At 39.2% G+C, this 254,751-nt stretch overlaps 3 protein-coding genes across 11 annotated transcripts; 1 reads left to right on the top strand and 2 right to left on the bottom strand.

Annotated features, from left to right (window-relative positions):
* Positions 1 to 75,435: 75,435 nt before the first annotated feature.
* Positions 75,436 to 78,959, bottom strand: LOC113933649 (F-box only protein 41-like). Of its 2 annotated transcripts, XM_027614007.1 has the most exons (3): positions 78,194 to 78,959; positions 76,925 to 76,990; positions 75,436 to 76,049 (listed from the first exon to the last, which is right to left on the bottom strand). In XM_027614007.1, exon 1 carries the CDS (start codon positions 78,933 to 78,935, stop codon positions 78,318 to 78,320), a length of 618 nt encoding a protein of 205 aa, XP_027469808.1. In that variant the 5' UTR covers positions 78,936 to 78,959; the 3' UTR covers positions 75,436 to 76,049; positions 76,925 to 76,990; positions 78,194 to 78,317. The 2 variants fall into 2 exon arrangements, with proteins under 2 accessions (XP_027469808.1, XP_027469806.1); XM_027614005.1 differs by having other exon boundaries at positions 76,925 to 78,959.
* RALGPS2 (Ral GEF with PH domain and SH3 binding motif 2) lies at positions 78,788 to 232,056 on the top strand. 7 transcript variants are annotated; one of them, XM_027613997.2, is made up of 22 exons: positions 78,788 to 78,964; positions 113,108 to 113,193; positions 113,910 to 114,055; positions 119,203 to 119,307; positions 120,507 to 120,557; positions 135,381 to 135,464; positions 140,394 to 140,483; positions 145,808 to 145,900; positions 153,322 to 153,390; positions 156,907 to 157,033; positions 195,536 to 195,673; positions 196,897 to 196,987; positions 201,376 to 201,443; positions 203,038 to 203,173; positions 204,137 to 204,288; positions 207,821 to 207,875; positions 210,113 to 210,190; positions 211,981 to 212,086; positions 214,772 to 214,864; positions 221,565 to 221,670; positions 223,814 to 223,905; positions 226,493 to 232,056. In XM_027613997.2, the coding sequence occupies exons 3-22, from the start codon at positions 113,999 to 114,001 to the stop codon at positions 226,520 to 226,522; spliced, it is 1,821 nt and encodes a 606-aa protein (XP_027469798.1). In that variant the 5' UTR covers positions 78,788 to 78,964; positions 113,108 to 113,193; positions 113,910 to 113,998; the 3' UTR covers positions 226,523 to 232,056. The 7 variants fall into 7 exon arrangements, with proteins under 7 accessions (XP_027469798.1, XP_027469797.1, XP_027469799.1 ...); XM_027613996.2 differs by lacking the exon at positions 113,108 to 113,193; XM_027614002.2 differs by lacking the exons at positions 78,788 to 78,964; positions 113,108 to 113,193; positions 113,910 to 114,055 and adding exons at positions 115,232 to 115,331; positions 115,449 to 115,550.
* Positions 166,505 to 189,789, bottom strand: ANGPTL1 (angiopoietin like 1). 2 transcript variants are annotated; one of them, XM_027614004.2, is made up of 6 exons: positions 189,356 to 189,789; positions 183,302 to 183,852; positions 183,007 to 183,178; positions 170,864 to 171,057; positions 169,178 to 169,448; positions 166,505 to 167,488 (listed from the first exon to the last, which is right to left on the bottom strand). In XM_027614004.2, the coding sequence occupies exons 1-6, from the start codon at positions 189,363 to 189,365 to the stop codon at positions 167,301 to 167,303; spliced, it is 1,386 nt and encodes a 461-aa protein (XP_027469805.1). In that variant the 5' UTR covers positions 189,366 to 189,789; the 3' UTR covers positions 166,505 to 167,300. The 2 variants fall into 2 exon arrangements, with proteins under 2 accessions (XP_027469805.1, XP_027469804.1); XM_027614003.2 differs by having other exon boundaries at positions 183,007 to 183,852; positions 189,356 to 189,788.
* Positions 232,057 to 254,751: the final 22,695 nt, after the last annotated feature.

Raw genomic sequence — 254,751 nt, 5'->3', positions numbered from 1 at the left:
GACTTCCTGCTGTGTTTGCCATGAAATTCTTTGGAGATACCATTCAGAGCATCCTCCAAAAATCTTCCTTCTAATGCCAGGGTGAGGAATATCTCAGGCCTTTGTGCTAGGGAAACTTCGTCTCCCCTGAGACAAATGAAATGCTTTTGCTCTCAGAGAGTAATTGAAATACCACTTTTCCCTCTTTGCCTTGGCTATAAGGATGCCGCGGCCAAGCCTCAGCCTTCAAGTTCAATCACAGATGCTCTGTTGACCCTTATGGTTGGGAAATCTGCCTTGCTTCTCTTAATCTTGCTTGTTCCTCTTTATTCCCCCTCTTTTATTGATTTTGATGTATTTATTCCCTTTTAAGGCCATCTTAAAATTCTTTTGCAAAGAAGCAAGATATAACTAAGTAAAATTAAAAGTCAGTGATTGCTTGAGGCTGGGGGTGGGGGTGGGGGGGAAGTGGTGCGTGGGAGGAGAGACAACTGCAAAAGGACATGAGGAAACTTCTTTTTTTTTAAAGATTTTATTTATTTATTTGAGAGAAAGAGAGAATGAGCAGGGAGAGGGACAGAGGCAGAGGGAGAAGCAGATTCCCCGCTGAGGAGGGAGCCTGATGTGGGGCTCAGTCTCAGGACCCTGGGATCATGACCTGAGCCAAAGGCAGATGCTCAACTGACTGAGCCACCCAGGCACCCAACATGAGGAAACTTCTTGGAGTAATGGAATTTCTATATCTCAATTGTGGTAGTGGTTACGTGGGTACATGCCTTTGTCAAAATTCATCTAACCAAACACTTGAAATGGTGCATTTTTTTAAAGTAAGTTAAAACTCAATAAAGTCTATTTATTCATCCAATCAATATTATGTTTCTCTTATCTGCAGGCTCTTTGCACGGTGCTGGGCAGAGATAGTGCACAATTGTATAGGTTGTTCACTGAACAATGGTACCTAGCCAAGGAGCCAGGAGGGGCTGAAATACAGCCCATGCCTGCTTGGCTCCCTAAGCCAGGTGTCCGGCAAGGGGCTGGGTCTTCTCAGAGGAAGAGGCAGCTTTTTTTCTACTTTGGAAAAGGCATTACATGTATATGGATTCCTGGAAGCTCTGAAGACAAAGTGAGAGAGAATATAGACAATTCCCTGCTCTTGCAGTTTCGGGAGAGAAGGTTATGATAAGCTGGTAAACATGTATATTATGATAAGCACTGCATAGAAACAAACAGGGTGAGGTAATGGAGAGTGTCAGGCTGGGGGAGATGCTTACTCTAGATAAGGCATCAGGAAAGACTTCTTAAGAGATGGTATTTCAGCTGAGACCCAAGCAGTGAGAAGCACCCAGCCTTGCAGAGTGCAGGAGCAAAGCACCCCAGACAGAGGGAATTGCAAGAGCGATTGCTCAGAGGCAGGAGAACCTGACCTGTTCAAGGATCAGAGAGGGCCAGTGTGGCGTGCAGTAAGCATACTGGGGAGTGGCACACGGGACAATAGTGCAATGAATGATCAAAAGTGAGGCATAGGGCTCCTGGGTGGCTCATTCGGCTAAGCGTCTGCCTTCGGCTCAGGTCATGATCTCAGGGTCCTGGGATCAAGTCCTGCATCAGGCTCTCTGCTCAGCAGGGAGTCTGCTTCTCCCTCTGCCTCTGTGCTCTCCCTCTCCTCCCCGCCTCAAATAAATAAAATGAAATCTGTAAACTGATGGCACAAATCAGCTCAGAATTCAGGCTCAGCTTCAGTCCAATTCAGGTTGCATGTGCTGATTGCCCGCCATGTGTCAGGTGCGGCTTCCCACCTGAGTCCAGAGCTTTCCAGGCTTGGAAGGGTCCAGCAGCAAGGAGGACTGAACTGGTGAAACTCTGCTGCTGGAGACATTTAACATCAGCAATTGTTTCCTTTAGTTAGCTGTAGGGGGTTAATCAGATAAGTATTTCACAAGACTTGACTTTGCCTTGTTTTAAAAAGTGTTTCCATTCCTAAAATTGAGATATGTTTTGGGGAATAATTCATGTTTTAAAGCCACCAATTCTGAAGCTAATTCAATGTTGAGAGCCGTAAATATGAGAGGACTCTGTTAAGGGAGTGACCGGTAGGGAAGTAACAAGAGTACAATCATGGGTGAAAAGTGCTGGGGATCAATCATGGGAATCCCAGCATCAACTCTGAAATCCAAGAAAAGCAAGATTGGGCTGGAAGGAGAATTTCAGATCTCACACCCAAGCATGCCACAGAACACTATGGCATCCACCATCTTTCCTTCATCTGTCCCTACCTGCTGCCTGTAAATGGCAGGTGCCAATGGCAACCACCTCTTCTGAAGCCATACCTTTGTGATTGCTAAATGATTTGCTGGCTAGTAAAACCAAAGTTCTTGGAATTATATTCTCCCTCTCTAATCTCCCATTCAGTTAAAGAAGCTACAGCCATGCAGTTAAGCACCAGCCCACAGAAATCCACCACGAAACCACAACTTTCCTCCATATCTCATCAAGTTCAAATAGTAACAGAAATGAAACCTATCATCCTCAACACCATCTTGAGTACCCTACTCAAGCAGATAAAAAGCTAGTTAAGAAAACAAAGCTAATATTTTAAGAGATATTTTTTCCTTGAGTGTGAGGGGATATTTTTGTTTTTGTTTTCCTTTTAAAGAAAGTGGCTTTCTTTTTTTCAGCATGTGGGTATTTTCTTAACTGACCCCTAATCCAGAGATGCAGCCTCCTGGCAGTCAAGTCCACACCAAACAGCTTTGCTTCATTCAAACTCATGGCAGTCGGTCTTTTCCATGGAAAGGATTTCCAAGCTCGGTCTGGACTGACCTCCTACTGAAGGTGAAAGAGATTCATACAATTTGCTGTCCATATTTCTTCTCCTTCTGGAACTGCCCACCCCTTCTGGAGAGTTCCCATCTCCTAGGACCTACCTCTCAGGCCATCTGTGATGGGCCCAGGGATAGCTGGGCCTCAGAAACTGACCAGGAACCTTGAAGCCTTTGGGCAGCACCCAGTGGTACATCTCTGCTTCCCTCTGCTTCTGTTTCTCTCTCTCCCTCAAAATACCAGCTGGCTCTGTTCTCAGTCCATGTGGTGGAAGATGGCAGTTAGTCTCGCTGAAGTTAAGAGTCTTGTTTGCAAGTGACAGGATTGTAGATGGGGCTGAATTGTAATAAGAGCCAGCGGCTTGAAGAGTGTGAGCAGGTCTCCATCACTTTTCCCTGTTTCTTCCTACATACCTGTGCCAGTCCTCTCTCACTGCAGACTGGCTTTCTATTCCTCAATCCACTGAGTGGATAATGGCCACAGCCAACAGAACCCAGAGTTACAACTCTTTGATTCAAGAGAGCAGTGATAGTGACTTTGAATCTTGGTCTAATTCTAAATCCCTGGGGAGGGAAACTCTTTGATTATTTCTCCAGGGCATATTATTGGCATTTTGGGCAGGGCAATTCATGCTATAGGAACTGTCCTATGTATGGCAAGACATTTAACATGGCGGCCCCTGCCCATGAAATGCCTGTAGCATCCCTACCCTACTAACAACCATAAAAATGCATTCACCCTCTACCAGATGTCCCTTGGGGGGGCAGTATCACCACAGTTTGAAAACCACTGCACTCGACATTCCAGCTCAACCTGGTTCAGTCTGTTGTCGTATTCCTAGAGAATTCTGATAGTCTCGTCATAAATGGCCAAATCCTGAGAGGAATTTCCCTTGCGATATATCTTAGAGGGCAGAGGTGTATGGAACTCAAAATGAAATTTTCATTTCTTTGTGATTTTGAGTCAGCCATATCTGTTTCTAAAAACAAAAAGTATTTAGATTTTTAAAAGTCACATCTTCTGCTGAACCGCTGATTTATTTTTCTTGCACAACGACATGATGGTGAAATCAAGGATGTGGTAAACGCTTGTTTCGTTTTAATCATATAATGTAATTAGTAGTCCAAAATGGCAAATAGTTACTTCTGACTTGGCATTTTCCTTTGGACTCATACAACCCAATACCAGTGCAAGCCAAATGTCCCTCCTTAAGGTACTCCAGGGACAACGGAGTGGGAACATGACCAGAGAGAGAGAGAGAGAGCTTGCCAAGTAAGGCAGTTTTTTCCTTCATAGTATTCTAGGTTTGGTCATGAGCAGTTCTGTCTGCTCCCCTCCGCATATCTGAGCTTGAGGATGGGATCCTCCTTTAGCTCAAGGACCATAATATGGTCCTAAGACTCATTACACAAGCAGTCTAAGAGAAATTAAAGGTGGGTGGGGAATGATGAAGGCAGTGGCCCTAAGGGAAAATTTTTAAAAATTGTTATTATGACCCTGGAAAATATGACCCAGAGCAATAGCTCTGGCACCCCTTAAGACTACTGATATTCCTTGGGGCTCTAGCTTGGGGCTTGCACTGGCAAGAAAGAGGAGGGCTATCATGAAGTTTATAGTCTGAAAAAAAATATTCAATTTGGTTTTTGAACCAACGTGATAAACTAATAAATCATCTCTGAAATAACAGTATTATAAGCAGCAGAGCCATATGGTAGAAAGGGAACTGACCCATGGCAAGAGATAGAATAAAAAAGGATCCATGAGTGAGTCCATACTGATATGAATGAATGAATGAATGAGAAATTTTCCTGACATTACGATTCTGAGTAATAAATGTAGGAGAAAGGAAAGAGTTAGAGAATCACCAGTTGGCCACCACCACGTTAATAGTTAGTGGGTGAAGTATGATAAGAAATAGACCTACAAAGTGTCAAGGTATCTCCTCACAAGATGTTTATTAATAACAAAGGGGAAAAATGCTAACTTTTTTGTGGAGAAAACTGGCAGCACCAACTTAACCATGTAATCAACGTTCATATCACCAGAAATGGAACAAAAAGACCCATGTGCCTCCGTGTGTGATGTCCAGAGCAAGACACTGTATCTCTGCTGTGCGGTTTGGGCCAAAAATGCAGAATTTGAATTTAATCATGAGAAAACATCCGACAAACCCAAATCTAGGGACAGTCTTCAAAATAACTGACTTGGGCGCCTGGGTGGCTCAGTTGGTTAAGCGACTGCCTTCGGCTCAGGTCATGATCCTGGAGTCCTGGGATCGAGTCCCACATCGGGCTCCCTGCTCAGCGGGGAGTCTGCTTCTCCCTCTGACCCTCCCCTCCCTCGTGCTCTCTCTCTCTCTCTCATTCTCTCTCTCAAATAAATAAATAAATAAAATCTTTTAAAAAAAATCAAAATAACTGACTTGACTCTTCAAAAGTATCAAATTCCCAAAAACAAAGAAAAACTGAAGGATTGTTCCAGATTAAAGGAAACTGAAGAAACATCACAAGTTGGATTCTGGACACTAAAGAACACGAGTGGGACAACTGACAAAATTTGAATAAGGTCTGTTATTAGTTTATATTAGGTTAGTTTATAGTATTGTTTGAGTGTCAATTTCCTGATATTGTAACTGCCCTGTGTTTATGAAAAGACAGTGTTCTTAATTTTAGGAAATATGGGCTGACATAGTTAGAGATGAGAGAAAAAGAGAGATTAAGACTCTAAGCCTAGCTCTGCCATTTAATTAGGGGATCTAGGACAAGTTATGTAAAGCCCTGGGCCTCAGTTTCCCCTTTGTGAGATGAAGAGGTTGCATTAGCTCAGTGGTCCTCATGTGGTAAAATAAAATAGCATCGTCTGGGAAGTTGTTAGAAATGCAAATAATGCAGATCCTCAGGCCCCAGACCCAAATCAGAAACTCTGGGGATGGATCCCATGCCTGAAGAAGCCCTCCATGGGAGCCTGATGCCTGCTGAGGTCTGAGAACCACTGCCTTGTCCATCCCCAGGTGCCTGTTGGCTTTACTGTTCTGTGCTTCTCATTTGTCTCTCCTACTGAACACAACCCGTTCTCAAAAAGGGCACCTCTGTTCTCCCAGTTCATTCATCATTTATTTGGTACTGACAAAGGGCTGTCCAGGGAGCTGGAAGGGCTGAAACTTTGGAGGAATGGTTCTCCTGGGTATTCAGACCCAACCTCTGCTTGCAATAGGTACAGATTAAGCATAAAACATTTAATAATCCTACTTAGCTCAGGAAACATTAAAGAAACCAAGTGATACATAATTAAGTTCCACGCAATGGCATAGCTGCCTTGGCCTCTTACTAAAATGCTCGAGCCAGTTGCTTCTAGGAGGTATGTATGGGGTTGTGAATCATTCCTGCGAGTTTCTATCACTAGCTGTAGAAAAGTTTACCTTAGCCTTCTCTTCAGGATAAATGTTTCCTGGATTACTCAGGTGGTAAGAGTCTGCCAGTGTCTCCCAAATACTTCTACAAACCCAGAGTTAACTTTCATCTGTCAAGAGTCAAAGCTGTGACCCCGGAGAGTATTTAGTTTGCTTCTGAATGGCTCATTAAAAGGGCACCTGGGTGGCTCAGTCCTTAAGCGTCTGCCTTTGGCTTGGGTCATGATCCCAGGGTTTTCGGATCAAGCCCCACATCGGGCTCCCAGCTCCGCGGGAGGCCTGCTTCTCCCTCTCCCACTCCCCCTGCTTGTGTTCCCTCTCTCGCTGTGTCTCTCTCTGTCAAATAATTTTTAAAAAAAAAAGAAAAAAGGGACAAACAGATCTTTCCCATCTTGGTTCACTGATTACTGCTGGGCCTCTATCTCTGGAAGTTGCCCAACAACATCCCCTAACTCTCAAAGCCACTTTTTCCATCCTGACCTTTCCTCAACTTCAACTTTCCTCAATTTCTGATTTAAAGAAAAAAAAACCTTTTATTTATGGAACAGATAACACATTCATATGGTTCAAAACTCAAAAGATGTGAAAAGATGGACAGTGACAAGCTCTGTGCCCCATCTTCCTTCTCCCCCTGCCTGTCACACCTCCATCCTCCAGGTTCCATTTCTGATTTGTGACGGTCCTGGGGCCCCCCTTTCAGGAACCATGTCACCCGAAATTCACTCTGTCCAAAATGAATCCATCAAGTTCCCTCCCACTCTGAACCCACCCTCTGAAAGCCTCTGTCTTCATCTGTAAAATAAGTTAATAATAACATTTTCCTCATAGGGTGTGTATATACATTCCTCGGAGAGCCAAGATTGGTAAACTTTAGCACTGCCAGGCACACAGTAAGCACTCAACTACAATTCACTATTGGTAACATAGTAATAATAATAATAATCTCTCCCTAAATTGAATATCTGTGGATGGTTTTGCCTTTCTTCCCAGTCTTCCCAAAGTGGTGACGCTAGAGTTCATTTTTCCGTCCTCCCTCCTTTCCCTTCATTCCAGATATTTTGGCCTCATCTAGCTTTATATTATTTCTTTCTTGGTAGGATTTGGATGGGGCAAGAAGAATTAGGAAGAAATTCCCTGGGAGGCTGCTCTTTTCTTGCAAAGTCATTGGATTGGGCTGCTGAGAAGACCCTCAGCTGGTGGGTCACAGGCCTTTGTGCTGACGCCCCTCCAGGCGTGGACCCTCCTGGGCTCTCTTCTGGGTTGTGGCTGGTGATTAGTAGTTCATTCCGGACATTGCCGTTTTCCCCTGGGCCCAATAACTGAGATCATTCTATGAAAAATACAGGGTTTCTGGCTCCCTTTAGTGCATTTAATCTTGCCACCCTAGCTTACTTTTCCCACCCTTGGACTTCCACAAACAAATGCACAATTCTCATGTTCACAGTGCAATAGATAAATTTTAAAAATATTGGAACAAATCCTTCCATCTGTCAAGTATTCTAGCGCTTACAAGATCAAGGGCAGCTATCTTGACCTTGGGGATGGGAGGGGACATTGGTGAATGATGACCCTAGCGCCCTCGGTCAGCATTGTGTTAGAAGGGAAACGGTGGTGCAGTGTTCACATTTCTGCATTCCCGTCTGTATTCATTCAATCATCTTTTCCCCCTCCCCACTCTTAGCGAATGGGTATTTCACATGAAGTACTGTGATTAAATCTAATCGTATGAGTCATTAAAATTTTTTTCACAGTTAACCCCTTATTAAGAACATCTTTCTTGGGGAGCCTGGGTGGCTCAGTCGGCTAAGTGTCTGCCTTCAGCTCAGGTCATGATCCCAGGGTCCTGGGATCGAGCCCCACATAGGGCTCCCTGCTCAGCATGGAGCCTGCTTCTCCCTCTGCCTCTCCCCCTGCTTGTGTTCCCTCTCTCACTCCATCTCATAAATAAATAAAATCCTTAAAAAAAAAGAAAAAAAGAACATCTTTCTCATCCCTCTGATAACAACTTAGACATGAGTGCATGGACACTTAACTACTCTCTGCTAAGCCATATGTGAGCCAAGTAGAGTAAGACTTCCCAACTGAAATCACAGTTGATCAGAACACTTGTAATCTTGCCAAATAAAGGGGTTAACAGAAATGCCTTCTTAAGCAAAGCTAAAACATCTGTCACTTAGTTGTAGCATTGCCTATTTGATTTCAAGGAACATTAGATTTATTATATCATGTACTTCAATTTTGCAGCAGATGCTTCCTCTGCTGGATAATATTGGGTTCGGGCATTTCCTCCTCTTGGAAGCCTTCCCTGACCCTGCCTCCCCTCCCCTGGCCTTGGTTGTCTTCCCTGGGTTCCCATAGCCCATGTTGTTCTTGGTGTGAGGGGACCTGCCGTGGGCCTTATGTTTTAGGATTCCCCCTTAGACCCTCCTTTCGATTGGCCCCTCCTTATGGGAGAAATAACCCATGCACCAAAGGGATGTGTCCATTCAGAGACTGTGCCTTCCTTTCTGGACCATACTCTGGGTACCCAAGACCCCAGAATGCCCTCCTTGAACAGCCTACAGCCCTCCCTAGGTCCATCCTGAAAGTGGACCATATAGCTGGTGAACTTACCCCAAGGAATTGGTGAACACATGCCAAAGGATGCTGAGGGGTAGCTGGGCAATGCCTATTTTTTGCTGGGGAGAAGCTTGGATATGCAATTGGGGGGGTGGTGGTCCACATGAATGTGCACCTGACCCTCATGGTACAGGATGGAGCTGGGGTTGGGAAGCCCAACAGAGTGATCCAGGGGTACATCTTATTAGGTAGGAAGAGAAGACATATTTTATTGATAGTTTGTTGCTAGGTTTATAATTTTAAATACTTCAACATATGGTCTGTGGTTTCTCTTTATACTTTTGCCCTGGTCCCTGCGAATGTTGAAGGTAGGCTGGTCCATAACATCCTGGGAATATCTCTAGGTTTACAATGCTAACGTTGTATAATCATCTCTCTTCATGGCTATGATAGTTGCCACAGACTCCTCCCAACCTCAGGGCCCTTGCACACATGGTTTCCTCTCCTGGAATGCTCTTCCCCACCTACTCCTTTAGTCTACTAAACTTTTTTTTTTTTTAAGATTTATTTATTTATTTTAGAGAGAGAGAATCCCAAGCAGACTCCACAGTGAGCACAGAGCCCGACGCAGAACTCCATCTCATGACCCTGAGATTATGACCTGAGCAGAAATCAAGAGGTGGTCACTTAAGCAACTGAGCCACCCACGTGTGCCTAGCCTACTAAACTTTTAACTTATCTACCAGACCTCAGCTGAAACACCATTTTCTCAAGAAAGTCTTTCCTGACTTCCTCCATTAGGTCGGGCCTTCCTGGTTTTTCACTCTCACATCTCCCTATACTCTGATAAATCTGAGGGGCAAATATGATAGGAGTAATAACAGTAGCAATGTCCGTGATCATGAGAAAAGCGGACAGTCACTGATGACTTACTCAATGCTAGACATGATGATAAATGCTTTATATCCATTATTTATTGTGGATAAGAAGCCTAATAAAATACTAGTATCAACCCCATCTTTCAGATGAAGAAACAGGCTTCGGAAGTGTGATCGACTCTCATGCCCCTGGTTGCCAGGTCAGTCAGGCCTCCCAGGGTTCACTTCCTCGTGTAGCCCTCCCGTGTTGATTCCTTGCTCGCCCAGGTGATTTGCTCTGGCCAATGGCCCATCAGCTAACGTGACTTAAGCAGAGGCTTGATACTTTCTTGCACATTGGAGCTCCTCTTCTTGGAATCCAGTTGCCATTTAAGAATCCTGGAACTAACCAATGAGTAAAAAGAACCACAGGGTAAGGGGGAGGGCCCGTGGCTGACCCCACAGCCACCCAAGGCAAATTATAATTATATGATAACATAATACAAGAATATCTCAGATATATTACGGTTCGGTTCCAGACTGATGCAATTAAGGCAAATATTGCAATAAAGTAAGTCGAATGAATCTTTTGGTTTCCCAGTGCATGCAAAAGTTATGTTTATACTATACTGTAGTCTAGTAAGTGTGCAATAGCATTATGTCTTTAAAGAATGTACAGATCTGAATTTAAAAATACTTTATTGCTCAAAAATGCTAACCATCATGTGAGCCTTCAGCAAGTCGTAATCACTAAACACAGATCACCATAGCAAGTATAATAATTATGAAAAAGTTCAAAATATTGCCAGGATTACCAAAATGTGACACAGAGACACAAAGTGAGCAAATGCTGCTGGGAAGATGGAGCCAATAGACTTGCTCGATACAAACCTTCAATTTGTAAAAAATGCAGTATCTGTGAAGTACAATAAAACGAGGAATGCCTGTAGTGTAGTAATAGCACAAAATACAGAGTAACAGATAACTGGTAGAGGTTACCTAAGATGCTGAAGAACCCAGAGCTAATAAATGATAGGTATGAATGAAAACTCTAAAACTATATTCAACCTGTAGAACTTCCTAGCTATGGATAAACACTGGATGGGCATGATGACTGTCTTTTCTTCCCTGGCTCCTCTCCTGCTCTACAAAACAATGCTTTCCCCCACCCCCGGCCCCCCTGCCCTCCCTGTCAACCCAGCTTCCTCTGGCCCATCTATCTTGAGCATGTCTTCGGTGGGACAGGACCACTCAGAGTGGCAAGAGTCCCTGGATATGGTGGGCAGTTTCCCGTCACAGTGCCAGCTTCGCCAGCGGAATGGGTTCTCTCTGGGCCTGGGTGCCCCACCACACCCCCTGGGCTCCTCCCCAGGGGAATCAGGTAGGCTGAACTCACCTTTCCTCTCCCTTCTGTCTTCAGGGCACTCTCTCTTCAGGTCTTTACCCCACCCTTCCCCATTTCCTCAGGCCATATTTACCCTATCCTGGACTGACAAATAAGTTTCTCTTGCTCCCCCAAAGATTTTCCATCAGGCATCTGCAGAATTGGCCCCTAGTTCAGGGAAGCCAAGGGTGTAAGAGGCAACAAAAGTGCTAGCCTTTCCATCTAAATACCAGCCAGATCTAGGTTTTTTAGACCCAAACTAGAAACTAGAGGGGAAGAACATCTTCTGAAGAGAGAAATACAGTGAGGATAGCTGAGGCCTGGAGAGCCAGTGGCCAGTTGAGATTTGAAAAATCCCTTATCAAGGGCAGGGTTTCCTGGAGCACTTGCACAGCTGATCCTCTGTCTTTCAGAAAAATAGAAAAATGTAGGTTATTTTCCTTTTTTTTAAAGCAGCATTTTCAAAGTATATTTTACATATCAGAAAATGTACCCATTTCAAGTGTACTATTCAATTATTTTTATTTCTTTTCTTTTTTAAATTTAAGATATTTATTTATTTGAGAGAGAAAGCACGCAAATGAGCAGGGGGAGGGGTACAGGGAGAGGGAGAAGCAGACTCCCCACTGAGCGCGGAGCCCAACATGGGGCTTGATCCCAGGACCCTGAGATCATAACCTGAGCCAAAGTCCAACACTTAACCAACTGAGCCACCCAGGTATCCCTTCAATTATTTTAAATAAATTTACCAAGTGGTACAACCATCACTATAAATCAGTTTAGAATGTTTTCATCTCCCCAATGGGATCCCTTATGCCCTCATCCCGTTCCCATCCCCAACACCAGACAATCACTAATTCACCCTCTGTCTCTAGAAGTTTGCCTTTTCTAGACATTTCAGATAGATGGAATCATAGAATATGTGGTCTCCTGTGTCTAACTCATTTCACTGGGCATAATGTTTTTGAAGTTCATCTGCGATGTAATTTGGCAGTAGTTTATTCCTTTTTTTATTTCTGAGTAGTATTCCATTGTATGGATATACCACATTTAATATATCCCTTCACCACTGGATGGACGTTATTGTTGCTTCCAGCTCTTGGCTACTGTGAACAATGCTGCTGTGGAAAGGTGCATGCAAGTCTGTGTGTGGACAGATGTTTTCATTTCTCTTAGGTAGATACCTAGGAATTTCCAGGTGGTTCTATGTTTAACTCTTAAATGCAAACTGCCAAGCTGTTTTCCAAAGTGGCTTTACCATTTTGCATTCCTGCCAGCAACTCTGAGTTCCTTTCCTCTCCTCAAGTCATGGTGCAAGCATCCTCTAATCTTTGATCAACTCCCAGTTTTTTTATTCCAAGAATTAATTAGGTCCTTGAGAAGGTTTCAGTGATGCTGTCCTCAGTTGAATTATGCTTTGTTCCTCTGTAGTGACTTTAAAGAGACATTTATGCCGGTTACACTCAATATACACGTGTCATTATTTATTTATTTAAAACACTTAGCTCACTGGGCTGGCTCCAATAACCATTAGTTTTTGACTGTCTCAGGGGATGGGCATGCAAAAGGACTTGCAAACTCTGGGGCAAACAATAGCATACTTGCTTGGAAGAATCACCAGGAAACTAAACCCCCTAAAAGTAGATTTTACAAGAGTGTAATCTCAGGTGGCATTTTCTAGAAGAGCATGTTGGCCCTAAATTGGTCCACGTGGAACTCACCAAGGTAAAAAGCCAATACGAAGGGCTTACACACAGGAAACCTCAGAGCCCAGAGGAAACAAGTTTAGAGAGAAGCATAACGAGTTTAGGGGTATGGGAAGGTATGTGCCAACACATGTCACTGACTTTAATTTAATACATTTTTTATCATGCAACTATCATCAAAGAAATTTTGGTCAGATATCCTGACTTCTTCAGAAAGTTTTCTAGATTGTTTCTACACAACAGCAAGAAAATACATTCAAAAAAATTGCTCAATGACAGAAAATATTCAGAGATTCAGAAATGAAGCTCAAGAAAGCTAGAGTCTAAAAATTGCCACTGAGGCCTTGGTAAAATTGAAGGTGTTTACCACTGCCACCCCTACCCCCTCCAAGGAAGGGGGTTGGTGATGTCACAACTGTTGTCCCTTGAGGTCATTTGCATAAGAACTTCAGGTGCCTGAAATAGCAGAAGTCTGCTGGACCAAGACTTGTAACAGACTTGTAACACTGAAAAACAAAGTATTTATAAAATGAAATCGTAGGCTGTTAAGGAGTAACATGAGGGAGTTTCTTTATGGTATTCTGATTGTGGTGTTGGTTCCTCAATCTACACATGTACTAAAATATCATAGAACAACACACACACACACACACACACATACACACACATATGCAGGCACACACAGAGTGCATGTAAAAACTAGTGAAATCTGAATAAAGTCTGTACCTGAGTTAAAAATACCATGCCAATGTAATTCCCTGTTTTTTTTAAAGGTTTATTATTTTTTTTAAAGATTTTATTTATTTATTTGACAGCGAGAGAGGGAACACAAGCAGGGGGAGTGGGAGTGGGAGAAGCAGGCTTCCCATGGAGCAGGGAGCCCGATGCGGGGCTCGATCCCAGGACCCCGAGATCATGACCTGAGCCGAAGGCAGACACTTAACGACTGAGCCACCCAGGCGCCCAATTCCCTGGTTTTGACTGTGGTTAAGCTGGGGAAAGGTACATGGAAACAGCAAAGATATGACTTTTGAAACTTCTTGCCTTTTTTTTTTTAAGATTTTATTTATTTGACAGAGAGAGACACAGCGAGAGAGAGAACACAAGCAGGGGGAGTGGGAGAGGGAGAAGCAGGCTTCCCGCTGAGCAGGGAGCCCCATGTGGGGCTCGATCCCAGGACCCCAAGACCATGACATGAGCCGAAGGCAGATGCTTAATGACTGAGCTAACCAGGCGCCCCACTTCTTGTACGTCTTAAACTACTTCAAAATAAAAGATTATTAGAAAGAAAGAGAGAAATTGGGGCACCTGGGTGGCACAGTCATTTAAGCGTCTGACTCTTGATTTTGGCTCAAGTCATGATCTCAGGGTCGTGAGATCGAGCCTCATGTCAGGCTCCTCACTCAGTGGGGAGTCTGCTTGAGGATTCTCTCTCTCCCTCTCCCTTGCCCCTCCACCTGCACTCTCTCTCTAAAATAAATAAATCTTTAAAAAAGAAGGAAGAGAGAGAAGGAAGGGAGGAAGAAAGGAAGGAAAGGAAAGGAACAATAGATCTTTTTCTTTGTAGTCAGCAAGGACTGGAGGTAGGGAAGAAGTGGGGGACGGTAAGGTAATTTCTAAATTTGAAGACAAAGGTTCCTCCTGAAAAGGAAATCATGAAAAATCAATACAACAAACCCACCCTGAACCAGAATCATCTCTGTCTACCTATCTGGTCATATATATATACACATATATATGTATATGTATATATATGTGTGTATATGTGTATATATATGTGTGTTGGCCAGGTATAGTGTAAGGAAATTAGCATGTCTAAATGGAGGGGGGACCTAACTGCTCATACTATACCTTTATTTGGTAAGACTGATAACAGAAGTAAATCAGCCTTCCCTGTGTCTGCAAGCAGAGAGTACAAACATCAAAAACTGTCCACAGAAGAGGTCTTGGAGTCACTCTTCTAGCATCCTTGGCAGGGGTATCTCTCCAGAGGAAATGGATGCATCAGACTATTGTAGCTTGGCGACAGGAGCCATTAAGAATGTTCTTGAATTCCCTTTGCTATGATCCCATACTCACTTTTTAATTGTGCTTTGGCTGTTCATGTAGCTTCTGTATAGTAAGATATGAGTTGATTGGCCAATGCAAGAATTTTAGTCCACTTGACATTATTTCTTCTTCATAAATTAATAATTTAGCATTCTGGTTCACATATTGATCTCTTGTGGGTTTATAAGTATGAGTGAGCAACTAAAGCAGGAGTTCTTAACCTGGAAACCAAGGATGGGCTTCAGGGGATCCATTAGGCCCTAAGATTGCATGCAGAAGCATGTGTGTTGGGGCAGTGTGCATTTATGAAGTAGAGAAGTCGACGGCCTTCACCAGATTCCCCTACAGGGTTTCAGATCTGGCATTGCAAAATAGAGTTTCCAGGCTCAAATGACTTACTTTCACAGAACACACTGGGGATATTTTCCCAGGCTATAATTCTTTATAACACCGTTTTTAGCAACTTCATAGGATTTAAATTGCTCTAATTCATCTTCTAAGAAAAATTTTAAAAGCTTATTCACTAATAACCCCCAAAAGACATAATTTTTAGGTGAAACATTGACTTATTTTTATTAATAGATGTCCAAATGTGAGAGCTAATGGCAATCACTACTATTAATAGCTAACATTGACGAGACACCAGCTCTGTACCGGGCGATATGCTATGTGTTTGAGATCTTACCATGAGCTTTACAACAGTCCAGAAAGGTGCATATTATTACTTTCATTTAACAGCAGAGGAAACTAAGGTACAGAAGTTAAAGAACGTACCAAGAGGGGTGCCTGGGTGGCTCAGTCAATTAAGTGTCTGAGTCTTGATTTCATGCTCTCAGTGTCCTGGGATCGAGTCCCGATTCAGGCTCCAAGGGGAGTCTGCTTGAGGATTCTCTCTCTCTCCCTCTGCCCCTTCTCTCTCTCTCTCAGAGCTGGCGGCATCACAATTCCGGACTTCCAGCTCTATTACAAAGCTGTCATCATCAAGACAGTATGGTACTGGCACAAAAACAGACACATCGATCAATGGAACAGAATCGAGAGCCCAGAAATGGACCCTCAACTGTATGGTCAACTAATCTTCGACAAAGCAGGAAAGAATGTCTAATGGAAAAAAGACAGTCTCTTCAACAAATGGTGTTGGGAAAATTGGACAGCCACATGCAGAAGAATGAAACTGGACCATTTCCTTACACCACACACAAAAATAGACTCCAAATGGTTGAAAGACCTAAACGTGAGACAGGAGTCCATCAAAATCCTAAAGGAGAACCCAGGCAGCAACCTCTTTGACCTCAGCCGCAGCAACTTCTTCCTAGAAACATTGCCAAAGGTAAGGGAAGCAAGGGCAAAAATGAACTATTGGGATTTCATCAAGATAAAAAGCTTTTGCACAGCAAAAGAAACAGTCCACAAAACCAAAAGACAACCAACAGAATGGGAGAAAATATTTGCAAATGACATATCAGATAAAGGGCTAGTATCCAAAATAAGTAAATCTTAAAAAAACAAGAAAGAAAGTTCCAAGAACATCTTGCTGTCGGGGAGAAGTTAAGCTGACAGCTACATCTGGCTGGCCTTTCCCACCAACCATGATACTCAATATCTTTATCCTTCAAACTTCACATGGAGGCACTTCCCCCTTGAAGCTTTATTCCCACCCAAAGTCATTTTTCCTCTTGTTCTTCAGCTGGTTCCAAACCACCCCACCTAGCACCATTAGATTATTATCTACCTCAGGGTCAGCAAACTTTTCCTGAAAAAGACCAGATAGTAAATATTTTAGGTTTTGTGGCCCATATGGTCTGGGTCACAACTACTCAGTGGGGCTGCCCACTGGAGCATGAAAGCAGCCATAGACAAGATGGGAGTGAATGAGCCTGGCTGTGTTTTAATAAAATCTGATTTATAGATGTTGAAATTTTAATTTCATATAATTTTCCCATTTTACAAAATATTGTTTGTCTTCCGATTTTTTTTCCAACCGTTTCAAAATGTGAAAACTATTCCTCGCTCATGCTCTGCACAAAACAGGTGACTGGCTGGATTTGACCTGTAGGCTGGAGTTTGCCAGTGCTGCTGGAACAGCATCTTATGTGTTCATACTCTCCACAACCAGACGGAAAACCATTGAGCTTAAAATTAGATCTTAACCTTTTCTTATTCTCCACCGAATCTCTATGCAGGGCTCGACTCATAAGTAAGTGCTCAATAAATACTTGATTAAAAGCACTGATGCCTCCTCAGAGCCATATCCAAGAAGAAATAAAAAGTCCATCTCCAAACATGCAGCATGTTTATTTTCTTCACCCTCTTTAACCTCCCTAACAGAAATCTGTATCTCTAAAATATCACAGCGATTTTTTTTTTTTTTTTTTGGTTCGGAGTACTGACAAATACCCACGTGCTTGGCCAACTTGAAGGTCAGATGGTATCCTGGCTAGGGGCCAGTGAATACAGCTGGTGAAAACTCAAGCTGTCACACACTTGTTGCTAGCCCTGGTTTTCTAGTTCCTTCATCACGAATTATTAGGTTATTTATAATAATGAATTGCTCCATGAGCAATTATTTTTAAAACCATAATCCCCAACCCGGAGTGATGTCAAGACTCGATGGGCTACATTTAGGACCTTGAAAGAGCCACACTCTAGGACTGACTGCCATGCATCTTCTGTGGGTCTTCATTTCCCCATCTGTAAAAGGAGGATAAGAGCACTCCCCTCCCCCTGTGGGCATTGGGAGCCTGGGCTGATTGGAAACCACCCTGCAGATAGAGTAGTAAGAATTGTAAGCTTCTCCACTTAGCTTGGTTCAGCTGTATTAAGCAGTGCCCGTCTATGGTATTGTAAGACAGAAAAATGTGCTGTGCTCCCTTATGTGTAGGAATAAGAACTGCTTTCTTTGCTCTAAGGCCGTTTAACAACAAGCTATGAAATCAAGCTGTCCCAGACGGGGGACAGCTTTCGCGCTTACGGGGTAACTGCAGTCCGGGGAAACTTGTTCCAGCCGGGACTCCCTCAGCTTTCTGCGGCAGACCGGTGACTGGCTGCCCCTGAGAAGGGCAAGCAATCTCATGCATGCTATGGAGTAGGAGGTGGTCATAAAGCGACTCACAAAAGATGTTCTTTCAAACCTCAAACTGCAGTCACCACGGAGAAGGGGAGGGGGTATTTGGCTTTGTAACTGGAGTCTGGGGCTCAAGTAGGAGGTTTCTTCTGTGCCCCAGGGCTGCCTCATTCCATAGATGGGTCAGGTGACACCTGTGGACACAGAGTTGGTGGCATCTGTATGGATGCCTGGATGAAGAGTGCTTCCAGGAATGCTGGCGATTACTAATTATTATTATTCGAATACTGTTGGCATTTGGCAGATAGCAGCTTTTATAAATACCCTGCTTTGATGTAAGAAGCTCCTAAGCATCAGTGGTTAACATAATTTTAGTTGGTTTTTGCAATCAGCTGTGGTCATTAGGGCGCCTCCCCTAACATAACCCTAAGGAGTAGTTCACATATTTCTAAGTGGGTGAGTCCCTGAGTCACTGATCAAGAATTTAAGTCACCGGTGGGGCAGATCTTGTTCCTATTACCAGCACGTCGGTCCCTCTCTCCCTCCACCTTCACTGATGATCTCAGGGGAGAAAAAGTATTTTCCCTTAAATGTGGATTCCTATTACTTGAGATTGAAAAGTCCGTGAAATGTTTTCACTGACTAGAGAAAGCCTTTCGTGAGCCTAGGAGCAAAAATGGAAAGGGGTAAGAAAAAAAAAAAAATGGAAAGGGGAGGAAGGAACACCATTTGGGGACGTCTCGGGTTAATTTGATTATTTTTACAATTATTGAGTTCCCATTATGGCGAGACACTGGAGATACAAAGATGCAAAGCATGAAGGAGAAACTCAGGCTGGAAACGGTGGACAGACCAACGGACAAGTGCTCTAAAGGGCTACGTAGGCAGCAATACACATCCTAAAAACAGCAGGAGCACAAAAGAGAAAAGGACTCTTCTATCTCGAGGGAAGCAAGTGGGTTGGAAAAAGTCAAAGAAGGGCATAGGAGCTTAGTCTTGAAGAACAGTTGTGATGGATCCTCTAAGCTCATAAAACCCCACATTCCAGGGAGGAGGAGCATTGGGAGCAAGAGTGCAGAGGTAAGAAACAGAGCAGCCTGCATGGTAATCAGAAAGCCAACAGAGTACGAATTCTCAGAAATGCCTAAATCCTGCCGTTACATGCCAAGCAGGACCCCCAGTCTCCTGCTCCAATCCCACCTTGGGTCTCATCGGCACTTCCTCTGGGAAGCCTCCCGGCTCCTTGAAGTTTCTATAGCACTTTGACTCTTTGTGCCATTTCTCTTACACTTCCAAGCTATTCGCCCTCCCTGCTCCCCATATCTCTCTGCACCCCTAATACTCTCTGGTGAGCAACCTGAGGACAGGGATTGGGTCTCAGTAGGCAAGGGTCGTGCCATAAGTATCACCGTTATTCCCTTTGAATTGACCTGCTCAAGTTTTCACGATGCTCTCTGTACCTAGAGACCCATAGTAGGCATTTTTTTCTGTTTCTTGTATTTTCTTATTTGGAAATTTGAAATGAATAGGAAAGTCGTAAAAAGTAAAAGTAGTACTTTATTTTTTGAGAAAAAGTCGCAAACTTCATACTCCCTTACTCCTTACTCCTTCAATATGTATTTATGTATTTCCTATAAACAAGGATGTTCTCTTATACAATACAACCATCAAGGTAACAAAACTAACACTGATCTAACATCACCATACAATTGCCCAGATCCCATTCAAATTTCCTCCGTTGTCCCAAGTTTACATTGTACAGGTCCTGTACAGATGTCATTTCTCTTTAATCTCCTTCATTTCGGGGGCGTCTGGGTGGCTCAGTGGGTTAAGCACCTACCTTCAGCTCGGGTCATGATCCCGGGGTCCTGGGATCGAGTCCTGCATCGGGCTCCCTGCTCAGTGCAGAGCCTGCTTCTTCCTCTCTCTCTGGCCCCCTGCTCGTGCTCGCTCACTCTCTCTCCCCCGCTCTCTTGCAAATAAATAAATAAAATCTTTTTTAAAAATCTCCTTCATTTTGGAAATATTCCTCTGTTTTTCCTTCTCTTTCATGGCCTTGACATTTTTTTGAAGGCTGTAGTTACTTTGTGGAATGCAGTTTGGGTTTATTTGATGTTTCTTTATGATTTATGTATTTGTAGCAAGAATACCTCAGAAACAATGCCTTGGTCTTCTCATTGATCATATCAGGAGGCAAATACCATCAATTTTTCCCATTACTGTTTTCTTGTTACATTTGGTAAACGTGGGGCCTTATAGGATTTTTCCACTGAGTCATTCCTAGGTATTTTGTAAGGAGATAACTTAAGATTTCTATTGTAAGATAGCCTTTTCCTTTCTCCTCCATTTGTTCATTTAATTTTTATCAGTGTAGACTCATGGATTCCTACTTTAATCAAAGGGTTAAAATCAGTAACTATCATTTATTGTGATACTCAAATCATCCCAGACTTGGCCAGTAGGAGCTCATTTAAGGCAACTCTTAGGTCTTTTTGCTATGGCCCCATCATTCTTAGCATTTCCCTACTTTGTAGTACAAGCTGTTCCTGTCTCATCTTTTATTTTCCCAACCCATTCCTAGAGTCAACCATTTCTCTAAGAACCCTGGTTCCTTTATTTATTTTTTTTAAGATTTTATTTATTTATTTGAGTGAGAGAGAGAGAGAGAGAGAACACACGTGGGGAGGGGCAGAAGGAGAGGGAGAAGCAGACTCCCCACTGAGCAGGGAGCCTGACATGGGGCTCAATCCTGGAACCCCAGGATCAGGACCTGAGCAAAGGCAGATGCTTAACTGACTGAGCCACCCAGGCACCCCGGAACACTGGTTCCCCTAAATGGAGAATAATATTTAGAAGCTAAGCCCTGCAAGCTAGGTGTGCTCACGGCTACTAGGATATCTTTGCTTCTGGCCCTTTCAGCAGCTCGAAGTAGGAAGTATGTGTATGTATCTACGTGTGTACATGAGTATACATTTGTATGTATATGTGTGTCTCTGTGTGTCTATGCACACACACATCCACACACATCCCTATATCTCTGGCTACGTCTACGCCTACCTGCAGCTCTGACTTCACATTGACCCCTCCAGCTCCAATCCAACACAACAGGGTTTATTCTGGGATTCATTTCCCCTTTTGAAAAGTTAACCTTCTGACTGCAGGAAATCCCAACGTATTTACATATTTGCTTAATCATCCCTGTATGTCCTTAGACCCCCAGCTGCCCTGGTCAAAAGCTTGTCCCCTCACCATGGGCCCGCATGCCCCGGGGGTGGCGGCCGGGGGGGGGGGGCTTTTAATCAACAGTGACTTGCATGATCTGAATTCACACTCTCTGGGTGAATTCTGCCCACTTCTGCCACTGCCTAGACTCTGAGAATCCGAACGAAGAATCACAAGGCTGACTTTCCCCATTGTTGCTTAGCAGAGTGAAGGTTATTTTCTTTGCCAAGGCAGTGACCGCTTTAAATGTGTTTTTTTTTTTCCTGTTTGCTCTTCTCTACGTCTCTGATTACTCATGGGACAGTAACAGGATTAACTGAATCCATTCAAAGATGTGTAGAGCTCCCAGCTTCTCCCAGGAAGAGTGCATTATAAATATTATATAGCTGTAAAAACCAGAGCTGGAGGCCAGAGGTCAGCTGATCCCTCCCCACAGCTGCCAGATAGTTGGCTCTTCTGGTGCATTCTCAAAGCCACAGCCTCACATCCCAGAGACAGATACACATCTTTAAGTCATCTTTGACTCCTCCGACTCCTCCGGCCGCCACCCGCCCCCTCCCCCATGTCAAAGGGTAACTTGGAGGCAGGGAGTTTGCTCCCGCCAGAGCTGCTGTGTCCGTTTCCCCTCGGCCAGTTCTGCCCCCCACAATGCCCTCACTGCTCTGGAGGGGAGCAGAAATCCTTTTCCGTGAGCTACGTCATCCCCACGCCTTTAGAAGTTTCCTTACAGAATTTTCAAAAACCAGATAGCTGTGCCGCACCACGTGTTGCAAATGAAGTTGAAAATCCCATTTCTAAGATGACCTTCGACACCATCACAAAACTTACATGGTGAGGGAAAAGGGATGATAATGGGGCCCCCGGGCTTTCAGTCCAGAACTGACTTTGTTTGAGCGGAGCAAGGAGAGCTGCCTGCCGGGCAACACAGCGCATTGCTGTGCATAAACTTTGTTTACGGCCAAGGCTGGAGTAAAGGAACAGATGGTAAGAAAATCGGATTTAAAGAAGGGACAGATGCGCCTGCATCAGGGAGCTGGATAAATCTCTTGGCTTCTGGTTTGCATGTGAGGATGAAGTCAAACTACCCACAGCAGTCACGGCCCTGTTCACTGTTGCCTTTGACTATTTACATCTTGTCGCTGAGGATGGTTAATGCAGCCCATTGCGAGCATCTATCTCTTCCCTCCCACAGGGAATGTGTTTTCCCAGGGATTTGTATGTTCCCTGTCCTTTTAGGGAAAGTAGTCTCTTGATCATCCCTGTGATCATATATCTAAAATTTCAAGAATATTTAAGCCGTTAACCCTGCTTGTCTATGGAGGATGGGATTATATTTCTATGATCTTAGAACTATTTACAACGAGCATGCATAACAAGGAAAAATAAACATAAACGTTTATGCGTAACGCATTCATAAGCACACCCTCCCCCCGACCCGTGATGTTTCAGTTTCTCCCTTCGGTGGTTTTCTGTGTGAGGGCCAAACAATTTTAAGATGCTAACCCCCATGATATGTAAAACAGCTATTATAAATGTTACATTAAAGCTGCCCAGGCCTGCCTCCCCCTCCTTCCTAAGGGAAAGTGTAAGTTATACTTCAGTTAAGATTTACATTTGCTCCCTCAGGGAGGTGAAGGGGAAGAACACACACATTCTATCTCAGTGATGTATGGTTGGATTTAACAGCCCTGATTGTTCCATGCTGGGATCAAGTTATAAACATTTCTATCCCCTATGCATTTTTATCCCCAAATGACCCCTATGCACTTATAGCAATTCTAGGACCTTCTGACTGCCCCACAAGTGACTTCCCTGCACCAGGACCGGAAGTCCCACCTATTCCTGCATGTTGGCAACTAGGCACTCCTAGGCATTATCAGGTTCTGGGAAAGTCACTCCTTTAAATTCATCCTGAGCAAAAGATTGACTACTTAAGTAAATATGCTATATATTAAAGAAATAGTTCCTTACAAAAGAGCCACAAATTAAAAATCAAAGTATCTTAGGGGCACCTCTGGATTTTGGCTCAGGTCATGGTCTCAGTGTCATGAGATCGAGCCCCGAGACAGGCTCCACACTGAGTGTGGAGTCTGCTTAAGATTCTCTCTCCCTCTGCCCTTCCCCTCCTCCCTCCTCCGCCCCCTGCACACAAATGTGCTCTCTTCATGCTCTGTCTCAAATAAAATAAAAGCATCTTACAGGATTGACTGCAAAGTACCACCAAAAGTGCTTTAAGTGACACCATTAGAACTGGTTTGACTCGACTCCTTGCCTCCAGGTGTGCACAGGGCTAGCCGAGGCTCTTTGGGCACCAGCGTGACCCTTTTGGATGGTACACAGGTTGCCATCTTCAGATAAACTCTCCAGGCATTCCTCACCGGCCCCTGGCCCACACCTCGGGCTGCACTCTGGAACTCCCAGTTGGCTCTGATGTCCAGTGTGACCCCCTTCACCAATTTCTGGAAAGGCAACATTGGGATCAGAGGCCTGTGGCTTGTGGTATCCCCAGTCTCCCGTAGCACTCGGCGTCCAGCCTGTATCAATGCGGCTTCCTCACCCTGGGCAGAGGACACAGAGGGAGCCCCGGAGCGGGAAGTACAAAGGCCAGGCTGGGCACAGGGCATCTTAGGTGACAATTTACCACCGCTGTTTTAAGTGAGCCACGTTCTTTGACTGAGTGGTATCTAAATCTGTGACCGCCTCTGATTCCCGAGCTCCAACACACTGCAGTAACCACGTTAAGGGAAAAACCACCACCACGAAATCCCCGGAAGAATCCACTATGGCATATCTATTCACAGCCACCAGCCAGAAAACAATTTGTTATGCCTCCCTTTTGGGGCATCTTTTCCTTTGCCTGTTGCAAATATACCCTTACCCTGGGTTCCCTGAAGTTCAAACTTGTGTTTGCTTGGGATGGACCTCGAGGGCCTTGTGCTAAGTGCAATAAGTCAGAGAAAGACAAATACAGTATGATCTCATTTGTATGCAGAATCTAAAACAAAACAAAACAAAACCAAAAAAACTGAACTCATAGATAGAACATATTGGTGGTTGCCAAAGGCAGGGGTGGGGGTGGGTGGGAGAGGGTGGGCTGAAATGGATGAAGATTGTCAAAAGGTACAAATTTCCAGTTAGAAAATAATTAAGTCATGGGGATGTAATGTGACTATAGTTAATAATACTGTAGTGTATATTTGAAAGTTGCCAAGAGAATAGATCTTAAAAGTTCTCATCACAAGAAAAAAAAATTTGTAACCTATGTGTGAGTCTGCTTGAGATTCTCTCTCCTTCTCCCTCTCCCTCTGCCCCTCCTGCTCATTCTGGCTCTCTCGCTCTCTCTCTCTCTCTCAAATAAATAAATAAATCTTAAATGTGTGTATATACATATATATATGAAAATCTGAATTATTCCATCCTGATTATATATTCAAATTCTCAGAAACCCACTCAGCTTGGGGCGCTTAGGTGGCTCAGTTGGTTGGGTGATGGACTCTTGATTTCAGCTCAGGTCATGATCTCAAGGTCGTGAGATCAAGCCCCACCTTGGGCTGATGTCATCCCCAGAGGCAGACCTCGTGGAGCAATTTCCCTGGTGGTGCTGGGCAGGGCATACCTGGCAAGTGCCTGGGGAAGTATTGTTTGTCCTTCGTGGGCTGTATGTGGCGTCCCTGGAGTGGATACAAATGTAGACACATCACCACAGTAGGGCAGAGCAGGAGAGAAAATGGCAAGCCAGAGCACAGAGAAGTAATGGAATCGAGTACCCTCCTATCGCCCTGAGTTCAGAAGGCATGAGGGCCGCCCCCCTGGGGGGCTCCTAGAACCAGTGGGGGAGAAATTTGAAAGGACTGAAAATACTGTAGGCAGGGAGAATGGGAGCACCAGAGAAATACAGCTTTTGATTATTCTTTTCTTTTCTTTTTTCGCTCCAGGCTGCTGTGGGCTGGGGAAACACGGATTTACGTGTTTGTAGCTCTCACAAAACAGAGCCTTATAGCCTATTCCTTTCCAAATGTAGATGCTCGCGGTGTGTTTATTTAAGTAAACTGCCCTTTCCTTTTCACATCAAGACCAAGGCCCAAAATAGGACCACCTCCTCCACAAAGCACTCTCCTATCACCTGCAGATTTACTGAGACCCTACTGTGTGTCAAGCACTGTCCTTGGCACTGAGCATATAGCAATTACGGCAAGGCACAAGACCCTACTGGGTTGAAACGTACAGCACAAGTGGGAAGAAGTGTCGGAGGTCATCTGGTTTACTTCTCACCCAAGACAGGCCTAACCCCCAGCCAGCCCGCCTCTGCTCCACATTTCCACCAGCAATCAGCTCTAATGCTTAGAAAGCTCTTGCCTGAGTGGTGTAAAAACTGTTTTCCTGCTACGTCTATGTACTGGCCTTCGTTTCATTCTCTGGAGCTAGACGAACTAAATTTCCTTTTATCTGATAGCCCTTCAAATACTGGTCTACACACTCTCATCGTCAGCCTTGCTCCTCATCTGCCATCCCCCCTTTTGCTCACCAAGCACAGGACAGGCCCCCTTCCCTGCCCTCTCCCCCATCCCTGCCTTACCCTCTCTCAGCCTCAGAGCCTGCCACATTTGGACTTCTTTGTCTTACAATCTATGTGTTCTTTATGCTCGGTCTTCCTTCTTTCCTCCCACCGCATAGCCTTAGCACCCAACTCTACGTCTATATTCGATTCAACCTCTGCATTTGTTTACTGTGCTAGTTGATTGCCATCCTGGGCAAACTGGAATTGGACAGATTGCGGTAAACGTCGCAGCATGGCGGGTGCAAGTTGGCCCTTTCTTTTGGGCTTTGTTCTGCCTTTGGCTGGGTCTGTGACATCTCTTCACATTTAAATTATTACCATGCAGAATTATTTAAGAAACTAGGTCAGGGAGTTCATATATGGTTATGGTTTTGATCACTAAACTAAATCTTAACAAAACATGTCTACCAGCAAGCCTTTGTACAGACAAAAAGGAAGCAGAGAATAAGTAAATGAATGAATGGATGGATGTTTTCTTGTCCATAATTCTTAGAATCAGTGGTGTCCAGTTTTAGTTTTGTCCTACTTGTGCCAAATAGATAAGCAAAGTGGATGGTCTTTCAAATCAAAATAAGTTTCAGTCCTTACAATCGCTAGTTTATTTCTATTAAATAAATATATAATCCCATGACACTAAACAGCATAATTAGCAAGTATTTATGCTGTTGAATCCATGACCCAGTTTCCTGAAGACATCTGTTTTCTAAAAGGATCTTTTTCAAACTCAGATTAAAAGATACTACTCAAGTAGGGTTGCCAGATAAAATACAGGGCAGTCAGCTAAATTTGAATTTCAGATACACAGCAAATAATTTTTTAGTACTCGTATGTCTCAGATATCACATGGGGTAGCCTTATACTAAAATATTATTCGTTATTTATTTGAAATTCAAATTTATTTTAGCATCTTATATTTTTCTTTTTTTCCCTAAATCTGTCAACTCTATACCCAAGACATAAACCTTAGCAGTTCATCCCACCCTCCAGCACTAACCTCTCTCTTCCCAATGCTCCCTCCCACTATATTTTTCTTTCTTTCTTTCTTTTTGGATAAAAGACTCAGATTTCAGTTCTCCCCAATATATAATGACCTCATTTCAATTCCGAATTGTTTTATTTTTCCCCCCTTTGACAACATACAACAGGTGAACAGCCTTGTTGACTTCTATTGTGGGATAAAAAAGTGTGTATACGATAAACTGCCAGGGAAATCGGCTTAAGCAGCGTCTCAAGTGATGACTCATAGTTGAACAGTTGCGAACAGGTGAAACCAGTCTCACTCTTCAGATGATGCCAACTCCAGGGTCAGTCTGGGTGGAGATCTGTGGCAGTAAAACATCATTCCTTGTCAACAGAAATGAGTTGACTAAATGTTATCCCCAGGCATCTCAAGGCCTTGTGTATTTAACATGTTTCTTCTTTTCACCTGAGAACTGGATTCATTTCCTTTTTTTTAAAAACCTTTAGACTCTATTTGCCTTTCACTCCCAGAAGCTCTTGGGACCGTCCCTGAAGGTTGTCAGAGAACAACTCTGTTGTTGTTGTTTTAAGATTTTATTAATTTATTTGAGAGAGAAAGAATGAGACAGAGAGAGAGCATGAGAGGGGGGAGGGGCAGAGGGAGAAGCAGGCTTCCCGCTGAGCAGGGAGCCCGATGCCGGACTCGATCCCGGTCCAGGATCAGGACCTGAGCCGAAGGCAGACGCTTAACGACTGAGCCACCCAGACCCTCCTCCCCGCCCCCCCACCAGAACACTCTGTTGATTGGCTTCTCTGAGGGCTCTGAGCCAGCCCAAATCTCATAAGACTTTGTCTTTTCAACCCTGGGGAGTGCAGAGCTGGGACATGCCACACTACCACCACCCTCAGCCACACATGGAGTCGTTCATGCTGTTCTGCTGGCCATGTGATTGATTAACCCGTTGTTAATGGGTCTGAGCAGACACAGGTGCCAAATTATAAACATGGGGGGAAAAGACACACTCTTCTTTTTTTAATTGAGGGATCATTAACAGAATTTTATCTTAGTTCCATATACAATTTGTTGATTTGACATTGCTTAACACTCACCATTCTAAGTGGTGTCACCATCTGTCGCCATACATCTTTCATCTTTCAACATTATTACAACATTATTGGATTATTGTCCCAATATTATTGACTGTATTGTACTTTTCATCATCATGACTTATTTATCTTATAACTGGAAGTTTCTTATTCCCCTTTATCTATTTTGCCCTTCCCCCTGCTCACATCCCCTCTAGCAACTACCAGTTTGTTCTCTGTATTTATTTCTTTATTTTTAAGATTTTATTTATTTGAGAGAGAGAGTGTGTGAGCAGGGGGAGGGGCAGAAGGAAAGGGAGAAGCAGACTCCCCACTGAGTAAGGAGCCCAATATGGGGCTTGATCCCAGGACCCTGGGATTATGACCTGAGCCAAAGGTGGGTGCTTAACCAACTGAGCCACCCAGGTGCCCCTGTTCTCTGTATTTAAGAGTCTGGTTTTTGTGTGTTTGTTCATTTGTTTTGTTCTCTAGGTTCCACATGTAAGTATTTCCACACATATGGTATTTGTCTTTCTCTGACTTATTTCACTTAGCCTAACTAGGTCTATCCATATTGTCCCAAATGGCAAGATCTCATTCTCTTTTATGCCCAAGTAATGTTCCATTGTATATACATACCACATCTTTCTCCATTCACCTATCCATGGACTTGGGCTGCTTCCATCGCTTGGCTATTGTAAATAATGCTGCAGTAAACATAAGGGTGCATATATCTTTTTCAAATTAGTGTTTTTGTTTTCTTTGGGTAAATGCCCAGTAGGGAAATTACTGGATTATGTGGTATTTCTATTTTTAATTTTTTCAGGAAACTCCATACCATTTTTCACGGTGGTTGCACCCATTTACATTCCCACCAATAGTGTGCCAGGGTTCTCTTTTTTTCCATATCCTTGCCAATACTAGGCATTCTGACTGGTGTGATGTGATATCTCATTGTGATTTTGATTGGCATTTCCCTCATGATTAGAGTGATGTTGAGCATCTTTTCCTGTTTCTGTTGGTCCTCATGGACATCTGTATGGACATCTGTATGTCTTCTTTAGAAAGATGTACATTCAGGTCCTTTGCCCAGTTTTTAATCAGATTGTTTTTTGGTGTTGAGTTGTATAGGTTCTTTATATATTTTGGATATTAACCCCTTATCGAATATATCATTTGCAAATATCTTCTTCCAATCAGTAGAGTGCCTTGTCATTTTGTTGATGGTTTCCTTAGCTATGCAAAAGCTTTTTATTCTGGGGTAGTCCTGATAGTTTATTTTTGCTTTTGTTTCCCTTGTCTGAGGAAACATATCCATAAATACATTGCCAAGAGCGATGTCGAAGAGATTACTACCTATGTTTTCTTTCAGGCGTTTTGATTTCAAGTCTCACATTTAGGTCTTTAATCCATTTTGAGTTTATTTTCGTGTCTGGTGTGGGAAAGTGGTCCAGTTTCACTTTTTCACATGTAGTCAAAAGACACATTTTTCTTGTTGAGTAGGCTCCATCAACATCTGTGGCGTGAGACTTTAAATTGTTAAGTAATTATTGTCAACATGTTAGACAACAAAAGCTGATTCGATGTGCAATTATGTACTTTACCTCACTGGGAATGAGAAACTATGTGGTAGGCTGTTAGCTATGTTTAACAAAATATTACTCAGAGTGGTCTAGGAGACTCTAGTAAATTAACTTAAACATAGATTCTTAGAGATGTTAAAAATAACTGATTTAGTAGAGCAAATATTAAGATATCCATGAGCTTCAAAGAACAAACTTGAGATCCCATGAAACTTTGATTTTCAAACTTTCACACATATAAAAATGTTCCAGAGACTTTCCTAAAAACAGACTGATCTTACTTCCCATTCCCGGAGATTCCGCTTCAGTAGGCTGTGTAGCGTTGTGGTTAAGAGCGTGGAATCAGGACCCAGACTAATCTGCAACTTTACTTACCTCTGGGACGCTCTCATGCCTCAGTTTCCCTATCTGTAAAATGGGAACGATATTGCCTATTGTGCGGAGTCATTGTGAGGATTAAGAGTTACTATCTGCGAAGCGCTTAGTAGACAAGCCATAGATGTTAGCAATATTTTAAAAAACCAACACTCCGGGTGGCCGCAACACCCTGGCACTCCTCAGTCCACACTTCCCTGAATGCTGCAGTGGGGCCTAAGGCTAGCTGTTGACTCAGTTTGGGCTGCACATAAATTAGTTAATCTCTCCGTGCATCAGTTTACTGCCAGTAAAAGAAGTCTGAGAATTCTTAACTAACCCACAGATTCAGTCCTTGAGAAAGGAAGTAGCTACGTTTTCCCCAATAGCCTGGCAGTGTTCACTCTGCTCTGTGAGAGAGTTGGGAACAGTAAGAAATACATGGTAAACAAGGGCTGTGCCAAGACTGAAGGCATGAACAAAACGTGTTGGACCTTTACCCTTGCTCTTGTGCAGAGACAGGAACAGTCACAAGAAGTTCGCCCTCTTGATTATCATGACAAGTCTGATGCCCATGAAGCTATTAGCGTACCGCACAGTACCACGGATGTTTGGATATATGGAAAATCTCAATGGCCACAAGTTCAGACTCTTCTTTCTGGCTTCTCCTTCATGATCTCTAAATCCTGGTGGGCCCCAGGGCTCTGGCCTCTTCTAATGGACGCTCTCTTCCCAGATGATCTGGCCTAGGCGCTTGGCTTTTTGTATCTCTAACCTGAACTCTCATTGGGTTTTAGACTTGTATATACCAGACTAACTACTCAACATCTATACTTGCATACCTAGAAGGATCCTAAACTTAATATGTCTAAAAACGAACTCTCATTCCAAATCCAGCAGCTCCCCTACCCACACAAACCTGCATTTACTTCCTCCCCCAAGCTTTCCCAGGTACTAGACTTAGCACTAAGAGGTCACCCTTGATTCTTCTTTCCCTCAAAACCCTACAGTTTCTCACCTCTGCATTCTCTCCATCCTCATCTCCTTCTACGTTCTGCCTCACATTAGCCTTCTTACTGTTCTAGAACATTCCTGCTTTTAAAACTTCACTTCCCCTTCCCTTTACCAGGAGCACTCCGCTCTTAGGTTGACTCATGGCTGATTTCTTCTCATAATTCAAGTCTCTCATCAAATATCAAATGTCTCCTCCCCAAACAGGTCTTCCCTGATCACTGTATGGGAAACAGCCTCCACTCACATGGCCATGCTCTAGCACCTTACCCTGCCTTATTTTTTCTCATAGAATTTGTCTCAGTCTGAAACTATGCTACTTACTTATTTACTTGCTGAATGTCTGTCTCCCACACTAGAACAAAAGCTCCAAGAGGGCAAAGACTTATCTAGTTCACCACAGTATCCTGAGTTCTAGGATGGTGGTAACTCATAGTGGGTTCTTCGTCAATATTTATTGCAAAAATAAGTGAATGGATGATGAATGAATATCAACAATGAATAATAACAGAGTTTTGGGAACCAGAAGCATAATGAATATTAGGATGCTGGAAAAACAGATTCTATTTGGGTTGTGAGGGGCTAGAAGAATTTGTATAGGTGAAAAAAGAAGCTAGGGGTTAGCAGGTGGGGAACTAGCACGAGCAAAGCCCAGACATGGCCACAGGACTCATGGGGCAGAGAAACTGACGTGCCAGAGGCAGAGAGCAAATGCCAGATGCACACGGAGATGGAGGTTGAATGTGTAAGAGAGGGTCAGACCGGAGCAAATGCTGAATGCGTCACATAGAGAAGTTATTTGGTGGTGACATGACTTCTTCCAAGGGGCTGGCCTGCTGTCAGTAATGAATGTGGCATCATGTAGTGCTTGAAACAGAGAATCAAGGAAAGTTCCGCCACCAGGACAATACTCAGGCAGAGCCCCGGGAAAAAATAAAGGGTTCTCCAACCAGCTTTCCCCCATTGCTTAAGTAAAAATCCCAGGAAGAAAGACCCTTTGCTCTTGGGATATGTCTCAGAAACTCTGAGGTCACGGCAGAATCTGAAAATGGGTCCAGCCCGGAGGACCTTACGTCACTCAGTGGTCAGGGAGTAATTTATTCTTGCTGTAAGATCCAGGAAGTATCGGATCTTGTGTGACAGCATGGGAATGAGAGGCTTTCTAACAACACATTGGAGACATTGTTGGGAACATGTCAGGGTTTTAATAACTGAAAAATGACCACAGCGGAATTGCCAGTGAATCCCTTCCTAATTTTGCTCTAGCTGCCTTAAGAACATTGTTGGTTGTGATTTAAAGTAAAACTCTGCAGCCTTGCACTAACAATGCACATGCTGATCTCTTGAGAATTCATATTTATTCCAGATGTTGTTTCCTTTAACAGTGGTGGAGACTTGATTTCCTGTGAGAAAAAGCTGGAAAAGACCTAGATAAGTACAGCAAAATCCAAAGGACTCAATTTTTCTATTTTTCAATGAAGATCAAGTGACTAATTAGATAGTAAGACCTGTTACAGTTCCCTAACTTCTACCTCCCCTTAAAGATGAGAAAGGCATAGGGGCTCCTGGGTGGCTCAGTTGGTTGAGCATCAGGCTCTTGATTTTGGCTCAGGTCATGAACTCAGGGTCATGGGATGAAGCCCCACGTTGGGCCCCACACTAGGTATGGAGTCTGCTTGAGATTCTCTCTCTCCCTCTCCTTCTGCCCCCCTCCCCCAACTCATGCATGCGTGCTCTCTCTCAAAAAAAAAAAAAAAGAAAGAAAAGAAAGAAAGATGAGAAAGGCGCATTATGTAGCACCAAAGCAAAAGTTTGAAGAATGCTTCAGCAAGCCCTTTATTTGCAAGCCTGTAACTAGGCCATTTATTGCACTTGAAAACAAAATCCCTCCACCGTGCCCCTACTGTGTCATAGGTCACAGCATCACCATGGGGTGGTAGGGACCCTGAGCTGCTGTCACACTCTTCCTGTTTCAGCCTCAGTGTCCCCTATGTCTCCTGATGCATCATGAGGGTGAATTACATCCAGTGGGTGTTAGATCACTGGGTACCCACCTTTTTGGTGGGCACTTCACGTTATCATAGCTCAGTGAATCCTCACATGTGAAGGTGGTAATATCATCCCATGTTGCATATTTAAAAAGTAAACCTCAAAGAACATTTTGCCTCCACAGTGTGTTAATTTCAGATAAGGAATATATTGACTCTGGGAGCTCCCATTACTGGGCTCCAAACTTTTGCATTAAGAATAGCTCTACCTAGTCACAAAGAGGTGTAACCCTTTGAAACAAAATTGATGAATAACTTAGAAAGGGCTCGATCTCACTTATGTCAAGCAAAACCAGAGTATACACAGGGGCAAAGAAAAATTTTCCCTTCCTCCTCCAGATAGGGGCCATATCTTCTTTGCCACGATGTCCACAGTGCCCAGATCAGGGAGAAAATCAAGATAGTTCTATGAGGGCAGTTCATAGGGTGACTTTGGGTTCTTTTATTATAGATTCTGGACTGGAAGTTTCCTCAAAGTCACTCTGGGCCAGGACCCCTGCTTCCAAGCAAGTTCACATCCAAAGTAAGCAACAACAGATCTGGGCTACCTCCCTAAGGCCTGAACAGCGATACAGATGGACAATAAGAACAACAAAAAGGGTCCAAAGTAAAATAAACACGATCCACATTGCCTTCCTGCCTTCTTTTTCTAGCCTTTTCTTTTCCTTTTTGTTAAAAAATGGGGATTTGTTGGTGGGAGAATTCCTGGATGTTCCCACAGCAGATGGCAATGTTCTCTTATTCTCGTGTTGTTGGAACCAGAGAAAAGGGGCGACAGAAAAGGGAGTGAGCGAATCAGATTTAGACAAAGCACGGCTGGCCAACCGGCTACCCTCTATTTCTAATGAGCTTTGCAAACTGCAGCATTTGCGGGCGCCTGCGTGGCTCAGTTGGTTAGGCGACTGCCTTCGGCTCGGGTCATGATCCTGGAGTCCCAGGATTGAGTCCTGCATTGAGCTCCCTGCTCAGCAGGGAGTCTGCTCCTCCCTCTGCCCCTGCCCCCTCTTGCGCTCTCTCTCTCCCACTCTCTCTCTCAAATGAATAAAATAAAATCTTTTAAAAAAAAGAAAGAAAACGGCAGCATTTGCAAGAATTATTTAACGTTATCAATGTACTTTCATTAAAATCAAAGAGTAGACCAGTTAAGAGATGTCATCTTCATCCATTCTTTCAACGCATGCGTGGTCAGTGCTGAGCATGTCAGGCTATGGGCTCGTTGATTGTTCCGCAGAGATGAATGAAACAGTCCTTACTGTCAGCTAGCTCGTAATCAAGACAACCAAGCCGCAATGACCATGTGGTTTGATCAGTGCTGGGACATTGGCCTGCCCAGGATGATAGGGAAGCCTTGGAAGGCAGTCACAAAGGAAAGTCAGACCAGGAAACACCAGAGCCATGTCCATAAAGAGGGGTAGGATTTAGGCACAGGCAAAGAAACAAAGAAAGTAATTTGAGGCAAGAGTCAAAGTCAGGAGTAAAAGACTCCAGCTCTCACGGTTGGGTATTAATTTGAAAGCGGTGGGGAACGATCGTTGCATTTTCAACCAGGAACAAAAATACCATAGAGGCATTTTGGGAAGAGAATTTATTTTTTTTAAAAAGATTTTATTTCTTTGAGAGAGAGAGTGAGAGAGCACAAGCAGAGGAAGCAACAGAGGCGGAGGGAGAAGCAGGCTCCCCCCTGAGCAGGGAGCCCAATGCGGGACTCGATCCCAGGACCCTGGGATCATGACCTGAGCCAAAGGCAAATGCTTAACTGACTGAGCCACCCAGGTGCCCCTTGGGAAGATAATTTAAGCAGCAATGTGGTACACAGACTTGGGGAAGAGTCAGGAAACAGGACTGGAGACAGGGAGACTAGTTAGGAAGGTATGGAAAGAAGCCAAGTATGAAAATACACAGGGCCCAACCAAGGAGCGCCAGTGAGGGTGAAGAGGCGACTGACTGGTCAACTGGGTCTGAAGAAGGAGTAGAGTAGGATACACTGTAAAGAACCCCTAGGCTTCGAGCTTGACTTACCAAGTAGATGCCAATGTCCTTAACTAACAGACAATGGTAGGTAAAGGGCACATTTGGGGGAGGAAAATGATACGGACAATTTTGGTTATGTTGAATTTGAGATGTCCAACTGGCAGTTGGAGCCCTGTTCAGAGCTCAGGAACAAGCTCAAGGCTGGAGATATGAATCAGCACATGGGTTATCACCAAAGCTGTAGGTTTGAGTTCTACTGTATCAGTGGCTTGCAGATGGTTTTTCTATAACCCACAGGAGAAATACGTTTTATGTCATTGTCCTGTGTACATGTACACACACATAAAAATTCACTAAACAATAGTTACCATTACTAAGTGTGATGGACTCTAATAATTTTCCTTTTTATTCCTTTTCTTTTTTAAATGCAGGTCAGATACATACTAACAGATTACAAACTTTAGTTTTGCATTGCTCTGGACTGTAAGCTTCTTGTGGCAGGGACCACATGTTAAACAATTTAGATTCCCCATAGCATCCATTATAGTGCCTTTCACATAATGAATTTTTGTGGGAAGGAGGAACGGCAGGAGAGAGGGAGGAAGGCTTTCTGATAATCAATATGCTCCAAGACTACAACGACATCTTGTCTCCTCCAAGTCCCTGGAACTTTTATACATAGTTTCTATTTTTTGACACATTTCCAAGAGGAATCAAGCATGAATCATAACGCCTGGGGTGAGATTGGATGGTTTGCTTTTTTCTCCCCACTGCACCCCCAGTACCAAGTCCCTAAACAACACCAAGTATTCTAGGCATAGTCTCCCCGCATCCCAGAGAGCGCATGCACATGCGTGCAGAGGGAAAGGGAGAGAGAAAAACTTAAGCAGCCTTCATGCCCAGCACTGAGCCTGCCACGGGGCTTGATCTCAGGACCCCGAGATCCCGACCTGAGCTAAAAACCAAGGGTCAGACGCTTAACCGACTGAGCCAACCAGGTGCCCCCCAGGCATAGTCCTTTCATTGGGCCTGGACTACCCAAGCAATGAGCTTCCATGTCATGGCTGCAGCTCTTTCTACACAAAGATTGCCATGCTCTGTACCGCATGACCCCAGCCACAGCTGCCTGGACCAGAGGAAGACACAGCAGTAGCCGGACATGCCCAAAGAAGAGGAAGCTGCAGGCCTGAGGAAACTGAGGCTCTGAGCAAGCTGAAGACAAGAGGAAGAGGGGTTAGGATGGAGAAATTCGTTGGTAGGCACAGGAGCAGTTGAAGAAGCAGAGAGTGCTGAGAAACCATAAGAGCAGAGCATGAGCAAAGGGCACGGGGCCAACTTGTGCTCATAGGGACAAGATACTCAATGAAGCCTTGAGGAATCCTGCCCTAACTTCCACTTCGCTTGTTACAGTTCAGGCTCTGCAAGGACTGGCTCTTCATAGATTCCTCTTTCTCTGTGAAGTTTGGTTGTCAAATGAAATTTCTCTCTTCCTTACTTTCCCATGTGTTTTTAAAACTCTTACCTTGCAGAAAAGTTGTAAAAATAATATAGAGAACTCACATCCTCTTTACCGAGATCCATCCATTTGGAACATCTTGCCACATTTCCTTTGTCTGTAGTTTGTTGGCAACAATTGAGAGTAGGATGCATATATCATACCCCTTTGCCTCTTAATATTTCAGTGTGCATTGCCTTAGGACAAGGGTATTTTCCTACATAACCGCATTATGGGTATCAAATTCAGGAAATTTTACATTGATGTAATACTTTAGTTCAATCTGAAGTCCATGCCTATGTCTATACCAATGCTTATAGCAGCGTATTCAGAACAGCCAAAAGGTAGAAACAACACAAATGTCCATCAGTAGACAAATGGATGAACAAACTGTGGTGTACGCCTAGAATGGAAAATTATTCAGCCTTAGAAAGGAATGTGATTCAGATTTATGCTATAACACGGATGAACCTTGAGGGCATGTTAAATAAAATAAGCCAGGCACAAAAGGACAAATCCTGGGTGGCTCAGTCGGTGAAGCATCTGCCTTCGGCTCAGGTCATGATCCTGGGGTCCTGGGATCGAGCCCCGCATTGGGCTCCCTGCTCAGCGGGAAGTCTGCTTCTCCCTCTCCCTCTACTGCTCCTCCCTCTGCTCGTGCTCTCTCTCTCGCTCGCCCACTCTCTCAAATAAACTTTAAAAAATAAGCTTAAAAAAAAGGACAAATACTCTGTGACTCCACGTACATGAGTTCTGTTAAGGAGTCAAAAGCACAGAGACAGGAAGTAGAACACTGGTTACCAGAGGCTGGCGGGAGCTATCGGGAGCTATTGTTTATTGGACACAGAAATTCTGTTTGAAAAGACAAAAATGTTCTGGAAATGGATGGTGATGGTTGTACAACATTGTGTGTGTACCTAATGCCACTGAACTGTACACCTACAAATAGTTAAAATGGTACATGTCGTGTTGTGTATATTTTATGATGATTTTTTTTAAAAGCCCATGGTTCAAATTCTGTGCATTGTCCCAATAATGTCTTTTATATCATTTCCCCCTCTGGGCCAGGATCCAGTCCAGGATCATGCATTTCGCATATTGCATTTAGTGATCATGTCTCCTCATGAGGGTGACCGCTTTTCATTCCTGCTCGCCTGACTTTCTGGTTTCAGCACTGACAGTCCCCGAGTCCCAGGAAACCACTCGGGCCTCTCCTCCTTAGTCTCCTTTGCTCGGCAACCGTTCCTCAGCCTTTCTTCATCGCCGTTTTTAAAGAAATCAGTCCAGTTACGTCCTAGAATGTGTCTCAGTTTGATTTTGCTTGACTTTTTCCCAGGTTACATGTTTCTAGCTGGAATATTCTGTTAGTAATGTTGCGCGCTTTGGGCATATGGCAGCGGGAGGCATGTTTGCCCTGCACTGGTTCGTTAATTCTGGTCGTGGTCAAAGTGTGGTCCAGTTTCACAATCATGTACCCACTACTTTCCCCCCCATATACACTTAAAATATCAAAGTATAGAAGTGCTCCTTGAAACCTGGAAGAGCCTGAGCAGAAGCTAAACATTTTATAGGAAAGATCAGATGGCATCTTTGCACTTGACAAAAGCAAGCATTTCGGGATCACCTTTCTATTGTCAGGCAGAGCACAATAAGCCACTTTGTTTATCACCCCCTCCCTCCTTGGCCACTTTAGGTTTTTGAAGAGAAATAATTTTTTAAATGCAAATATTTCTGGACGACTCCTTCCTTTTAAAAAATCATCACATTGCTTTTGAAGAGAGCATGTCTTTCTATTTGAATTCTGTACTTTGGCACTCGTCCTCAACGTGAAGACTCCTGTGTTGGGAAAGACACACTATTTCTGTGTAGCAGAGATCTTTACCCTTCTTTATCGACTGCCCTGCCTGCCATCAGAGTTTGTTGTAGATTTCGTTAATGATTAGTTCCAATGACCAAAACTTCTTTATTAATTACCCAATCAGGCAACCAGTGAACTCTCCAAAGTCACTAGCAATCATGGGAGGCAGAGCTTTGGGGAAAGAGGTAGATGAGCAAAGGTCTCTGAGCTATTTGAAGGACACAGAAGCCTTCGGATGCTGGGAGCACTGTGACCTTGAATCTAACCACAGCCTTTATCATGGTCTAAACATGCCACGGAGTCTCTTTATTTATTATGTTTTCTGCCTCTCTGTGCTAGAATGAAGAAATCCCCATAAGGCCGAGGATCATTTTTTGTTGTTGGTATTCATTGACGGTGCTGCCTGCCCCACAGTGTGGAATTAAGTTAAAATTTATTGAATGAATGAATGAATCTGTTTGTAAATATAATTAATGTCTTTAATGCCACTGATTTGTACACCTAAACATGGCTAAAATGGTGTCATGTTATATGTATTTTGCCACTCAAAAAAAGTAAAAAAAAAAAAAAGTCATGGATAATGCTGGATTGCTGCTGTATTTGGAATAATTTCACTAGATCCGCTCTACTAAGGAAGCAGCCCAGACCAGGTCCTCATCCCAAGAACCAATGGAGGAATCAGTCAGTTTCAAAGCCCCTTGACTCAAGTTGTTTTTTTTTTTTTAAGATTTTATTTATTTATTTGAGAGAGAGAGAATGAGAGAGAGAGAGCATGAGAAGGAGGAGGGTCAGAGGGAGAAGCAGACTCCCCGCCAAGCAGGGAGCCCGATGTGGGACTCGATCCCGGGACTCCAGGATCATGACCTGAGCCGGAAGGCAGTCGCTCAACCAACCGAGCCACCCAGGCGCCCCCTTGACTCAAGTTTTAAGTGTTTAGTTCTTCTGAGGGGCTGGGAGAGAGAAAGAATAACAGCTCCTTTCAGTTTATCGAGTTTCCCACCATGCCTCCTCCCTCCCGGCGCCTCACTCTCGTTTCCACCAGCGATTGCCTTCTACACTTCTCACAGGGAAAGACAGGAAAAAATATTAACGTGCATTTTTCTGCCAGTATTCCTGGTCACCCATCTTCAGCTGAGTACCTGGGTGCTGTGGCAAGAGGGAAGTTAAGATAGTGCCCCCCTAGGATAGCATTGCATTGTCTTCTGTTCTCCGATCCCCCTCCCCCAGCGGGGAAGAGTTCATGTTGGCCCGCGATGAAATCTAAAAAGCACAGGATGGAGAAGTACAGCTCAGGGATGTTCTGTGAGATAGAAGGAACAAGGGAAGATGGAGCCACATTAATCATCTGCACTGGGGAATTTCCTGTACTAGTGTTCACAAAATGCTTTACGCTCTGCAGATAAATGTACAGGCTCCGCAAAGCAGAACATGCAAATGGCCCCTGGTAAAATCAATTATGGATCAAAGCTATTTTTCTTTGCCCTTCAGACTATCTAGTTTGCTTTTTAAATAGCTGAACCCTTTCATACAAGTCATGACTATGACACAGATTTCAATACACAATGCCCTTTACCAACAGATCCTGACTTGGAAAAGCCGCCGCCCCAACATTGACTCTTCTCTGATGTTTGGAAGGAAAAGAGAGACTTGAAAGGGCTGTTGATTAAAACAAGGCTCCAAAAATATGCTGCTAGGAATATGTTGGGTGCTCAATTTAAAAACGATTCCATTGAATTTCACACCTAAGTCAATGAGCTAGTGGAAACTGAGGAAATAATAGCGAATGGGATTCAGAAAAGGCAGCAGTGATGTCTGCCATCATTCACAAATCTGCCTCCCGTGCAAATGTAGATTCAAATGATGATGCCACTAACAGATATCGGACACCTACTTTGTACTATTTTCAGTGTTTTTACACATTTTATCTCATTTGAGTTACAGTCATATATATGTCTATCTACATAGATTAGAAAATCACTGAACTCAGGATGCCTGGGTGGCTCAGTCAGTTAAACGTCTGCCTTCAGCTCAGGTCATGATCCCAGGGTCCTGGGATGGAGCCCCGCATCGGGCTCACTGCTCACAGGGAGCCGGCTTCTCCCTCTTCCTCCGCCTGCCGCTCCCCCTGCTTGTGCTCTCTCTCTCTCTCTTTCTCTCTGTCAAACAAATAAATAAAATCTTTAAAAAAAGAAAAAGAAAAGAAAATCACTCAACTCTTCTTGAGGTAAATGATTTGGTTCTCAGCTAAGCAGTTTTCTCTCTCCACTCATTCTTTCTTTTCTGTTGTTCTTTGATTTATAGGTACAAGAAGCCACTCTTACTTTATTGCAATACTACTGCTTCTAAGACTCAGGCACGTTTTTCGGTATTCTAACAAATAGAAAATGTGTGCTTTTGTTGAAAGGCTGTACAGTTAATTATATCAAACTCTAAGCCAATATTTTTGATAACTGTATTTTAGTATAACTATAAATTCTAGTTAGAATGTCACTACTGTATTTAGTTTAATTGTATGTTTTGTTTCTGAGTTGCAATACAAATGCTGGGTTTGAGCTAAAACTGTTTTGGAAGTGGGCAGAAAGTTGGCAAAAGGAAGTCAGGATGAGACCTACTGATGGGATCAGGCACTTAGAAGAATGGAATATCCAACTCACCCCCTCACTCCTAACAAGCTCAAGGCAACTTTTCCAACTTTCATTCTTGGTAAAAAGTGTCACTGAGCACAATGACATTATGTAAATTATTCCAGAACGTAATAACCTTGATCAATGTTAGCAGTATATCATTGATAATTTTCATTCCAGGCAAAACAATTCTGTAAAGAACACTTAGAATAAGGGTAACATTTTTAAAAGCATCATACTAGGGGTGCCTGGGTGGCTTAGTCGGTTAAGCCTCTGACTCTTGGTTTCGGCTCAGGTCATGGTCTTAGGGTCATGAGATTGAGCCCCACTTCAGGCTCCCTGCTCAGTGAGGAGTCTGCTCAAGATTCTCTCTCCCTCCCTTCCCTGACCCCACCCTCCCCACACTCTTTCTCTCTCTCTCTCTCTCAAATAAATAAATAAAATCTTTAACAGCAAAAAATAAATAAAAATAAAAAAGCATCATACTAAATAACACACATAGGTCATTGCTATATGGTTTACTCAATAATACAATCCCACTTAAGAATGTGCATATACTTCCTTATGTGTAGGGACTTCTATTTTGTTGCAGTTCCTAACCCAGGGACCACAATAAATAGCTGTTATTAGAAGTTATTGACCAGTGCTTCTGAAGGTATAGATGAATAGGTAAATTTTAGGAGAAGTTGGATGATCCTGTGTATGTGGGCTGTAAGAAATGTAAATTTATCAGAGAATGTGGGATTGGAGCATGAAAATCTGAATTTCAAGAATTCATTCTAACACATATTAATTGTATGATCTTATGGAAGTTCATTTTCAGTTTGGAAAAACAGGGATAAAAATATTGTCTTCTAGCAGTGTTATGGTGTTTTGAGAATAAGTGATAAGGAAACACATTTTCTAAAGCTAAAAGACCATAGATATATTAGTTATAATAAGTGCTTTAAGCAAGATTCCAACTTTAGTTTCCATTTAAAGTTTTTTGTTTAAAAATCAGTTTCCAAATGCTCATTTTAAAAATCAGAAAAACAGATTATGAGGAAAAAAAGGAAAATCATCCATAGTCCCATTGTCCTCCTTCACCCTTAAGTCCTTGCTCAAATATCACATTCTCAGGGAGGCCTTTCAAGACATCGCACAAAAAATTGCTGCAAATTGTTGTACCTTCACCCTCACACAGAAACACAGGGCACTCCGTATATAGCATTTTGGGACGTGTGATCTATTTAATTAATTTATTTATGTATTGTCTCTATCCCTCCAGAGGAATCTGAGTTCCACAAACACAAGCTTCCATTCGGCTCAATGTTGTATCTCTAGTCCCTGTCCATTGTCAGCATTTAATAAATATTTGTTGAATAAATCAGTGAATCCAGGCACAAGTACTAGTAACACCTAGATGTTTCTCTTCTGCTGGTTTAAAATTTTTAATATAGTGAGTTTTGTGATTTTTAACATAAAGAAAAACGGAGTAACATTTCTTAAATGTCAGGCACTGTGTTAAGGATTTTGCATACTTTTTTTTTTTCATTTGATCTATCCACAACCCTGAGAGATATTTTCCCTGGTTTATGGATGAGAAAACCAAAGTCTCAAAGTGTGAAGCAATGTGCCCAACGTCTGGCTTCTAGGAAACTGAATCTGACTTCAAATCAAAGAGTGATTCTAAAGTTTCTGTGACTTCACTGCATCATTGTGCTTTATAGTTATATTCTTGTTTCCTATTTATTCATATCTATCTTTCTTCATTTAACTTTACATCTGAAGTATTTCCTCATGTTATCATGTTTCATTTCCTATTTTTATGGCTAAAGCTAACTGTGTAAATGAGGATCACAGGAGACAGCAGTGGCATGCATTGACTGAAGGTCATAAGTATTTATCATGCAAGTGCTTAGTTATGAACTTCCCTAAAAAGTCATATTTAAGCTAACCTCTGCCCTTTTGTCCAGAAGCCCCTCCCCACCCCTGTCTACCTACTCAAATTTGTATATGTTGGACTTCTCGGACTCAACCTAGCTGCTCAAGCATGTTGTTGTTTAGCGGGGGTTATTTGTGCGAGAGCACTGCATCGGCTCACAGATCTGAAGGTGAGCCTCAGAAAGCATGTGTCAGCTGGACCCTGGCCATCGGGGCTCTCTTGCCTTCCTCTGCCTTTGCATCTCTGCCTGTTGGTATCATCTCTCAGACCAGCTTCCACTGTGGGCGAAGACATAGCTGCCTTGGGTGCAAATCCTTGCAGCTGACTAATAGAAAAAGGGATATCTTTCTCCAGCTCAGGTTTTAAAAACATTGGTAAAAAGACATTGATTGATGTGGTTGGCACCTCATGCCTACCCAGGGACAGTGTGCTCGGAGGAAGGGCCAACAGTGCCTGAGTCAGTGTGGGCCTTGTTACTTTCCTCTGAAGCGCTTCGTGATTAGTAGCCCCACGTGTTTGGAAGGAGCATTCCCCCAGCAAATATCTGTTCTGGACAGACAAAACATTGAATGAGTCACTACAGGATCAGATCAAACACTGCTTTTCCCCTTACCCACTTCAGGCCACATTCATTCATTACGGGAAAAGATTCATGGAGCACCCATCATGTGGTAGGCACTGCAGGATCTGGAGATAGCCAGCTTTGCATTCAATCAGTCACCAAATGTTTATTCAGAGGCTCCTTTGCCAGGCAGTGTGCTAAGGTGCTGGGGATGCAGCAGTGAGGAAGACAGTGAGCTCTCCGCATCTCCCAACTTATATCCCACGGGCACAACACTCAGTAAAGAGATAAATGAAACAACCCTCGGTTGTGAGAAAAAATGGACATGGTGCCATAACAGGACAATGAGGGTAAGCATGGGGAAAGGGGTGGGCTTAGGATGATGAAGGTTGGCCCCTCTGCAGAGCTGATCATTGAAAAAATTCCCAACACACTGTGTCCTCCTGCTGAATCCCTCACATGCCTTAGCGTAGACACTGAGCACATGAAGCTTTGCTAAGTTGGAAGGGAAACTAGGAAAATGAATATCTAGCTTACTGTAAAAATAGAGGAAATTTTTTGAAAATTAAGACCTGTGGGTTAAAAGAGGTCATACTCCCATACGAGTTTTGGAAAAAACACATCATTTAGCAGTCATTAAGAAAAAATGTGTTGACCATAGGAACTGCAAAGTTCACAAGGCTTCAATACACATTTCAAAACAAGCCTAAGAAATAACAATCAAATGTGTCATTGCTATACAACTCATTCAAAAACAAACCCACAACAAAAGGAAAAAAATAAGGCTGTTTTGCAGGCCACATACCTAAGCACCAAAGAACTTAAAGGTTTCTCTGAAAATCTGATAGGCATGTTTCCTTCTTTGCAAAAATCTTTTCCCCTGAATAGATTTGTTTCTATGAGTAACAAATATATAAAGAGAATAAAAATTTTTATTTCAAGATTGCTCTGTACACATGCGTGATATTTAACCATGTAGTGTCATGAACATGCTTTCTCTCTACACACACACATATAAACATGTCTATATACATAAAGGCAGGGCTGTGTGGAAAGGGGATGGACTTAGTCAGATAGAACTAGGTCCCAGGACGCCTGGGTGGCTCAGTCAGTTGAGCTTCACGATTTTGGTTCAGGTCATGACCTCAGGGTCATGAGATGGAGCCCCGCATCAGGCTCTGCGTTCAGTGCAGAGTCTTCTTGTCTCTCTCTGTCCCCCCAGTTGCTCTCTCTCTCTCTCTCAAATAAAAAAATAAATAAAATCTTAAAAAAAAAAAAACAAAAAACCTAGGTCCCAATTCTGATTCTATTATTTATTAGCTCTATGATTTTGAGTAAGTTACTTAACCTTTCATGATCCCATTTTTCATCTGTGAAATGGAGATAATACTAACAACTTCATGGGGTTGTTGTGGAATTTTCATAAATAAGATGTGCGTTGAGTGCTAAGCAGTATGTGGAATAGAGCAGACACTCAAGAAATGGGATTTATTGTTATTTTTAGGAGTCAATATATTATTAGACTGGGACAAGACAAAAATCTCATTTTGACTACTCTTTTATTCTATGAAAGAGCAAATTTAGTGTATTTTATTTGTTAGCTAATGAGTCTGATCACACTTGAAATATTAGTTGAACGATACTTACTATTTCATTAATAGATGAGGAACAGATCTATCTATGAAATAATTTAAGAAGGTTAGCAGTGTTTTTCTGTTCTTTCTTCTATAGACCAGAACAGATGAGGGATATATTTTAATTATTCATGTGTAAATGGAAGACCCAACTAATGTTCAATCAAACCAGCCCTTTTAGAGGTCAGAGGAACCTTGAGCATCCCTGTGAATGCTGTTGCCTTCCCTGTATGTCCAGCTCACTTCCACATCTGTGGTCTGGGTCAATGTGCTCTTTGACTAGACTGATCTTCACCTCCACTCATCTAAATTCCACTTTTCCTCTTTACCTCTTTACTCACTCCAGCTGCCCTCATTGCTCTGGTTTTAAGGAAAGGGGGCTTCACAGTTCTTTGGTTCCATCAACAAACAACATTTCCTTTTGAATGCTTGAATTCTTATCACTCTTTTATAAGTACCTCCCCAAAACTCCTTTAAATCACTCTACTTAAACATGGAGCACTTGTTACTTACAGTTAGCTAATCCATGTCCCACCTAAAGTGGGAATCCTGCTTAAAGAGATGAGCAATAAGTTGCAACTAAAATCTCCTGACTGAGGGGCACCTGGGTGGCTCAGTCATTAAGCGTCTGCCTTCATTCAGCTCGGATCATGATCTCAGGGTCCTGGGATCAAGCCCCGCATCGGGCTCCCTGCTCCACGGGAACCCTGCTTCTCCCTCTTCCACTCCCCCTGCTTGTGTTCCCTCTCTCGCTGTGTCTCTCTCTGTCAAATAAATAAATAAATCTTTTTAAAAAATAAAAATAAATAAATAAAACCTCCTGACTGATATATGTGAGATGGCTCTTTCCTAGGCTTGCCTTCCTTGGGACAAACTCCAGTTTCCCCATGAACCCTCCTACCAGGTTCCTAGGAAAAAACCCCACCATTCTGGACGGACACTGACCAGTGCAGGTCACAGAGGGCCTCTCAGGAACCTGGATTATTTTGTCTGAACCCAAGGCTGCATTAGGATTTCGAGCGTTCCAATTCCACTGACTGTCACCAATGACTCTCACCTGTCTTCCCAAACCATTTACCAAAATGTAACATAAACCTAAACACCCAAGACCCTGTAGGTGAAAAGAGAGAAATGTGTTTCAGAATATGCTTTCTAGGGACATCTGGGTGGCTCAGTCAGTTAAGCATCTGCCTTCGGCTCAGGTCATGATCCCAGGGTCCTGGGATGGCGTCCTGCACTGGGCTCCTTGCTCAGCAGGGAGTCTGCTTCTCCCTCTGCCTCTGCCACTCCCCCTGCTTGTCTCTCTGACAAACAAGGTCTTAAAACACACACACACACACACACACACACACACACACACACACACACACAGAATATGCTTTCTAAGAAGGAAATCCTGCCATTTGCAACAACATGAATAGACCTGAGGGCATTATGCTAAGTGAAATAAGCCAGAGAAAACCAAGTAGGGCTTGGTATCACTTATATGCGGAATACAAATAAAAAGTCAAAACAACAACAGCAAAAAGAATATACTTTCTACTCATTCCTTCCCTACAGAAAGTCTCAATCCCTTCTGCTTCTGCTTCAGGTTTCAAAACAGAATCACCACCTTGTTTCTTTTCGTTCTTTTTTTTCCTAAAATTTTATTTGTGAGCAAGAGAGAGCACCCACATGCGTGGGAGAGCATGAGGGCGGTGGGGAGCAGCAGAGGGAGAGGGACGAGTAGACTCCCTGTGGAGCAGGGAATCCAACAGTCCAACGTGGGGCTGGCTCCCAGGACCCCAGGATCATGATCTGAGCCGAAGGCAGACGTTTAACCGACTGAGACACCCAGGTGCCCCACCACCTTATTTCCTAGTGCAATTTTGTCACATATATTTAACAAACTGTAGATTTTCAAATGCAATTGCTATACATAAATATGGTGTAAAAAAAAAATTGCATTTTACCAAGCAGAGTGACCACAATGTTTTGCAACCATGTTGAATGATCACTACCTGCAATGAGGTGGCAGCATCAGGGGGTCTCCCTGGGGAGGAAGGTAGCCTACGGGTCCCCAAGAGGCCCCTGAGATGACATTTTTTTGGTAGTTCACAAAGGTCAAGATTCTGAACCTCAGTTGGGAGGGTCCACAAACTAGACCTTCAGAATGTATGCCCAAAATGCACACTCAGTGAAATACTCACATGAGATGAACTTGTAAACCAGAATGCCAATGCATTAATTTTTAAATGGAGACTACCCTTTTTGGCAAGATACAGGTGACCTGCATCTCGTTCAGATACCACACCCCGGTTCCTATGGACAGATACCTGGAAAACTGGATTAGTCATCAAGACAACTGCTGGAATTAAGAGAAGTAGATTGTCTTTCACAAAGGCTATGATGAGACCCTGATCAAGTATATCCTTGCACCCTTGGTCAAACATCATCCCATGGGTGGGGATTATACCTACCTAGGGGCCAAAGAATTGTGGCATAGGTTCACATTGCCAAATTTTTCTTTGCAGGATGACAATAGTTAATACTTACATGTGGTGCTTATCATGTGGCCAATCACTATTCCAGACATCTTATCTATTAACTAATTTAATCTTTATAACAAATCTTTGAGATTTTTGTTATTAGTAGCTCTATTTTATGGATGGTAACACTGAGCCACAAAAGGGGTGAATAACTTGCTAAAAGTCGCATCATGAATTAGGTGGTAAAGCTGGATTTTTAGGTTGCCTGGCACCAGAATCCATGCTTTATTTTATTACTTTTTTAAGATTTTATTTATTCATTTGAGAGAGAGAGAACGGAGTGAGAGAGAACATGAGTGGGGGGTGGGGGCGCAGGTAGAGCAGAGGGAGAGGGAGAAGCAGACTCCCCACTGAGCAGGGAGCCCAATGCGGGGCTTGATCCCAGGACCCTGAGATCATGACCTGAGCCAAGGGCAGATGCCTAACCAACTGAGCCACCCCGGCGCCCCCAGAGTCCATGCTTTAAATTGTTATGCTATGCTGCCTCTCGAACACTGGGTCTATGCTGCATATGAATTTCTATTGCTATATCTAGCCTGCTACATTGATTATTTCATATCCTATTTAACCCCCTCCTCTATACATCTGACTCCTTATAATAGCTGAAAATGTCTCTGAAATCTTTTTCTTCAAAAGTGTATATATGTGTACATACACATATATATGTATTTTTAAAGAAAAATAGTATATCTACATAGGTGTGTGTATAAAATCTTTACTGTTGCCTCCATATATCCCAAAAAATATGAGCAAAGCCATGCTCTGGTGGACTGCCAGCCAGGACAGGAACTCTGTTATATTGAGTTCAACAGCCTGATAATAGCTGTTAAAATAGGATTCAGCCTATACTTGATCCTTCTCCAAAAAAGGAGATACTTAGTTTCTGGGAAATGTTTAGTAGTTACAGCAAGAAATATTAGACATGAAGGAGGAATGTGCTTCGGGCTCATGTTAAAAAGTGCTGCTCCTAACCAAGCTTCGGGCAACTCACCCGGGGCCACATGGGCTGGCTCTCCCCAGTAGGTCCTGGGCAGGGTTGGACTATCTTCCACTGATCAGATCCTTGTTTCACAGAGATTGTTTTAAAACTGCTATAATTTTGAGGAAGATTCCCTTGTTATTTTATTGTCAAAAATCTAACTTTAAGAAACGATAAATTAAAAATTCACATGATTCCGAAGCTTAAATGTGCAAAAGGTTATATGGTGCAAAGTTTCTCCTACGCCTTAAACCCCCAACAGCTTGTTCCCCTCCCGGGAGGTAATTATCGGTCCTTTATTTATCCTCCCAGAGATATTCTATTATTCTTTTCTTTCCTGTCATGTCTTTTCCCTGGAGATATGCATTTGAGTCTTTTTATGTTGTTTTGCGTTGCTTTCCTCTCTTTGTTTCCTATTTCTTCTTAAAGTAGACAAGGTCAACCTCCCCTGTGGACTTGCTTTCAAATACCAACTTGCAGTTGGTTGGTACTGGTTTTATCCCCTTTCCAAGTGTGGTTTCTGGCTCTAGCTAGGAAGAAGTTGGCATGTGACAGCTGGTGGTCCCAGTCACCTTCTGATGAATGATGGATGGGACCAGGAGGAGCAACCGTTCCCTAATATCATGAATTGCAAGATTTTTGTGAGCTCAAAATTCTAAGAACTGACAGTTGCCTCCAACTGTTACCAGCTGTTAATTTGGCCGAGGCGGTGGGGATCTGACTCTCCTTCAGCAAACAATCTGGGACAGCGGCTGGCTCACTATATATCTTCCTTTACAGCCTCTGTGACCCTCATTTCTGAATTTCTTAGGTCTAAAAATAATATCCTAAGGCCATTCCAGAGTCCCCACATCCATCACTAGCTGTGTGACTTTGTAGAAATAAGCTGCCCTTGGTCCTTAGTTTCCCATCTGTACCATGGAGGGACTGGATAAAATGATCTCTTTGCTTCCAACCCCATAATTTCTGTAAGAATGGAGTCTCTTAGGGGCACCTGGGTGGCTCAGTCTGTTAAGCATCTGCCTTCAGCTCCGGTCATGATCCCAGGGTCCTGGGATCAAGCCCCGAATCAGGCTCCCTGCTCAGTGGGGAGCCTGCTTCTCCCTCTCCCTCTGCCTGCCACTCCCCCTGCTTGAGCTCTCTCTCTCTCTGTCAAATAAATAAAAATCTTAAAAAAAAAAAAAAAAGAATGGAGTCATTTGTAAAATGGTGAATGCCATCCCAGTCCTTTTCCCTTCTCCCCAAAGCACCTGGAACTTGAGGAAGTGAAGAATCCAAGCATGGTCTTAAGCCAATATGTGTCCCTGCGTTTCTAGTCCAACTGCTAAGGGGATTCTGCTCTTTGCTACCTTGGTGCTGGAGGGTTTAAGAGCTGCTTGTCTCACGGATGCCAAAAAGTTCTTTCCTGATCCCACATACTGGCATGCATTTTTAAAAAATCAATTAAAGTTATTATGAAAACAGCATTAATTTTTTTAAGTATAGAAAGGTAGTGGTAAAAGGGTAATCCCCTCTTTTTAAACCACACGTGTATGTATCTAGTCAACATATAGCCAGTTAATAATTCTCACCCGGTATGAACGCTATTTTGCATCTTAGTCATCAGAGCGGCAGCTTTGAGATGTGCGTGATGGAGACGCATCTCTCTGGGAAAGGCCAACTTGGCTGCTTGTGACAAAGCTTTGCAAGTGGCAGTACATGGGGCTATCACCCTTCTGTGTTATAAAACTCAGTTTTGTCAGGGCCCTCTGAGGTGTCAGTTTCTCAGGACCCAGCCACACAAATCAAACTCCCAAGACACTGGTATTCTAACCAGATAGAGAATATATCAATCCGTAATGGGAAATGTACTTTCTCCAGAACCAGGACACTCAGGTCTGCTGTGTAGGCAACACCCCGCCCCACACCCCGAGTCAAGGTGCCTGGGGAAAAACTTTTCATCAGAAGATTTGAGGAGCATGGAGTCAGTGAAAGATAGCGTACGCGAGCCCTGAATGAGATGGACGATTCCTACTCCGCAGGAGAGATTCCAGAAATGCCAGAGTCTCACATTTGGTTCATTTCTTCATTCAGCAAAGCTTTATCAAGCCCATCAGCAAATTTACTAGGACTATGAAAGCTGACATTTCACCGCCCCTCACTTGCAAGGGCACCTCTCAAGACCCACTCAACACATTCATATGTTTTTGTAAAATTTGCCAAAGTAGGTATTTTAAATGCAAGCAATTAAGACTTCCATCTCTTTGCAGTCCTACTTCTCAGGCACGCTTCTTGGGGAGAGTGGCTTTGGAGCAGTCACAGGCTTTTTTAGGAATAACATCGGAATAACATCTGGGAACGCTTCAGCAGCCCAGTGAGCCGGCTTGCCCAGCAGTGAGACGTGAAGGTGCCAAGCCAGGAGTCACGTTACAATTAGGAACCTGGCCTCTTGCATCGAAAGTGTGTGGAGAGTGGAAGAGAAAGGAGGTTTCAAACATGCCATCAGAAGCTGCTCCATGGAAAATTCTTCCAGTCCTCACGCATGTGAAATTGGAAGTAGAAAATTTAGTCATCACTAATACCTATTCAAAATGAAAGTTTTCCCCATCAGGAATAGACGGAATTATGCAGTACATACAGTTATAAACGTCATATTTTTTTTTTCTTGACAGAAATGGGGCAAAATAGAACCTGTTGGAATCCATGTATTTGTAAGGTAGTGTTATAAACTCTAAATACATCTGCGTGGAAAGTTGAGGTTTTTTTTTAACTTTTGTTTTTTGTTTTTTGTGGGTTTTTTTGAGAGAGAGAAAGTGTGCGCGTGCAGAGGGGGAGGGGCAGAGGGAGAGGGAAGAGAATCTCAAGTGGGATCTGCACTAAGCCCAACAGGGGGCTCAGTCTCACGACCCTGACATCCTGACCTGAGCCGAAATCAAGAGTTAGATGCTTAACCAACTGAGGCACCCAGGCGCCCTGAAAGTTGAGCATTTTACGCATCCCTATTGTTAATATGAAAAAAAAATTTTTTTAATCAAACAAGCTAGAAGACTGAATTATCCTTCTATTCTCCCTATATGAAATGATAATACAAAATTATTGTCACATAGCGATTTTCCAGATTTTCAAAGTGCAGTAAAAATAGCATTATAGAAGTATTTTTTTTAAAAAAGATTTTATTTACTTCAGAGAGAGAGAGAAAGAGAGAAAACGAGTGGGGAGAGGGGCAGAGAGAGAGGGAGAAGCAGACTCCCCACTGAGCAGGGAACCCCACATGCAACTGGATCCCAGGACCCCAGGGTCATGAGGTGAGATGAAGGCAGACGCTTAACGGACTGAGCCACCCAGGCGCCCCCTATAGAAGTATTTTGGGCAATTAATGAAGATGGCATGTTGTTTCTTTCTGGATTTTGTGAGTGGTATTTGTCATCTCTTAAAAATTCACCATGATGGGGAGTACCTGAATGGCTCAGTTGGTTGAGTTTCTGACTTCCGCTGGGGTCATAATCTCAGGGTCCTGGGATCCAGCCCTGCCTCAGGCTCTCCACTCCCTCCCTCAGCATTCTGCTTGTCCCTCTCCCTCTCCATCTGCCCCTCCCCCATTCGTGCTTGTGCACGCTCTCCCACTTTCAAATAAGTGGATAAATAAAATCTTCAAAAAATAAAAAAAAATTGAAAAATTTACCACAAGGGAACCCTAAAAAAATGAAATAAAATTTTTCATTACAAAATGTACCTGTGGTGATTTTATTTTCTCATTCAAAATAAAAATTTGCTTTTGTACCTTTTTTTTTGTATGTATGCTGTTGTCTTTTTCTTTTTAAACATTTTTTTATTTAAATTCAATTAATTAACATAATGTATTACTGGTTTCAGGGGTACAGTTCTGTGATTCATCAGTCTTATATAATGCCCAGCGCTCATTACAACACATACCCTCCCCAATGTCCATCACCCAGTTACCCAACCCCCCATCCCCCTTTCCTCCAGCAACCTGCAGTTTGTTTCCTCAGATTAAGAGTCTCTTATGGTTTGTCTCCCTCTCTGGTTTCATCTCGTTTCATTTTTTCCTCTCTTCCCCCAGTGATCTTCTGCCTTGTTTTTTAAATTCCACATATCAGTGAGATCATATGATAATTATCTTTTTCTGATTGACTTATCTCTCTTAGCTGTTGTCTTCTTTTTCTTAAAGAAAGAGTTTCAGGCCCCACAAAACTTGGATCTGCTCCTGATTGAGCAACTGCCATCTGTGTAACTACATATTAGGATCTAGGAATGCAGAGATGAGCTAACAGTCTTTGCCATCAACAAGCCTGTATTCTGGTTGAAGCAGACAAGCAGCCGTGGAAACCAGTAACATGGGACATTGTTGCAGTTTTTATAGGGAGTAGATAAGATCTTTACAGAGGAAGTGTGAATCTCAGTCCACACGCTCAGAAATGCAACAAGTATCAAGTTATTTTCTTTACAACAACTTAATTGCAACCCTGAGTCTCCACACTCCAGGTTGGCTGGAAATTTCAAGGCAGGTCCTTTTCTTACCAAAACTATCCAGATGTAGAGAGGATTTCCGGGTACCTGGAAAATGGCAAAGTGTCTCTCAGCTCTTGCCCATCCAAGTCACCGCTGCCAGTCTTATGGACCCAGCCTGCGATCACTTAAAGGCTGGTGGCATTCTGCTTTCGCACACCTGGTCCTCAAGTCCAGAAATCTCTGTGAGGCTGGGACGCTGGTGCTGAGGTTCTGCCCCTGTAGATACAACGTGCAGTCAGACCCTGCTGATACTTCCCCGGGGACTGCTGCTAAGCAGTGTGAGGGTCCCCTGGCTTCCCTTTCCTGGTCCACTTTGCCCTCTCCCTTTTTCTCCAGGACATCTCACATATTCTTTTCAAGGGACTTGAGATTGTTACCCAACCCAGGAGGAGCCTTTGCCATCACACTATCGGCTAGATTTTTTGTCTGGTAAGAATCCCCAGGACAAGGAAGCATGAAAGGGCCTGCCAATCTGCTCAGATGGGGAGAAGTGAAACATATTGAGAATACAAATGAATATGAATTAAATATGGTGTCCAGGGAGGAGTGAAAGTACTATGGAGATCAAGTGTGGGAGAGGAGAGTGTAGAAGAAGGTGTACATATCTGAGTGCCTGTGCAGGGGGTTGGATTTGACACGCTAACAAATTCTTGCTCTCCAGGTTCCTAGAGAAGCTAAGCAGATCTTTCCAAAGGCCTTCTTTTTGCAAACTCTACTCCAGTTGTTTAGTGTAGGCTTTGTTGGTGACAATGGCATTCCAATCATTCCTCCCTGAGGTCATCCTGATTCAACGTGAGGATTTTTTGAAACTTGACAAGAGTATTTACTAAATATTGAGTAGATTGAAAATAATATATAATATAATATAATATATAGCTCTATAGATATAGGTCAAGTACTTAAACTTCAAGAACACAAATTAATCTCCTTCCCTTCCCCCTCAGTGTTAAGGACTATCTTGAATTTTATAAATAGCATTCCTTTGCTTTCCTTTATAGTTTTATCACATATGTTTGTTATCCTTAAACACTTTGTATTATTTGGTTTTGCATCTGTTTGATCTTTATATAAATGAAATCATAAAGTAGGTGTTCCTCTGTGACTTGCTCTTCAGCTCGGTGACTTGTGCAAGGCTCCTGGCACACAGGTGTAAGTCCCTCTAAGGAATTTATCCAGCAGTAGAATTGCTAGCTTAGGGCCTATGTGCCTCTTCATCTTTGATTAGATAATACTAATAGTTTTCCAAAATGATTGTACCAATTTATATGCTTACCAGTGGTGTGTGAGTTTCTTCCTGTGCTCAATATACTTATCACACTTGTTACCATCAGATTTTTTGGTTTTAGCCAAACTGGTTCTACAGCGGTGTCCCATCATGATCTTAATTTGCATTGTCCTGATTACTAAAGAGAAGGAGTATCTTTTCATAAGTTTCTTCTTCTTTTTTTTAAAGATTTATTTATTTATTTTGAGAGACTGAGAATGAGAGAGAGAGAGAGAGAGAGAGCACATTGAGAGGGGGGAGGGTCAGAGGGAGAAGCAGACTCCCCGCCAAGCAGGGAGCTCGATGTGGGACTCGATCCCAGGACTCCAGGATCATGACCTGAGCCGAAGTCAGTCGCTTAACCGACTGAGCCACCCAGGCGTCCTCATAAGTTTCTTCTGTGAAGTAAACGTTAGGACATGTTTTCCTCATTTTTCTATTGAGCGGTATGTTTCTTACTTGCTTTTTAGGAGTTATTTTATATCTGGTTATAAATTATCTGCCAGTTATATTTTTGCAAATATCTTCTCCAACTTCATGGCTTGTCTTTACTGACCAGTTTGGTCGTGGTATTTTTTTTTTTAATGCAGTTGATTATATTAATATTTTTCTTTGGGCTTTATGTTTTCTAAATCTTATTCAAGAAATCCTTCCCTACCCTGAGATGGTGAAGATATTATCCTGCATTTTTTTTTTAAGTTTTATAGTTTTGCCTTGTACTTTTATGTATTCAACCCACCTGGAACTGATTTCGGGGATATGGAATAAGATAAGGGTCCAAATTAATCATTTCCCCATGGGTAAACCATTGTCCCAGCACCACTTGCTCATCCTTTCTCTTTGACCTATGCTGACAGTGTGGACCTAATTCAACTTTTCACACCTGTGTGAGTCTGTTTATACATTCTTTATTCTGTTTTATTGGTCACTTTGGCTATTAATACCTGAACTAATACCTGAACAAATACCACACACTTAATTACTACAGCTTTATAGTAAATCTCAATATCTTGTAAGGCAATTACCCCCAACTCACTCCCAACCTTGCTTTTCTTCAAGCTGTCCTTGGCCTCTTCTTTCCCATATGCATTTTTTTTAAGTTTTTATTATCTGTTTATTTTAAGTAGGCTCCATGCCCAACATGGGGCTCAAACTCACGACCCTGAGATCAAGAGTTGCATGCTCCACTAACTGAGCCAGCCAGGCATCCCTCCCATATGTATTTTTAAATCAGCTTATCAAACTGCAAAAAAGAAAAGAAGAACTATATTATAATATTGATTGAAATTGCATTGAACTTATGAAACAATCTGGGTAGAACTTACATGCTTATGAAATTGAGACTTCCAGAACCTAAAGTGGTATATTTTTCCATTTATATAGGTCATCTTTAATGACTTCAACAAACTTAAAAATAATGTTTCATATTTGTCATGCATTTCTTTTGTTACATATTTCTATAAGCTTTATTTGTTATGCTATTATAAAAGGGAACTTTAAAAATTTCACATTTAGGGGGACGCCTGGGTGGCTCAGTCAGTTAAGCATCTGCCTTGGGCTCAGGTCATGATGTCAGGGTCCCGGGATCGAGCCCGGTGTTGGGCTCCCTGCTCAGTGGGGAGGCAGCTTCCGTTTCTCCCTCTCCCTCGACCACTCTCCCTGCTTGTGCCCTCTCCCTCTCTCATTCTTTCTCTCTCAAATGAATAAATAAAATCTTTTAAAAATAAATAAAATTATTTTAAAAAGTCACATTTGTAAAAAGATTCATTTATTTATTTATTTTAGGGAGAGAGTGCATACAAGTGGGGGGAGGGGCTGAGGGAGAGCAAGAGACAATCTCAAGCAGACTCCCCGCTGAGTGTGGAGCCTGACACAGGGCTCGATCCCATGACCCTGAGATCATGACCTGAGCCAAAATCAAGAGTCAGCTGCTTAACCTACTGAGTCACCCAGGTGCCCCAAAATTTTACATTTTCTAACTATTCCTGGCATATAGGCAAGACCGTTTTTACCCATTAGCCTTGTTAAGCACTCTTATTAACTAATTAATTATTAATTTTATCTGTAGATTCCAATATTTACCAGTTACTTTCTAATCTTTATAATTTTTTAAAGTTTATTTAAGCAATCTCTACACCCAACATGGGGCTCAAACTCACAACCCCAAGATCAAGAGTCACATGCTCCACCTACTAAGCCAGCCAGGTGCCCCTCTAATCTTTATAATTTAATTTTCTTTTTCTTTTTTTTTTTATCTTACTGTTCCCATCAGGATCTCCTATATGATGTATAATACTCTATAGATAGTTGTATAGGTAGATGTATAATAGAGTATAAATAGAAGTGATAGAGGCACCCCTGGTCTTGTCCTGGTCTTGTCCTGGTCTTGTCCTGATCTTAAAAAGAATGTGTTCAGTGTTTTGCCGTTAGATATGATGATTGCTGTAGGTTTTTGGTAAAAATTATAGCAGGTGTTTATTACTATGTAACACACCATTTGAAAACATAACAGCTTAAAACAAGTATTTTATTATTTGTCATGGTTCTGTGGGTTGGCTGTGGGGTTCAGTTGGGACAGCTTGCCTTTCCATTCTAGGTACTATCAAAAGGGCTGCCTGCAATTTGGATAAGATTCAAGATGGTGCAGTCCAGCTGAGATAGCTGGAATACAAGGGTCTCTTTTTTCCTTACGGTTTTACTTCTTCCAGGACCTCTCTCTTTGGCTGATCTATTCAGCAGAAGCTCCTGACTTTCCTATATGGAAGCTCAGGGCTTCCAAGCGGATAAAAGTTAAGCCACATGCTTCTTAAAGTTTAGACTCAGAAATCATACAAGGCAACTTCCATTGCATTCTGTTGATCAAAGCAAGTCATTGGGAAAGCCCAGTTTTGAGGGGAAGGAAAATAGAGTCGACCTCCTGATAGAAGGAGCAGCAAAATACTGTATGGCCATGTTTTCCCAACCTGCCATGTAGCCCATCTTTTCCTGATTTGCAAAAAACTGTGATCATTAACAGACACTGAATTTCAGCCAAATCTTTTTGTTCATCTTTTAGAATAATCATACAACTGTTCTCCTTTATTTTTTTTAAAGGTTTTATTTATTTATTTGAGAGAGAGAGAATGAGAGATAGAGAGCACGAGAGGGAAGAGGGTCAGAGGGAGAAGCAGACTCCCCGCTGAGGAGGGAGCCTGATACGGGGCTGGATGCGGGACTCGATCCCAGGACTCCCAGGATCATGACCTGAGCCGGAGGCAGACGCTTAACTGACTGAGCCACGCAGGTGCCCCTGATTAAATATATTTTTCTTATTCCATTTGTCTTTCCCTATAATAGTTTGCAAGTTATATGCTCTATTTCCATTCTTAGGTGGCTATATGGGAAATTTTAGCCTGCATGATCAACTTATCAAAGTCCAAAATGTATCAATATCTTTACTTTCCTATCAAATAACACAAGAACCTTTCAACATGCTATTTCTAATCACTCCTTGACCTATATGCTGTTGCAAATGTGCTTTTATTTTATATTGATTTTTAACCTAACAAGATCTTTTTATTACTAGTATACACATTATTTTATATATGTTTTATTTTATAAATATATACACATATAGTACAATACACATATAATATAATAATATATAATACATACATATTACCACTTTTTTTGCTCTTTATCTCTTTTCACATCTCAGACTTCCCCTTGGGGATTATGTTACTTCTGCTTGAAATATATTCTATAGAATTTCCTTCAGTAAATTGGCAAACTGTCTTAATTCTTGAAAGATACTTTTTGGTAGCTATAAGTTTTTGGTTGGTTATTTTCTCTCAACCCATTAAAGATATTATTTTACCACTTTTTGACAACTACTTTTACTGGTGAAACTAGTTTTTATTCCTTTGAAGATAATTTTTTTTCTCTCCATCTTCTTTTAAGATCTTCTCTTTCACTTTGCTCTTCTGCAGTCAAACTGTATGTCAAAGTATGAGGTTGCTAAAAAAATTTGTTTATCTTGTTTAGGATTCTTAAAAACTGACAGCAAAATATAGCCAAGGATTGAAATTAGGAAAACAGTTGGGGGTCAGATTATGAAAGGTTTTAAAAGTCAAACTAAGGAGTTGGGATTTTATTCTGTAGAGTAGTGATCCTCCAAATTTGTAACTGTGCACGTTATATAAAAATTTTGAAAAGTATGTATTCTTTTGCACATATTTAAGTTGACATGTATGATTTTCATCATACAGTTAAAAATTTATTTCTTGCTAATAAGAAACGAATATATTAAATATTTTAAAAACTAAGGTGAGAACTGACTAAAATTGGAATACATTTTATGGTATGCCTTCACTATATCATATTTGGTAAATATTTGAGTGTGATTATATACTACTTGAAATACATTTGTGTGCTTCTTGAAACACCATGCCAATAAAAATAAATCACATATAAACCTTAGGCAACAGTTTTATTAAATGTGTCTTTAAAATGTTATACTTTAGGGGCGCCTGGGTGGCTCAGTCATTAAGCATCTGCCTTCGGCTTAGGTCATGATCCCAGGGTCCTGGGATCAAGCCCCGCATCGGGCTCCCTGCTCGGCGGGAAGCCTGCTTCTCCCTCTCCCACTCCCTCTGCTTGTGTTCCTTCTCTCACTGTGTCTCTATCTGACAAATAAATAAATAAAATCTTTAAAAAATAATAAAATAAAATGTTATACTTTAAAGTATTACAGCTTCACTTAAAACGATCAAGAATTATTTACCTATATACTGCTTCAAATGTTTAGAGTTTAGACCACTTCCCAGTATGAGATCAATCTTGTTTCTAACTTCGAGCTTTACCCTTAACAGAACTATGTGTAAGACACAAAAAGGCAGAAAGACTCACGGTGTTTGATTAATCATTAAGGAGGCTTCCCTGAAACCAGTTGTCATTCCAGGTAGTGCAAACAGTCACATGGAGGTTTAAACAAATTCTACAATGTGGCCATGGTGTTAGCTTCCACCTATGAGAATTTCTCCCTCCCCCATACCCTCTCTCTTTTTCATGTATGTAAACTAGAACTGGATGCTGCACATCTACTTTTTGGAAGGGGATTCATGCAGACGGAAAGTTTTACTCGCACACAGGTATCTGCTTCAAAGGGAGAAGGAGTGAGGACCTTTTTTTCTTGGGGCAAAAATGATTGGCTGTGGAGAGGTCCAGTCATAACTCTTTCATTTGGAGATAGTTTCAAATGACCCACCTAATGGACAAGTCCTTCTCTGTTCTTATAACATTAAATAGGACATTGGCACAAGATGGGATAGAGATTTTTTTCTAAGAACATGTGAGCATTCCATGTTCTATTATTGCAGTATTGTGAAACTTATCTTTTTGAGAAATGGGTCTACAGATCTTGGTATATTTTACTTGAAAATAATACATGAGAGTTACAATTAGTTATTTCCACTTTTTTTCCAAAGAGAGAAATATAGGAAAAGTGTCATGGGAACTTTAGATCTATAGAGAAGAATTTGACTAAGAGTAGCCTAGAATGAGGTTTAACGCATCTTTTATGGTTAAGCATTAAATATCATCAGTCATAGGTTGTATACTTGATAATATACTAACCATTCAGCAGTTGGAGGAGGTATAGAATAGTGACCAAGAACATAAGCACAAGAGCTAGACTGCCTGGGTCCAAATCCCAGGTTTACCCCTAATTAGCTCTGTGAACTGGGATAATTTTCAAAACCTCTCTATGTCTCAGTTTCCTTGTCAGAAGTAAGAAAATTAAAATGATATTTACCTCAGATGATTATTTTGAGGATTAAACGAAGACCCCGGTTTCCTCACCTGTAAATGGTCTCTTTCTCACAGAGTGGTTGTAGGGATTCAGTGAGTTATGGGTATACAGTGTTTAGCACCAGGGCCTACCTCATGGTAGGGAAATAGCAAGTAAGGAAATAAATCTGTCTTAACAACACAAAATCAAATACTCATTTTACTTCCACACACCATATTACATCTGGGAATTTGGGAACTTAACACACTGTCCTGATAGTAAATATGCCAACAGAGAGATAGGCGAGGCATTAACTTTTTTTTTTAAAGATTTTATTTATTTATTTGACAGAGAGAGACACAGTGAGAGAGGGAACACAAGCAGGGGGAATGGGAGAGGGAGAAGCAGGCTCCCCTCTGAGCAGGGAGCCCGATGCAGCACTCGATCCCAGGACCCTGGGATCATGACCTGAGCCGAAGGCAGACGCTTAATGACTGAGCCACCCAGGCGCCCCTGATTTTCTAACTTTTAAATAAAGCACATCTAGCTTTTAGTTCTTTTTTCAACTCAATTATAGAGATGTAATGGCAATGCAATCTCTCCATTTTTATCCGTATTTATTCTCTGGTTTAGCTCTAACTTGTTGAGAGGAAACATGTTATGGGAAGACACTAAATCACGTATTAAAATCTAATTGTTTTTAATCATGTCCAAAAAAACAAGGTTATGTGTTCTAGATTCTAAATGGCATTCAACTGGGTTTATATGGCATCCAGATAAAGAAAATCCAGATAAAACATGAAACATCCAGATTAAAAAATAAAGGAGATGGTCAATTATCCATATTTTTCATAAAACACCAAAATAATTAAATATTTAGAAACATCTAGAGGATTGACTGAATTTTTCACTTTTTATTTAGACATCATATTCATGAAGACATTCACTAAGTGAACATACACTACAGCTAGTTCTGAATTTTTGATTTATCCCATGTAAGCTATTTTTTGCCTTGTTAATTTCCCTTATTTTCAAACGAGACACAACACTGAACATTATAGCAGGCAGCTATAGTTTTTGATGGCCCAGAGCCACTCTTTATTTGGAGAACTGTCCCTTTGCACTTTATTAGAGCTTGGTGGGGCTCAGTCACGCACTTTCCCCTATCACGGTGACAAGTAAATAAACTAGCCCTGGCTAACCAAAGTAATCCAACTCCCCAGGTACAGTGATTGGTTCAGGACACACAACCTAAGCTGATCCAATCAAAGTCCTTCCCTAGAAAGGACTATTTCCACCACAGCTAGATGTGTGGAGCTGGAAAAATGTTCATTTGGAATGCTCTCTTCTCATCTGTAGAAGCAGATGAGGTCCACACACCAATAGAAGTTCTGATTATATTGCTCAGGCCTGTAGATTTCATTCAGGTTTGACACTGGGTCCTCACATCCCCACACATAATTTGAGTTGGGTGCGCCTGGCTGACTTAGTTAAGTGTCCCTGACTCTTGATTTTGGCTCTGAGATCGAGCCCTGCATCAGACTCCGTGCTCAGCAAAGAGTCTGCTTGAGATTCTCTCTCTCCCTCTCCCTGTTCCCCTCCCCTGCTTGCTCACTCTCTCTCTCTCTAAAATAAGTACATCTTTTTAAAGAAAGATAATTTGCATTGGGTTTATGGCACTTGCAACTGAAGGAGTACTGATAAGTGCAGACATCTTTCTAATTTATTCACAGATGCAACCAGTCACCATGAAAATGAATACATTACAATAAAGCACATTAAAAACGTGGTCCAAGTGTCACTTGAACCCAGGCAGTATAACAAAGTAGTTGAGAGCCTAGACTCTGGAGTCAAACTATCTGCCTCCCTGCAGATTACACATCACCGGCGGCTGAGAAGGGCTGCCTGTCCATGAGAAACCTGTGCCCTCCAGGGGCCATAGGAGGGGCCCCCCCTACCATGGACCAGGGCTGATAGCCATTTATCACCACAAGGACACTGCCAGCTTTCTCAGAAGCATGTTATGAGAAATGTCAACTATTTCTTGTGTCTCTCTCTATACCAACATTAGGAAGAGAAAGGTAGAACAGGAGAACCAGGAAACACAGGAGTGAGCCTTTTTCTCTGTGGATGAGAAGAACATTCCTACAGGTTGTGCTTATAATGAAAGAATACATTCTAAACCATCACTGTGAATCATTTCATTCATTTTCACCACCTACTTGGGCGTTTGCCAGCCTGGCTTGATGGCTGCCTGTCCCATAATATGTTCTCCAACACTGCTTGAATATTTCCACTTGCCTGTTACGCTGTTCGAAATGTAGAGATTCATTCGGGTTAAGAAGCATTCCATATTTAGATACCATCCCCCCTGGGAAGGGTAACATTCGAGCACGATCTTCAGTATTAGACTGCCTGGATTCAAAGCCCAACTCCAACACTGGCGATAGCATACTGACCTTGGGCAAGTTATTTAACCTCTCTGTGCCCTGGTTTTCTCATTTTTGGAATGCAAATAATAATAGCGCCTCCCTCCCAGGATTGCTGAGGACCTAAAGAGTTGATGTGTTCAGGGAACAGTGCCAGGCACACAGGAAAACACTTTGTAAGCGTCAGCTCTCCCTGTGCTTAGCTGTTCTCACCTCATTTAAATCAGATCTCCTCCTCTCTCCCTAGTCTAGCTGAGGTTGTTTCACTGAGGGAGCAGAAGGTGGGGGCTTGGTGACCAGATGAGCAACAGCTGGGGATGGGGGTGGGGAGAGGAGTTGGGAAGCGGGGAATGGAGAGAATAAAGAACACTAAGGATGGACTTTGCAGAGTGAAGTAAGCTGTATGAGATGCAACAGTGGGAGTGTCCAGGCCCCTAGAATAAACGGTATGAGAAAATGGAAGGGAAGAAAAGGAAAGGAAGTGAGAGTGTGCCAAAGTAAATAGCACACTTTTCAAAGCCTTGTCTAGTGTTGACCTGTGTCCAGAAAAAGGGGAAGACATTCCTTTTCCTCCCTCCTACTCTTGGACTAGTGTCATAATTTAACTAGAGTATGAATGAAATAGAGTGCTGTGCACAAACCTGAGATCCCAACCGTCATTTATAATGTTTCAACAGGAAATATTTTCTGAGTTCCAAGTAACAGACTTCAGTGATCTTTTGGAACGGGATCCATTTGTAAGTCGGGGGCTGCCGGTTTCATGGGTGGGGGCGGGGTGGGGGGAGTTGCCGCTGGGCAGGTCAGCTAGAGAGCCCCTGTTTCTCAATAGAAGAAACTGGAGCTTGCGGGGGTTTGAGTCGTCTGGATTAGTGACACAGCTCGGAACAAGAGCCCAAGTCTCCAGGTCTCCACATTTCTGGCAGAGGTTGGATGACCACCCGCTGTTCTTTGTAGGAGAATCCAAATATCAGGTGGAAGGAGGTGGAAGGAGGTGGAAGAGGGGAGGAAAAATGCGGAGATCTTCCCGTATCCTCCAAATCCAAGATTCTACAATGCTACACTGCCTGATTTTGGACTAGACCATAGTCAACATCACTTGTTTTCTTTTCCCTTTTGGTTGCTGCCACAGCCTGGATCATAAGAGTTCCTCACTGATAAAGATCAGTTTTTACAATCTGCCCTGAATTTCTAGGGATTTGGCACCTATGAGATACAGTTATAAACAACTTTGCACTAAAAGAATGATAGGGATATTTTTATTTATTCTTATTTGAAAGAAATATCCCGAGATCAATGGTGTCATTGTACTCTCCTCTACTTGACAGCTGTGGGATTAACCACGAGAGGTGAAATGTGAGCCACCTCGCAGTAAATTCTCTGATGGGACAGGGAGCTAAAGCAATGAAATGTGGCTCCATACAAAGAGAACTGTCTCCTTTCACTAATTAATGGAGCATAAGCATCAATGAGATTTATAGTCTGATCGGTTTTAACACAAGAAAATAACAGCACCAATAGGCTTGGCGAGAGGACAGATCCTGAAGAATAGCTCTATGTTGATTTTCTCATGCAACAATAATTATGTGAATTGCTAAGAGAATAATAACAACTATATTAATTGAGCATTTATTATGTGCCGGACACTAGTCACTTTGCCTACATCATCTCTGAACTTCATGGTAGTTCTCTTATGAAGATTTTATTATCCCTGTTTTTCTGTTAAAGAGCTGAAGCTGAGAGAGTTTCAATGACTTGCCTGAGGTCCCATAGTTGATAAGGAGCAGAGTTGAGACTCACCTTCAGGCGAGTCTGATGTTGCTATCCTATGCAAGGCAGCTAGGGACTTTGGATTTGGTATTCTGAGAGGTACACTAGTGTTAGAAATAACCATACCGTAGAAAGGTTGTGGTGTCATGGATAACTTGGTGGTAGTGTGAGATTTCCATGAATCACAAAATCCCATGATAACAGTAAAAGAGATGGGTTAGTAATATAAAGGATATGATAAATGGAGGAGAATCATCTTGCTACCTGACTATATTACAAAACATTGTTTACCAAAAATCATGCCTTTAATCAACATTTTAGATTAAACTGGTTGTTCGGGGAGCCACTGTAATGCTTTCAGCCTAGGAGGCAGCCAAGTAGGGTGGTTAAGACCATGTGCCTGGAGCAGGACTGTCTTGGATCAGATCCTGGCGTTGCCACTTCCCGGCTGTATGGTCCTGAGCTGGCTACTTGTGTTTAATACCTGCCCCATAGGCTGCCATGAGGGGTAACTGATTAGATGCATATGAAATGCTTAGAAGGCACCTGGTCCGTGGAAAGCACTTGGCCAATATCGATCAACACTGTGTGCAGAATGGTGTATGAATGGCTATTGAGATTCAAAGTACAGTCCCCACTTTTAAGAAACTTAGAAACTCTCTGGGAAGAGAAAGCAGCTGCTTATAATATGTCTTAGGAAAAGGTACAACATAAAAACATCTCCTGTAGGCAAGGTATACACCATTGTATCACTAATAAACATTAAGTCAATAAGAAAGGGAGTAAAAGAGAAAGTGAGTGATGACCTGAATTTTGAAGGAGTTCCTGGCTTACCACCACAAACATTTTAATTCAAGGGCTTTGGAAAAGTGACTTGTCCATTATCATTATTGTTAATCTTGATTCATTATATACCTAATGGTAAATTTCTCTGGGCAGAACACTGGGATAGTGCTAAGGAAGGACTACACATTTGCAGATCTTATCCTCAAGGAGCTTAAAGTCTTGTTATAAGAAGTTAGATATTAACAAAATACAAGGTGGGAAGTGCCATAGAAAAGGCATTGCTAGTTGGTAATGCAATGGTCTCCAGAAGTTCTGCTAAGTACATAAACAAAAAAACAAAAAAAAAGTTGGGTGAATCTGGTGCACCATGGAGCTTAGATGCCAAATGTAATGAACTCTTGTTCTTTTTGGAAGGGCCTCCTGGGGTGTAATAGGTTTTGGGACTAGTCCTCCCTGGGCTTTACAAGATGAGAGACTGACTCAGGACATAGAGGATAAGGAGACCCGACTCAGTGGGCAAGAGATGAACCAGAACGAGAATTTTCTAAATTCCCTAGCTAGACTGCAGAGCTGATCATCTACACGGCCTCTCATTCTGCTCTGTCCACCTCCACCCCTCACCATTCCTGGTAGAAAGATTCATTTTGGGAATAAATTATAGATCAAGAGATTGCCTGGTGTGAGTTAGAGGGATGGACATTTTCCACTCTAAGAATATTTCTTTTTTAACTACATGAGCACTTTTTTGTCCTAACAATTACTTTCTACACTCCTCTCTTTGCATTTTTTCCTCCCGTAACACATTTCTTTTTTATGAACAGAGATTTTTTGAGCGTGTTAAACTTTCAAGTTTATAGTTCTTTTTTACATTGGCTACGTTTTTAGTTTGTTCCTGATAACATTCGGGGAGGAAACTTAAGTTTCTTATCAATCTCACCAGGATGGGTTTTGTTGGAAGGCTTTCTGTAGAAAACAAATACTACTATCTTAGGAGTTGAATTATTTCTTTACCTGAAGATTTTGGCTTCTTTCTGACTTTTTGTCTCCACCTCTTGTCCTAGATCTTGGATACTATTTTTAGGTTTGACTTCTGTTTGCTGATTATATAACAAATTTTATATGGTTAATTGAATAGGATTCATATTTGATTTGAAACCTAAGTACCCATTTGGCTGTCCCTAGGGAGTTATATGAAGCCTGAGAAAATCACACTGATAGCCTGCCTAATGAGAAATAGATGTATACAAGTAACATCAAATTGAAATAAATATCAAAGGAAAAAAACGTTAGAAAGTGTTTATAAGAAGAATAGGGTGGAGCTTTGTCCTTTCTGAAGAAAGATGGAGATGGGAAGATGATTAATTTTTTGGATCCTGCCAGGTGGCTGACTCCTTGACATTGCAGAAATGTAATAGGAGAGTGAGCTTTTATAATGTGAGTTTAGAACCTAACATGGGTTTATCACATACATAACTCTGGAAAAAATAGGTGTGTTGATTAAATGCTGCCTGGGTAAATTTGTGAATTCCCTGTCCAGGCAAGATAGGCTCAGTCTGGTTTCCAGGAGCCTGACCTGGACATGGGGAGGGCAAGGCTACCAGGCAGTAGTGAGGCAGGGTATTGGAAAACATCTGAAAGACAGTGTCAAGGCACAAATTTGGAACAAGGTACACGCAGCCTAACCTAAGCACTGATCTGATGACCCTGGGCAGTAATTTGGAAACAAGGGAAAGAAAATGGAGATACTCCGACTGTGCAGGCCTTCCAACTTTAAGCTGGTACCAAACATTTAAATCAACTTCAGTGATGGGAAGAAGTGCTCAGAAATTTACATTTTAACACATAACAAATAATATTACTTATCATAGCTGGCATTTAAAAGCACTTTCAAAGCTTTTTTTCTTTTCTTTTCTTTTTTGTAATGTTATTTAATCTTCAGAATAATGATATGGAGAAGATAGGGTGAATATTATCATCTTATTTTTAAAGTGAAAGAAACTGGATATAGGAATGAGGGTTGCGTTGTTGATTGTGGTTTACCGGGACAATGATGACTAACTCCCAGCTCACCAGTATAATATTACTTACACTAAGATAAACATTGGGAAGTATTAATAAATAAAAGATCAGTTGTCAGTAAGGAGGCTTGAAAATAGTCTACGTATCATAGTTCATATTTTAGGTAGGCAATGGTTGGGAATAAGAGGTAGAGAACAACTCCCGGTAGTTTAAGAAATGGACAAGGCAGACAACCAGACTCTTAAATACAGAGAACAGGAGCGCCTGGGTGGCTTAGTCAGTTAAGCGTCTGCCTTCAGCTCAGATCATGATCCTAGGGTCCTGGGATCGAGCCCCGCATCGGGATCCCTGCTCCACCGGGAACCTGCTTCTCCTGCTCCCTCTACCTGCCGCTACCCGCTTCTTGTGCTCTCTTTCTCTGTGTCAAATAAATAAATGAAATCTTAAAAAAAAAAAGAAGTATGGGTAAAGAGGTACACACACTATAAATATGAAAATATATCATATGCCATCAGTATTGTCCTATAATTAAAAACCAAAGACAGTGGAGTGTATATAGGCATTAGAATATTATATTCAAGAGCATTGTTTATTATAGTACAGGGTCTAATTTGGGGCATTTCAACAAAAAAAATACTAATGGATTCAGGAATGATTCAGAGAATTACAAAATTTATTTTGATTGGAAATTAAGACTTTTTAAATAATGATAAATGGAGGCATGAAGTCAGTAGGTTAAAAATAATTTTTAAAAAGTAGATATAAAATGTAAAAGACACAGGGTGCCTGGGTGGCACAGACAGTTGAGCATCAGACTCTTGGTTTTGGCTCAGCTAGTGATCTCAGGGTCGTGAGATCGAGCCCTGCCACAGGCTCCGTGCTCACTGTGGAGTCTACTTGAAACTCTCTCCCTCTCCCTCTGAACTGCCCTCCTGCTCGCTCTCTCTCTCAAAATAAATATATATATATATATATATATATATATTTTAAAAAATTAAAAGACCCAAAAAGGCAAACAGTGGAAAGTTAGTCTCTCTCTTGCCAGGACCTCTAGCCACCAGTTCCCCTTACCGGGGGGAATCACCATTATCAATTCTGGTGTATTGTACTGGAAATGTGCTCTCTGTGTATAAGCACGCAGCTCCACATCTTGTTTTTTTCAGTATACTTTAGAAGTCATTCCATATGAGTACATCGGCTGTGCAGTATTCTAATGGATGGATGTAATGTAATTTTTTGGATCAGTTTCCAGTTGATGACATTTCGTATATTTCCAGCCTCTATTACTATCCTTGCATATACATCTCTTTAGAGACAAATGAGTTTATCTGTAGGATGAAATTCCTAGGAATGAAATTTCTGGATTAAAGGGAATGTATAGGGGCGCCTGCGTGGCTCAGTCGGTTAAGTGTCTGCCTTGGCTTGGATCGTGATCCCAGCGTCCTGGGATCGAGCCCCGAGTTGGGCTCCCTGCTCGGCGGGGAGTCTGTTTCTCCCTCTCCCTCTGCCTGCTCGTGCTGTCTCTCATTCACTCTCTCTCAAATAAACAAATAAAATCTTAAAAAAATACAGCTTTAAAAAAAAATAAAGGGAATATAAATTTTTAATTTTGAAAAAAATTGCCCAACTGCACTCTGTACAAATTTCACCAGCTTTCTTCCAATCAACAATTTATAATAGCTTTGGTTTGCCCACACTTTATGATATGGTTAGGTCTAGAGTCTTTTACTTGCTGGGGAATTTTCTCAATTTTGTCTTCCAACCTCTTGCTGACATCTTTATACTGGCTGTTACATTTTTAATTTGTAAGACCCTTTTCTCTGTTCTTTGATTGTAACTTTTTTATGGTATCCTAGTCTCTTTTTTTTAAAGATTTTATTTTATTTATTTGAGAGAGACAGAGATAGCGAGAGAGAGCACAAAGAAGAGGGAGAAGCAGGCTCCCCGCTAAGCAAGTAGCCCAACATGGGGTTCAATCCAGGACCCTGGGATCATGATCTGAGCTGAAGGCAGACGCTCAACCGACTGAGCCACCCGGGTGCCCCATGGTATCCTACTCTTAATTAACTTAATTAACAAATGCAATATTGTATCTTACTATAGATATTGCTTCAACTTTTTAAAAATTTCCCCTTGCTTCCACCTTTCATGTTAAGAGACTTGCCTAAAATGTGTGGTGGCCCTTGAATGATTGTTCCTATTTAAAAGTCAGATACCTGGGGCGCCTGGGTGGCTCAGATGTTAAGTGTCTACCTTCGGCTCAGGTCATGATCCCAGGGTCCTGGGATCGAGCCCCGCATCGGGCTCCCTGCTCCATGGGAAGCCTGCTTCTCTCTCTCCAACTCCCCGCTGCTTGTGTTCCCTCTCTCGCTGTGTGTCTCTCTCTGTCAAATAAATAAATAAAATCTTTTAAAAAATAAATAAAAGTCAGATACCTCTCCTCAATCTCTCTGGTTTAACTCTCTACCGAACAGAAGTCCATTCTCCCTTTGGGATGGCACAGAGGAGTGGCAGCCTGAGGGGGGATAGGGACTGCCCACTGATCCTTATGCAGACTTTTCTCCAATTCCATTTTTTAAAATTTTTATTTGTGTGAAAGAGAGCAGGCACACAAGCAGGGGGAGGGGCAGATGGATAGGGAGAAGCAGACTCCCCACTGAGCGGGGAGCCCACACAGGGCTCGATTCCAAAGACCCTGAGATCATGACCTGAGCCAAAGGCAAATGCTTAACCGACTGAGCCACCCAGGAGCCCTCCAATTCCATTATGAAAGGCATTTTTCATCCTCACTTTTCTCAGTCCCTGTTGCTGTCTCTAACTCCTCAACTTTCCAGAGTTCTGATGTGCAAATCAGCTAACTTCTTTCTGCCTTCCCCCTCAACAGTTAATTTCACCTTTCTCTGCTTCGTTAAATCTATTTATCCTTTTTTCCCCCTATCTTCCAAAAATTTGTTATCCCCTCCTCTTCCATTCTTGTCATTCTTTATTGGAATTTTAGGGCAGTTTAGGGAGGTAGCAGATATAAACATATTTATTCCATTCACCATGTTTAGAAGGTAGTCAATAAATATGTTTTTAATCTATCAGAAGCCCTGCCCCTCTTACGGTTAATATTTCAAAATTAATGATGTTGACAGGAAAGAAAAATACTGAAACATAAGTAAGTAAACATAAGCAATATTTATGTTTAGATATAGCTCAACCCAAAGCCCATTAGTTTTAAAGTGGTTTTATTTTAGTTTCAGGGTGTGTGCTGGTAATGTTTACATCAGTAAATTTAAAATAATTTTTTTTGAAAACTAACTAACATATCAGGCTGTTTTTATTTTTGAAGTCATGTTTTCTAACTGGAGTCACAGTCTGAAAGTCAATCTGTAACTAATTTTGCCACCACTATACTTTCTCCAGTGAAATACTCTTAAATAATAACTACTGTGTTATAGATACGGTGACTTTTAAAGGCAGATATAATTGCCAGTATTCAACAGTGAGTTTCAAATTTGTGTATGCAGGATTAAGTCATAATGAAGAAAGTCTGTCTTGCTAAATGAAATCTCAATTAAATACAGTTAAAAAGCACATAAGATGTATTGGTTGATCTAACAGAAGTACTTTAAAATGCTTATGTTACTAATTTCCAGGAGGAGTAAGAATATTTCTTTCTGGAATGTGAAACCACAGATAGAATTGCATCTCTCCAGGGAAATGGACTCAGTGTTTATGCAGTAAGCTTTTCCCATCTGTAATGTGACAACCAATTTTATTATTGCACTACTATGGTAGAAAATTTTCTCCCGCAATATATTTTTTAATACGCTTGGGTGGACAAAATAAGGAATTGGACCTAATGCCATTTTTTTCCATTTAACTTTTCCCATTATTCTAAAAGTGTTTAGGTTTTTGAAGGCAGTTTTACTCTGGGACTCTTGAACAAGCCTCTATAACCAAACTAAATTCCAGAGAAGACTATTCTTTTTCTTTTTTCTAAAGATTTTATTTATTTATTTGACAGAGAGAGAGAGAGGGCACAAGCAGGGGGAGCGACAGGCAGAGGGAGAGGGAGAAGCAGGCTCCCCGCTGAGCAGAGAGCCTGAGATGGGGCTCAATCCCAGGACCCCAGGATCATGACCTGAGCCAAAGGCAGATGCTTAACTCACTGAGCCACCCAGGTGCTGCTCTTTTTTTTTTTTTTTTTTTTTAAGAGAGAGAGAACTTGCAAGCAGGGGAGGGGAGGGGCAGAGGGAGAGAGAGAATATCAAGCCGACTCCACACCCAGCCAGGAGCCCAAGGTGGGGCTCAGTCTCACCACCCTGAGATCATGACCTGAGCAGAAATCAAGAGTCAATTACTTAAGGGACTGAGCCACCCAGCTGCCTCTAGAAAACCATTCTTAAATTAAGAGTAGTAATGTATGGGGGCTCAGTCCATTAAGTGGCTGACTCTTGATTTCAGCTCAGGTCACCATCTCAGGGTGGTAAGATTAAGCCCCGAGTCGGGCTCCGAGCTCAGTGCAGAGTCGGCTTGAGATTGTCTCTCTCCTCCTCCCTCTGCCCACCCTACTCAGCTAAAATAAATAAATAAAATCTTTAAAAAAATTAAATATGTATGGGGTATCACATGTCAAATTGTTCATTGTTAGCATAAGTATATTAGATTTAACAAGTATTTTCTACACTTCATTAATGTACATGCTATTGTGCTGTCAACTGACAAGAATATATAAGAAGCACAGTTTTATGGGGAAACAGTACAGCCTGGAGACTGAGTCAGACTGCCTGGATTTAATTCCCAACTTTGTCATTACCTAGCAGCATGACCCTGGGCAAGCTGTTGAACTTCTCTAAGCCCCATTTTGAAAATATAAAAATATCTACTTTTCAGGGTTGTTGTGAGACAAGATAAAATGACATAGGCTAAGCATTTAATGTGTTGTCTACTGTAAATGCTCAGTAAACATGAATCCAGGGAGAGAGAGAGAGCAAGAGAGTGAGAATGAGAGAAGAGAGGGATTGCATTGTATTCTCCAGGAGCTTCAATCAGCTGGAGAATATAAGAAATGCACATACGGGTAAAAGCATAAGTCAGGATATAATAAACTTTCAAAGTGAGAGAGTGACACTAATGATAATCTGAGTAGGGGTTTAGAGAAAGGGGATGTCAGTGTGAAATGGTTGTAAAAGAGGCATATCCTCATGGGTGGGGTAGAGGCTGGTCTGAAGTCAGGCCCTAAAGAATTTTAGAATGGACAGACGAGAGGGCAGGGAAAAGGTGTGCTGGAGTGCAATGATAGGAGTAGGTCCATAATTGGTGCTTAGGAGAAATACGGGTTTGTTTATTGAACGAATAAATCAAAGGATGGCCTGGCTAGTGTGTGGGGTGGTGATGAGTTGGATTAGTAGGGTAAACTGAGGTATGGAAGTCCCCTGGATGTCACCTTCGTAAATCACAAGGAACAGCTTGGGGATTTTTGAGTGGCATGGGGAAGATGTGTGACACAATGAAAATGGTATAGGAATAGGTGTGTAAAAAAAGAAAAAAGGTGTGGAGAGTAGCTAAATCTAAGAGTTCAGGTAGGAGTAATTTTTAAGTATATAGTTTGGTCTAATATTTGCAAAAAAAAAAACCTGCAAAAAATTATAAAGAACAGAACTAAATGGATAAACAATAAAGGACAGAAAGAAGAGTCAATGGTGATTCTAAAGCCTGGGAGAGAAAAGGAATGATAAGAGTGGTGTTGGTGGAAATGCTGATTAAGGAATTAAAATATTTCAACTTAAAAAGAAAGGAACACCTTTGTTGTTGTTGTTGCTTTTATAAAGGTATACATACTTCTAATAAAAAACAGCAATAGCAAACCATGGAACTATATAAAGTAGAAAAATGAGAGTCCCCTTTTCTACCCCCCATTCCATTCTCTTGGGGTAACCACTGTGCTGGTTTGTTTGCATAGCCTTCCAGGCTGATTTCTATGTATGTACCAACCAAGAAAAGGAAATGGAACCTAGTGTACATAGGTCTCACCAACTTATTTGGGTTTTTTCCATATTGGTTCACATAGAGCTATCTTTTCACTGTAAGGAAATACAATTGCATTTACCCACTCCCATATGGAGGGACATTTCGTATTGCAACTTTTGCTATTAGAGACAATATTTAATGAGCAATCCTTATATTTCTTTGAACATTGTCACAACATTTTTGTAGGAGAAGTATCTATGTGTAAAATTGCTGGGTCAAAGGGTATGTACATATAATTCTTTCCTTGCTTTTGGCAAATTGTCCAGTGAAGAGATAGTTCATTTATACTCCCACCATCAGTGTATGAGAGATCCTATTGCCTACCTCTTGGCTAAAACTGAATATTACACAGATCTTATTAATGGGCAGTCTTGGAAGCAAAACACATCTTGTTTTAATGTGTCTTTCTTTATCAGTAAGGACGGACTTATTTTCATGGGTTTTACTAGCCATTTTAATTTGTTCTTCTGTGGCTATTTTAGTTTTAAACATGCAGAGGTTGAACGGGTGATAGAATATCCTCATATAGATGTCATGGAGGCAATCAGACAGAAGTCTGGGTACGAATTCCCAGGAGAGCAGTGGTAGCTGAAACGGAAAGGCTAAGTCCCCTGTGTGATCATAGATAGGAGAGAATATAGGCCCATAGGAAACTCAAGAGTGAGAAAGGGGAATGAGGGAAAATGATTGAAACTCCGCAGTAGCAGGTTAACAGCTATAGACAGAAGTAGAATCAAGATTGTGCCATCCCGCTAACTGGTTAAGGGATTTCGGGTAAATCTTGAATCTCTGAGATTCAATTTCCTCATTCATAAAATAAAAAGTTAGATGACTCTTCAATTATAAAAGGCATTGTTTCTATAATTTGAACCCATGAAATGAGACAATTTCAGGGAAGGCGTCATAAAACCCGTGGGATTTGGCAGTAAGGCGGTCATTTAAAATAATTATAATGTTAGCGTCTATGGGTTGCTTTTACTGCTGCTTTTTTGAAATTAAAAAGCTTTTTATTTGGAAATAATTTTAAATTTATAGACATTTTCAGGGAACACCTAAACACCCTTGACATCACCTATTGTTAGTGCTTTGCTTGTTTTATGTTTTCTCTTCTCTCTCTCTCTCTCTATATATGTATATATTTCTCAACCGTGCATAGCTCCTAGTCCTTTATCCTAAATACCACAGCATTTAGAGACACATAGTACAGTTACCCACTTCAGTGATTTTAACATTGATACTTTTATCTAATCAATCTACCATCTGTTTTCCAATTAACCCAGTAATGTGCTTTACAGAATTATTTTCCCCTCCAGTAAAGGTTCCAGTCTAGTATTTCATATTGCATTTAGTTGTCATGGTTCTTTAGCTGGAATATGTTCATAGTCTTTGTCTTTCGGAGCATTGACATCTTTGAAGAATATAGCCACCACCCCGCATTAAAAAACAAAACAAGACCTAGAATATTCTTCATTTGGAATCTGATATTTTTTTTTTTTTAGATTTTATTTATTTATTTGAGAGAGAGAATGAGATAGAGAGAGAGCATGAGAGGGGAAAGGGTCAGAGGGAGAAGCAGACTTCCTGCTGAGCAGGGAGCCCGATGTGGGACTCAATCCCGGGACTCCAGGATCATGACCTGAGCCGAAGGCAGTCGCTTAACCAACTGAGCCACCCAGGCGCCCTGGAATCTGATATTTCTTTATCAGATTCCTCATTCAACTTCCTTGTTTCCTCACTAGGTGCTGTGTCCTCTGGGAATCATATCTCAAGGCAAACAATGTGCATCTGTCCCTCATTCATGATGTTAATTTCGATTACCTGGTCAAGATTTTGCCCAGTTTCTCTAGCGTATAATTAGTGTTTTTCCTTCCTTGCAAGCAACAGGAAGTCTATAGGAAGAACTGTGAGATGATGCAAATATTGTTTCTCATCAAAATGTCTCCTTGTATTTAGCATCCATTGACGGTTTTTGTGTTACCCAATCTTTGCCACAATGGTTGCAAAATGGTGATTGTCCAACTCCAGCACTCCCTCCACACTTACCTGTTGGCATTCAATATTCCACCATAAACAAGAGTACCCTCCTCTTCTCCACTCATTTTATCCATTTATTACTGATACGGATTTATGAATTCCTGGGGCTTTTAATTCTAACCTTATTTTGAAAGCAGGATATATAAGGAAACTACTGTGACGAATATTATCAACAAAGATCCTCAGTATGGAGAAAATGCCTAAAATTTATAGAAAGTAGAATGCAATAATGATTCACTCATCTGGTAAACCCAAATATCCAAAATATTGAGGAAAACATGAAAGTAGACAAATGGCCTTTCTATTAAGTAAATGTCCCCCACATATTGGAATAGTTTTAGTATATTCTGAGGTTCTTTCCTCTTATTTTATGCATACATTAAAAATATTCGTTGTTTGGCTTCCCAGGCTAACGTGATAAGACAATTCAAAGGGAGGTGTGTTAATATATGGATGCGGCGGTGTGGTAGGACCGTCAGGAAGGTCAATAACGAGCACCATCCAGATCAATTAGACTTAAAGGAATTCACGAACATAGTAGGCCACAATCATTTATTGTAGGGTGAAGGATACCAAGTACTTCTAAGCTCCCACACACATCTCGGTATTATCGCTTCTGATTATAAAATACCTCTGGGTCATTAGAAATAGGTCAAACTATACTATGTTTTATTAGTTTAAGGCAGAGAAACTGGTGACATTTCAGGAAAAAAATCAATACACGTGGTTTAAATTCAATTGTTTCTAGTGCTTTAAGATGAAAACCTCTGTTATCTAGAATATCTAATTTTGTTCAATCCCTCACTGCCCCTTCTTTGTCCTGTCAGATAAATGAGGCATTACCGAAATCATCTTTAAAGTTAATACTGAAAATTATTAGTTCATGCAAACATTTATTTATGTACTAGCTGGTCTCCAAGACTTATTCCGGGGAACAAGACATCATTAAGTAAATACTTCCCCGCTGACCCATTCCCCGCATAGAGTTGCCCATGTGAGAAACAGCTCAATCTTAAGTTAGGCCTTATGCCTCTTAACAGTTGGTACTCATATTTGAATGGACTGTTGATTATCTTTGTCCTTGGTATCTGTGGCATGTCTCACTTGATTGGGAAGGGTGGCAGGCTCTCCTCGTACCCTGGTGTCAGATTTCTGGAGAATGTGTGTCTACCTCTTCAAAGTCCTCCCATAGATCCTTTCCCTCAGAGTGAATTTTGGGTCTGCTATTTTGCCTAGATTTTAAATCAGAACATTGCAAACATAACTGATAAATTTTTTCAAAATGTCTGGCCAATATATATATATATATATATATATTTGAAAGAAGAGATTAAGGGTTAGAGAAATAATATAGGTCTATGTGATTGCAGAAATTCCGTTGGCTGTAATAGAATTAGGTGTTTTTGAAATAAGGTTTCTAACTATGCCAGTTTGATTTTGACAGCAGTAATGAGAGGAGTTGTTTGTTGATTTGGTTCTTGCTGTGGTGGTCTCTTATTTGAAACTGCTTGTTCTATATCTAAATGAGTTCTTTCGCTTACCCCTTGGAAATAATTTTGATGGATAGTAATAAAACTGTTACATAATGGTGATTCCTCTGAAACAATTTTAAGCATATTGAATTCTTATTGATTTCTATTTTATATAATGGCATTTCTCTTTTATACATTCGTACTTTTTGTTATACTAAGACTTAGCATATCTCTTATCTCCTGGCAAAAGCAAATGGAATACATAAGGCAACTTACAGAATTTAACTGTGATAAAAGATGCTCTGGTAAAGAAAATTTGCTGCTGGTCCTGTTTAAGTATAAAAAGCCATTGTTCCATTTGCATATCAATAAATGGGAAGGGACACTGGCTTTCTAAAATAATTCCCAAGCTCTGACCAAAAAAAAAAAAAAAGATGTTGAGAATAAACTTTTCTTCTATGTTTTTATTCGTAAATTCTTAATCTCACCAATTTCAGAAGTTTGAACTCAACATAACTCTAAAGGTTAATAAAACTATTATTTTAGAGGTTATCAACACGAGAAATAGATTTTGAGTAATTATTCCAAACTCAGAAATTCAGTACGTATAAGAATTTAGAATATCCGTGGCCTACCTTCATGAGTCACGTGCTTTTTTCTCTTCAAAATCCAAATGAAAACTTCACTGCTCTTACAGTAAACTGTGAAAATTAATGGTAGATGTAGGAACACAGCCTCATTTGTTTTTATGAAACCCTAATTCAAGTTTAAAGTAATTGCAAGACATTAATACTAGAATTCCCTGTTGTTCCTCAGTTTTATTTCTAAGTATTTATTTCTTAAAATGGGATATGTGTATGTGTGTGTATATGTAATTGTTGTATGTATTATTGTTGGCACACAGCCAAGCACCTTTTCCTTAATCTCTTATTAACACTTAAAAAAGAATAAACATTTACCTAACTTGATAACTAGAAGGTTTTCCCCCAAGTGCTAATTCTGTTTGCCTGTTGTTTCCTTGGGACTTGAAGCAATTCACATCTATGGGAAAACTTCCTGTATACATAACACACTTCCCCCCTTTTAACCAATAGTCTGTTTTCTTTTTTCTAAGTCTATTCTCATTCGAAAGTTGTTTTTTTTCCTTCTTTTGGTTTCTCTACTTCAACCAGTGATTTCTTTATGATTCCTTTCAAGACTTTCTTTGAAAGCAAAATGCAATAAAATTGAAAAACCATAAACTTTGTCTATCCCTGTTTTTGTTTGCCAACTCACCTTTGGGTGTGGAGAGGGGGGAGGGAAGGCTTTAAAAGAAATAACCCTGTTTGAGGGAAGGCGTTGAAGACATTCTAGCTTCCCTAAGAGTAAAGGGCTAGGATACCAGGCGATCAAAGAAGGAAATAATTAGCATTCTTCGATATACAAGATTAATCATTTCTGCTTAGTGGTTATTAAAGGGAGGAAAGAAACCAAATGGGAACAATTTTGGTCCTTTCATGTTTTATATCCAATGCTAGTACACAGTATTCCTTCCACAGCCTCCTGCACACTGCCTAAAGAAGAGCTGCAGATCATCAAATAATCATCATTTCCAAATGGTCTAATGACGGCATATATAAAGGTGGCTCACTTAAAACCTTCCATTTATAGTCACACTGCATCAAATGGTGCTAATTTTAAGTAGGCCACCCCACACAGTGCACCCTCCGAAACAACACTCTTCCACCATTTATACCGAATCTAATCCTTTTTCATTCACACAAAATATTTGATAATTCAGAATCTTGTTCATGCATTGACGTGAAAATACTTTTCACCTGGAACTCATCAATCTGAGACCCCGGGATGCCAAATTTCTGTCATTTGCTTATTAAGCCAAGGGCGGTCCCCTGCATAACACTTACAAAGGCCTACTTCTAACACTTCCCGAATCTTTATGAGAGTATCGACCACCATAATTTATGGTCCCATGGCAGTGGGGTGGCTCTTCACATTTGGAGCCCTCTCACTTGCCCGCCGCGACTAATTTTAACCAAAACCACCGCTGGCGCGGGCAGAATATTTCATCTGGGAGTCAAGTGTTTCCAGACTTTGTTCTCCGGCCTTAAAGATGACAGCGACAGACACCAGAGTGGATTTCACCTTGGTGGGCCCCGTGCCGGGAGGAGGTGGCCGGCTGCGGCGGGTGCCCCACCTGTCAGCCCTCCAACCCTTCCCCGCCCCTCCGTTGGGCGGGCAGCGGCCCCTCCCTCCCGCGAGCGCGGGGCCGAGGGGCTGCGGCAAGCGGCGCGCGCCACGGACACCGGTCCCCCGCGGCAGTTGGGCTTGCGGGGCAGAAGAGCGGCTGGCGCGGCGCGCGCGGCGAAGACCCCGCCGGTCGCGGCGCTGGGGGCACGCGCAAGCGCGCTCGTTTGGTGCGCGCGCCCACGCGGCTCCGCCCCGCCCTCCCTGCGCGCGCCCGCCAGGTCCGCTCTCCTCCCCCACCCCCCGGCGCGGACGGGGTGGATCCAGCTCACTCCCCTCCCCCGAGCGGTGGTGGCGGCGGCGGGCGCTGAATGAGAGACGCCGACTGCTCGGGTCGCCGGGCGCTAGCCTAGGCGGCGGCGGCGGCGACAACGAAGACTGAAGCCGGCGTCGTCTTTCCATCCTTCGAGGCGACGGCCGCAGCTGCACAGGTCGGTGCTCTGGGGCCGCGGGCCCGGTGCCGAGCCTCGGCGGGCGGTGCGGGGGAGGGAAGGTGGGTGCGCTGCGCCCCCCGGGCGGCGCGGAGCCGCCGCAACGGCGGCGGCGCGGGGAATGGCGGCGGCTCCGGCGCTGCGGTGTGGAGCTCCTGGCCGCGGGCCCCGGGGCTGCTCGCCCTCGGCACGGAGAGGGGGCTGCGGGGCTCTGGCTGCGGGAGGAGGGCGCTGGGGGCCCGGGGCCGCGTCTCCCTCGGCGGCTCGCCCTCCGAGGCTGGAGGCGGCCGTGCGGTGTCCGCTCCCGGTCTCTGTGCCGAGGCCGGGGGCGCGGCGGCCCCCTGAGGCCGCCTCGCTCTCCCTCCTGGGTGGCGGAAGCCCCTGGCCTCGGCCCGCGCTGCCCTGGCGCCCGGCTGCGCCTCAGCCTCCCTTCAGGTGAGCGGGAGTCCCGGGGACCGCGGAGCCGGGCCACACCCCCTCCCCTGGCCCTGGCCCTGGCGCTGCGCCCCCGAAGCCGGCAGCCGAGCCGGCCGCCCGCGAACCCGCGCCCGCGGTCAGGGTGACCTGTTGCGGAGCGGCCCGCAGCTCGGGTCGCCCGCTAGCCCGGGACGGGGAGAGGCTGGTCCTGAGCTGGCCTCGGGCCGGGTGCGCGGCCCGAGGTCTGGTTGCTGTACGGCTAGGAGCGGGCGTACTGTGAAAAGGAGAGATTCCGGACCGATCTGATCAAACACTTGCAAAGCCGGGATATCTGTCTGCAAATATCCGGAATTCCATTGCAGTATCGGATGAGGTAGGCTCATAAACACTGTGCTTCGAAGGTGATTTGGCAGAAGCCCGAGCCAAGTGTGAGGAGTTAATATCTGGAAAATAGCCGTAAACCAGTGCGGAGCTGAATTATCCTCCCACCTGCCCCCCTCGGAGCCCTTTTCCTGTAGCTGTGTGTTGTGCAGACGCAGGCCAGTTTCAGTGTACGTGGGCGTGTTTGGGAAGAAGCTGCGAGCTGATAGGAGGTACCTTAGTACAAATGTTAATTTGTTTGAACTGGGAGGGGTAAGGGAGGAGGAAGAAAGGGCACTGATGTTAACTGTGGGGGAGGGGCAGTTGAAACACCAAATTTCTGTTTAAGAGAGCGCTAAAGAGGAGTATCTAATACCCCGTGTTTAAGACCGTAAAAGTGGGGAACACAGGCAGCAGTTAATTGTGTTTTATCTTTTATGTTCCCTGGATTCCGCCCCCCCCCCCCCCCCCCACAACGCTGTAGTTGTTACAGAGAGCCTTGTTTTCGTACCGGTGTTTATGAATTGATTTTGTTGTATTTTTGTATTCACTGTCAGATCGACTCTTGTTTAAGTTTCTTTGAAGATGACCATCAGAATCTTGGGAAACTTTTGGATCCATGCACGTATATTATTGCACTCACAGATCATAGCTTGCTAGCCATAAAGCGTGTTCCACCCAGATAATTATGCTTGTGCAAGTTGGGTAGAATCATAAATATATTACTGTACTGTTACTGCTGAATATCTTACTGTAGACTTTAGAATTATGAAGGAACTTGGCCAAACAGTATTATTTTAATAAAAATAACTTCTCTAATTCAAGCTTTGTGAGTATGAAGTTTATCATCTAGCTTAAAAATTTTGGAAAATAACTTGTCTTATTAGCTTAAAGATTAAATATAAGGATGTTAGATGCCTTCTTGCATAATTTCAGTGTAATTAATTTAGTCTAAACGACATTTTCGCCTTTTTTAAAATTAAGTATAAAAATTTTTAAATAGTAGGATCTACCTTTTTTTTCCATTTTATTTCACCTTTAATTAAGGAATTTGACTTTTCAAAATATTCTGTGTGGAACTCTGGAAATACTGTTCACTTTGCCTAAATTATTCCATATTGCAACAGAACTTTAAAGATAGTGTTTGGTTTATCAAGATTGCAGCATGCTTTTCTGATAATATGTGTATATTTTGGTATCAGAACACACCAAAATTTCTTGAGAAAAAATATAACTAAAAAACTGGCTTTGTGAATCTTTTACTTAGTGTATTACACACCAGTAATAGAGTTGTGTTTTCAAATACCTAGTATGTTTTTTTTTTTTCAGTTTATTGTGTCATTACAGTTGAGACTGTGGTTGTTTGTACTGAGTGATGGATGTATAAGTGAAAATGTTCTGTTGCAACCTAAAACACTTAAGCTTTAGTTCATTCACTCATTCATTCATTCATTCCACACATACTTATTGAGTATATATTTGATGCCAGTTAGGTGCCTCGGTATTGGGGATACAACAGAAAAAGACAGGTCTGTGCTCTGGTGGAGTTGAAAGACTAAGTGGGCAAATAGTCTACTACTCGTCAAATAATGCTGTTTGTTCAGTGTTAGTTTAAAAGTTTAAGAAGCAGAAACTCCTATGATGAGTTTTGGTTAAGGATATTGTTTGTGTTTTTCCTTCTAAGTATAGTGGGAATTATTAGTGAACAAAAGCATTAAGACAGTTGTTTAAAAAATATGCTGGTGTTTATATACATTGTGTATCTGGTTCCCAACTATAACCAAAAATAAACATTCTACCTGAAGTCAGATGATGCACAGTTTACATGCGGTTAAACAACTTTAGTCTTTTGGTTTTTATGGTTAAATACTTGCTAAAAATATTCTCTCTCTGCACTTACTTGTTTATAAGGGAGTCTGATTTTTTTTTTTAAGTCTAGATTTTTAAAATATTGCCTTTTCTTGGGATGCCTGGGTGGCTCAGTCGGTTGAGCATCTGCCTTCAGCTCAGGTCATGATCCCAGGACCCTGGGATGAAGTCCCGCCTTGGGCTTCCTGCTCAGCAGAGAACCTGCTTCTCCCTCTGCCTGCTACTCCCCCTGCTTGTGCTCTCTCTGACAAATAAATAATAAAATCTTTTAAAAAAAATCTTTTCTTTTTCTGACTGTGTGTGTGTGTGTGAGTGGACCAGTGTCCCACTGTTCTTCCATAGAATCTGATAGCCATTATTGCTAAAATCAGAAAAATTTGAAAGTGATAGGTTTCCCTTTTTGTTTAAAACATGACTATTGGTGTAGTTCTTTGCAGATCACAAAGCTTTTTAATATGTATTACGGATCCTTAAATATATGGGTACTTCTTATTGACAGGACTGCTAATTTTATTTTGTTTTTTAATATTTATTTATCTTAAATAAATTTAAGGGGGGAGGAGCAGAGGGAGAGGGAGGAGAGAGAACCCCAGGCAGACTCCTGCCAAGTGGAGCCCTCCTGGGGTTCAGTCCCAGGACCCGGAGATCATGACCCCAGCCAAAATCAAGAGTTGGATGCTTACTGACTGAGCCACCCAGCTGCCCCCAAGACTGCCAACTTTATAGGCATTATTATCTGTATTTTAGATGCTGAAGCACAACGCCAGTGAGCAGTCAGCCCAAACCCGAGTGGTAGCTGTTACTGTACTGCAGTGCTCCATCTTGGGAGTGTAGGGCTTGGGGAAAGCATCAACATGTAGTGCTACAGTTCAGTGTACAGTAGTCTACTGGTCTTTTCCAGAAATTTCTAAACTTTTAAACTTTAAACCCTCTCTTAATTGAAATATAGTTAGTTTACTTTCTTTTTGTGAGTTAAACTTTAAAACCTATTTAAAATCTAAAAGTATCACGGTTACAGGATTTCTTCTCCTTTGGTGCCCGTGGTTCTTGGTCACGCCACTTGGAAGAATGAAGAGGTAGACCAGAGGAAGAGTGGTGGGCAGCAGAGTTTATTGAGTGATACTACAAAGCTCCGGAAGAGGGAGGGGACCCAAGAGGGTTGCCGATTTGGTTTTTAGATCTAGGGTTTTTTTGTTTTTTGAGCGTGAGAGAGATCACGAACGGGGGGGAAGGGTAGAGGGAGAAGCAGACTCCCCTCAAGCAGGGAGCCCGATGTGGGATTTGATGGGGAACTCCATCCCAGGATCCTGGGATCATGACCTGAGCCAAAGGCAGATGCTTAACCTACTGAGCCACCCAGGCGCCCCTCAATCTAGGGGCTTTTATGGGGTTGTTGGTGGACTGTTTCAATCTAATTAACTCTCCAGGCGCTTGTCATCACATCAGTGGGAGAGGGTGGGGGGCTCCTTATGAAATCCTTTTAAGGGTGGTTTCCTCTTGGGGGGGATTGTTCCTGCCTGTCTTTCTTCTGTCATTATCACTTTTTTTGCTATATAAAAAAGACACAGATAGTTTTGATGTACTTTTAATGGTATAAGTGTTTTGAGAATAAGATGTATTAAAATCAACCTTATTTTTTGAATATGAGGTTTTATTGTATAACAACCATATTTGAAATAAAATTATCCCTTCAGTTTTAATACTACATTTTTTTGGTAAAGATTTTATTTATTTATTCATGAGAGACAGAGAGACAGAGAGGCAGAGGGAGAAGCAGGCTCCGCCCGATGCGGGACTCATCCCAGGTCTCCAGGATCATAACCTGAGCCGAAGGCAGACCCTCAACCACCTGAACCACCCAGGCGCCCCAATACTACATTTTTTTTAACTTAATTTTCAGTGAAAAGATAATTCAAAGAGGTTGAAACTCTACCTCAGCCTGAATGAGGTTCCTTGGAGTGGAAAATGAATGTTTTGCACTACTCTGTAAATTGTTTCTTTAAATGCATCTTATTCCCAATGGTTTAGTGTTCAACCTTAGTGAGAGAATGAAGATCAGATGTAATAAATTTTGGTAACTTGGAATTAATCTGGAATCTTTCTTGATTAATGTGTTGAGGTTTTGATTTGGGAAAACTTTTAACTATATAGTTAAAATATAAACATCTTCATATTCTATGGAAAGAAAAGTTTGAGTATAAATTTATGCAATAACTTTACTAAGTAATGGCTAGCTATGGGTATAGGAAGATTATAAGTAGCAGTGTTTCTGTGACTTAGGTTGAGGGTGCCTAGCTATTTATGTGCCATTACTGAGAACTTGTGGTACAGGGTCTGGAATGATACGTTGCTTTGGAGTATGAGAGGCTTAAAATGAAGCTCTCACCTTGAACTTAATTGATACCTTCCTGTGATTGTACTTTCATGACTTTTTCTCAAAACACATTTTCATTTTTAGGTTGATTTCCTTTTTGCTGATTCTTGGAGCCCTTTTCTGAAAATCCTACCTAAATAGCATACCTAAATATCACACTCTACCCTTACCCTTATTTTTCTTCACAACATTAATTTAGCTGACATTATAGCATACATTAACTTGTTTATTGTTTTCTTCCCTCTGGATATAAGCTTCATGAGGGCAAGAACTTAGTTTTCTTCACTGTTGTATTCCTAGCACCTAGAAAAGTGCCTAGCACGTAGTCAATAATACCTAGGTAATATTTGTGGGGTGAGTGAATTAATTGACCTTAAATGACACAAAAACCATTTTTTTGTTTTGTTTTAAAAACAAACACATTAATTGTGTTAATTGTACAACTTTGCAGTTAAGAAAATTGTACTATAGGACTTATAATGAAAAACACCATCCCCTGCTTCATCTTGGTATAATTTTTCCTCTTATGTTCTGCTCTCAGAGCAACCATTTTTGATACTTTCAGCTGTTTTTTTCTGGTGTTTACTCCCATATTTTGAAATACTATTTGTTTTTCAATTTTAGATTCTGGTTTGCAACTGTGGAGGATGAGTCTGTGCTTTAGGATTCTTAGGCCACTTTGAACATCCTCTCCTTTTATCTCCCAGTATATCATGCTTTTGGTTAAATCACTATTCATTTTTCACATTATTATGACCTCATAATATGTTCACCATTGAACTTTGCAGTGTACTATGATTATATTTCTTGTAGTTAAAATTTTTTCTTTTTAAATTTTATTTAGTTTCCCATTTGTGTCTCTCTCTCTCTCTCTTTTTTTTTTTAGAAGCTGTCCCAGTATGTTTAAGCACATCACATAATTGTTCAGTTTTTTTCAAAATTGGGGAAAACCCTAGGTCTTTCTGTGCTTTTGCTCAAATCTGCACTGTGGCTCTCCACTTCTGCCACCCAGGTTTAGCCTGTGATTTGCCTTCAGGATTCTGAGAGTTCTCTTTGTCTTTTGCCTCTGTCAGAGCCTGTGGTCTCCGGATCCATGCCTTCCTCTTTCTCCATTTATACCTCTGTTTTGGTGAAATGCATCCCTCTGTAACTTTCCAGAGAGAGAATGTATGAGGAGGTGAAATTTTTGAGATGTTTGTATTACTGAAGATAGCTTGCTTCCATGCTAATACCTGGTTAATAATTTGGCTGGTCTGGGTATAGCGTTCTAAGGTAGAATAATGTTCCCTCAAGATTTAAGGGATTGCACTATAATTTTCTAGTGTCAGGTAGTTGTACCAGAGTCTTTTGCCATTCAGTCTTCATCCTTTATAGGTAACCTCTCCCTTTTAAGATCCTTTTTTTTGGGAGGGGGTCATGAGTATATCTGATACGTCCCTGATGTTGTATGTGTCTTGTGTGGATCTTACTTTATTTCTTGTGCATGGAACTTAATGGGCCCTTGCAACCAGCTCTGCCCATATTAGATGAGAGGAGAGATAATCTACAGGGGTCAGCAAAGTTTTCTTCAAAGGGCTACATAGTAAGTATTTTAGGCTTTGTGGGCAAAACAGTTTCTGTTACTAATACTAAGCTTTACTTCTATAGCCTGAAAGCAGCCATAGATAGCATGGGCATGGTTTGCTGACTCCTGATCTGTGTGCACAGGTGGAAGGATTAGCCTTTGCTTTAATAGGAGTAGGGAGAGTTTATCTATAGAAACAGGAGAGAAGATGGAATACAGTTGACCCGTGAACCCTTGAACAACACAGGGATTAGGGGCGCCAACTTCTGTGCCATCAAAAATTCATATATGACCTTAGACTTCTCCAAAACTTTACTTAATAGCCTACTGTTGACAGGAAGCCTCTGATAATATAAACAGCCAGTTAACACATATTTTGTATATTGCTATAAATTATATACACCTTCTTACAATAAAGTAAGCTACACAAAAGAAAATGTTACTAAGAAAATGATAAGGAAGAGAAAATACATTTACGGTACTGTATGGTATTTATTGAAAAAAAAAAAAAATCCACATATAAGTGGACCCGTGCAGTCAACCTTGTGTTGTTCACGGGTAGCTGTATGTAGACACAGACATGATGGTGGTGGTTTGGGCAAATTTTCACCTAAGGTTTTCTGTTTGCTTTAGTGTATGGGAAGCAAGGTCACTGGCTGAGAATAAGGAATAGGAGTGTGTATCAGGGGTTTGAGAAGAGGGGAAAATACATGATGTAGTCCTCTATCAAAGAGTGGAGAAGAGAACAGAACAGAATGGGGAAATACAGTGTGATTGCCGGGCAGCAGCATGAAGGGCTCACTTGAATGTCATGTTCCTGACTTTTGATAGGAATACCTCTAAGATCTCATCATTAAGTATGATATCTTACTATAGGTTTTTTTTTATTTAGACAGGGTTATTTTATTAATCTCAGAAATATTTTCGTATGTAATATGTACATATATGTATATATATTTTAATGCATACAAACTTAGCCTGTATAATGCTTATATCTAGAGAAATGCCAAAAGAAAGAACTATCATTATTTTCCCAAGTGCAAATTTTGATTTAAGAATCATTCATTTATCTGTTCATTTAAAAAAAGTCTTGGGGGCTCTTGGGTGGCTCAGTGGGTTAAGCTGCTGCCTTCACCTCAGGTCCTGGGATCAAGCCTGCTCAGCGGGGAGTCTGCTTCTCCCTCTCTGCTGCTCCCCCTGCTTGTGCTTTCTCTCACTCTCTCTCCCCTGCTTGCTGTCAAATAAATAAATAAAATCTTTAAAAAAAAAAAAAAAGTCTGGGAGCAGGGCGCTTGGGTGGCACAGTTGGTTGAGCCTCCGACTCTTGGTTTCAGCTCAGGTCATAATCTCAGGGTCATGGGATAGAGCCTTGCATGGGGCTCCGGGCTTAGCAAGGAGTCTGCTTCAGATTCTCTCTGTCTCTCAAGTAAATAAATAAATCTTAGAAAATGCTCCACAGTGGGGCATCTGGGTGGCCCAGTTGGTTAAGCCTTCCTCTGGGGTCACGATCCCAGTGTCCTGGGATTGAGCCCGCCTCGGGCTCCCTGCTCAGCGGAGAGTCTGCTTCTCCCTGTGTCTCTCCCCCTGTTTACACTCTGTCTCTCACTTTCTCTCAAATAAGTAAAATCTTAAAAAAAAAGAAAGAAAGAAAATGCTCCATGACTTTTTTTTTTTTTTAATGTGCAGGAATAGTTCTTGGTGCTGGCGATACAGCCATAAACAAAAAGATAAAAAGTTTGCCTTCATGTACGTTTATATTTTAACCAGCTAACATATAATACAATTAAAATATACATACACAAAAACAACAAGTAAGGAACACTTATAATGTGATGTTTTGTGAAAGAATTTCCCCATTCAGTTAATTAACACACCCATCACCTCACATTTACCTTTTTTTTTTTTTTTTTTGGTGAGAACATTTAAGTTCTACGTTCTTAGCAAATTTCAGTTATACAGTACAGTTACCAATTGTCATTACCGTGTTATACATTAGATCCTCAAATCTTAGTCCTTTTATAATTTAAAGTTTGTACTGTTTACCAACCTCTCCCTATTTCCTCTACCTTACTATAAATTTCTGATGGATAACTGTAAAAGATTAAGAAATGCCTTCTAGTCTTGGTTTTGCAAGAATTTTTTTCTTTTACTGTCATAAATAAGTATTGAATTTTATGAAGTGTTTTTCTGTGTTGGTAGAGATGATCGTGTATATTTTCTCCATTAATCTGCTAAAAGGATGTATTAGATGTATTACGTTATGAGATTATCTCCTGTTTGCATTATTGGGTCCAGTCCTACTTAGCTATGTTGCATTTGTCTCTCCACACCCACACTGCTGAACTTGGTTTGCCATTGTCTTAGAGTTTTTTAAAATCCACATTTATCAGTAAGTTTATCAGATTTCTATGTATGTATTTTGGCTTTGAAGTTATGCTGACTTCATAAAATGAGTTATGGAGCTTTCCTTTTCTATACCCTGAAATAGTTTTGTAACAGAGATTATGTATGTGCTTCTTGAAGGGGCTATAGATGTAATATGAAAGGTGAAAAATAAAGTTTCTAGAGAAAACATGGAAAAATACCTATGTGACCCTTTGGTAGGCAAAGATTTTTTTTACACAGGACATAGTAAGTGCTAACCAGATAAGACAGATAAATTGTTCTTCATTAAATAAGAACTTCTGTTCATCAAAGGATACTATTAAGAGAGCAAATAGGCAAGTTGACACCCTGGTAAAAGTGTCTGCATTACTTAGACCTGACAGAGGACTTGTATCTAGAGTATATGTGTCAAAACAAAACCATAAAAATACCAGGAACCCATTTTTGAAACAAATGGGTTCCTGAGCAAAACACTGGAACAGGCATTTATAAAGTGAGTTGTTCAGATGGCTAAGGTGAAAAGGTACTCACACATAATTTTTAGAGAACTACAGATTAAAATATCATGTGATACCACTGTATACCCACCTGAATGGTGTTAATGGAAAAAGTCTGAAACTAAGTCTGAAACTACTAAGTGTTGACAAGAATGTAGAGCATTTGGAACTCTCAGACTATCAGGTGGGTTTGAAAATTGGTAAAATCACTTTTGAAAATTCTTTAGTATCATCTGCGAATGTTATACACATGTATGCCCTGTGATCCAGCAATTTCACTTCTTGTTTTAGACTCAATAGAAATCAATATATATGCACATCAGAAGACTTTTTTTTTTTTTTAAAGAAAATATAGGGGTAGATTTTCATGACCTTGGAATAGGCAAAGCATTCCTAGATATGATACCAAAAGCAGGAGCAACAAAACAAAAATAAGGTAAATTGGAGTTCATCAAAATTTTAAACTTTTGCTTCAAAGGACACCATCAAGAAAGTAGAAAGACAGCCCAGAGAATGGGAGAAGATATTTACAAATCATATATCTGATAAGAGACTTGTATTCAGAATATACTCATTAATAAAAAGACAAATAACCTAATTTTAAAATAGAGGATCTGGGGGGTACCCTGGTGGCACAGTCAGTTAAGCGTCCAACTCTTGGTGTTGGCTCAGGTCCTGATCTTGGTGTCATGAGATCAAGCCCTGTGTTGGGCTTCACACTCGGCGTGGAGTCTGTTTGAGATTTGTTCTCCCTCTCCTTCTACCCCTCCCGCTTGTGTGTGTGCTCTTTCTCTCTCTCAAATCTTAAAGATAAAGGATCTGAATTGACATTTTTTGAAAGAAGAAATGCAATAAGTACATGAAAAGATGCTTGAGATTGTTAGCTATCAGGGAAATGAAATAAAAACCACAATGAGATACCACTTCACACCACTGGAATGACTAGAATCAAAAAGTTAGATAATAAGAGGGGAGCCTGTGTGGCTTAGTTAGTTAAGCGTCTGCCTTTGGCTCAGGTCATGATCCCACGGTTCTGGGATCAAGCCCCATGTCGGGCTCTCTGCTCAGCGGGGAGTCTGCTTCTCCCTCTCCCTGCTGCTCCCCCTGCTTGTATTCACTCTCTCTCTTTGACAAATAAATAAATAAAATCTTAAAAAAAAAGTTAGATAATAAATGTAGACAAGGATGTTAACAAATTGGAACCTTCATACACTGATAGGAATGTAAATTGATATAGCTACTTTGGATGACAGGATGACCGTTCTTCATATTATTTAACATAGAATTATCATATGACCAGCAATTTCTCTCCTGGGAATATACCCAAGAGAAGTGAAAACATGTCCTTGAAGAAAATGTACGTGAATGTTTAAAGCAGCATTATTCATTATAGGCAAGAAGTAGAAATAACCCAAATGTCTATAAACCAACAAATGAACAAACTGGATGTGATATGTCCTTGCAGTGGATTAGTATTCAGTGGTTAAAAGGAGTAGGTACTGATACGTGCTACAACATCAGTGAACCTTGAAGATATTATGCTAGGTGAAAGCAGCAGTCAGAAAATGCCACATGTAATATGACTCCATTCATATGAAATGTCCAGAACGGAGAAATCTGTAGAGACCGTAGATTAGTGGTTGCTTAGGACTGGAGGGGAGGGCAGTGGTGGGAGCTGAAGGACACGGAGTCTCTTTCTGAGGTGATGAAAACGTTCTAAAATTGAGTGATGATGGTTGTACATACCATTGAATTGTACACCTTATTTTTTAAAGTTGTAATTCCAGTATTGTTAACATACAGTGTTATATTAGTTTCGGGGGTACAGTATAGTGATTCAGCAATTCTGTACATTAGTCCATGCTCATCATGATGACTGTACTCTTAATCTCCTGAATTACACACTTGAAATTGGTGAATTGTATGGTATGTGAGTTATATTGTAATAAAGCTGTTAAAAAAAAATCAGGCATGGCAAAAATAATCAGTGATGTGAAGACATGCGATCATATTTGAGAAAAGCAGGATGCAGAGGAATATATAAAGTGTCTCATTTTGGGGGCACCTGGGTGGCTCATTCGTTAAGCGTCTGCCTTTGGCTCAGGTCATGATCCCGTGATCCTGGGATTGAGCCCCGCATCAGGCTCCCTGCTCAGCTGGAAGCCTGCTTCTCCCTCTCCCACTCCCCCTGCTTGTGTTCCCTCTCTTGCTGTGTCTCTCTCTGTCAAATAAATAAATAAAATCTTAAAAAAAAAAGTATATAAGTATTAGGAAACCAGCATGACTAAAGATATAACAACAAGAATTAGTCTTTTGGGCATGGTTTGGATTGAAGGGTTTATTTGCATTGGGGTGGGAAATAGTTACATTTGATAAGGTGGGACAGTATTACTATAAGGTGATATGAGAAAAGAATTGGGCATCTGTGCTGGGAGAAGCACAAAATTTCAAGTGAGAAATCATGAGGTCTGAGAGAGACAAGCCCAGAGCAAGAGATTGAATATTCTCATTTCTGGCTCTGTGGATACTCTTCTTCCCTTATTCTAGTACTTCTTTGGTTTCTCCCCTTCTTGAGACCACATCCAGTTTTTACCCAGGGAAGAGTACAGGCTTTGGTGTCAGACTTTTGGTGGTAGAATTCTGGCTGTATTCTTTACTAACTTGTGATCTTGGGCAGGTTGTTTAACTTTTCATGTCTATAACATGAGCATCATAAATAATAGCTTTCTTCATATGATATGAAGATTAAATGAGATGACACAACTTTTAGAACAATGCTAAGCATATAACATGTTCAATAAATAGCATATCTGTATGATGTCATATATACATGTATCATATACATGTCATTATATATATATATATATGGAATACTACTTGGGTAACTTGAATTTCTTATAGCTTAAAGAACCTAAGAAGTTAATTTGCTTGCACATTCACTTAGAGTAGGGCAACCCAGGGTGCAGGCTGGGTAAGAAATAGTATTTTAGGTAGTCTGTGGAGCATTAAAAAAAAATATTGTCTTATGTAATTTGAATAATAAGACTTGGTATTTATTTATTAAGGACTTAATAGAGGCTTGGTGCTGTTCTCAGCATTTTACCTCTATTAACTCATTGGATCATCATGATAACCTGGTGAAGTGTAGGTCCTATTGTTTATTTTATTGTTTATTTTAAAGAGGTAGAAATAGAAGGCTAGCCATATTGCCTGAAGTTATATACGATATGTAAGTGGCAGAGCTAGGATTTGAACATAGGTCGTATAGTTGTAGAGTTTTAATTTTTAAACACATATTTCCTCTTCCTTCCTTCCTTTCTTAGATTTTATTTATTGGGCACCTTCGACTGAGGTCATGATCCTGGAGTCCCAGGATCCATTCCCACATCAGGCTCCTTGCTCAGCAGGGAGTCTGCTTCTCCCTCTGACCCTACCCCCTCTTGTGCTTTCTCTCTCTCTCACTCTTTCTCACTCAGATAAATAAAATCTTTTAAAAAATAAAGATTTCATTTATTTATTTGTCAGAGAGAAAGATCAAGAGAGAGCAAAGCAGGGGGAGCGGCAGGCAGAGGGAGAAGCAGGCTCCCTGCTGAGTAAGGAGCCCAATGTGGGACTTGCTGGGATCATGACCTGAGCCAAAGGCAGACGCTTAACTGACTGAGCCACCCAGGCGTCCCTCTTTTTCATTTCTTATTTACCTTTTTAAATGAAACCAAGGAGAAGGTCTCAGTTTCTTACCACTATTTCATTTACACTTTTCTAATGCTTCTCTCCTATTTTTTCAGGTACAGAGACTTAGGTGGGCAAGATACAATACTAGGTAGTATACTGTTACAAGATTTTTATACTGCAGTTGAAGTGGTATATTATCACTTGAAGGTAGGCCATGCATGGTAAGTTAAAGGATGTATACTATAAATCCTAAAGCAATCCTATTTTTTTAAAAAAAGTTATAGGTTAATCCATCAAAGGAGATAAAATGGAATCAGAAAATAATAGTTATTTAACTCGAAAGAAGGCATTAAAAGGGGGAAAAAGTACATGGAATAAATAGAAACAAATAACAAGATAATAGACTTAAACCTAACCATATCCATAATCACATCAAATATAAATGGTCTGAAAATACCAGTTAAAAGGCAGAGATTGTCAGATTAGCTAAAAAAGCAAGACCTAACTATATATGCCTATAAGAAACACTTTAAAAGTGCAAATAGGTTATAAAAGTAAAGACTGGAAAAAGATATACCATACTTACAATAGTCAAAAGAAAGGGTGGCTATATTAATATTAGACAAAGTAGACTTCATTCAGAGCAAAGGATATTTCCAAGGATAAAGGATATCATTATATAATGATAAAAAGTTGGTTAATTTAGAGGACATAACAGTTCTAAACATTTTTTTGCTTCTAATAAGAGAGCAACACATTAAAATAAAAATACAGAAATACATTAAAAATTGATATAACCCCAAAGAAGAAATAGTCAAATTCTCAATTTTAGTTGGAGATTTTAGTACCCTTCTCTGAATATTGAAAATCACAAAGATAATAGAGGACTTGAACAATAGTGTCAACCAATTTGACCTAATTAACGTTTATGGAATATTCCAGCTAACAACAGCCAAGTATTCTTCTCGGTTCTTCTTAAGTACATTTTCCATGATGGACCATATTTTGGGCCATAAAACAAGTCTCAGTAATTTAAAAGGATTGAGAACCTATGTTTTGTAATCACTGTGGAATTAAAATTAGAAATTATTAGCAGAAAACTGTGGAAAATTTACGAATACTTGTAAAGTAAATAATATAATTCTAAATAACCTGTGGGTCAAAGAATAGATCAAAAGGAAATTAAAAAGTATTTTGTACTAAATGAAAACGCAACATACCAGAATTTATGAGCTGCCACTAAAGTAGTACCTAAGAGGGAATTTACAGCACTGAATGCCTATATTAGAAAAGAAAAAAGACTTCAAATTAATTACCCCCACTTCCACCTTAAGAAATCAGAAAACAGGGGCACCTGGGTGCCTCAGTCATTAAGCGTCTGCTTTCGGCTCAGGTCATGATCCCAGGGTCTTGGGATTGAGCCCCACATCGGGCTCCCTGCTCAGTGGGAAGCCTGCTTCTCCCTCTCCCACTCTCCCTGCTTGTGTTCCCTCTCTCGCTGTGTCTCTCTCTGTCAAATAAATAAATAAAATCTTAAAAAAAAAAAGAAATCAGAAAACAAACAGATTAAGCCAGAGTAATCGAAAAGAAATGGTAATCAGTATGGGAAAATGTATAGGAAACAGAAAAACAATAGACAAAAATCAGTGAAACCAAGAACTATTTCTTTGGGAAGTTCCATACAATGAATAAAGCTTTAACCAGACTGGCTAGTGTCAGGAATGACAGAAGTGACAACACTACAGATTCTAAACAATAAAAGGGAATATTATGAACAACATTATGCTTGTAAATTTTACAACAGAGATGAAATCGACAAATTCTTTAAAAGACACATACTGCTAAACTTCACTCAAGAGGGAATAGATGGGGTACCTAGGTGGCTCAGTCACTTGAGAGGTTGAGCATCTTTGGCTCAGGTCATGATCTCAGGGTCCTGGGATTGAGCCCCGTGTTGGGGTCCCTGCTCAGTGCAGAGTCTTCTTCTCCTTCTCCTGCTCTCCCTCTCTTTCTGCAGCTCCCCCTGCTTGTATTCTCTCACTTGCTCTTTTGCTGTCTCTCTCAAATAAATCTTAAAAAAAAATAGAAGGAATGGATAACCTGAGTAGTCTTGTCTCTATTCAGGAAATCGAGTCTGCTAAAATATTCCCACAAAAAAAAAAAAAAAAAACTAGGTCCAGATGGCTTCACAAGTGAATTCTAAATATTTAAGGAATAAACTATACCATTTATAAACAAACACTTTCAGAAAATTGCAAAGAAAGAATACTTCTTAAGTTACTTTATGAGGCTAGCATTACCTTTATATTCAAACTAGATAAAGACATTAGGAGAAAAGAAACTACACAGAAATATCCCACATGAGCATACATGCACATACTCTATAAACAAATTGTAGTAAATCGAAAGTAACCATTTTTAAAACAAAACAAAAAATCATGACCAAATAGGGTTTATTCCAGGAATAAAGGTTAGTTTAGCATTTAAAAAGCAATCAATGCAATTCATTCTGTTAACCAACTAAAAAAAAGCTGTGTGATTCAATAAATGCAGAAAGAAAAAAGCATTTGATAATCCTACTTCCATTCCAGATAGTAACTCTGAGCAAATTAGGATTAGAAAGGAACTTCTTCAACCCAATAAAGGATATCTCTGAAAAAACTACAGATAATGTAATTTTAATAGTTGAAGACCAAATGCTTTCTCCTTAAGACCTAACACAAGGCAAAATTGTCTACTCTCACTACTTCTATTCCACAGTGTACTGGAGGTTCCAGGCAGTGTAGACAAGCAAGGAAAACAAAAAAGGCTTCTAGAATAGAAATGAGGGAGTAAAAGTGTCTTTTTCTGCAGATGACAGGATTGTAGAAAATCTGTTGGAATCCACAAACTAACAAGTGAGTTTAGTAAAGTTACAGGATACATGATCAATATATAAATATCAATTGCACTTCTTAAGCTAGAGCAAACAGTCAGAAATTGAAATTGAATAAAACCAGTACCATCGGCAGTAGCAACACATGAAATACTGAAAACTACACAGCATTCAACACATATGAAATACTGAAAACTACACAGCATTGCTGAACAAAATTGAAGAGCACTTAGATAACTGGGGAGGTAGTCCTTGTTCGTTGGTTGAAAGACTCATTGTTGCTAAGATGACAGCTCTCCCCAAATTGATCTGTTGACTCAGTGCAATCCCATTCCAAAATCTTAGCAGGCTTTCTTGTAGAAATTGACAGGCCAATTCTAAAATTCATATAGAAATGAAAAGGACCTAGAATAGCAGAAACAACTTTGAAGAACAACAAAGTTGGAGAGTTAATACTACCCAATATCCCACTTCACTAAAGTAATCAAAACAGTATAGTACTCATGTAAAGACAGAGAAATAGATCAGTGGGATAGAAGAATCCAGAAATAAGCCAGTGCATATATAGACAACTGAATTTTAATCAAGCACAAAGGTAATTTGGTGAAGAGAAAGGGTAGTCCATTTGACAGATGATGTTGGCACAATTGGATATCCATATACAAGCACATGGTCTTCAATCTGTATCTTGCCTGCAAAAATTAACTCAAAATGAATCATAAACCTGAATGTAAAAACCTAAAATTATAAAACTTTTAGACAAAAACAGGAGAAAATCTTTGTGATCTTGAGTTAGGCAAATATTTTTATATGTAATACAAAAAGCACAATTCATAAAACAACACATTAATGAAATGAACTTTATCAAATTAAAAATGTGTGCTTTTCAAAAAATATTAAGAGAATGAAAAGACAAGCTGTAGAGTGGGAGAAAATATTTGCAAATCAAGTATCTAAAGATTTATATCTAGAATATGTAAAGAATTCTCAAATATTTATATATAACCTATATTAAACATATTAGTCATTAGAGAACTGTAAGTTAGAATCACAATGAGCTACCAATACATACCTATTAGAATTACCAAAAAGGCTAATTAGCAAGTATTGGCAAGGGTGTGAAAGAACTTGAACTCTACTTTGCTATTGGGACCGTAAATAGTACAACCAATTTAGGAAATAGTTTGATTGTTTCTTAAAATGTTAAATACAGACCTACCAGCTGTTCTATACCTAGATACTTACTGAAGAGAAAAGACTTGCATACTAATATTCACAGCAGCTTTCTTTGTAATAACTGCTAAAATCCAGATGCTCATCAGTAAATGAATGGATAAACAAATTGTGATATATCCATTCTACTTAGCAATAAAAAAGCATGGGCTGTTGATACACACAAGAGCACAGATGAATCTCAAAATAATTACCCTGAATGAAACCAGGCACCTTGGGAGCAACTGGGTATGTTCACTATCTTGATTGTAGAGATTTTTTCCGTGGGTGTTTACTGTATACTTTGAACATGTGCATGCCACCTATGTATAAGTAAAGCTGTTTTTAAAAAGTGATGTGATAAAGAGCCTAATATAGATATGAATTGATAAAAGATTTACTAAAAACTGCTTATATAACATGTGTCACTGCTGTATCTTTCACATAATTATTTTTGATATACACAAAGCAGGAAAAGTCGGCTGAAATCTTTTTCTTAGAAATCATCAAGAAATTTAACTCATTTGAAGTAGTGGTTCTCACCTGGGGTGATTTGCCCCCCAGGGGACATTTTGCAGAATCTGGAGACGTTTGATTGTAACTGTTAATGGCATTTGGTGGATAGAGGCCACAGATGCTACCAAACAGCCTACAATACACAGCACAGTCCCCTTCAACAGAGAATTATCTGGTCTCAGATGTCAGTAGTGCTAGGATGGGACACCTGGGTGGCTCAGTTGGTTATGCATCTGCCTTCTGCTCAGGTCGTGATCCCGGGGTTCTGGGATCGAGCCCCATGTTGTTAGGCTCCCTGCTCAGGAGGGAGTCTGCTTCTCCCTCTCCCTCTGTGAGCACTCTCTCTCTATCTCTCTCTCTTTCTCTCTATCTCTCTCTCTTGCTCTCTCAAATAAATAAAGCTTGAAAGAAATAGTGTTAGGGTTGAGAAACCCTGATTGAGAGTTTCTAAAGTCATTGTAGCCACTTATTATTTGAATCCTGTGTTATTACACATTCCTGTGTTCAACATATTACTGGCAAAACAAGTTGCTAAACAAAAGTCTTTGGAGAAAGTAGTGTCTTACACTTTTGGTAATGTGTGGATGACGTATTTATGAGACTCTTTTATTTTTGAAATACTATTTTTTAAGGATTTATATGAGAGAGAGCGAAAGCACGAGCAGGAGGGGCAGAAGGAGAGGGAGAGAGAATCTCAGACTCTGCGCTGAGGGTGGAGCCCAACCCAGGGCTCGATCTCACAACCCTGAGATCAGATCTGAGCCAAAACTAAAGAGTCCTTTGACTGCGCCACTCAGATGCCCCCAAAGCTACCTGGAGTTAATCTATTTGGATATATTGCAGTATTTGTTTTCATATCATTTGAAAAAAATGTTAAAACTCACCACTACCATGCATATATAATTTTCCAACCAAGCCTATTAGATGCTATCAGTAAAGCCTAATTTTAATCAGTGGACTTTTGTTTGTTTTTCAAATAATTCGTGGCTATTTGAAATATAAAATTTAGATTTAAGAGTCATTAATTTAAAATGCCTATCTGGCCACCTTTTTTGCTCATGTTCCACAAATGGACCAAGACCCTTGTTCTCAGATCAGACACTTGAGCAGTTTTACATCATGATACTTGGATCTTAGTATTTTCTTCTTTTTCCATCTTAAAAGAGAACCCAAGGGAGGGAGAAGGCAGATTTGAGTGGAAGAAAGAGGGCTAAGGACAAGGATTTGGATTGGGTTGAGAACATTGGCTCTTAATATGTTGCCTGCATGGAGTGTCATTTTTCCAATAGAGTCATTCTTGGATGTTTGTATATTCGATTCATTCAGGAGTAACTGGCTGCTACTACATACGTGTCTGTGACCACCTCAGAAGACTGATGTGACGTGTCGAATTTGGTCTGCATACAGCTTTCCTCTGCTTACCCCATCTGTTGTACTAAAGGAGTGCTTTCTCTGTCCCAGGTTTTGTTCTGGGTCAGGGATCTGCAAACTTTTTCTATAAAGGCCCAGATCGTAAATACTTTAGGCTTTTTTTGCAGGCCATGCAGTCTCTGTTACATCTATTCAGGCCTGCCTTTGGGAGGGTGAAAGTAACCATAAACAATACATAAATGAATGAGTGTGGCTGTGTTCTGATAACACAGTTTTAATTTACAGAAACAGGGCTCAATTTAGCTTGTGGTCCGTAGTTTGCTGGCCCCTGTTCTAGACCATGAGCATTTCTTCTTTGGGACATTTGGTGTTGTCCGGTTAGTTCCCAGTGGTAGCTGGTTGCATATGGAAGAAAGTGGTGCCCTTTCACATGAACTGCTCTCATGCACTGAATGGCCTTTACAGATGATGGTGTGGAATGAGTGAATGACATGAGCTATAAAGGAGAAGTAGAATGATAAGGCATGCTTACATCTTTTCTTGCTCACACCCCATATGCAGATGTTCAACAAATTCTAGCAAGTTGACTTTTGGAAAAGTCTGTGGAATTAGGTTTTAAAAATGTATTTATAATCTCCTGGCTGAAGTAGGGCAATAACCTCCTTATTGCTGTCTCTGCTTTTAAGGTTCTCTCTAATCCACCAGCCTCCATGCATGTTGCCAGTTTCTTTTCTAAAATAAAAGTGTTATGGCACACATCCCTGCCTGTAATTATACGGTGTAACTCCCAGTCACCCAGAATAGTGGTTCTTAACCACTTTTTATTCCTGGGTCCCTTTGAAAATCATTTGATAGCTGTGGATCCAGGAAAATTAATTTTTGTGAGTGTTCATTACATAATTTTCATACTTTGGGGGAAGTTGTACAGTTCATGGCCCTAGGATTTAATTCATGGTCTCCTAGTTAAGAAATTCTGATTTAGAGAGTAAAGTGCATGTTTCTTCTCATGCTGTTGTACATGCTTCATGATCTGTCTTTAGTCTGTCTTTGCAATTTATTGTCCGTGTTCTCTCGTTCCCTCTCTCCCCTCCCCCCCCCGTGCTCTCTGTCTCTGTTTCTCTCTCTCTCTCTCTCTCTCACACACACACACACACACACACACACACACACACACACACACGTGCGCATGTTTTTTTTCTGCAAAGAATTAACCAATATTCCCCTGTCATGCCAGTTTCTCCCATTCCTCTGTCTTTGGAAGTATTATTTTCTCTTGCCAGGAATATCCTGACTACTTCCCCTCCATCTGCCCAGTTTCTACTTGTTAAGACTCATTTTCAAATATCAGATTCTTAGTGAAGACTTTCCTGACATTTCCTTTGTCAGACATAAATAAGTATGAAGGAATTGTAGCCAGTGATACTTGTAGGGAAACCTTCCTTTTTTGGTGTTGGGATGGGGAGGAGAATGAGAGGAGGAAAACTTCTAGGGAAGATTGCTTTGCTCTTAAGAGGTAACTCTCTTCTTAACCTCTCTGAGCCTCAGTTTCCTAAGTTGAATATATATTTATCTTGGGCTCTTAAATGAAGAGCAGTGTTCCAATCTCTACAGCACCTCAGTATTTATACAGGAAATTCTCTTCTTCTGGTCAGTAGGTGGCCCAGGAACATACGCAGGAGTAAACATTTTCAGAGACCCACTTCGGTCGGTTCTGAATAAACTCTCCTAATGGAAAACTATATTGTAAATTTACTAAAACAAGATTTCTTTTTTTAAAAAATATTTATTTATTTGATAGAGATAGTGAGAGCAGGAACACAAGCAGGGGGAGTGGGGGAGGGAGAAGCAGGCTTCCCGCTGAGCAGGGAGCCCGATGCAGGACTCGATCCCAAGACTCTGGGATCACAACCTGAGCCGAACACAGATGCCCAACTGACTGAGCCCACTCAGGTGCCCCTAAAACAAGATTTCTTGAAATCCTTCTGAAGTTATTTTAAGGTGTATGTGTAAGATACAAGTCGCCATGCAAATATTTATGTTGTTATAGGCATTGCTACTTTTTAAAAGGCCAGTGGGATTTTTACTGTTAGAGTACATGATGCTCTTTTGGCTAGTGACTGATAGAATGGATCGCTGTCTTTCACAAATTAACACTTGTGGTTTTCACTATTCTGTGAATGACTTGACAAGTGTATGACATATGATGATTTGTAATTTTGCTGAACACAGATGTGTTACTAGTCCATCACACTGTTGTCGAAAACCGACCTCTGTGCTTCAGAGCCAAAATACAATACGAAGGCAGAGTTTGGGATAAAGAGGAACCATAGCTTTATTGCTTTGCCGGGCAAAGGAGGTTGCAGCAGGCTAAGGCCTTCAAAACTGCAAGCCCACCTGGGGGAAGGGGCTGGGAGGGTTATAGGAAAATACAGGATCTAGCCGGTTTTGACAGGAACTGTGTACATGCTGCTGGCTTAGTTGTTCATGTTTTGAGGGTAGTACTGGGTTCGGGAAACAAAAAGACTAAGAAGGGAGGAGGAGAAGTTTTCCAAAGAGAGGAAAAAGATTAGTTTAAAATTGAGCCTCCATGCTGAAGCAGGAATGCAGCCATTTTGATTTTTGTTCACCTTTATGCTTTTAAGTGGTTTCAATTAAGTAGGCACATCTCTGCGGCATTGGTTATGTTCTACCTTTTTGCTTAGTAAGTTTTGTGGCCAGTACTGTTTATGCTGCCCAAGCCAACTCCTAGTGCTGGGGACCAAAGGGAAGCAAAAAGCAATAGGTCTAGGAGGAGGAATTTTGGATAGAGTAAAATGTAAGATTCTGTGGTGGCTTAAGTTAACGGTGTAAATCAGTCTACTTTGCATTTGTATGGCAGTGTAATAAGTATAAATTATTTCACTATTTTTAGATTCATTAAAAGGCTTGTAGGAGTAAAAAAAATTAGTTATACTTAAATGTGTTATATGCCCTAGTAGTAGTAGTTTCAAATTGGGGGATTTTTCAAGATGTCCTGGGACAGATTCCTCAGAAACATCGAGGTCCTGTTGTACTTGAAGTCATCACATTGGTATCTTGTTTGTTGAGACTTCTGAATTCAGTAGGAATGACAAATACGGTCTCTGTGTGTGTGCAATGTAAATCTTTCCTTCTGAATGAAACTTCCCAGATCATATAAATTAGTAGTCCATTTATAAGGACTCTGCCTTTTTATTGCCTACAGGATAAAGTCCAGGCTTTTCTTTTTGCTGTAACAAACATTGCCCTTTATACCTACTTCTCCAGACTCAGTTCCTGAAGGTTCTCATATCTTTTACATTTTGCCCTTTTAATTATACTGTGCTTAACGATTGGCAGTTCCCTAAATGCCAGTGACAAAGGATTTCACCATTCCTAGCCTTTGTACATCCTCTTTCCTGTGTTTCCTTGTTCACCTAATGAACTTCTTTTAGAAGTGAAGATGGAGAGAAATTAGATAGAGAAATTAGATATTTCCCCCTCTGCCACCCCCAGGTTTTCACAGTATTTAGACATTCAATTAGGGGTTGGTTAGGGGGCGGGTAATTTGCTATTGTAGAAAGTGCTGAGGACTAGCAAACAGAAGACTTGCATTTAAGACTTACCTCTGCGATTAACTGATATGTGAGCTTGGCCAGGTCATAGAACCTCCCATGAGATTGTTGTCTTCTGTAAAATCAGGAAATTGGAATAAAACTGTGAGTAAGCAGACTTGCTTTTTTCCCCACTCTTCCTTTTCTTTATCTTTACTTTCATTTTTCTTCCCTCCCCTTCTTTCATTCTTGCACATTTGAAGAATACAACAGTTTCTATCACTTGATAGTAAATTACCATAGCCATGATTTTTGAAGAGTGGGGGTAGGGCCTGCCTTGGTAGTAAAATAAGGGAAGACCTGAGGATTTGAAATGTACCCTAAGTTGGGATCTCCAAAGTATTTTCTGCCTCTTAAATAATATTCATCTGTATTATTCTTTGTATTAATAACACTAGACAAAAATATTTGTGGATATATGTAGCTTAATTCTAAAAGGCTGTTTATAAGACCATTTTGGCTCTGAAGTCAAAAGTGACCACTAACGCCATCTGTTGGTGGGAAGAGTTGTACTTTTTATGGGATGTGTAGCTTAAGTTTCTATGAAATTTTGCAAATTGAAGTAGGGTTCTCCCCCCACCTTCTGTTTTGCAATAATTTCAAACTGTCAGTTATAAGTGTAGGTAAAAGTCACAAAGTCACCAGTTTTTTTTTTCACATTTTTCCCCATTTGCTTTATCATTTACTCATTTCTCTCATATACACATACATACTGTTTTCCCGAAATACTTGAAATTAGTTTGCATACCTCATACCCCTTTACTTCTAAATATTTCAGTTGTATTTCTTAAGAACAAAATTATTCTTTTATGTAACCACAGTGAAGTTATCAAATTTGGGAAACTGGTACAGTACTTTATAGTTAATGTTCCAATTTTGTGAATTGTTCGGATATTTTAGATTATTTACTGCCCTCCAGTACAGGCTCTTTGGTTGTCATGTCTCTTGAGTTTCCTTTAAGTTTTAATGGTTCCTCAGCCTTTCTTTGTGCTTCATGAAACACTGAGATTTTTTAAAAGAATGAATTAATAGAATGTTGCTCAGTTTATTTTTGTCCATTTCCTTGAGATTAGATTCAGGTTATGCATCCCCAGCTCAACTACTCGTAAGTGCTGGGCCTTCCCAGAATATCGTGACAGAGCCACATGATGTCATTCTGTTCCTCAGTGGCGATGGTAATTCTGATCCACACACTCAAGGTGTTGTCCTGTTTCTTCACACAGTGTAGCTACTTATTTTCCTCTTGCAACTGATAAGCAATCTGTAGGAAGACACTTTTTTTTACTCTTTTGTAATGAAAATAATGTCTCTGTAGAAATTTTAAAATATACAGGTAAGCCAACGTTAGGGAAGAATTGACTTGGAAACCTGGAGATAGCTACATTGTAGTGCCTGTTGGTATAATCTCTGATCTATACTAAAATAATAATAACAACAGCCAGAAGGATTATACCTTAAATACTGTTTGGTAAATTGCTTTACTCATTTAGCAGTATGCTGTTAGTATTTTCCCATGTGTCAGTGTGTTTTCTTTTGTGATATTTTAGTGACTGTATAGTGTTGCACTGTGTATAATCCTTTGCCTATGGATCGTTCAGTGATGTTCAGCTTAGCCTTACATTTCAAGTAGAAGAATCTCTTGGGTGTCCAAGCTATTTAATTGCTCCTCTTTCTAGGCTCCTTCTTTTTTCTTACAGCTTAAAGGGAAGCAGTGCTGTACTGTTAGCTCACGCAAAGTTTCACTCCGACCATGGAGTCCTTGACTGACTGCTGTTTGTTTCACAGTTTGATGCTACCACACTCTGAGTTCCTCTCTGACCATTTCTGGGCCTGTAGTGGCAAACTTTTGCCAAATATGTAAAGCTCTTTCTGATTCAGCTGGATTGTTTTCATGCTTTAATTGTTAATATTGTATACTATGTTGGGTTCTTTGTTTTATTTCAAATATGTGGTATTATGAGTTAAATGGACTTTTATGGGCTAGTCTTCTGAGCAGGGCATCTGGCAAAATGTACACACACATACACACACCCAAACCAAAAAGATACAAAACAGACACATTTGGAGCACAGTTTAACTTTTTGCCTGCAACTTTCTTTCTGTTATCTGAATTCTAGTTTACCTATGTTTATATTTTGGGACAGGTTGCGCGGGAGATCTCAGAGCTCTTATGTAGTAGAGTCACTTGGCAAATCATCTTAAGTGAACTTCTCTGCTGGAGATAGAGCAGAACCTTTAAAGGCATTACTTAAGACTTCCCTTTTTAATGTTCAGTCCTTTGAAAATCTCTCATCAAGTATCTAGTTTTGGGCCAGTTAGGTATATGGAAATAAAAGCTTTCTGTGTAGATATGGGCCAGTTAGTAAATGGATCATTCTGTTACTTCTGCACTTCAGTACAAATGCAACAGAATCACATCTGAAAGGCTTATGTGTAGAGTCTCTTTATTGACTTAAGGTAAAACCATTTTAATCCTAGTGTATTCTTTAAAGTAGCTTCATTATTTTTAAGCCTTTCTTTACATTTTTGGGAAATAATAACTGCTATTATATAGATGGTGGGGTACATTTTACATGGGTCACTTACTTTTCATTGCCCATTATTAATGTATGCACTCTACTTCAGGTAGGATAGTAAGGTGGCATCGTGATAGGTGAACAATTTTCTGCTATCCTTAACCTTTCGCCTTTTAATTTAAGATATAAGTTTAGTTTGTTTTGAAAGTAATCTTCAGATTCTCGTACATATCTGAAGTATGTACCCAAAATATTTAGAAATAAAATACATGCCTGGAAAAAATATAAAGGTGTTTAACTTAAATAATAATTTGATAAGTGATCTAGCAAGTAGTCTTGCTGGGAAATAATTAATTTAGTTCTTTTGACATGAGACTTCTAAATGTGTGGATTAATTTAGACATTATCAATTTTTTTTTCTTTTGCAGTGTGGGTGGTGTGAAATTGCTAACCCTGTCATTGTGGTTGGCTTACAGTGATTGAAGTTTCTCCAGAATTTGTCTTTTTTTCTTAACAGTTTGGTGTGTTCTTCTTAGCCATATGAATTGCTGTCATTTAAAAAAATGCTTGCTACCCTTTGATTAAGAATGAATTGCAGCAGGGCGCCCGCGTGGCTCAGTCTTTAAGCATCTGCCTTCGGCTCAGGTCATGATCCCAGGGTCCTGGGATCGAGTCCCACATTGGGCTCCCTGCTCTGTGGGGGGCCTGCTTCTCCCTCTCCCACTCCCCCTGCTTGTGTTCTCTCTCTCACTGTGTCTCTCTCTGTCAAATAAATAAAATCTTAAAAAAAAAAAGAATGAATTGTAGCTTAGAATTTTTTTACTACTTATTCTATAATACTGGGGATAGATGGAATAATTTCAAGTTGTGTGCTTTTGAATAAATTTATAAAATAATTTAGAACATTTACATTTAATCTACACTTACAAATTAGTCTCTTAAGAGACCCCTCATCATTAAATTCATGGCCTAGTATTGGCAACATATTTGTGTATTTTTTTGTGCTGAGATATTAGTTAACATGTTTACACGTTTAGAACTTCTTTCTAAGAAATGAATATTTTTTAAGTAAAAATGTTTTTAATCATTTAGTAAATTTCTTTTCCAATGTACTTAACGTCTTTCAAAATGCTTCATTTAGAGGAACAGTTTATGCTTTCTAATCCATTGATTTATATTGTAATTTTCACATGCTTCTGGAATTTACAAGTAGAAGAATGACTCTTATTAGAGGTGTGCCTCCTCCTTTCCTTTTTTTCTTTTTTAAGCCACACCACTGATAGGTGGACTTGGAGCCTCTGCTTAAATATCAGCAAGGTTCCTTGCCCAAGGCCTTACAGCTGGCTGATAGTGCCTAGACCAGGGTTTGAACCCAGGGCTTTCTGACTCCAAAGTCTTTGTTCTTTTCCATTATACTATACCATTTCTATATGCATGGAGTTTTTCCTATGATTTCTTTTAATTCTTACAAAATCTCTCTGGGGTATATTTTGTCATCCCTTATTTATAAATGAAAAAAACAAAATTCAGAGATTAAATAACCCAGCATAATACACCTGGTTAAAGTCACAAGAATTAGTATCCCATGTCTCATGGTTTTACCACTGACCTGCTTTCTTTGCTCCTTGGTCTGGATTGGGGGGAGGGGAGTTATGGGGGGCGTTGTTCATGAATTGACATGAATTCCATTAATTTTTTGTTAATATCTAACTGAGATTGCCATTTCCATAGCACCAGGGATTCTGGTGCTGGTAAGATGGTAAAATGAAGGTGACTGATGTGAAGGGGATGCCATGTGACCGTGGGAGACTTTGTACAACAGAAGACTAGAAGAGGGTCCTGGAGAGCAGAGATTGGAGAAGCTTGGGTCGGAAAGGGGCCGGCACACCACTTTAGATACTTTGCTGTTCTTGGCAAAAGGTGGAAGAGTGTTGTTTACTACTCACCTTCCCTAAGACCCAGTGGCATACCTCTGGCATACACAACCTTGAAACAAACTGGTTTTAGTTTTCTAAGCTCAGTTCCCTCCTTAGAAACCTTTCATGATTCCTGGTGTGTCCCTTCTGATCAGAATTCCCCCGTTTGACAGTTGAGACCCTCCGCGGTCTGGTCCTGTCACTTCTTGGAACCTTTCCAGGGCTCAGCGCAAAGGGTCTGCTAAGCCCACAGGCCAGCACTCCACACGACGCCTCCTCGTGGGCCATCTTCACTTTTCAGTTTGTGCCCTCGTTTATGGTGTTCTTACTTCTTTCTTCCGCCCCTTCAACTTTCTTTCTTTATAAACTCAAACGTCATCTCATCCTGTAGAAATCATGTGACTCTTGAAGCCGAATAGAAGTATGACAGGTAGTAGTGTTCTGATTATTATTCCTGCTCGTTCCCCCTCTAGCCGTAATGAACTTGCTCAGAGTGAGGACCCACCTTTTAGTTTCCCTTATGTTCCCTCCTCTTCCGTCTCCCTCCACCTTTCCTTTCTCCCTTCCCCGCCCTCCTCTGCTGTCCTTGTTTTTCCTATCCATTTATCAGTTCATCTATCTTTTCTGTCTTTTGTTTCTCCCTCCATCTGTCCTCCTTTTTTCCTCCTTCCAGCTGTCTGTCCCTACAGTGTAAGCTTGGGCAAATTACCTGTCCTCTCATCTCTAAAAATGCAGTATAATGTTACTACTTCATAGGGTTGTTTCGATGACTGAGTGAGTTTTTTTCTTTTTTTTTTTTAAAGATTTTATTTATTTATTCATGAGAGACAGAGGGAGAGAGAGAGAGAGAGAGAAGCAAAGGGAGAAGCAGGCTCCCAAGGAGCAGGGAGCCCGATGCGGGACTCAATCCCAGGACCCTGGGATCATGACCTGAGCCGAAGGCAGACGCTTAACCATCTGAGCCACCCAGGGGCCCGACTGAGTGAATTTTTAATGAAAAGTACTCAGAGCAGGCCTGTGAGGTAATAAGCAGTCCTGGATGTTATCTTTTGTTTGTGATTGTTGTACCGATTTGTGTATTCCAGTATAAAACAAATGATAGTATTTGCTTTAAAAGGAGAAATACTTCTCCTTTATATGCATAAAAGTAAATAATCATTTTTAAAAGTAGCTATAGAAGTTAGTTTTGAACTTTTAAATACTTTGTGATTTAAATACTCATGATTAAGATAATTATTTCTACTTTGAGACAAATTAGTTTTTCATGTATTACATTTTTAATTGCTTGCCATATGGACTAATTCTGTGGTAAATTCTCTGTCTAAAAGTATCTTTGCCTTCTCTTGAATGAGAATTTAGCTGGGTATGGAATTCTAGGTTGACAGTTATTTTTTCTTAGCACTTTGAAGATATTTTCTTTTCTTCTGTGTGCGTTATTTTTGTTGAGAAGCTTTCCATATAATTTTGTTCCTATGTAAGTAAAGTGCCTTATTCCACTTGCTTTTAAAACAAATATTCTCCAGTTTAAAGTGACGTATATAGACTATGACTTTTTTTTTTTCTGTTCAAGGCTTGTGATTCCTGAATATGAAGAGTTATGCCTTTCACATGTTCTGTGAACTTCTCAGCCTTTATCTCTTTAAATATTGCCTTTCATTATCTCTCTTCCTCTAGAACTTCTCTTAGACTGTGTTAGATCTTATTCTGTTTTCCATTTCTCTTATGTTCCCTCCTCTTCCGTCTCCCTCCACCCTCCATCTCTACACACTGTATCACAACTCTTTGTACAGAATTTTTGCATAATTTCCTTTCTCTCTTCTACTTCACAAATTCTCTTGTGTTTAATCTGATGCTTAATTCTCCAGTGACTAAATTCTTCTTTTTTAAAAAAAATATTTTTATTTGGTTTTCTAACAATTGTTTGTCTTGCATTCTTTTTTTTTTTTTTTTAAGATTTTATTTATATGCCAGAGAGAGAGAGAGAAAGAGCACAAGCAGGGGGAGTGGCCGGTAGAGGGAGAAGCAGGCTCTCTGCTGAGCAAGGAGCCTGATGTGGGGATTTGATCCCAGGACCCTGGGATCATGACCTGAGCCAAAGGCAGGTGCTTAACCAACTGAGCCACCCAGGCATCCCCGGAGTCTTGCATTCTTCATAACAGCTTGCTATGTTTCATTTTCTTATTTTAAGGCTGCTGATTTTAATCTTTCCTGTTTTATAGTCTTTATCAGATAAGTGTTCATCTAAAGTTCTCAAAAGTTAATCCTAATAATTGTTGCATTTCCTGCTTTAGTTATAGTGTGTTGTTTGCTTATAGAGTTGGTATATTTTTATTTTGAGCTTCCTAGTGGGGCTTTATTTGTGGGAATCCCATGTTGCCTTTTTGTTCCCTCCATCTGCCTTGGGTTCCAGGAGTCTCTGGCTTGTGAACACATTTTTGTGGATTTCTTGTCTTAAGGGTCTTGAACCATGCTGATGTATAAATTCACATTCTGTATCTGCTGGAGTATGTCTAGGATTACAGATTTTTATTTTGTAGACAAATTTGTGGTCACTCTCCTTTAGCCTTAATGTTAAGTTCAGGCCAAGACAGGTAAGTTTCCTTATCTTATGCCAGTATGTATTCATTCATTCATTCTTTCTTTCTTTTGCTTGCTTGCTTGCTTTCTCTCTCTCTTTCTTTTCCTTCCTACCTTCCTTCCTTCCTCCTTTCTTTCCTTTCCTTTCCTTTCACCATCTTACATTGATGGGGTAGACCATCAATCTATCTGGCTTTATTCTAGGTAAAGGTGGGGTGGGGTGGGGAGGAGAGTGTGTGTCTCAATTCTGTTTTCATCTCTTGGTTGCCTTTTCAATCCAACTGGTATCAAAATTTAACCTACAATTCCTGAATTTCTTTTGTAAAAGATTTTATTTATTTATTTGAGAGAGAGAGCTCACAAGCAGGGGGGAGGGGCAGAGGGAAAGGGAGAAGCAGACTCCCTGTGAACAGGGAGCCCCAAGATGGGGCTCTGAGATCCTGACCTGAGCAGAGGATCCCAGGACCCTGAGACCAAGACCTGAGCCAAAGGCAGACACTTAACACACTGAGCCACCCAGGCACCCAAGATTTTTATATTATTTATTAGCCGTAATGCTGGAAGCAGAAATCCTCGTCATATTCTTTTAAATGTGTGTAGTATTGTATGTATTGATTATTTGATTGCCATTCACCCTATACTTTAATTGGGCATTTATATAATGTCCTGTGTCATTCACTCTTTTAACAGATACTTAAGTAGGTAATTGAGATCAAGTATTGTGTTCATGTGCCTGCATGAAAAGATAAAAAATAATGATTTTTTTTGTCATGTGTTGTTTTAAATATGGGTCTTTAATATCAATGAACTCTTAATGCATTAGGGAGAAATACATAAATAAATGGCATTAGAATTTTGACAAAAGAGCAGTGGAAGCACAGAGGCGGGAGGCTGTTGATCTCTCTCCAGGAGGCGTTGGGGGACTCATATAACCCTGAGTGTACATCAGAACCATTTTCTTTTTAATTTCTTTTGTAATAACTTGAACTTTGAAGGGTGGTAAGTAGTAAAGATAATCTTGTTTACTGTTACACTAGAAATGGTTTTAAGAGGCAACCATGTTTTTAATAAACTTCTGCTAGAATAGCTCAGTATCAATTATGTCAAAATCTTTTTTCTTTGTTACTCGAGCATTTTGATGGCTTTAATTATTGAAACAAAGTACTGGGGAATTGGGTCTGAGTTCTAATTTTCTTAGATTAAAAAAATAAAGAAGGCAGTGGAAGTTGAGCTGTCACAAATGCTGAAAGTGAGCTTGCCTTAATGCTATGATATACAGGCTGTTTGATTTTTTTTTTTTTTTTTTGGAGAGAGCAAGCGCGAAAGCATTAAGGGCGGGGGGGGGGGGGCGGCGGGCAGAGGGAGAGGGAGCAGCGGACTCCCCGCTGAGCAGGGAGCCTGGTGCAGGGCTGGGGCCCAGGACTCCTGGGCTGAAGGCAGCCGCTTAACCGTCTGAGCCACCCAGGCGTCCCCAGGCTGTTTAAATCTTTGTGCCTTCCATGAGTGTCATGTAAAATATGTCTTTAATACTTCTTTAAAAATAAATATTAAAGGAGAGCAAGCTCTGTAATTTTTAAATATTGAACCGCAATTATGCAGTTATGATAATTATGCAATTATGATGTTTTAATTTTACCCTATTTTTTCTCATGAAAGTTAGAATATTTTTAAAAAGGTATAGTTTCTGTTGTTGAACCTGTCGCTTCTATTTTCATCTTTCTTATAGTTGTCCATTTGAATTTCTTAAATGTGGTTGTATATAAGGGCATTAAAATGGTTCTCACTATTGTAAATAGTGCTTGATTGAATAGCTGTATCTATGTAATTTTTTCTCTTTCTCCAGAGTTTTCATAAGATGAATTTCTAGGACTGAGATTTTAAGCCAAAGTGTATGAGCTTGTCAATTCTGTATTGTCTGAATGTTTCCAAAGAAATTGCTCTAATTAATTGCATTTCACTACCATTTACCTTATGGTTGCTTAACTCTTTTAGAGTATGTTTTATAAAACTATTGAATTTCTTTAGCATAATATTCCTAATGATAGCATAACTTATTTTAGAAAATATGTAACTGCTACTATGAAATGAGATTAATTGAGAAGTTGACACTTTGACTTTAATCCTTTGTTCATTTGGTTAAAAAGTACTGGTTTCTGGTGTGACTCTCACTGAGAAGGTAAGGTGTTTAGGAGACTGAATATACCTGCAGTTTAATAATCTAGTTCAGTGACCTCAAGCAAGGAACTAAATCTACACGTTTCAGATTTCCTGTTTGGGGATTATATTGCTTGGAAAGAAGCAATATCCTTGTGTTTGGATAATAATTTCTTGGAAAGAAGTAATATGCTTGTTTTGGGATTTAAAACCAAAAGAAATTAACTATCTTTAGAAGTTTTAGAAGAGAATAAGTAGGAAATAATGAATTTAAGAAAAGAGCTGTTGTGATATTGTTAATTATGAATGGTTGTGCCATTCATAGTACTAGGAAAAGCATGTATTTGTTTTTTTTTTTTTTAAAGATTTTATTTATTTGAGAGAGAGAGAATGAGAGAGAGAGAGCACGAGAGGGAAGAGGGTCAGAGGGAGAAGCAGACTCCCCGCTGAGCAGGGAGCCCGATGTGGGACTCGATCCTGGGACTCCAGGATCATGACCTGAGCCGAAGGCAGTCGCTTAATCAACTGAGCCACCCAGGCGCCCAAGCATGTATTTGTTTTGTTTAATTTGAACTTTCCTGTGTGCAAAGCACAGGAAGGTCCTGAAATACATACTAAAAAAAAAAAACAAAAACCATTTCTGTCTCTAAGGACTCAGTGTTTTTAATGGTATCATATGAAGTTTTGTTCTTCAACAGTATTAAATACTATTGACATGTAGTACATTTATAAATAGTTTTGAATATGATTTTCTTTGAGGTATGCTTTGCTGTAATTGTGGGGGTTTTTTTTACATGTAATGGATTTCAATATAATCTTAATATTATGGAATATTTGGCATTTTAATTAAAACCAGTCAGAGAAAACTTTATTCTTTACTTAATAGTTTAAAATGTATGTCTTATAGTTTAAAAATGTGTAATTCTTTTTTTTAAAGATTTTATTTATTTATTTATTTGAGAGAGAGAGAGAGAACATGAGAGGGGAGAGGGTCAGAGGGAGAAGCGGACTCCATGCTGAGCAGGGAGCCCAGTGTGGGATTTGATCCTGGGACTCCAGGATCATGACCTGAGCCGAAAGCGGGTCTCTTAATTAACCAATTGAGCCACCCAGATGCCCCTAAAAATGTGTAATTCTTATTCCTGGTCTGTATTATCTCATTTTCAGTAAATAATAGTAAAAAAAAAAAGTTTTTGAAGAGTGGATTAAGAATACATTTCCTTTAACAATTTAATTAAAATCTTTTTCTTAACACTAGGGGGCACTCTTGACCTATGGATTCATATCTAAATCAATCAATATGCCTAGACTGGAATGAAATGAAATTATTTGAAAACATGTCATTGCTGAGTGTTGACTTCAGAGGGAATTTGGATTATCAAGCTCATTTTATATAGCAGTGTAAATATAAGTTGATCCTTAATAGTATAAGGATAATGAAGTTTATAAAATGAAATGCTGTAGATTAGAGGAAATTAAAGTATTTCAGTGCTCTGTTCACTTTTGCGTTGATTTTCTAAATGGTTTCTAAATGGTTTTAAAAACCCATTATTTCTAATATCTTCCTCATTAAAAAAAAGAGTATATCACCATGTGTTGCTCTTAGCAGGTATTTAGAGTATATCTGAGGAAATGAAGATTAATTTCAGATGTGACTAAAGGTTGCTATCATTAGTAATAATTTTTAAGCATTTGAAAACCAGCAACATGTTTTGCTACATTCAGGAAACATTTTAGGCGTTTTCATTCACTGTATTTGCAATTAGGATTTTGGAGACACCCACCAACATGTATTTTGCCAGATGTGTACTAAGGTTTTTGTCATCTTTAATTCAAAGACTCCATGGAATTTAAGCTTTGTGTAGATTAATTAAGTAGACAAAATCTGCATCGTTGTAATTGCACCCTTACCATGTGTCAGCACTGTTTTATGGGCTTTGTATGTATTCATTTCTCCTCACCACAATTCTGTGAGGTAAGTACTTACTCTTACCTTTAAAATAGGTAAGGAAACTGAGCCCAGGAAAGTTAACTGCTGGTTTCACACTTAGGCAGTCTTGTTCTAGAGTCTGCTTCTAAATCACTGTCTGTATTGCTTCTCCAGAGAGAGGAAACTTAGCATCAAGAAAATTATTATTGCTATTTCAGACTCAGTTTTTAAAGCCCGTATAACTTACTATTTCTCTTATGCACAAGGGTTATTGAAATTAAAAGTTGGAAAGGGGCCCTGAGTCCCTTTGCTGCTGTCATTTTACAGAGAGGAAGAAATTCCATCCTAGAAGGATGAAGTTACCAACATAGTGCATACAACAAGTTATTTGTGGAGCGGGATGGAAAACACAAGTAAATATTCTTATTTACAGTATAGTGGAAAGAAATGTGATGTTGTGGAAATAATATTTGACTAGAATTCGGATGGCTTCAGTTTTATTCTTGGCTCTTCATTTACCCACAGAGGCTCTGTTTCCTTGTGTTATGTGAGCATAAAAAATGTCCTCCTCAATTTAGTCTTATTGGCAGTTGTGACGATCAGTGACATAATGATTGAAGATATTCAATAAACTTTAAAACCCTATACAAATAAACATACTATGGTCTCTGTATGACATATTCCATAATATTTTATTTTCAGTTATGTGTGGTATCTTTGTAAACCAGTTTATCAGCAATGGTAAACGTACTCAGTATTGTTGCTTTATAGATCTCTGCAAGATTTCTTGAGTTATGCCATGTATTACTTTGCCACATGTTGTTTTACACTCTTTATTTACTTAAAACTAAAATGTTTTTTAATTTTTCTCACAATAAGTGAAAAATTATACTTAATGCTTTACTGATGAAGAACATAGCACTAACATGTTTTGAGCCCATTTGGTGTTTCTGACTATTTGAAAAGAGCATACAAGATCGTCCTCCAGCTGGATTTAGTCACTTGGCTGAAATAAAAAATAGAGTTCAGTAAAGTTTTTTTTATTTCTTGGCATGGTGATAGGCATGGAATTGTTTTCTTAAACTTTCCATAAGACATATATTTAAAATTTTCTGTGTATTTTTTACAGGACTAATAATGTATTTGTGGCCTTGGACGTGAAGCCTTCCATCTTCTGTTGCTGTTAACATAGCGTCAAGGACTGATGTTGTGGGAAGCATGGACCTAATGAACGGGCAGGCAAGCAGTGTTAATATTGCTGCTCCTGCTTCCGAGGTAAGGTTAGCTGTAGAGTCTCTTACCTGACATTCTAATTTTTCAAGCATTATGGTTGGTCACAGATTGAAATCAGAACTTGAGAAGAAGAGCTACAGATTTTTTAGTTTAAAAAAAGCTTTTAATTGTGCCATTTGCATGTTTACTCTACATCTTAGAAATAATCCTTACCCACTTAAGATACTTGACAAATAATGATTACTTAAGAGTTTTTCTTTGAGTTTAGTTTTAAAGGGTACATAGAATGTCTTTTTAGGGTATTTTTATATTGCATGAACCTTGAGGACAGTAGTAGAAGTGAGAATAAAAGAATCTTTTATTTAGAATCACATAATTTTGACACCATCTAGATCCCTTGATTCCAGGCCTGTTGAAAGAGTCACAAATGACTAGGCTGAAGTGTTGGAAGGGGTGTGGCTTAGAGTGTAAAGATGGAGAAGGCGGTGAAGACCAAGCCAGGTGCCCGTCTCTCCGAGTTGTGTGCTGCACTCTTATCTGTGCTTCATGGTTTTTCTTTTTTGCTTTGTCTTTAAATCCAGGGTACTTGCCTGCTTTCCTTAATAACTTTAACATCTAGCTCCTATATTTCTCCTTTATTTTTCTCTTACTACAGAGGATGAAAGTAATGTCTATGACGTTTTACCTCCTTGGCCTCAAAGTTCGTTAATAACTTCAACTCCAGCCAGTTGCTTAGGCCTTGCTATCAATGAAAATAGTCTGAGTCTGTGGTTTTGATGATTCTTCTTAGCTGATGATTTCTGTATTTCTGTCTGTAGCTCTGGCTTCCCTCATACATTTTTATTAAGCATTTCTGATGGCCCAGACATTTAAATCAAGTTACTCATTATTATTCCGCTGTGCAACCTGTAAAGAAAATAGCGCAACCCCTTCCTCTGACTTCTGTTAGTAGCATCACCATTTCCCATCACTGTCTATCTCAGCGCTGTTTCCCTCGCCATCTGAGTTTAATCTTTAGATTTCCGCTTCGCGCACCACAGTCATTTTCTCATCTCAGCAGGAGAATGCACTAGCAGAACAGAAGTTACGGTCTTCTGTAATGTCGTCATGGAAGCGACAGCCCATTCTCTTTGCCATGTTCTGTTGGTTAGAAACAGGTCACAGTCCTGCCCACACACAAGTGGAGGGAATCACACAGGATGTGAGTGCCGGGAGAGGGAGACCGTTGGTCGGCAGCCGTCTGAGAGCCCGTCCAGCAAACCTCATCGCTAGGATCCAGTCCTTTTCTCCTTATTTATACCAGCACCATCGGAGTTCGGTCATTATTTCTTGTTTACATTATTGCAGCAGGCCTTTAGTTTGATCTTGTACTTCTGTTCTCTGCTGTTCTTGGTCCATTTGACTGTAATTCAATTTTAATGTTCTTAAAATACAGCTCTTAAGCTTTATTGTATCCCCAAATTGTCCGTGGTTCTCCACCGCCTGCTAATGAAATACCAATGGCCCTAAACCTTTTATTCAAGACTTTCTTGTCAAGGTGACTCTACATTTTCTTTTTAATAGATTTAACTCCCATTAATTGTTGACTTGAAATTGCATTCTTATGAAAGAATACTGTATCTTGCTGATGTTTGTATAAACCGTTGTTTTCTCCTACTTTTGTTACAGTTTTGTCTGTATCAGTTTTTCTACATGGCATTTCTCTTCCCACTCCAATGTGCCCCTCCCTCTGTGCACAAAAAAAGACATTTTGGCTGTCTTTCAAACCTATTTCAAATGCTATACCTCCAGCAGAGTCTTTTCCTTATCCCCTAAACAGATAGCTTTTGTATTTTGAAACTATCAGTTAAAAAAAAAACAACCCAGTTTTAAAATAATTTTTTCCATAAATTTATACATCGCTTATCTTTCTCCTTGAGACAAGGATTATATTACATGTTTATATATATGTTTATATTACACTTATGTTTACTTGGTATTTTTATAACCATATGTTAAATATATGTGTGTGCGTGCGTGCGTGCGTGCGTGTGTGTGTGTGTATGGTATTTATAACTATATATCCTGAGACATTTGGTTTAGTATTACAGGAAACAGTATATAATTATTTGTTAAAATAGATCATTTTACTTGTGTAAAAAAATCTGTTGACTCTCCTAAGAAAGTGAATGAACTAACATCAGGCCTCAGAGTAGTGTAATTTAGTATTTGGTAAGTGGAAAAAGGCTATCTTTTACATTGTTTTACACTGTGGCAAGAAAGTAAAATTAAAAATACATATTTTCACCTTCTCTTAAAATACAGATCTATTAACATATCAAAGTGCAAATGTCCCATAAATCTGATAAGCTTACAAATTGGACAAAATACTTGATCTGGGTGATTGACTTCCCTATCCTAGGACCTTAATATTTAACCAGTACTAGAAGCTCCTGAGATCAGAAGAGCTGCAGTTAAAATTTTTTTTTTTCAGTTGTTTAGAAGTGTCAGTGGTTTTTAGTCTGGTCTTGAATAAAGAATTACTACTATACTACTATTCCCTTAGTGGACATTATGCTTAAGTACTGTGTAGCTTACCAGTACCAACTTATTTATTGGTATTGGGGAAGCAGATAGAAGCATCTTGCTCATAATTTCTTAAGCCTCTCCTAATGACTTGTAAGAAGGAAAAAAGGAAAGTGATTACTTGTTTTGATAAGTAATAAAATTGCCATTACGATTTGCTAATTTGCCTTGAATGAGTTAAAAAGTTGGAGAAAGTTATATTTAAAATTAATATCTTCGCTTGATAGAATGTAGTTATTTGGTCAGTAACTGATGTCTTGTTTGAATGTTTAGCATCATGAATAAATTTCTAAATTAATTTTGGGATATAAAATAATATTGACATAAGCTAGTCATAATTACAGAGAATAACACATGAAATAAAATACTATGTAAAATCTGATTACGGGACTTTGGTTTCTGCTCAGATATATAAAGAGGTTGGAATTCATCACTCCTGTCTTCATAACATGAAAAAAACTGAAAAACAGTAAATCTTCTTAGCTCTGTCTGAAAATTGATGTCACAGAGCAAATTGACAGTGATGACCCAAAAACTGGAGAGAGAGACAAGTAAAGAATTCGTTTACCACGAGCAGAAATCACTGAAGCCAGAAATAGGTAGCAAAACTTAAGCTGTAGTTGAGAAATTGCTGGAGGCTATGTGTGGATCCCGGGGGCCCAATCTTAGGTTCCCCCAACCCCCACTTTTGTGTTTTACCTCTAGAAGCTCTACCAGGTTCTCACAGTGAAGATGAGAGAAAAATCCCTTCCTGCTTCTAGCAGGGGGAGGGGAAAATAACCATTTTGAAATGTGCCCAGTGCATTCTGTTCTCCCCCTGACCTCAAGGGAAACTACTTTTACCAGAGCCTAACCTACTTGGTGGACAAGAAATACCCAACTCCAGCTCCCTCCAGCCTTTCTTTCTCACTTTCTAAGGTATTGGCAGTGGGGTACTGAGAAGTATTTGAGGTCACAACCCAAGGGCACAGGCCACTAAAAGACCTGACTGTTGGACTTTCTCCCTGCATACTTTACCACCACATCAACAGGGCCTCTGTATAATAATGAAGGGGATAGCTGAAAGAACAGCAAGCACAGATTCTAAGATGGAGTTTCTAAAGAAACCCAAAGAAGGACACTAGAGGAAATTGAAGACTCAAGACACCTCAAGTACAACAGTAAACACAGCTTGACTCTTTATCTATTTAGAAGCATATCCTTACACTAAAGGCCTATATACCCTTAGTTCCTATTACCCAATACATTATGTCTGGTTTTCAGCAAATTACAAGGCCTGCTAAAAGGTAAGAAAAATACATAGTCTGGAGAGACAAAGCCACAGTCAGGTATGGCAAAGATCTTGGAATAATCAGACTCGTGATTAATAATGCTAAGGGGTCTAATGGAAAGAATGGACAACTTGTAAGAACAGATGGGTGATGTAAGCAGGAATATTGAAATGCCAAGAATCAAAAGAAAATATTAGAACTCAAAAACATGGTGACAAAAATGAAGAATGACTTTGATCGGCTCACCAGTAGACTGGTGGCCAATAGTCAGCCAACAAAAGAATTCATGAGCTTGAAGATATGTCAATAGAAACATCCCAAACTGAAATGCAGAGAGAAAATAGAATGAAAAAAAAAATGGAATAGAGTATCCAGGGACTGGGACAATGATGGAAAGTGTAGTATACACATAACGGAACTACCAGGAGAAGAGAAAGGGGCAGAAGAAATATTTAAAATATAATAATGAAATTTCCCAAATTAATGACAGATCCTTTCCTTTGAAATGATTTTGATATTTAGCTGCGAAAGTGAAAGAGAACATAAAAATGAGGCATAATGACGTGCTCAAAACTGGTACATCACAGCTGGTAGGCTGACGTATACATTATACATTGGTAACTGAAACTTGGGTTAATTTTTTGTGCCATTAACTGTAGCTTAATCTCCTGCCTCCATTTAATAGAGCATGATCTAAGTGTTCTTACAGTGATGATGCTCTGATTTTAGCCAGCTGAGGCAGAATACATCTTTATCTTATGGTGCAGATACAGAAATAGAACAGAAATAAGATTTCCAGAGCCAAAAGCCACCTTTTGTTCTACATGCAGTAACAGCAAATTCGAACTTGAAATAGTAACCTTAAAGCAAAAAACCCTGAAGTTTGTAATATAATAGGAAGAATAGTATCAGTTGTATTATCACAGATGGACATAACTTAACAAATATTGGATTATTTAATGAAATTCTGAATATTTTCTTATGGTTTGTCTTTTTCTTTAAAAACATTAGTTTATAAATTATAAATAACAGTATTATTCTCCCTAACTTCCTTTACCTCATTTGAGAATCATCAAACTTGTTAAAATCTTTAATTTCTATAAGAAATGGTAGGATGTCAGGATGAGGAAACTGACAGACAAGAAAATGACCCAAGAACCTAGAAGCTAGGTTAGATTTTCACTTGCCTGACCCTTTATCTAGTGCTTCTTCAGCTAAGCAGCATGTTGTCCCCAGTGTCTGCAGTGTTTGTTGACCCACTGTTTTCACTTTCCTCAACATTTAATGCCAGTTGAGTTTCTAGGGCATCGACTGTGAGACAGTATTAAAATGGTTGCATTTTCTATTCAACAGAAAAGTAGCAGTTCTGAATCATTAAGTGACAAAGGTTCCGAACTGAAGAAAAGCTTTGATGCGGTGGTGTTTGATGTTCTTAAGGTTACACCAGAAGAATATGCGGTAAGCTTCCCACCTCCCCTTTCTCCAGTTTCTGTACATAACTTACACATTGATGCTGTTGAACCAACGCACAGCAGAAGGAGGTGGTTAAAGACAACTGGATCGGGAATTGACGGAGGGAGTAGCACAGCAGGGAAGCAAGCAGAGGGGTGAAATGGGGAGGGGAGGGAGAGCTGGGGAGCGGTGTAGAGCAGCTTCCTACCTTACACCTTCAATTTGGCAAATAAGAAGTAAGTGCTTACCACGTGAAAGACGTGTGTCAACTCTACTCAAAACAAACAAACAACACCACATTAGGGGGAAAAAAGTATGAGTACTTACCTTTATGGTAATTGCTTTTGCCTCCTACCTATTCCATCTCTCCAAGCCAACCATCTGTGCTTTATTGACCTATGTAAGAAATATTTTTACATTTTTGTAAAATAAAAAACAGAAAAATGAAATTTGAGGGCATTATTGCTATATCATGAAAGATACCTAGAAAAACTTTTCTTTCTTAACTGACATAAATGTTCATTTAAGTTCTCTTTCTCCTTTAATGTGTTAACAGCATATTTGATTTCCTGTTGTTGAACCACTCTTGCATTCCCGGAATAAACGGTTCAGTTATAACATATTATTCTTTGGTATATTATTGGGTCTTGTTTTACAACTGTAGCCTTAGGTGAGACTGGGACAGGTCCACAGCTATGTGCAGTCCCTACAAGACCAGTGCCCTAACCCCTGAGCTGTGGGGCCAATCCATGTGCAGTCCTTAGATATGAGTTGCCACTAGTATAAGTGTCACTCTAAGTGGGGAAGAAAACTTTTGTATTAACAGCAGATTTTATATTACTGTTTGGGGAAATAATCAGCATAATACTGCTCCGTGAACCAGTAGATCTAATTTTTGGTTTTGATTTTGATTTAATGTATGACTATGTCCAAATTTTAAAATAATTTTGTTTTATTTTCCAACTTTACCTCATTTATCTCATAAAAAAGTACGAGTCAGCATGAGATAATTTGAAATAATCGTATTTAATAATGGTATAAGGGCAAATTTTCATTTTCTGTAATCCATTGTAAAATTGCTACTTTTTCTAGTAAATATTTGAGTATTCAGTATATTTTATGATGGAATATAATTTTAATTTAGAGTATATGTCATGTCATAGAATTCCCAAGGAGAAATTGTCATTTTTTACCTTTTATTTCAGGGTCAGATAACACTAATGGATGTTCCAGTATTTAAAGCCATTCAACCAGATGTGAGTAGTTTTAAGAACTTTCCTTTGAAATATACAGAATGGTCATTAACAGTATCACAAATTAAGTTTTAAAAATGTCAAATTCATATTAATGTTTAAATGTTTAAAGCTTTTGATGTGACTGTCCTCAGAAACTCATGTGGCAGTCATAGATAAAAATCACTGAGTCATAGGTAGGACTGTTTCAGTCATTTTGGTTGATTAGGCTTCATCACTCTTCTGAGGGGTGAACAGACTTAGGTTGAATGATTTACTCAAGGCTTTGAAGCTTTTTCAAAGGACACTGGGAGTAAGAAACTGGGTTTCACAGCTCCACCAGTTTGTTCCCTTATATCTTTATTTATGCTTTTATAATATGACAGTGTGTTAACATTTTGGAGAGAAGAGGGAGGAATATGGAAGGCATTTTTTACTTACTATGCATCTGCCTACTGGAAGCCATTTATTATGCTGTGTGTGTGTGTGTGTGTGTGTGTGTGTGTGTGTGTGTGTGTGTGTGTGTGTGTGTGTGTGTGGAAGCCATTTATTATGCTGTGTGTGTGTGTGTGTGTGGACCCAAGTGTGGTAGTGTCTATTTTACTGATGAGAAAACAGAATGACAGTTGTTTTTGCTGCTGCACAGCTAAGTGTGGGAATTGGGTTTCAGACTCTAAAAACTAACACTTTTTCCACTCTTACCAAGTAAGAATATAAGTATGATTTTGTACCCCAAAACTAAGTAAGTGATGGGGTGCCCGGATGGCCCAGTTGGTTAAGCATCCAACTCTTGGTTTCAGCTCAGGTCATGATCTCAGGGTCATGAGATCGAGCCCCACCTTGGGCTCCACTTTCAGCGCAGAGTCTGCTTGAGATTCTCTCCCTCCCTCTCCCTCTTCCTCTGCCCCTCTGCCCAGTTGCACACATGAGTGCACGCACTCTCTAAAATAAAACCTTTAAAAAGAAATACTGCTACTGATAATACCAATATTCAGTGCCATAAGATAGATAATTTTTTTAGTTCTTTTGGGAACAAAATAATAGCATATTTGTTGTATATACAAGTATGCAGTGGCCCTGAATGAGTAATTATTGTAAGGAGTTAGAGAAAACATCTGCGTCTTAGGTGATAAAGACAGTATTAGTCTTGTGACTTTCAAGTAAGTTACTTAATCTCTTAATATGTCAAGTTTGTCACCTACAAAATGCAGGGGTGGGCCTAAATGATCTCTTGAGTTCCTTCATTTCCACAGCTCTGTCTTTTCCTAACATTTACTCCATACCATGAGGATTCTCTCGGTAAAACCATTAGATTAGGGATAGGAGAAATAATGTATTCCACACATAAAGCAGGAAAAGAAAATAGAGCATCGGGCGCTCTCTCCTTCTGCCCCTCCCCCCTGCTTGTCACACGCATATGCATGTGCACTCTCTCTCTCAAATAAAACCTTCAAAAAAATGACAAAAACTGAAATTTTAATTTCCTCACATCCCTGAACAAAAACAAACTAAATTCTTTACAAAAATTATACTTTCTTTGCCCTGAAATTCAGCCATCTTATCCTTTGATATATTTTTTCCTTTTGAATAAATGACAATGACCATATTGCTATTTCCTATGAAATTATTGCTGTCCAGTGGAAATACACTGCAAGCCACTTAATGTAACTTTGCATTTCCTAGTAGCCACATTATGAAGTAAAAATGAAGCAGATAAAATTAATATTAAAATCTTACTTAACCTACAACATCTGAAATATTACCACTTCAACTTTTAATCAGTATAAAATTATTGAAGTGGTCTGTATTTTTTTCTGTACTAAGACTTTGAAATTCAGTGTGTATTGTACAGTTATGACACATCTTTATTTGAAGTAGCCACATTTTAAGTGCTCAATAGCCATTTGTGACTAGGCGCTCTGGACATTGAAGTTCTAGATAATGACATAGAATTCCAATCAATGTGGGAATTTTTTATTTTCCTGGGACATCTCACACTACTTTGTGAAATTTGGAAGCAAACCTTAAAATTCCTATGGCCCCACTCCCTTATCTAACTTAATACCAATCTCATTGACTTTTTTTAAATATCCTAAGTATCTCATCTATCCCTTCTCTCTCTACTCTCAACACCCCAATCCAGAATACCATTTCATGTCCGCTGCGTACCCTCTTACTGATCTGCCTATATCCACTGACCCTTCTAAACTTCGCTCTATCCAACAGCCGTGGTAATGTTTTCAAACATCTAAATCTGCTCATATGATCCCTCTTCTTAAAACACTTCAGTGGCTTTCTGTTGCTCAGAGGATAAAGACAAACTAGCCTAATGTGATCTACAGATCTCCTCATGGTTTCTCACGTAGCTACACGGGGCTTGTAGTCCCTGTCACTGCTGAGCCTGTGCACATTCTAATTAACTCCTGTTCATCCTTCAGTTCTCAGATCAAGTTTTGACTTTCTCAAGCAAGCTTTTCTTGTCTTCCTGCAGGTTCTCCTAGCATTCTCTGCTTCTTCACTGGACTTGTCAGTTGCAAGTTTACATTGATGTTTTGTGATTCAGCAAGTATTTGCTGAGTGTCTATTAAATGCCAGGCACCGGTTTAGTTACTGGAGGTACAGCAGTGAACAGACTAAAATTCCTGCCCTGGTGGAGCTTATATTTGAGTGAGATGAGCTAGGTAGTATGTCATGAAAACCATAAAGCAGCCAGAAGAGAACAGAGAGTGAGGGCAGTGGGAGTTTCAATGGGCAGATGGGTTGGCTTCAGGAAGCCTTCCCTGGGAAGGGACCGTCTGAGTGAAGACCTGAAGGAAGTGAGAGAGCAAATCGTGGGTATTTGCGGGAGAGTGTTCCAGGCAGAGAGCAGCTAGGGCAAAGGCCAGTGAGTTATAGTGAGGGAGGGAGGTAGAGTGAGGGCTAGATGTCATCTAGGGCCTTGCAGATCATTAGTCTGAAAAAGATGGTAGGTTCTTGGAGGATTTCAAGGAGAGGAGTGGCAGTTTCTGACAGATTTTAAGTAGCTCTTTAAGTCACTTCTGACTGCTGACCTGGGGGTGGGGGTGGTACCAAGGACTGAACTAAGTGTGAGAGACAGCGTGGCTTGGGTCAGGATGGAAGAGGTGGTGAGTAGTTGTCAGACACTGTGTGCAAGAGGAGTCTAGGATGATGCCAGGGTTTTTGGTCTGACACCAGAAGCATGTAATTGATATTCTCTGAGATAGAAAAATTATTATTATTGTGTTGACAACTCCTGGGACTGCCATTCGTTTAGAATATTATGTGCAACACTGCCTTGTGGAGAAAGACCAGAGCAATAGATGTGGAGGAAAGAGCAGGAGTTTGGCTCTTTGGACATGTTTGGGTTTACATGTTTGTTCGAAGGCCGAATTAGGTAATAGTAACTATATTATTTGTCCAGGTTTCAAATGTAGTTTGAGAGAGGTCACTGTAGAGGTATTACACAAGTGTGGGTGAGGTTACCAAGAAAGTGAATATAGACGGGAGAAGGGTCCTAGTTAGTGTTTAGGTGGAACTAGCAAAAGAGATGAAAAAGCGACAGCGAGTGATTTAGGAGGAAAGTCAGGTTATTAGTACGGAATTTGATGAGCCAAGTGAAGGATTTTTAAGAAGGAAGGAGTGATGAGGTGTAAAGTGTTTTTAATCATGTACTTATTTGATTAATTGCTGCTTCCACTAGGTTTTAAACTACATGAGGGCAGAGACCAGTAATTTTGCTTCTTTTATCTGTCTGGCATGTAGTGGGGTTCAGTAGTTAGAATGAGAAAATGAATACAGTGTTCAGTAAGTATTTGTTCAGTGAGAGAATGTTTTCAAAAATTGAAGCAGTAACTCTGTTGGAAGATGTGATGTAGCACAAAAATATTCTTGTTATGTGTTAGTCTCATATATTCATCAAGATTACATGAAATCTGGCAGTATAAACAGAATTTTGTCATCTGGCAGAAAAATGTTTTCTAATTTATTATGAAGTATTCAAGACCTACCACAAGGCATAAAGACTAATAAGATGAACCCCTGTGGACCCACCTAATCAGTACTGTTGAAGCCACTGTGTTCTCCCATGTTCGCCCTCTTCCCTCCTCCTACCAGGGTGGCCACTATCCCATATTGATCTATATCATTCCTGTGCATTGAGCTATATTTCTTTAAGTATATGGATCCCTTAGCAATATGTGCTATTGCAGGTTTTAAATTTTTTATGTAAATAGTATCCTGTTGTTTTAGTCATCTTTAGTTTGCTTTTTATGTTCAGCATTGCTAACCAGCACCGATGGTAATATGGGCACTCTAGTGCATTAATTACTGAGTTGTGGAGCATGAATATCTGAGTTTATTAAAGACCACCAGTTTTCTGAAATGTTTGTCCAGATATTGTTTATCATGTCAAAACTCTTGGTATTGACAAAAGATTAAGCCATGATGTCAGTCTAGTGTATTAGTCTTATTTGTTAGCATAAATGGTGTTTACCGAATTATGTAGTTATTAGTTTCACTAAAGAATGAATTCTTTTGTTAAATCAAAATTTAACCTCAGATATTATGAAAAGAGAGTGGTTATCCCTGAATCTAATAAATTGATCTTGATGATTTTGTGCATTATGTCAATGTTCAAGTCTCTCTCTATAACTTTATGTAAAACTTTTTAAAAAGTATATATATACTTCATGAATTTTAAAAGCGCTTTAGTTGTTCACTAAAAGTATTAATCAAAGCTCACTATTACCTGTATATATCCGTATGTAACTTTATTTCAGGTGCTAATTCAAGTTTTCTAAAATGAAATCTGTGCGAAATTTGAACTTTGAAGAATACAGATTCTGAGTCCAGCCATGTGGTTTAGTGATTTAGTGCAGGTTGGTGATTACACCACCCAGGTCTCACTCAATTTTCTATAACAGAGGCAATTTCTGAGTCACCTGGAACTGACTAAAATATATATCTCTTATTAATTCAGTTCCCTAAGTAGACCCTGTAATTCCTACCAGTTTGTGGAATTCTGTATTCCCAAGTCTTTTGTGTTAAGTAGAATTTAACCAAACTGGTTCTACCTAAACTTGTTCTTAACTTGTAGGAAGAAAGGGCCACCTTGCGAAGTGCAGCCGTTTCCTCAGGGTCAGGCTGCTTACCTACAATGTCTGTCACACAGCACACCTCAGAATTGCTCAGGGGGAGAAGGAAAAATTCCAAGCCTTTTATTTCACTGTAGAAACCATCTCCCTTATCCTGGAAGCGGCACAAAAATTTTTTATGATATAGGGACTGTCCTTAGTCATCAGTAGAATACTGGCTAAATAAAGTCACTTCTTTAAGAGCAGATCTGAATGAAACAAATGTTAAGTCTGGTTTTTCTCCAACCCTATTGCACACTTTGAAGTTACCTCAGATTGAAAGAAGAAAAAAGAACAGATTTTGGTACTTCGTTTCTTAGTTTTTTTGTTGTTGTTTTATGGTCAGAAGAATGGAAAACATGCTTACCAATGAAAAGAATTTAATGTTACAGGAAAGTTCATCAGTGATTTTAGTAGGAATACAACTACATAGAAAAAAGGTTTGCTCCAGTTTTATTTTTAAAGGCTCCCTGTCTGCGTGATGTGCATCACCTGTCCATTATTATGACCGTTCAGAACCCTAGGAACCATTCTTTTCCCTTCTCTCTCCATTCTATTTCCCCAGTTCTCCAGTTGATTTTACTTCCTGAGTAACTTTTCTCTCCTTCCCCATGTCTGTCAACTCTGAACGACATTTATTAAGAGTACCGTGTTTTTATAAGGCTGCAGCTCACTAGCTCTAGAAATGAGTGCTCCTTAAGTCTGCACGATTGTTCGGCCTGAGACAGGTCTCAGCGCACCCAGTTGTCTCGGTACCGATGGATCCCTCTCCATCTGAACGCTTTGGCCTGACGTTCCCATAGCTGGTGCTACAGAAATCCTAAGAGTCTTCACGTCCCCACTGACCCAAGCAGCAGGGCTAAATTGGGAAGCTTCTGTGGATGGTGATCCCTGTCACACAAAACCTGGCTTTTCACTCTTCCTCCCTCCTCTCAGTAGGCAGCCATCTCTTAGTGATAGAGTTGCCAAAATGGTCATGAGAGTGATCACAAAGAAGGAAAAGGGTTAAGCAGTTTTATCATTTATATTCAGCCGCTGTTAATGTGTCCTTAAAATTCTTATTTCCATGGAGCTGCTTATCTCTTTTTTTTTCCCTTTGTTTAAACCAGTTTTGGGCACAAATTGCCATGTATTTTGCTGCCTCTTACTTTTTTCTTTTTTAATCAGTGTCTAACATTCACAGCTCTGAATGGGTGCTCAAAAAATTTTAATTACTTAATTTCACTTATTTTAAAATTTATTTTAAAGCACTTTGAATCCCAAAAGAGAATTTTTAGTGGCAAAACATAAAAGCAGGGAGCCAGAAGACTTTTAGTTTTTTCAGCTTTGCCATTTATAGATTGTGCCATTAATAAAATCTATTTCATATCTTGGCCTTTTTAAAAAATTACCGAATCTATGAAGTAAAGGATTTTGGACTATTGGGTCTTTAAAATACCTTCTAGATCTTCCAGAAATGCTGGGAAGTAGGATTATTTTTATTGGTGACTTCAGAGTAAGTTGATTAAGGGTAGTTCTCAATCAGTAATAAATAGAATTTTGATCAAAACTGCAGGAGCCTGAAGGAGGTGCTAAGGGTTGAGTGATGGTCGCAAAGCAAGCTCTTATAGATTGAGGGGTGTTATCCTCTCACTAGAACATAAATTCTACAGGGGCAGAAACCATTGTCTGCTTTGTGCACTGATGTATCTCTAGTGCCTAGAGTAATACCTGTTCATTATTTGAGTTTGCTAAGTGGCCATTCCAAAGCTTTAGACTGTATAGCCTCTCCCATTGGGGAGAGCGTCATCTCCCATTGTTTATCATGTTTGGAATCATTTCTGCAAAAGTCTGTTACTAGTCCAAGAATTTGACTCTATTTTAGCATTCTTTCTTTGGAAACGGGGGAGTTTTGGGTTTTTTCCCCACCCACAATTAAGAACATTTTCAGGTTTTTTCCCTAGTATCAATTATTTAATGCTTAGTGAGGGCAGGTTAAGGATTCTATACATTGATTAATTTCTAGTGTGAATTTTCTGGTACTTAGTTGAAGTTCAGCTCTTGTTAAGGTTTTTCCATATTTCTTATACATATACATTTTCTTGGTGTGATTTCTCTTTTGATCTTGAAGGTTTTTTTCTTTTAGAAACCTCTTATACATTTATAGGGCTTCCCTCCAGTGTGAGTTCTTTCATATGGAGGAAGCAATGACTGTATTCTGAAGGTGTATTACATTCATGGGTTTTTTGGGTTTTGTCTATTATGAATTCATGTTCTATAAAGCTTATATTTCTTCTGATGACATTGCCATGTTTATTACATCAATGGGGTCTCTCTTTGGAATGAGTGTTCTATTACTCAACACAGGATGTGTTATGACAGAGTTTGTTTGCAATCAGATTTTCTTTCTAATCTCAATTCTCCAGTGCTTTTGAGAATTCTTAAAGGGTGAACTGTGCTTGAAATCTGTACTGTACTCATTACACTGGATAACGCTTGCCTCTTAACGAGGTTCTCAAGTGTTCCTAAGTGTTTGGCTCTGACTGAAGGTCCCTGACATGTATTACGTTCAAAGAAGAAAGTTTCACACCTTATTTTAAGTTCTAGTAGGTCAGGTCATTAAGTCATTTAGATTATATCAGTAAGCAGACATTACATACAAAGGACAGATAAGGCCCTCGTGTGTAACTGGGACACACTAGAGATTGAGGAAGAATGCTGGTGAAGTGAGGAAAAGCACATAATAGGTAATTCTGACTCTTACTAAAACATTTCTGAAAAACTTAAAAATGAGATATTTTTGACAATATGTTGAAGACCTTTCTGTATGCTAACATTTTTGTGTATGCAGAGATCAGAATCTTGGCAACTTCCAAAGTTCCAAAATCAGGAACACCATAATTATAGAATTATCAAAATTTGTTTTAATGAAAATTATCATTTGCATTAGAATTAAAATGTAAACAATTCATGAATATGGTGAGAAGTTTGAAGAAAGCAAAGAAGACATGAAAGACTTGGAATTTTCTGTTAGAAGCAAGGTGCAAACTGTTTTGTACGTTACATTATTGCTGCTCATCACCATGAACTTCCTATGTAGCAAGGTTAGGCTTAGAATAAAACCAGAGAAGTAAAGAGGAACGTTGTTGGTTGGAGAGTAGGTGTCTCTCAACAGAAGACAGCCCCTGCATCTATCTCTGCTCTCATTCTGGGGGCAGCTTTAATGTGCCGGGAGGAGGGTGCGGGGGAACAGGGAATATGAGTACATTAGAAAACAGTGGTATTTTTGATTTAACATAACACATTGAAGTTTTATAGTTTCAAAACTTCATTCTGTTGATTAAAAATACAGGAATCATAATGAGCACATCATCTGTGGCTGAGACTTCTTTCTAAATAGCCGTATAGGCTGAATGCTAATGGAGATACCATATCCCTTTAAAGCTTAGCATTTTTTGAGCATAAGAGTACCTTAGCAATAATTACCTTCTTCTGTGTGTCAGCTATACTTCAATTAAAAAAAAAATTGTCTTCTTGTGAGCACTACCCCTCCCCCCCTCCCCCCTGCAGTCTTTAGATTCCATCACTTTATCTTTTCTTCTCTCAGTCTCTGTCTACATGCTGGTCTATATTGGCCTTTTCTCTTCTTCTATCTTTAGGTATCCCTACAACATCACCCTTAGAGCAGTCCTTTTAAGAGTGTTGGAACCTACAAGATGAAATTTAGAGCAAGAATTTGACTTTACAGAACAAACCTACAAGAGACATAAGAGAAGCCGTGGCTCCTGTGAAATTCAGTAATTCTTTCATAGGGTAGGTGGTCATCAGTTGTGGTGTTTGCTCCCCACGTGCTTCCAAAATAAACTCAGTGGAAAATCGGGATCGACAGTTTCATGGCTCAGAATGACCCCATGAATATTCTCTCAGATATACTTTCAATGACCATTTAAAAATTGCCTTTATATCTGTGAGTTGCTGTTAGATTTCTTTTTACTGCCTGATTTTAAAATTGTAAATTAATCCATTTGAACAAGATTTAAGAGGTATCAAGGCTGTTGTAGTTTAGCCTTTGCTAAAATAGAGGCTTACTTTACATAGTGTACTTAACTTAAATCCGTCCTATTCTTAAATCAGACTCTTAAAAAAACATCCTTGGATCACGAAGCTTACTTTTTGGTGTTCATGGGAGATGTTTTAGTATAGAATAACCCTTGACTAGGCTGATATGCTGTCAAATGCAAGATACCACTGGTGGGGGGCACCTGGGTGGCTCAGTTGGTTAAGCAACTGCCTTGGGCTCTAGTCATGATCCCAGGGTCCTGGGATCCAGCCCCACATTGGGTTCCTTGCTCAGCGGGAAGCCTCCTTCTCCCTCTCCCTCTGCCTGCTGCTCCCCCTGCTTATGCTGTCTCTCTCTCTGTCAAATAAATAAATAAAATCTTAAAAAAAAAAAAGATACCACTGGTGGGAGAATTTATTTCTCAGATCGTTTATAGTGTTTCTTGGAGGAAGATCCTGGAGTCTGAGACAAAGAGAGACAGAGACAAAGGGAAAAGCATTTTTTTTTTCCTCGCGGAGAAGTTCAGTGCCTGTTGAGAGGTAGAGGTGGGGCAGGGCAAATTTCCTCTAAGGCTAGCTAATATAAATGCATGTCAGGGTTTAAGAAGAAAGTAGTGAGTGAGTTCCTGGAGTTCTAATGCAATTTCAGCTCCATAATTCATTAAATGGATTTTTATTGTTGTTTAACTTTTTATTTTGAGGTAATTACAGATACACTGGAACTTGTAAAAAATAGTACAGGGATAATTATAGATTCATAGGAAGTTGCAAAAATATTGCAGAGAGGTCCCACTTACTCTTTACCCAGTTTCCCCAAGAAGCTACATCTTACATAAGTATGGTACAGTAGCCAAACCAGGGAAGGGACATTTGTACAACACGTATCTGTATAGTTGTGTAACATTTTTTTCTATGTGTAGTTTTGTCTAACCATAACCTCAGTCAAGATACAGAACTATTGCAGTACCACAGAGATCTCTCTCCCTTGTGTTAGCCGTCTAGTCAACCAGTCCCACTCCTGCCCACTCCTCACCATCCTTAACTCCTGGAACCACTAATCTGTTCTCCATCATCATAGTTGATTGTTTGTTGTATTAGATGTGCTAGTAATATAGCCTAGTCTCAAAGAGGAAGTGCTTTCTGAAGCAGAAGCTACTGTCTTAAGAGGTTTTAAAGAACCTGCCTGTGTCTTCACATTTTCTAATTACAAATTTCTTTAAAATGGAGGGCTCCAGTGGAATTTTCATCCATTTGCTCCCAACTAATGTGACCATAGATTCATTCATCCCCACCTCCTTTCTGTCAGCTTTCAAGAGTTTTGTTAAAGGGACAAAGCATTTTTTCATTAAGTTAATGATGTTGAAATGTTCTAAGAATTGGATGAATTTTTTATTCAAATTTTTATCCATTTTTATCATTTTTTATTGGAAGAGTCAGAAAAGCATTTAGAAGTTTTTAGTGTAAAAAAAAATAAAGCCGTAATTCATTGATAACCTTTATCTGGGTTCCTTGTTTATCATAATTTATAATAATGATGAAGATAGGTTCAAAGGAGTTGATATGTATAAAGCACTTAGACTAGTGCCTGGCACACAGTAATCTCTGTGTTAGTGCTAACTCTTTTACTGCTACTGTTAAGGCAACTGTTCTCAGGCTGAGAAGGCCTTTTTAAGCATAAAACCAGATTAAATCACACAAAGAGGAAAGTAAAAGTACCGGCTACTTTGAACAGGAAAAACCAGGCCCCCATATGCAGGTAAGGAAGATCGGGAAGGTGTGTTTTCATAGATTTTCTCTCCGTGGTGGGTTTATAGTTGATTTATGGCCCCACCCTCCCTATTCTCTCCTTTTAACAAACATAACTACTCTTACAGTTGGGGAAATTAAAGCAATGATACATGGAAAGGGAATAAATACACCCAGATTCAGTAAGACTTTTAGGAAAGCGACACTCGGTGGTATAGTATAAATGACCCTGTACTTCAGGAGGGCAATTTGACAGGTATCAAAGCCTTGAAAAGGTTCATCCTCTTGACCCAGTGATTTTACTTCTAGGACTGTATTTTTAGGAAATGATCAGAAACGTCAGAAAAGGTGCAAGGGTATTCATTAGAGTGTAGCCTTCTAACAGGAAAGTGAAATTCAGTTTATGTGTAAAGTTCATTATTGAGTTTGAACTCCATCAAATGTCTACATTGAGTAGTTTGATAAGTATAATATCAGTATGATACAGACACTTTGATACGGCATTAATATAAATTTGGAAATAATATTAATTGGTTAAAAATAATTTCAATATTCATAGATTTAATCCTAGGAATTTGTCCTAAAATATGCCATATTTTATAGTTATATTAATATATATTAATAGTATTTATATTTTTAGAACAAAAATATTTTCTAGCAGTTGGATGTTTTTAATATAGTTATGTCATTTTTACATTCATGTAATGTCTATCACTATTTTCTGTCTATATAGGGAGGTAATGTGAAATGAACACATAGGCTCAGTAACTGTGGCATTGCTTCTGTGTTTTATACTTTCCTTCAGTAACTTCAAATCTGAAGGTTGTAATCTAGCTTTTGGTTTTAAAAAAGTTAGTAATTGAGGGCGCCTGGGTGGCTCAGTCGTTAAGCGTCTGCCTTCGGCTCAGGTCATGATCTCAGGGTCCTGGGATCGAGTCCCGCATTGGGCTCCCTGCTCAGCGGGAAGCCTGCCTCTCCCTCTCCCACTCCCCCTGCTTGTGTTCCTGCTCTCGCTGTGTCTCTCTCTGTCAAATACATAAATAAAATCTTTAAAAAAAAAAAAGTAATATCTTCAGAGCATTTGCTGCTTATCCACTCTGTTGAAGCAGTAATTGCTGTTTCCTCCTTCAGTATTCTCCACCTCAATTACTCAGGCCAGAAGAGGGAATCTGAGTACCTCTGGATACCTCATTCTTAGCTTCCACTTTGTGGATCCAGTTTTTGACCAAGTCCTGCCTGCCTCCAAAATACCGTGAATCTACCACTTCTTTCAGTATTCACTGAATCACCCCAGTCAAGGGAACTGTGTTTTTGGAGTATTGTATCATCACAACTGTTTCCTCCGTTTTCCCCTTAGTCCGTTTCTTTTTGTTTCTGTTTTTAAATTTTATGGAAGATAGGAATACATCACATTTAAGAAGTCACGTATTTTCCCCAGCCCCACCCTTGAGCCCCACACCCATCCAGTGTCTTAGCTATTCCTCTTTGGAGGAGTTTAAGTCCAGTTGTCAAATAATGCACCTAAATGCCTATCGTTTATAATTTTTAAAATTTTAGATATGATTTATTGATTCTCTGTACTGTAGAAGATGATTTCACTCATATTCTCTTCCCCTGACATTTATACAATTCACTTCACCTCTTTGTCTCATGTAGTTACGTCGTAATTTTAACATGAATAAGTAATCATGGCTCAACTATTCTTTACAATCGAGCCATGATTACTTAAATTTTTTTTCCTTGAGCTAATAACTTACTTAAGGTTTCTCTGTACTGGGCACTAATTTTTCTGCTAGTGGTAAATATAGTGAATGCCTTATCAGTGTGTGTGTTCAAACTCTTAGATATTGCTTCATCTTTGAGAGGCACCCCTCTTGGAATTTCTGTCCTCTTGCTAGTTAATATCTGAACTATTGTTCTTAAGCTCTGCTCACAGTTGTGTCCCCAGGATGTCCTTTTACTGTTAATCTGGGTATTCATAGTATTTTCTTTCTATGGTCGGTTACTCAATTTCCTGGATCCCATGTCTTCCTTTTTCTTAGTTTGCTGGTTTGTTTTGAGGAACCACATATTCTGCTGGCTCTCTGAGAATAGGTGCATAGAAGACAAATTCTCTGAGACTTTCATGTCTGAAAATCTCTGCAATATATTTTCATACTTAATTCATATATTTGTTGGACACAGAATTCTAGGATTTTGAAGACATTATTTCAGTTGTCTTTGACTTTCAGTGTTACTCTTGAGGTATCAATGCCTTTGATCCCTTTTTTCTGCCTGTGATCTATTTTTGTTTTTGAATCTTACAGATTTTTTTTTTTTTAAAGATTTTATTTATTTGACAGAGAGAGACACAGTGAGAGAGGGAACACAAGCAGGGGAAGTGGGAGAGGGAGAAGCAGGCTTCCCGTGGAGCAGGGAGCCTGATGCGGGCCTCGATCCCAGAACCCTGGGATCAGACCTGAGCCGAAGGCAGATGCTTAACGATTGAGCCACCCAGGCGCCCCTCAATCTTACAGGTTTATAATCTCTTAGTCTCTAATGCTCTAAACTTTCTGATGCTAGGCCTTGGTTTTGAGGGGTTTTTTAATTTACTCCATTATAAAGGGCACGAGACAGGTCTTTTCTTGTCCTTAAAGTTCTAAGGGCATTAAAAAAATTTTTTTTGAGAAGTTATTTTTCTCAGTTCTCCCTTAAAATTCTTGTTATTATGCAGACATTGGTGAGTCTAATGGACTCTAATTAACATAATATTTTGACTCCTATTTTGAGTTTATTTTTTAAAAGATTTTATCACCTTTATCTCACAACTCTTACGTTGGTTTTTTAAGTCTCTCTTACTGTGTTTTCCTTTCCAAAAGCTCTGTTTTGTTCTCTAAACATATCCTCCTGTTTTTGCCTAATGGGAGCAATATCCTCATCTATCTGAGAGTAATAATTGTATGAGTTTTTCTTTTCTGTTTGTTTGTTTGTTTGCTTCTTGCCCTAACTCAATTTCCTCAGATAGATTCTGTCTCTTTCTGGTGGTGGTTATTGCATTACAGCAAGGTTCTTAACCTGTTTTGAACCTTGGACCCCTTTGGCAGCTGAACAAAGCCTATGGAGCTGAACCCCTTTAAAATCAAAGGAAATCAATTCTGTTAAAATACACTTACCAACATATTTTTATAACTGTCACATAGCAATATATGTGTGCTTCTTTATTAACACATTAAGACCCAGAAATGATGAGCTCGTAATTTCAAACTAGTGATGAGTATAATGATATTTTTGGGCTATCTGTACCAACTATAATGTGATATGAAAATTTTTTATCAGTGACAAAGTCACATGTATTGCTAACTCTTCTGTAATCTGTACTTTACATTTATAATTAAAAGGAATGTCATATCAGTAGGAGGTTAGTATAAAATAAAAATTTAATTTTTTGACATCCAAGTTTATTAAGGCCTTTGAATTCTATTGACAGACCTTGCGGGGTATCAAGAACTCTTTTATTAGAAGTTTCATCACATACCTGGGGTGGTTGGCTGTCAGATCAAAGAGTGAGGTAACTGGGAAGCTAATTGGAAGCTCTGAGTAACTGAATGGGGCTTGACAACTACTAGGCTTCACTATACATGTAGAAAGCTCAACTTTCATTATCTGTGGGTCCTTCCTCTTGGGATTCAAATCTCTTCAAAGAATCCACCAATCTCCTTGTCGAGTGTAAGTCTAGTTATCTGTATTCTCAGAGACAAGTAATTTTCCCTCTTATATTCTGCTAGTAGAATTTGTTTTTGTGATTTAACTAAATGGTTATAGTACTAGCTTTGTTTGTGTTAAATAAAATGGCTCTAGGAAAGGACACAATTGTTTTTTATGTTTTAAAACCCTTACTATAACAAGAAAACTGGGCTATTTCATCAAATTTATTTTTACTCATTTTTTTCAGGAGCTTTCAAGTTGTGGATGGAATAAAAAAGAAAAATATAGTTCTGCACCAAATGCCGTTGCCTTCACAAGAAGATTTAATCATGTGAGTTGCTTATAAAATCCTGATAATTTAGTTTCTGAAATTCAGTTCCTTAATGTATTTTCATTAAGAAGTAGTTTAACTTTTCACATCAATGTTGGAATATTTTTTAGCCACGGTCTCTTCAAACATTGTCTCTCTGCATAATCTCTATTTTTTTCCTTCTGTAGTTTCTCTTGGAAATTTGTTGGGGCTTGATATTCTTTTCTACTTGTATGTTAACCTTTCATATTTTATATCTATTTCCTTATGCTCCATTCTGCATGGTTTCCTCAGATCTACATTTCAGTTCACTAATTCTCTTATAGATGGGTCACATCTGTTTCAAATCTGTGTGCTTTTACACTAGTGTCATTTTTAATATTTCTTAAATCATTTTCACCATTTTATTTTGTAATTTCTGTGTTATTATCCAAAGACCTTGGAGTACTAATTCTGTGTTATTTCTGCTGATCCTTACACAAAATGGTTTGTTTTCTTAAGTATTTTGTAATTTTTAGATTGTGAGCTCATATTCATTTAAGTTTTATATGTGCTTTATCTATGGGACTTCTGCTGCTGCCTAGGTTGAGGGTCTATCTCTTCTGAAATGCTTTTGTTTGCTTTTGCTGGTACCAAGGACTGTAATGACTTAGTTCAGTTTTTCATAAGTTTTGGTTAGGAACATCCATACTTTGCTATAGTGAAAATTTAAACTCAAAATCCACTTAAAGGGCTCGTTATAAATTCTTATGAAAAACTTATTTTTCTCCATCTCCTGTATTTATTTGTCTTCCCCTGCTAGTAAGTGAATTGTTTTAGCCTCCATTTTCACCAAGATTATAGCACTTGGACGATCCCTTAGATAGACATAGTGGTGGTAAAGGAGAGATGGGTGACTTGTATTATATCTGGGAGGAGTATTAAATCCTGAGCCCCTGCATCACTGAGAGAAAATCCTCCATGGGCAGCTGCAGTGCCCTTTCTTTTAATCACTGCTTTGCCTTTGTTTCCTCCTCCTCTTCTTTTTTTTTTCCTGCCTCTAGGGGAAATCCTTTCTTTCAAGTTAGCCACATGTTTTTTTAAAAAAGAGTTTGTTGTCTTTGGGCGCCTGGGTGGCTCAGTTGGTTAAGCAACTGCCTTCGGCTCAGGTCATGATCCTGGAGTCCCGGGATCGAGTCCCACATCAGGCTCCCTGCTCGGCAGGGAGTCTGCTTCTCCCTCTGACCCTCTTCCCACTCGTGCTCTCTATCTCTCATTCTCTCTTTCTCTCTCAAATAAATAAATAAAATCTTTAAAAAAAAAAAAAAAAGAGTTTGTTGTCTTTAACCCAACATTACTAGGCGTTTATAGCAAACAGTTTCTCAGGTTATTTGGTTCACTGTATTCCCCAAAATGAAGTAGATCAAAGTTTTTAAAAATAAGATTAAACCATTAAAATGGGGATATAGGGCAAGCATGTCTTTCACTGAATTTTATATTCAAGTTATATAGTTAAATATTCAAAATTTTTGAGTTGGTCAGAATTTTTCATCACAGTAAAAATTTTTTACCATACAAAAACATTGTTATAATATTCACAAATATGACTTTAGATTTTAAGCATATTATTCTTAAATAAGCCAAAAAGTTGTCAGAGTCAAATATGCCACATTGTACCAAAAGCTTTTATCCTTATTCCAGCGTATTATTCTTAAATAAGCCAAAAAGTTGTCAGAGTCAAATATGCCACATTGTACCAAAAGCTTTTATCTTTATGCCAGATTACAATTGATCCTATAATCTTACTGAGTTGCTCCATTACTCTATTAATTTCTCCTAGTAGGGTCATAGGAGATTTGAAATAGCAGATTATGAAAGAAGTTAGAGTCTATTAGAAGAAATCTATCTGCACCATTATTTATTTTTTTTTTAAGATTTTATTTATTTGACAGAGCAGGTACGAGTGGGCAGGAGGGAGGGAATAGAGGAAGAGGGAGAAGCAGACCCCTCGCTGATCAGGGAGCCTGATGCAGGCTTGATGCGCATCTCGATCCCAGGACCCCAGGACCATGACCTGAGCCGAAGGCAGGTGATTGACTGAGCCACCCAGGCGCCCCTTGAAATGCTTTTATAAAGAGACATTTTCCCTCATCTGGTATTTGCTTGCCCAGAGGTTCATTTCCTATAAGCAAGGAAGGGTGAATGTTTGATCCTTCCCTTTATTTAATAATTTTGAAGATAATGAATTGGTGTTCCTCTAATAGTGACCAAGTAGTTTTTTATTTATTTATTTATTTATTTGAGAGCGAGAATGAGATAGAGCATGGGGGGGGGGGTCAGAGGGAGAAGCAGACTCCCCGCTGATCAGGGAACCCAATGCGGGACTCGATCCCGGGACTCCAGGATCATGACCTGAGCCGAAGGTAGTCGCTTAACCAACTGACGCACCCAGGCACCCGGTTTTTTTATTTTTTAATACCATTATGAACTCATAAATTTAGGTGCATACGATGTGTTTCAGCCCATTGTGGTTATTATCTTTATTGAGACAAATATTGCTCCATCTTTGGCCAGTGGAAGTCTATGCAAGTTGGCGTTCATGTCCTTTGTCACGACCCTAGTAGTCTCAAATAGTTCCCTTGCCATCTGGTATACAAAGATGTTTCAGGTTCATTTGGTCCATTACCTGTCCCCCACCTGGAATCAACATTTCTTTAAGAAGTCCTGGTTTCTTACGGGGGGGAGTGGACCTGAATGCTAGGAATGCTCATTGCTTTTGGAATGACAATTTCTGTGCCTTTTTCAGCAGAGATAGCTAGGATATCTGTGTGTCATACACATACACATACAACTATTTAAAGATAAAGCATCTCATGAATTCATATTGATACTTCAAATTCAGGACCAGAGTTTTACTTCCAACTCTTCTGTATTACATCCATATGTTCTTTCTTCCACACCCAGAATTCTGGTTTTCACGGGACATAGGACATGATACAATACCCTATCATATACTCATTTGCTTTATCCTACATAACAAACAACAGACTCAGAATAATAATACTAATACCAATAATGTTATAAACAGATGTTTTGCAGATGTTCTTTTTTTTATAATTGCAGTATATATTGTCTGAGCATATCGGCATTATATAACGTACTCTCTTTTTAACCCTCCTTAAAGTACCATCCTTATGTTGGTGTTTTTCTAGGCATTTTGGTTGCTTGAAGCTCGTTCTCTGTTACAATACTCAGGAAGGGCTCATTAGAACAGTAATGCCTGAATTCTTGAATGCTGACAAATTTTCCTCTCCTCTGTAAAATTTTCCTTCCGTGATACTATATTACTCCATTTTTTTTCCTGACAGTGTTGCTGTTAAAAAGTCTGATGATAATTACATTTTATTTTCCTTAAAAATTACTTTATCTTTTTGTCTCAGTGGCCGACAGATTTTTTTTTTCCCAGTAATTTTATTGAACTGTATCTTAGTTTTGGTCATTCTGGATCAGTATTCTCGGGTATGGTTGGCTTTAGCTAGGACTGTCAACTGGGGAGCACCTACCCTTAGGCTTTCCACTATGGTGGCCTCAGGTAGTTGGACTTTTACGTGGTCATTCAGGAATCTCAGACAGAACATTCCAGCAATCAAGGCAGGGGCTGCATGCTCTTTTATGACCTTGTCCTGGAAGTTAGCATCAATTTCGTTAATCTTCTGTTTATCAGAGCAGTCACAAACCTGTCCAGATGACTTTCAATGAAAAGAATGACAAAAACTTTTGGGCCATGTTTTAAAATCTTGATGGTGTTTGTCTTAAAATTTGTCTCACATTAAATTTAATAAAGTCAGCGATCATGCAGTTTAGATTGAGTTCACGGGTGATATTGGCTATGGTTGTTGACAAATATCTAAAGATATTGTAGAAGTAAACTTTATCAGAATCAGGGATAATAATTGCCATTAGTAGCCCAGATACAGTAATGAATATGAAGATGGTTTTGTAAAATATATATATTTTATATTTACATATGTACATTTGTAAAATATATACGAAATATGTACATTTTGGCAGTTTATTGATGAAATGTTTCTCACTAAAACGGAGACGAAACGTGAGGCAGGGCGCTGTCTTCTGCACTGTCATTTCTTACTAATACACTGTTTTTAGATTTAGAAGTTTGGGCCACTGATAGTGCTTTGATTTTCTTTTCATAGTAAATGAATTAAAAATAATGGTAAGCAAACTGCTTTCATCAGAGGAGATAGAGCATTTTAGTAGTGTTATAGATAGATCTAGTCTGCCTTCTGATGAATGATTTTTAATGTTTTTTAAAAGAAATTGTGAATATGGTTTATGAATTAGAGAATGCATTACATGATTTTTAAAATACAATCTTAGTTTAATTTTAGAATGACTTAGATACATTTTTCATGATATTTCGTTTTATTCATACCAAGAAACACTTGGGATTCATGACACGATTATACTTAGTGTCAATAAGTGGCAGTGTGGGATTACACAGCCACAGGGAAAGCATGCTCTAAGTAGCATATTTTATAATGTCTGCTCTTAAAGCATATCTCATTCTGCCGCGGTGTTTCAGAACACAGCAAAATCACACGTATTGGTCCAGTGTTCTTGTTGTATCACTCTGGTTTTATTGCATTCTTCTGTTAGCTCTTTTCCTTCAAAAGTTCTGTTTGCTTTTACAAATCAGAAATCATAGTGATGTTTTTATGTGTGTACATCCACACGTGTCTGTATCTGTCTCTATGCACATACAGACCGTACATAATGAAGTGTATGCGGCATCCAAAGATTGGGTATATATCCAAGTAGGGGGTATGCTGGGAAAGAGAAAGTGTGGTTTATTAACCAGCTGTGGGTAGTTGATCAAGTAGTTCCTGTCATTAACTGGATCCTAGTGAGTGAAGAATCTTGCCATTCAACTATTTTCATTTTTATTTGCAGGTAAGCTTTTGGGTTGTTAGAGAAATTCTTCACGCTCAGACATTAAAAATTAGAGCAGAAGTTTTGAGCCACTATATTAAAACTGCTAAGGTAAGAAAGACTTTTGTTTTTATTTTTTGAGAGTCCAACCATTCAGCACTGTTTGTGAGTCAATGTTTGCCTGTGACACCTTATTTACTATTTATTGACCCTGGAAAATAAGGCCTATTGATTAGTATGTCAATTTTTTCAATTGGGTGCCTGTTTTCTTTGCCTTTTCTTTATTCCTCCTATCTTCCTCCCTTTTAGATCTTTCCTCGCTCTCTCAGACTAGCTGTATTATATTATTTATTTGACTGGATAAGTAGGCAGAGATCAGATTATGGTGAAGTATGACAGTTACAAAATATTGGACTCTTGTGCACATCATTGGGAAAGCCTTACAGGATTAAGTAGGAAAATACATATCAGTTATTTGGTTTTGAAATATATCACTGCCAACCATGTGGAGAATAAGAAGACTTTATATATAAGAGAATAATATAAAGAGGATATTAACGAAATACGTTAATTGCGTAGTTGTTGTATGGCATGGATAATAAATGCAGCAAGAGAAAAGGAACATGGATTTCAAGGATGGTCAGAATTTAGAGAGGAGGGCACTTCACAAGAGGATACCAATAATTTATTAAAAGTCATAACTCCAAATTTACATTAAGTTCACTAAAAGGTGGTATAATTGTAGCCAAATTCTTGATTATTCTTGTAATAAAGACATAACTTACCTCACATCCGAATGAAAGTGGATTAAAATAAGAATACCTTTTTTACAGTTTTAAATTATTGTAATTATTGTAAAATTGTGATTGCTGTGAGTTGTAACATATTTTCCTTGAGCACCTGGGAACAGTTGTATTCTCGCATTCTATGGCACTAGGTGGCAGAGCTAGCTTTGTAAATACGATATTTTGTGGCAGTGTCATAAAACTTTTAAAACGTTCTCTGTGATATGTTGCATAAATTTTGGGTTTTGCTAACAAATTCATGTCTTTTCTCCATAGAGTCTGAATTTGTTTTATTGTTTTCTGGTATTTTTGTGCTTTGCACATTCCATTCAAAACCAAATTCTTGGGGCGCCTGGGTGGCTCAGTCGTTGAGCATCTGCCTTTGGCTCAGGTCATAATCCCAGGGTCCTGGGATTGAGCCCCACATCGGACTCCCTGCTCGGCGGGAAGCCTGCTTCTCCCTCTCCCACTCCCCCTGCTTGTGTCCCTCTCTCGCTGTGTCTGTCAAATAAATAAATAAATAATCTTGAAAAAAGAAACCAAATTCTGCCTATCAGGCTTGCTGTTATCCTCCTCATCAAGTAATCATTTAATTCCAGTTCAGACTCTTTAAGTTATTTTTGACAGTGGTTGCTTTCGTCCCAAGCACTAAGTTCATAACTTTTTTTGTTGTGTACCATCTCTTAAATCCCTCTATTCTGCCTTCTGTATTCAGTCTGTATAAAACGGGCAGGTCTTTTTCTTCTTTTAGTAGATTGTATCAGTTAGGGTTCTCTAGAGTGAGAGGATAAATACACATATATATAAAATATATAAAGAAAATCAAGGAATTGGCTCCGGTAGTTGGGGGAAGGGGCTGGCAAGTGTGAAATCGATTGTAGGGCAGGTGGACGATCTAGAAACTCAGGCTGGAATTGGAGGTGCAGTCTTGAGGCGGAATTTCTTTCAGGTTTTTTGTTTTTTGTTTTTTTTTAAGATTTATATTTATTTATTTGAGAGAGAGCATGAGAGTGGGGAGGGTCAGAGGGAGAAGCCGACTCCCCACTGAGCAGGGAGCCCAATGTGGAACTCGATCACTGGGACTCTGGGATCATGACCTGAGCTGAAAGCAGTCGCTTAACCAGCTGAGCCACCCAGGCGCCCCTCTTCTCTCAGTTTTTGTCTCTTAAGCCATTTTAGCTGATTAGATGCAGCCTACCATATTATCAAGTGTAATCTCTTTTAATTAAAATCAGCTGATTATAGATGTAAACCATATCTACAAAATTGCTTCACAGCAACACCTAGATTAATGTTTGATTAAATAACTGGGTACCATAGTCTAATCAAGTTTGATACATAATACGGATCACAGAGACACAAAAAAAATTTATAAAGTAGATTTAAGGTATCGCAAGGATGATAAAGTGGATATTCATGTACCCACTGCCCTCTTTGAATTGCCATAGGGCTCCTCTTATGCGATCCCCTACCCTCCCACTACAAAAGGAACCATTGCCCAGAATTTTGTTTGCTTTTCTTATATAGTTTTATATATGTGTGTGTGTTCCTGAGTCATATATTGTTGTATATGTTTTTCAGTTTTGTTTAAATTATTTCCTAATTACTTTTATATTTTTAAAACTTGTTTTTTTTTTTTTTTTTTACTCAAAACTGAATGGTTTTGGGGTATATCTCTGTTATAGAGTGCTCTGTTGTTTTCATATACCACAAATTCTTCAATATACTCTAGCTTGGATAGTTTTCAAATTTTTGTTGTTACAAACACTACTGCTTTGTAGGAGTCTCTAGGTGCTCATGTGGGGGTTGAAGCACTAAAATAGAGAGAGAACAGGTAAATTACCTTTAAAGAAAGGACAATTAGATAACTTCCATTGAATGTGATGAGAAGGAACATTTTTTTCTGTGTTGGCCATTTAGGTTTTCTCTCCTGAAATGTCTGTTCAGGATCTTTGAACAATTTTCTATTATGGTGTTGGTCTTTTATTGATTTTTGTAAGTTTTTTATTTAACTCTAGATGCTAGTTCTCTTTTACATGTTTTCATATGCATCATTTCTATTTTTGACTTGTCTTATTACTTTTCATGTTATGTTTTGATATAGATATTCTTAACTTTAGTAGTCAAACTTACTGATCTTTAATTAATTTTGTCTTATTTAAACATACCTAATTTAAGAAAGTTTTATAGCTTTGGTTTTTGTACTTGAGTATTTAATCCATGTGGAATAAATTTTTATGTATGTATGGATTATGGATTACTATTCATATTTTTCATATGAATAATAATTGTGGCACCATTTTTTAGTTGACGTATTGTAGTGATTCAGTGTTTTTATACATTATGAAATTATCTCGATAAGTCTAGTTACCAAACAAAATTATTATATTTTTTATGTCACATTCCCATGACTTACTTATTTTAGAACTGGAAGTTTGTACCTCTTAATTGCCTTTGCCTGTTTCATCTACTCCCCCAAACCCTTCCCTCTGATAACCAACAGTTTATTTTCTATAAATCTGTTTCTGTTTTGTTTGTTCATTTGTTTTGTTTTTTAGATTCCACATATATGTGAAATCATACTGTATTTGTCTTTGTCTGGTTTATTTCACTTAGCATAATACCTTCTGTGTCCAACAAGGTTATCACAAATGGCAAGATTTCATTCTTTTTTTATGGCTGAGTAATACTGCATTGTATCATAGATACCACATCTTCTTTATCTGTTTATCATTGGGCCCTGGGTTGCTTCCATTGTAAATAATGGTTATTGTAAATAATGCTGCAATGAACATAGGGGTGCATATATCTCTTTGAATTGGTGTTTTCATCTTCTTTGGATAAATACCCAAAATAGAATTGCTTGGATCATATGGTAGTTCTATTTTTAAATTTTTGAAGAACCTCCACAGTGCTTTCCATAGTGGCTGCATCAATTTATGGTCCCACCAGCAGTGTGTGAGCAGTGTTTTCCCCCACATACTTGCCAATGCTTGTTATTTTGGGTTTGTTTGTTTTTTTTATAGTAGCCAGTCTGACCAAATGAGAGGATCTCTCATTGTGGCCTTGATTTGCATTTCTCTAATGATTAGTGATGTTGAGGTCTGACACCATTTTTAAAAATCCTTTGTTAAAGTGATCTTTATTTAAACTGGAAGTCTCTTTATGTCACCTTGTTCTTAAAAAATACTATCCCAGTGGTGCCTGGGTGGCTCAGTTGTTAAGCATCTGCCTTCAGTTCAGGTCGTGATCTCAGGGTCCTGGATCAAGCCCCACGTTGGGCTCCCTGCTCAGCAGGAAGCCTGCTTCTCCCTCTCCCCCTTGCTCCTGCTTTCTCTTTCAAAAAAAGAAATAAAATCTTTAGGGAAAAAAAGTGCTATTCCAGACTTAGAGTTCTGTGTGTTTGTTTTTTGTTTTTTACTCTGCTTGGGATTCCTTGAGCTTCCTGACCCTAGGAATTAATAGTCTTCTCAGTAATCTGGGAAAATAATCTGCCATTATGTCTCAGATATTGTTTCTACCATTTTTTTTCATCTTCTGCAACTCCAACTAGATAAATGTTGGCCTTTTTTCCTCTACGTTTCATGTCTCTTAACCTTTGTTTCACACTTTTTAAAAACTCTTTTATGTTGCATTCTAGATAATATCTTCATATTTAATCTTCATTTTATTTGAAACCAATACCTGATATTGTTCTGCATTTGTGAATTCTTGGTTCCTTATGTTTTTTCATTTTCCATTTTTTTAAATTGAGTCTGTTGAGTTCATATTTCTTGAAACTTTATGGGAATTATTTGAGACCTGAGCTAAGGTGATATATTGGTCAGTTCTCCAGAGAAACAGAACCCCTCCCTTTTCCTTAGCTCTAATGTTCAAAACAGGCATTTTTGCCTTGGAGTCTCTTGGTGGTGGGCAAGGACCATTCTAAATGATTTTCAGATAGGACCATTAAGATGTAAGCATCTGGTATTATGAGGAGATCTGGGAAATTAGCGATAAATACATAAATAAATAAATGTCAAGTAGATCTCTTGGCAAACTGATGGAACCTAATGTTAGGTAGGAGTCCTGCAAGGAGACTGTAAAAAGCTAGGTCTAGTATTGGGAAGCAAGTGGATGTCCCAACATGAGTGAAGAACAGAGAATCAGAGGATTCAGGCGGGAGGAAGAAGGAAATTAAGGACTGTGGAAAGCAGGTTTGAACCCTAACCCTGGAATTATGAGGGTACTGAGTAGGAAACCAGATCAGCATCCTGGGCACAGACCCTTTCTTAACACTGAGATCATAAGACAGAGGGTTAGTATTTCAGTATAAGGAAGGAGACTCCTTACTAGAAACTGAGGTGCATGATCATACTGGGTAAACTTGATACTGAGCCATAACTTTGGTTTTCTTAATATATTACTGAACTAGAGGTAGATTTGTTCCCAGAGCTTGGGGACAGTGCCAGGTTAGAACGTGGAAGGTCTATTGTGGGCTAAAATCAACTTATTGTAAACATAATGGGTACTCTAAAGATGAATCTCACTGATGAGCGTAGAAGTACTGGAACACTACCAATTGCCTAGGTTTTACTTATTAATCGAAAGTTTTCTTGTATTTATTCTCATTATTTTTTATCTCTCCTCCCCTTTTTCTTAAATCTTCAGAAACTGTATGAGCTGAATAACCTTCATGCACTTATGGCAGTGGTTTCTGGCTTACAGAGTGCCCCAATCTTCAGGTTGACTAAAACATGGGCGGTAAGTCATCTTCCTAGTTAATGAAAGGGTTAGACTTCTTGTTGGAAGTAAAGATGTATTTATTTCTTTTGTAGTTCTTAGTAAGGTTAATATTATAATAGAGAAGGACCTTTAAATTAGTTTATTTTTTTGAAACCTGCTTTTTCCTCTCTCAGGTGTTACCCTAGACTTGTCAGGTAATTTTGGGGTAAATTATAGCTTGGTACTTGGGTTTTGCCATTTAGTAAATCATTTTTGTAGAATCTGTGTAAGCATCTTTGACATCATAGCATTTCATGTTTACTGATGGGGAAGTGTAATTTTTATTTTTGCATTTAATACAGTTTTTTTTGCATTTAATCTTGTAAAGATTAAGCTTTTGGAAAGTTCAAGGAGAACATCTAAATTGCAACTTTCAAAGAATATTTAGTTACTTATATTTTCATTATCTTTTAGTCAGTAAACTTAGATTTTTTTTCCCCCTCAGGAATAATGAAAAATTGGGTAGTTAACATGGGATTATGCAGTGTTGCTGCACATTACGATATATGTCAATTGTATTTGGTTCTATCACTTTGACAAAGTCAGTCAGGATGTGAATTTTGACTTCTGCAAATCTATGTACTTCCATATTTGAGTGACGTGGTACTGGCCTCAAGCCTTCTAGGTATTTTTCATTTAGATTTTATATAAGAAAAATTTTATATCCGATTAAATCTGTTCTTATTTAATAGTATTCTTTGGTGTTAAGGAGGAATGATTTTGTTTATTACATTTTATACAAAGGATTACTATATTCTTGGGGTCCTGTGATAAAGAGATGACTTTTAAAAGCTTCTTTTTTCTCTAGCTAAAGTATAACTGTTTTTAATTAGCCTAGTATTGCTTTTACTTTTCATAGTATCTGAAGAGACAGATGTTTCTCATGAAAACCAGGGTGATTTTCTGTATTAGAAGAAAGACATTAATACGGAAGAGCTTATGATCCTCTTTATATTTTATTTGCATTTTAGAAGCACCTGGGTGAAGGGTTTTCTTACTTTAAAAAATTTCCTTTTTATAAGATGGCCTTTCTCTCTTTTCCTAAAATTTGAATTTCACTGGTGAATGGAAATGATTATAAATATACAGTAATGAATTCCATCTTTGAAGTTTTAGGGAAAAGAATTATACTCTGATTTATATTGTGGTTTAGAAAGGAGGTACATTTCCCTCAAGTTAATTTTTATTTTTCTTGAAGATATTTTTGTTGTCTCCCTCATGTATTTGCATGGAAAAGAATTTTTTATTTAGTAACAGTTTCATTATTAATCTGAATAAAATCTTTAGTGTTTATTAAATATTAAATTATATTAAATTTTAAAACAGTCTGTACTGAGCCAGGCACTAATTGCTTGGCATACAGCAGTAAATGATATAAAGTCCCATTCTTCTGCAGCTAACATTCTACTGGGAAAAGATAAGCTGTAAATAAATAAATGATATATCATAAATGGTGATGAATGCTCTGAAGAAAAATAAAGCAGATTAAATGGGATAGAAGAGAAAACAGGGAAGTATTTTATATAGTACAATCAACCCTTGAACAACACAGGGATTAGGGATGCCAACCCCCCTGCGTAGTCAAAAATCCACATAAAACTTGACTCCCTCCAGACTGTACTAATAGCCAACTGTTGACTTGGAAGTCTTACCAATTACATAAAGTCGATTAACACATGTTTTGTATGTTACGTATATCATATACTATATTCTTACAATAAAGTAAGATAGAGAAAAGAAAATGTTACTAAGAAGATCATAAGGAAGAGACTATGCATTTACAGTACTGCACTGTAAAAACTTCACGTGTAAGTGGACCCACATAGTTCAAACCCATATTGTTAACTGTATATGGTAAGAGAATCTCTCTGCTAAGTGACAGTTGGGTAGAGAGCTGGAAGACCTGAGAGAAACATTTGTGTGGAAATCCAGGAGAAGAGAATTTTAAGCAGAGGTGATAGCCAGTACAAAGGCCCTGATAACCTTCAAAGAATAGCAGGGTGGTCGGTACTGACAGAGTGGAATAAGCTATGGAGTAGTTGATGGTAGAAGATGAGTCCAGAGAGGTCACATCAAATCAGATAAGGGAGATGCTATTTACTGATATTCTGGGGATACTATAGGGAAGGAGTGTGTTGGTGGTGGGGCAGAGAGGTTCTCTTTTACACATACCAAGTTTGAGTTGGCTGATAAATATCCATGTGCAACTGTAAGGTCAGAGTTAGGTGTGTAAGTTTAAGGGAGGAGTTGGAGCTAGAGATGTATTTTTTTTTTATCATCAGCATAAACATAGTATTTAAAACATGAGATTGGATAGGATCACCTGAGTCGTAAGTACAGATAAAGAGTCCTGGAAGCCTCCAAGATTTAGAGATTGGAAAAATGAGGAATCAACAAAGGAAATATCACAGTGGGAGTTTTCCACAGTCAGGTAATGAAAGTGTTTCAAGAAAGAGGGATCACCTGTGTCAGATGATGCTAATAAATTGAATTACGTGAGAACTTTGAGAGGGCTATTGGCTATGGCAGTTGGAGAGGATTGGCAACCTTGCCAAGAGTGGTTTCAGTATAGTGGTGGAGTGAAAACTGATTGGATTTGAGAGAATGTGGAGAAAAAAATGGGACAGCAAGTACAGAGAATGCATTTGAGGAATTTTGTTGTAAAGGGCGGGGTTGAGGTGCTGTAGAGAAATGTCAGCTAGAGGGGACTGTAAGACAAAAGATTTGTGGCATTTTGTTTTGTTTTTGGAAATGAGAGCCATGACAGTATGTCAGTATGCTGGTGCAATGACCTAATAGAAAGAAAAATGGTAGAGCAAGAAGTTACTCTAGCAATACCCTTGACCAGACAGGAGGGATTTGATCCAGTACTATAATGGAGCAGGAACAGTTTATCCATGTTAACAGTAGAGAAGGGGATGCATTTGGTTATAGATGCAGATAAGTTGGTAGATGGGTTGATGAGATTCTGTAGAAATTCTTCTGATGTTTGTTTCTTAAGACATGTAAAGCAGAGTCATTATTTAAGAGTGATGGGGGAGAGGTGTTAGAGGTTTGAAGAAAGAAGAACAGATGAAAGTCGTCTTAGAAGAGTGTGAGAATGAATTAACTAGGGAAATAGGGTAGGTTTGGTATGGTAAGCCTTATGATTGAGATTTTTGGTCATGAATTTAAGGTGAAACCAGTCAGCAAAGTCATGTATTCTCTAACCAGGTGCAGGTGCTCAGCATAAGCCTGGAGTAGTGATGAGAATTGTATTTAATCAGTGTTGGAATTTTTTAAGGCTTGTTTGTACCATAGAGGGGTCAGGGATAGCACAAGAGATAAAGTGGGTAAATGTACAAGTTGTTTTAGTGATAGGTAAGGAATTTAACCAAGTAAAAGAGAGAGAGAGAGAAGGAAGAGTGAAAAAATAGTATTGGTAACTGGATTGGAAATTCTGGTGCAGTCAGTACTTACTGGATTCAGGATAACCAAGGGAGTAGAGACTGAGAGTGGTAAAAGGTAAGATCACTGAATGGAAGAGAAGTCAAGGAACTGAGATACCAGGGTAGTAAGAGTATCATCTATGTGAAGGTAACAGTCACCAAGATAGGAAAATAATGTTGGTTTTTGGACTCTTTCTCCAACTACCAACACCTTTAAGATATAACGGGAAAAATGACTAGTAGCTCTATTAATGACAGAAACATAAGTGTTATGATCTAGTGTTCTCTTGTCCAGTATGGTAGCCACTAACCACATGTGGGTATTAAATTTAAATCATTCTAATTAAATTTAAAATTTAGTTCCTCATTCATACTAGCCATGTTGCTAGTACTCAGTAGTCATGTGTGGCTAGTGGTCATTGTGTTGGGCAGCACAGACATAGATCATTTTCATCACACAGAATTCGATCAGACAGTATTGATCTAGTGCTTGAACTTAGTAGAAGCTGGAGGATGGTAGAGAGGAAAGAATTGTGAAGAGCAAGGAGCCAGGATTGCCCCCAACGCAAATCTAGGCTCATGTTACAAAAAAAGAAAGAGAAGGCTTAAAGAAAAGGTTAAGGATGGGACTTATGCAGAGGATGGGTCATGAGACCCAGAAGGTACAGTTGGAAAGGTGTAAACGGTCTAAACATCCATCAGCAGATGAATGGATATACAAAATGTATACACATAGAGTGGAATATTATTTAGCATTAAAAAGGAATGAAATTCTGACATGTTACACCATGGATGAATCTTGAAGACGTTATACTAGGTGAAATTAGCCAGACATAAAAGGACAGATACTGTATGTTTCTGTTTATATGAGGTACCAAGAGTAGTCAGATTCATAGAGACAGAAAATAGAAGATGGTTGCTAGGGGCCAAAAGGAGGGGGGAATAGGAGTTATTGTACAGTGGGTGTGGAGTTTCAGTTTGGGAAGATGAAAAGAGTTCTATCCATGCATGGTTGGTGGTGATGGTTGTTTGAATTCCACTAAAGTGTACACTTGAAAATGGTTAAAATGGTGAATGTTGTGTATACTTTACCACAATTTAAAAAAAACAGGGTTTATTAAGGTGACTGAATATACAAACGATACACAAAATCAATTGTATTTGAAGCAATTTGAAAATATCACTTGAAAGGACACCATTTACAATATCAATAAAAGAACTATAATAGCAAATAATAAATGGAATAATATAAGCAAGACTTTTTTTTCACCCCCTAAGTAGTGGTCTCAGAATACTTTAATTTGCCTTTGGTTTAAACCTGACCAAGTATAGTCCATGAAACATTGCCCATCCCCAGAGTGAGTGGTCCAGAGTAGGACCATGATAGGTGATTTAGCTGATTAGCTTCTTCCTTACAGGTGTTTTGTTTTGTTTTTTCCAAGGCTGAGGGCTGGGTTCTCTTTTTCTTTGCCATGTATTTGTAATACCAACCCTTAAATATATGTAAGACTTACATGCAGAGAACTATAAAACTTTACAGGAAGTCATTAAAGAAGAACTAAATAGATGGAACAATATCCCTTAGTCATGGATAGGAAAGTTTAAAGATGCCAGTTCTCCCCAAATGTCTGTAGAGATTATATGCACCTTGAATCAGAGTCCCAGTCTGGGACAAGATTGCTTATAAAATTTACATGGAAATGTAAAGGGTCAGGATGGCCAAATTATTTCTGAAGAAGAAAATGGGGTTGGAGCCTTGGACACTTTCCCTGACAGGTATCAAGATGTATTGTATTATTTAGGTAATGTACAGTTAGTGCAGGTGTAGACATGTCCATGTAGACAGGGGAACAGAATAAAGAACCCAAAACTAGATAATTGATTTTATAGAACTCTGTTATGTGACAGTGTGGCATTGTAAATCAGTGGAGAAATGAGGGGCTGTTTATTAATTGGAGCTGGGAAATTAGTTATCAGTTTGGGGAAAAAAATGAAATTAAGCCTCAAAAGTCATTGTTAGATGAATTAAAGACTTATGTGAAATGAAAAATTGGGAAGCTTTTAGAAGAGAAAAATAGCTTAATATGTCTCTGGCTTGGTATGAATAGATTCCAACTTGGAATCTGTAAGGGTATTTCAGATAAGATACAAAAACCTCAAACAATGAAAGAAAAGATGAAAAAATTTTACCACATTAAAGTAAGAATTTCTGTTCATCAAAAGATATTTTAAAGAAAATTGAAAAGAAGCCCCAGAATGTTGGGGCAAGATAACATGAAGCAGTTGTAACTGATCAAGAATTTACATCTAGAATATACATATATATACACACATATATACATACATACATATTTTACAAAGCAAAAAGAAAAAATAAGAAAAATAGAAAAGTAGGCATTATGATAGTACTTCAGAGAAGAAGACATATATAGGGAAGCAGTGAAAATGAGTGAACTACAGCCACATACAACATTATGGGTGAAACTTCAGTGTCAGAACATTGAATGAATAAAGCCAAAGATTAAAAATAGTATGATATTCTTTAGTCAAAAATATAAAATTTAAGAGAATGATAAACACAACATTTGGGAGGGAGATTACTGGACACTTAAAGAGAGTCAAGGAGGGTGGGGTGCCTAGTGGCTCAGTTAAGCATTTGCCTTTGGCTCAGGGTCGTGGGATTGAGCCCCACATCCGGCTCCCCCCCACCCCCGCTTGTGCTCTCTCTCTCTCTCTCAAAAAATAAATAAAATCTTAAAAAAAAAAAGTCAAGGGAATTGGATATGAAAGGAGCACATATGTAGATGTATTATTGGTGTATGGTTCTTAGGTAGGAAAATTAATGCATGTGTATTTGTCACAAAATTTAAGAATAAATCAATTTAACAAGAAAGCCGTATCGGGGACTAATGATAATTGAGTGTCATGAACAAAAGATTATAATTAATCTGCATCCAAGGTTCAAGATAAATAACTTATTTATGCAAATAAACACATTTGTACATATTGTATGGGGATACAAATCAAGGTGATGTGGGGTGATCTGGGAATCTTGTATTTCATATGGTGACTGATATGAACAGGGATTCATCCAAATTTTCCCAAAGTAGATTGTTATGGTAATATGGTGTAGAGATCTGGCCAGGAACATTTGGAGTTCCCACATTCACGCACCGGTGAACATGTGAAGAGCTTTGCCCCTGGTTGTCTCGCTCTTAGCCAGAGGAAGAGTGTGGTGCCTAAAACATGCAGAGTTGGAACTTTGTGAACCACTTTGTTTTCCCCTTTTTTGGAGGGAAGAGTATAGTGAAGTAACATCGTAGGGATAACATTAGGAACATCAGAAAAAGATTTGAAAAGGAGAAAAAGAAAATCAGGACTTCTTAGATAATAGCTTTGGTACATGGGCTTTGGGTGAGTTTCTGAGCTATCATTGGAAACACCTTATTTTAACATCTAATTAATTCTTTTGTCCATACTCTTCCTGTAAATAGTCTTCCTGAAACAAGTCTCTGCTATCCCACACCAGACTGAATCCTTTTAATCTGGTTATTGATTATTGTGAAAATTCCAAAATGTAAGTTATTTTTATACATAGTATTTTTTTTAAGATTTTATTTATTTGAGAAAGAGAGCACAACAGAGAGCGTGAGTAGGGGGCAGGGCCTGAGGGAGAGGGAGAAGCAGACTCCCCACCGAGCAGGGAGCCCAACGCAGGGCTCGATCCCAGAACCTCATGGCCTGAGCCAAAGGCAGACACTTAACCAACTGAGCCACCCAGGTGTCCCTTTTTACACATATTAGACCATGTAGTTCTTTACTACAGTTTTGTGTTTCAGATGTGGCAAAATCAGTTGTGTTTCTCCTGATATTGTACCAAAGTTTTTGAACAATTAAGAAAAAAAGAATAGGTTTATTGTTACCCCTGCTATGTCACATCACTGTATTTTCCATATCCAAATTCTCTGTTAGGTGGGAGAGAAAGGGATTGTTGGACTTCCAGGTAGCAGCAGAGATTTGTACCTGATACTGAAAATGCTAGTAAGTATGTTGAAGCTGGGCCAAGCAAAAGATTATGCAACTGCTGTTTTATTTTTTTTTATTTTTTATTGTTATGTTAATCACCATACGCAACTGCTGTTTTAGACCATGGACTACCTAAAATATTAAAACAAGACTCCTTAAAATCTTTTGTTTTAAAGAGGGAGGAATACTGGTCAGACATTTTTCTGATAAAGATTATCTGAAAATAATCTGCATCTTGGAGCCCATGAAAAAATAAATTCCAACATGAATCCCAGTTGTACTATTTGTAATACTATATATAAAGAGTAGTGGATTTGGCATGAGAATATTCCTTATCTCCAGAACCAGACTGAGACACTGAAAAACAGGGACCTGTGCCTTTGTGGGTGGATGACTGAGAGAGTATTAGTATGTTCTGCTTCTTGCTAATCCTGTGATCAACTTTGAATCTCTGTCTCATCTCTAAATTAATCTTCAGATTTTCTGTTAACCTCATAGAATTAGATGAGCATTTCATAGGTGGGTGTATTTTGTGTGTTAAAAAAATAACATTTTATGACATAAAGTGAAGTTTGTTACATCATAATGAAATAGTAACTTTATATGTTTAAAGAAAAAAATGCTTTTTTCCAGTGTCTTTGAAATACTTAAAAACATATTTTCTGAATTTTTTAATTAATATTTTTTTAAATATCCTTTTTTAATTCAAGTATAATTAACATACAGTGTTATATTAGTTTCAGATGTACAATACAGTGATTCAACAATTCTGTACTTTTCTCAGTGCTCATCAAGATAAGTGTTCTCTTAATTCCCTCTATTTCATCCATTCCCCCCCATCTCCCCTAGCAACCACCAGTTTGTTCTCTATATTTAAGAGTCTGGTGTTGTTTTTTAGGGTTTTTGTTGGTTTGTTTTGGTCTCTTTCTTTCTTTGTTCATTTGTTTCTTAAATTCCACACATGAGTGAAATCATATGATACTTGTCTTTCTCTTATTTGACTTACTTCACTTAGCATTATACACTCTAGGTCCATCTATGCTGTTGCAGATGTCCAGATCTCATTCTTTTTTATGACTGAGTAATATGCCATTGTATATCTGTATATATCACATCTTTACCCCTTCATCTGTCAAGGAACACCTGGGTTGCTTCCATACTCAGCTACTGTAAATAATGCTGCAATAAACATGTTTAAGGAGTGCATATATCTTTTCAAATTAGTTTTGTTCATTTTCATTGGTTAAATGGCCAGTAGTGGAATTACTGGATCATACAGTAATTTGATTTTTAATTTTTTGAGGAACTTTCATACCATGTTCCACAGTGGCTGCACCAGTTTGCATTCCCACCAACAGTGCATGAGGACTCCTTTTTCTCCACATCCTTGCCAACACAAAATACCAATAACATTTTTACCAGAACCAGAACAAATAATCCAAAAATTTGTATGGAACCATAAAAGACCCCAAATAGTCAAACCATTCTTAAAAAAGAACAACAAAGCTGGAGGCATCACAATCCCAGATTTCAAGTTATACTACAAAGCTGTAGTAATCAAAACATATGTTACTGGCACAAAAATAGGCACATAGATCAATGAAACAGAATAGGGTCCAGAAATAAACCTATGCTTGTATAGTCAATTAATCTAAGAGGAGGCAAGAATATACGATGGGAAAAAGACAGTCTCTTCAACAAATGGTGTTGGGAAAACCAGACAGCTACCTGTAAAAGAACGAAATTGTACCGCTTTCTTCCACCATACACAAAAATAAACTCAAAATGGATTAAATGTGAGACCTGAAACCATAAAATTCCTAGAAGAAAATATAGGCAGTAATTTCTTTTGCATCAGCTGTAGGACCATTTTTCTATTTTTTTTAAAGATTTTATTTATTTATTTGAGAGAGAATGAGAGACAGCATGAGAGGGAAGAGGGTCAGAGGGAGAAGCAGACTCCCTGCTGAGCAGGGAACCCGATGTGGGACTCGATCCCAGGACTCCAGGATCATGACCTGAGCCGAAGGCAGTTGCTTAACCAACTGAGCCACCCAGGCGCCCCAGGACCATTTTTCTAGATATGTCTCCTTGGCAAGGGAAACAAACAAAATTAAACTTTTTGGACTATACCAAAATAAAAGGTTTCTGTACAGCAAAGGAAACCATCAACAAAATAAAAAGCCTGTTGAATGGAAGAATATATTTTTAAATGATATATCCGAGAAGGGGTTAATATCCAAAATATATAAAGAAATTACACAACTCAACACCAAAAAAAATCCAGTTTAAAAATGGGCAGAGGACCTGAATAGACCTTTTTCCAAAGAAGACCTACAGATGGCCAACATGAAAAGTTGCTCAACATCACTGATCACTGGGGAGATGCACATCAAAACCACAATGAAGTATCACTCACACCTGTCAGAATGGCTGAAATCAATAACGCAAGAAATAACACATAGTTAATACTGTTTTGGGTAATTGACCTTACTTTTCTTTTATTCCCCTTGATTGTCTTCATTTTCCTCAAAGGACACTCACTGCAAATCTACCCCTTAAGCTTCCTAAAACAATTTCAGTTGATTGTTCAACTGTATGTGATATAGCACTGATGAACAGGATCAAAGAAAAAATGTCTTGTTAAAAATCCAAAAATGTGAATCACAGTTTTATGGTTATTGTTAGGACTAGCCAAGAAGAATTGTTACTGAAACCACAAAATTCAGTATTTATCTCTTAATGATTATGCAAGAATGATCTTTATCTTTGGGGAGGCAGGGGACAGTGTATTAAAATATTTGGACATTTGAGCTGGATATGAATATGTGGTTATTTTAAGTTAGGAAAATGATCGACAAAAATTGTTCAACTATTTAAAATAGTGAAGATGAGGGACACCTGGGTGGCTCAGTTGGTTAAGCGTCTGCTTCGGCTCAGGTCATGATCCTAGGGTCCTGGGATCAGATCGAGTCTTGCATTGGGCTCCTTGCTCAGCGGGGAGCCTGCTTCTCCCTCTTTCTGCTGCTCCCCCTGCTTGTGCTCTCTCTTTCTCTCTCTGACAAATTAATAAAAAATCTTTTAAAAAATTTTAAAATAAAATAGTGAAGACGAGAAACTATTATCATTTACTCCTTAGTTAATGATTTTATGTACAACAAAGGATATTTTATAAAATGTGGATTTATTTTTAGAGATAGCACGAGTGAGAGGGGCAGAGGGATAGGAAGAGAGAATCTCAAGCAGACTCTGCGCCGAGCACAGAGCCCGATGCAGGGCTCAATCATGGTGCTGAGATCATGACCTGAGCCAAAACCAAGAGCTGGTCTCTTAACTGACTGTGCCACCCGGGCACCCTTGGGGTTATTATCTTAATAGACATGTCTGATTTTGTTTTATTTATACACTAGTGAAGTATAATTGAAGAAGGTATAACTTTGAAATTTAAATTTGTTGTAAATATAGCTTCAAGTCTTTGCTATAATAAAATGGAATTTCGGAATAACTTAGACTTTTCTGTTTGTTTTTTAGTTACTAAGTCGAAAAGACAAAACTACCTTTGAAAAATTAGAATATGTAATGAGTAAAGAAGATAATTACAAAAGACTAAGAGACTATATAAGTAGCTTAAAGATGACGCCTTGCATTCCCTATTTAGGTGAGTAATGTCACTGTGTGTTCATTATGCCCAGTTGTTTTGTCTTGATTAATCAGTAATTTATATAAAATCCAAGATATTTTAAAAGTGTGTATATCCTTTAACGAAATTAGTGCAAGATTGTTAGGTTTAAAAAATTGAGTAAAGAAATATGTTAACTTGTTACCTGGAATGTATTTTCATATTAAATTAGCCTTTTGCCCTCAAGGTTTTTCATAGACTATCATTTTTTCTTAAAGATGGACAGTGGAAAAATAATATGTTTTAGCTCTTTTAGTAATGCTTTTAAAGAGTGAAATAGTGTGCAATGAGGTTTAATGCCACAAAAACATTTAACATTAACTAAAGAAATTGATCAAAAGATTTATTGAATTTTCAATATCATGAGTTCCTATTATTTTATATAGTTGGCATATCTCTTAGGGTGAATTATGAAAAGTAGTCTCAATGAATGTTGGTATTGTTTTCCTGGATGGTGTAAGTTACTTAGCTGTGAAAATTTAGCTAAGTGTTGAGACAGCCAAATGTGTACTTTATATATCATTTCACTGACTTTATTTCCTTATTATATATTTTACAGTGTTTATAAATTCCAAGAAGTGTTTAACCAAATACAGTATAAGTTTATTTTCAACAAAAAAGGAATATAATGCTTTGTTAGGTGTTTGAATGAAGTCTCAAACCGCCCATTTTAAAATGTGCATGTAAGTTTAAATACAGAAAGTACTCATATCATTGCCTAGCATATATTAAGATAAATTGGTTTGATCCTGTGCAGAGAGTAATCAGATGATAGAGTTGTTTCTTTCTAATAACCCTTTTTGTCCTCTATCTCCATTGTCTTCATGTAATTACTCACACTGGATTTTACAGTAACTATTTTTGTATGTAATTGAAAAATCTGTTATTTGTTTAAATGTCTCCAGTGTCGTCTTTGAGGTCTTTATGATACCAATGACTAGAAGACAAAGTAGAGACAGGCAACTGAGAATACTTTCATTCAGGTGCATTAGAGCATCAGCCTTAGTTTTTCAGAGAAGAGTTGAACTCACTAGAAGTAGAATATCATAGGATTCCAGTGAAAATAGGGAATGTTGTGCATTCTGGTTGAAGGCAGAATATCCCAAGCACAGCATGGGTAATGGCCACTACAAAGCAGAATACTGTGTCGTTTCTTTGATAAACAGTACAGGGCCATAGTACACATGACTCCATCAGAGAGGCTGTAAGCTAGATGTTAGGAGAGACTTTCTGTATGTGCTCAGCTTTCCACCGTGGCCTTGGCTGTGCCCATTCTTGAAAATGTCATTGGGGGTGAGGAAGAATAGAGGATTTTTTAAAAAATATTTTATTTATTTATTTGAGAGAGAGAATGAGATACAGAAAGCATGAGGGGGGTAGGGTCAGAGGGAGAAGCAGACTCCCTACTGAGCAGGGAGCCCGATGCAGGACTCGATCCCAGGAGCCTGGGATCATGACCTGAGCCGAAGGCAGTGGCTTAACCAACTGAGCCACCCAGGCACCCGGAAGAATAGAAGATTTTTAAAAAATCATCAATATCTTCATACTCGGTAAGAACATAAACTTTTTATAACTTAAAGAACATTAGACTGAGAATCAGCAACCCTCAATTCCAGAATGGCTCTTCTGTATTAACTTTTCAAGTCATTGAATTGTCTTCTTTGAGCCTTGGTTCTCCTTACCTGGAAATAGCACACAAAGGACCAGAATCATGTTCTTCTTTAGGCTGGATGGAACCATGGTGATTTCTTCTATTCACTTATAATTTAGAAAATTAAGGTCCAGAAGGTGGAAGGCTTGACTTCCAGTCCTAAGACCAAGTTACTGACTGATCTGCATTCTGAAGTCTTTCCAGTTGTGTCTGTTAAATTCTCATTCCAAAACTGATTCTATGATCATATTTGTTTCTCGTGGAAATGTTTTTCTCAAATTCCACAGTTATGTATCTTTTAGAAAAGGAAATAAAGGTTCTTTTTTGTTGAAAATGAGCAAATGAATATAAATCTTGGTGCCATGATGTCTAGTTCAGGAGTCTGCTTTACATTTTTCCACAGCAGAGACTTCAGTACAGGATTTGAAGTTGTCTGTACGTGTGCATACATATTTGCCCTGTCATGTATGTAGAGAAGAAAGAGAGAGAAGGGGAGGAAACCACCAGCATGATTGGAGTTCAGTGGAATCTGGAAAGGTTGTTGTCTATTAGAGAGTATACCTATTTTCTCCCAGCCTTGGTACCTGAAACAAACACAGTGATTATTCCTGTTAGTTAAAGCAAATGAGGCAAATATTGAGGTGCAGAAGTTGATTTGGAGAAAATATTAGAACCATTATCTTTCCTGTATCTTCAGTTTGGTCCCCAATGACTGACTCCTTCTCTCTTCAGTTCACTTTCATTTTATATGTTCTCATGCCCCAGACTCTTCCTTCTCACTATTTACCTAAGCTAATAAAAAAAGTACCCTATTCCTTTCTCCTTTTCTTACTGTTTTCTTTTGCTCAGCATGCGGTTGTCTCCCTCTTCAGTCATAGAAATGTTCCCAGTAAGGCCACCATTGATTTCCTATTTGAAATGTTTGATAGGGGGCACCTGGGTGGCTCAGTCGTTAAGCATCTGCCTTGGGCTCAGGTCATGATCCCAGGGTCCTGGGATTGAGCCCCACATCAGGCTCCCTGCTCAGCGGGAAGCCTGCTTCTCCTCCTCCCTCACTGTGTTCCCTCTCTCGCTGTGTCGCTCTCTGTCAAATAAAGAAAGAAAATCTTTAAAAAAAAAAAAAAATGTTTGGTAGGTATTTCTCAAGCTTCATATCAATTTTGTGAGGTTTATGGTAGTTACTTGTTCTCTTGAAATTTTCTAGGAGTAGCACCATTCTCTTGGTTTACCTTTACTTTCTGGCTTTTGTTTTATTAAGTCCTGTTTCTCTGCATTTTTGTTTACATCTGTTCTTCTCAAGTCTCAGTCCACTGCTTTTACTTATGCTGTACTCTCTGGAGTGGTCTCGTTCGGACTTCTTCCATAATTCACCCAGTTCAATCCCAAATCTAGCCTAGCAGTTCCGGTATATCCAGCTGTCTAGCAATTCCCAGTGCCTAGTAACATTTTAGATATCAAATACCAATTGGATGGAATATCTGTAGGTAACTCTTCATTCAGCGTGTCTAGAAGTAACTTCGTCATCCTTCCCCCTTCCTCTAAACCTGTCTTAATCTCCTCACTTAGTCCTCCAGTGAGCATGGTGTAGTATTATCTGTACCACTCTACCACACTGAAAACCTGGGTTTTTTACTGGAATTCTCTTCTAATTCTCATGTTGCCCAATGGAATGAGATTCATGTTTCTGAGAGTTATCCGAGAATTAGAAACCGAAAGGGGAAAAAATGGCAAAGAACTGAAGTTAAAATAGAGAACATACTCCAGCATCTACATAATTTTATATGTTGGTAGTCTTCATGTAATAGTTCATCCCAGTGCCAGTTTGTAAATAAGCATCTGAGATTGTGAGATAATTGTGGAACATTTGGCAATATAAACTTTTGGTAGACCGGAGAAAGGAAAACTTAATGTTTGTTAGATAAGTTATTATGACTCAGTTTGTTTCCATCATGAAAATAATCCTTTTAATGTAGTGACAGTTTTGTTGTACAGCAAACCTTGAGATTAAATGTATTCCATCTTCCAAAACATACATGCTTTTTCTAAGAAAATGTGAGGCATATTCAATTTATACAACTTTTTGACTGCTTGATTTAATTTCTTACGCAGCTGGTTTGTTTTTCTCAAATTCCACAATTATGTATCTTTTAGAAAAGGAAATAAAGGTCCTGATCTTTAATACTGAAGTGTTTTAAAGAATGAAGACTAAACAACAGTTTATGTCCTGTTAATATTTGCTTTTTTCATATTTTATTCTAATTTAAAATTAATGAGGACTGTGATTTTTATATTTAAGTTGTTTTGTTTTCGGAATCCTTTCCCACTCTTAGGAAACTAGTGCAGTTGCCACAAATGTCAACATTTACAAGATGCTGTTGGATAGGACAGAACCTGCCCTGAAGATGTTGGAAAGATGGTATTCGTTATGCATACTGGTAGCTTCTATTTAACTCTCTCTCCTCAGTATACAGAAATTGCATAATGCCACCTTTTATCCCTTATGGTGCAAAGGTTCTTATGGAAAGAGTATATCAACAGAAAGAATCTATGGTGCACAGAGAAAAGGTGAAGGCAGATCACCTGTTTGTTAACATGAGAGATAGAATCCAAACTTAGGGTGTTTTTGCTTCTAAGCATTATGACCAAAACCAGCCATTCTTAGAGAAGCTTTAAAAAGGAGGTGGCAGTTTATATGCTGACAAAACTCTTAATTTGATACTGCCAAATTTATCTACAATTCAATGTGGATTAAATTATAAGAAGTAAAAATGTTTTCTTGGCTTTCAACTTATCGTCCCTTGAAAAATTGTCTCTTCTGTTGGTTTGCATTCAAGGTAAAAATTAGTCAGCCTGGACAATATAGTGAAAAATTCTTAGAATAAGGATGCAGTATTTCTGGAGAGGAATAGTTTGGCAAATCTCAAGGAAAAAATTGTTTAATATGAGATTATTGCTTTAAATCTGAAAATTATTAACAGCACTCATTTGTTCTTGTCATTGGAGAAAAATCTTAAGGGGCTTATTGAAGAATTTGGTGTGGGAAGTTTTGCTTTGCTGGAGAGAGAAGAATAGAATGTTGTGCAAAAATAAAAATAATAGTTGTATGAAACGTAAATATTCTTTCGTGTGCATATCCTAGCCTCGTTTCTACTTTATTCAGGTAGTTTGGGAAAAAGCAGTAGCTTAACAAGCTTAGGATGTTTTCTGGGAAAGAAAGCATATTTTAAAAACAACAGAAATAAATAATTATTGTAGTTTTTTTTATTGCTTTTGATCAAGTAGAAGTACAGAAGTTTCTGTAAAATCTCCTGCCTTTCTGTAGTACATGCGTACATTGTTTTGATGTGTCTAGGTGTAACTCCTCTCACTCTTATAAGAGACTCCCTCCCCCCACACACACACACTTTAATTTTTGATTTGTTAGATATTCATGATTGGCCTTTTTTTTTTTTTTTTGAGAAAAGAAAAGCTGTCCTTATAGTCTTCTGTAATATAGTGTCCCCTCCATTCTTGATTCTGGAAAGCACCATTTTATTTCCACTTTGATGTTTCATTCATCTTTCTCTCCCTTGGCAGAGTGTAAGCTCTTATCTCTTGGTTCAAGGTTTTATCCTTAGCATCTAGAACAAAAGTAGGCACTTATGATTTATTGGTTGAATTAATTAATGATCCCTTTCTGGTTCTTCTCATTGCTCCAGTAACTTTATTGTTTTAAATACAATAGATTTATTAATGAGGCAGTTTTGTATACATCAGCTTCCTCCTACCCACCCCAGTTTTCTTTTGGTATATGAGCTGCCCAACAAGTATCTGGTCAGCAGTGTGGTTGCTGCCACAAAACGGACTTTGTCCCTGCCCTTATGGAACTTAATATCTCTTTAATACCAGAGGCTCAGATTGACATCATTACCTTGTGAATAATCTCTTCTCTCTCCTGTGTTGTGGAAGTAGTACATTTCATTGCCAGGCTTTGTTAAGTGGTGTCCTCATCACACCGAATGAAATGTTTAAAGAAAGCATGCCTAAACGATCTTCTGATTTTATCTGATCCTCTTTTATTTTTCAGTAGTTTTAACCTATCTTGATCTCTTAGTAGGATACAGTTCTTTATTTTACTTTATTTTTTAAAGATTTTATTTATTTATTTATTTGACAGAGAGAAAGAGAGAAAGCGCACGTGTGCACAAGCAGGGGGAGCACCAGAGGGAGAGGGAGAAGCAGGCTCCCCACTGAGCAGGGAGCCTGATGTGGGACTCAGTCCCAGGACCCTGGGATCGTGACCTGAGTTGAAGGCAGACGCCTAGCCAACTGAGCCATCCAGGCATCCCTATTTTACTTTAGTTTTAGAAATTTCTACTAACCTGTGTACAAATACTTTTCAAAAATACTAGGTTTTTATCCACATTTTTATTCAGATAATTTTGACAAAATCCAAAGCTGTCTGCAGCTCTGTGGAAATTAATGAGTTTTCCTCTTCTCCTTTAGGTAGAGTTTTACTTGCTTAAACATATAAAAGGCTCCGACACTGGGTCTCACAAATGTCTAATGGTCAAAAAATATCACTGGCTTTTGATATTTTAAGACTTTTATTCCCTTTTCCTTTCTTTGGTTTGATTTGTAGATAATATACACCATGGAGTACTTTACCTTCTTCTTCTCACTAGATTATATATTGTATTCTAAAACAGCAATAAAGCATGTTCAGTCACTTTCTTTTGAACCCCGAGAATGAGCTCTGACCAAATGGCAGCTGGCCCTAGCTTTTTCTTTAGCCAGAATTACATCTGCATTTTCCATTACCTCACTTATATCCTTTTTGCCCTCATTCTTTTTTATATATCTAAAATTCCTTGAACATTCTTTAATGGTAATTTTCTGAAGTTTACTGTAGATCACTTGAGGACTTGTGACATAAAAAGGCTGGGGCTAGGGTTGCATTAATTTCTTTACCCTGTTCATAGACTTTCTTTAAGAGCTTTTACCTTAAAAATAAATAAATAAAATCTTTTAAAAAAATAAATAATGTGTAGCAACTAGACGGATCTGCATTTTAATCATAAACAGAGTCAGACTCTTCCCCCCCTCCCCTGCCCGTTCCAGCTGCTTTGCCAGTGGCATTTCTGCTTGTTGATCTTTCAGTAAAAACATTTTGTAATTTTTTGGGCAAACCTAACAGGAGAAGAATAGTAAAAATCTTAGTAACTGACATTTATTCAGCACTTAATCCTGTATACCCAACTCTGTTTTACATAAATTATCTAATTCTTAACAATTTTATAAGGTAAGTGATACTATTATTATTCATATTTTAATAGTGAAGAAACTGAGACAAGGGAGGTTAAATTGACTTGCTATAAAGATATGGATTATAACTATTTCATTTATAGTTCAAAGAAAGTATTAGGGAATAATATTAATATTTTGGGAATCTATATTGAAATTAAAATTTTGAGTTCATTTGTCAGTCTTTCCTATAATTATCTATAGAATTACAGCTTAATAACTGTTACCTCCACTGATAAAATTGAAAAGTGAACTTGTTTTTAATGGCTTTAGGGAAGGAGGGGGAGTGGACTTGGGCATTGTAAGTCGAATCATGCTTTTCTAACTTGGTTATCTTTCATAGACACTAAAAAGACTATAATTTTGTTAGGGTATAATCTTTATTAAGTATATAAAAATCATATTAGTACAGGTTTATAAGTAATTTTGAACATTTTCATAATTTCAGAAGTTTTTATACACTTATTATATTATTACCAGTAGGAGTCCTAAGAAATATAACACTAGAAGAATTAGCATTCTCATATCATGACTCAATAGAGTCAAGTGAGCACTAGACTGAAAATTTGCTTGTTATACTCTACCAGGCTTGGAGCCTGAGGATAAGTTTATTTGTAGATACCTACTGAATTTCAAGGCATTGTCTAATACTGGCATTATTCAAAATCTTAAGTTTTTTTAAAGTCTGTGTCAGAGATGCCAAGTTTCCTAGACATTGATGGTATCTCCCAAATAAAGTCTAAATCATTCTTAGGATAAGTTTCATTTCATTTATTAAAAATAACTGAATCCTTTTGTAACCCAGCTCCAAGGTTACAGTTCAGTCTTATTGAAGATAGGACAACCATGTCTTTATTCCTAGGTAACCTGTGTCCACAAGTGACCTATTTAGTCTCTCAGAAGATCCTTATTTGGCTGAAATTCCTACCATGAATATTCTCACCTTAATTTTTCTTTATTTTGTCTTATGATCCGGTTTCTTAGGGCTGCTAGGTTTGCAAATGAAGATCATAGATCAAAGTAATTTTATGTCTGAAAACTAGGGTAGTATTTCTTTTTAACACATTTATTGATCATCTACTCTATGCAAGGCACCACGGTAAGTGTGGCAGAAAGTACATAGATGAATAGTAATAATCTGATAGCCAGAGTCTACAGAGTCCTTACTTATGTCAAGGATTAGTATTCTAAATGTTTTACCACATGTATTTATTTACATAAATTTTCATTTGATTTTCATAGTAACCACATAAGCTAGGTACTGTTTGTATCCTCATTTTATAGGTAAGAAAACAGAGTATAAAGACCACCCGAGGTAACACAGCTAGTAAATTGGTAGAGTTAGGCCACAGACCCAAGCAGTGCTGACTTTAGAAACTACCCTTAGCCGTCATATAATTCTGCTGCTTATTCCCTGCTCTGTAGGAACTCCAGAACAGAGCTATATCATGTCTGTAAAGGAGAACAGAGTGGGCCCAGTGGCCAGGACAGTTTAGCATTCAGCCCAGTTTTCTAGTTTGTATGTGGACTTTCACATCATTCTAGTTTTAATGATATAATATTCCTTTTCTGTGAAAATTCTTTAAGACTTGCCTTTGATAGCGTTTTGGATGTTTAAGTGAAATGCTGTCGTTCTGTCAATAAATGGAATGCCCTAGGAAAATTTTATTCAGTTAAGATTTGATATAACAAGTAGATGCCTAATTTATCCCAGAAATCTTTTTTTTTTAATAAGATTTTTAAGATTTGTTTATTTGAGAGAGGGGGAGAGCATGAGCAGAGGAGAGGGGCAGAGAGAGAGGGAAAAGCAGGCTCCCAGCTGAGCAGGGAGCCCAATGCGGGACTCAGTGCCAGGACCCCGGGATCATGACTTGAGCCAAAGGCAGATGCTGAACTGACTAAGCCACCTGGGTGCCCCATCCCAGAAATCTTACACCAGATTTTTTGTTGTAATGGGGGTGATAGGAGGGACTTCAAAACCATTTGAAGATGACCATAAGTAAAACAAAGAATAATAATACTATAAGGTTTTGATGTTCTTTTTCCTTCTTTCACCAGAATTTTGATTTTAACATGTGACAGGAAAAACATTGGTTTAAGTTGGTAGGCATGAGTTGTTCAAATGGTCATCTTCAGTTCTGATTGGGTTTTTCTTTTTGCTTGAAGCAAAAGTCGTGAGATCTCTCTAAAATTTTAGTTTGCGAATGAATTAAGGGAAGGTCATCTGTAACCAATGAACATGTTTCTGGAAGGAAATTGTTCCAGAAGGTTGGTAATAAAGTTGTTAGATCCAAAGGTGAGTAAATGACACACACACCATAAGTTGGAATAAGCAAATTGGACCAGCCAAACCCCTGTGGATTCTGCTCTGAAGCTATTGAATCTCAGTTCCTTGAAATTGTGCTAGTCCCACCCGTCAGTATGTGGTAATGCTTGTAAAGCTCTCCAAGCTTTCTGACTTTTGAATAGCAGATTTGGGGGTAGGGTGAGCAGAGAATTAATAAACTTAGTTATAATTCAGATCTGAAAATCTTTGTCTTATTGAATTTTTGTAATATCAGTATTTTGCTGATACAACAAAACATGCATTTCAGGAAATTTTGATGTTGAACAAATCATATGAAGATGATATTGAAAAAATCACTTGTATATTTCTATTTTTGTAAATTGACTTTAAATATTGCATACATTATTTTGTTTTAAAATATGTATTTTAATACCGTGGGTCACTTAATCCTTTCGGGAAATCGGCATAAAATATGTTGTCAAGAATTCAGATCTAATCATTTCATGTGAAAGGCACAAATTCAATTTGAAATAACTTTTATTCAATGCAAAATATATTTTCTGTTGGCAAAACTAGAGTTTTCTCTAATTTCCTGTCTATATTTTTATAAATAAAATGTGTTACTTGGCTTGAAATCTTAATTATTTTTCTATTGGAAGTTAGAGCAATCTCAAAGTTTTTAAATAAGTTGTTCTTGAACATGTATTCAGTTTTGATTTAAAATAAAGCTAAGATTTGTTATACATTGTGGCAAATATTTACATTTTATAAAACAAACTTTGCCTGTATTTAATCAATATAGTTTTTAAAATAACTGGGGTTATGGGTACAAATAACCTTCTGCAGTACATTGAGGAAGATGAAACTACATTTATAAATCCCCTTTTACAGTTATGGTAACATTCGTTTTAAAAAATATATCTGTAGCAATGAGTTGTGCAAAACAATATACATGTAACATTTACATTTTTAGGAACTGAAAAATACAGAGTTCTATGTCATTTAAGCTGGAGACTGTCTCTCTTTCAGTCAATAGGCTTGATCATCATCTGAACTGCTCTCAAGGAGTATGACCCGCCTCGATATTCAGCCCAAAAAATTCCATCTTGGTACTTGCTTCTGTAATGGCCTCCTCTGTACCATACTCCATTTAGGTTAGAATGTGCACAGGCGTTGTACCACCATCCTCCTTTATGAAAGTGGGCACAGTTTCCTTTGAGGAGAAAAATAGAGATATCAAAGTAAAGCGTTCTTCTAAGTGTGGCACTCTGCAAACCATCAAAAACTTATGCTACCTTTGGAACGATTTGAGTTTTTCTTATTGGTTTCAGTTACCTTTATCTTTGTGGATTTGTTTCTTCATTCATTCTGTTACTGTTCCTGAAGTATCAACTACTTGAAATATCACTTGAATTGCCTTTATCTTGCCCTTTGCTTGTTTACTACATGCTTTTCTTTATTAAGTGATTTAATTTTCTGGGTAGCAGGGTAAATAAAACACAAACGGCATTTGTGAGAAAGAGGGAGAGATTGGAGAGATTGGGAAGGAAAGATACAGAGTTGCTAAAAGTAAATTTGGGAAAATTGAATTCTTAAAATAGCACAAAATAATATAAAATAGAATAGCACTCAGGTGGTCAAATGTGTTTCTGTAAATATGGTGAATACTTTGGTTATATCTCTTCCTTTTTTCCTCTTTTGCCATTGTGAGATAGGTTAACATAGAGACCTGTGTGCTCCTGGCCAGGATACAGCTGAACAGAAAAATAGATCGGTTTTCAGGAGGAATATCTCTTGATCAGGGCCACAAACCTGGCAAAAGCAGGGCTTCTAGGTGGCTCAGTCAGTTAAGCGCCTGCCTTTGGCTCAGATCTTGATCCCAGCGTCCTGGGATGGGGTCCTGCATCCAGCCCCTTGCTCAGTGGGAAGCCTGCTTCTCCTCCCCCTCTGCCTGCATCTTCCCCTGCTTGTGCGCTCTCTCGCTCTCTCTCTCTCTCTCTCTGACAAATAAATAAAATGTTTTTTTTAAAAAGGTAGAAGTATATGAAAATTAATGTTGAGGCTTTTTTTTAAGATTTTATTTATTAGAGAGGGACTGCGTGCACACGAGCCGGAGGGGAAGCAGGCTCCCTACAGGGGGCTCCATCCCAAGACCCCAGGCACTTCAACGTTAAGAGTTACTATATCTGGATTGTCTAACTGATTTTAAAGAGGATATTAATTTCTCCTCTGAATAAAGCTTTTTTGCTCTTCCTACCATATGTTCCAGTTCTACTGTTCCTTCTCATGTGGGTACTAAGAAATGCCTTTTTCAAAGCCGTGTCCCCAAATGGCTGGCCTCCTTCACTCCCTTCAGGTCTTTATTCAAATGTTACCTTCTCAAAGTAACCTTTCTCAGCCACTCTGTATAAAATAGCACCCATCTAACCCCCAGCTGCTCATCACTCATTTTTCCCTCACTGGTTTTATTTTTATTAGAGTACTTGTCACCACCTGACAAATCATTTTGTCTCCTAGAGGGTAAGCTCTAGAAGGGCAGGAACTTTTTTCGTTGCTGTATACTTAGCACCTACAACAGTGCCTGGCACGTGGTAGGTGTTTAGTTAGTAGTTGTTATGAATTTTAGGCATTAGAGAATTTTCTTGCCAGGTGAATGAGCTTTTGCTTTGTTCCCCACCCCCAGGTTAGAATGGTAGAACTTTGCTTTTCACAGAGTTCATTCACACTTTGGGATTGCCTTATAGAAGAGATACTGACCTTTCAGCAGCTTATGTAATCTATGACTGAGTCCAAAATTACCTTTATGGAAAGATTTTTAGTAGCATATCCTTTAATAGCAAGGTTCTCTGTAATGCATAGCAGTGGTTCTACAAAGAATGCACATCAGTTTTTTCTTACTCACCTGCATACATATCTTTATCTCTGTCCAGTGTGGTGAACTGTTTACCATTATGCCACATCATGGAGTCCCCTGCATTTCCCTGGTAAGTTCCCAGACGCAGTCTAAAGAATTCACTTTCAGGTTCCAGGCGAAAGCTGCTATATTCTGCGTAGACTTTTTTGTCACTCCAGTCTTCTAATTCAATCAACAACTTATAATTATCTTGATTGCTAAGCATATAGATATTTTCCAGTCCAAGCCAATATTCTCCATCAATGTTTCCAAACCCTTTCTGTTAATAGACAGCATGAGGACAGAAATAAGTGTAGAGATAGTAAACTTTTTTACAGATAAGTTTTAAATCTTTGATAACATAACTATTCACCATTTAAGTGGTAATATGAACTTCCCTTTTAATAGGTCACCTGATCTTTATAAGCCCCACATAGTCACTTTGTTTTGTTTTGCTTTCTCTTAGTTTGTCTTGTGTTTATTTGCACCGCTAGCTTCAAACTTTATGGATAAGAAAAAGGCAAAAGAGAATGAAAATTTTTCCTAGCTACTAAAAACATTAACTAGTGAACTACCCAAATCCCTGAAAAAGATTCCTGATCTCTCTCATACACAAAGAGCCAAATTTTTTTTTCTGAAAGTATATATGTAACTTCCCCCACCCCGATAGTCAAACAAAAAGGGTAGCTAACATTATTATGATCACTCAATAAAAATGATAGTACTCTGTTGTTAAAACAAATTGTCTTCTTTAGCTCTGTTATAATTAAATATGAGAAGATATAATAGTAATCTTCAGAGTTCCACCTTGGAAAAATTGCAGACTGTTTTTAAAACAATCAGTGAGCTCTCCTATTTCAGTAAGCATTCACCACAGCAGGTGTGCAGCACAATGTAAGGCTTGGTAAACCTGATCTTAACACTGTGTTTTCAAGAAGGTTGTGTTGTAGGACTGTTTCCCCCTAGTTACTTGTTTAGAAATTTATAACTTTTGACATGGGTGTATTAATGCCTCATTTTTAACTGCCAGTAAAAGGTCACCTAAAAGTGAGTAATCACGCGACTTACACAATTTTGAATGAAGAATTGACCGTCTAGAAAATACAGTCTCCCCCATCTGCCATCCCTAAACTACCACTCATAAAATTAGCATGTAAACATCAAAATTATTAACAAAAACTAGTTGCTTACTTTTCCAACATTACTACAGCATGGCTCTGGTCTTGTATGACAGTCCAGGTGTACGTTACCTCCCAGAAGCACCAGTGTCTGGTGTTAGCAGTTTAAAACACGAGGGGATGATTATCAGAGGTAATCAGTCCTAGAGAAAGGGTCATTTTTTGAAGTTCTATAGTTCATAGTATTGCTTAAATACAGTTGCTGATGGGTACAAACATGGTCATAAACAAAAAAGCAGCTGTCTTTTTAGAAAATGGAATCAGCAGTAGTCTTTGCTAAGAATTAAATATATGTAAAAATCATCCAGACTGAAAAGGGGCAGTTTAAAGGATATCTTCGGTTTCCCTTTTACCTTTTAATTTTGACCTTAAAACCGGAGATGAGAATTACCTTTTTGACAAAGGTAGATAATGAAAAATATATGGGTAATTATTTTTAAACTGTTATTTATTGCACGGAATGGCTACTCTGCAAGAGCTATATGTTCCACCTCTGAGGTCTCAATCACTGATTTACCTTATAATTTTCCCAATTTCTGAAGAAGTTGACAGAGCCATCTGTTCTTTTCTGAATAACAGTCCAACCCCCAGGATCCAAACTGTTCTCACACCATAACTGTATTGGTCCATTGCTGTTTTCAGGTTTAATCATATAAATCCCACTGACTGAATGTCCAGCTTCTTTTGCATGCTGACAGTCTTTGAATGGTCCTATAATTAAAATATCATTGATTACCAGGAAACTTAATAGGAACAGAGCCATATCAAAATAGTTTTTAATCAAAAGTCTTACCTTTGTATCTTTCTTTACAGATACCACTTTTTATCTATTATATACACCACACCATAAAAGTTAAACTAAATAAAAGGATTAGCCCAGTCCCACTATATGGAAAATTAACTTGTTTCATTTTCCACTCTTCTTGTGAGTTTTTGTCCGTATACATACATTTTTATGTTGTCATAATTCTGACACACATAGAAAATTGGATTCTGTCTTTTAACAGAAATTTCCGTGAACTACAGTCTTCATTCTGGCACTTTTAGTAGCTGTAATCTAAATTTTTAACATTGAGGGGCGCCTGGATAGCTCAGTCGTTAAGTGTCTGCCTTCGGTTCAGGTCGTGATCCCAGGGTCCTGGGATCAAGCCCTGCATCGGGCTCCCTGCTCCGCAGGAAGCCTGCTTCTCCCTGTGCCACTCCCCCTGCTTGTGTTCCCTCTCTTGCTGCTTCTCTCTAGCAAGTAAATAAATTTTTAACATTGATACATCACTGTTTATTCCTTTGTCATTGGATAAATTTTTAACATTGATACATCACTGTTTATTCCTTTGTCTGATTTTTACTATTATAAAAGTACACAAAGTGTTGTCTTATTGGCTTCAGGTTTTCAAATAATTAACTTATAAAAATGCTGTGGGATTGATCTACTGGATCAAGAGGGCGTGAACACTTTTAATAGCTCTTCATAGTGCCCAGTGTACAGTTTCCAAAATTTGATTTCAGTGGAACACACTAGTCCCTTGAGGTACTTAGTGAAAACGGCCTACCATGGTCAAATAAGTTTTATTATTGCTAAGTATTATATTACCCTTTTGGAAACCCACAGTGTACATGCACGTATGAAAGATTAAGAAGCCCTGAAACAAACCAGAGTTCCCCAAACTTACAGAATCTGTTAGCTTTTTCCCCCATTCAGCAGCCCATAAGAATACATTTCAGGAATGTTGGCAAAATGCCTTTCTAAAGAGTTGTATCAATTTATATGACTAATAGTAATTTTCTTATTTAGTCTACACAATGACCCTGTGATAGTTTACAGATGTTCTATAGATGAAACAGTTAACTAGTCGAAGGTCCTTAATCTTAGAAGGTAATAAACCCTAGACTTAAATCCATTTCTTTCTAATCCCAGGGTCCATGCTCTGAGCTGCTGGCTACATTTGCTCTTAAGTTGTTTTCATAGTTTTATGGATTCCCTCCCTATTTTTTAATACACGAGTAAGTTCTTCATATCTTCTAAAATGATAAAACATTTTGTGAAATCTTTTGTAGAGGATCTGACCCTTGAACTTGTGATTTCCACATTTTTTGGCTCTAAAGATCGCTTCTAAGTTTTACTGAACATTCTTTAGTTGCACCATTCTTCAGTGTTTTGATCCTTTAGTTTTTTATAAGCATGTGAAAGTATTAAGTGATTCAGAAATAAGAATTATCCCACAGATCTTTTAGAACAACAAAAAAAGTGTAGAAATTCCAGTTGTCAGATTTTATATTTTACTAGAAATACTTAAATTTTGACATGTGCAACTTTTAGAATTATGTGAAAATAGAGTTTAGTCAAATAAAGCTCATTCAAGAAAATCCTCACTATATTGATAATAGGATTGATGAAATTTTGAGAAATATGTTATCTATACTGTGCCAGTATATACAGGATCCCTTTTGGGCTAATTGGGGAAGGATTCATCTCATTAAATAAATAGTTATACAATTGCATCATTAGAAGGGGGTCTTAGAGACTGAACTCTTCCCTCTAGATTGCTCCTTGAGGATGGAGACGACTTTTGTTTTTCTTCTGACTTCACATTATCAGTGTTTTAACTATTAGCGGGCTATCAGTCATTTTTTTAATTTAAATTTAATTAACATATAGTGTTATTGTTTCAGGGGTACAGGTCTGTGATTCATCAGTCTTACACAACACCCCAGTGTCCATCACCCAGCCACCCCATCCCCCCTCCACCCCCCCTCCCCTCCAGCAACCCTCAGTCTTGCTTCCTAAGATTACTAGTCTCTCATGGTCTGTCTCCCTCTCTGGTTTTGTCTTTTTTCATTTTGTCCTCTCTTCCCCTGTGTTCCTTTGCCTTGTTTCTTAAATTCTGCATATCAATGAAATAAGATAATTGTCTTTCTCTGATTGACTAATTTTGCTTAGCATAATACCCTCTAGTTCCATCTACATCGTTGCAAATGGCAAGATTTCATTTTTTTCTATCGATCATTTTTTAAGTAAATGAATTAACTTGCCTTCACATTTTAAATACAAGGAAATTGAAAACCACACACAAAATCAAGAGATGATCTATTTCTCTAGCCCACATTTTAATGTTTTGTTGGTATTTCTCTGTTTCAGACTTTTTAAAATTATAATACAATGACTAAACACTACACAATAGTAAAAAATTTGAGAAACTGTAAAGACTTAATGCTCTCTTTCTTGGGTCACATTTATTTTAGGTATTGAATTTTTTAGTTCTAGAGTTTCAATTTGATTTCTTTTTTTTTTTTTAAAGTAGACTCCATGCCCAGCATGGAGCCCAACACAGGGCTTGAATTCACAACCCTGAAATCGAGACCTGAGCTGAGATCAAGTCAGGTGCTTAACTGACGGAGCCACCCAGGGGCCCCTCAGTTTGATTCTTTTTTAATAGTTTTTATTTCTCTTCTGCAGTTTCCAGTCTTGCGTTCATTATGAACGTATCCTTTAAGCTATAATGACTACTTTAAAAAATTCTTGTCCCTTCTGTTTCTAGTTTTCTAAGGGTTTTTATCATGATGGACTTTGGATTTTGTCAAAAGCTTTTTATTTATCTACTGAGCTAATAGGGTTTTCTTTTTTTGTTTGTTAATAGGTAAATTCTGTTGATTATTTTTTGATGTTAAGCCAACCTTGTATTCCTGGGATAACCTTGACTTGGTCATAGTGTATTATTGTTCTTAAGTATTGCTAGATTTGCTGAAATTTTGTTGAGAATTTATACTTCTGTATTCATGAGGATATTGGTTAGTCTGGGAAAGCTTATAAATAAGCTGTGATAAATATAAAAATAACATTTTGATATGATAAAAATAACAAACGATGATAAAAATAACATTTTGAGCTTATCAGACTGGCCATAAATTAGATCACATTCCATTAAAATTCAATGTGAATTATTTTTTATTATCTACCTTATCAGTTACTGAATCAAATTACAAAGTATTCAGAACCTTTAACACAGTACTTGGCAGAGTAGTCGTCATCAGTAACTCAGTTGCCTTCTTTTCTCCTTTGTTGCTGTCCCTGACACACAGCAGTAGCTCCTTTATTAAATATATGCTTATTTAATAAATTTAATATGGCTAATCAAAGATGAATGTACAGTCATTTCTGTTGTAGAAAATAGCGTATTCCTGAAAACCCTCATGTTCTGTAAAATCTTGCACCAAAAATAACAGCTGATGTTAGCTGTTAAATACTTTGTATTTGGCTGTTGACCTTTGTGGCACAAAACGTTAATGTAGCTTGGAAAAACTCCAAATGAACCAGTATGACCTCTTTGTTTTACTGATATTCTTCTTTTTTACCAATCCCATTATAAGCTACTAAACATTTCAGAAATGTACAGTGTAGTCAAGTCAGAGAAGGATAGAAAGGTTGTAGTTCAGATAGGATGAAATTTACAGAATTTTAATTTTATGCGTGGGAGTGAAATAGAAGGAAAAGTGAAGTCTAATTTCCAGGTCCATTCTTAGATTACTTTGTGTAATACATGGTAATGTAGGCATTTGTTTACTCATACAACTCCTCATGGCAAACACTGTATCTTTTGGTTGTCTACCTATCCACACAGGTGAGGCCCACTTAGACACGCAAATATTTGTTGAACTAAATGATTCCTGGTAGCCACCGTGGTTTCCAGAATTTCCTCCGTTGTACATTATTTTTTCCAGATGTGTCTTTTCTGCATCTACAATAGGCTAGAAAATTTTAGGCTCAAGGGGTAAAGAAACAACCATAGAGTCAAGTGGGAAGTGGGGGAAGTGGCAAGTAAAGAGAGAATTGCATGACAATATGACAGGTATTTTGATAGAGTTCTGCAGGGCACATGGAAACACGGGCCAGAAATAGCTAACGCAGATTGGCAGAAAAGAGATCAAAGTCTACCTATATGTAAGCTGAATCTTGAAGACTGAAGAGGAGTTAGGCTTAGTGGGGGTCAGGAGTCTGATCACGGCCACACACGAGTCACCTGAGCTGAGGGAGGGAATCAGAAGAGAGCTTGATGTTATAGAGGAGCTACAAGTCTAATACATCTGAAATGTAAATGGCTAAGGGCGGTACTTGGAGCCCTTGAGGTTGGCTCTAGAGTTCAAACTGATTTTCTTCCGTGTAGCCAGACTTTTTCTAAGTTGTCACTTCCAGAATAGTCAAGGGTATCTGAGGAACATTGCTCTTATTTTAAACTCTATTGTAGTTAATGCACACGTGAAGTAGTCTTGTTGGAATCCACATAAATATTTCTCTCATTTCAGAAATTTGCTTGTTCTATAAATGTCACCTTTATATTGTTTATTTTATGAATGTGACCCTTGTAAATGTTTGCTCTGTACTCATTCGACTATAGTTTTGACAATTTACATTTTATATTTAAGTATATATTCAGCAGTTGGACTTTCATTAGGTTATGTGAATTGCTGTAAAATATTTAGAAACATCAAGGTTTTGAATGTTAACAAAGTATTTGTAAAATAGCATTTGTTTTCTGCTATTTAGAAGGCCCTTGGATATTTAAGCAAATTGGAAAGTGCTGGGCTTTCTAAATCCTGCTTTCGTTTGATAAGACTTCATTTTAGGCACATTTAAAATGATCTTTAATTTTCAACCCATTTGTTTGTGGTGGGCTTCATATTTGCAGTTTGGATGCCTGTTAGACTTAGTTGATCAAAAGGCTTAGGAATATTTAGTTGAAATCCTTTTCCAGAACATGTGTATAAAATTAGTAGTGCTTTTAGCTACTTTTTTCTCCTCAGTAAAGATAATAAATATTAGAATGTAGTATTTGTATTTATTTTTATAAATAAACCATTAACCTGTCTTAGCCAGTGTGTATTGTTGATCTTGGCAGAAATATTTTTTCGTTACTACTTGAATATGTTATTTACTTTCTGCTCTAGAGTTAGATTATAAGACATTCTTAAATTAAATGTTTTACTACTTTACTATAAAAATCATTGCCTAGTACAAGTAACACCTTTGTTTTTGAGAGGTCAAATTTAACTTGCAGGTTTGCATATTATTAGGAATAAATTAATTGACATATATCAGGAATTTGTTCGTAATGGTGCACATAGGGTATAGACTGGAAGTACCTTTCTTTTAAAATAGGAATTTTATTAACCTTTTTCTTGCATTGAGTAATCTTGAAATAGTCTTCATCTTCGTTGACACGCAATTAGACTCTTCTCAATGCAGGAAACTGGAATTCTGTACATTGAATTTGAAGGACCAGTGTCTTTCTTCCTCAGTTTATTTGATGATTAAAGTTTGTATGGGTATAGGACTAACAAACTCCAGTTAATAGATCTGATTCATAGAAAAATATTGGCCAGTCATGCCACATTATTTCCCAACATGTATTTTTCATTAAGAACCTATATTTTGACCAGAAGAGTGGGTTAACAAAATTTTTCTTTTTTTATTTTGATTTTTTAAAGATTTTATTTATTTATCTGACACAGAGAGAGAGAGAGAGAGAGAGAGTGAGCACAAGCAGGGGGAGTGGCAGGCAGAGGCAGAGGGAGAAGCAGCCTCCCCACAGAGAAGGGAGAGCCCGATGTGGGACTCAATCCCAGGACTCCGGGATCATAACCTGAGCCGAAGGCAGTCGTTTAACCAACTGAGCCACCCAGGTGCCCAACAAAATTTCTTTCATACTTTGACTATACCTTTACTGGGAACCATCTTTAACATACCTGTCTTTTTTCTGTAAAACAACTGTTTAATTGCTTAAGTTAAAAGGTAAAACCTTCCCTTTTTAAAGTCATTTATTTTCTTACTTTGCCCCAACCCTGTGCTCTTTGTGATAGGAGAAACAGGACAAAAAAGATAATCAGTTTAGAGCTTTCAAATAATTGGTCAGCGAGTAAAATCTTTCTGAGAGGTAAACTTTTTAATTGGGTTGTGAGCTAAGTATAAGATAAACATATTTGACAGCATTTCAGAATGGGAAGTTTGAGGCAAATACTTTTTGAAGCGATAATAGATTCTTCTAATAGTATGGATTACTATGTTTATTAATCTATAAGTTTCAAATGTAGTTTGCATCCCAAACTTTAATTTTTAATTACAAGAGTTTATCAATTGTTTCTCATAACTGTAACAAGAGTCCTCTTCCAACAGCCCATTTTTATCTAAACAGTCTTTAGTTTTTCTTTTTTTTAAGTGTTAATATAAGTATTCCACCGAAACCAGTTGTGTCTTTAAAATTTACCAATAAGAAGCCTTATAAATACTTGAAAATTAGCTTATCCACTAAAAAACATATTAGGTTTCTAATGACTGCTTTTCAGATTTAACTTTTTAAGGTTACAGTTTATGTCCCCATACATGGCATAGCAAGGCCCATAAAGGGAAGGGCACAGAGAAATGGAATAATTGATGGTCAGACCATACACAAAGCATGTTTATGTGCGTCACCTCATTTATTCACCACAGCAATCTTTCTTACAAAAGAGGCAACAAAGTCTTGACAAAATCCAAATTTCCTGATACTCAGATCTGTGCCCTAATACACTGTGTGAAGGAACTTTCTCAAGTCCATCCACCTACAAGGAATAAACTTATTTTCATGAATATACCATTTGTAAAAGAGTAATGTTTTCTTTTATAAAAGACTAACCCAAAATGCAGCCACTGAATAGCAGTTAATTTTATTGATGGCAATTTGCCAGGTGTGTAGTTACATTCCCATTTTGTTTTTAAGCTAGAAGGGAGGGTAACGTTTCTGGAGGTAATTATTTTTAATCTAACAAAAGTATTGCTTTATTTGCTTTAAGTTCATAATAAGTTCTTTTGAGGTGCATTTTTCTTATAACCATTTTAAAAGAAAATATAAAATTGTCATTAAAACACCCTTTTAGAAAAATGGTAAGATATATATAACAAAGTTTACCAACTTCATCATTTTTAAATGTACAGTTCAGTGGCATTATACCTTCTCTTTATTGTACAACCAATCTCCAGAACTCCTTTCATCTTGCAGAACTGAAACCGCGGACCCGTTAAACAATTTTCCATTCACCAGCGGCCATTCCGCTTTCTATCTCTATGAATTTGGCTTCTCTAGGTACCTCATATTAGTGGAATCATACAGTATTTGACTTTTTCTGACTGGCTAAAACACTTATAAAAGAATACATACACATTATACATTTAGGGACTTTAGACTTCTGGATCACGCCCCCTCACGTGCAGTAATACAAACTTCTTGGTGCCAGAGCATCTGTAAGTACAGCAGGACCGTCCGTCTTTGCCCCTTTTGTGCAAGTGCCCAGACAGCCCAAACCAAATATTTTCCAGTCTGATAAGAATAATATAAACACAGATTTTTGCACATTATGTATAAAGAAAAGAAAGGGCAAGTTTAATCATTGCTTATAGTCACTTATATTTGACAGGAATCATAGAATATTAGAAATAGGACGTGATGTTAGAATTGTCCAGTCCAACCAGCGTCTCATTATACACATGAGAGAACAGATCTAGACTGGCAAAGTCGCTTCCCCAAGGTTAAGGACAGAGGAAACAAGTTTTCTTAATTCTGTGCACTTTCCCTTTTATGTTCGCTAGTGTTCTAAAGACCATTCTTATAGTGTAGCTAATTATGTCCTTGAATATCAAAGACCAATATTTATAGAATAAAATAAGTGAAAAGTTAATGTTTACTTGTGACAACAAATAGTGAATAACAGAAGTTATATCTGCCCTTAATTTTTACATTAAGGATTGGTTAATGGGAATATAAAACCATTGTTATATTAAAACAAAAGTCTGTTTAATGGGACTTTTATATGCTAAATCCCTAGCATGGGATTTAATTCTGAAATACAAGATTATTCCTGCACTACAGCTCAATGTATAATAAAATCTAGAACTGATACAGCTCATTTTGTGTAAGTATTTTTCAATGTATCAGTGTATGAGTATGTGAATAATAATTTCTTCGAGAACTTGATGATACCATCTGCTTAAGATTCAACACCCACAGAAAATACTCCATGATGGTCATCTCCATACCTATATAATTGTACATTCCTTCAGTTAAAAATTCCACACTCTTCAGTTTATTTATGTTATATGAATAAATACTTTGCTGAGAAGTTGTACACATTAAAAGCTTACACAAAACACATACTTTTTAAAAGATCATTAAAAAATACATATTTTTTCTTTCTATACCCAGTGGATCATTTTATATACATCTTTCCTTTGAAAATCAAAGGGTGTGAGGATGTTAATAGTGATCATCATTTACCTAACATAATGGTATTTTAGCCTGTTGTTACTGAGAGTTAGAACAGTATAAATTGAATTAATCCAGTACAGTAGAATGTATTAAAGTACTTTCATGAAGGTCTGTGGAATGAAAACTTTAGGAAGCTCTATAAAAATGTAGTAAGTTAACCAACATTTATTTAGCATCTGCAAATATCCATCTACCAGGAAGGAGCTTACATTATAGCTGGAAGGCATTTTACTTAGATGTGTATTTGAGTGCTGTAAGTACATGTAAAGATAACTGATAATTCAAGAGGGAATATAAGGAATGTTGTATATATTTTATGTTCCAGAGAAAAGAGATTCATGGAGAGGAGCAATCACTTTAAGCCTGAGGAAGTCAACAAGGGCTCCAAGGAGGAATTGCTACTTTATTTTATTTTATCTGAGCCTTATAATAGGTAGAAAGCATGATAAATATTTCAAAGACAATGAGTTGATTCATTTTATTGAAGCAGATGGTTTTTGTGAAGGAAATTAATAGAAGGAAAGTTAAAGAAGTAGGTTTCATTTGAGGAGGATATTGTTCTTACCCAGGCTAAGCAAAATGCACATTTTCTGTGTGTAATGGGGAACCGCTGAGCAGAAGTGTGATGTGATCAAAGTAGTAGTTTAAGAAGATAGATCTGTTGGCAATATAGAATATATTTTGATGGAGAGAGAAAATGGAGTTAGACTAGTCAACAAGCTATTATACCATTCCTAATAAGAGTTAACATTTTGAGTGCCAGGCACTGTTCTAAGCACTCCTCAAGTGTTAAATTCTGTAAGGTAAGTACAATTAATATCCTCTTTTTTTACAGATGAGGAAACTGAGGCACCGAGCAGTTTCCCACCCACCCCCAAGGTTACAGAGCTATAATAATCCAGAAGTCTCTATCCTCCAGCTGCTGCCATAGATAACTTGGATCTAAGTTAGCGTTCTGTCCCTGAATAGAAATGAGGGACAAGGGGCACCTGGGTGGCTCAGTCGGTTAAGCGTCTGCCTTCGGCTCAGGTCATGATCCCAGGGTCCTGGGATTGAGTCCTGCATCAGGTTCCCTGCTCAGCGGGGAGCCTGCTTCTCCCTCTGTCTCTGCCCCTCCCCCTGTGTGTGCTGTCTCTCCCTCTCTCTCAAATAAATAAAATTAAAAAAAAGAAAAGAAAAAAATGAGGGACAAGTCCGTGAAAGAAAAGCAACATGGATAGAACTTAGCTGACTACGTGTGTGGGGCAGGAGGGAAGTGACAGAGATGAGCCAAGCAAATTCAGAAATAGGGAGCAGCATAAATCACAAAAGAGAAATCAAAATCAGATGACCCATCAATCTTACTAATGGAGGTTTATCCTAAGGATATAATCACAGAGAAAGAAAAAGAACAAAAGTTATCCTTTAAAATTGCAAGAATAGTGATTACCGTGTTAACAAGAAAGGAAAAAAAGACTTGAAGGTTATTACCGAAATGTTAACTTTTGTTTATTTCTATTTGGATATTCAGTGAGGCTTTTTTTTTTTTTTTTAAGATTTTTATTTATTTGACAGAAATAGCACAAGTAGGCAGAGAGGCAGGCAGAGGCAGAGGTGCCCCTCAATGAAGCTTTTTAAAACGCTTATTAGTATTTTCTAGATTTTCTTCAAAGGTAAATATGTATTACCTCTATAATAATTACTTCTAGAAGGAAAATCCTAGGTTGGGAAAGAGATTATTTTAGGCTTTAGTTATTCATTCACTCATGCCTCAGATATCTATTGTAGTGCTTAAAATATGCTGAGCACAATGTGCCAAAGCTTGATTTTGGCTATGTGTTTGAGATAGAAAAATGAAAACACAGTTCACTTTCTTCCAGAAGCGTTCAGTCTAGCAGGAGACAGACATGCAAACAACCCTAGTGTAATGTGATACAGAAAATGTGTTCAAGGCGTAGTTAGCAGTTTGGGGAAAGAGCCATCGAGATCTGTTTGTTTGAATCTAGGAATGTGTAACATTTAAGATAATATTTTACTTAAGCCTTGAAATCTGCCAGGTTGACAGATAAGCTGGAAGAAGGCATTTCAGGGGAGGAAGCAGCGCCGTGTGAAGTGATGGTAGAACATCCAGATGCCAACATTCAGCATTGGTTAGAATCAGGAGGGAGAGCTCCAGGCAGGAGGCATTTGAGCAGTGATGATACTTGGAGCCTTGAAGGTATGTGAGACCTGTAAAATAGAGAATCTTGAGGAAAACTTTTTAAGCTGTAGGAGTGGAAGAAGATGCAAATGAAGGACCTGGAGAAGTGGGAAGAGTCGGAATATTATGATGTGGAGGCCCAGGAAAACAAGAGATGTGAATGGTCAGTGGTGTCCATTGCTGCAGAGAGATATTTTATGCTATGTGTATTTCCAGTCTTTGTTTCTTGTTGTTTAAAATTATTCCATAGTCCATGTGCAGTTTTATGTGCTGCCTTTTCAATAAGTGAATGAACTGTGATTTATTTTTTAATTTTGGGCATTTGGGCTTTTCTTTCCACTCTGAGGAAACAAATCAACCTGTAAAGAATTCAGGAGAATGCTTTATGAGAAAATGGATGCAGGGGTAAAATAAAATTAAAATATTTAGAAAGCTAGCAGTGAACTTACTAAACCAGTGGTGGATTATTCATCTTCGTATTCTGGGCACTTAGATGAGTGATCGATAAGGGAGGAAGGAAGGAGAGAAGAAATAGAGCAACGGATATTAGGATCAATTCTAGGGTTTTTTGATATCTTGGTGAAAACTGGGTATATGATACAGATTGTAGTTTGTTTAGCCTTGGAAAATAGAAGGGATACCTTTTCCTCTTAAGACTGAGGACAAGAAAGCATGGGTGTTGTGCAGATGTTTTCAAGATAAGAAAGAACAAGGAACCTTGGACCTGAGTAGACATCTCAGTACAGCAGTAGACAGTGTGTTTCTGAGAGTGGAGGTAAAGAGGAAGTCTAATTATAGGCTTAAGGAGAGTGAAAGCAACTTTTTATTTGTTCCCTTTGGAAAGGAGGAGAATGAGAAGAGCAGCAAGAGGATCTAGCTGGAGGCGGATAGGATGGTTGTAGAGGTTAGAAGTGGATTGTGGACTCATTCCTGTCTTAATGCTAGTAACTTAGATTGTAAGAATTTGGTTGGAAGGCAATACTTTCCTCACAGAATACAGTTTTGGGGAACCCTTAGACTCGGAGCTGAGAGAAGTATTTAAGTTCACTTCTTGATTAATAGAAAACAAAAATGTCCATGTATAATTACATCACCAGGATGAAGAGTAAGGGCTTATTATGTGCATTGTTTCATAAACCATAAAACATATTAACCTCATACTTCCATTTTTAACAGTAAGAGGTAACTTACCTTCATTGATGAAAGTTACTGGTGGTATCTTGAAGGGACTTCTGGTAGGAGAAGTTCCCAGATCAGGTGGTGGCATTAAGTCTCTGGGATAACCTGGATCCCTCTGTATCTCGTTTCCTCCCAGCAGTCCGGGAGTGTACTGATGACTGTTAGGAATGTGCTGTGGCACTACCTGGACAAGAGGAGGAGACACATGGGGGTCTTGTCGGGAAAATACCTTCAAGCACTGTTCTTCCAATGAAGTGATCATCACAGACTGGTTATTGACGAGATCAGTCAAGGAAGCGTATTTTACCTCTAGTTCCCTGTACCTTGTTGCCATCTTCAGCATTTCTGTAGTGACATTGAGGATTTTATTTTCCAACTGGGAAAGTTCAAGTGAATTATCCCTCTTACGGATAATCTCATGTAGTAGTTGCATATAGAGTTGAGTAACACGCGAGTTCATGTTACGGCTTTCTTTTCTCAGTAGCTTTACCTCATTGACAATGTTTCCATCTACATCCACCACCAACTGCAGGACGTCTATCTCCCGCTTCTGCCTGGAGAGCACATCCTTTAGGTTTTCAAGGTCCATCCTGGTGATCATGTCTTTAATGGTACTTGCATCTTGCCCTTTGGTATTGACACAAATTGGCCCTGTAATTTTTTGTTCAGGGACCAGGAATGTATATGCACATTTCTTTACTTCCTCTTTACCATCTGTGGCACGGGGGTATCTTCTCTGCGTTGTTTTTTTTATTTTGAGCTGGCCTCCTCTGCAGTGTCCAATGCCCATTAGTAGGAAGAATAGCACACTAAGGATCCAGATAAAAGCCTTCATTTTGAAATGAGGTCGTATGAAGTCTTTTAGAAAACAAACCAATGAAAATATAAATAAATAAGCAAATAAAGTAGAATAATGAACATGAGCAAAACCCAGGATGTATCATCTTGCAGTCAAGATGATATTGTTATTAGCTAGTTGTATTATATTGGTGTTAGGAATAATTGTTTATATTTGAGGTGCTCCATTAAAAAATAAACAAAAACTAATAAAACCAATGTGCTCCAAAAGAATTCTCAGCCATGCGGATTGCATTGCCTGCACCTTCTGATTTATCGAAAATTGTTAAATATACTATTTTTAGAATTTTAAAATGTATTACTGGAAAACTACATTAAAGTTCATGTCTTAAGTAAAAAAAATAAACCGATGAAGGGAAAAAGTAAAAAATTCATTTTAACCTACTTTTAAAGTTAATAATGTATTTAAAAATGGGGGGTTAGAACTAGGTATCTATTGGTGTTACTAAATTGGGCCAGAATTAATGTTACTGATTTGTTAAATTCAACACCATGATGCCTTTGCATTTGTTTAAAATTCAGGTTTCAGAGAATAGCTCTCCAACTACCACCTCATTGTAATGCTTTTTGTTCCTCAGCTCAGTGCCCACTGTGTGCAAAGGCAAAGGGTTAGTGTTCTTGGGTGCTTTGAGACCCTAATAAGACACTTTTCTTACCGTTGAAAAGTTTACTCACTGTCTTAAGACTCTGAAAATGATACATAGTGTTTGTAAAGCTTTGATTAAAACATTCTTCCCTAACTAGTATTAAATATTCTATTAATTTTTTTAAGATTTTATTTATTTATTTGAGAGAAAGTGAGTGAGAAAGAGAGAGAGCACAAAGAGGGGGAGGCAGGCAGAGGGAGAAGCAGGCTCCCCGCTGAGCAAGGAGCCCGATGTGGGACTTGATCCCAGGACCCTGGGCTCATGATCTGAGCCAAAGGCAGACGCTTAACCGACTTGAGCCACCCAGGTGCCACTCTTCCCTAACTAGTATTAAAGTTAATAGGAGGTGACTTTATTAGCTATTATTTTATATTTATATTACCTGTTTTTAATTAAATTGGCCCTCTGTAATATCTTTTTTATCTATCAGATTAAAGACACATTCTTAGATCTCAAACCAGAAAGTTTTGGCATCATATTTTTTGTTTTTGTGGCGTGTCCTTTTGGGATTAGTGACAAGTTTAAGAATGAGAGAATGTTTACAGTCATTATTGTGGGTAATTGTGTTTTCTAAATCATAATCATATAAATGCTCTAAGCTTATGTATGATTTAGCAGGTTCATTCATTTTTTTTTTAGCAGTTTCATTCTTGTAACAGAGATTCTACTGAACTGTATTGTAGTACAATTTCAATAGTTTTCTGTAACCATTACCAAGGTAAGAAAGTCTCTGTAATTGAATATGATTGTTAGAGTTGGAAAGTGCCTTAGAGAACCTCTTTGCACCCATGTGCGTGTTGAAAGCCAGGGCCACGCAAATCGGCAGGATTAGAACCAGGTCAAGAATTCAGGTTCCCCGGCTCCTCAGTCAGCGTTGACAGCAGTGGCATGTCTTGCTGGCATGTGTGCTTGGAGTGTTTCATTTTTGCTGTGACAGAGAGACACCTGTCCCTCACTGTACAATTGCTATAGAAACACCAGTACGAGGTCTAAGAACCAAAGCTGCTTCCTTTCTCACAAGTTACCTCCCTCAGGAGGAGTAGCAGTAGAGTGGGTAAGGCGTGCCACTCCCTCAGCTGCACAAGCAGGCTGCTGGAGCACGTGGCCCACCTTCCCCTCTGATAGACTGGACTGCGTGCCTGCTCTGCTGTTTTTGAAGGATGGCAGTGGATATACTAAGAACTCTCTGTCCCACTTTGCACCCAGGTTCTTGTTTTTTTGGTTTGAGAAGATGGGTTCCATGTTGTTTATGCCTACAATTAATAATAGCAATGTAGTAGTAGCAGTAGTTCATACTTATTGGGTGCTTGGCCTTGTTTTAAGCCCCTTTGCATGTATTAAGTCAATTACTTGTAACTACAGCCCTTTGAGATAGAGTACTACAGTCCTCATTTTCAGTGAAGGACTGGCATCCAGAAATTAAGTACCTTACCCAGAGAGAGTCACACAGCTTCTGAGAGATGGAGCCAGAATTTGAACCTAGGCAAAAGACTCCAGGGTTGATGTTTTTCTTTTTCATTAACCACCACAGCATATGGCAGCATATTCTGTCCTGTTTTCTATCACCAGCAGCATAACAGTCCCTTACATGAATTTGCATTCACAACCACACTGTGAAATAAAATACTCTTTTTACAAAGAAATAAAGTCCCAGAGAAGCCAAAATTAGCGCTCAGATTGGATTCAGTTCTTCTACTCCTAACTTTTCCAGACCTGTGATTTTTTTTTTTTGTCCTAGTCATGCTGTAACTATGGAGGAGCCTTAACTTTGTGCTGCTTGTTTTTCAGTCTTTTCCTGGTTTGTAGGTCTTTATATTGACCCGTTATTTATTTTTGGAAAGGTATTTGTGAATCATTTTTGTTAGGCTCTGCTTCCATCATTTTTCAGTCCCAAACTTTGCTGCTGTCATTCCTTCCCCCCTGTATGTATTGTATCAGTTGATAGCTACTTACCTAACTTGTGATTAGGAACCCTCCCAAAAAATAATGGTTCTTATGATCCATGAAATATGGACTCTTTAACTATAGCCATAAAGATGACTGCTACTTTTTAAAACCATGTCTCCTTTGGGTGTTTTCAAATAAATGGTGCTTTCAAAGTGGAGTGATAATGACAATAAAGCAAAGAGTGGATGGAGTATGGAAAATTATTTTTCTCTTACTAACATAATCAAGATAGGAGGAATGAGCACAATAGTATTCCATATTTATATCAGAGGCCTTCTATTCCTTACTGATAAACAAAAGCACACTTGGATGAGTACTTTTAGTTTTTTGTTTTTTTATTTTGTCTCTGATATCAAGAGAAAATTTAGACCTTAAGGTCATCTATTTTGTAGGAAAAGGGCTTTTGTACTAGAGCTACCAATAAAAGATTTCTTGTTGTATTTGCAGATTCATGGGATTTAGATATGGTTTATTTTTAAAACTGGGACGGTAAAATGTACAGTATTTCCCCTACATAGTGAACTTACTAGTCCTCAGATTCCCTCATTTCACTTTAATAATAGAATGGAAATTCTTAGATCATAAAATTATTTTATTTAAATAATCTATGAGATAAGCTACCAAAACAAGGGAAGTTCAGCAGCTGTAATGAAACTTCAAAACAAGTAGAATTTCATGAACAATATTCTGATTGGAATGGCTTGTATTCCTACCAGACACAGATTTGTATAGGACAACTAAGAACATATAATCCAGGACTGTTATTGTGACTTTACGTCAGTGTTGTCATGAAAGAACAAAGATGTGAAATTAAAATAGCAATAGCTTCATTTTGGTGTGTTCTTCCTTGGCTCTTTTTGGGCTCCTATACGATTAAATCATAAGATAAATCATTGTGTACCATAAGAGAATCTGACCTAAGTATTTAAAGGAGGCAGCTAAACGTTTGTTCTTAAATAAAAATAATTCCTTTGACCTTATAAAAGTAATGACTTCGTTGTCACCTAAAGAAGAATAAGGAGCCACATTTCTGAAGTAGTAGACTAGCTACGTCATGAGTAAGAACTGGTTTTAAAAATACATTTACTGTTACATTCTCTGAAAACATTCTCTTATTTAATATTTTCCCACCACGTTCTGTTTTAAAAGTGTAAGATCTATAAATCTGTGTTACCTCATAAAACCTTTCTGTATATGTTAAAACTTTCCTAGGTCCCAAGAGAATGTTATAAATTAGTTACAGTATACTTAAGTTTAAATCTATGCCTTTGCTTGGTTGTTTTTAGGGAAAAAAAAGGAAAAAAGAAAAAAAGTCGTCCGTGCTTTGGGTTAATTTTATTGGTACTATTTCTCTTCATAGTTGCTACACTGCCAGCTAGTAGAGAGAAGAAATAAAAATCAGGAGTTACTTCCTTTCCGATAGTAAATGCATAGAGGCATTTAACTGGCTATGTCGTGCACTGAAAACAGCATGAGGCAGTGACCCTATAAATTTATGAAGCATTGAAGATGCCTTAGATACTTCTAGATTTTAATTATGTTCTGGGAAAAGACTTGAGAACAGTCTCACCCCCTCTGAAGAAAGGGATAGTAGTTATCTGTGTGTTTGGGGTTTCAGAATCAGGGCTTGCCTAAGGCTTCAGTAAGAACCGAGGTTTAACGAGGTCCTGCACTTTTCACAGCAAGCAGCAGCGGAAAAGAGAGAGATGGCAGAATTGCTTTGACATTTTATCAGTTTCTTGTAAAATATGTTTAAGAGAGATCCTCCCAGGATTTAGAGTTTGAATCTTTAAGGAAAAGACATGAATGTAAAGTTGAAGAAATCTGAGCTCTACAATTATTTGCTTGTTGAAGATTCTTACCATTTAATGTCTTTAGTTTTAAAGAACAGAGGATCCCCAAATCATAAAACACTTAAGTGTCTTTGGTGTTTTAACTAGTAATTTTATTTTTAACAGTTTTCATAATACAGTTAAAGTAGAATAGTGAAAGAAACCTCTTGTATGATTACCAAAATTATGTCTGTCTAAAAATATTATGTATTTTTGGTCTTTTAATCATGTATTTAAGTAATTATATCTTCTGGGTTCTTATTTTCTACTTTACTGCTGACTGCTTACATAATATTTCTGTCACATTTTATTTTTTTTCCTTAGTCCTAATCTGTAAAGTTTTAGGGTTTTTTTTTTAAGTTTTAGGGTTTTTTTAATGTATCAATAACTTTGCTTTCTTAAGTAATTCTAGGTATAGCAGTTTTAATTTCTGTTACCCAAGTTAAATAACTTACATGTAAACCTGGAAAGTTATTTAAAATTTTGAGTTTTTGCAAGAAATACCAGAGATATAGCTTAAATCTTTACAAAAATTTCTGCTTAATATTTGGTTATACTATAATTGAGGAATTGTTGCAAAGCCTTTCAGTTGATTTTATATCTTTTTTAGCTGTGTTTGGTAGCTGTACTTGAAGATCTCTAACAGTATACGTGACCTGCCAACGCACACACACTGGAATTGTGTGGAGAGAAACTCATGTTTATAGCTCTTTTCTTTTGTTTGTATCCCTTTGTTTTTAATTACTGCGTTGCAAACCTTATACACTTAATTTGTTATTTGTTAAAATTTCTAGGGTCACTAAAGCACTTACTTTCTGAAACCTAACATGTATGTACCAATGTATAAGCATATATACCAAATATTATTAAATTGAACCTCAAATCATGCATTAATCATCACAAAATACATAATCAGTTTTTTACATAGAGGTGCAAAAAAAAAACCTTTTTCAACTAAAATAAATTGTAGTATATTTTAAAATTCTTTGTTTAATAAAAGATTTTGAAATTTCTACAAATGCAAAATTTTGAACATACACAGAATTTTAAAGAAAAATAAAAGAAATATTAAAATACCTTTATGCATCTGTTGATAAAGCAGACCCAGAAACTTGCTGCTCTTATTCTTGCTTTTAAAAATCAGTGTAGATGTTTGTTCATCTGTGACTTTAATGGCAATTGCATTTTTGTTTTGGACCGTCAGATCCAACCAGTAATAAGGACCTTCTTTTTCTTCTTACAACACTAATCAATTGAACTTGACAAGCCACCTATGTAATTTTAAGTAGTATAGTGGAAGTTCTGGTCTGTGGGCTGTCTTTAATCCGGCAGAGAAAGCATTGTGGCTTTGCTCTGACTGCCACATGGAGAAGTGCAGTAACCAGCTGCAGCTGACCCAGATTGTATATACAGCACCCTCGAATAGTGATTCCCTCTTTCTCGGTAAACTCAAGTTCAGCCCACATATTACGTCACCAAAAAATTGCTGGAGACTAGGGGGGAAAATCTCCTCCTTAGGATTTCCTCTCTGTAGCCTTAAATAGGGGTGGGGGTAGTGGGATCAGCAGGAGGCTGAATAGCTCTGAACAAGGAGAGACTGTGTGCAGGTTGAAGGAAGGGCACCATCTGGAAACAAACTATCATAGTTCAGCGGGCAATTATAAAACAAACATTTTAGTCTGCTGGCCAGAGATCTTTTAACTTGAATACTGAAAAAAATAGTACTCAACTTCTCAGAAATAGTAACAGGCTGATAAGTTGTTTTTTTTGTTGTTGTTGTTGTTACAAAGAACAAGAGTTAGACTTTGTCAGGAGGCAGCCACCTAATGTAATACTCTTTATAGTGTAGAAGAATTTTTAAACATTTTACTAAGTTGCCCTTTCAGAAGGTTTTAAACAGATGAAACTTGATGTTGTGATATATCTTACTCTGTAATGTCTCTTAAGATAAAACTGTTCATATATATAATTACTAAAAATAAATGGAAATCTATATATAAAATTCAGAAATGTAATACTTGAAAAAATTCTGATGTTATATAATGTCACTTCCTCCTATTCTAAAAACATGACCCCTCTTGTCTGAATAAGGTTATTCTTAGTAGTTGATGTTTTGAGATTTAAAAGCAAACATAACCCTGGCCTGAAAAAGAGTTCTGACTCCCCACTGGCTATGTGGATTTAGAAAAGTCTAGAGAGAGAATTAGTAACTGTTCAGTACTAACTGTGCTATTATATTTCATTAAACCCAGAAATGTTGATTAAGTAACTCAATAGCTAATGAAACAAAAGTTGGGGCATCTTAACTGATTTGATACTTCGCTACTAAGTAGTAGAACTAGGGTTTGAATCTAATTCCAAAGCATTATGCCACTGTCTCTCCTTGGATTCTATAATTACTGATTGCTGCTTCTAGGTAAAATTTGGGGAGCTTCTAATTTCTTTATATACCTTGTGCTTTCCCCTCCTTGTTGCCTTAGCTTGAGCTATTTTTTCTTTCTGCTAGATTCTAACATTTGTTAGAATCCCTTTGTTGATCGACATTATTTAAAGTCAGCCCAGTTTCTGCCTCTTTCACAGAATCGTTTCTTTAAATTCTGTGATATATATATGTATACCAGGGGTTGCAAACTCAAGGGTCTACAATGACAAATGCTCACAAGAATGAGGGCGGTAATGTAAGTAAGTGAAATAAACCTGAAGTAAGATAACAAAGGAAAATGAGAGGACAAACTGGCATCCTTAAGGTTAATACAGTGGGATCTGCACCCTTCTCAGCTGTACCTCATTGTTGCCAGATCTCCCCATTTTTTAGGAAGAGAAGTCACTTAGATATTTCCTATGATATTTCCTGGTTTTAAAAACATTGGGACAGGGGTGCCTGGGTGGCTCAGTCCGTTAAGCGGCTACCTTCGGCTCAGGTCATGATCCCAGGGTTCTGGGATGGAGCCCCACATCAGGCTCCCTGCTCGGCGGGAAGCCTGCTTCTCCTTCTGCCTGCTGTTCCCCTTGCTTATGCTTCTCTGTCTCGCTCTCTCGCTCGCTCTGTGTCAAATGAATAAATAAAATCTTTAAAAAAAACATTGGGACAGATGGAATGCCAGCTTTTAGCCTCTGGTATATGTTATGTAATACATTACTTGATCATTTAGTATTACTTGATCCTCTTGTATTCACTGATAGCTTAATCTGGGGGGAAATATGAGATAGTAGGTTTCTCCTAAGCTTTTTTACTTGAGTGGTTTTGAACTTTCTAATTTTAACATTAGTAATATCACTAACCAAGTCAGGAAGTTGGGATATAAGGTGTTTCGAGACTAGTGCTTAGTTTGGCATGTTAAATTGAAAATTAAAGTTAAGATTTCAGTTCTAAAGAGAGACTCGGAAAGTCATCGGCAATTAGGTGATGGTTGAGGCTACAGAAATAAGATAATCCAGAAGAAGTACATGCAAAGTGAGATTAATGACAGAATCATGGAGAACACCAAGTTCTAGGGAACATGAGGAAAAAGGAGAATGGAGGGGGTGTGGGAAGGTAGGAAGGTTCAAGCCAATAGAGCTGGTAAAGCCCCAAGGAACAAAGAGAATGATAAAAAAATACTGCCGAGACACTAGTAAGCAGCAGGAGACCGAGAGAGATGTTTAAAGATTTAATAATGGGACGCCTGGGTGGCTCAGTCATTAAGACATTGGGACCAGGGGTGCCTGGGTGGCTCAGTCAGTTAAGCACCTGCCTTCGGCTCAGGTCATGATCCCAGGGTCCTGGGATAGAGCCCCGCATTGGGCTCTCTGCTCAGTGGAAAGTCTGCTTTTCCCTCTCTCTCTGCTACTCTCACTGCTCATTCTCTCTCTCTGTTGAATAAATAAATAAAATCTTTAAAAAATAAACAAAGATTTAATGAACAGGTCCTTCATACTTTTGCTAGAATAAGTTTCAGCAGCAAGATGCAGATTTCAGACTATAATTTTTTTAAAAAGATTTTATTCATCTACTTGAGAGAGTGCACAAGCAGGGGGAAGGGCCGAGGGAGAGGGATAAGCAGAAGCAGACTCTCTGCTGAGCAGGAGCCCAATGTGGGACTCGATCTCAGGACCCTGAGATCATGAACTGAGCTGAAGGCAGGCGCTCAACCAACTGAGCCACCCAGGCGCCCCAAACTTCAAACTATATAGTGGGTTGAAAAGTAGATAAAATTTAACTGCCAAGTGGCTGGGTTTCTGCAATATATTAAGAACTTAGAAATCAATAAGAAAGAGACAACTCAGAGGAAAAAATGGATAAAAGACATTTCATAGAAATATAAATGTATAACCTCATTACCAATCAAGAAAATGAAACTTAAAACACAATGAGATATTATTTTATACCCTCAAGATTGGCAAAAGTCAAGAAGACTGATAATATCAAGTGTAGCACAAGTGTGGATCAGTAGAAACTTACATGCTATCAGTGGCAGTGTGAATTGATAAAGCTTTAAAAAACAATGTAAAGTTGAACATTAATATACCATATAAATGCCATATATATATATGTGTGTATATATATATATATATATATATATATAATCTCCTAGGGAAATTCTTTTATATGTATCCCAGGAGATAATTTGTAAGAATGTCAATAGCAACATGGAGGGAGGGAAGAAGTAACTTAAAAGTCTATCAAATGCTTAAGTAAATTGTGATGCAGTTACATGTTAAGTTATTCTCAGTCTAAGGAATTACAGCTGATTTAATAATACAAATAACTCCTGGAAACAAAATGGTGAGACACAGCAATCACAGAAGGCCATATTTTATAAAATTTAACAGAACACCTATAAATTACTGATTGTGTACCTGTGTTTACTGATGTTATCATTGAATTTAATCACACATGTATAAAATGTGATTTTTTTAAAGCTCAAAAATAAGCAAAAGTAAATATATTATACATATGTCTTTGGAAAAAAAAGGAATAATCTTAAGTTTTGAAATAATGGTTAGTTACCTCTGGACGGGAGGCAGGGAGATGATACAGGGAACAAACAGTACTAGTGATGTACTTCTTAACTTACCTGGTCATTCACCAGTATTTATTATATTGTTTGATAACAGCCAATATTACATGGGTTAGAATATACTTTTTTAAATGGTAAAATCATGATTCTTACACAAATACAAAATGAATACCTGTCACGGTTTTATTTAAATCATTAAATTTATAAAGGAATCAGGAAGATACTGCAACCGTTTCAGGAGAGAATTGAAAGTACCACACATACCAGATAGGCACTAAAGAATGCTAAAATGAATTTACACAGAGTTGCAACACTGGTCAGCATCCATAGAGCATTATTACATTTTACTGGACATAAGGCATTGGCATTTTTATGGACAGGAATTTGTATTATTACTAGTTTTCAAAAACTGAGTTGTCATATAACTCAAAAAGTCCAGAAGATGGGACACCTGGTAATTTTTTTTGCCTGTTTCAGAGTCTATCATAATTTTTCCTGATACATGTAAACTTTTATATGTGTCATATCTCATCAAAAAGAGAGGAAGGATAAAATAAGTTAAGTGGACTCGTTTCTCTTGCAAGGTGTTTGGGTGATTTTTATTTTATTTTATTTTATTATGTTAGTCACCATACAGTATCAAGGTGTTATAGAGATAGGGGCAGGGGTCCTCTCTGGAGGAGGAATCAGATTTGAACAGAGGGTTACCTTGATTTTTTTCTTCGGGAGAGGTGTAAATGTTTGCACTGTCTCCAGGAGGGGAGCCCCTGGCGGGTGAGTGACCTATGGGGGTAACAGCAGGGGTTCTAAAGGAGGCTGTTGGGATTACATTTAAAGTCACAGTGTGTATTTGGAGAGGAGAAAAAATTCTTCCTACTCTGAGATTGAAGGAAAAGCAGCTAAGCTAAAGGTTCATTTGAAGTCATTAAAAAAAAAGAAGTTGAGAGTCTCTAAAGAAAAGGAAGTATTTATGATAGATGGCTTAGAGAATACCGTTAAGATTTCCTGAATGGAAAAGGAATGAGTAAGATGAGTAAAAGGATTTTTAGGTTGTTTTAAGCACCTATTGTCAAAACACTGCACAAGATTTTCATTTTCTTAGAGTGCAAAATAGAGCAACTACCTTAAATGAGTTTATAGTCATGAACAGGTAAGATATAAATACAAGAGTTTAAACATTATAAAGTCATAAAAATCACCAAGTGAATGGTATTATAGATACTGTATGAATTTATAACAGCATGTAGTAGAGAAACGAGGGTACAGGTGTATGCTCTGAGCTCCAGCTCTGTTACTAACAGTTCACATGGCATTAAACAGTCCTTTAACATCTGTGGACCTCAGATTCTTCATCTATAAAAAGAGGGGGTTAGACTAGACAGTTTCTAAATTCCTCTCTTGGGATCTATGAGAAAACTAAAGAACGGTTGACACTGACCTGGATATAAAATATAATTGAGATGGACAGATGAGTCTCAGAAACAGTCAAGATGAAAGAAATGGCATGAGGAAAAAAAAAAACATAGGGCTTTTGTGGAAGGCAGTGTATGTGGTACATCAGTTGTGGATTTGTTTTTGTTTTTTTTTTTTTGAGAGTTCATGAATGTGGGGTAATGAGATAAAAAGTAGGAAAGTATATTTTTCTCTTTAACTGTAGTTGTCTTATACACTTCACATGTGTGGCCTTTGCGTATCTAGAACTGGTAGTACCAAGTTATTTTGGAGGCTATGTTATTTTTGTTGGTACAGAGAAATGGGGCAGTGGGGTCGAGGTGGGGGGAATAGTTAACTTCAATTTGTAGTCACATACACGGTTTCAGAAATCCACCTGTCAATCTTCAAAACAAGACAATATACAAACACTAATGCCATGTGAACTGTCCTAAAGCTAATCAGGGGGTGCCTGGCTGGATCAGTCGGTAGAGCACGTGACTCTTGATCTCGGGGTTGTGAGTTCAAGCCCCCACGTTGGGTGTAGAGATCATAAATAAATAAACTTTAAAATATAAATAAAAACAAAATGGCATCATAAGAGAACATTTACAGAAACATTATTTACATGTCTGACCTCAGATCCACGGAATTCTAGGCCTCAGTGATTATGATTTAACAAGGCTATGGTATATCAAATAACAATAAATCCTAAATACAGCATATATTAAAATATAGCTATAAATTAGCTTTTTTTCTTCTTCATTTTATCATACTCTTTCAAACTACAAGTAAGAAAACACTCATTTATCTCATTTTGTTTCAGGTATCTATTTGTCAGATTTAACATACATTGATTCAGCATACCCATCAACTGGCAGCATTCTAGAAAATGAACAAAGATCAAATTTGATGAATAACATCCTTCGAATAATTTCTGATTTACAGCAGTCCTGTGAATATGGTACGTTTCTGGGGAGTAATACTACACCATTATGCTGTGATTCTGTTGATTCATTTACCTGAATTTACCTGAAAGATGGCCATTTTTCACACAGCAGGGAACATCATCCTAATACAAAGGAAAATATGATTGTTTAATATTTAGCCTCCTGTTTGAGATCTTGCTTTTAAGGAATTAAAGTATGTCATATTTAAAATTTTAAGTTTTATCTTTTGCTCTTTTTGTAGCCACTTTGCTAGCATAATTTATAAAATTATTTTCTGTTATCTTCCATCTCACTTGATATCCCTGATCTGTTATGTAAATGGTTCTTATATTATTCAGTTAGGGAAGGAGCTAAGACCTGTGATCCTTATAACAATTGACTAGCTTTCTTCAGTTCATTATTGAATAAATAACCAATTTTTTGTTCAAGGGGTATTTTATGGAAACACATATGTAGAAAGCGCTTACACAAGCCCAGATGATGAGCAAAGGGTTGTTTTTTTTTTTTTTTTAATGTTTTATAATGTTTGAACACTTTCAGTTTGAAAGGGAATAAAGATACCCTTATTGGTATATACTTTGAAACAGTGAGTTTACATTATCCAGTTTATTTAAAATAGATTTGTTTTGGGGCGCCTGGGTGGCTCATCGTTAAGCATCTGCCTTCGGCTCAGGTCATGATCCTAGGGTCCTGGGATCGAGCCCCGCATCGGGCTCCCTGCTCAGTGGGAAGCCTGCTTCTCCCTCTCCCTCTGCCCCTGCTTGTGTTCCCTCTCTCGCTGTCTCTCTCTCTCTGGGTCAAATAAATAAATAAAATATTTTAAAAAATAGATTTGTCTTAAAGCTATTTTATGTGCGTGTATACTTTTAAGAAAAACTTAAAAACTTCCTAAAAGTGGGGGGAGCGGGGAGAGGATGTTTATCAGATATGTGGGATTTTGTAAATGGAGCTGTTTGTTTGTTTGTTTGTTTTTTAATATATGATCTGAAGAGAAACCAGAGTGTGTTTGGTGGTTTTTTTTTTTATCTATACAAACAACATGCAACTGTAATTTTTTAAATTACCATCAGTTTTACATTAAATAAAATCTACCTCAATAGTGTCCTTCTAGAGTTAATTTAAATTTTGGTGCCATGCAACCTTAATTTTTCTTTAAGTATATTTTTCTCAGATTAACTTTTAAAATTCTGGTTAAAGATACACTGTGTCAAATAATTATTTATCACGTTTTGCCTAGATATCCCCATGTTGCCTCATGTCCAAAAATATCTGAACTCCGTTCAGTATATAGAAGAACTACAGAAGTTTGTGGAAGATGATAATTACAAGTAGGTTGGATCTTCAAAAGTGGTTTAACTGTCCTGTCTTCTACCCTTTTGTCCCCATGTGTTTAAACATCTGAATTTTACATCATATCATGCAAATGCCTAATCCAGGTATACATTTACAGTGGTTAAAGTATTTGTATGTATTTCTTTTTATTTTTTTATGTATTTCTTTTTAATCACTTGATATGATTGAAACAGTATACAAATACCTCATATGTTCTTTGTTTAAAAATATTTCACTTTTCTTAAGTTGTTGAGAGCTGATGTTAGATAGTTCTAGTATAAATGTCTTTCTTTCTTTATATTCAAACATTGAATCTTTATGGAAATTTATAATTGAAAAATTAAACTGTCTACGAATAGGAAATTACTCCTTTTGTAATGGTAATTTTGACACATCTTTGAATTTGTTTTTAATTGTTTTTGTGGATTGAGAGAATATTGAACCTTCTTACCTCTAGGGTAGAGACATGTCCAGCACCACACTTACCCTTTTCTCTATTATAATAGAGAAAGTCCTTTATTAAAGATTTTAGAAATCACTTTAAATTAAAAAAAAAAATTTAAATCACTTTTAAAATACAGCTGCCCATTTCCGTCTCTCCTTAACATCCACAATTCTGCCCAAGGTGGGAAGGATTTTTAAGTTTTAACCCTTTTTATTTTCAATGGTATACTGTATATCTTAACTGCAGGGGTTTTTTTGGGGTTTTTTGGTTTTTTTTGTTTTTGTTTTTGTTTTTGTTTTCAAAAAATGGGAGGATAAAGAGCTTATTTCTCTAGAGGCTTCTGATGCTTGTGACTTCATTTGTTAATTTCCAATAAAAAAATTTTTGCTTAGCTTTATTATGCCAGTTATTCCCAGGCTTTCAAATTTAACTTTGTGTCTTTCACAAATTTTTTTTTCTAGTAAAAGGAACATACACATACTTAACTTTAAGAACTTTTCAAAGTGAGGGGCGCCTGGGTGGCTCAGTTGGTTGAGCATCTGCCTTTGGCTCTGGTCATGATCCCAGTGTCCTGGGATCGAGCCCCATGTCGGGCTCTCTGCTCAGCGGGGAGCCTGCTTCTCCCTCTTCCCTCTGCTGCTGCTCCCCCTGCTTGTGCTCTCTCTCTCTGTCAAATAAATAAATAAAATCTTTTTTTTAATAAATAAATAAAATCTTAAAAAAATTTTAAAAAGCTTTAAAAAAGACTTAAAGTGAGAGACTAGGTTATTTTTCATTATTAATACAGTATATAAAAATTTTCTTGTATGCTAATGATCATCAACTTTCTTGTTCTATTTAAGTTTCAACAGTTTTTGAAGAATAAAGTTAGTACCAATGAAAGGCTAGAAATTCTGGAAAATAACTAGAAATAACTTTTCTTCAAAGATTGAAGCTCTAGATAATATATATTAAATGTATCTAAAATTTTATTAATGTTTAAAAACAACTTTATTGGACCTCTGCTTGTGTGCACTCTCTCTCTCTTTCTAATAGATAAATAAAAATCTTAAAAGATTTTATTTATTTATTTGAGAGAGAGAATGAGATAGAGCATGAGAGGGGGGAGGGTCAGAGGGAGAAGCAGACTCCCTGCTGAGCAGGGAGCCCGATGTGGGACTCGATCCCAGGACTCCAGGATCATGACCTGAGCTAAAGGCAGTCGCTCAACCAACTGAGCCACCCAGGCACCCCTAAATAAAAATCTTTTTTAAAAATAAAAACACCTTGATTGCCATCTTTTTCCCCACACCATAATATTGCCACTTTATACTTCTATATCAGTTTTTATTTTATAAAAGGTTGTTACATAGTTCATTTGAAAATGTATGAGCTTTTTAAGGCTGCAGTTTTTTCATAAATTTGTTGTTGCCCTAGGTTATGAGCTTCTTGAGTTTGATGGTCTGTATCTTACATTTACCACTATTTCTTCCATCTAAGCTCTAATCACTGACATAGCACAAAACTCTCATGTTTTGTCCAGTGAGATACAGAAGATTATCTTAAAATTTAAAATATTGAGTAGTTGTTAAAAATTTCTATATCTGGCTCAAACTTGTTGGATTTAAAAGAAGTTAAACTATTCAGTAGAAGTGAAGCCTAAGAAATTGTTGCACAGTTATAGAGGATGGTAAATTTTTATTGACTGTGGTGAAAGTAAAAGTGTTTGAGCTAATTTTTGCTTTGCTAAAAGGATATAGTAGCCAGTTAAGCCATTAAGTCATTTTAACTGTCTGTAAACCGATGTAAGATACCTTCATTTTTTCAGGAAAGCTAATGCTGTTGTACTGATTTTTGTTTTCATGAGTAGCTAGAACCAGAATAGCCTTCCCATTATATTCTTTTTAACAAATACTTACTAAGCTTTTGCCATAGGTGAGTTATTGTGCTAGGTGCCAAGATTACAAAAACAAAATCTTGTTCTTGCCCTTAAGAAGCTCAGTCTCATACAAAACACAGCCACAAAACAGATGATGACAAAGCAGTTCAAACATTACTATGATATATGAGATATGCCCAGGATGCTGTAGGAATGTAGATCTGGGGGGAGACCTAACTCAGCTTTAAGTGGGAAAAATGAGGAAAAAAGAAACATGAATGGCTTCAGGAGACAGTGTCACCTGAGGCTTATTAATCTTAACAGGTGAGTCAAGGAGATGTGTCCACATAGAGGGTGAGGAAAAGTGTTCCAGGGGATGGAATGATCAAAGGATTAGGGTGGGAAGCAGTGTTTTTGCTTGGGGGAACATAAGTCATTTGGTGGTGTTGGGACATCAGATGGGAGACTGAAGAAGACAGTTTTTTAAAGATGTAGTTGTGTTGCATGAACCTATTAATTCAGTGTGCTGAGAATCATCATTTTAAGATAAAATTAAGATAAAAATCATTTTTATGATAAGAGAGATTTAAATAAAAATGACACCTTTTGTTTATCCCGAGGTCTCTGTTTTTTTGGCGGCTTCATCTATATAGGCAACCAGTATAAACACTACAAATGAATGTGTGTTTTTTAATCAGGATGAGAATCTTTCACAGTTCCTTCATTTTAATACTGAACATAATCTCTTTTTCTCAGTGAACCAGCATCACTGTTACTGAATGGTGTTTCTGATGACATAGGCAACCGACCTCTGACTTCACTGCTGTGCTTTAAGATGCTTCTGCTTTTTATACCACTGACAGCGGTGTGATTCACCCAGAGCTTCCTTTCTGTTCCTTTCTATTGCAGTTCTGCATTAGGAAATTGTAGTTATTTTGTTTACTTCTGTGTCCTCCACATACTAAACTATAAGCTTCAGAAGGGCAGAGATACCATGTCTGCCTTAGTCTCTGTTCTACTCCAGTACAAACAGCACAGTGCCCAGCACAAAACAGGTGTTCAGTAACTCTTTATCAAATGAATGAATTCAGTATGGTCTGTAGCCCAAAGAACTAAAGTAAACTGCTCTGTAGAAAGAAAAAGAGGAGAGAGTTCTAGTTCATCATATTATCTGTTCAGTACTGCATTTTATACTGCCAAATAATTGGAATATAATTATATATAATCCCCTATGAGGTTATCAAGGAAATAAGTTGAGAACCTATAATAGATTTATCATGATGACTATCACTTGTATTGTGCAATTTCATTAAAAAACTCCAGTCGGTAGAATGCTTTCTTAAAAAGTACTAATATTTAGACAAATACTTAGTAATAATAAGCTTTGTGGACTATACCAAAGTATTTTCTACAACTGCTTTACTATCATATTTCCTGAAATAGTTTCCACTGATAGGAGTCATAATCTCTCTTTGCTGTGGAACTCAAAACTGGATCTATTATCCTAAATGGAACTTAAGTACCAGTTAATAAACTTTGACTTAGGACAGGGATTTACCAGGAATTTTGCAAACAACTTTTTTATTACTGAAGATCTTTTAAGAAGTTGAATTTGTTGTTTTGGGGGATGTTTTGGAAATTTTCAGTGCTACAGAAGCCATTTGTGCATCCAGTAAAGATTTTAGAACTAATTTGTGTAATATATTTAGTAATGTACATGAAAATTCCTGAATTTGTCAGGTATCAATATAACCTCAAGTTAAATCACTTTTTAGTCCTCCATCAAATATCTTTAAATGTGTTGAACCATTTGACAACATGAGGGTCGTTTAGGGAGATTTTTCCATTTTTAAATATAACTTTTTAATATTTTTTCCCTCCCTGAAATTTCCTAAAATAACTGTAAGATATGCTTTGTATGAAAGAGATGAGATTTACTATTATTAAAGATTGTTCTTTAAAAAAAATATATAACTGAGATTATTTTATTAAAATGCTTAATTTTTTCCTGAGGAAATACATAATTTTAATATTGTCAAATATTAATCATTTTATGTGTTTTGTTTCTTTTTAAAATTCAGGCTTTCGTTAAAGATAGAACCAGGGACAAGCACACCACGCTCTGCTGCTTCAAGAGAAGATTTAGTAGGTCAGTGCATAGTTTTTTCTGACTACTGAATAATAGATCAGATAACCTAAAAAGAAAGAATATGCTCCAAAGTAAATAAATACTTAGCACATTTTATAATGCATGTAAAAATTTATTTTTGGTATTAAAATATATCACTTCTCTGGGTTTTTTTATTTGTTTTTTAATTAAGAAGTTGTTACTTGGAGTGTGTAGTAATGTACAAACTAATTAAGGAAAATAGATACAACAAACAAAATATAGATAAGTGTTTATGAATATCTGTTCTTTGTTTTATTAAGAATACACTGTCCTGGGGCACCTGGGTGGCTGTCGGTTAAACGTCTGCCTTCGGCTCAGGTCATGTTCCCCGGGTCTTGGGATCGAGTCCCACATTGGGCTCCCTGCTTAGTGGCGAATTGCTTCTCCTTCTACCCCCCACCCCCACCCCTGCTTGTGATCTCTCTCTCTCTCTCTCTCAAATAAATAAAATCTTTAAAAAAAAAAAAAAAAAGAATACACTGTTCTGGTCGATGAAGATTGATTACATTAAAATTTCTGTGGTCTGAGTGGAAAATTTTACTGATTAGAATATAGAAATCAGTTTTAGTAACATTTTAGAAATTTCTCTCTAATACTGGGCTAAGTACTGAAAATAATAAAAAATAGTCACAGTCCCATAATTTACCTGTTGCATTATAATGGGGGTAATATATGCATACCACACATAATTAAAAACATAAAATTGGAGAGAATTGTTCATTATTTAAGAAATTATTAATAAGTACCTTTTTTTAAATTTCAAAAGCAGACTTTGACACTAAGCTTCATAATATTACATACCCTATAAGTATTTGGAGTCCCATCCAATAAGATGTGGAGGAAGCAGGGGGACGAGCCATGATGGTATCTAGGGGGAGAGTACTATAAGCAGTGGAAAACATGGCAGTCTGAATCTCTTAAATTTGCTTTTGTTTTCATTGTTAAAGTGCTGTTTTGCAAATCTGTGTACTTTCCAAGTTCCGGTTTTTTTTAACTCCCGTAAGTCTGAACAGTGTCAATATAGATTGAAATTTCAATTTGAATGCTTGACTTGCCCTATATGCTCTTTCTCCAAGAAGAAGCTGAAACTAAGAGAGAGAAGCAATGTGTAAAATTAAATGAGCACTAGGGCGCCTGGGTGGCTCAGTTGGTTAAGCGTCTACCTTCAGCTCAGGTCATGATCCCAGGGTCCTGGGATTGAGCCCCATGTTGGGCTCCCTCTCAGTGGGGAGTCTGCTTCTCCCTCTCCCTCTGCCACTCCCCCTGCTTGTGTACACGTTCTCTCTCTCAAATGAATAAATAAAATCTTTTTTAAAAAATTAAAAATTAAAAAAAAATTAAATGAGCACTGAACTGGGACTCCTCTGAGTGATTAGTCCACGCATTATCTGTGATGTGATATCCTGAGCCCTTCTCTTCTATTTTAATGTTCGGTCAGTTAAATAGAATTAACAATATTATTATCTTAAAATTTAAACCATGTTTTATATTTTTTAATCAAAGGATTAAAAAAACAATCTTTTGAAACAGTCTGAAAATTTCTCTCTCTCTCTTTTTTGCATTTAACCGCTAGGTCCTGAAGTAGGAGCATCTCCACAAAGTGGAAGAAAAAGTGTGGCAGCTGAAGGAGCCCTGCTACCACAGACGCCGCCGTCCCCTCGGAACTTGATTCCCCATGGACACAGGAAGTGCCATAGCTTGGGCTATAAGTCAGCATTTTTCATTTTATCTTTCAGATTTTTAAGTTGTTTCCAGTTGGATTTATTTTCTATATATTTTATTAGTTAAGCGTAGTTTTATTTGTATAACAGCAGTTTTTTCCTGATTCAGTAAAATATTTTGTTTGCCTAGAAGCATTTAATTTTTCCTTTACCTTAATTTGGAAATAAGCTTCTCCCACTGCTTACCTTTGGGGGAGATAAATGAACTATATTATAGAGTATCATCATAAAGTCAGGAAAGCAATATCCCATTTTCCTTTTACAACTTTTACAGCAAAACAGTCATTGCTTGTCTTAATCAAAATAAGTCACCATAAAAAAAGGTCTATAAAAATTACTCCTTTTAGGGCACCTGCATGGCTTAGTCGTTAAGCATCTGCCTTCAGCTCAGGTCATGATCCCAGGGTTCTGGGATCGAGTCCCGCATCAGGCTCCCTGTTCAGCCAGGAGTCTGCTTCTCCCTCTCCCTCTGCCTGCCACTCTGCCTACTTGTGCTCACTCTATCTCTCTGTCAAATAAAATCTTTTTGGGGGAAAAAAATTACTCCTTTTATTCCTAAATATAATGAAAAGGAAGCTGATTTTTTTTGTTTAACATCATTACCTTTGCAAGATTGTTTACTCAAAATGGGGCCCATAGTTCACCTTTGCCATGATTTTTAAAATAGCTATTTTCCAAAAGTAAATGTGAAACAATTTTTTAATGGACCCAAGACTCAAGATGAAATTAAAATATTATCTCTGGCCTGGTCTGGTTTCCTAAAATACTTTCCCTAAACTGTTAATTTGAGGCTTTTATGGTAAAATCTGTGTGTTTATTAGTATGAGAATTCAGAAATCAGTTTAGGGTAGCAGGTAAATGTTCTGTATCTTGCATCTTTAGGAGTATCTTTTATATTCTGAATTAACAACAATAGTAAAAGATACAAAAAATATTTCTCTTTGTTTCCAGTTTCATTCATAAAATGAACACAGCCGAGTTTAAGAGTGCAACGTTCCCAAATGCAGGGCCAAGGCATCTATTAGACGACAGCGTCATGGAGCCCCATGCACCATCTCGAGGCCAAGCTGAAAGTTCTACTCTTTCTAGTGGAATATCAATAGGTGAGAACTACTTCTCTGAGAGGATTCAATTTATGAAAATGAGATTTAAAACTCAGCTGGAAAAAAGTCATTAACCCTAATATACATAGAGAAAATTTGATAAAAGCAAAGTAGCAATCAGATATAGGATCATCTTTCTGGTACCTACTAAAGTTAATAAATCATGATGTTTTAAAAGCTGCTTAATGTTTTTGACTCCAAAAGGGGAGGCATTTGAGGAATGATGGGAAAAGGTGGTGGACTGTTTGAATTGGTTACATCATGCAGTTTGGTTGTAGGAATGGGAAAAGGGGTAGAGTGGGTATACTCCCAGTTTCTGGATGATGGTACTATTGCCATGATAGAAAAGACCAGAAGAGCAAGCATTTGTAGGTGGTGAGGTATTTGTGAAGGATGACTGGGTTTGAGGAGTTAGGAATCCTGTTTTGGACCTGTTTGGTCCACATGGAGTTGTCCGATAGGTAACTGAATACATGACACTTGAGCTCAGTGGGTTCAGGTTAGGTCTGTAGGTATTAAGCATAGGAGTTCGCATATGTAGCATAGTATTTCAAGCCATGGGATTGGTTGAGGTCACCAAGGAAGAGAATGTAAAAAAAATAAGAGAAGACATGCTAACATTTAGAGGTCTGTTTAATTATTTTTATTTATTTTTTTTAAGATTTATTTATTTTAAAGAGATAACACAAGCAGGAGGGGCAGAGGGAGGAGAGAGAATCTCAAGCAAACTCCATGCTGAGCACAGAGCCTGACACAGGGCTCAATCTCACGACCATGAGATCACAACCTGACCTGAAACCAAGACTGCATGCTTAACCTACTGCACCACCCAGGTGCCCCTAGTATTTTTTTTAAAAAAAGATGAGCCATCAGAGGAAATATGAAGGAGGGATCAGTGAAATACGAATAAAAATCAGGGTGTGGTATCACAAAAGCCCAGTAGAGGAAGTATCTCCAGGAAGAGGGAGGTATTTAATGTATCACTATCAAATGCAAGAAAAAGAAAAGAAGAGAATGGGAATTGATCAGTGCATTTGGCAAGATAGAAGTCATTGGTGACCTTGATAAGAGTTGCTTCATAGAATAGTGGAGTCAGAGCCCTGACTGGAGTAGATTGAAGAATGAGAGGCCAGGGAATAGAGATGAAGGGGACCAGAAAATCACGACCATGCTGGAAAGGGATGTGAGGTTGTGAGGAAAATTTGTTATTACTTCCTAAACTTCTTTATTTTCTGAATCTTAAAATGAGCATTATTTCTTTTGATTATTAGAAAAACCTTCTTATTTTTAAAAAAGGAATAAAGGAAGAAAATATCTTCCTCTCTGGTTAAGTGCCAGGTTGCTCAGGGGCTAAGCCTGTTATTGTTAATAGGGATCATCTGAATATTGATGCATAGCCAATAGAAAGAAATTCAGGGAGTTCATTTTCTTAAACAAATTGACTTCCTTAACCCTTGAGAGTTCCAAACCCTGTAAACAAAATTGATTTAGAGCTTTCCAGCACCATTCAGCAGTTCTTTAATTCCAAAGTGCAAATGATGATATGATGACAAAATTCACAAAAAAGAAGACAAGTTGGCCCCTCAAATACCTCTTCATTAATGCTATAAGCTGTCATTATGCAAATATCAACCTCAACTTGAAAACAATACGCGGAGTAATTTTGCAAAAGGGAGAAAGAACTTTCTTCCCATTAAATTAGTAAATTTGTTACACTATGGAATCTAGCATGCCACTTAAACCAAAAAATAATTTTTTAAATTACAGCTTTCAAGTATATATAATATTGGACTTTTCCCCATCATGAATTTTATAATGATAATTCTTTAGTTTATCTGTGGCTTTTACTTTCCACTGATGTTCTGTTGGTTATCACAAGATTGTTATTTATCTCGTTATTTCATTCAGTTACAGTTAGTCTCTTCCTGTTCTAAAAGAAAGGCCTCCATACTGAGACACTATTTTAGGGACGCCTGGCTGACTTAGTTGGTAGAGTGTGCAACTCTTGATCTTGGGGTTGTGAGTTCAAGCCCCACATTCGGTGTAGAGATTACTTAAAAATAAAAAATCTTTTTAAAAAAAAGAAGAGACTATTTTAATTTTTGCCTTTGTGTTTATTTTTTATTCTAAGGCTGTTAAGTGGGTAAACAGTAAAGACTGTACATTCTTGTTTATAAATTAGAACATTAGACATAGATATTACCTTGCATGGTTTATTGTTTTCAAGCTATATATTCTGGAAGGAAAGTAAATTTATAACCATAAATGGTAGATGTTACACACACACACACACACACACAATTTATAATCACAAAAGGGTTTTTTCCTTAGCTGTAACTTTAATATACACTATTAGTCTATACCATGGAGATTTTGAGAAGGTACTCCAGAGAAATTAACCAGTGCTTGGGACAGTGGCCTCTAACATTTTCTAATGTGGTAGAGACGTCTTAGATAACCTCAAGTGGTCTTGCCTAGCTAAGAGAAGCATACCCACTCTGAGTTTTATGCTTGTAGAAAAACTTATATTTTCTACAAATAAGACTAATTATGATTGATTTTTCAGTCTTTACCACATAATGCTACAAATCAAAAGAGAATCTATAAGACCCTACCACTACCAACAGAATAGTTCCAGTTTCTCATCTGAACCACACAACAAGAAAATTTTTTCTGTTATTGTTACTCAGTTTTTCCAAGGATAGTATGTATGTAACTAGTGCCACTCTAAATACATAAACAAGGTTTAATCCATCACATACAATGCGTACCTTTTACCATTGGAGTTTGTGTCTCTTATGGAACACTGGTATGAAAAGTCTGATAGACAGTTCAACTTGATATATTAAAGACAGATTAATCATCAGTTTTGTTGAGAGCCAGAATTATCTTTAAACTTTTAAATCAGTGTAAGCTGTTTTGAACTTTCCAAATTTATTCCCCTCAGTTTTTTCTTTAGCTAACGTAAAACTTTTTTAGCTGCTATTCTGGCTATAAAGAGAAAGTTTTTAGATTGTTAACAGCACCATTTTTTTTTTTAGGGATTCCATCCTGTTCTACCTTGCCTCTGAAGGCAAAAATTAAATTTCATTAAGCTTTTTATCCTTAGGGTAGTAAAAGGTTTTAAAAGGAATACAAAAGGGAAAATATGGCATGAACCTCTAAGAATTTCACAATTATATTGGTCTTAAATTTTGACAAAAATTTTGAAATTTTGAAAAATTTTGTGCTTAGGGTACATTCTCTGATGGTAGAAAATTGTTTATTAACATAATGAATCTGAGCTATAAGTAGCTCTACAAAAATGTCTTATGCTATTTTGTTATTTTAGATAGTCTTGTCAACCAAATTCCAACATATTGCAGAATGAGCCTAGCAGCATTAATACTCGAATGAAGAATTAATATGTGGATGTTCACCCACAAATAACATGACTGTCATTTTATAAGTACAGTTAAAGAATTTATTTTTAAAATACGAAATTTAAACTGTAATTCTGATGTTTTAAAAATAGAATAACTTTTGATTTTAGGTAGCAGTGATGGTTCTGAACTAAGTGAAGAGACCTCATGGCCTGCTTTTGAAAGGTAAGAAGAATCGTTCATTTGAACTGCTTCAAGTTTAGTTTGTCTTTCTTAAAAGATATGATCATATGCATTTTAACAGGTAATATTTGTTAACATGTCTCTAAGGGACTATTTATAAGCTTCCAACTGAAGCTTATAAATTAGACATTGGCAGAAATTAGAAGTTGATATTTAAGTCTAAGCTAATAAATAAAGGTTTATTTGGTGACTTGACATATATTTGAATTTTAATACCTTTAAAATTATAAATTTAAAATCATAATAACCAGTCATAGTCAACTGAAATACTGTAAGTCATGATCCCTTCTCCTTTCTTTATTACTTTAAGTTTTAAAAGTTGTCATCTGTCTACAGCAGATATCATACTATATTGATCTTCGAATGTAAGATCTTCTTAAAAATGTAGCCAAACAGTGCAAATAATTTATTTACTAAATATCAATTAGGACTTTTATATTGTCTTTTGACCATTTCAGTTCTTCCATGTTCATATTTACAGGATGCTTGACTCTTGCCAAAATAATTGCTCCCTTTTGTATATAAACTGAGCAACCTAAATTTCTAAGCAGTAGAGTGTCATTTAGATTGAATTTTGAGTGCCATATTAAAATTGATGGAAATGAAAATAGTTACCTAACTCTGTATCAATCACTTTTTTAGTAGAAAACAATTTTATTAACTATCCGTAACGATATTGGAATTGGTTAATATCATGCTGTTTATTGGAATATTCTTGTTCTTAATGAAACTTCGTGAAGATTTCTCTCTGTTATGTGATTAAGATTTTATTTGTAAATCCAGCATTTCAGAGTACTCTTGAGCCTTTCTACTGTAGTTATCAGAGTTCCCAAGTCTTATTCTTTGTTTTTGGGGGGGCCTTAACAACTTGTTTTTGCATACTATTTCTCTTCCAACTTTTACATTCAGTCTCTTTATTAGGGTTTGCCTGAAATGAGAAAAACACAAGTTGCCTCTGGCATGCTGTCAGTACAAGTGATTTCAGTTCTTTTCTTCCAGGAAGAGCATCATATGTTGATTATAGAGTGTATTGTAATCTTTAGATAAAAAACATGGATGGAAAAAATCATTTCTCAGTTTGCATGCATTATAAAGTGAATAACCAGGATGGTGGTGTGTGCAGTAATCTGTTCTCATCCCAGCAGGTTACGTTTGAAGACAGTATTTAATGGTGTTACCTTCACATCTCAAAACGATGTCTTTCTTTTACAACAAATGGTTTGCTTTGCAGACATTTGCAGCTTAAAAAAATCTGTACTTGTGCCAAGTTTAAATCTGTGGCTCTGGGAACATTTTGAGAGCAAATTAATGCTTCCCAGCAAGATTCAGACATGGAATAATAAAAAGTAAATAAAGAACTAGGGTTTTTAAAATACTGCTTGTAGATAGTGAATTTGAAAATAGTTCTCTGAATGTTAAACATACCACCCTCTGTCCTTATTTTCTACAGAGACATCAAATATGTTGCTGCTTAAGTTGCTAAAATAATGCTTTTTTGCTTTAAATAACATTTATCAACAGTGTTACCTTTGGCTTTTCCCAGGCAAAGAAGTGTTGGTGTTTCTATGTGTGTGTGTTTATTTCCTTTGTTAAGTATTACATGCCATTTTGGATAAATAGTATCTCAGACCATTTTTATCATTTATTGGCTTTATCATTTATTTCAGTTGATGTGGAAATAAAATAATGCTTTTATTACTCAGCTTATCTCTTTTATTAGTTTTCTTGGATTTAACGTAAAGGATAGAGAGGAAGATATAGGTGTTTAGACCACATTAATTTTAAGTTTACAGCCCACATTGCTTTTAGGTGTCTTCATAGGGACATATAATAAAAATGAGTTATTTATATAAATCCAGATACCATTTTTAAACTGTAATCCAAGAACTGGAATAGAAACAAAAGGATTTTTGAAGTATTATCCAGGTTTTGATAGTACTGGTTATAACTCTAATTATTTTAGCAGATTTGTGAGAGCAAATGTATATGAAATGTGTGGTATATCCTAACACCTGTATTTCTAGAGTCAGTAGTAGAAGAAAACACCTTTTTTTAAATCTGTGCTGCATGCTTAAGAAAAGAGGAGCAACCACATACTGTCCTTTTGTAGGATTTAGAAAGCTGTCTTACAGGAAGAAATTATTACATTGTTCTAGGTATTGATGATTGTGTGAATAAAAGCATATGTAATATATACAATTTATAATGGAATCCAACAGGAACAGATTATACCATTCTCTCGGCCCGGTGACACGAGTGGCACGAAATGGCCATCGAAGCCACGTGAAGGCCAGCAGGTACAATCCCCCTGCATTCAGGGGTCACAGAACTCCCCTCTGGTGTTGGTGATTGGCTAAATGGGTGTGATCTCACAGTATCCCTGTTCTTTCTCAACTAATTAGTTTAAAAACTAAAAAAATGCCCACAAAAGCTTTCTTGCCAAGATTTAATCTAGAGATAAATTTGAACTTCTCTTTCTGATCCACTGAGCTAATTGCAGAATAATTCCAACTTGGTGGCCTTAGAACTGCACAGGTCTCTGTAATGCTGCTGGTTCTTGGATAAGCATTATTTAAAGGCTGCTGTCACAGCATTTACTTTGCTAGTAAGGCTCCATTCAATTTATCTTTGTTAAGAATTTTTCATATAAACTGCAGGACCTGAATGTAGACAAGTCTCAGTAAATAATGTTTGTGCTTTTAAACTCATTTTTGTTCAGTGGTTTATTAGTTAAACCAGGTCTCTTTCTGCACCATTTTAGCCACGGAAGGAAATGAGAATGTTAGATTGATGTGAGGCTGGAGGTTACTGGTAATGTGTAATCAGCCACTTCATAATACAACACATACAATAGCCAACTTCAGAAGTAAACTTTTTGTCAATTTGGTGTCTAATCTCTTTGTGTATACCCTGAATATAAATAGCAATAGCATGAAATTTCTAGTGGTCTCTAGGTTTTTAAGTCACTTTGAAGACACCTAAATAATCATAAAGAGAGAAACTGGCAAACTTCAGTTTTCTTCCCTGTTGTAGGAATTCTGCATATCATGTCAGATCCCCAAAGAATGGCAGATAATTTTATTAGTGTGTATGTTTTAATTGACTCGTAGAAGTTATTGTTGTTTTAAATATAGGACCTTAAGTCAGTTGGGGAAAGATATTTAAATGTTTGGTTATTTTGTGGTGGTTTTCTTAAGATACATGAAAAGGAAATCTTGAGTTTGGGAGTTACTCCTTCCTTGGAGAGCTGTTAGGTTATTTTTTTTTTTATAAAGATTTTTATTTATTTGAGAGAGAGAGAGAGAGAGAGAGAGAGAGTGAGCGTGAGAGGGGGGAGGGTCAGAGGGAGAAGCAGACTCCCTGCCGAGCAGGGAGCCCGATGTGGGACTCGATCCCAGGACTCCAGGATCATGACCTGAGCCGAAGGCAGTCGCTTAACCAACTGAGCCACCCAGGTGTCTCAGAGCTGTTAGGTTATAATCAAACACTACGCATTGACAGCATTTAAATGTTATTACAATTTACTGCAGTACCCTAGTTTTTTAAATATGTTGTTATTGCCTATATTACTTCTCTCACCTATTTTAGAATTAAATTCAGCATGGGTTTTCTTTTTCTTTTCCTTTTTTTGAGCCTCTGCTCTTTTTATTTTGAGTTTTATATGCTTAAATACTTTTTAACAAAAAGAATCCTCACCTTTCCTACCAGGACTTAAAGTATTTAAGGGGAAAAAAGTTTACAGCAGTGATGCAAATGTGGCATGTTAAAAAGAAGGGAAAGTCTTAAATCCTTAATTTAATCTTGACTAAAGTGAATTACTCTATTCTTTCTAAATTATACTTGTTCAGTTATGTAATAAAGTGCATTTTTTAACCATCTGTTGACTTTAATAACTTCCTGATTAAACTTTTATGACAGCTTATAAATTTCAGCAGAGTAAGCCTTTATAATTGTCAGTGTCTTCTAATGCTAAATACATTAATGAAGTTTTAAAACTAAGAGTAATTACATTTCATTTAAGTACCTGCTTTGTAACTGCTATACACAAAAGGTCTTACATGTTCTTTTCTTCATTCCATTATTATAGTTCTGCAGAATCAGAAGATTTGGCAGTACATTTATATCCAGGAGCTGTCACTATTCAAGGTGTTCTCAGGAGAAAAACTTTGTTAAAAGAAGGCAAAAAGCCTACAGTAAGATATTATTGTATTATATTTTAACACACTTCCAAAAATAAGCAAACATACAGGACCCTAAAAAAATATGAAAACAATGAAATAAAACCAGATGTATGGTACACTTGAATAATTGAAAATGCACATTTGCCTCGCGTGTTTCTTAATTTAGACTTCAGTTAGATCATACATTGAGGGTGTGTCCATCAAGGTGCTCCTGTACCCCTCTCTGTCCCCTAGTGTAGTTCTTACACAAAAACATTTCTTGGAGAACCTTGAAAGTATATGCCATAATGAAATATTCTAGTAATAAGTTTAGGAAAAATAAAGAATTGAGAGGAATAACCCTAAAAAGTGGAATGCAACCAATTTTGTTGTGTCAGTCCTAAGTTGTTTATTTACATCTCTGTAATGAAGTTTCGTTTTCCTTCGTGAAATAAAACCCAGATATTAAATGTCCTCCAAACCATTGTTATCTTTTTTTAAGTGGTAAAAGTTGAGTAGCTCAAAGCCTTTTGTACATAACATAGAAGTTTCTTCTTCCCCAGCAAGCAGTTTGACTGCTAAAGAAGACTTTGTTTTTTCTTTTCTCAAATAATAGTATAATTTATCTAGTTTGGAATAAAAACTTCAGTGTGTATCCAAACTTGACACTTTTGAAGATATGAGAGCTTCTTAAAATGTAAAAATGGTTTACAGCTAAGCAGTCTGATTTTGCCGCTTACGTTACAGTAAACCACGGTCGAGAAGCTACACGAGGCCAGCTAGTAAAAACTAGGAGTAGCCTGCCAGTTGAGGCATTACGACACTATCGTGTGCCAGATGCTGGAAATAGAGCAGCAAACAAGATGAGGCACAGTGCCTGCCTTGTGCAAATGACATTCCAACGAGACAAATAGAAAGTAAGCCCTTGAAATAAGGTAATGGGATGGCAGGTGAGAGGATGAGGAGAGGTGTCAGCACGGCGAGGCATCCGAGCTGCCATCTGAATGAGGCAGGCGAGCTAGCCGTGTGAGGATCTGAGTTCAGGCAGCGAGAAGGCCTGTGGAGCTGAGGCGCAGCAGGTGGAGGAGGTGAAGTCAGGGAGAACGGTTAGGGTTGCTTGATGATGTGTTAGGTGCGGTGTATGAGAGAGCGTGACGTGAAGATGGTACCTGGGTGGGGTCTGAGCTGGATGAATGTTGGGAATGTTTACTGAAATAGGAAAAGTTTCTTCAAGAAAGGGCCGGTAAGTCTTAGCTAAGTTCACTTTAATATGCGTTTTAGGCATAGAAGTGGAGATGTCAGTTTAGCTCTAAAAAGTACAGGTCAGAAGTTCAGCAGAGAGGTGGTGGCTAGAGATGGGGATTTGGGGGTAGTTTGTATACAGATGGTATTTGAAGTATGGGACCAGGTGAGACATTATCTCATGAAGAGATAATGAAGAAAGTATAGCTGGGGAAGAAAAGAGGGCCGAGGATAGAACTATGGAGCACATCAAGGTCTGCTATGAGAAGCATAGAGGAAAATGAAGGAACTGTTACCAGAGAAGCGCAGCAGTTAAAGTATTTCAAGAAGGAAGGAGTGGCCAGCCGTGTCGGATGTTGCTAAGAGGTTGACTGTGGTAAGAACAGAGGCTTTGGGATATGTCAGTGATCAGTGACCTTGACATTGGCAGCCTAACCAAAAGTAAGTTGAGAAAATGGGCAAGAGAGAAGTAGAGTCAGGCATTAGAGACAACTTGCAAGAAGTTATGCTGTGAACAGGAGCAGAAAAATTGGGTGCTCTCTGATGGGGCAGAGGACGGGGCAGTGGAGGGATTTTCAAAGATGAGAGTGCCGTGAAGCCTCATTTGCATAATGATGGGAGAGGGAGAGAAATCAAGACAGTGGAGAAAGGAGTAAATGACAAAAGCGGATTTCTTGAGGGAGTGAGAGATAGTAGAAATCTAGAGCACAAAAGGAGGGTAGTTTCTCCTTTGATAGAAGCAGCGTTAACTCTTCTGTTGCAGCAGGAAGAAAGGCTAAGTAGGTGGGCCTACACACAGATAGTTAGATGGAAATGATCTGGGAAGATGAGGAAGTCCTCACCAGATTTCACCTATTTTTCTCTGGGGAGTGTGCAGCGCTATCATAAGGGGATGGAGTACTAGGGTTTTTGAAAAGGAATGAAATGGTTGTCTCCAGAGAGAAAGAGTATAATGACTTCATGGGGTAAAAATGAAGTACTATTGATTTCTAAATGAGATTGTTGGTTCTAATTTTATCAGTTGGCACAATTGTGTGATTTTTCCAGCAATATTCGGTTATTATAATGTGCCAAGTAATCAGATGGTTAGATTTAAATAGGGCTAGGGTTCAATTAGGAGAGAGGGACAGTGGGATTCAGGTATTTGGAAGGGAATGGCTATAGTGCTGGACCATGTGGTATTGGCTAAATACGAAGAAGGGAGAGGGAAGGATACAGGATGGGGAGACAGCAGCAAGGCTAGATAATGTTAAAAAGTGGTATGGGTGTTGATGAAACCAATAGTTATCTGAATGAAAGTAGTAGTAGAGCATATTCAGTGGAAGTGACAGGAATGTGGGAGATAAAGATTTCAGCAGTGATTCAACTCTTAAGATTAGACTAAGGTGGCCGGAGTGGAGCTAAAGGTCATCGGCGCTAAGAAAGTAAAGAAACCGAGAAGCCGGTGGTAGTATGTTCCTGTGTTTGTCTCTCCAGGTGGCATCATGGACAAAGTATTGGGCAGCTTTGTGTGGGACACAGCTTTTTTACTATGCTGCCAAATCTCTAAAAGCTACAGAAAGAAAGCATGTAAGTATTCCTCCTCTGAACTGCTAGCAGAGCTTCAGTGCTTCTTCATGGTTGTAAAGAAAGCAGTCCTGATGGCATGCAGCAATTTGGATCATTTCCATGTTCTATTCCAGAAGTTCTTAACATCTATTCCTTGTGCGAGTGTTGTGGTAGAATTATTTTTATTTAGTAAGACCATTCCAGGGAAGGTCTTGGAATAACTTCCATATTTAGAGTTTATTTTTTTGAATGCTATTTTTCCATCAGAAGCTCAAAAATGCTCATTTCCACTCTCTATTTTGGCGTCAAAACCTTCCCAAGCCTGGGTTTCTTGTTCAGAAAGTAGTTGAAAATTATTGCTTTGGAGTCTTAGTTCATAATCTGTAAAATGTGAAAAATTGGGACCATCATCTAAAGTTCTTTGCCACCTCAATCTCAGACGGAGTGGTTTTTCTCAACAGTGAAGAGGAGTAATAGTTACTATGCTTACTCTAGGTCACTTTCTTGTGTTGCATATTACTTAGAAGAAGCCTCTCAATGTACTTTTCTCCAAATGTAGGATCTTCTATAAATCTCTTTTGCATGCTGTTTTGTTTTTATATGCTAGTGATACAGTCTTTGAAAGGAAGAAATTTTCCATGTTGCATTAATAAAATCCCCTTGAGAAGAATTTTATTTCTAAGTCATGTATTTTGCAGTGAAATTAAGTGGTTTACCATACCAAGGAAAGGTAATCCACTAAAAAAATTGAGTCCTTTTACTGTGTATAAATTATCCAGTGACATTGCATAATTCAGAGAAGCTCTTTATTCTTACAGTTTTAGTTCTTTATAATCAAATCAGAAGTATAGAAGAGTAAGTTGTTGGTTTAAATGAATGTAAGTGCCGTAAAATAGTATCAACCTTCCTTCTTCCTTGCCATACCTACACCTGTCATTGTCCTGAATTTCATATTAATCATTGCCTTGCTCTTCTCTAATTTAGAGTTTACCATATATGTTTCCTTAAACAACACATTGCCTCATTTTTGAACCGTACGTGAATGGAATCATATAAATTCTCGAATTCTGGCTTTTTTTTTTTTTTTTTTTTAAAGGGAGAGGATGGTGGGGAGGGGCAGAGGAAGAGGGAGAATCAGGGCCCGATGTGGGGCTCAATCCCACGACCCTGAAATCATGATCTGAGCTGAAATCAAGAGTCAGACACTTAACCAACTGAGCTCTCAGGAGCCCCTGAAGTTCTGGTTTTTTTGCCCACTATTATTTTACAATTGTTTAGACTTTGACTGTTTTTTGTATTCTGGTCAAAGTGACTAATACACACCCAACAGAGTTATACAGACTAGTTCCACCCAAACATTTTGCAGAGTAATTGCCTCTGATTAATACTGCTATCCTCAGAGGGAGGAAAAAAGATTGCTATAGCTAAATTAAATCCTTTGTCTTCAGATACAGGTAACTTTTCACATAGCCACTTTGAGATGCTTGGCTCAGTTTCACTTAGTTGACGATTATAAAGAAGTAGCTATTCAAAATTAAGTGTTTTTTATTTTTTCCTAAACTTTAATTAGAAAGAAGCCAGATGAAATTAGAGCATACTGGGTTGTAAGGAAATCAAATTGAGTGCCAAGGAAATGGACTATATTCCTAATATTCTTAATTTAAAACTGTTCGGGTTAAAGAAGGAATTACAAGAACAACGTGGAGCGTAGGGAGACAAGCTCGTGTTAATATTATAGAATCAGTTTTAGAAGAGATGTGGCACAGAACTAAAAGCAATGAAGGAAAAACTTTTTTAAATCATTTTCAAACAAAATTGTATTATTAGAAGAAAATAATGGCTATATATAAGCAACAGATAAAGGATTAAAATGTATTCTATAAACAGAGCACCACCTATGTAGTGTTCTTGCCAAAAGTTTAACCTGAATCTAATCATGAAGAAACAATCAAATCCAGATTGTGGAACGTTCTACAAGACAACTGGCTTGGATTCTTAAGACCAAAATTTGGTAGATGGAGCAGGGGGTGTGTGGGGGAAGAGGAGGACTGTTACAGATTAAAAGAGACTGAAGAATCTGAGAGGTAAATGCAATATGTGTACTTTGGTTGAATCCTGGAGGTAATTTCTTTTTTTTTTTTTTTTTTTAACGACGAAGATCATAATTGGGACAATTGAAAAAATTTCATGGATTTTATAAAAAATGTCTTAAATTTCTTAGATACTTATATTGTGGTTATATAGAAATATATTCTTAGGCTATACATGCTGAAATATTTAGGACTCAGTTTTATGATGTCTGCAGTTCAAAAAGATCAAGCAAATGCACAAAATGTAGATTCGGGGGTAACCACTGTGGCATTCTTTCAACTTTGTAGTTTCAACCTTTCAAAATTGAAAGCTGGAGGGAAAAAAATTACTAATGAAAATATACCTGTTCATATAGGTCTATAAATGCAGAAGGAGAAAATCTGGACGCCTACAAACCTATAAGTTTTATTACTCTCTATACATATTTTTTGCCTGCGAGGAACAGAATAGGCTTGGCAGGGTAGAATAACTGGGGAGAGCAAAGGGGGACTCCTATTATGTCTGTATTTTTGGATTTTTTTTTTTTAAGATTTTATTTATTTGAGAGAGAAAGAGCATAAGCAGGGGGAGTGGGAGGGGGAAGCCCAGTGCGGGGCTCGATCCCAGGATCCTGGGATCATGACCTGAGCTGAAGGCAGATGCTTAACCAACTGAGCCACCCAGGCGCCCCTTTGGATTTTTTTAAGATTTTACTTATTTGAGAGGGAGAACACAAGCGGGGTAAAGGTGGGGGAGGGGCAGCAGGAGAGGGAGAAGCAGACTCCCCCCTAAGCAGGGAGCCAGACCCGGGGCTCAATCCTGACCTGAGCCAAAGGCAGACACTTAACCGACTGAGCCACCCAGGAGCCCCTTTTTGGATGTTTTAAAATGAAAACATTCACTGTAAAAATGTTTTTTACTGGAGGTTTATTTATTGTAAAAAAAAATTTTGCAGTTATGTTTGAACCCATCACTGTATGGTAGAGAGTGAATAAATACTATTCAATTAGTTAAATTTTTAAAGACCAAGACTGTGCCTGAAAAGAAATCTGTAACAAAACTAACAACTTTCCACAGCTCAGAATAAAACAGGACATTAGAAAAAGGGAAGGAGGAGATAAATAGAAGATGAAATATAATTGGCTAATAAACATGAACAGATGATCAACCTTATTAGGTATCAAAAATGCAGGTTAAAGAAGATGCCCTTTTTTGCTACTAGGCAAAAATTTTGAAGATTGTTAATAGAGCATTGTCCGTGGTGTAGGGAAACATAGACTTATCTGTGATTTGCAGAAATTTAAATTGGTATTGTTTTTGTGGTGGGCAGTCCTAGTCCGTATTTAACTTAATAATAACCAGCAATTCCTTATCTGAGAATCTGTCCTGTGGAAGTCCTTGAACAAGTGCACAAAAATTCCTGTAGAAGAATATTCCTGTAGTTGTTTATAATAGAAATCTATAAAGACTCAAAATACTTACCAATAAGGAAGTACTGATAAGTGAAAACTATAAATAAGAGTACAAATATGCCCCCATTAGTACAGTGAACCCTTGAACAACTAGGTTAGAGGTACCTACCCCACCTCCCTCCCACACCTGTGCAGTTGAAAATCTGTGTATAACTTTCAACTCCCCAAAAACTACCAATAGCCTACTACAGATCAAAAGCTTTACCAATGGGACGCCTGGGTGGCTCAGTCGGTTGGGCGTCTGCCTTCAGCTCAGGTCATGATCCCAGGGTCCTGGGATTGAGTCCCACATCGGGCTCCTTGCTGGGCGAGGAGCCTGCTTCTCCCTCTGCCTGCCTCTTTCTTTCTCTCATAAATAAATAAGATCTTTAAAAAAAAAAAAAAAGCTTTACCAATAACATAAATAGTTGGTTGACACATTTTGTATATGTATTGTATGATGTATTATTACAATAAAGTAAGCTAGAAAAAATGTTAAGAAAATCATAAGAAAAAAGTACACTTACTGTAATGTATTTATCCAAAAAATCTGCATCTTAAGTAGACCTGCATAGTTCAAACCCGTGTTGTTCAAGGGTCAGCTGTGTATGAAAACCAACAGCATCAAAAAAGTCTTTGGCGTAAATGCAGAGAGAAAAGTCAGGCATTTGTTTTCTTGATTTTTCTGTGTGGATAACCAATTTTCCTGGCATCATTTATTGAACAGTTCATTCTTCGTTCATCAGGCTGCAGAGTCCACTCTTGTCATATGAATTTGCATCTCTACACCCAGATGGCTCTCTTGACTTCCATTACCCTGTTTGTCCCTGTCCTGGAGCCCATGGTCTCAATTACTGTGGCTCTGAGTCTTGATGTGTGTCAGGGCAGGTCCTGACTCACTGTTCTCAGGAGTGTATTGGCTATTTCTGCTCCTTTGCTCTCGTATATAAATTTTAGAATCAGTTTCTCAAGTTCTGTAAAATCCTACTGAAATTTTTATTGAAATGACACTGAGTTTATATAAATCAATTTAGGGAGAATTGACATCTTTACAAATCAAACCTTTTTCTTCATCTCATGGTATTTTTTTTAAAGATTTTTATTTTTTATTTATTTGAGGGAGCGAGAATGAGAGAGATAGAGAGAGAGCACATGAGGGGGGGAGGGTCAGAGGGAGAAGCAGACTCCCCGCTGAGCAGCAGGGAGCCCGATGTGGGACTCGATCCCGGGACTCCAGGATCATGACCTGAGCCGAAGGCAGTCGCTTAACCAACTGAGCCACCCAGGCGCCCCCATCTCATGGTATTTCTTAATTGTTTTATGTCTTCTTGGATGCCTTTTATGGGTTCTACTTCTGTGTATCTTTTGTTGCATGTATTGCTAGATACCCCTCTTATAAATGACTTATATTTCTCGTGTATAGAATTACAGTTGATTTTCATACTGATCTTTTCCAAGTGTCTTTGCTCATCATTCTTACTAATTTGATAGATGTGAGTGGATTTTCTTTGTCGATATTATCATCCAGGAGTAATGGCAGTTTTATTTCTTCCTTACTCTTACACCTTTTACTTCCTTTTTGTTATCCTATTAAGCTGATTAGCTCTTCAAATTCTGTGTTGAATGGAGGTAGCAATGATAGGCATCCTTGTCTTGATACTGATTTTGAAATGTTTTTAGCATTTTACCCTTGAGTATGTGTGGCAGGGTTTTGATTTTGGGTTGTCTTTTTTTGGGGGGGGTCGTCTTTCCTGTGTTATTTTGGTTTGGTTTTTGTGTAGGTTTTGTTTGTTTGCTTGGTGGTTACTCTTTACTGAATTAGGAAGTTCCCTTCTATTCCTAGTCTGTCACAAATATACATTATATTAGCAAAAACTTGTTGGGTAAACTGAGTTGAATGTATTTTTTTCTTTCTTAATCTGTTAATACGGTGATTTAGCTTAATAATTTTTCTAAAGTTAAAAAAATAATTTTTGAACTTGACTGCACTAATCTTGCTTTCTTGAAATAAACCCAACTTAGTTGCATTGGTTGATTTCTAACATTAAACCAACCTCACATTCCTCGGATAAATCCAAACTGGTCATCATATATCAGCTTTTTTTTTTTTAAGATTTATTTATTTTAGAAAGCGAGAGAGCATGAGCAGGAGGGGCAGAGGGAGAGAGAGAATCTCTGGCAGACTCCATGCTGAGCGTGGAGCCCAACATGGGGCTCTGTCTCACGACCATGAGTGAGATCATGACCTGAGGAGAAACCAGGAGTCAGACACTCGACCAACTGCACTACCCAGACACCCCATCAGCTTTTTTATACACCAGTATAATTATTGGTATATACATATACCAATTGGTATATACATATAATAAAAATGTATTGGTGTATACAATTATTTAATATTTTTCCATTTATGGTCACGAATGAGAGTATCCTAATTTTCTGTTCTTTTCTAATAGCCCTTTTTTCATTACATTTATTTCTAGTTTAACTTAAAAAAAAGAATAGAAAACTAACAAGAATACTAAGAATACCTTTTTTTGAGAAATACAAGTAAAAATATATTATTATTAAGAATTGTCTGGGTCACCAGGGTGACTCAGTCGGTTGAGCATCCAGCTCTTGATCTCAGCTCAATCATGATCTCAGGGTCATGAGTTCAAGCCCCATGTTGGGCTCCATGCTGGGCATGGAGCCTACTTAAAAAAAAAAAATTGATACCACTGCTGGTTTAGTAAATCATCAGGTTTCAGGTAATCCCCCTATTACATTGTATACTTTAAACTTATGCTATGTTATGTTAATTATATCTCAATAAAGCTGGGTAAAAAAAGATAACAAAATATAGGTGTGTTTCCTAATGAGGGAGGGATTCGGGGCAGCATAGTAAAGAACAGAAAAAAAACCACAGAGATGAATTTATCAGATCCAGCGACAGATCGTGCTTTTTTGAGAATCAAGACTTGGACAGGTTTTGATGAAGAGTTGAAGCTAGGAAGGATCTGAAGAGTAGGAGACTGTCTAAAGAGGGCATGCCTAAATGGAATTTAGTAGTAAGTAAAAGGCTGTGAGCAGACTCAACCAACATGAAGTCACAAATCTTATCTCTCATGGCAGAAACTGAAAATATGCCTATCCTTAATTTTTGCTTAGGATGAGCCATAAATTTTGTGTTTTCCATTAATGATCTTTTTATCTCTCAGTTCAAATCAACATCAAATAAGAACGTATCTGTGGTAGGATGGATGGTGATGATGGCTGATGACCCAGAACACCCAGATCTCTTCTTGCTGACTGACTCTGAGAAAGGTGAATTATTAGAATATCTAGGGTTTAAGGTACTGCAAGTACATAACGTTCAGTTGGTCCAAACGTAGTTTAACTAGAATACTTGACCAGGAACATGTTTTTGTAGTTTTGTCTCTTGGGAAATAATTCTGTCTCATAATGTAGAGTAATGATATCAATATTTCTGGTATCAATATCTGTTATAAGCATATTTTCTTTGCTGCATGGGCATAAGCTTGAAATTAAAAGCCCAAGCAATCCTTAAGGAGCTAAGAACCAGGCAGAGAGGGAGGGAAGGAGGGAACTGGAGAATCAGTTACTTTAAAGCCTCAGACATTTGCTATATATGTAATACCCCTTCATTTATACTCTCAAATAAATTGTTATTCTTAAGTTCTGAATGTGGCAGAGGTTTTCCTCTAAATGATTTTTAGTCCATTATTTTTAATGAGGTTAATACGTTATTTAACTCCTATCGCTTTCCAAATAAGTATAATTAATAATGAATACTTTGCTTACAATATTGAGAGAGACTTATGAAGGAAATGATTGACTCTTGACCAGCAGAGTTTTTTAAGTGGATCAGAGAAGTTGGAGGGTGGGCCGTGTGGAATCAGACCCTGTGCATCTCTAGTGGAGGCCGCAGGTGGCCGTCGGAACGCAGCCTGACGTGATTGCTGCTCTTCCTGCATACAGCTGCTAGCTGTTGATAAGCACCTCAGAGGGAGCCAGACGGGAAATTCTTTCCTCTCTGCCCAGAATCTTCCACTGCAGCAACTCACCACCGAAATTCTGTTTATTGACTGTACAGTTATATTTTCACCTCTATTCAGAATGTATTTTATAGCAACAGATATTCTGCTTTTAGGATATTATAGCATTTTAAGTGAAATTATAGCATTTTAAGTAAAAAAAATAATAGTAGGAAAATGTCTCATTTTGAGATGAACTAGACTGACTTACAGAGTAAGAACTCCCTGCTCAGCATTCTGAATTCAGAGTCCCTGCCCCAACCCCAAATCCCAAAGGCATTATTCATAAAGTTGCATCTTAAGGAAATCATTTTCATTGGGCTTAGTTAACAAATTCTTTATTTTCTTTCAGTTTCCCTAGTGTAGCTTGATGGGATTCTTTCCAAGTAACCAAGGTTTTTGTAACATTTGTACTAATAGTCTTTTGGAGGGGGAGGAGAAAGTAGATAAATGGCCGCTATGGCCAGCTTAATTGTAGATATGCCTTCGATTCAGATTGCTTTAATGTCCACATCTGAGTTCAGCAAGTAAAACAGTATTATTTAACATGAAACATTGGTGAAGAAACTGTTGCTTCTGAAAGTAAAAAAGTTCTCTGAGTGTTCAGTCTCAAAGGAAAGCTCTGTCATGCCTCGAGAAAGGTCAGACTCTTGGGCCATTGAATGCAGTTACAAAGGAGAGAGTAGAATTCGATACAAATTGGGAAATAAAAACTTAGGTCAATGAAAAAAGGGATAAAACTCAACTTAGGGCAGCCTTCAGTACATGAATCCTTTCTTTTTTCAGTTTATCACCTTAATACAACCATGTAAGATTTATCTATTATGTGTCAATCTTGAATTAGTCAACATAAGTTCTTAAATACACACAACACAGATGAATTTCTAATTTTCTAAAAGAGGAATCAGTGACTCTTCAGATTTTCCCAGAAATCCCTCAGTAGACCCAGAAATCCGTGATAATTTCGGCAAATGTAACTAACACCTAAAAGCATGGTTGATACTGATCCTTAATCATATTACATACCTAAGGTTTAAATGTTAAACGTGTTAAAGCATTTTGCCTGTAAAAACTTTAATATTAACATATTCTGTACTCTCAGTCCCACCTACAAATCTAGAGGAGCCAAACGATTCTTTTATTTAGGTATACTTTCCTCTAAGGAATATTTAAGAAGACAAGAATACTTCTCTTCCAATTCATAAGCAGCAAAACAGTGACTTTCTGAATAAATGATAGCATGTGAACATAGCATAGAGAACTTTTTATTTGTATTAGAAAATCAGGTGCTAGAGACAATTCTGAAACTGAGAATTCTAGTCTTGTTTCATTTTGCTCTTTGATATATGACTGAATTATATGTCAGAGTCCTTAAAATTTTATCATTTTCCCCTTGTTTTTAATAACTTTAGGAAACTCATACAAGTTTCAAGCTGGCAACAGAATGAACGCGATGCTGTGGTTCAAGCATTTGAGCGCAGCTTGCCAAAGCAACAAGCAGCAGGTGAGCAGTGTCTCTCGGTCCTCAGGATGGTCCGTTGCTTGGGACTGTATTTAAAAGAGTTCCAAGGGAAGTAAACAGACTAATTTTATGAATGAAGAAGGAAAATGATACTCTTTTTATTCTTTTTCTTACAGTGGTCGGCAAGTATGAAGTCCACATTTTAGTGAGGAGATAGTCAATAAAATAATGAACAAATAAAATTTCAAATGCTGAAAACTATATACAGAACTATATATACATATATATGGAAAACAAAATAGAATTATGTGATACAGAGTGATGAGAGTAGACACAACTTTAAATAAGTAAGAATGGGCAGCAGAGATCTCCCCAAAGACATTGACATGAGTGACAAGAAGGAACAGCCATGTGAAGATTAAGGTCTGCTGGAGGGCACAGCAAGTTCAAAGGTCCTGAAGCTGGAAGGAGCTTAAGGTGTTCTAAAGAGGCAAATGTTACCCATGTCGGTAGAAAATAGTGAGAGGCAAAGAAATAGAGTCCCAGGGGCGTAAAACTTAGATGGCACTTTAATAAAAATTATTCTGATTCATCTTTATTCTGTTAATAACCTGAGTAGGTTCTTGTGGTTGCAGCAAAACCCAAAGCCATTTGGATCTGTTTGTTTTTATTTCACCGAAACAAAGATGGTCTAATTCAAAGGCTTTCAGCTGCAGAGGAGAAATGAAGCCATGGTGTTGTTTTCCCCAAACCCTGTTGCAGATCTAAAGTTGAGCCATGGATTGGTAGAACAGACGTAAAGTAAACATAACTGCAGTTATGGAAATATGTGTAGACTTTTTGTGGGCAGTTTTTAGTGGATATATTTGAAGACCATTGATTTCAGGTACTGAAATTCAGAAGTGTACAGTTAAGTGTTAATCCATAGCTAATTATGAATAATATAATACACCATATGAGTTTATATCACTTATTAAAAGTATTTTTCACCCTGTGCTGTCAGGACCAGAGTTTTACCCCTTTTTTGATAAAGGAAGAAACTGGTCTCAGAAATGCTAAATGACCTACACAGGGTCAAACAAGCAAATGTCTTTATCTTTAGGTCCATTCTTTTTAAATATTGTTAGAATAGGCTTTGTTCTCTTAGAATTTTTATTTCAAATATATATATGAAAGACTAATAGCAGTATTTGGTATCATTTTTAGCACCCTCCATTAAGGGCATGAAACGCCATAGAACAAAGACTACTTTCTTAGGGCCTGGGACAGAGTGAATAGACTAAGCTTATGTGCAACTCAACTTACATTGTTTAAGTGTGCTTAAAGTGTTAAGTCTCATTTTTTTTTTAATCTCAGATTTCAAGATTAATCTAGACAGTGTATACATACCAACATAAAGGTGAACAAGTCAACCAAATGTGTATAAGTGGGTTTTATTTGTTTGTTTCTCTCCATACTTGGGAGAATCAGAATAGTAGCAAATATATAAATAGAAGCTGTGAAATGTGAAAATTTTTGGTAGAAGCCTCTGATTCACTCAAGTACAATACCTTAAATCATATTCAAGGAACTTAGGAGGAAATGAACTTATACTTTATTTAAACATGGTTTTCTTATAACCAGACCTGAAAATTTATAATTTAAGCACTTGAGCATTTGTATTGCATTTGATTTATGATTCAGTTATGATTGTATTATTAAAGATTTTTTCATTCAGAAGGTGACATGTGTAAGAGACTCCCCCCTTTTTCTTGAATATTCTAGGTTTTCAGAAAAAGATTACTAAAGTGGTAGCTGCTGTTTTAAAGGACAGAGAAATGACCACTGAAGTGAGAATATCTCTCCCAGCACAACTTCAGAAAACAGATAATAAGGGTTAAGAGTTTTGTTTTTTTTTTAACATGGTGAAACCCTCTTTAGTCCTTGTCTAGAGGACTCATCAGCTGATTTTCAAAAACAAAATATACTTCTATTTCAAAAGAAGTGTTGTGGAATTTCTCCTCACTACAATGTGGACTTCATGTCTTATTGTTGATTTCTATAAGGAATCAAATTAAACTTGAACCAGTCTATAAGCCTCAAACTATTATATAACCTGTTGATTTTTTCAGTCACCAAGTGTCAGATCAGAATTTATCTAACAATGAGTTTTATTCTTTCACACTTCCATGATGATTTCACAAAGAAATTCTTAGTAATGTTCATTATAAAATTACCCATGCTGGATTTAAAAATGTGCATGTGGGAATTCCTGGTAATACAGATACTGAGAAAATAGACGATAAGTATGTTTGTCAGAGGGTCACCCTAACTAGAGCCACACTTCTTTTCTTGTTCATTTGCTCATTCAGCAGACATCTGCTGAGCACCCTGTGTTAGACCAGAAAGATACCGTCTCCACCCTTTCTCCCATTCCAATTTCAATTTTCTGGAAAGAGAGTATTAACTCAGTGATTTTTCTCAAAAATGTTCTAGCATATTTTATTCATTATTCATAAATGATTGCAGTACCTTCTGTCAAATTACTTTTTTAAAAAGATATCTGGGCTTAAAATGACAAAGATAAGAAATAGTACTTTGAAAAGCAACTTTTAAGTACTATCAGTTTTGTACTGCTTATATTTTTAAGGTTCCTACAAACTTGATGACTTTTGAGTAGAAGCCTAAGAAAGAAGCAAGGTGAACTGTCACCCCTAAGTGAGAATGAGGAGGTGACGCGAGCGCCAGCTATGAGCCAGTTCTGGGCCACGAGGAGCCTAGAGGCTATGTCTCAAGCCTTTGGAGTTCTGAACCAAAAAAGCACTAATTTCAGGGAATGAAGTGAGATATTCCCAGAGAACACATTGGAGTCACTAAACAAACTGCCATGGACCGCGCTGCTTTTCTCTGAACTGACCTGCGGAAACCACTGCCTTAAACGAACGAAAGGAAAACCAACATGAAGCACCAAATAGTGTGTGTGCGTCTTCTGGCGGTGCTGTGCTTGGAATAGATCGGAGCCCATTTGCGTTTCTTTTAACTTTGTACTAATTTTGGAGGGGGGAATCTCCTGTTTTTAGACACACTTTAAAAAGGAAAACATCTTTCTTACGAGTTATGTGAGGGGCTGGTTTAGAAAGGAGGTGTGAAGATGCTCCGCCCGCCCCGGGGGGCTTCTCAGCTCCCGGTCATCTGCAGCCTCCCCAGCTCTCCCACGGCAAGAGTTTCGGGATTAGACATATTCATAAAGAGAGTTGTTGGGGTTCATTTGGGATTGGGGGCGGGGGTTGTTTTGAATGAGGGGAGATTTTTCTTAAACACTAAGCTTCGGAAATTGAGTTCTGGGTGGGGAGCGTCATTTCCTGCAGGAGGCATGAAGGCTGAGCGCTCCTATTCCAGACACTCTTTTCAACTGGGCTCCAGAAAGCATGGTTGTTTTTAACTGGGTTTAAAATTTGGCCCTCTATATGAATTCATTGTTGGACCACAGATCTGCTTAGGAAAGAACCGTAATCCCAACCTAAACTTTTCTGAGATTTTACAGTAATTACATTTTTTTTTCAAGTGAATTGAATTATCCCTTCTACCAGTCACTGGTGACTTTTGTCGTCAAGATGATATACTGATATTTCATCAGGATATTTTCTCTTACAGTGTTTCATATACACAATGCCAGTTATTTTTTTTATTACTCATTTTCATTATTTTTGTTAAGTATAAGATTCAGGATTACATGTATTTAAAAGAGCTTCTGCATATGTATGTGTGTATGTATTATAAGGCACACAAAATAATTTTAAAAGGGAAAAAGGTGAAAGATTGAGATTCTGGGAATCTTAAGTGTCAAAACTTCCCTTCTTATATAACTTTCCTTTATTACAAAACACTTTTCTGAAAACGTACTGTAGGTCCCGGCCATGAAACCATACTCTGTCAGTGGTAGACCAAGCTGTTTTGGAAGAGCTCTTCCATGCAACAGTGTGTTTAATTTCCAGAATAAATGTTGAATTGCAAAAAGAAAAAAAAAAGGTTTAAAGGTGAGCTGCCTTAGAGTTTTAATAAAAAATGGCACTTGAACAAAGGCTGTGTGTTAGATGTTAGAAACTCATGGGGCATCCTGTATTTTAGCAGTGGCCCAGAGGAAGAACCCCTTTTTGAGTGATGTCTTCCAATAAACTTGTAATACTTTGGGCCTCACATAAAATTTCTTACATTTGCATTCTTAGAGAATTTCATACTTTTTTTTTTAATCATCTTGAAGCCGTGAAACTTAAATAGAAAATATTACTCACATAATCACTAGCTAAAAGTCTATCCAAAGGAAAGTAGAAGAGCTTTTGGAAAGGATGTTAAGAGTTCAGATATTTTTCTCATATAGCACAGTTAGAAATACCATTATTTCTGGTATTGTGGAAAGTGACATGGGCTAGAGAGGGCAAAATGTTGCCTGTGCTGAGTGATTTTTCAATTAATGATCTCCCAAGCTTAACCCACGTTGGGTACATAGAAAGACACCACCTGCATCGCCAGCAGTATTACTATTTAGACTTTGCACATCTTTCTTTTGTTTTACATTTTTTAAAAATTCCTTAATTTGTGTATTTTTCTTCAAAAATAAGTGTTTTTAACAGTGTATGTGCTTTTTAAAAAATTCTGTGGATGAGAACCCTGTGGATTTTTTATTATTGTTCTGTTTGTCATAAATAAGCTAAAGTAGATACAGTGTAGGTTAACCATATTTGAGGAGATTTGCAACTGGAAGTCAGAGCCTGACATCACAGTTTTGCCAAAGAGAGAGCTAAACTGGAAGATGTGTTTGATATTTCAGCTCTAACATTACGGGATACATGCACAGGGAAAGAATAGTGTTCAAATTTGATGAATAGTCCCTATATAGAATTGTGGCCTCTGACTGAGCGAAACTCTTAACACAACTGTGCAGTAGAAGTAGACATTGTTCTGTCTTCAAATCTGTCTATTCAAAAGATTAGACGTTGCTTTTGAAGATTATTTTAGCATTTGAAACAAATGGAAACCAGTGAGAGAAGTGAATTGAAATAGCATAGGTGAATATTTGATCTATAATTCACCAAATGATGTAATAATTCAAGCAAAGAAAATAGGTCACCAAAATATATTAAATATTTAGGTAGTTTATTAGTAGGAAGATGAAATTTTTTCCTCTTATTAAGCTTATGCTTACTAAATTAGTAAATTAGTTGACAAAAGCTTGAAATTTCTGTCAATATTAAGCTCATTTGTTTCTCTTCTAGCCAAGAACAACTCATTAGAAATTCCATTATAATTTAAATTTAAGCTAGTTTATGAAAAGCATAAATATTGGCATATTATACGGCCTGGTGTAGTAGTATACAATACTAGCCAAAATACGGTTTGAGACACATCTCATTTATTTCACAGTTTATTTGAACCTGGACACTTATTTTTCATACAGAAGTAACATGAGTTTTTAAAATACACCTATAAAAAGAACTGCATAATAATGACTTTCAGAGCACTAGTTTTGGTTTCATGCCCCCTCTGTGTTTGGCCTTTGCTTTATTTTTTTCAAAGGTATTATTTTTACTGTGATCTCCAGATTATAAGAATTGAAAGAGAACTGATCAAACACACCTTTCTATAGCGTTTTCTTCACTATGTAAATATTATTTGTATAAACATTACAAAAAGGGATCCAAACAATTTATTTTTTTTTTCTCCCTGGGTATGTGCTTCAAGGACAATTTGTTTTTCTGTGTAGAGAATGGCATATGTCAAGAGTTAGGGGATTCATCGCTCCCGGGTTTTTATAAGTGGCTTTATTCCTCTTCTAGAAATGCCTTTCAGAAGAGCCCAAGGAGCACTGCGGTTACAGAGGGGCAGGTGGTCCCAGTCTGTGGTGTACGTACTCCACGGGTTAGCTGAACCTGGGGGCCCTGGGATTACTAGAATATACCTGGCCACATGAGCTCAGAAGTCTTCTGAGCTTAAACCCGTAAGCTATACACCTTTCCAACTGAAAACAAAACTATAAGGCATTCATTGGAAATCCATTATAATAGTAACTTTTTAAAAGAATACATCCACTATTGATTTCCTTCTTGTTTTCTGAGGCACATTCCTTTCCATCCAGTCTTTAAACCACCATACAACCTTCTTCTGCCAACAAGTGGGAGCAGTGTTGCTTCCAAGAGATAATCTTTAGTAAAAGAAATCCTTTGCTTCGGAGGCTTTTGAAATCCTTGGATCCCTTTTTGAAAGTGAAGATGGGCTTGCCCGGGGCCCCAGTGGAACCGTGGTGCTGTTGCACAAGCAGACAGTACAGAGCCCGTGATGAGGTTTGCCTAGCCTTTTCGGTGATCATCTAGGGCTTGCTTTCATTTTCTCTCTCCTTTTGTACTACTTTTTTCAAACATAGTAAATTTATGATTTTACAGCCCGAGTGGTATTCTGTTTTTTTCTAAGCTTTGAGATACACTGTTACTTAAAAACATTGATGAGCATTATTTTCACGTGAAGTCAACCTTTTCAAAATGATCTAAGTAAGTCCTTTTTGGTCTTGCTCCCCTAAAAATGGCTTGTAACTGAAGTGACTTTCTCCATTTAGAGGATTGTGATGAAAGATCTGTGCGTGCAAACTCTTACATAAGTTATTGAAAGCAATTTTATTACACCAGTATCTCAAGTTGTAGTGTGGGGAAAATTTGGTTAGTGCCTTAACAATTTGAAGACCAATTTTAGGGCATCGAGTATGACGATAATCATTTGCCCTCTTACTCCTCTTACGTCAGGAGTGTGTGCTACCCCTCTCTCCACCAGCTTACTCTTTCTTACTCTTTGTCCCAGCAAGTGTAAGAGAGCGGAGAGTCTGTACAGAGAGCCTCCAGGTCATTGTTACAGCCCTCCCAGGTCATGAGTCTTTTCAAACAAGCTCCCTCCCTGCTCCTCTCCCGGCCAGGGTAGGAGATTAAAAATAAATCCACCCAAATCAACCTTTAGATGAGCATTTTTAAGAACAGCTTTGAAGAGCGTCCATCCAGCTGAGTTTGTTTTTATGTTGTGTTGTTGATGTTGTTTTGAGCATCGATTTAATTATAAGGCCTTTCAGAAAATCCCTAAAAGAATACATTACAGCCAGAAAGATTTGTTGGGGTCTTATTAAAGCTGCTGAAATCTTGTAATGAGACTTGACCAGAAATGAGATTTAGATTGGTTCATTCTTACATTTAAGTAAGACTCCGAACAAACAGGCAGTCACTTAACCTACCAGATATTGTTTCCTTGGAAATATTATGGAAGGAAAGTGAAAACAACTCCAATATATAAATTTTAAGGGAAGCTAAGAGACTACACTAGCCTTCTTAGTCAAAACAAAACTTGGAAACATTTTGCTTCTCTGAGACCCTTGCAAGATCTGAAACTACTGTTTAGCTGAGTCAAGATGCTATTTTCGTATTTTTTAAGGGCTGGTATGTTCCAGAATAGGGAAGTAGACATAGTCTTTAAAGCCAAATGAAGGGTTGATTGATCCTTGAGGGTTATTAGCAGAATTTAAATATTGCTTCTAGTCATTTGGCCTGCAAAGTGGTGATGGAATTAAAGGAATGGAATGCATAGAGTGCTTTGAAAGGATTGAACTTTTTTTTTAATAGACCAGCTGAAAATTTCATAAATATTACCTGTGCTTTTTAGATACCAGGTAACAAGTATTAAGTTTCCCCTAAAGATAACATCACCTATTAGGACTATTCACAAATATAGTCCAGTAATTATTGACTTATCAGGTCTGACACAGTAGCTGATTTATTACAAGTCACCAGACTCTCAAGAGTTTCTATATCTTAATTACTGACAAATTTACTGTTTTACAGCCCACTGAAGTGTGTATGTGTGGGAGGGGGTGGGGAACTCGTTCACAATGTAATCTAAAGGAGATAAACATCTGTGGGGGTGAATATCCAATGATGATAATATACAGGAAAACACAAGCCATTTTTCTTCTTCTTTATCCCAATTAACTTGAGGTACTCTAATGATGAAGCACTCAATTGCACTATGACCTCCCTGAGTGATGTGCAGCTTGGTTCCTCTCTCACTTATTGTTTCTGTTTAATATGCAAATGTGAGTGTGAGATCTTCAGTGTGTTTGCATAAGCTAACAATTTAAGTACAGTTTTCTGAAATATTTCTATTGAAATAAATTACTTAACAATACAGATTGCGTGGGGATGATTTGTTGCCATATTTACATTTTTATCATTAACTTTTAAAATGCATTTTATCATTAACTTTTAAATAAGTGCTCTAATTTGATCTTTTTCTCGTTCTAAACTAGTGGACAAGGTTTTTGTTGGCACAGGAAGCTTCTGTCTGGGTACACTTCAGTTGCTCTTCCCTGTCCTGGATCGAGGATGTGCTCTGGCATGGTGACCGATGGGGTCTGGAGGAATAGGGGTCATGGGTCCAATATTTCCAACTTCATCTCCCCACTCCCAAGTACCTGATGTGATAAGAGCAGTCCCCAAAGAGGCCTTCTTTGCTAATATGTACTGTATTTCGTAGATTCTAAGACATGACATTAAATTGTAGGAAGTACAGAAATAGCTGTGTTCGGTCTCCTCCTATAAGTCATTGGCTAAGGTGTTGGTTATGCCCTAAGAATTCCACTTGAGCTTGCCTCTAAGAACTGGTTTTCAACAGTTTTCTCACCTCTCTAACGGCCTTTGAAAATTTTCAGTGTCCCTATATTGGAACCAAAAGACAGTGACAGTTCTCCGATGGGGTCAACCTGTCTTTATTTCACACAGCGCCACCTTTGTCTGGCGGGAGCTTTCCGTATGTGCATGCTCAGTTTCTGGGTTCCCTTTTCTCTTTCATTAGTTGTTTGTCTTTGAGCCAGGACAAGCATATCTGCACTTCAAAGGTACCGTATTTTTTACAAACCAAAGGTTTGTGGCAACCCTGCTTCGCACACGTCCGTCAGCGCCATTTTTGCAACAGTACTTGCTCACTTTGTGTGTCTGTCACATTTTGGCAATTCAGTATTTCAGATTTTTTCATTATTATTATGTTGTAGTGATACGTGATCAGTGATCTTTGCTATTATTGTAATCGTTAGAGGGCGCCACAAGCTGTGCCCATATATAAAATGACAATTCAGCAAATGTGTGTGTTCCGAATGCTGCACCAACTGGCCATTCCTCCGTCTCTCCCTCTCCTTGGGCCTCCCTGTCCCTGAGACACAAATATTGAAATTAAGCCAATTAATAACCCTACAGTGGCCTCTCTCTGTTCAAGTGGAGGGAAGAGTTGTAAGTCTCTCACTTTAAATTAAAAGCTAGAAATGAGCTTAGTCAAAAAGCCAAGATAGGCTAAAAGGTAGGCCTCTTTCACCAAACAGTTGGCCAAGTTGTGAATGCAAAAGGGAAGTTCTCGAAATTAGAAATGCTACTTCAGTGAACGCACAAATGGTAGAAAAGCAAAACAGCCTTATGGCTGAGATGGAGAAAAGAAGACAAAACAATCACAGCATTCCCTTAAACCAAAGCCTGTTGAGGAGCCAGGTCCTAACTCTCTTCAATTCTATGAAGACAGAGAGGTGGGGAAGCCTCAGAAGAAAAGTTGGAAGCTAGCAGAGGTTCATTTAGGAGGTTTAAGGAAAGAAGCTGTCTCCATAACACAAAAGCGCAAGGTGAGGCAGCAAGTTATCCAGAAGGTCGAGCTAAGACAGTGTAGGTCAGACAGCCTTATGTTGGAAGAGGATGTCATCTGGGACATCAACAGCTAGAGGAGTCAGTGCCTGACTTCTGAGGGAGGCTGGCGCTCTGGCCAGGGGCTCATGCCGCTGGTGACATTAAGTTGGAGCCAGTGCTCATTTCCCATTCCGAAAACCCTAATGCTCTAGAGATGGGACAAAACCTGGGTGACAGCATCTCTGTTTACAACATGGTTTACTGAATATTTTAAGCCCACTGTTGAGACCTACTGCTCAGAAAAATAGATATAGATAGATACTGCTCACTGACAATGCACCTGCTCACCCAAGAGCTCTGATGGATGTGGACAACAAGATTCATGTTGCTTTCATGCCTGCTGACACCACACTCATTCCGCAGTTGGTGGGTCAAGGAGTAATTTTGGCTTCTAAGTCTTATTTTTTAAGAAATAGATTTTGTGGGGCACCTGGCTGGTTCAGTCAGAGGAGTGTGTGACTCTTGATCTTGGGGTTGTGAGTTCGAGCCCCACACTGGGCATAGAGATTACTTAAACATAAAATCTTTTTTTTTTTTTTTTTTTTTTTTTTTTTTAAAAGGAAGGGGAACTTACAGATTTTTTTTTTTTAAATGTTTTATTTATTTATTCATGAGAGTGAGAGAGAGAGAGAGAGAGAGAGAGAGAGAGAGAGGCAGAGGCAGAGGGAGAAGCAGGCTCCCACCTAGCAGGGAGCCTGATGCGGGACTCGATCCCAGGACCCTGGGATCATGACCTGAGCCGAAGGCAGACGCTCAACCATCTGAGCCACCCAGGTGCCCCTTAAACATAAAATCTTAAAAAAAAAATGAAAAAATCCATTTCGTAAGGCTATAGCAGATATAGATAGTGGTTCTTCAAATGGATGTGGGCAAAGTAAATTGAAAACCTTCTGGAAAAGATTCACCGTTCTAGATGTCATTGAGAATACTCAGGGTTCATGGGAAGAAGTCCAAATAGCAACATGAATAGGTGTTTGGAAGTTGATTCTGACCCTCATGGATGCCTTTGAGGGGTTCAGGACTTCAGTGGAGGAAGTGACTACTGAGCTGGTGGAAATACCAAAAGAACTAGAAGTGAAGAAAGTGGTTTCTTGAGATGGGATCTACTTTTGGTGAAGATGCCATGATGATTATTGAAATGACTACAAAGAATTTAGAATATGACATAAACTTAGTTGACAAAGCAATGACAGGGTTTGAGAGGATTGACTCTAATTTTGAAAGAAGTCCTACGGATAAAACGCTATCAAACAGCATTACGTGCTACCGAGTAATTGAAAGAGTCCATTGATGTGGCAAACTCATTGTTGTCCTATCTTTAAAAATTGCCAGAGTCGCCCCAGCCTTCAGCAAACCACCACCGGGATCAGTCAGCAGCCATCAACATTGAGGCAAAAACCTCCACCAGCAAAAAAAAAAAAAACAAACTCAAAGCCCAGATGATGGTTAGAATGTTTTAGCCATGAAGTATTTTTTAATTAAGGTATGTACATTGGTTTTTTAGACATAATGCTGTTGCACATTTAATATACTACAATATTGTAGATAATTTCTATATGCACTGGGAAACCAAAAAAGTTGTTTGACTCTGTTTATTGCAGGGGTCTGGAATCAAACCCATAGTATCTCCAAGGTGTGCCTATGCCATGTTTTCCAAATTTGCCTTAGCTGTCCTAACTCGTCTTCTCTATGAATTCTAGGATCAGTGTGTCAAGATCAGTGAAAACGTGTTGGTATTCTTACAAAATTGCTTTGAATTTATAGAATTAATTTGAGAATTAACAGTTTTTAAACATTTATTCCCCTTACGAAATAGCTCTGCGTTCATTTTTAAGACTTACATCCATTACCTTATTGAATTCCCTTATCTTGTTCTAATGGTTTGTCCAGTATGATCCTGTTGTCATATTAGCTGTAAATAAGGTGACAGATTGGGAGAAAATATTTGGAGCTTATAAAACAAAGGATTCATATCAAGAACATGCAAGGAATTTTTCCAAGTTGGTAAGAAAATGTATTTGGTAGAAAAATGTGCTAGAGGATATGAATAGTTTATAGAAGGAAGCCCATGTGGCTAACCTATGAAAAGATGTTCAACCTCGCTAGTAGAGAAATGCAAAGTAAATCACCAGGGAGGTGTCACGTTATATCTGTCAAACTGGTAAAAAATAGGCAGATAATGCCAGTTATGGTGAGGCCAGGAAAAATCAGAATGGTCAGGCATGTGGGTAAGAGTATAAGCTGGTGGAACCATGCCACCCATCTTCTGGACAATATTAGGGAACTTGTATTTGTATATAGAGCAATCCAACTCTGCATGACCTTGAGCAAGCAACTCAACCTTCTTAAGTTCTTCACATGTAAAATGGACGCAATAGCAGAACCCACTCATAGAGTTGTGAGGCTAAGCTTCACTGCTGCACCTTAGGCCGCTAGAGCAAGGTTACCTGGCCCGTAGGCAGCACGGGCAGTGTTGGGAGTTGGTGTCCCTGTCACACAGTCTGTAACCTGCAAGCTCTGCTCTTCGAGTCAGGTGCAAGGAGTGGGCTTAGGGAGGAAGGGGACATTTTAAATAGAACAAGAGAGGGGTCTTTGCTTAGTTAAGTCATAGTCAACTGAGAAGTATCTTCTAGTAAACCTGAAACCCAATAAATAAGCCAGGTGTATTCATCATAGACAAACTGGCAAGTAGAGAAAAACATGAAGAAAAGCCACCCGTAAAAGAACCCGTTTATTATTGTTGATTACTAAGACCAGTATTTCACCCACCTCAGCGCTTATTTAAAACAGTGACAAAATTTAAATTAAAACCATGACTTCTGAATACCACCCCAGATTGGTTAAGTCAGAATCTGAGTCAGGTGCCTGGTACACACTAAAACTTGAACTTGATGTGGGTTCATTTGCCCACGGCCCAGTTGCTGAATCTGCTGTGTTACTGCCTAATTGTCAGGGTTTTTGTCCAGTTTAGGTTCAGAAACTATTAGCATCTATATTTTAAGCTGTTGTAGAAGAAAGACAAGCAAGCTGCTGTATTTATTGCCAGAAACTCTTCTGAGAGTGTGATATAAAAACAGAACCTTGTGCCTTTAGTTGTGGCAGAAAAACCTGGAGATTCACTGTGAATCCTTGAATGAACCTCCGCCAAACAGTAAGTCCTAGAGCAGCCATGTTTCATGATCTCATATAACCTAAATCATTAACATCTTAACCACACAAATACAGGGTTAAAATTTCTATTTTAAGTGACTGTATTTTGAGTGTGGTCATATCTCACTGGATGTTGGGGATAGATGACCTAAGAAACAGTCCAGGGTGTGGCCTGGTGCAATTTGCATGGAGACCTTTGATTCTAGCCTAACTTGCTATAATACAGCTAATGAAGTTCTAGGGCTCTTTGCAAATCAAGGTGATTGACTGCACTTGAGTTACAGAAATTGTAGTGATTCCTTAGTTTTACTAAATCAAAACTGATGCCCCTCTTACAGGAATACTCGTTTCTAGTTTCATGGTTTTCCTTCTTTAAGAAGAGGCTTATTTTCTGTTTTGGTTAAAATAGTCCATGATGCCCTTTGTTCTCTGAGCTGACTGGGGGCAGAAGGGCCTTCTGCATTCAAGGGACTTTCGTAGGGACTCGAGGCTCTCTGTTCCAGTTTAAGCTTATTTTATCTGCTCTATCGGAACTCACGGAAAAGGGAAAAGGACAGTTTAGGGAACATTTCAAATGTTGAGTGTTTCATAACAGTGAGCTGTGTGTTTTGAAGCCATGAAAGGGAGTTTTCAAGTAACACTAACCCACAGTATTTAGAAACCATTGATACATACTTGTTGCCAAAGGAGATACTGAGCTTTCCAGCCTCATTTAAATCCTAGGAGTGGATGGGGAACCTGGGTGGCTCCGTCAGTTAATCGTCTGACTCTTGGTTCTGGCTCAAGTCATGATCTCAGGGTTGTGAGATCCAGCCCCACGTCGGGCTCTAGGCCGGGTGTGAAGCCTGCTTGGGATTCTCTCCCTCTACCTACCCCCTCTGCTTGCAGGTGCGCTCATGCTCTGTGTCTCTCTCTCAAATCCTAGAGTGGAATATCTCCCAACAGTGTCTAACCCAAATCATCTCTCCTCCCTTATACTTCTTTACAGTTTAACCTGTCTGTTAGGTTTGGGGTTTTGTTTTTTGTTTTTTGTTTTTTTTCATTTTATTTCAGTGTAAGTATCTCACTTTTGGATTTTTATGTAATCATTTATAGTGTAATTGTTTCCCTTCATATTTATTTAGATCAGTTCTCGGCTACAGTTTAGAACCATCCAGGGAACTTTTAACAAAAATCCCTAAGGGGCGCCTGGGTGGCTCAGATGGTTGAGCGTCTGCCTTCGGCTCGGGTCATGATCCTGGGGTCCTGGGATCGAGTCCCACATCGGGCTCCCTGCTAGGCGGGGAGCCTGCTTCTCCCTCTACCTCTGCCTCTCTCTCTCTCTCTCTCTCTCTCTCATGAATGAATAAATAAAACATTTAAAAAAAAATCCCAAAGCCCAGGCTGCACACCAGACCAAGTAGTATATAAGAATTGGGGGGGCGGGGCGGGGAGGGGAGGCAGGGTAGGATCCATGCATTAATAATTTTTTTAAAGCTCCCCAGATGACACGAATGGGTTAGCCAGGCTTGAAAACCAATATTGTGGTTGTTGGTATCCAGAGACTTTATTTAGAACAGTAGCTTTCAAGCTTTAGAGGGCACCAGAATCCCCCGGAGGCCTTGTTAAGACAGATTTCTGGGGCCCGCCCCCCAAGTTTCTGCATCAGCAGGTGTAGGGTAAGGCCTAACAATGCACATTTCTAACAAGGGCCCAGGTGGTGCTGACGCCGGGTCGCACAGTCCACACTTTGGGAACCACTGGGACTTAGAAATTGGGTTAGAAAGGAGTCTTGGAGTGTCCATCCTAAACTATGAGTTCACAGCTCCATCTGTGAGTGTGATGGGGCGCCATCCGGAGCATGACCGACAGCCTGTGATGGGGGAACCAAGGGAGAAGAAGTGGCCCCCACTCTGTGGAAGCTTGGGATTTTGCCCGGGAGGCAGAGCTCGTGACTGAGCCACAGCCCCGCCCCCAGCCGCTGGGGAGCCGTGGGGTGAAGCTGAGGCAACCTTCATCTGATCTCTGGAAGGTCAGGTCCTCTGCTGCTTGGGGCTGATTTCTGTAGGAGTGGATCGGTGACGTGCAGCCGCTCGCAAGTGTATTTACTCTCAAAGGAATTATTGCAGAACATCCATGATCCCCTTTTTGCCCTCTGACTACAACAAAGTAGTCTGAAGCAACAGGGGGAAAAAAATGGTTTTGTATTTGAATGCCTTCGGCAGGGCCATTCCCTCCAGACCCCGTCGCTTCCTGCAGTCCCGTGACCGATTTTCTGCATTTTCTTTACGGACCTAGGTGTTGTAACGTGATCCCTGGAACTAGGCCTCCACTTTAGGACCAAGAGGGAAGCTGGCCAGAGAGCAAAGCTGTCCTCAAAGAGAAGGGAAGATGGAAAGAACCTCAGTCCTTAATGATTTCCTTGTGCTGCTGGATTCATCCAAGCCTACAAGAGCCTCACTTTGAGACTCCTGTGTAGTAGTTTTTTTTTTTTTAAGAGAAAAAGAAGTGAAAGAAAAAGGCAATCAAGGAGAAAAGGGAGAGAAGAGAAGGGATAGGAAGAGGAGGAAAAACGAAGGAGAAGAAAGCAGGGAAAGGCAGGCCACCTCTAAGACTTTACGCATGCTGGAAGAAATGAGACCTGTCTCCGGATTCCGCTTGTGTTCCCCATCTATTACATTTTTAGAAGTGCAACCATGTGGTGTTCATGATCTCAAAACGGGGAGAGAAACACCTATTCCTTGGGGGGTTTTTCATTCAAGTGGGGAGGAAGTTCAACCTCCGCAGGCCGTGAGGACATGAACTCCAAGCGGGGCCGGGTGCCCTGGGAAGCACCCCCCCCCCCCCCCCCCCCGAGCCCTGGCCTGGTCCCCGGCCGGCCTGCCCCAACGGGAGCGTTTGTGTCCCCGGGCAGCCCCCTGCAGCCTCAGCGAAACACCAGCTTCTTCCGAGATGCCGAATCCTCACAAACTGCTAAAGCCAAATTGTTTCCTTCATTGCCTTTGTTTTGATGTGCCTTAAAATAATTAGGCTTTTACTCTCAAATATTTCCCTGCCCCCCTACGGGCTAAGGCGGCCTCTGTCACACCACCCCGGGGCGAGGCGTGCTACTATGGTAGCCGGTAAACAGTGGCTAAACAAAGCAAAAGGCTTGCTTCCGCCGCCTTCTCTTTTGTCCCTGTTGTTCTTCCATCTGCCCCGAGCTATGTACTTGCTGTCAAAACTGTAACCTGCGGCACCTCTGCGCAAGAGCTTTAAGAAAAGCAGCTTCTTGAACCTTTACCGATGACTTTCTTGCGACATCTTAATTATCCGTTTGTTGGTTCGCGAGTCGGTCTAGGAAGAAGTTTTTCTTTTATTCTTGGAAAGGGTGTACTTGGGAATGGCCAACAAAAAGCAGTAGGCGCTAAGGTCTCGCTGTGTGCCGGGTTCAGAGGGCATGGGAGACTGCCTGTGACGGGGCTTCCTTGCAGTCAGTGTGGGACCGAGCGCTGAGAAGAAGGAACCGGGAACGACCCCTTCCCCGGTGAGCCACCACCTGCACGAGGCCCGCAGCTGAGGTCAGACACGGGAGGTCACTGGGAAGAAGGGGCACTTCCCCGTCTGGGGCAGCGACCGCCGTCACCCAGTCCCTGCACTGCGCGCCCAACCCCTCCCCAGCAGCTATCTCCCTGCCGGCCTCCTGGGGTGCTGCCCCGCGTGGCCTCGCCGCACCCCTGCAGTTACCAGGCTAAGTCCCCGATGTAGTTCACAAACACTGCACAGTGGGATTCATCCTATAATCGTTGATGTCTCTGGTATAATCTTATACGCAAGACCTCATTTATTCCTCATAACCCGGGAAGGCAGGGCTAATTCTGCCCAAATCACAACAGATGTCAGAGGCTAAGGGATTTGTGGAGCCAGGAATCAGACTCTGATGCTAGCAGCACAGACACTCGGCTGATAATGTTGTGATTTATGATGGGGCTCAAAGAAAGAAGAACCTAGCAGCTTCCTGTTTTAATTTTCCTTGCTAATAACATTTCTGAAGAAATCCGTGTGGTGTCAACATGCAGCTGTAACTTTTTTTCTTCCCCAGCAGCTGTGCAGGTCCTGAGCCTCGCTGTAGGCCTTGCACTGTGGGTCCCTGGAGTTTTGCAACCTCCCTACAGATGCAAAATCGAGAAGTTAGCACAAATGATCCTGAATTGCTTAAATGCCACATGTGCATACGAGACCAGGGAAGCTCTGCTTATTCAGAGAAGGGCCCTGCCCTGAGACGGGGGAAGCCAGGGGAGGGTGCAAGGAAGGGGCAAGATCTACCTGTGGGCAGGACTTAGGGCAGAGAAGTGAAAGCAAGAACTGAAGTACCTAGCTGAGGCTGGGAAGAGTTCACACTGCCAAGTTAGAGCTTTAACTGTCGGCATGAGGAGTTGGACAGTGATGCTGGGAGAACAGGCAGGAAGAAGTTACGCTCCGAGAGAGGGACAAAGAAGGTCTGTCCCCAAGTGGGAGCACAGGGGAAAAAAAGACTGCGAACCATTTTGAAGGAAGCGTGCCCCCCTGTCCCATGCCCCCAGGAGCCCTGCAATCTGCCAAGCGGTACAGCCGGTGATGACTCCCTGAGCTGTCGCAGGCGACACTGCACCTTGAGGACCACATGATGCCCTTTCTAGGGCCAACATGGGACCTCTGCTCCCAGTAGCCTCCCTGTTGAAATGCCCACTTCACTTGACTCCTTCTGTCGACCGTGCTTAACCTCCCAAGCCTTTAAAACCAGCACGAAACAGTTTCTCGTTCCTAAGGTTATTGTGTGGCTGAATGAGAGAATGCATGGAAAATGCAAAGCACGGGGACTGGCGCTAGTGAACAGTCAGCACATGGGGGCTGCTGATAGGACGGCTCTGCTCCCTTGGTCAGCAGAAACGAGTGCCTCCCGAGTGATGAGCATGCTGTTTGAGGACTAGCCTGCTGTGGAAAGTGGCCTTGTCACTCTTTCTCTGGGAAATGTGAGACACTTGCAGGCAGCGGCAGGTGCCATCAAGCAGATTTAAAGTATGATCCCTTTCTCGGGCTTCCCGTAAGATAAGCTGGACTGAGGCAACCGTCTCACATGAGAGGCAGAGCCATTCCGTTCTGACAGCAAAGCATGACTTCATAGTTCCTTATTTTACACTATTGTTGTACAGACAGACTTGGTTTCCCCTTTGTGTTTATACTCTGATGCCCTGGAGCCAAGCTGTAACAGATCGCTGGGTGGGAATCCAGGATGCTTTTGGACCCCAAGCAAAGAGGTCAAGTCCCGGCAACAATAGACGGACCTTTTTTTTTTTTTTTTAAGATTTTATTTATTTATTTGACAGAGAGCACGAGTAGGCAGAGAGGCAGGCAGAGGGAGAGGGAGAAGCAGGCTCCCCGCCGAGCAGGGAGCCCGTTGCGGGACTCGATCCCAGGACCCTGGGATCATGACCTGAGCCGAAGGCAGCCGCTTAACCGACTGAGCCACCCAGGTGCCCCTAGGTGGACCTTTCACGTAAGACTTGACTCATCCTATTCTCCGATGCTCTGTGTACAGGAAGAGCAGAGAAACTAACATTTATCCATCTCTGTCTGTCCGGACGTTGTGCTGTGCATTTGACAGATGTTATATTTTGCACTCCTCACATCAGTCCTGTGAGATTGGAGTTGTGATCCACATTGTTATAAGGGAGAAAATAGAGTATTGGTTGAAAGGTCTTGCCAACCTCACACATCTAGCCACTGTTGCAACCGAACTCCTGCCTCTCGTAGATCTGGCTCAAGCCCCTCTTTCCTGCAGGTGCTCCTTCCCCCAGGTTGTCCTCAGGCCTCACTGTAAGCCTGGTAATGCTATTTCTATGATCCAAGTTCAGCAACTTTTTGTTGCAGGAGTCTTAAGAGGTTTGTAGCTTCATAATGGTGATTTGTTGTAAGAATGACCTATAACTATATAATTGGGAATGAATGTAAACCCTGCAAGCTCTAATCAGCCCCAGATAGCATCGTAGTTCATGACAAGTAAATGACAGGTTGAACAAAAACAAAAGCCATAGGACAGAATATGGAAAGAAAGGTGCGATAAAAGGAGTTTCTTGCTCATCACTGGAGAGGAGAGTGGCGTGAGAGTTGATTCAAACACACGGAAGATCCAACAACAGAAATGTTAGCTTGTTTTAATTATGCTATTTATAGTTGGATTCCAAGAGGATATATTTGCACTTGCCTTTTCAGATGTCTTTGCTGAAAAAGTTAGTCAATATATCAAGTATCCCTATGGTGGAGATACCATACATTTCTTTTTTTTTTTTTAAGATTTTATTTATTTATTTGACAGAGACACAGCGAGAGAGGGAACACAAGCGGGGTTGGGGGTGGGAGAGGGAGAAGCAGGCTCCCCGCGGAGCAGGGAGCCTGATGCGGGGCTCGATCCCAGGACTCTGGGATCATGACCTGAGCTGAAGGCAGACGCTTAACGACTGAGCCACCCAGGTGCCCCGATACCATACATTTCATAAACGATGGAGGAGGAGGGACCCTGCCCCTGCTACAGAAAACGTGGCACTATAAGGAAGAAGTGGAGAGGAAGGAGTTACATAAGACAAAATATGTACAAAGTAACTTACCAGCAAGTGAGAACCAGGACAGCTGCCGGTGTGGAGTTGCCAGGTTATGATATTACATGGCCCGCTGCCTGCTCAAGCCAAGCCTCAAAGGGCATCTGTGTCCTGGGGCAGGGCTGGGTCTAGATCTGGCTCTTCACTTTCAGGTTTCAGAAACCTGATGTAATGGGTCCCCCCAAGACTGACCAGTCCCCAAGAGGTGAAATCCTGGCAACCAAACTCACAGCGGGCTGATAGAGAAACCAGAATGCCAGTTGAACCAACTAACAATGGAGGACATACCTTTCCAATTGCTTCTCCAGAGCACCCCTGTCTGCTGTGTACCAGAAAAACAGAATTAATATTTTTAAAATTGTTTTTTTTATTTCTAGTTCAGCATGCAAGGGGCTTGGAAATCACTTCAATCCTAACGATAAGTAAAAAAGTTGAAGAACCTAAAAAAGCAACGATTCCTTTAGGATCTGTAAGAGAAGAAGGAGGACCTAGGAAAACAGCACTGCCCTCAAGACAGGAGAGACAGGTGGATACAGGGAGTCATGGCTCACCAGACAGATGCAGGCAACCAGCCCCGAAAGAGTGGAAAGAGCGCCAGGTGGGAAAACCTGAACTGTAATTGATGATCTGCTGGAGGCTCAGGGTGGACAGCTGAGAGGTAGGAACTCCAGGAGGAACCTCATCACAGGGGAGAGGGAAGGGGCACCCTATTGCAAAGAAATTTGCCTCCATCAGTTTCCCACAGTAAATACTGGAGGAAAATGCCCCCTCATGCTGCCAGCATGGGTAGAGGAAAAGGAACCATTTTGAAATATGACAGAGCACTCTTTTTTTTTTTTAAGGCCTGCCCTCAGGGAAAACTAGTTAACCAGACCATGGCCTGCTGGGGTGTTACTAGAGCCCAACTGACTTGGGAGGAGGGTAACAGCCAGCTCCAGCTATTCTCGCTATCTTGCCCCAGCTGAGGGGAAAGGAAAAAAAAAATTCAAAACACTTGTGTAGTTCACGGTCCAGAGGCATAGGCTCACTAAAAGGCTGAGACCTAATCATAAGACTGTAGAATGCCTCCCCTCCCCTGACAGTTCACCGCCTCATTACTAAAGGACTATTTGGAGAAATTTCTCTTACCCGGTGTGTTGTGTTCAGCATTCCAGAAAAAAATTGCAAGACACACAAAAGTCAGCGAATACAGTTTGAAGAGACAGAGCAAGCATTAGAACCAAATATGGCAGGGATGCTGGAATTTAAAGCAACTATGATTAATATGCTGAGGGATCCAACGGATAAAGTAGACAGTGTGTAAGAACAGATGGGCAGTGTAAGCAGAGAGATGGAAATCCTAAAGAAAGAACCAAAAAGAAATGGTAGAGATGAAAAACACTGTAACAGACAGGAAGAATGCCTTTGATGGGCTTAGCAGGATCCTGGACACAGCTGAGGAGAGAATCTCGGAGCTTGAGGATATCTCAGTAAAAACCTCCAAAACTGAAGAGCAAAGACAACAGAGACCAAAAAAAAAAAAAAAAAAAAAAAAAAAAACCAGAACATCCAAGTTTTGTGGGACAACTGCAAAAAGTGTAACATACTTGGTTTTTTTTTTAAGATTTTATTTATTTGACAGAGAGAGAGAGAGCGAGAGAGGGAACACAAGCAGGGCGAGTGGGAGAGGGAGAAGCAGGCTTCCTGCCAAGCAGGGAGCCCGATGCGGGGCTCGATCCCAGGACCCTGGGATCACAACCTGAGCCAAAGGCAGACGCTTAACGACTAACCACCCAGGCGCCCCGAGTGTAACATACTTGTAACAGGAGTACCAGAAGGAGAAAAAAGAAAAAATGGACCAGGAGAAATATTTGAAACAATAATGACTGAGAATTTTCCCCAAATTAATGCTAGACACCAAACCACAGATCCAGGAAGCTCGGAGGACACGCAGCAAGATAAATACAAAAACAAACACAACAACAAGAATCTACGCCTAGGGGCGCCTGGGTGGTTCAGTTGGTTGGGCAACTGCCTTTGGCTCAGGTCATGATCCTGGAGTCCCGGGATTGAGTCCCGCATCGGGCTCCCTGCTCGGCAGGGAGTCTGCTTCTCCCTCACCCTCTTCCCTCTCGTGCTCTCTATCTCTCATTCTCTCTCTCTCTCTCAAATAAATAAAATCTTTAAAAAAAAAAGAATCTACGCCTAAACATATCATTTTCGAATTACTGAAAATCAAAAAGAAGCAATCCTGAGAGGAACCAGAGGAAAAACACACCTTACCTATAAGAGGAGCAAAGGTAAGAATCACTTCTGGCCTCTCCATAGAAACCATGGAAGCAAGAAGAGAAAAGTGTTGAAAGATCAAAACCACCAACCTAGAATTCTGTATCCTGAGAAATGATTGTTCAAAAGTGAACAAGAGAGAAAGTGTTCTCAAACAAACAAAAATTGAATTTGTTGCCAATACACCTGCCTCGAAAGAAAAGTTAAAAGGAATTGTGTAGAGAGGAGAAAAATAGATCAGAAACTCAGATCTACATAAAGGAACAGCATTGAAGAAAGGGTAAGTGAAGGTAAAATTAAAACGTTTTCTTATTCTTAATTGATCTAGCAAATAACAGTTTGTTCAAAATAATAGCAACAGTGTATTAGCCTATGTATGTATCTGTGTATATATACACTTACGTATGCTTATATATAAGTGAAATGAGCAACAGCAGTGATACAAGGACAGGAGGGAAGAATTTGGATCATTTTGCTCCTATAAATTAGGATCATTTTGTTCACGACCTGTGAAGTTGTATAGTATTATTTGAAAGTAAACTTGTATTCATTGTAAATGTATTTTGCAAACACTAGGGCAACCACCAGGAAAAAGGTGAAAAAAAAAGTATTATTGATAGGCTAAGAAAGGAGAGAAAATGGAATTATATCAAATGCAAAAAAAAGTGGAAGACAAAAATAGGACCAAACAAGGGCAACATACTAGAAAGCAGTAACAACTATGGCTGACATTAATCCAACCTAGATCCAAAATTACTTTGAATGTCAATGGCCTAAATGCATCAAGGCACTAAAAGAGAGATCACCAGAGTAGATTAAAAAAAAAAAAAAACCCAACTATACATTGCCTACAAGAAACCCACTTTAAATATAATGACACATATAGATTAAAAATAAATGGAGAAAAATATACCATGCTAATATTAATCAGAAGAAAGCAGGAAGAGTTACATTGATTTCAGACAGAGAAGACTTCAAAGCAAAGAAAGCTATCAAAGATAAAGAAAGGCACTCTGTAATGATAAAGGGTCAGCCTCCAAGAAGACGTAACAGTGCTCAACATGATGCACCAAACAACAGAGCAGCAAGCTACACAATAATTGCTTGTGAAGCAGGAATCAGGGAAAAGGTGGTGAAGGGTGTGGGGCTCAGACTGCAGACTGTGGTAGAGTCTGGAATGCCTTTTCTACCATTCCCTTGATACCCCTGGATAAACACTAACTACATTCTTACCCTTCAGCTCTCTTTTTCCAGGCTCTATATGGGATGTTTCATACCTACCCTTTCAATTCTCCTCAAATCAACTCTCTTTATCACAACCTACTTGGTCATTACTTTACGTAATGTAAGCTTCCGATAAACGTTCGGTTATCTAATCTTAATGTAGCAAACAGTGAAATCCTCAGCAGCGCATGTGCAAAACTTCCTTTAGGGCAGGTTTCGTCTGCCGATGATATTGTGAAGATTCTGTTAGTTTCTCTCTTCAACAGCTGACATCTTCTGATCGTGCCTCCAGATTCTGGAGATTCTCTCTACTGCCCACACAGACAACCGATGTGTTATGGATTCTAAAAGTGCTAAAAAATCTAAAAGATTCTGGAGGGAAAGAAGAACTGAATTCATATTGGCCTGAAACAGAGGTCTGGTATCACAGGGTTTTTCTTCCATGTCTAATGCAGCTCAAGTGTTTGGATAGTTCATCCCCTAGAGTTCATGGTAACAGAGCACCTCCTCCCTTACCAGAATCCTGTCTTAGTCTGCTTGGGCTGCTAGAACAAAGTACCATAGACTGAGTGACTTAACAAACATTTACTTCTCACAGTTCCAAAGGCTGGGAAGTCCAAGATGACGGTGCTAGCAAATTCTGTCCCTGGTGAGAACTCTATTCCTGCCTCACAGGCAACTGTATTCTTGCCATGTGCCCACAAGAAAGAGTTCTGGTCTCTCTGCCTCTTCTTAAAAAGGCACTAATCCCAAGGGTGCCTGGATGGCTCAGTCAGTTAAGCGTTGGACTCTGGGTTTCGGTTCAGGTCATGATCTCAGGGTTGTGAGATTGGGCCCTGCATCAGGCTCCCTGCTTAGCAAGGAGTCAGCTTGAGATTCTTTCCCTCTGCCCCTCCCCCCCTTTAAAATAAATAAATCTTATTTTTTTAAAGGCACTAATCCCACTAAGGGGGCCCCACCCTTATGACCTCATCTAAATCGAGTTACCTCCCAAAGGGGGGGTTCCTCCAACTACCATCACATTGGGAGTTAGGGTTTCAAAATATGAATTTGGGAAGGACACAAACATATAATCCATACAGATACCCACTGGTCCCTTCGTACCAGGCATTTTCTATGAAGTGGGGAAACGGTGAAGAGTTTTCAGTGCTCATGCAACTATTGGTATGGAGCCAATGAACAGCGGAACAGAGAGGCTTGTCTTCTAACCAGCTTATTAAATGAGCTTCAAGTAAAGGGTAAAGGAAATTAATGTACCTAGGTTTTGGAACATGATTTTGCTGAAAATTGTCCAGGGTCTTTTAAGGCCATAATTAGAGACCAGACCAGACCTTTCCATTCCTCATCTGCTTTTCTGGACTCCAAAGCGTTGCCTTTCTCCAAAAAGGAAAATTAAAAACACAAAGTCTCAAGTGGTTTGATAGTAAGTCAGCCCAGCAAATTTTACTTTCCATTAAAAGTCACCAGCTGTCATGTGCTTAGCTTTAAATGGAAATAACTTGCTCTCAAAGAACATTTTTCAGTTGATGTCACTTGTGAGTTTTATTTTCTCCTAATGAAAAATGTATTCGCATTCGTGTGGCTTTGGTGACAGGAAAGCCCTGGACGGAGGTGATTGCCCGGAGGAAGCAAATTGCTCTGCCAGCCAGAGCAGAGGATTCGCAGTGCCGTCGGGAGACGGCTTTGGGGAGCAGAGGGGAGCAGAGATGTTGGTAATGGTCTGTCTTCTTGCTGTGAGGGTCTCACAGCGCTCCTCCCCTTAAAAAAAAACAAAAAAAACAAAAAAACACTGCAACAAAAAAGTGCTTTTGAGTGTTGAGGAGGTTTGGAGAGAGGAGTGACTATTTTAACGTGATGAATGGTTTTAGGAAGGCAGCCCTTCTAATGCGTGTTTGCTGAGAGCCTGTTGCAAGCTGAGGCCGAAGCCTTCCCCAGGCTCTTCTCAAAGGAAGCATCCTCCGTGGGCCCTCCAGCTGAATGCAAGTGCCTAGACTCTCTGGTCTAGTGGCGGTTGGATTCATCTCTCCAGGACTCTCAAGAACAAAACAAAACAAAAAGAACCTCTAGATGGAAGGGCTCTGAGGCCTGAACCCTGTCATACATGATGGAGGAACCTGGTCCCTCAGGGGCTACTTGCAGTGGGTCCTGTGCCCAGCATCGGGGCCCAGCAGATGGACAAGGCAGGAGAGTGACACCCAGGACCCCCAGCTTTTCCTACTGGGCGGTCCCTGCCGGGGGGGGGGGGGGGGGGAGGGCGGGCAGGGAGGACAGAGCCGCAGGGTCCCGACCTACGCAAAATGACCCGCGGGGACCAGAGACATGGGGAGCTGGTTAACCCTATGAAACCAGGCACCAGAGAAGGGGAGACAGCAACACTTGCAGCATTGAGCCAACCCCCACACCGAGGGCTGGAGACGCCCCTCCCCCCCCCCCCCCCCCCCCCCCCCCCCCCCCCCCCCCCCCCGGCACCCTCAGCAGGGGCTCTCTCGCCTCACCGGCACTCGCACACATGCCCGCACCACAGGCAAACCACAGCCTTCAGACGGGAGGCTGCCGCAGGGGCCATCCCAGCCGGGGCCGCGCGCGCGCCCGAGCCCCCGTCCTCACGCTCCCAGGTCAGCGCCCCCAAGTGCACAGTGCTCTCCGCAGACACCGAAGCTCCCTCCCCCTCGAGGTTGGCGCCCAGGGGCTGCCCCGAGGGAGGACTCCCCTGGCAGCTCCCGTCTCAGCAGCTGGGGCCAGCTCCAGGAACGCTAGATTCTGGCTGCCCTTCCAGCCAAGGTCCCCTCTGCTCCCCCCTTGTCTTCTCGAGCCGGAGCCAGCCAAGGGATGCGTCATGTTTCCGAGCTCTACCCTGCTGCTTGATTTATGCCCAGAAAGGCCCGGAGCGCAGACTCCAGAGGAGGGTGAGGGTTCGCTCGAGGGGTGGGCGGGTCGAGAGGCGCTGCAGGTCCTGTCACCCCGGGGGGCACTGACAACGTCCCCGGCTTGGAGACTGACCACTCAGCTCCATGAGGGCGGAGAACCACAGGCTCCACAGGTGTCAGGCGGGACAGAGATGAGCTCGCACGCGCTCTCTCTCTGTGTCTCTCTGTCTCTCTGTCTCTGTCTCTTGTGCAATATGGCCATAAAAGAAGTAAAGCTCCATTTGCCCTCTCAGTGGGCTTCACCTAAAGGGCTTTCGGAAAAGTTTCCAGCCTTCTCCTTCGGGACATTGGATGTGGTCTTTTTGGCCAAAGAGAAAACGAGTAACAGATGAAGTCCATGCAGATGAAGAGGCCAAACCGAAATGTTAATCACCTCCAAATATGCGCTGCGGCCTCCAAAGCCTCTCTTGGCTCTCCTCAGAGGATCTTTGATTGGGGACGCTTCCCCATGGGGTGGGGGCCCCGCCGCCGCTCTCTGGGAATACACTTGAGGGTCCACCTTGCACGAAGATAAGTAACTGTACTTTGGTGCCTTTACTGTGCCCGTGGTGGTGACTTCCAATGGTTGAAATACTGACTGCAGCGCTTGCTTAAACTAATACTTCTACGACGCTCTCATAAAAGCTCAAGACGCTGTCATCCAGGATGAATAAAAATGCCTCTTTTTATTGCGCTGCATATGAAAACATGAGATCATTGAAATATATTTAGAGTGAGGTTTGGCAGCCTATACATGTTTACAATTCTTGGACTCGACGCTCTCCTGTGAATCGGAGGCTCTCTTTTCCCTCTTCACCTTCTTTTCTAAGATGGTGAATGCCTGCTCCCGGAGTTTATAATCCCTTTACTTGCTAGGACCCGACATTACCCTCGCTCTGTGGCTAACAGCATCCTCGGCACTAATGACTAGCTATAGAGCCTGGGTCTGGAGATGTTAAGGTGTTAATGCCATCGCCAAAGTGGCTCCCCATCATCCAGCGGCCAGAGCGAAGCATCCAGGGTGTTTGAGCAGAGTACCTGAGAAACCTGTCTTTTCCTCGGTGCTTTGAATCATGATTTGGTCTGACTCTCTTGGGTAGAAGGCTAAAGTGCCTTGCGGTCACTGACGCTATGTAGATTTCCAAATTCTTTCTGGAGCCTTCAGGAACAGCACGGACTCGGCGGCGGGGGCGGCTTTTGCTGTGCTATCTTGTACTAATTTGCCTCTGGGGTGCTGGTTCTCAACACTGGCTTTGCACCAGAATTCTCCGGGAAGCTTTAAACAACACCGATGCCTGGTCTCCCGCCCTCGGAGATTCCAACTGGACTGATCTGGGGTACAGCTAAGCATCTAAAGTCTTAAAAACAGTATTATACTCTACTCCCAATTATGTTTTTTTGAAATTATATATTACAGGAAAGAGATTTGGAAGAACATTCACCCATATGTTGACTATCTCTGAGTAGCAGAATTAAGAGGAATCTTTATTCACTTAGATACCTTTCTGTGTGTCCTGATTTTTTTTTTTTTTTTGGCAACAAAACAAATGTCAATGAAACAAATTGGTGAAAAGGAGGGAAAAGCGATTTCCCCGCTTGAAAGGAAAGAAACTCGGGATACACACAGCAGAACTCCCCTTCTTTCCCCCTGCCTGGATTTCCTCCTGCGTCCCCATTTCTGAAAATGGCACCAGGTCCTCACCTGCTGCCCTTAGCCAGTGACCATCCAGGCGTCCTGCCCTCCCTAACTCCATTCATCCAGTGACTTACTAAGCCTCTACATTCAGCTTCCTTCACACTGCTTCAATTTCTCTGCTTCCATCCACACAGGCTCCCTTCCTCTGCCACCTTCCTTTGAGCCTCCCATTTTCTTGCTTCCATATTGATGGAGCTGGCTGCTCAGCTGGCTCCCCTCCCAACCCCTGCCCTGGAGGCTGCAGTGCTCACTTCAGACACAGCCATCTACCCGACACCCACACCTGCTCCTGTCCCTCACCTACTCACAACTTCAGCGACCTCCTCCTTCCAGAGCACAATCCCAGGTCCTGGTGTGGCTCACAGGGCCCTCCCTGCCCCGACCTGCCCACCTTCCCAGCCCTCACCTGCGCCCTTCCCACTCCCCATGGACACCTGAGTTCCTGACTCAGAGCCCTTGGGGTGCCGCTCTCGAGTCTGGAAAGCCCTTGCCTCCCCATCCTAACCTTTCTCCGGTGGTAAATTCCTGCTACGCAAGATCCCGTGGGGACCTCCTTCTCCAAGGAGCCCCCACTTTACAGGCTCCTCGACCCCCAGTCTCTTTCACACTCCTGTTTGCCTGGTTGCACTGGTTATTCTTTCTGTCTGTCTGTCTCCCCCCACCGCTGTCTGACTGATGCAGAATTCTCAGTTTGTGCCCCAGCACCACTCACCTTGCCTAACAGTTCCCGGGCTGTCGATAAATGAGTTAAGGAAGGAATAGATAATAGTAAGCCCTTATGTTTATACAGCTCTTTATGATTTTTCAAAGTACTTTTACAGGTGTTTGGGGTTGGACTGTGTGCCCCAAAATTGTCCCCAAACGTATCACCTGCACGGTCTGCATTCTCATTTATCCCCTGGGCAAGGTTGGGAGAAAGGAGGGGTGTATCGCTCCTCCGTTGTGGGTGGGGTGGGGGGACTCGAGGGGCAGGTACTGCCTCCCCCACTGCTCCCAACTCGGATGCTCCTACAGGCTGTAGTGTGGAGCCCTGGGACAGACACTGTCCCCACAAGGAGCAGGAAGGCATATAACTGACTTCCATAAACTATGAAAAAGCACCTACAAAGTGCCGGATATTATGCTAAAGAGCCAGTCAGGTGGGGACAAATTAGACATGGTACCTTCATCAGAAAAAAGCATGTACACCTGTAGACAACCACCATGCCGGGAAAATGGTGACAAGGGATGCAAGTAAGGTGCCACGGGTGTTTAGGAAAGATGATTTCCAGATGGGAATTCAGCAAAGACTTCTTGGTGGAGGTGGCATTATTTCAGCTAAACCCTGAAGTGAGGGCACAGTTTGGACAAGGGGCATTGCTGGTCGGGGATGGAGGGAGATGGAGCCGTAGAGACACGTGGAGGCTCTTCAAGTTGCAGTGTCTACTACTAGCTTGAACCACATGAAAGTGCTGATATTTTACTGGTTTTACCTGTAATAACATCAATTTCGGGCCATTCAACGTAATACTTAACCAGGGAAGTGGCAGTGGGAAAACGGGGCATAGAGAGAAAACAAGGCAGAAGTTCAGTGTTTTTGTCAGTAGCTGCTACACTTTACACTGAATTTAACCTTTAGATAATGAGTTGACAGAAATGTTCTAGGGATGGCATTATCCTACTTTCTCAAAAGGAGATGGCCACTGTAAACTTTGTCTGTTGTCCAGGGACTAGTCCAAGCTGGACTTGAACTTTAGAATCAGTCTAAATTTGCAAGGCACAGGAAGGCAGCATTGCACCCCCAAATCCGAACGACGGGAGTTTGAATCCTGGCTCTACCATAGCTTTCCGAGCCTGGCTTTTCTCACCTGGGAAATGGGGATAATGAGAGAACTTCGCTTCGTCCCAAGATGGCGGACACGATACGTGAGATGGTGCCTCAACATTGCTTAGTACCGTCACTGGCCCACAGCAAGTACCTGGCGGCTGTTTGCAGGTCAGGGGGTACAGGAGGCATGGAGGGAGGCACTGGGTCCACCAGTCATAAAGGAAATTCCATCATTTTGCCTTGGGGCCATGGCTTGCTCAGGAGGCGACGGCAGGACTGTGACCTATTTTAGCACCTACTCTAGTGATCCGTACACGAGGGAAGGAAGACACAAGGAGACATGAGGCTTGAGCTGCTCAGGCCAGAATGACAATAACGAGGCCTCCACAGGAGCCTACAAAACCATGGTGTTGCTTCCAGCCCTCAGAGCCAATCCGCTGAGAAATTCCACATTCCCAGCTCTCTCCGGCAGGCACACCTGCCTCAGAGATGGGTTCTTTTGAGCAAGAGGGTTTCTGCAAGCTACCAAGTCACACACACACACACACACACACACACACACACACACACACACACACACTGGCCCCGGCGCAGCGGTGATATCCTCGAGGGCAGGCCTGCGTGGGCACCAGAGGCTCAGGACAAACAGGCTCCTGGCTTCCCAGGAAAAGCCACCCCGGCCTCTCTGAGGAAACGCCAAGTCCAGAGAGGTAAGGCAGCTGGAGTGTACATCCCAACCCGGAGGCCCAGGCGGGGGCAGCACCTGGGCGGGACTCCTGGCAGTCCCTGGCGTGGGGTGACTTGCCAGTCTTGGCTCCCAGCCTTCTACTTCATTCTAAGCCCTCTCCTGCTGGGATGGAGACAATGTCCTACCACCACCAGGAAGACTGGCTTGTATCTTACCAAAAATGTCAATAAAATTTCTAGGTGACATTTAGAATTCTGAAGTAAATAGTGGTTATGATGGGGCACTGCCCTGAGAGAGTAGGAAAGAGCTTCAGGGAAGGTTCTCTGCCTGCCCCTCCCCCTCACGGCTGCTATCCTCTGGGACCCCCGTCTCCCTGACCAGAGGGGAGGCAAAGCCGTGCAGGGGGCCATCAGTGAGGCCCCACTCCCTGCAGTTTCCTGAGGCCGGTTCAGCTGGCACCTCTCCATTTTCCTGTTCATCTTCTACCACCTTTTTCCCCCAGTGAGAATCGATGGAGCTTGAGGGCAGGAGTGAGTTTTGAGCACCCTTGAGGCCGCATCTGTTTTGGAGAATAGAGACCCTTGTAAAGGCCGCAAGAGTAGCTCTTCTCTCTACAGCCCTGAAAAATTCTCCTGCAGCTTATATTTTTCATTCAAGTCACCATTTCCAGCCCTGCTGACAAGTCCACGGGGTTGGAAAGTGACCCTGGCTGGAAGCAACACGGTCAGCAGGTGGCCAAGGCCTGGGCCTGGTGCACCGACACCTTGGAGCCGTCCCAGAGGCCTGGGGCCCAGGGCACCGCGGGATGGGTGGGACCAGGCCGCTACT

Source organism: Zalophus californianus, chromosome 10 (genome assembly GCF_009762305.2).
Source record: "Zalophus californianus isolate mZalCal1 chromosome 10, mZalCal1.pri.v2, whole genome shotgun sequence".
Lineage (NCBI taxonomy): Eukaryota > Metazoa > Chordata > Mammalia > Carnivora > Otariidae > Zalophus > Zalophus californianus.
Note: the sequence above shows the minus strand (reverse complement) of the source record. Positions and strands in the feature narration are given on the sequence as shown.

Bases quoted from the DNA above. Each gene is read 5' to 3' on its own strand.
- ANGPTL1 (XM_027614003.2), bottom strand. The intron at 169,449-170,863 runs GTAAATCAGTGA...GTCTATTAACAG, and splicing joins GAAATTGGGAAAATTATAAG to AAAGGGTTTGGAAACATTGA. The intron at 167,489-169,177 runs GTGAGTAAGAAA...TTCTCCTCAAAG, and splicing joins AGATAAAGATATGTATGCAG to GAAACTGTGCCCACTTTCAT.
- LOC113933649 (XM_027614005.1), bottom strand. From the start codon at position 78,935: ATGGAAAGACGACGCCGGCTTCAGTCTTCGTTGTCGCCGCCGCCGCCG.
- RALGPS2 (XM_027613996.2), top strand. From the start codon at position 113,999: ATGGACCTAATGAACGGGCAGGCAAGCAGTGTTAATATTGCTGCTCCT. The intron at 145,901-153,321 runs GTAAGTCATCTT...ATTCTCTGTTAG, and splicing joins GGTTGACTAAAACATGGGCG to GTGGGAGAGAAAGGGATTGT. The intron at 210,191-211,980 runs GTACAATCCCCC...CCATTATTATAG, and splicing joins AGCCACGTGAAGGCCAGCAG to TTCTGCAGAATCAGAAGATT.